Source organism: Ambystoma mexicanum, chromosome 1q (assembly GCF_040938575.1).
Source record: "Ambystoma mexicanum isolate Mex_15411 chromosome 1q, UKY_AmexF1_1, whole genome shotgun sequence".
Classification (NCBI taxonomy): Eukaryota; Metazoa; Chordata; class Amphibia; order Caudata; family Ambystomatidae; genus Ambystoma; species Ambystoma mexicanum.
The window spans coordinates 1,525,366,328-1,525,654,685 of NC_090922.1; the positions used below are offsets into that span (position 1 = coordinate 1,525,366,328).

Sequence of the window (288,358 nt, forward strand, 5' to 3'; positions counted from 1 at the left end):
CACATAGTTAACAAATGTTCCATTAATTAATCTGCTAACACGGGTCGAGGCCCAAAACCAGAATCGAAACCAAACACGCCAGCAGTGACTGTGCGGGCCCAACCAATAGCTCTCATACCCCCTCCCGCAGCCCGAGCACTCGCCCTCACGCAAGAGTTAACCCAAGACCCGCCCACAGCACGAGCACTCCCACAAGCGCAGACCGCGGACACAATTTCCCAGCAAGGCCCTTCACAGATGCCACCTGTGTCACTTGTCCCATCCGCACCTCCCGCTCCAGAGGCAGCTTCAGCATCATCCGCCCCTCCCGAAGTCAAAATTGAGACTGGGAGGCGAGAGACGGGGCTGAAGGAACAGGATTTGGACGGGTAACTCGAAGCGCAATCAGCAAAGAGAGAAAGATTGAATTAATGCAAGAAGCAGAAATGTACATAGAAGGAAATGATGAGACGGCAGCATTGGCCTCATTGTATGGGTACCGAAGAAGAGACGAGAGACAGGTAGTGTTGGAATGCATGGGGGAAATTCTGGTGGGAGAATGGAAAAAGATACTTGGGAATTTACCGCCACAGCGGTTGTTAGATTTGAATAAGTTAGCACGCAGTGAGCAAAGAGATGAGGATGTAAGAAAACATGTGCACAAACTGATTGAAGTAAAAAAATGAAATGAAGACAGATATGCTGAAATGTTTGCTACACCCGAGTATAGTAGAGAGTTTATTAAGAAAGGTAGGAAGGAGGCGTCAAGGTTGAGTATAAAATAAAAAAAATCATGGCCGAGAGTTTTTCCAGGTGGTACAAAGCATTTGCTGGTACCGGGACAGAAAGGCGATAAACAAAAAGATTGCAGGTATGGGTAGGGAAACAATGCGATGGATGTCGAACAAAAGAACGTCAGTCAAAGAAGTAAGTGAGATATGTAATGGGTACCCATTCGAGATGAGAAAGGAAGCGATGCAAACGATAGTAGTGGTGTTACTGCAGCAGGTCATTGGATACAATAGAGGTAGAGGTAATGCACAAGGCCGGGGAAATTTGAATAATATGCATGGGGTGTCATTGGGATTAAATCAATGTGCGTACTGTAAGGAGGAAGGACACTGGCGAGCGCAATGCCCGCACCTACAGAATAGAGGTGGGTTTGGTCAGAGAAGGCCTCATAGAGGACATCAGGGGTCAAACGGCCCAAGCAGAAGGAACATGCAGCAGCTGCAGAGATATACCAATGGAGGTACTCAAACCCAATCATATGGCCAAAACCAAGCACAACAGAACCAGACATTGAACCAAAGTGTTTCGAACCAAAATCAGGGCGGGCAGGCCCAACAGAAATGATCAGAGTGGAGGACATCGAGGGGGAAATGGGAATATTTTTGATACACAACCAAACACGTATTACAGCAGTAGTGGTGACTACACATCGGACGATGTGTTATTTTCGCGATAGGACAGCCCACGACAGTGGTCAGAACCAGTGTCTATTCCCCATGAATCAGAGAGGACCCTACAGAGAAATGAGAGTCGGGAATAAGGAGCACCGTTTCCTTGTAGATACAGGGGCACAGAAGTGCTTGATAGACCACCACTTGGTTCCGGAGATAACACTGTCGGGGCAGAAGAATGTTTCTGTAGGGTTCGCAGGTACACAAGTAATTAACCCCATGTCAGAAGCTGTCCCAATTACAATAGGACCATTTACGGAACAGTGTCCATTTCTTTTGACAGAAAATTGTGGCGAGAACTTGCTAGGATTAAATTTGTTGAGAAAATTGGGGGCAGTCAAGAGTGCACGGCAGACGGGGTGTTCCTCACGATGTGGCCTCACGATGCACCAGTGATGGAATTTATGTCAAAAGAATTACCAGAAGAGCCAAGTAGAGTACCAACCCGTCTGTGGGCAATGCATGATAACGATGTAGGATGCTTGAAAATAGAGCCAGCAAAAATAACTTTGAAAGAAGGTGTAACACTACCACGAATTCCCCAGTATAAAATTTCTGTTGAAGGTGAGAAGGGATTGAAAAGCATCGTTACTGACCTGGTGAGATTGGGGGTGGTTGTGGAAATTGCAGGTACCACGTGCAACAGCCCGATTCTTCCATTTTACAAGAAAGGAGGCAATGAAGTACCCTATCGTTTCATAATTGATCTGCGCGCATTAAATAAAGTGGTAGACCCACAATTCCCTTTGGTCCCAGATGTCACAAGAATACTGACAATGATACCGGCCACTGCAGAATACTTTAGTGTAGTCGATTTGAAGAACGCATTCTTTAGCATCCCAGTGGATAAAAACAGTAGATATCTGTTCGCGTTCACTCTAGGAGGTCGATCATTCACATTCACACGCATTCCACAAGGATATACAGAAAGCCCGAGCATTTATAGCAGAGCGCTAAAAGAGCAGCTATACATGCTGGAACTACCCGAAGGTTGCGTACTCTTGCAGTACATAGATGACTTATTAGCTGCTGACACAAGAGAGATCTGCAAAGAAAGTACTGTATTACTCTTGACACATTTAGCGACCCATGGTCATAAGGCAAGTTTGAAGAAACTCCAGTATAATCAAAAGGAGGTGTCTTAATTGGGATACCTACTTTCGAAAGAAGGGAGAAGATTAACACCAGAACGCATAGAAAGTATTTCTACTATGCCTATTCCAAAAACTCAAAAATCAGTGAGAGCTGTAATAGGCATGGCCTCTTATTGTCGGCAGTGGATCAGTAATTTTGCGTCGATTGTGAAGCCGATGATAAAATTGACTAAAAAGGATGCAGAGATGCCTTTGCAGTGGGATGAGGAATGTCAGAAAGCGTCTGAGCAATTGAAAGTTGCATTGTGTGCTGCGCCAGTTTTAGGCACTCCAAACTATAAAAAGATCTTCAGACTATTTGTGAGTGAGAGTGAAGGATGTGCATTGGCGGTTTTGACACAGGAACAAGGTGGAAGAAATAGGCTGTGCGACTTTCTTGCGCATTGGACCCTGTAGCGCGCGCTCTACCACAATGTTTGCGATCCGTCGCAGCGGCTGCTGCGTCAGTGAAACAAACGGAAGGAATGGTATTGGGGCACACTTTAATTCTGATGGTGCCACATGCTATAGACGTTCTATTAAATAGGACGCAGGCGCAACACCTCACCTAGACTGACAAGATGAGCTCATCTTGTTTGCACCCACATCCAAATTATGAGGTGTAGCGCATTGAATCCTGCAGAACGAATGCCACTGCCCATAGCAGAAATTGGTGACAACGAATCACCATCCCATGATTGTTTAATGATCACTGAAGAAGAAACAAAGGGAAGGATTGATTTGAGCGATACCCCACAAAAAGAGCCAGATGGGGAGTTATTTTGCGATGGCTCTTGTTTTAAATTACCTGATGGCACATCAACGGTTGCATATGCAATTACTACCCTAAAGAGAGTTGTAGAGAGAAGGATCCCCTACAATTCGGCACAAGCCGCAGAAATAATAGCACTGACCCGAGCCTGTGAACTCAGAATCTGAACATAAATATTTATACTGACAGCCAGTACGCCTTTGGCGTGGTTCACAATTTTGGCCGACTTTGGGCTGAGAGGGGTTTCTTGACATCACATGGAGCCAGGATTCAGCATGGCCCTTTGATTGTGCGATTGTTGTCTGCGCTCATGTTTCCAAAGCGCTTAGCTATAGTAAAGTGCGAGGCGCATAAGAAAGTAACATGTAGAGTGGGAGGGGGGAAACGCGTTTGCAGACAGGATTGCGAAGCAAAAAGCCACAGATTTGGGGAATAAAATTATGACAGTACAGACTGAGGAAGTACCTTGTATGATAGAGAATGGAGTTGCCAGTGTCGAAGAAATGCAGGCTGAGGCCACGAACGAAGAGATTCAGGGGTGGGCTGAGGGCTCTGCTGAGTTAGATTTGGAAGGATGTTGGGTGGACAAGGAAACAAAGAACTGGATGTTGCCAAATTGTTAGGTAACTGCAATGGTCATAATGGCGCATAGCCCTACCCACATTTGCGCAAAGAAAAAGGTACAGCATTTATCCACAGTATGGAAGAATGAGCACATAAAAAAGAATGCAGAAAAGCTAGAGCAGAATTGTATCACGTGCCTGCAACACAATGTAGGTAAGGGAACCATGACACCAGCAGGTAGTTTCGGCCCTCCCTCTATGCCGTTTAAGGTGGTCCATTTTGATTTCATAGAAATGGAAAGATGCCAGAACTACAAGTACGTGTTAGTGGCAATCTGTGCATTCAGCAAGTGGGTGGAGGCATATCCTTTAAAAGACTGTACTGCCATGTCCACAGCAAAAGTAATGCTGAAGGAGTATTTCTCCCGGTTTGGGTTGCCCGTGTCCTGTGGTCAGACAACGGCCCCCACTTTGTTGGCGCAGTAGCGCTACAGATCTGTGCAGGTCTGCAAATAGAGAAGCGATTCTACAGTTCCAGGCATCCCAGTTCTGCCGGGCTTGTGGAGAAAGACAAGGGAATCCTGAAGTCAAAGATAGCAAAAATTTGTGCTGGGAGCAAGTGGAGTTGGGTGGATCCATTACCCCTAGCGCGGTTGTGTATGCGCACGTCTGTGCAGGCGAAGACTGGGCTCTCCCCCTATGAGATTATAATGGGGAGACCAGCAAATGTATGGTGCGCCCCGCAGCCCAAAAGATTGTGAAGTCGAGCATCCTATGTTAAGCACTTACTGTGGACTTTTAATACAAGAGCTGCGTTTGATTCATCAGCAGGTGCAGGAGGCGTTGACGATGCAATATACAGGACCGGGGCACTCACTTGAGCCTGGGAGCTGGGTGTTAATCAAAAACTTTGAATGGACGACAGCATTAGCACCCAGGTGGCGCGGCCCCTATCAAGTACTTTTGGCAACACAGACGGCCATCCGAGTGGACGGACAGAAGGCATGGATCCATGCGACACATGCCAAAAGATTCCCAGGACTGCTGGCAACTTCCGATGACCAGAGAAAGGAAACAGTCTCGGAAACTAAAGAAACTGTTGCCAGTCCAGTGCCACAGCATCAGCCTGTGCGAGTAGTGAAAGTTCAAACAAAGCCCAAGCGAGAAGTGAAACTCGAAACAGAGTCTGAGGAGGCTGCCAGTAAGGGTGAAGGGCGAACAGTGCCTCAATGTTGCTTAGCGGAAACATCACTGCCGAGCAACACAAACCCTGCATTGCAAACACGAGCAGAAACAACGCGTGTACCCCTTTGGCGCCCACCAGTTCTCGCAAATGCACCAAAGCCAGAGAAAGAAACTACATCATTGCCACGACGCTCATCGATGCCCATCGTGCCACAGGCTGATATGGAGCCTGATACTGGAAATGCAACGGCAGTATTCACGGATCATACAATAGCAGGAGGGAATCGATATAATCTGCGGCCTCAACAGGCAAAGTGATCCACAGATCTTCGGTGCTTTTCTTTTTGGCCTTTGGTTCTACTCACGGACGGAGTAGGAACCAGGGGCGTAGAGGAGAGAAGGCACAAGTTACTTACCTGTAACTGTTGTTCTCCAGCATGGGTCTGGCATGGATTCACATGCTCATGAATATTCCCCGTCGTCAGGCTGGGAATCCTCGGTAAAGAAAAACCCAGTATCAGTTTCGTTTGATCTGTCTTTCGTAGTAGTAACCAATTACTGATCTCTGCGTCATACTGACCACAGCCAATGACTGCCCTCTACCTAAGCCCCGCCTCTGGCAGCCATCTTCAGATTTGGTAGCACGTGAAGTGGCAGTATGACCAAGTGAAGAGCCGCAGAGGGGTAGGCGGGAGGGTTCGCATGTGAATCCATGCCAGACCCATGCTGGAGAACAGTTACAGGTAAGTAACTTGTTCCTTCTCCAGCATGGGGTCTGGCATGGATTCACATGCTCATGAATAAAGAATACATAGCAGTACACACATGCACAACCACGGGAGGTGGCATAGGCTCAACATTAAGCATCACATCAAACTCAACATTAAACAATTCTTACCTCCTCACCAGGCTCACCTTAGGCGAACAGGTTGCGCAGCACTGCTTGGCCGACCCTGGACTCCTCCCTGGAATCCCGATCGACGCAGTAGAATTTCGTGAAGGTGTGCGTCGACCTCCACGTAGCAGCCCTGCAGATGTCCAGCAAGGTCACACCAGATAGGAACGCCGTGGTAGCTGCGATCGCTCTGGTGGAATGGGCTCTCAGACGGCCAGGCAGGGGTCGGTTTGCCAACCGATGACAGTACATGATACAGCCGGAGAGCCATCTGGAAATGGAAGTCTTCGAGAGAGCCTTCCCCTGATTGACAGGTCCAAAGTTCACAAAGAGTTGTGACGTCTTCCGAAAATCCTTCGTGCGGTCCACGTAGAACTTCAGCGCTCTAGCCACATCCAGCGAGTGCAAAGTCCTCTCAGCCGGCGACGGGAAGAAAACAAGCAACACCAAGGGTTCGTTGAGGTGGAAGTCCGACAGCACCTTGGGCATGAAGGAGGGGTGCGTCCTGAGCACTACCCTCGTGTCGTGAAAAGTCAAGTACGGGGCCTTGCAGGAAAGGGCCTGGATCTCTCCCACCCGTCGTGCGGAGGTGATGGCCACAAGAAACGCTGTTTTCCACAACAAGAACTTCAACGGAGCCGAGTGCAGAGGCTCGAACGGAGGTCCCATGAGCTTGGTCAGCACCACGTTGAGCTCCCACGCCGGAGCCGGAGCCTTCACCGGCGGGAACGATCTGAACAGTCCCTTCATGAACTCTTTCACCAGACGAGACCACAAGGACGTCCGCCCCGTGGTTCTGGTGTATCGGGAGATCGCAGCAAGATGAATCTTGATGGACGCGTGTGCCAGTCCAGCTTTGGCCAGCGTCAGTAGGTAAGGCAGTACTTGGGGAGCCGTAATCCACAGAGGGTTAATCTTCTGTGCGTGGCACCAGACAGAGAACCTCTTCCATTTGTGTCCGTAGCATTTAAGAGTTGAGGACGCCCTGGCCTTTGCAAGAACCTCTCTGCAGTCGGCCGGTATGTCGTATCCTCCAAACTCTAACGCTGCAGGAGCCAGGCCTGCAAGTTCAGCGACTTTGGGTCGTGATGGAGGATGGCGCCTCCTTCCCTGGAGAGCAGATCCGCGTCCACTGGCAGCTTGATTGACGGGGACGCTGACAAGTCCAGAAGGTCCGGGAACCATATCTGCCTCGGCCACGCAGGTGCGACGAGGATCATCCTGCACCGTGACCTCTTGAGCTGGTTGATGAGCCGGATCAGCAATGGCAATGGAGGGAACGCGTATAGAAACAGGCCCTCCCAGGGGAACGAGAAAGCATCGCCCGTGCTCCTCGGCTGGGGAGAACTGCTGGCAAACCTCCGGCACTTGGAGTTCGTCGCCGTCGCGAACAGATCGATCTGGGGTGTGCCCCACCGTCGGAAGAGGCGGTCCACTAGATCCTGTCGTAGTTCCCACTCGTGGCACGAGCGCAGCTCCCTGCTGAGTGAGTCGGCGATGGTGTTTTTTTATCCCTGCCAGATGAAACGGCACCAGAAACATCCTTTGGGCGACGGCCCAAAGCCACAGATGCTGCGCCTCCCTGGACAGGGCTGGGGACCTGGTTCCGCCCTGTTTCCTGATGTAGAACATGGTGGTGGTGTTGTCGGTGAAGATCCTCACCACCTTGCCCTTGAGGGACGGAAGGAAGGACCTGAGGGCCCAAAACACTGCACAGAGCTCCAGGACGTTGATATGGAGGGACTTCTCCGTCGGGAGCCAAAGGCCTCTCGCGTGCAGATTTTCGGTGTGCGCTCCCCACCCTTCCAGGGAGGCATCCGTGGTCACGGTCTCCTGGTGGCCGGGGGTCTGGAAGTCCATGCCCGCCGTCAGATGTGCGCAGGTGCCCCACCACCGGATCGCTCTTCGGAAACTCTCGTAGAGTGTGATCCTCTCCTCGAAGCTGCCCGTCGCCTGGATCCAGCGCGCGTCCAGGAACTCCTGCAACGGGCGCATCCGGAGCCTGCACAGGGGGATGAGGTTAATGCAAGAAGACATCATTCTGAGGAGGGACTTGATGGACCTCTCTGGCCGCGTCCGCAACCAGCATCTGCTGCACCTTGCCCAGAATGGCCCTTGACGGAGAGGCCAGAAGCGACACCATCGAGCTTCGCTCCCAGAAACAGTGCGTCTTGCGCGGGCACCAGGTGGGACTTGGCGTAGTTTATGGAGAATCCCAGGTCCGTGAGAAGTTGGACGGTCCTTGCCGTGTGCTCCACGGCGAGCTCCCTCGTCTTGGCTCGGATGAGCCAGTCCAGGTAGGGGTAGACGTGGATCACCTCTCGGCGCAGCTGCGCCGCCACCCGTGCGAGGCACTTGGTGAACACCCTGGGTGCCGACCTTAGACCGAAGGGAAGGGCTCTGAACTGATAGTGACGCCCTTGGACCACGAACCTGAGAAACTTTCGGTGTCCCTTTAGGGTGGGAATATGGAAGTAGGCATCCTCCAAATCCAACGACGACAGGAAATCGCCCTCCTCCAGCTGACCCAGGACGTGTTGGAGGGTGACCATCCAGAACTTCTGTGCCTTGATGAATTTGTTCAGTCGTAGGTCCAGGATGGGACGCCATCCTCCCGTCTTCTTCTTCTTCACGCGGAAGTATCTTGAGTAAACTCCGGAGCCCAGAAGCCTCTTTGGGACGAGCTTGATGGCGCCCTTCCTGAGCATCGCCTTTATCTCCAAGAGAAGTTGAGGGACGTGATGTTCTTTCCTGGCCACAGGGGGGACGCGCGGGCACCTTTTTGAAACTCGAGCGCGTGACACTGGGCTAGGGCGTCCAGCACCCAACGGTCGGTGGAGATGGACTCCCACACGCTGACGAAGCTCGCCAGCCGGCCTCCGACCGGGGTGCTTCGGTGGGGGCCCGACCCCACGGCCGGTTCAGTCCTGCTTCGACAAGGCTTTGCCGCCTTGACCTCCTTGGCGACGACGGCGGGGTCCGCCTGACTTGCCTCGTCCCCTGTAAGCTTCCTGCAACAACAAACGGGCCGCTTGACTGTAGGTGGAAAATCCGCCGCCGGAACCTTTGGAGGCACCCCGTTTGCCTCCGCCGCTCCGAAAGGGCGGCCGGCATTGCTGGAGAACCCCAAGAGCCCGGGCCGTCTCCGTGTCTGCTTTGATGGCTTGAAGGGAATCGTCCACTGTTTTCCCAAACAGGTTGTTTCCATCGAACGGCATGTCCAAGACTCTGGTCTGCACGTCTTGACGGAAGTCAGTAGCCTTGAGCCATCCACGCCGCCTAAGGCACACGCCGTTGCCCAACTGGCGAAATCCAGTGTCAGCGATGTCCGTCGCAATCGTAATGGCGTGGTCCGACACCACCTCTCCTTCCTTCAAGATCTCTAGGGCATCCGCCCTCTTGTCGTCCGGTAGGAAGTCCAGCAGGGGGGCCAGTTTGTACCACAGCTCCCTGTCGTAGCGGGCTACGATAGCCAAGGCGTTGGCCGCCTTAATCGTCGTCGCTGCAGACGAGATGACCCTGCGTCCCATCGTATCCAATTTTTTTCCCTCGCCGTCCGGCGGGGAAGTGGACGTAGAGGCCGCACCCCCCCCCCCCACTTTCTTCCTGGCCGCCGCGGAGACGACGGAGTCCGGGGTCGGCTGTGCCCGGAGGCACAAGGGGGCCGCGTCCGGGACCCGGTACTTCTCGTACCGATCCCTTCTAGCCGGCGTCATGTATGGGTTCTTGAGGAGGGCGAGGCCCTCATCCCAAATATCGTCCAGTAGAGGCACGGAGAGGACAGTCTTCCTCTTGGCCTCGCACCGTTGATAAAGGAAACCTTCCTTCTCCGGGCAGAGCTGGAAGAGCTCGGATGCCCTGGCGATCATGGAGTGAAACAATCCAATCTCGTCGGGCGGGGAAGCCCGGGTGGGAGGTGACAACGGCAGATCGTCGTAAACCTAGTCGTCCGTACCCATCGCGGCCGTGTCAGTCCCTGTATCATCCCCACGAGTCGGGGAGGAGGGCTGAACAGGGCACGATGGCTGAAAAGGAGGTGGAGGATGAATCCTTCTCTTAGGGGGAGGGCTCCCAGAAGGGCCTGGCTCCGGGTCCCCCGTCGGGAGCGGTTCCTCCGCTGGTGACGGCAGTCTCGTCCTTATCTCCGAGCATAAGGACTGTATAGCCAACAAAATGGCCGCCGAGTTGTCTTGCGGCGCTGGTTGAGGGGAGTCCGACGGGCGGTCAGGGGCCCCGTCGGCACCCTCGATGTTATCGTCGTCTCCGTCGGATCCCTCCCGACGGGCTGGTCTTCTTCCACGCCAACGCCGTGGCTCAAGACCTCGATCAGCTCTTCCTCAGGTTGAGGCAGAATCCACGACGTCCTCCTGCCCCCCCCTTTTCTTCTCCGGAGGTTTCACGTGGGTCCTGTCGATGGGCATAAAAGAGGACTCCCTCCGCGGTGGCAGGGAGACTGAGCCCCAAGGTCGCCACCACTGGTGTAGCCTCCACAGGCTGAGCCAGGGCCGCCACGACTGTCTCGATAGAGGCCTTGGCCGGATGGATTAAGGCTTTCACCACCTTAGGTGCGGTCACCGCCTTCTCGTTGGGGGGGGGAACACTGCCTCGCTCTCCCTCCGATGGGGCCTTCGAGCTCGACCGGGGCCTCTCCAGGAGCTTCGCCAGGTGCTCAGCCTTACTCTTACCCGAACCAGAACGTTGGCTCGTGGTTGATGGTGCCGGGGAGGATGCGCCCTGCCTGGCACCCGTAGAGCCCGACCGTTCGGCGCTCCCGGTGCCAGCGGACTCGCGGTGCTTGGCCTTGTGTTGGACCCCCGTCGCGTCCTCAAAGGTCTTAGAAGACCGCTCGGATTTCTTCTCGCCTGACAGGCTCTTCCCTTCCAGCCAGTTGGCGAGACGTTGATGGCGGTCCTTCATGGTCCGCTCCGACATGTTGCTGCAAAACGCACAGTCCTTCTCCACGTGCGTCTTGTCCTCATGTAGGCAGTAAAGACAAAAGGAGTGTTCGTCCCCCTTAAAGACATTCTGAAGCTGGCATCCAGGGCAGACCCTGAACAGCTTTCCGGGCGTCGAGCTTCCCTTCTCCTGGGCCATGTCCGAGATGGGCCTGAGAAACTTCTGGAGTCCTCCAAAAGCGTGGCTCGACCAAATTTTCACCCTTGAGGGGCGTAGACGAATCCAACACGGGTCCCCGTTGATCGGATGAAGAATCGGTGGAGCTTGAGGCTCTTTTTGACCGAAAAAACGAAGTTTTTGAGGAAAAAACGTGAAAAAAATAGCACTAACGCTCGAGAGCAATCGCACGAGGATCCCAACACTTGAACGTGCAGTAAAAATCTGAAAATGGCTGCCAGAGGCAGGGCTTAGGTAGAGGGCAGTCATTGGCTGTGGTCAGTATGACAGAGATCAGTGATTGGTTACTACTACGAAAGACAGAGCAGAAACGAAACTGATACTGGTTTTTTCTTTACCGAGGATTCCCAGCCTGACGGGAATATTCATGAGCATGTGAATCCATGCCAGACCCCATGCTGGAGAAGTGTGAGAATTGTGCAAGTCGGACAATTCAAGACTCACGGCTCCTCGGTGCGCATATAAAAGTACATGTGTCCTAAGCCAGAGCGGGACAAGCTGGATGCACATAGTACTCTATCAATAAAGAACTGTTCAGAACTCGTCTGAGCAGTGGGAGGAACTAATCTTGCTCGGGAGTGGATAAATGATCCAGGCTGTGAAAAGGCTGGCAGAATTGAACTGACATTTTTCGTTGAACTTTTCTGGCATCAAGAAAGACATTCATGACAAACTTCGCCAGCAAGAAGGACGATGAAGAACAAGTCAAGACCGGTTTCAGCCTCCTCCTGCACCCCCCCGCTGAAAAGAATAAATTTAGAGACTGTAAATTTAAGGAAAAAACATGGTAAAAGGACTAAGGTACTGATTTGGACATTGGTCCTATGTTTTTTTAAGTATGATAGTACCTGCAATAACAGCTATTACACTATGGTTCCTGGAGTACTTACACCCATTAGAAACACTTTTGCCAAAAGCAGCTACTGAAAGCCCGCTTTATGTAATCACTAGTACTTTGCCCCAATGGAAGAGACCGAGAAGGATACGGCAACAATACATTGTTGCTCATCATGAACAGGACCCATGCGGTGTTAAAGAAAAAGATTGCTGGGTTTGTGCCCATTTACCACAGCAGGGTGGGAAAGGGATAGGCTGGTATGCACAACCGTTGCCATTGATTCCTGTGAAGTAACGTTAAGTGCAATGTTCTTTGGGGAAATGGAACAAGAGTAATACGGGTCAGCTAGATGAGACCAATATGAATGAATTTGAGGAAGTAATCATGAGACCTGTGGGTTGTTCCATATTCCAAAAAGCTTGCGTGTTTGCACTAGAACCCATGAGAAAGAATACACGAAAAATAACAAGACTAGATAGATTACATAGGCAGAATAGACCAACCCCGCCAGCAGAAAACATCAGTAATGACATTTCGGATGAGGGATGAATGGAACAAAGATGCTGTGCCACCTGCCTATACAGTGGATCACAGCCCCAAAACTGCTCCCCTATTTCTACAGAAAAAGGGTTCCTATAAAGTAGGAACGTTTAGCAACTGCCTGAACACAGTGGTTTTAAAACATGAAATAGACCCCGTGTACGTGGGAGACCCTGTTTATTTTATGTGTGGAGAAAAAGCATATCCATGGTTACCTAGGAACTGGGGAGGTACATGCTACCTAGGTCTACTGTTTCCAGGAGTGTTCCTCTTGGAGACAGCAGAAGTAGCCAGACCAACAAAAGGTAGAACGAGTAGTGAGGATGGAATGATGGCAATGGATATAGCCAAATCATTTATACCGTTCTTGTCCCAAATAGAAAACTTACAATATAAGAAAACTGTCTGGAATATTACAAAAAACAATAGATTCCACAACGGATATTTTATTGAATATGACGTTAGAAGAAAAAGGAATAAGACTGATGGCACTTCAAAACAGAATGGCTCTCTATATAATATTAGTTGATCGTGGGGGAGTTTGCAAGCTCGTAAAAACTACATGCTGTGTGTATATAGATGACTACTCCCCTACGATATTTAAAGCAATCCAGAAATTACATGTCAAGTTCCACACTCTCTCCTGAAGCAGGGGGTTGGGGGATAGAATCCTGGTTATGGGGATTATTGCGGTCTTGGGGATGGAAGTTAATTTCGATACTAATGATGGTACTCTGGGTATTCATAACATGCTGCTGTTGCATACAATGCTTACCAATAATATGCACTGAAATAACTGATGGATGTACTAAGGGATGTATGCACATGGTGTTGAGAGGAAAACAAATGCATGGCCGGAATAACAGACAAGAGGAAACAAAAATAGTAAAACAATTCATGGGGATAGACAATGATGGAGATGATTCAGATGCAGATACCCCAGACTCCTCCTCAGAAGAGGAGGATACAATGAATAAATAAGACGTTTGGCACACGGCCAAAAGAAGGGTTTGTCAATTTGGAAAAATGAATACCCTTCATTTGAATGATAGATGTAACTTGATGGCCGTGGGCCAACCGTTTTATGCACCGAATTATAGAAATATAAACTGCTATGCTTGACCGACGAGCGGCCATTTTAAATGTAGCACGACTCGCCATTTTGCTCGTTAACCATTGCTCATTGCTTTGTCTAAAAAAAGCTTTGCAGCTTGCAATTCTTGCAGATTCTGCTTACTCTGCTCAACTGTTAACATTGTTGTCTGAATATGAAAGGACAAGCTCGCATGATTGAAGAGTTTGCTGAAACTCCTCATGAGTAGCCCAGAGAGGAATGCCCACACTCCCTCTGTAGCCTTGGGAGGAAGCTGCAGGGCATTTAATCACTTCACAGCTGCCAGCCAGTCTCGTACGATGGTAGAATATGTTAGAATAATACAGTTAAAGGCTTGAATTATGCTTTCTTTACGCCCCCCCCCCCTCGCAAAACCCTTTAGAACGTGTCGGCTCCCAGGACACGAATAGTACCTCATAGATAGAGCTTGGAATGTGGCTCTTCCCCCGTGTACAGATTGCTTCCAAGAACAGAACCACCGTGTTCTAAAAGATGCCTCTGCACTTTCTAAATTGCACATTGTTACTAGACATCGAAAGCATTATAATCATCATACTCGTCGGATATGTCCATCGTCATCCCGAGTTCAAAGGAACTTAAAGAGGGGTGTTGAACATGACTTTGCTGATTGTATGATATGCATTTTGTATATATGTAACTGATGTACGTAATTCGCTCTCTTGCGTCCCTCGAGGTCTAGGAAACTCACGTTGCGGGGCGTGAGATCAGAATTGGCCAATTGATACTCTTTTGCTTGCAATAAACCCTAGCATTGGGAATTTGAAACCTCGTGTCTGGCGCATTTTTTCGTGTATGGTCATTGCCTTGTTTCCATAGCACGAGGGACCCCCTAGGGGCCCCTTTCAAAGTAATGCTTCTTCCACCTTCACACAAGAATCCTACCGTTCCTCTATTGCACCCACAAAACACTTACAATCATGACCCTCATATCAAGAATAGACTACGCAAACTGCCTCTACCTCGAGATGCTAGAATACCCCCTGAAGAAACTACAACGCATCGAAAACGCAGCAGCCAGACACCTCAAACTATCCAGAAGAGAGCACATCACACTCAAGCACTAAAAACACATTGGCTCGCAGTCAAAACCTTGTATCACCTTCAAAACAATGTGCATAACACAAGGCAATCAGCGGACAAGGTGCTTAATTCCTACAAAAGAAAATCTACAAGCCAACGAGACTTCTCAGATCAAGCAATGAAATCCACCTGGAAACAAAACCATATGTCAAGAAAAAAAACAAGGATGCTCCTTCTCCCACATGGCCGCAAAAAACCAAAAGAAACAAACACCAAAGACCACCTACAATTTAGAAAGCTACTAAAAACCTGGCTCTCAACACCACAGAACCAAATTTAAACTAAACAATCAAACAGGAAACACAAATAACAGATTGACCGAACATATGACGACATGCAACATCCAGATTCCGACTAAGGGAAACTCCTACAATAAGAGACACTAGGTGGAAAAGAACACAAGCAACAGCCCATGAGGACAGAAATTAGCATACATGCCCAACACTATCCAACAACCCTACCCACTCCATGAAATTTACCAAGTGCCATACTTATGAATACTTAGCAAGTACCACATGTAGACAGAATTGTGAACATTAGCCTGCACCGGAGCCAGACAGAATTGTGAATGAAAGCAATACCACATTTAGTTGCAATGGTGAACACTAACCCACGTTGCATCTTTATCGGAATTTGAAGGTTAGCAATCCCACTCTTAGAAGCGTGAATGTTAGCAAGCGCCACACTCAGATAGAATTGTGAACATTCGCCCGAGTCAAATCAAGGATTTTGAATGCCTATATAGTATATAGAATATTCACCATTGCCACATTTAGACTGCGCTGGTAATATCAATGCCATATTTGATAGAATCTTATATGCTAGCTTGATTTGCATCTAGACAGGCTCGAAGGTAGGTCAGTACCACATCTGGTTACAATGGTGAATATTGGGCATGCATCAGAGAGGATTGTGACTATTAGACAAGGCTGGATTTAGATGTGCAGATATTCACAAGACCCCTAGAAAGAACGTGCAAGTTGAACACATCAGCTCTATATAGCGAGTTCAATAACCTACCCACCAACAATCTCACCCCTCTGCATACACCCCTGAAACTCTATACAACCACAACCCTTAAGCACAAAAGAAATGCACAAACTTCACTACACCACAACAAAAACAGCTTCACACAACAGCTACAGAACAGTAAAGCACCCCAAGCTCAGCAAACAGTATTAACCAAGCTGAAGCTGCTAAAAGCACATCACTGCTCTCTTGCATGGATCCCGCTCACTCCCACCAATCCACCCCTCCCCCACCCGCTTTCCTTTTCAGATCCACCAGAGCGCCAGGGGACCACTCCGGTGGTGATGGTGCATGGTACAAATATCCTTTATAATGCTGATCTAGGTTATGTTCCACACAATCAACTTCACGTTTCAGATCTACTCTGATGTTGCAAAAAGGTCCCTACTGAATACACTAAACAAATACTTCAAGCAGCTTTGTGATCGTATTAATGGATACCTTGTACACAGTTAACGTTCAGTTACATCATTAGACCAACCCTGCAGGTGATGTCACGGGCTTGGTTGAACAAGCCACACTCATTTCTTCAGGCTAATGTGTAGACAAGTGTGGCATTTATCCAAGAGGTACGCAATCAGGTACCACCAAGTGCCTTGATATCTGCAAGTTCGATTTTACATGGTTGCAGCACTTTATTGATGTATAAACAAAATCTGTGGGCCAAACTCCGATATTAGTATTTTCCTCTGCAGGTTTTACAGGTCTCCAATGTGGAAAGTTCTCCTAAAATGCAAGAACAGGTACATTCTTTTTTGCTTTTTCGGGATCTGGATGATTGCCTACAACAATTTTTCAAATTTGTTTTACATGCATTATCTTTAATGTCGCTAGACACTGGTTAAGGAGATTTGAATCTGGATTTTTGTGCAATTTCAGCTCACAGAACAGTTGGGGATGCATGGCTTTTTGACTCTTGGAATGCCTGTACCTTATTGGATTAAGTTTTATGTACCACGTGCAAACCATTTTTGGAGGATAGGAGTTAGGGTGTGTACTGCTAGCTTTAAAAAAAAAGTGGTTGCAGGGGTGTCCCCCACGTTCCATGGGGTAATATTGCTGCAGAAAAACAGCGCCATTATTGTACGGCGACATTTTTGTGGGGATATCGTCACATGGAACCCCTGACCAAGAATTGCGGGCCAATCTCCAACACAATATTTCTCGCAAGGGTCATGGCCCATGTTGCGTGCTCTGGTTTTGTGGAGTCCAGCTCAACCCTGCTCCGTCAGGCTTCGGGTCACGCAGCGGGATCACTGTCTCGGTTTGGGACTGTCTCCGGGGGGTGGTTTGCGCTGGTTCTCCTTGATCTGTCGGCAGGCTTTGGCAGCTCTGTCCTCCTTAACTGTCTCCACTCCCTTGGGGTCTGGAGCTCAGGTGGATTGCCTCCTTCCTCTGCAGCGGGGTTGGATCACCCCCCCGCATCTTGGCCGTTTGCACTGTGGCCACTGGAGGTCCCTGTTGCACCTGCCCCTGCTTTCCTTTTCGACCTCTGACCACTACCAGGAATCATCTGTGCACACCACCTGTAAGTTTCGTATTTCCTTGCCACTGCGCCCTGTTACCCCTGGGTCTGGCGCGCATAAAAAGTGAATAAAACAAACAAACAAACCACCTCTCCTGCTACAACTACGACAATACCCAAATTATCCAACGAATTCCAACCCACGCCCCGACCTTGAAGCCTGCCTCAGTGATACCGTCCAATGGATGACCAGAAAACACCTCCTTCTAAACCCAGAAAACAGATCATGGTGTGTAGCAATGTTGCCCCCCCCCAAAATAGTCAAACCTAGGCTGCGCTATGGACTCCAGCTTAACCCTCTTCCGTAACATCAATACTGTATCAAAATCCTGTCACTACCAGCTCAAATTCCTGAGACACATTTTCAACTACCTCACCTATCCCAACAGACACGCCGCAATTAGGGCCATTGTTCCGTCGAGACTGGATTATGCCAACTCCTTGTACCTGGGAGCACATACACATCAACTTAAACTCCAAAGCGCCCAAAAAGCTGCCGCAAAACTCATTGAACTGGGACACAGATCACATCTCCCCGCACCGGTTCCCTGTGGGAAGAAGGGCCACCTTCAAAACCCTATGCATTACCCACCGAGCAGTACACAAGACTGGCCCAACGTACCTACAAGAGAAGATTAAATCCTACCTCCCATCACGAACCCCAAGATCAAGCACTGCACTCTTATTAGCGATTCCAACCTCCAATTCAGCCAGGATTGGAGGATTCGCCTTCTCGACCTCGGCTCCAACTCTGGAACTCAGTTCCCCCACACATTCGACACAACCAAGACTACATGGCATTCTGCAAAGCTCTAAAAACCTGGCTTTCTGTAGACCCGATTAGGACCATCTAGGGCCGCTGAAACCCAGACCACCATTTTGACCACAGTTAAATATTACATTGGAAAGGAATTGTAGCTTGCGGACAAAGTTCAAGGTGATACCAAGCAAAATTGCCACAGAAAGCAACAAACTAGTGACCAAGACAGAATTAAGCCAGATACCAAAGATGGTGGTAAGCTATGCAATTGCTGTCTATCCGCCACCTGAGTCTACTGCACAGATCTAGCAGCCTCCTGTGCCATCTACCCAGGAGTGCAACTACCCCGCAACACGAGAATGTGATTCGGAACAGTGGGCTTATAAGAACAAAACATCCATTACAAACAAAACATCCACTACAGACAAACCTCCCCTATGCTCACCCTCTACGCTAACACAACAGAGCACAGCTATACAGTAGATTAATGGCCTAGCTACTCACATTCAAACAATACTTCTTGAACATGCTAAAACGCAGCTATATCCAACATACAAAAAAAAAAGAAAATTGACCTAGCTGCACACAAGCATCCTACACAGGGCTAATGCCGCCAGAATGCAGTCTGACCAACTACCAGACTTCACACATTCAACTGATCACAATACCACTGCACCTCATGTTAGGATGCAGCTATCAGGCAATCACACCATCTGCTCAGAGTGCACCCAAGCACCCTTTACTACCCTACTCTCTCAACTGACCTGGACTACGGTCTCCAAGGGCGTTCGACCCCCTAGCGCTTTGAGATCATACCAATGATATATAGATCACTATATAAATGCCAAACATTGTAATCACAGACCAATATGCCAAAATGGGGACATGCGAATTCAAAAGCGGCGAGGGTGTGGCATTGGATATTTGAGGTGGGAAGAGTAGATGGCCAACACCTCCACCTGTGCCAGTCAGACAAGAAAAGTGAATGAATGATGAGTTGGAGTATTTTAGGGCCACCTGAGGGGCAGGGTCAGATCGTGAAATCTAGGTTTCAGTGATAGCAAGGTGGTCTAGGGGCGGAGCACTGGCGTGAAAGTTGTTTGTGATAAGATTGTGTTACAAGCAGAGCGAGCATTGTAGAGTGCAATCTTCTGTTGATGCAGGAAGGGTAAGAGCGGGTCGGAGAGGTAGAGGGGCAAGGTGGATAGGTGTTGGGGATGTATGGTTAGCTTGGCTTTGTTGGAAGTAGGTGATGCAAGCAATGGAGTTCAAGATGTGCGTTTTAGGTTAAGAGGCCTTTGCATGAATAGTAAGTGCAGCAGGAGTGAATGCATAATAGGGGTGTACCACAGAGTGGAGAAATGGAGTAATTTGCAAGCTAGGGGTACTCGCATGTGCAGTAGGAAGCCACAGGCCTATAGGTCAAGAGGCCATCACCAGCTGGTCTTCACCGTTATGCTCTCTACTGGGACGCACCTAGGGAGTTCAAAAGCAATGACATGCTCTCACCTTCCCGCCTAATCCATCAGTGACTTTGTCGTCCCTGGTGGTGTTGGTATGAGGCAATTTCTTCCTGGTTGGTGTTCCCAAATGTCTAGGGTATTCAGCTGGATTTTGGGGCGAGAGAATATTGCTGCATGAAGTGATAGCCAATTAAAGATGGCCACAGCAAACTATGTTGCATGGAGACTGGCTAGCGTCACCAGCAGAGGTGCCAGTGGATGTGGGGGATGTGGAGGAAGAAAAAAGGGAGAGCGACTTGAGCAAGATGAGGATGAAGGCCTTTAAAGTATGAATTTGATAAGGCAGTTGTGGCCAGAGCCTTCATGAGTAACTGGAATTGCTTGAAGAAGCCATCTTTACAAGAAGCCTGGGAGGTAGAGGCAGAGTCCAGTCACTGACAATGCTGGGGTCCAGGCAGGCAGCCACAAAGGGTGCCAGTACAGATACCTAGGCAGAACCGACCACTGTTCTGCATCTGGATCCTACAATCAGGGGCTCAGTTACAGAGTGTACATTGGCGCCCAATGCATCCTTTGTGCATATAAACCCATCCACACTCCGATGCAAAGGCCCCAAACCACCTGGAGCATACAACCTCATATCTTGAGGCAAGTTCCCAGAATCCGGTCATAATGACAGCAGATGCTGAGTCAAATTGATGCACAATGACGCCAACCATTTTGGTAACTGGCTTATCACAGACAAGAACTTGGCGATGTGTTCAGAGTTTGCTGGTACTACAAAGGCTCTCCAGAAGATTAGGGCATGGTAACAGACTTCCTAGTGCCATGAGGCAGCCGGCCCTCAGGACACATCCTGGCAACTTACATGGCAGAAGACTGGTCCTATGACCAATGGCTCTTCAGTGACAGGCCTCTGCAAGCATCCAGTGGCGACACCCTGGGAAAGACCATCTCGGTTATCAGATGTTCAGGCCTTGGTGCAGACCCCATTAGATTTAGAATCCATTTGACCCCTCATACGAGACTATTCTTGGGCGACTATGCATGGTTCCCATGCCAGAGTGCCCTAAAAACAGCCAGGACACTTCCATTCTGCTGTGACAAAAACCATGAGGCTGGTAGTGGAAGATTCCCCCCCCTGCTGGGTGAGTAGCCAAGACCCACTGAGTCACAGGCCAAACATGCACTCAGCGGTTATTGGGGCACAGGTCCCATAAAGAGTAGTGTTGCACACAATGTACTATACACAAACCATACCTTTATGAGCGAAGGCCCAGTGAAGGAAACAAAGGAAAATGCAGGAATGCTTGCAGCCTGCACAGAAAGGGATACAAGGTGTCGACAGTGGGCAGGGCTAACTCACTTGAAAGCTTTGTCTGCATGTGCTGTGCCAGACACCTCAAGGGCAGACATTAACAGGTCTGCTCTAGATTGCTTGGTGCAAGAGCCGGCAGCAGAGGTGAAAAATGTATAGTCTTATGAGAGTTAATCAATTCTCAGTCGCCTAGGTACAAATCCTGCCTAAATGATATAAGGACCCTGCCTGCCACATCAACATTGTGCAAGGCTACCGACCTATCCATTCAGATATCCCATCCTGCATTGAAAACCACCTCAGGATTAACCCTTTCTGTAGTGCGAGTATTCCCTGAAGATTACCCCTCCCCCACCAGCCACTGACCAAAGGAAAATAATTACAGCATGTTAGACCAAATATGCTATATACATTTGTATTGGAACCTAGCAGTGATAACTTTCCACACAGTACCTCAATGCTGACATTAACCTCCCATTTTAACAGTCCTTTTCTTGCAGCACATTCTGGAGGAGACATCCACCAGGAAGCTGCTCTTGGACATGGATAGAAGTGAATTCCCCCCCCCCCCCCCCCCCCCCAGTTAGTGGTTGACAAGTCATGCTGCTTCTACCAGCCCAAACTGTTCGAAGTAGCAGGACTAGAAACAATGTGGATTTTACTTACTCAAATGATAATTACTTAAGCCGTAATTTGTGGTAACAAATAAAACCAAGTAAAATAGGTTATTGGGCAACTATGCAATGCATGTTGCTCATTCATGAAGCGCCCCCCTCACCCCCATCATTAACCATTTCGTCAACTTGTGTCAAGTTTAGCTTTATTTATAAAATGTGTTAATCTACAATGACTAATGGTGCATGCAATACCCATCGCCATTTGCAAATGCTGCATTATTGGGCTCTTTGGAGTAGTCCTCAAAGCTGGGCCTCATGAGCCTTGCGTATGAATTCCTCTGCCTTCCGATTCACTGCAGAGGGCTGGAAGATGAGCTCACTAAAACAATGGCATAATCCGCACAAGCACTGCAGTTTATGGCAGAAAGCAGACTAGAGGGGTTCACTTTCCATGAGGGTTAGGCATCCTGTATTGTGGTATCCACCACAGAATGATCACAGAAGAACTGGTCAATCCTGCCGTCAAGGCTCAACCCAACACCCACAAAACAGACATCCATGAATCCTCGGATCACGTGCAAAAGTTCTTTATTGAAGCTATGGACTACTAATAAAATAACTGTACAATGCTCTGGAAAGTCTCTCATTTTCATGATTGCGCCTGGATGTGTGTGAGGGTAGTGGGGTGCCGGTGAGGGGTCAATTAGACTAGAAGTGTAAATCATCGAATGCTCTGGTGGATTATGCTGTTCTTGTTGCTGCCCACTTTCTCCTTTTCCTTCTTTTTGACTGGATCCACCTCAAAGCACTTCCAAAGTCTTAGGGTTTCATCTGCCGCAGCAGAGGCAACTGTGCAGCCATCGGGACTCATGGCCAGATTAAGAATACGTGCCGTATGACCTGTAATGAGAGTCAGCAGATTAGTGGTGTGGAATGCTCACCCCAATTTACGCAATCCAACAACCCCCTCGCCCCCCCCCGTCCCCCAAATAGAAGACAGGAGGACAATGGGCTGGTACACCCACCTGCATTACAGTTCCATAGCGGTGCGGAACATAACCATGATCTATGCCCGGCAGTATCAGAAGCAGCATGTAAAGGTGATCCCTCCCCCCCCCTGCATGCAGGAGACTTCAAAATGGGGCATCCAAGGGTCACCCCTTGGATTGTTATTCCCATAAAGAATAACGGTTTGGATTGTGGCATATGATCGTGGGGAGGGGGTTGGTAAGTTATGGATGGTCATGCAGCAAGTCTATGCTGTACCAGTGGTCATGGAAGCAGGTGATGACTGCAAGGAGAAACCACAGCATAACATACCGGCTATGCATGCCATGAAGCAGCAATGCAGAACGGTTGGCACAGTTTAGGCAATGCAGTGGATTGTTATTCTTGTGGTTAGACCCCAAATTGCCCGCAAGCAAACAATAGATCACTGGTGCGGTGACTCAATCCAGATTACTTTCCAGACTATGGGCTTTAATGCCTTCTTCACCCATCTCACCCGTATGTACTGTGGTAACCACCCCTCAAACCACTGGCATAACTCTTTAGCACACTTGTAATGCTGATTCACTGGCAATCAGTGGATCTACTAGAGTAGTAGCAAGCTCATCCATTTGCCAGTAGAGAGCGTGGACCCCATGTATGCCCTCACTTACACCCCCTCCCCACAGCCGCAACCTTCATTACAGTTACAAATCCATGCATATTGCCCTAAAGTAGATAATGTTGGTACTCACGTCAAATACCCACTTTTTGATGTACCAATGCACTGCCATTACAATAACTAGCATACCTCACCAATAGAACAAGTTACTTTCTTACCTGGTAACGTTCTTTCGATGGGATGGTCCGACGACGTATTCCATATCTATGACAGGTAATGTCCACAGCTGTGCTGCTTTGGAAAATCTTTGGCGTCTGCATAGATTACGTCGATGCGCCGTCCCTGAGGACCTCCTCCGACGGCCAATGTCACCCGATGTGATAAGTAGGACGCACGACACCCATAGCCTCAGTTTTAGTTTTTTCCCAGAACGTGTGCCACCAGTTTTCTGCCAGTCAGACATACAAGGCCTTGCGGAACACAAGCTGCAATCGCAAAAGAAATTCTGCAGCGGGGAAGGGAGGGAGCGATATGGAATACGCCGTCGGACCATCCCATCGAAAGAACGCTACCATGTAAGAAAGTAACTTGTTCTTTGAGGGGATTGGGTCCACCAACGTATTCCAGATCTATGACAGACTCCCAAAGCAGTACCAAGCAAGGAGGTGGGAAAGAATTTAGAATACAAATTTAACATGCCCAATCAAATTGCGGAGAGAACTGCCTTGCCAAAGGCCAGATCCTGCCCTCTGATGGAATCGAGGGAGTAGTGACGTACAAAAGTATGTACTGAAGCCCAGGTGGCTGCATCACAGATGTAACGCATAGGAACTCCCCTCTGCAGAGCAGTAGACGCAGCTAATCCCCTGGTAGAATGGGCCCGCAAGCCAGCCGGAGGATCCTTACCCACCAAGCGGTAACACTCGGAGATAGCTAAAATAATCCAACGAGACAGTCTGTTTCGTCACAGCTTGTCCCAAACGCTTTCCAGCGTAACCAATGAAAAGTTGATTGTCCACTCTGACCCGGGACATGCGCGAAATATAAAAGCTAAACATTCTCCTAGGATCAACCCTATAGAGCCTCTCTTCCTTACCAGGATCTGGAGGAGGATAGAACGCCAGAAGAGCAACCTTCTGGATCAAATGAAAGTCCAAAACCACCTTTGGAAGAAAAGGATGAACTCTAAGGCAACCGTAACTCACTCTGCGAGCGGAAGTAACCGCAACCAAAAATAGTTTGAGTTAACAGCCTCAAAGGGCAAGAATGTAAAGGCTCAAACGGAGCACCCATAAGAAACTTAAGGTTCAAATCCCAACCTGGCACCAGAAAAGGTGACGGAGGGAACACATTAGTGAGCCCTTTCAAAAACTGCAAAATTAAAGTAATTTCAAAATAGGAACACTCTTCAGACGATCGCTTAAATATAGACAGCGCCGCCAGGTAACCTTTAATGGTCCCCACTTGCAAGCCCCTGTGGGCCAAAGAAAGCAAAAAAGACAACCATGGGAATGTCACATTCAAAAGGATCCACATTCTGAACTCTGCACCAGTCGCAGAACTTTCTCCAACGGCAACGGTACAGAGACTTAGTTGCCGGCCGCCTGGCCGAGAGAAACACCTCCATCACGTCTTCAGGGAGGTCCCAATCCTTATACCTCAACCTTTCAGAAGCCAAGCGTGAAGATTGAGGGATCTGACCTCTGGATGGAGAACCTGACCCCCGCCACCCTCCCGTGAGAGCAGATAGTCAGTAGGGAAGACGACGTGGAGGGCAGATGGACAATTCTAGAAGGTCCGGGTACCACGTCTTCCGGGCCCACGCCGGAGCAATGAGGATCATCCGGGAACCGAACCTCCGCAGCACTTGCGGGATGACGGGCACTGGAGGAAACGCGTACAGCAGTGGGAATGACCACTCCACCACGAACGAGTCTCCTAAGGCTCCTTTTGGAGAAAAATCCCACAAGCAAAATCGCACTTCCGGTTGAAACTGGAGGCAAAGAGATCCACTTGTGGGGTCCCCCAAAGGGCGAAGATCTCCAGGAGAATCTCCTGAGCCAGCTCCCACTCGTGAGAGATCGAGCTCTGCCTGCTCAGAGCGTCCGCCGTCTCGTTGTCGTCTCCGGCCAGATGAACTGCCGAGATCGAAACTTCCTGCTGGATGGCCCAGAATTCGAGCTGCATCGCCTCCCAGCACAGCGGAAGTGACCCTGCCCCCCATTTTTTGTTGAGGTAGTGCATGGCCACCGTGTTGTCCATTAGAATCAGGACACTCTTCCCATGCACAGTCGGCAGAAAAGCCTTCAGGGCTAGCCTGATGGCCCTCAGCTCCAACAGATTGATATGGAGTCTGGACTCCGACGGAGACCAACGACCGCTGTCTGTCAACTCGTTGGCATGAGCTCCCCATCCCGTGAGGGATGAGTCTGTCACGATCGTCACCTCCGGCTAGGGCAGCCAAAATGGGGCCCCCTACATCAGATTGCCCTCGACGGCCCACCACAGAAGGTCCTGGGCTACAGAGGGTGGCACCTGAACAGGGACCGACAGCCTGCCGGAGGACTGAGACCAATGGAGCTTGAGTGCCTATTGCAAAGATTTCATCCGCGGACGAGCCTCTGGCACCAGAAGAATGCAGGATGCCATGAGGCCGAGCAGTCTCAAGAACTCGGACACTGGGAGATCTGGGGAAAATGAAACTTGTGCACCATCTGCTGAATGTGACGAGCCCTCACCTGAGGAGGAAAACACTGCCCCAGGGACGTGTCGAGCACTGCTCCGATGTACTGGAGCCGCTGCATTGGTGTCAAAGGGGACTTCTTTAAATTGAGGGAGAAGCCCAGCCTGTGAAGGGAGTGGCAGGTGACGGACAGATGATTCAGGACTTGCTCGGGAGAGCACCTCCTGATCAACCAATCGTCCAGGTAGGGGTAGACGTGAATCCCTTTCCTGAGATGCGCTGCCACCACCACCATGAGCTTGGTGAAAACCCTCGGGGCGGAGGTCAATCCGAACGGCAGGACCCGAAACAAAGTGCGAGTCGCCAACCGCGAACCTCAGGTACTTCTTGTGCTTGGGATGGATAGGCACATGGAAGTAAGCATCCTTGAGGTCGAGAGACACCAACCAGTCCTGAAGCTGAAGGGCCTGGAGGACTTGAGAAAGTCACCATCTTGAACTTGTCCTTCCTGAGGAGTTTGTTCAAACCGCGCAAGTCCATGATGGGTCTCAATCCCCAGTCTTTCTTCGATATCAAAAAATAAGGGGAATACCATCCCTTGTTCCTCTCCGCTACAGGCACCAGTTCTATGGTGCCTTTCTCCAGCAGGGCTTGAATTTCTGCGCAACAAGTGGATCCAGACTCTTCAAAGAGGCTCCCTGGTGGATTGTCGTGAGGCCTCTGCCGAAAAGGAAGACAGTATCCATGGGTTATGATCTCCAGAACCCACACATCCGAAGTAATGGCTCACCACTCTACAAGATGCTGCGCCAGCCTTGCCCCAACCGGCGAACCATGGGACCTAGCCTCATGATTGAGTTGTAGCGGCTGCGGCGTTGCCCGAGGGCAAAGAGGCAACTGCCCGAGCGGCCTTGGCACCTCGAGTACCTTTATTTCCACCTCTGGCACTCTTACGATGGCCTCTTTAAGCTAGCTCCCCTCGCTTTACTGAAGGACGAGTAATAGCGAAAGGAACCTCCCCTCCATTGCTGTCCCCTAGGACGAAAAGGCAGAGGTTGGCAAACTGCAGCGCCCAATGACTTCGCTGCAGCTTTGGAGGTCTGCAACCTCTCAAGGCTCTCGTCAGCATTGCTGCCAAAAAGGTGTTCACCGTCAAAGGGCATGTTGAGGAGCCGGGACTGCACATCAGGAGCGAACCCAGACTTCCGCAACCACGCAAACCTGCGCATTACGGTGCTTGCCGCCATGGACCGGCTGACACAATCCGCCAAGTCCAAACCCGACTGAATGGCCTCACAGATGGCATCCTTGGCATCCTGAACCATAGCAAGGAAACCATCCCGTTCGTCCCCTTCGGGAATATGTTCAGCCGCTAATGCAACACAGTTCCACAGAGTGTGTGTGAAACGAGACAAGGCACATATGGAGTTGGCCCGCCTGAAGCGCCATAACCCCCCGAAAAAAACACTTTCTTCGCCCAGCCGTCAAAACGTTTGTCGTCCCTATCCGGAGGGATGGTAGGATACAACGCCTGCTTTTCCGGGGCCGTAGCCGCCTGCACCGCCAAACTCTCCGGAGTGGGGTGCCTAGACAAGTAGCAGGGGTCGCTACTGGCTGGACGGTATCGAAAAAGACTTGCCCACTGCCGTGAGACTCTCCGGAGCAGTCCAAGCCGCCGCCACCCTTCTCTGCAGAGCCATATGAAAAGGAAAAACCGGGTCAGTGGGGGGGGGGGGGGGGCAGGGGGGGGAACGAGATCAAGGATGTCCGTGAGATCATCCTGAACAAACTCCCCTGGGGGAGCTGACCAACCCAAGTACTCGGTGACCCGAGACATAAGGCGCCGATATGAAAAATCAGCATGAGTGCCAGGCTCCGGCCTACAAAACTCCACCTCCGGAGAGGTGTCCAGTCCACTGGCATCATGCAGCGACTGCCGCAGGTCATCAAATGGCTATGGCCCGAGAGAAGTTCATTGGGAACCGGAACCAATCTGCCATCAGAGCCTTCATCACCCTCTGAAATGTACTCCAGGCGGGGAGAGGAAGACCTGAGGACCAAAGCAGTGCCTGACCTTAGCCAGAGCCTTTCTAGGGGCAAACCCTGTGCCATGGGGCCCCTCCCACACCACCGCCTCGAAAGGCGGCGAGGACGCCGAACTAGTCGGTGCCGACAGAAAAGGCGTCGAGCTGCGTCAACGTCAGCTGCAGCGCCGCCACAGGCCTCGAAGCCTGAGTGTGTCTCGACGATCTAGGTGCCGACGACCCCTTCGGAGGCGGAGCCTCGAGAGAAATCGCCGTTGACCTCGGCGCCACAGGCGTCGACGTCTACTTCGAAGACGGCACAGGATCACGCGGTCTCGAGCGTGTCGAGGACCGGCATGGCAAGAACGGCTACCCTTGTCCGAGCGGGACCTCTCCCGCGAGCCGTGCCGACCACCCGAGCCTGAAGGCGTACGAGCGGTGTCTCGACCGGTGCCGACCGACCCCACTCGGAGGCGCGGACGGACCGGTGCCCTGCGATTCAAGAATCGATACCATCTGCTTCCCGAAGGAAGCCCATTCCTCCAGTGTCGCTTGCATGGAGGGATAAGCGACCCGCTGACGGGCGAGCCCTCGGAAGAGGACTGGGAAGACGACCTATGCCGGCACTTCCGGAAATGCCTCGAAGAGGCGGAGGAGTGGCGAGACCGACTCCTGGAAGGAGACCCACTGGACTTCCGACGATGACACGGAGTCGCCCCTCGAGTCATCCGCCGAAAGCCCCGCAGACCTCGACTTCCAGGGCTTAGACACCCAGCCTACCGACAGCTTCTTGCGTTCCCGCAAGGCCTTTGCCGTGAGCGACTGGCAGTCGACAGTCATCCGTATCGTGGGCCTCCCCGAGGCACCAGAGGCAGGCGTTGTGCGAGTCTGTGACTGACATCTTGGACCCACAGTCCCTGGACGTGGGGTTGAAGACGAAGACATCGCCACAAACAGGTCTTCACAACAAATCGAACAGGTTCAACGAACAGAATTGAAAACCACAAACTCTGAGTCGAGGCGTACAGAGATTCACAAAGCGAACATGTTCGCGGAAAAAACGGAACTGGGGCTATGGGCATCGTGGGTCCTACTTATCACATCGGGTGACGTCGGCGGAGGTTCTCGGGGACTGCGCATCGATGTCATCGACGCAGGAGCCAAAGATTTTCCGAAGCAGCACAGCTGTGGACATTACCTGTCAGATATGGAATACGAATCCCCTCGAAGCAACGTTACGATGTAAAACCATCCTGGCACATCTAGTAGTGTAAGGGAGCAATCTCAGAACGTGCCAACTCCTCTCTACCTTCGAGACCAAACTCTTTTGCTTGACATAGGACTTTAATTCTTAACCTGGAGACACTTTACCTCACTCATGTATTTTAATGCGATTTTGAACTCTTTCTTCTGGTTGTGGAGTCAGACAAACTCCATAGGCATCTTTTTACATTGTCACAGCACCCTCAGTGCAGTGGCACAGGGAAGTCGCAGATTTCCTCAAGGTTTAAATACCTTCTCTTGGATAAACTACTGTTTCCAAGAGCAGTGAAGTGAAATTGATTTACTTACACTTGTAAATTTCTAGACACAGCACACCTAGTATCCCCCTTGTCTAGCTTCTTAGGTTACTCTTTCCCTGATGAATGGCTGGTGGAAGTGGTTTACTTTTCACTACTGTGGTGTGCATTTAGCACACGTTGCGTTCACAGCTGCAGTAAAGCACCCATGGGTGCCTTTTGTCAAAATGGCCCCAGCCTTTTGGGCCAATTCTCTGCCAAGGTCCTTGAAATGTACCCTTTGTTCGCTTTGCCTTTGGCGGGATTCACGAATGAAGCCCGCCTCTGGCTCCAGGGTATCTGGCAGGGGCAGGAAGCGAGGGAGGTGCCTGAAACTCCCTGTGCTTAGTCTCCTAGGAGACAAGAATGCACTCGTAGGCGATTGGCCAGCTGGCTGTCCGGCAATGTTAATGTTAAAGGATATTTGTACCATGCACTATCACCACCGGAGTAGTCCCCTGGCGCTCTGAAAGAGGGGGGGGGGGCGGGTGAGTTAGTGGGAATAAGATGGAAAAGTGCAAGAGAGCAGTGATGTGCTGATAGACCCACCGGGCTGAGGCTGCTGTCGGCTGGGCTTGGGGTGTTTTACGGTCAGTAGTCATTGTGTGCTTTTGTGCAAGTCTGTGGGGTTGGTTTTGTTGTTGCAGTGTAGTGAAGTTAGTGCAGATTGCTGCGTTTTAGGCTTGTGGTTGTGTTTGGTTAGAGTTTGAGAAGTGTATGCAGAGAGATGAAATTGTTAGTGGATTGGTTAGTTGGCATTTCTGTCCTTGCAGTTATGTCCATGTCTGATGTTTGCCATCATTCACTATTCCATTGTTGCTAATTTTCAATATTCTGTCTAGATGTGAGGCAGGCTAGTGATCACGATTCCAATCAAGTGTTGCACTTACCATCATTCACAGTTTCATCCAAGTGTGGCGCATGCCAACATTCACATTTCTATCTAGATGCGATACAAGCTAAGGAACAAGTTACTTACCTGTAACTGTTGTTCTCCAGCATGGGTCTGGCATGGATTCACATGCTCATGAATATTCCCCGTCGTCAGGCTGGGAATCCTCGGTAAAGAAAAAACCAGTATCAGTTTCGTTTCTGATCTGTCTTTCGTAGTAACAACCAATCACTGGTCCCTGCGTCATACTGACCACAGCCAATGACTGCCCTCTACCTAAGCACCGCCTCTGGCAGCCATCTTCAGATTTGGAAGCATGTGAAGTGGCAGTATGACCAAGTGAAGAGCCGCAGAGGGGTAGGCGGGAGGGTTCGCATGTGAATCCATGCCAGACCCATGCTGGAGAACAACAGTTACAGGGAAGTAACTTGTTCCTTCTCCAGCATGGGGTCTGGCATGGATTCACATGCTCATGAATAAAGAATACATAGCAGTACCCACATGCACAACCACGGGAGGTGGCAACGGCTCAACATTAAGCAGTACATCAAACTCAACATTAAGCATCTTACCTCCTCACCAGGCTCACCTCAGGCGAACAGGTTGCGCAGCACTGCTTGGCCGACCCTGGACTCCTCCCTGGAATCCCGATCGACGCAGTAGAATTTCGTGAAGGTGTGCGTCGACCTCCAGGGGCACACCAGAAAGGAACGCCGATGACAGTACATGATACAGCCGGAGAGCCATCTGGAAATGGAAGCCTTCGAGAGAGCCTTCCCCTGATTGACAGGTCCAAAGTTCACAAAGAGTTGCGACGTCTTCCGAAAACACTTCGTGCGGTCCACGTAGAACTTCAGCGCTCTAGCCACATCCAGCGAGTGCAAAGTCCTCTCAGCCGGCGACGAAGGCGACGGGAAGAACACAGGCAACACCAAGGGTTCGTTGAGATGGAAGTCCGACGGTACCTTGGGCATGAAGGAGGGGTGCGTCCTGAGCACTACCCTCGTGTCGTGAAAAGTCAAGTACGGGGCCTTGCAGGAAAGGGCCTGGATCTCTCCCACCCGTCGTGCGGAGGTGATGGCCACAAGAAACGCTGCTTTCCACGACAGAAACTTCAACGGGGCCGAGTGCAGAGGCTCGAACGGAGGTCCCATGAGCTTGGTCAGCACCACATTGAGCTCCCACGCCGGGGCCGGAGCCTTCACCGGCGGGAACGATCTGAACAGTCCCTTCATGAACTCTTTCACCAGACGATGAGACCACAAGGACGTCCGGCCCGTGGTTCTGGTGTATCGGGAGATCGCAGCAAGATGAATCTTGGACGCGTGTGCCAGTCCAGCTTTGGCCAGCGTCAGCAGGTACGGCAGTACCTGGGGAGCCGTAATCCGTAGAGGGTTAATCTTCTGTGCGTGGCACCAGACAGAGAACCTCTTCCATTTGTGTCCGTAGCATTTAAGAGTCGAGGACGCCCTGGCCTTTGCAAGAACCTCTCTGCAGTCGGCCGGTATGTCGTATCCTCCAAACTCTAGCGCTGCAGGAGCCAGGCCTGCAAGTTCAGCGATTTCGGGTCGTGGTGGAGGATGGCGCCTCCTTCCCTGGAGAGAAGATCCGCGTCCACCGGCAGCTTGATTGGCGGGGACGCTGACAAGTCCAGAAGGTCCGGGAACCATATCTGCCTCGGCCACGCAGGTGCGACGAGGATCATCCTGCACCGTGACCTCTTGAGCTGGTTGACGAGCCGGATTAGCAGTGGCAAAGGAGGGAACGCGTAGAGGAACAGGCCCTCCCAGGGGAACGAGAAGGCATCGCCCATGCTCCTCGCCTGGGGAAACCTGCTGGCGAACCTCCGGCACTTGGAGTTCGTCGCCGTCGCAAACAGGTCGATCTGGGGTGTGCCCCACCGTCGGAAGAGGCGATCCACTAGATCCTGCCATAGTTCCCACTCGTGGCACGAGCGCAGCTCCGTGCTGAGTGAGTCGGCGATGGTGTTTTTTATCCCTGCCAGATGAAACGGCACCAGAAACATCCTTTGGGCGACGGCCCAATGCCACAGGTCCTGCGCCTCCTTGGACAGCGCTGGGGACCTGGTTCCGCCCTGTTTCCTGATGTAAAACATGGTGGTGGTGTTGTCGGTGAAGATCCTTACCACCTTGCCCTTGAGGGACGGAAGGAAGGACCTGAGGGCCCAGAACACTGCACGGAGCTCCAGGACGTTGATATGGAGGGACTTCTCCGTCGGGAGCCAAAGGCCTCTCGCGTGCAGATTTTCGGTGTGCGCTCCCCACCCTTCCAGGGAGGCATCGGTGGTCACTGTCTCCTGGTGGTCTGGGGTCTGGAAGTCCATGCCCGCCGTCAGATGCGTGCGGTTGCCCCACCACCGGACCGCTCGGCGGAAACTCTCGTCGAGTGTGATCCTCTCCTCGAAGCTGCCCGTCGTTTGGATCCAGCGCACGTCCAGGAACTCCTGCAACGGGCGCATCCGGAGCCTGCACATGGGAATGAGGTAGATGCAGGAAGACATCATTCCGAGGAGGGACTTGATGGACCTCACCTTGGCCGCGTCGGAAACCAACATCCGCTGTACCTTGCCCAGGATGCACCTGGTCCTTTCCTCCGACGGGGAGGCCAGAAGAGACACTGTCGAGCTTCGCTCCCAGAAACAGTGCGTTTTGCGCGGGTACCAGGTGAGACTTGGCGTAGTTCACGGAAAATCCCAGGTCCGTGAGAAGTCGGAAGGTCCTTGCCGTGTGATCCAGGGCGAGCTCCCTCGTCTTGGCTCGGATGAGCCAGTCGTCCAGGTAGGGGTAGACGTGGATCCCCTCGCGGCGCAGCTGCGCCGCCACCGGTGCAAGGCACTTGGTGAATACCCTGGGGGCCGACCGTAGTCCGAAGGGAAGGGCTTTGAACTGGTAATGACGCCCTTGGACCACAAACCTGAGGAATTTTTGGTGCCCCTTTAGGATGGGAATATGGAAGTAGGCATCCTCCAAATCCAACGACGACAGGAAGTCTCCTTCCTCCAGCTGACCCAGGACGTGCTGGAGGGTGACCATCCGGAAATTGGACTCCCACACGCTGACGAAGCTCGCCAGCCGGCCTCCCACCGGGGTGCTTCGGTGGGGGCCCGACCCCACGGTCGGTTCAATCCTGCTTCGACGAGGCTTTGCCGCCTTGACCTCCCTGGCGACGACGGCGGGGTCCGCCAGACTTGCCTCGTCCTCTGTAGGCCTCCTGAGCCGACGAGCGGGCCGCTTAACGGTAGGTGGAGAAACCGCCGCCTGATCTTGGAGGCGCCCTTGCCTCCGCTGCTCCGAAAGGGCGTCCGTCGTCGTTGCAGAACTCCAAGGGCCCGGGCCGTCTCGGTGTCCGCTTTAATGGCCTGAAGGGAATCGTCCACTGTTTTCCCAAACAGGTTGTTCCCATCGAAGGGCATGTCCAGGACTCTGGTCTGAACGTCTTGACGGAAGTCCGCAGCCTTGAGCCATCCACGCCGCCTAAGGCAAACGCCGTTGCCCAACTGGCGGAACCCAGTGTCGGCGATGTCCGTCGCAACGGTAATGGCGTGGTCCGAAGCCACCTCACCTTCCTGCAGGATCTCCAGGGCCTCTGCCCTCTTGTCGTCCGGCAAGAAGTCCAGTTTGTACCAGAGCTCCCTGTCGTAGCGGGCCACGATAGCCAAGGCGTTGGCTGCTTTAATCGTCGTCGCCGCAGACGAGATGACTCTGCATCCCATAGCGTCCAATTTCTTTCCCTCGCCGTCCGGTGGGGAAGTCGATGTGGAGGCCGCACCCCCCCCCCCGCTTATTTCCTGGCCGCCGCGGAGACGACGGAGTCCGGGGTAGGCTGTGCCCGGAGGCACAGGGGGGCCGTGTCCGGGACCCGGTACTTCTTCTCGTACCAGTCTCTTCTAGCTGGCGTCGTGGAAGGGTTCTTGAGGGTGAGGCCCTCATCCCAAATGTCGTCCAATAGAGGCACTGAGAGGACCGTCTTCCTCTTGGCCTTGCGCCGCTGATAAAGGAAACCTTCCTTCTTCTCCTCAGGGCAGAGTTGGAAAAGCTCGGATGCCCTGGTGATCATGGAGTGGAACGATCCAATCTCGCCGGGCGGAGAAGCCCTGGTGGGAGGCGACGACGCTACCTTCTCGTCGTATACCTCGTCGTCCGTACCCGTCGCTGCCGTGTCAGTCCCCGTATCATCCCCTCGGGTGGACGGGGAGGAGGGCTGGAAGGGGCGCGACGCCTGAAAAGGAGGCGGAGGGTGGATCCTTCTTTTCTTGGTAGGGGGAACACCAGAAGGTCCCGGTTCTGGGTCCCCCGACGGGAGAGGTTCCGTCGGCAACGGTAGTCTCGTCCTTATCTCTGAGCATAAGGACTGTATAGCCAACAAAATGGCCGCTGAGTTGTCTCGCGGCGCTGGCAGAGGGGAATCCGACGGGCGATCAGGGGCCCCGTCGGTACCCTCGATGATGTCGTCGTCACCTGCGTCGGGATGCATCCCGACGGGCCGGTCTTCTTCCACGCCGAGGCCGTGGCTTAAGACTTCGACCAGCTCCTCCTCCGAGGTTGAGGCCGAATCTACGACGACGCCCTGCCCCCCCTTTTTCTTCCCCACGGGGGATTTCACGGGGGCCCCATCGATGGGCACAAAAGAGGACTCCCTCCGAGGTGGCAGGGAGACTCTGAGCCCCCGAGGTCGCCACCACTGGTGTAGCCCCCACAGGCTGAGCCAGGGCCACCGCGACAGTTTCGATAGAGGGCTTGGCCGGATGGATTAAGGCCTTCACCACCTTAGGTGCGCTCACCGCCTTATCCTTGAGGGGGGGGACACTGCCTCGCTCCCCCTCCGATGGGGCCTTCGAGCTCGACCGGGGCCTCTCCAGGAGCTTCGCCGGGTGCTCGGCCTTCCTCTTACCCGACCCAGAGCGTTGGCTCGTGGTTGATGGTGCCGGGGAGGGCGCGCCCTGCCTGGCGCCCGTAGAGCCCGACCGTTCGGTGCTCCCGGTGCCAGCAGACTCGCGGTGCTTTGCCTTGTGTTGGACCCCCGTCGCCGGGGCGTCCTCAAAGGTCTTAGAAGACCGCTCGGATTTCTTCCTCTTCTTCTCGCCTGACGGGCTCTTCCCTTCCAGCCAGTTGGCGAGACGTTGATGGCGGTCCTTCATGGTCCGCTCCGACATGTTGCCGCAAAACGCACAGTCCTTCTCCACGTGCGTCTTGTCCTCATGTAAGCAGTAGAGACAAAAGGAGTGTTCGTCCTCCTTAAAGACGTTCTGCAGCTGGCATCCAGGGCAGACCCTGAACAGCTTTCCGGGCGTCGAGCATCCCTTCTCCTGGGCCATGTCCGGGCCTGAGAAACTTCTGGAGTCCTCCAAAAGCGTAGCTCGACGAAATCTTCACCCTTGAGGGGTGCAGACGAATCCGACACGGGTCCCCGTTGATCGGATGGAGAGTCGGTGGAGCTTGAGGCTCTTTTGACCGAAAAAACGAAGTTTTTCAGAAAAAACGTGAAAAAATAGCACTAACGCTCGAGAGCAATAGCACGAGGATCCCAACACATGAACGTGCGGTAAAAATCTGAAGATGGCTGCCAGAGGCGGTGCTTAGGTAGAGGGCAGTCATTGGCTGTGGTCAGTATGACGCAGGGACCAGTGATTGGTTGTTACTACGAAAGACAGATCAGAAACGAAACTGATACTGGTTTTTTCTTTACCGAGGATTCCCAGCCTGACGACGGGGAATATTCATGACCATGTGAATCCATGCCAGACCCCATGCTGGAGAACGTTAAGAATTTTATTTAAGTGTGGCGCATGCTAACATTGTTAACCCTGTCTAAAGATGACGTAGGCTAATCTTAACATTTCTGTATATGTGTGGCACTAGTTAACATTGGCTAGTGTGTTAGAGCATAATGCAATGCAACATTTACAGTCTGGCCAAGAATGGAATTAGGCTTGTGGTCACAAATCTCTATGAATGCATGGCGTAATTCTATGGCAGTCTACGTTATGGTGAGGTAGAGTGGCGAGGGCTTTCTGGAGTAGAGTAATTGCTCTACACCCGACCCATGCCACACTTAAAAGTTTTGTTGCTGTCTGTTGGCTGCTGGCTTCCTTTGCTTCCCCTGCGGACACCTGTAGACACGCCTTGGAGCCGCTACTGTAGGCGCCGCCCTTTGCCTCGTGGCTCTTAGCCGAGGGGGCTGCCCGGCAGAGGGCTGCCCTGGGGAGGTCTGTTATGACCAGGTGGACGCACCAATCAGGGGAGGTGGATGGTTGGAGGGGGAGGGTGGGACTGAAGAGGCCAGACAAACAAAGGACTACACCCCCACAGACTGCACCCTTTGGATGCAGCCCAACAGGCACCAGATTAGCACACAATGCTCACCAAAAAATAGATACATGATTATTTTTTAAAATATATATTAGAAGAAACACACCACTCCAAAAGAGTGCATAAAGCACGCCAAAAACGGATTACAATCATTGTGAAACTACACTCAGAATCGACCAGCCCCTAAAAGGCGCTTCCACACTGGTTTCTCCTGCCATATCCTTCCTCATGGCAGTCCTGCAATGACAGCCACCCTGGAATGAATGGGAGAAACCTGCATAAAAAAAGTGTGAGGCTTTTTGGCTTGGAAGGAAGTCGACCACTGGACGAAGAAATCTGAGGAAGAACTTTAAGGACGCATGCTGCAACTCCTGGACCGTTGGTTTGCCCTGTGAAGCACTGCTGCTGTGCTGAAACTCCAAATGCGTATCTACTGAGAAGCACCTGCAAGGACTTCTCCCTTGAGTTGGTGGGACCAAATCAACTCCAAAGTACGCCACTGGACATGCTTTCGGAGCTGGTTGAAATTCCACTGCAGTTGCTGCTGGAACTGAATAGCCAGGGAGAAGAACATCAGATTGTGTGTGGCGCTTTTAAACTGGCCAAGAGCTCCGGGAATATCCTCCAGACTCCCAGGAAACGGGACTGACCGAGCCACCTCAGAGTGCTGGACCCCAGATGCAAGGAAATCCCATCTTGACATCCAGGAATCATAGTGGACGAGCTGAAACACTGAAGTGCCACTTGCATGAAGATTGCCGGTTGCGGTCGGTGACCCTCCCATTGCAGCGCAGGAGCCCCCAGACCTTCTCCATCTTGTCACCACGACCGAAGCCCAGGAACACCTGGAGCTGTACAGGAACAGAAGCCACCTGCTGCACTTTTCAACCTAAAGATACTTAAAGTCTGAGGGAACTTAACTCTTGTTGTGCCACCTTGCTTGTCCTTGGTTGCCTATGTAGAGTTGTTAACAGTTTCTTTACCTCACAAGCATAATCAGCTTGTGGCCCTACTTTGTAGAATAAGAAATTCAAAGACGTCTAAAACATTGTGCAAGACTTTACCTGCAAGAAGTTCTTCAGCTCACCTTGACTTTTGCCAACTTAACATTGGCTGGCCTGGCTCCCAGAATGACTCCTCTCCTTTGCTCAAGTGTAATGTCTTCCTTCCAGGAGGGGTTTAACTTTGTATTGGGGTACCACAAGTACTTACCCGCTTCAGAATATTTGTGTGATCTCTTGTTCAGTTCTAATAACCTCTTTGCCAAACTCTTAAGCCCGATTCTAAATGCAAACAGTGGTAAATTAATGTCCACAGTGTCCTACTTACTAAAGTCACCCGAGGGTGTAGGAAGTGTGTGCCATCCCAAAAGGGAACTTACTGATTTAGAGTATTTGAGTGTATGTGTACTATTATATTGCTCCTTCTGAAGGCTTATTTAAACATACTTCAATAAATGAATTGTTTAATCAAGAAACCTTGAATCTTTGTGTAACGCCTACAACTGTGTAGTAAAGACCAAAGGTTTCGTTCCTGTTGCTTGGAGGTCCGGGTTGTTGCAGTGCACCCAAATGGTACTGCATACAATCTTGCCTAACAAATATGCCTGGCAACCCCAAATACAAATTTAGCACCCAGCATGCTACAGCACAAGGTTTCCCTCAAGGATAGCCCCTTTGAATTTGTGGCGTGGCCAGCAGCTGGACAAAGCAGGAGCATTCTGCTTGTGGCTGACTGAAGATCCTCTTGAATTCCTGCTTTGTTTGCGCCCAGGTGTGCCCTGACTTGGGATCCTGTGGGGTTAATCTGGATGACTGGTGATGCTAGCAAGATTGAGGCCCCGGTGGAGAAAGCACACTTGGTGCCCAAAGACTGGCCCATGCTTTTAAGATGCAGCAGATCAGAGGTGCTAGGATTAAGTCCACCTCCTGCTGATTTACGGAGCTTCCGCCACCAGTCCGACTGCGGGGCAGTGATTGTGAGCAGCTGGAGAAACAACCACATTGCTGGGGCGGCGGACTGGCCCTGGAGTCAGCTGACTGACCTGGGTCAACCCCAGAAGGTTTTGCTTTACTGATGGATTATTTTTCCTTATGCCACCGAGTGTGAACGTTTTCCACACTCTCACTTTATGGGTGTCATTTAAGACTCTCCATAGTGCCTTTTTAATTTAACGCACAGACAACTTGTTACATACTGTCTATTGTTGCTGGGTTGCCCTTGGGGCTCCCTTTTAGCTTTCTCTGGCTAACTTTGAGAACTACAGGATCTTTGGATCTCTTTACATTTTATTAGGAGAGACCAGCACCCCCACCTTATGTGCAGTGCTGAGTAGATACTGGGTATATCCCCATTCTAAATGAGACATTTCCGTGTTCTTGTCCTTTTCTTGTTCCGACCTCCAGAGCAGGAAAATCCCGTCAATTTGGTCTTTGGTGGGAAGATAGTCATTTCCAGCGACTGGAGGGCCTGCTGCAGCCCTTCCTTCCAATCTACCTGGGGACTCCAAAAACGATGACCCCCCTACCCAGAGCCTGACCAGACCCACTAAACTCAGGATGACCTGCATTTTGAGCAATCCCACGTTGTGCTGCGACCTTGCAGGGCTGCAATGCCCTGGGACCTCAAGCCATTGTGCGGTGCAGTCTTCCGAATCCTTTGTGTAAACAAAGTATGGGAACAAGGAATGCCAGATTCAAGCTCATTCAATGTAATCTTTTTCATAGGGTCTATCTGACCTCGACCAAACTGCATGCAATGGACAAGTCAAGAATGTTGCAGATCTGGGAGCGTGCCAGCCAGGATCTGGCATATGTGGTGGGAATGCTCAGGGATTGCAGGTTATTGGCAGGGAGTGATAGTAAAGATTAACCTGTTACTGCATTCCGGTTTTGAGTGCCGCCTGAGTGTTAGTGGGGTCCAAAAAGTGGGCACCCAAAGTGCTGGAAAAAGTTTTGAATGCTTTAATTTGTTTTTAATGGGGGTTCCCCGCCAACCACACCCCCCCGTTTGTTTTTTTAAAATGCAAACTAAAAATATATTTAGCATTCGATCCTTTTTCGAAACTGCGACTGGACACCGTCAAAAAGATGGGTAGCCATGGCCTGGAGGAAACCCCAGAGCCCATCCTTGACGAGTTGGATGGAGGATATTCATAGATGGGGATGGCATAGCTGGACATTCTGAAAAGGACTGGAGACAAAGTTGGAAGGTGTGGTGGTAGATTGGAGCCAACTTCGAACTCCACTTCAGTAGTCTTGACACCTCTGGGAATGGGGAAAGAGACTGGGGAGAGGTGAGGTGGTAGATTATGTTTTAAACCCATTTGCAGGGCTTGCTTGGCAGTAGGTTTTGATTTACCCTACGGAGAAGTCTCAGAAATTAGCCAATTCTCTCCACCTTAGAGACCCCCAGCAACTTTGCTGTATTTTGGAGGATTTGATTTTTTGAATCTGCATAGAGTGAGACCCTTTTCCCACGCATGTATTTTAATGTGATTTTGTACACTTTCTTTTGGTTGTGGAGTCTGACAAACTCCATTGGTATCATCTTTTACATTGTGTCCCACAGCACCTTCAGTGCAGTGACACAGGGAAGACTCAGATTTCCCCAAGGTTTAAATACCTTTCTGTGTGATAAACTACTGTTTACCAGAGCAGTAAAGTGAACCATTGTAACTTTCTAGACCCAGAACACTATTACAATAGAGAGCTGGAGAGGTTACTTTGTATCCCCTGTGTCTAGATCCTCATGTAACATTGAGGTTACCCTTTCCTCACTGAATGGCTGGTGGCAGTGGTTTTGTTTCAACTACATTGGTTTGCATAGTTTGCAACTCGGTAAAGCAACTGCAGGAGCCATCTTTTTTTAAATTTAAGTTATTGATTTTTAATCTTATGGGAAATTTATAAGCATGGTAAATTCAGTGTGCATCAATATGAGACTTCAATTGGATAATGTCTTGCATTATGATGTCATTGTCCTCCCCGCCCATTCAAGGTGCGGGTGTCGAGATCCCTCCCTTCCGTCTCCCTCAGACAGCATTTCCGTTGCCACAAATTTGTCGGCAAGAGTTTGGCTCGCGTTAGTTGTAGAATGGGACCTTGTTCTCATGCGTTTCGTTTATGCATAGGTTACGTGGCAGGCTAGGTTTCTGGGGGTGTTTTCGGGATTGTTCCCTTGGCATTCTGGGATGGTGTTTTCACCAGTTGTTGCTTAAGGGCTCGTTTGATTATTCATTTCGTATGTACTGATTGACAAAGTCACACCATGTTTCTTCATGTCGCGCTGCCTTGTTGTGAGGGGCTACGGTAATCTTCCATTGTGTGGATATTTTTCTGCCAGTGTTTATCCATTCTTTCTTGGCTGGGAGGTGTGGGGACTTCCATTGGATGACCAGGCATGCTCTAGCTGCTAGGAGGAGCGATGACACCACTCCTTTGGTCCTAGGGAGGTCCTCTTCCTCTAGGCCAAACATTAGGAGGGGAGCTGGGTTCCTCTTGATGCCATCCATCTGTTTGATCCATCCGAGGACTTCATTCCAGTATATGCAGATGGGACAGTCCCACCACATATGCCAGTAGTTGGCTTCCATTCCGCATTGTCTCCAGCATTTAGGACTGTTGGTTTGGTACATTTTTGACAGTCGGAGAGGGTCATACTGCCATCTGTGTAGTAACTTTATGGCATGTAGTTTGTATTGTGAGGCAATTGATAACTGATGGGGGGCTGCAAATCTTGTCCCACATTTGTTGATCAAATTCCTGGCCGAAATCTTTTTTCCCACTTTTTTTACAGGCTTGGGGCTGGATTGGTGCAAATTAGGGCACTGTACGACCGTGTCCAGGACTGTCTCAAAGGGCATTAGCTCTCTTCGGATTTTGTCTTTCCATTCCTTCCTGGACATAACGCCTTTCAAGCGCAGATGTTCCATATAGTCCAGAGTATTGGATGATTGAGCAATCTCCTAGTAAGCTGTGGTCAGGGAACCCATAGCCATTCTGCAAGAGTGGCGGGAGTCAGATTATCGTTGTCCAATTGAACCCATTGCAGGTCTTTCCTGTCCCTGAGGTGGGGGATGAGGAATCTTAGTTGGGCCGCCTGATAATATCGTTCAATGTCTGGGAGGCCGACTCATCCTTGGTAGTATCAGGTTTCATAAGGTATTCAAGGTTTCTTCCTCTCCCATAGAAATCTGGTTATTGCCCTTCTCACTTGCTAGAATTGCTCCGGGAGTACCTGAAAGGAATACAAGAGGCGTGGGAGACTAACCATTTTCACAGCGTTCAGACGTCCCATCTAGGATATTGTGAGCGATTGCCACTTTGTGAGGTCTGCGTTGAGGGCAGCAAGAAGCTGGGGGGGGAAGTTAGTTTCATATATGTCTGCAACCTCTCTGGTCAAATTGACAGATAAGTATTTTAATGTGGGGCCGCCAATGATGAATCCTAAGCGTTCAAATTCTGTTTGTTCTGGGACGGTTTGTGCAGCGGGAAGAGGATGGATTTGGATTTGTTCATTTGAAGCCTGACAGTGCTCCGTATTCTTCTATAAGATGAATTGCCTGTGGGATCGAGGTCATTGGATTCTGCGCGTGAAGCAGGATGTCGTCTGCATACAGGGCCAGCTTCTATTCACAGCCGCTCATGCATAGTCCCTCGACGCCGTCGCTCGACCTGATCTTCTGTGCCAGAGGTTCCCGTGAAAGTGCGAATAGTATGGCGGAGAGGGGGGTCATCCCTATCTCGTTCCTCTGGTCAGGGGGAACCAGCGTGAGTACTGGGAGTTCACCGCGACAGACGCTCGCGGTCAGGTGTAGGCGGCTTTGATTCCTCATCTGAGGGACGGGTCTAGCCCCATTTTCTTCAGCGTGGCCTCAAGGATTCACCATTCGACTTTCAAACGCTTTCTCCTTATCGATCGAGATCAGTACAGGTGTTTTCGGCATCTTGGCTTCATTCATCAGGTGGAGGGTTTTCCAAGTGGAGTCCGCTCCCTGTCTGCCTAGGATGAATCCCACCTGGTCGTTGTGGATTATGGCTGGCATATGCGACTAATCATGCGGTGAGGATAGATTTTGGCATCCGTATTTAGAAGAGAGATAGGGCGGTAGGATGTGCATAGTTTGGGGTCTTAACCTTCTTTGGGGATGACAGATTAGCGCCTCTGAGAAGGAGTCGGGAGTCCCATTCATGGTTGAAGAGTTCAACCATGAATGGGAGGAGGGTGTTGAAGGGTTTTCTAGAAGCCGGCCGTGTAGCCATCGTTTCCGGGAGCTTTCCCCGTTGGGAGCCTCTTGATTGCTTCTATGTCTTCGCCAGTGATGGGAGCGTCAATAGTTAGGGCTATATCCTGAGGCAGGCTCGGGAGAGATATCTTACTCATATTCTGCGATTGCTTGCTCTTGTGATGTGGAGTCCGAATTGTATAGTTGGTCACAGAAACAGGCAAAGGCCTCTGGGATGCTCAGAGGGTGGTCCACATCAGAGTTGGGCTCGCTTTCTATGGTTGACACCCATCTTTCTTTACGCTGCCCGCGGAGTCTGGCGGCAAGCACGGCGTCCGCCTGGTCTCCTTTCTCGAAGTGTTTCTTTTTCAAGTATTGAAGCTTGCGCACGATTTGGTCTGCTTCCAGTTATCGCAATTCCCCCCTTTTGCTGTTGGCTTCTTCCATTTTTGGGGTCTGTCAGGGCCGGCTGTCTGGGCACTGAAGTCTAGTTGAGTTTTCATTTGAGCTTGTTTTCTATGATTTGGCGTTTGCTGCACCTTCTTTGATGAGTATCCCTCTCCATGTAGCTATCCCTGCCTCCCAGACCGTGTTCACCGAGACTTAGCCCATATTATTCTCCTCGAAATACTGATCAATGTCTTTCAAGTTGTTCTCGGAATATTGGGTCTTTCCCAAGCGTTTTGTTGCCAAGCCATTTCGTATTTTTGTGGGCGCGCCAGTCGATTGAGTGCAACTGTGACCAGGTCATGGTCTGACCAGGTTATCAGAGCTATTTTGGATTCGGACATCGCTGCAGTTAGTTCCGGGGCGAGATAGATGTAGTCGATTCCCATGTATGTAGCGTATGGGGCCGAGTAGAATGTGAAGCCTGCTTGCTGAGGGTTGTGTCGCCAGGCATCAGAGTTTGTAGGCGGCTATCATTTCTGTTACTTGTGTGCGACCGGCCTCTGGTGGAGTGGGGGCCGCTGGGTTTCCGGCTTGTCTGTCCATTGCTGGGTCTATCCACATATTGAAATCGCCTCCTATGATTAATTCACCTTCCACTTAAAGCATGATTTTAGGAACTATATGTTGCAAAAATCTGGACTGTCCAGCGTTGGGGGCGTATATGGATGCAAACGTGATGGTAGTACCGTGTATCTTGCCAACCAGTACGAGAGCCCTGCCACTTAAGTCGGTCCAGGTTTTCAAGAGTTCAAAGCGGAGCTGTTGGTCGATCAGAATGCCAACCCCAGCTTTTTTTAAGTGGTGCGGAACTCCAGTATTCAGTGCCTATCCTGGAGTGGAGGACCCTTCTTTCTTGGCCCCTACTATATCTGGTTTCCTACACCAAGAGTATGTCGAGCTTTGCCCTTTTGAATTCTCTGGACACTAGTGACCTTTTGGTGGGGGAACCGAGTCCCTTGACATTTAATGTGCCAATTCTAATTGTGCCTAGCCTGCCATTTATCGTTTCAAGGTCATCAACCATTTATGTGTTTTCTCGGTTCGTTCTTCAAGTCCCATTTCGCATCGTTAGGTGCCGCGGTAGTGGCAGCACTTGTTGTTTCCCCAACCCTCCCCCACTCACGCCCTTTTGGGGCATCCAACATGATACCCCTTGCCCTCTTTCTTTCATTTCTCAACACCTCGTTGAGGGCTTGTTTCATTGCTTGGTTGCGTCCTGATTGGACTAGTTAAGTGTTTAGTCCAATGTCGGACCACCGGTGGGGACCGCTACCCCAACGCTCCTTGTCGCAATTACTATTGTTTTAGGAATTTGAGCCCCCTTCTGCCACCCCCCGCCCCCCACAACATCATTACATTTCACAACAACATTAATCTAAAGTATACCGTTAAGTGCGGTTTTCAGTGTTCTCATCAGTGGATTGCCCCCCCTCCACCCCCCTCTTACATAGAGGGGGAATTCTTCATTGATTGTACCCCTCTGCCTGGCGAGCGTGGTACCAAGTTTTTGATGAAGGCCCATGTGTTCTTCGGTTGTATGATACTGTAACATTTTGACATTTAACTCTTTGGGATGGGTTTTCATTTTTCGCTTTCGGGTGTATTGTTGCCTCGTCTGTACTTTGACCCCTTCACCCTTTTTCTCCTTGGGCCCTGGAGCTCCCATCGCGCTCCGTTCTGCACAATGTCTTCTCGTTCCCCTTCTCTTGGACTCTTTCCGAGGATGTCTGCAATACAGTCTCTGATCTCTTCGGAGCAGTATCTTTCTGCTGCCATGTTCGAAGGGGAGGGAAAATGGATAGCCCCATCTGTATCGCGTGCTTTGCTCTTTAAGCCATTTTGTCGGGGCTGCATAGACGTCTCAGGGCTAGGGTGAGCGCTGATAGGTCCTGGAATATGGTTATCTGAGCTCCTCCCAGTGTGAAGGGGCCCGCCGGATCTGGCCTTTTCAAGGATTCTGGGTCTGTCCCGATATCGGTGGAATATGGCGAGGACCGATCTTGGGCTGTCGGGCGATCCACGAGCTCTGTGTATTCGTTCAGTTCTAGGCTCGATGTTAGTCTTCTGTCAAGATTTTGATGACAGTATTGTGTTTGAGGTCCTCCTCCGTTTCTCCTTAGTTTTCCAGCATTCCGAAAAATCGTAGCTTGTTTCTTATTTCCGTTTTCTAAATAGTCCATCGTCAGGCATATTTCTTCTCTCTTCTCAATGTTCTGTATCCTCAGGTCCATTTGGGTTTCGAGGGTGTCAATTGAGGCTTGGTTATTCTCAACACCCTCAATGCTGTCCATTCTCTGTTAGCTTTTGTATTTTGCCACCCTGGTTGGCTCCCATGTTCTTTATTTCGCTCAGAAGGGCGGCGATGTCGCCCTTGGCAGCTGCTCCTGTTTCTGCGCTATCGGTTGACAATTTTCTTTATGATCACAGGTGGAGAGAGATGGTGCGTAGCCGTACCTGGCTAACTTGCTCTTGACGCTCATAACAGTTCTTGGGTCAGAGGAGGCACAAGCCCCTAGTTGGGGGCTTTACCCTCTGTCGCTGTGTGTTTCGATGTTATGTTATGTTACCTAAATTTGTAGAGCGCACGGTCGCCCAGGGGCATCATGGCGCTGATGAGGAAACTGTCACACAGGAAGAGCAGTAATAGTCGGGGGGCTAGAATAAGGTAGTTTTCAGGGCTTTCCTGAAAGCCAGATGGTTGGAGATAGACTTGAGTGGCAGTGGGAGGGCGTTCCACAGCCTTGCCGCAGCAATGGAAAAGGCTCTGCCGCAGAGTCTTTCCCGATTGTACTTAGGAACCACCAAAAGGTTGGTGTTCAGGGAGCGAAGGTTGCGTTCTGGTATATAACGAACAAATTTAGTTTGGAGAAACTCAGCACCTAGGCCCTGGATTGCCCGGTGGACAATGCATAGTGACTTGAACTTAACTCGCTGGGCCACCGGGAGCCAGTGAAGTTGGCGAAGCACTGGCGAGATGTGAGCTCCATAGGGGGAACCTGTGGCCAGTCTGGCTGCCAGGTTCTGTATGCGCTGGAGACGTTGGAGAAGGCCCATTGGCTGGGCAAGGTATAAGGAGTTGCAATAGTCCAACCGTGAGAGGACTAATGCGGCTACCACAGGAGGACGCATAGCCTCTGGGATCATAGGGAGGACCCTCTTGAGTATCCTGATCTGGTGATGGGCAGATTGGCAGACCGTAGAGACCTGGTTTGACATGGACAAGGAAGTGGAGAGAATAACTCCTAGGTTCTTTACTTTGTCCACTGGACAAGGCAGGGGGCCCAGTGAGGTGGGCCAGAAAGCAGGGGTCCAAAGTGATGGGCGGGGGGGACAACCCACCAACATCACCTCAGTTTTATCGCCGTTAAGCTTGAGCCAATTTTGGTCCATCCAAATGCCGACTGATGTCAAACAGTCATGAAGAGAAGCTGAAGCCTTAATATGATCCTGATCCAAACGGATCAGGATTTGAGTGTCATCCGCGTAGGAATAGCAATTAAGTCCATACGAACGGATAAGGCAGACCAGAGCCCATATGTAGATATTGAATAGAATAGGGGAAAGAGAGGATCCCTGGGGAACACCACAGGTGAGGGCACAGGGGACAGAAAGGAAAGGGGGCATGGCAAGGGTCTGAGTGCGGTCTGCAAGAAAGGAGGTAAACCAAGCCAGAACTGATCCAGAGATCCCGATTTGTGCTAGGCGAGAGAGGAGAATAGGATGGTCCACTGTATCAAATGCGGCAGACAAATCCAGCAGAATCAGAGCTCCAACTCCACCTGCGTCTGCGAGTCTAGACATGTCATCTTGCACTGAGACCAGCACACTCTCTGTTCCCCTACCAGGTCTGAAACCTGCCTGGGCAGGATTAAAGATCCTAGAGGATTCCAGAAAGGAGGAGAGAAGGGGTGTGACCAGAGATTCCAAGAGTTTAGACAAGAACGGGAGCAGGGATATGGGGCGAAAATTTGAGGGGATAGTAGGGTCGAGGGACTGCTTCTTGAGCAGGGGGATAACCCTAGCCGATTTAAGTTCCGGCGGGACCAGACCAGACTGGCATGAGTTATTTATAGCCATTGTGACGTCAGACAGAATGTCTGGAGCAATAGTCTTCATCATACTGGCCGGAATGGCGTCCTCTGGAGAGGAGGACTTGATTTTAAGAATCGCTGCTAACACCTCTGCCTCAGTAAATAGAGGGAAGGTAGACCAGCTGGCCGGGGGATCAGTAGAGGTAAGTGGTACAAAGCAAGTAGTGCCGGCAGGTTGCATAGCAAGAGATGAGGCGATGTTAGATCGTATCGCAACGATTTTCGTAATAAAAAACGATGCCAAGTCATTGCATAGCTTTTGCGATGGTTTGACCATCGAGGTGAGGGGTTCGGAGGAGGAAAGTGATTGAACAATAGAAAATAGTGTTTTGGGTTTACACAGGGCACTTTCAATTTGTTGGGCGAAAAAAGTAGCTTTAGCCCGCTTAACATTGGCTAGGTAGGTGGAAAGACTGAGCTTATACAGGTTTTTAAGTAGAGGGTCGTAGCTAGCCCGCCATTTGCGTTCGGCTTGTCTGAGTAGCAGACGGGCGTTTTTTAAATTGATCAGTAAACCAAGGCTGAGAGAGTAATCTCCGACTCTGGGTAAGTTTTAGAGGAGCGAGAACATTAGCGGCGGAGAGCAGCGATGTAGAGAGCGTGGATAGAGATACCGGTCCCAAGGAGGTACACTTGGAAACGATGCAGGCACCAAGTGCCTTGGGGTCAACTGATCGCCAAGAGCGAAGTAACGTCTTGGGAGGGCGAGCTTTACAGACAGGGGTGGCTAGAGTAAACGAGCATGAAATCAGATGGTGATCGGACCAGGTCACAGGCTCAATAAGACCAGGGCCAAGTAAAGCATCATTGGCAAATACCATGTCTAGAGTATTTCCATGCAGATGGGTGGGTGCTTGGATCAATGAACAGAAATGAAGATCGAAGAGGCTATCTAAAAGCAGATTTAGTTCATCTGATCTTGGAGGGTTAAAATGCAAATTAAAATCACCTAATACCACGAGATTGGTATACTGCAAGTTTAGGGCAGCAATAAGATCAGCTACGTCCTTCCCAAAAGTTCCCATAGGGCCTGGGGGGCGGTAGATAAGCAGGAGGTGGGTGGTGCATGATGCCGCTAGCTCGCATCGGCAGAGGAGGGCTTCCATGTTAAGTGTATGCGAGCAAGGTATTTGGTTCACCGTGTATTTGTCACTAAAAATAACTGCAATGCCTCCACCGCGCTTGGGGGGGGGGGGCGATCATAGTGAATGATGCGATAGTCGGGGGGGAGAGCTTGCACTACTGTAGGTGCCGAGCTCGGTGTCAGCCATGTTTCAGTTAGGCATAGCAGGGCAGGTTGCCTATTGGTTAACAGGTCCCGGATTTCACCCGAGTGAGCAGGAAGGGACCTTGTGTTAAGCAGGCAGAGAGTAGGGTTATCCAGCGTGGACTCGCTGCTAGGAGTGCTTCTGGTGGGAGAGGGGGTAGATGGGGTTATATTATGGTTCCAACCAGTTGGCCAGTTGGTGCTGGGGTGGGCTAAGGAAATTAATAAGTTTCTATCTAAATAGCCCTTCCAGCGCGTCCCTGCACGGACGGGCACAGACGGGCTTGCCTTAAGCGCGCCTTCGGCGCGCTGGCGGCGCGCCCGCTGCGCCCGCCCGCTGCGCGGGCGGCCGATCCAGCACATAAGTGCCTGGAGCGGTATGAAAGCGAGGCGGGAGGCGGGGGCAGAGCCTAGGACACAGAAAGAGGACTGGTGGGTCGTCTGAGCCCAAGGATCCCCTCAGCACTGCCGGAAGAATGAGCAGTCACTCCGACCTTCAGACATTCGATACCTTCATGCATCCAAACATGTCAAAACATACTGCTGCACAGTTGTAATGCCAGGGAAACAATATTAAAATTAAAGCACAATACTTTAAAATGATTAAAAACCAATTTTGGGAACTGTCCTCGAGCGGAGCAGCTTCCTCAATGGCTCAAGGTTGATGGCTCAAGGTTGATTCCAGGTCGGAGGGCTAGTAAGTAGACTACTGTAGACTACTGTGTGGACGGGAAGCTGGTATGGAGGCTCTTTGGGGAGTCTTCTGCGCTGCTGGGCCTGTTCGTGGCCAAGATTATCGGGGGGGGGAGGGGGTCTCCCTCATGCTGGTTCGTGCTGTGTCTGACCCGGAGGGGTAGGATGGATGTCTAAGATGGACCTGGTGTCTTCTGCACCTGCGTTGGTGAGATGTCCTGAATTTTGGCACTGGGTTCTGACGTGGAGGGGTGCAGAAGATCTCTGGGGTGGTGTCCTTCACCTCCCTTGCGGGATGCCTTGATGCCTATAGGCGTGGGGCTGATCGCCTAAGGTGCTCCCATGTTGCCCAGCTGCGTTGGGGGCCCCTTAGGATCACCCTGGGAGAGGGTGGAGGGCGAGTTTGCCTTGTATGAAGAGTGTTGGCACAGATGGGCAGGCAGGGCCGGGGCCGTGTGGTAATTCAGGGCCGGGGCCGTGTGGTAATTCAGGGCCGGGGCCGTGTGGTAATTCGGCGTCTTGTTGCTTTATTTCCCTGCTCCCCCCCCGCCCCAGGGGGCGAGGGGTGACAAGCATTGGGGGCCTGGACGAGCCTAAGGTCTGCAGTGCGTAGAGCGCTCCAGGCATGTGGCGGGTACCGCGGTGCATTCTACGTGGCCTCCTGTGCCGTATAGAACAGACGTGGCTGCCTGCCGCTCACGGGGGAAGCGCCACATACCTCTGGTGCCGGCGGGGCCTTTTGTGTGCTCCAGCACGGCTCGGGGAAAGAGGCACACGTGGAGGGGGCTCGCCTGGGGGTTGCTGGAGACTGCCGAGTTCTGTGGGACCAGCGTTTCAACCCCAATCTACCGGGCAGGAGCACCAGGGCGGAGGGGGGGCCAGTCTGGTTACCTCTGATATGCGTTAAGCCCCCAGGGACTGTCTTTAAGCGCACAGCGTTTGGCAGCTGGAGGTTTCAACTGGACGAGCATTCCGTCTCTGCACCAACGTATTTGTTCATATCTCCTTCCGACGTCCGATTTTCGCCTGTAGTGGAGGGGGGAGGAGGGCTGGGTCTTCAGATGCATGATTTACTGTTAATCTCCCGTGGGGGGAGGGTGGCACAGCATGGGGGCCCAGAGCTCGCTGCAAGGACCCTTGGGGACGGAGCTCACAGGAAGGTTGGTCATCCGTGCGCCCCCTGGTGGCCAGTCGGAGGAGGAGGAGCCATCTTTTGCAAAATGGCGCAGGAGCCATCTTTGACAAATTGGACCCCGGTCTTTTTGCTATTTTTTGTGGAAAGGTCCTTCGAGAGAGTCTCTGCGCACCATACCAGGTTTGGTCTTTGTTAATTTCACTTTTGGCTGGTTTCAGGAGTGAAGCCCGCCTCTGGCTCCAGAGTGTCTCAGGTAGGCAGGAAGTGAGGGAGGTCCCGGAAACTCCCAGTGCTTAGTCTCCTAGGAGACTCCCAAGAGCTTGTGCAAAGCCTTTTCCATTTACTTAACAGAAGTGCTTCATCCTATACAAGACTTGCCTACTGACCTTGGCTTAGCCTATTGAATTGTAGGACTATTCAAAGAGGATCTAAAAGCATTTGCCCCGCTACCCCTTGAATTGGTACGGATGAGCCAGTCGTGGAGGTACGGGTACATGTGTATCCCTCGTAGACATGGATGAGCCACTACTGGCGACAGGCACTTTGAGCACACTGAGCTGACGTTCGACTGAAAGGGAGGGCCTTGAACAGGTAGTGCCTTCCCTGCACCACGAAGCATAGGAACGCGAGGCTTCCTGTGAAAGGGGACATGGAAGTAGAAGTACTCCAGATCCAGCAACATCAAGAAGTCCCCCCTCCGCCAGCTGGCCGAGAACATGATGCAATGGGACCATCCTGAATTCTTGAGATGCTGCAGGTCTAGAATGGGCTTATCGAGCTCCTCTGGTGGAATGAAAGAGGTTGCCACCCTCGAATGGAAGATCCAATAGGTGTTCTTCGACGTCGGGTTGAACTTGGTAGCCCGAAGCCAGGCTGTCCTCATGTACGTGGCATGGCCCGATGGGATTGTGCACTGTGGACTCCATGATATCCTGGGCCACCATTTTAGCTTCTGCCAGCCCCACCTTAAAACATGCCTGGCTCTGCACTGGAGGTTCTGGAAGGAAGCAATTTCCCTCCATGCCTCCGGTTAACGGCTGCCAGCATAGAGTCTGCGTTAGATTGACAGGTGCAGGGATGCGTTTCAATAGAACTTTAGTACACCTCCAATATACTCTCCTTGCCTAGAAGTGCTGCAGACAAAGTGGTTGAGGATGACAGGCTTGGAGTATAGTGATGCCGCAGCAATCACTAAAGAATATGGTTGAGGAGGAGCCAACAGGAAGAGTGGATCACCCTCCATCTGCTTTTACTTGGTGTCGAGGTGCTGATTGATGGGCTGGGCAGAATGGGGTTTCAGCCATCCCTTTTTGGACAAGGCAATGTCCTTCTGAATAGGTATTCCTATTCCAACTGAGGGCCTACGGTGAGGACCTCAGACAGGACCCCCGCCTCCGGTTGTTCAACCTCAGGTTGCGGAAGCCCCAAGTATTGGTCCAAACCCAAGAGGCGTTCATGAAAGGCCTTGGCCGAGGATGGTGTGTTGGGGTCCTCGTCAGTGTCCACTAGGATGTCTGGCTGGTCTGGAGCAGGCGGAGGAGTGCTGGGCGCTGAAGGCTGCGGAGCCATTTGCTGCTGTGAAGGCTGAAGTGGAACCAGTCCCACCTTGAAACTTGTTCCCACTTGCTCCGCACCAGGGGGGTGGCACAGCTGCCATCTGGTCAGGCAGCATGCCACCTGCCAACATCATGGTGCGCACCTCGCTGGGCTCCTCCAGGACTCTAGGCAGTGGAGCGGGATACCTACCCTGCACCTCAGGACAGGGCCTGGTAGGTGTATTGCCCTGGGCTGAGTCGCTGGTAGTGCTGTGTACATGCACCCCTCAGACATCTGTCCGGTACTAGGGCATAGCCCCTCGAGTGGACACCCAGTAAAAGACCCTGGTGGTCCCTCAGCACGAAGGATCTAACAACCCCTCAGCCTGGCGGCCGGTAGCTAAAGCAGCCTCAGTACCTGCGCTGTTGTGAGAACCAGACTGGTTCCTCATGACATTTCCTTGGGAAGGAGTCACCCTTGCGGGGTGTGATGGAAAAAAAAGCAGCCCTACCTTGGGCCTTGACTTGTATTTGATGAAGTCCTTAAGAGTCCTCTGGAGGAGACTTCTCGAAGAACATCCTCCACTGTGCTAACCTTTTCAGCGGTCTGTTCCCATCAACAAAGGTTTTGACAGCAGCCACCGCCGTAAGCCTTAGAATGACCCCTGTAGGGAACCTGGGTCATTCGAACTGGAGGGCTGACTGTACGAGGACAATCCCCTGTCAAAACCCTTCAATGAGAATCCAGATTTCCCTCCTGAGGCACGAAAGGAAGGGTGGTGTTGCTGAAGCATGCCAAAGTCCCGAGCCATTTGTCTTGACGGCTTGCAACGATTCATCAAGCTTCACAAAGATTGATCGGCATGTCCAGAACCCTCGTCTGGACATCCTGCCGAAAGTTGGTGGCTTTCAACCAGCCACAGAGGCAGACACTGTTCCACATCTGACGGAAACCCGTGTCCGCAATGTCCAGGGCCATGGCATGGTCTGATGGCACTTCCCACTCATGGAGGATCTCCAGCGACTTGACCAGCTTGTCGCCAGGGAGAAATTCCAGCAATGGGCCATCTTCCACCACAGCTGCCTATTGTATCTGACCAGGATTGCAAGAGAATTCGCTGCCTTGACCATCGTTACCACTGAGTAGATCACCTTTCTACCCATGGCGTCCAACTTCTTCCCCTTGCTGTTTGAGGGAACGGCAGCTGAAGACTATGTATTTGGCGACTTCTTCCTCGCAGCCACCGAGGTGGTCTGGGAAGGCTGCAACTGCAGGCACTTGGGTGTGGACTCCGGCTACCAGTACTTTTCCATCTTGTCATTCTGCCAGGGCGGAAGTGGGATTTTCTCATCAGCACCAGGCCTTCATCCCAAATGTCGTCCAGGAAAGGCACTGCCAGAATGGTCTACCTCCTAGCCCCTCAGCACTAAGAAAGGAACCCTTTTTTGGTCTCTTCAGGTATCAGCTGGAAGAGCTCCGACACGAGGGGGGGGACGACCATGGAGTGGAACAATCCCACGCCGGGGATCCGCCGTTGTCTGTCAGTTGTATCCCTCCCCGTATCCCAGGGGGGAAGGGGACATACAATGCAGTTGATGAGGTGGCATGGGCTGCAGTTACCTCTTTGCCGGAGGGCGCCCCGGGGCCGTCGGCATCCTCTTCTGGATCACCAACACCAGCGTACTGAGAGTTGACAGGATGTCCAGCAACAGGTGTCTGGGGTAGGCTTTCTGGGCCCAGCGCCCATGTTGGCTCTGTCCCCCCCCCCCCCCAGTCTCTCCCTCGATCCCATCAACGGACACCATGCCCTCTTCATCCAAAAGACCCATCCATGCCCTAGAGTAGTAGAGGCTTTTTTTGCATCCAGAGGAGTTAGCTGGGCTCAGGGATTGCATCCTTTTCTCTGGTGTTTTCCTGGGAGGAAGGGTCACTCTGGGTGCTGTCTGGGCACCTTTGACCGGATCAGACCCTTTAGCCTTCAAGAGGGCGGATGCCACCAGCTTGATCGTCGAGGATGACAGTCTGGACTACCTGAGCCTTCAGGGGTAGGTCGGACACCTTACCCTGCGCCATGGTCTTCTGCGCAGCTTCTCCCGGGTTAGCCGATTTACTCTTCGAGGAGCTGGCGCAATGGAAGATGGTGAAGATGAGTGCGACCCCGCCCATCACGGGACCCACGTGGTGACCGACGAAAACGGGAGTCGCAGTGCTTGGCCTCGTCTTATTACCCCATCTCCCACCCCCACGGATGGGCGGCACAAATGATTTAAATCATGGGTGAGGAATGCCCCTGCTTTCCGCACAGGGTAGAGGCGTTGAGCCACGCCGCCATTCTACTGTGACTATCCTTGATGGTGCTTTTGGCGAATCCAAGGCAAATCTCACAATCCGCTTCCTTGTGGTCCGGATGGAGACAGACACTGGGAGGGTTCGTCTTCCACAAACATGTTCCTCAATCAACAGCTGGAGCAAGGCTTGGAGAGAACCTAAGCCGCCCTCCGACATGGTCCGGCGTGCAGTGCATGCCTGACGACCTTCTGGAATCTGAACTTGCAATGATTCTTGCCCTTGAAGGGGGGGGGGGATTAAAGACCCCTACAAACTGATCACTACTTGCCGGTCAAAGGAATGACAGAAAGCACACAGGCTTCATTTGACAAAATTGGACTGTTTATTTATATTGCGCACCAGACCCAAGTGTATTCGGGTGCAGAAGGACAAGGATTGTTCAGGACGGTTTACGAAAAAAGCAAAAACGTAGAAAAGCTCATGGAACAAAACACAAGGCCTCCCAACACTTGAAAATGCAGTAAAAATCAGAAGATGGCAGCCAGAGGAGGGGCTTAGGTAGAGGGCAGTCACTGGCTGGGGCAGTATGACCCAGAGCTAAGGGATTGGTTTATAGGAGAAAGTTAGTAAAAGAAACGTTTCACTGTGAATCCATGCCAGACCCCATGGTGGAGAATAACCTTACATCTAGCTTCTGTTAGAATGGCGAAACAGTTTAAGGAAAGAAAGAGGTTACATATACTTTTCAGAATGGCAGAACATTTCGAAGGCAAGTAATACCTTTTGTAACTGTTCACTCAGAGTTACAGTTCACAACCAACTAAACACTTGGTCCTGTGGCCTAGTGTTAGGGAGAATTCTCGTATAAGGCTAATTTCCCCAAACCTAGTGAGTCCCCAAGCAGCTTTGCTGGATTTTTTTGGGGGGGAGGCGGGGGGGGGGGTTTTCTCCTGCTAAGATTGAGTCTTTTACTCCCACTCTTAGGCATGATTTGCGGTATGTCTGACTGATTTTGGGCTATGGGGTCTTTTTACTCCATAGGGGATCTTTTTTTGTGTGTATGTGTTACACAGCACCCTCAGTGCAGTAACACGGGGGTGTCATAGTGACCCCCAAACATAGACTCCATACCCTGGGACTGACTACTGTCTCAGGGCATGTAAAGTCACCATTGACTTTACTAGTCTTAAATTGTGACCAGAACCAGTACAAACCATCATACTGTGGAAGTACTGGAAGGGGTTAATTATATTGCCCCGGGTCTGATTAAGGGGGCACCCCAGTTCTTTCTCCCCCCCCAGTCGAGTTTCTGGCTGGTGGCAGTGGTTACCATGCAAAATATTCCATCGGAATATTCTCCATGGGATTTTCCCATTGATTTTAAACGCACCACTTTTTGGTGCAATGTTAAAGATACCGCCAGCTTATTTATTTAATATTAAATTAACGGTTGGGTCTGTTTGCCAGAACTCTTTTCTAAAATGGCGTTTGCGTCAGTCTCTAACTCTGACCAAGGTCGATCCCTTTGTTCCACTTTTTGGCGGGCTTCTCCACAGTATCCCTCCAAATGGTGACACTGTCTGGGTTCCACAGGAAGGGTGGAGGGGGAGGGGGGACGGGGGAATTGGCACCATGGACTGCGTTGCTGAGGCAACCCAAGTCGCACTCTGGCCCAGTGGTGAGCTGCCCGGCTCACCACTTAGCATGTGTGATTGACAGCTAGGCTGATGAATGGGGGTTTTTCTGCATAAAAGCAGGGCCTTTGGGACTGGAACTTCAGAAGTTGCAACAGGACCCAAGAATCCGAAGAGGGAAGAAGCTGAACGATCTACAACAACAACACCGGTGAAGCCCTGCTGCAACTACCTCACCACTTTCCTGACGACAAGAGAAGATCTTCTGCTGGACGAGTCTTCTTCTGAGCTGGTGGGACCAACCAGTTTGCCCTTTTCGCCTTCCAAAGTAGTCTCTTGGTCGACCGTGCCAAGCACCCCGGCGGCCGGATAGCCAAGCTTCACCACTTTGACCACGAATAAAAGGAACACTCCTTTTATTGACAAACTCCGTGGCTTGTTTCAATCCCTGTGCAGTGCAATGACTCCACGTTTCCTCCTCGACGAGATCCTCTTCCCCTGGTCGAAACAACAAACTGCAACCACTGCCAGGAACAACTGCCACCGCTGGCGCTTCCTCTGTTTAAGGTACTGTGTCCTGCCTGGCCTCCCTTTCTTCAGTTTGCCCAAGGCGACCCTTAAATCCTTGGCTTGCCCCAGACCTTCTAACTTTACCTTCTTGAATCGCCCCAACCTCTTTTGAATATTCTGCAAAGACTTTGTGCATTTTTAAACAGTGTGATCCTGGGCGCATTTCGCTCTGCTCTGTTTAAAGTGGGCCTGGCCTATGAACTTTGGCTCTACAGTATATACTGTCTTTATTCCCTTGCTGAGAACAGTGTTGGGACTTTGCTCTGCCTTTTTCTCTCCCTTTAACTGAACTATTGGAGTGCCATCAGGTTACATGCTCACATCTGTTTTAACAAATCGTGGTGTTTTAATTCTGACTTGTCTAATAGTTAAGGGAGGTGTGTATACTTTAAATAAAAAAGGTTGTCAGGTAGAGTGCTATTGTATTGCCTAAAGTAAGTTTTAAATAATTATATACTTTTTATACAAAGCTCTGGTCAGCATTTGTTTGCTCTGTGTTTTTGGCCCTATTGTGTATACTCTATACTGCCCTACTCGAGAGAGGTCTGACTGCTCAGCCACAGCTACCAGGTAAATCTGGGTGGTCCAGACTGCCATCAATTGGGTTTACTGCCTACTCCTGTAGTCCATCCTTTTGCAGTGTTCCTAAACGGAACTGCACAGGATTCTGCCTAACACCTAGAAAAGAGAATAATCCTTAGAAGTCTTTCCCTTATTCTTGGAGCAGGAGTGTTCAGTTGCAGAAGGAGGACAGGGGGGGGGGGGGGGGGGGTCTGGTTGGGGACGTTCACTAGGGTCTAGCTTCCAACAGGCAGGTCAAGATAGGATCTTAAGTAGCAAAAGTCAGAGTTCCTAAGGAATACTGTTCATACTTCAGTTAGTTGAGGGTCCAGGGGCTTCACAGAAGACACCCTAGGAGGATTCCAGCAGGGGGCTGGGTGCACTGGACGAGGTGCCTCCCAATCACAGTAAACAACCAAAACCGGAATCACAAGAGACTCAAGTTAAGCAAATACCCAAGCCAGCACAGAATTTTGCAGCAGGGCGACGTCAGGATCTGCAGCCAAGGACACTGGAAGGACTTCCGCAGCAAGGATCACGGGGGAGGCTCTAGGCAAGGCTTTCCTCACAGCTGGATTCAGTGCTTTTTCAGGAGCACAGAAGACAGAATATCGTTTGCAAGGTCCAGAGCACTCTGAGGGGCCTTTTTGGACTGGAATTATGCCTGTGGAGATCAGCAGGATGCCCACGAAGTTTCAGCAAGATTTGCAAGACTGCATCGCACAATGGCTCAAGGTCCCCGCGTATTGCAGCCCTGCAAGGTCACAGCACGGGATGGGATGGCTCAAAATGCAGGTCGAGTCTACGTCCCAGACTCTGGGTTGTTGCTTTTTGGAGTCCGCAGGTCGATGGCTCTCCGGTCGCTGTAAATCAATTCAGCTGCAAATTCTTAATCTTCCTCTTTGGTTCCATCGGTCGACTACCTCCTCAGCTTCCCGGTTCAGACTTTTATGCAGTGATCCAGACAATCAACATTCAAATTTGGGGGGGGGGGGGGGGGGGGGGGGGGGGAGGGGTGGGTGAAGTTGGCAATCCTTTCAGGACAGCCAGCCTCTGTTGGAACTGGGACCTCACACTCAGGCTGGAAGACAAAAAGCCTGGGCGTCGAGTCCACTTCCACCGAATATAAAAATCACAAATGAATTTCCCACCCTGGAGGTCAGGGGAAGAAACAAGGAACACTAAAATGGCAAAAATTTGACGCGGGCCATTTTGGTAAAATAGCACCCATGTGTGCTTTTACTGGGGCTGCGCAAAAAGCCCACAGTAAAGGTGCACCAAATAAAAGGGTTCACTGCCAGCCATTAAAGGTAAGATTGTCCTTGTAACAAAGGTTACATTTTAAATGAGAAAGGGGATGCTCAGTATCCCACCCAGCACTGCACAAGGTGGTGGGGGGCTGCTGGTCTCACTGAATAAAATATAAAAAGGGATCCAAAGATCCCTTCTACCCTTGGGAACTGTAGTTCACTCAAGGTCAGCCAGAGAAAGGTAAAAGTGGAGCCCCTAGGGCAACCTAGCAACAATAGGTACTTTAAGAGCCCTACTGGCTTTGGCAGTAGTGGTCCCCTATACAGGTTTTAATTGTATTCTTATTGCTGGGGAAAAGACTACCTACATCCGTCTGGGAGAAAAGACTTGTTAGTGCTACAGTGTTACTCCAACACTTTCCCCCCCCTCCAAACTCAACATTGAATGGTGAACAATAAGTGGTACTAGCGTGCTGGAAAAGTTTAAGTACAAAAATACTCCCTGCATCGTTGCAGGAATAACTATTCTGAAATGCTACTTGATGCACATCTAGTGTAATTCTTTTGATGTGCATATATAAATAATTATAATATAACTTGAGGGTGTAAGTGGTTACTGATTTCACTATACTGCTGCTCTACAGCTTGCAGTACCCCTTCCAAGGTAAGCCTGGCTGCTCAGCCACTCTACCAACTTGTTTAGTACAGGCCTGTGTTTAAAGTTGTGTCACTAATACCAAGCAGATAAGTCTTGTAAAGTTCCACACCAGTTGGACGCTACAAAATCTTAGCCAATACCTTCATGCAGAGTTAGATGCCTGCCATTACTGCATGGCGATAGCGAAAGTCCCTTTTCTTTGTGGTGTCCAGAGGAGTCCTACAGTGGTGAATACTACTTGCCTTCTTCGCCAGAGGTTATAATGCTGCATGAGCAGCCAACTGGAGAAATCCTCAGACCCTCAACTTGCATACAACCTGCAACTAAACAAACAGCAGGAAAACCTACCTCAGGATGGGGAGGGATTCTGGACCGGGATGACCAATTGCAGATTTACCTTCCTGGTTCTCCTTAGAATAAAGTTTGGTTATTCTTTTCCATTGCTTTATGATAGTCGGATCTCAAAGCCACTAAAGGATAGGAATCTCATTTTACCTGCCTCTAGCTTTGTCGAATATCTTAACATTCTCGTCACAAGAATTCTTCCTACATCAGTCCCCTCTCCCAAGAAGCTTTGTGACATTCTAGCAAACAGCCCCATGCATGGGATTCTATTCATAACGTTAGGCTATTACTCTTGTGAACTGTTTCATTCTACTGCATCACTACTTGCCTGTTGTCCAAGTTACAGATGACATTTAATCATTAACAGTAGTGTGTGATTTTAGTACCAGCGTATTTGGTTTCTTTGTGTTTTGACCAAGTATAATTTGTGTTTCACTGTATGGACTCATTTTGGATCCCAGAGCCCACTCATCCTCAGATTAAGCCATGACCGCTATCCACGCTACCTTGAATGGGTTTTGGCTAATCTCACATTTCCCCCGTTTACCAGCACTAGGTTAGCCTCCTAGAATGTGTCCAGCATGCCAGATGTTAGAAATCCATCTGACACGCATATAGCAGCCCAATGCTGCCACCTTATGGCAGCCAAAAGGTGGCAACAGTTTGGGGGGAGGCTCAAGAGTGATCTTGCACATCAGCCTAGTGCTGTAAACAAATGGAGTACAAAAGACATTCCTTGAATGGTGGGGACCACAGGAAGCAAGGTACAGAAAAGTGAAAATGTAGGAACTTTGTCTGGACGAGAAACCCCAACACTAGTAGGAATGGTAAACTAGGGCAGAAAACATGGAGGAGACTTACCAGCTACTTACTCTATAGAAATACTAAAGTGCTCCCAAAGTTACAATGCTATACTGAGTCTACCACCCTGCATCCCTGCACAGCTCTATGGACATTAGAATCCGTGGTAAGCATAGCGGCACTGCCAGATCTGAAGTGGACCGTGGAGGTAAAAGGATTTTAATTTGCATGAATTGCAGACTGCATAGACTTCTACACAGTAAAACAACCCAATGGACGGGATTCACTTTAGACCTGAAGCCCTGGCAGGACAGGAACCAGACTTTGCAGCTGGTGGATTTTATTGCCAAACTTAGGCCAACAAACTAAAGGGGACACCTGCCATTACCATCAAAGCTTGCGCTCCTGCGGTGGTAGGATTCCATCTGAACTTAAGCATCCTTTAAAGAAAAACGTGTACCAAACGAGCTAAAGAATGCCTGCATTTCTCCACTCCCAAAAACAAAACTGGTTTTAGCCCCCTGGTGCCAGTGAAATATAGCCAGATGCCAAAACACTTAATGTAGATCGTGTTGCATATATTCAGATGTTCGATCACTCGAATAGTCATGTGCCCCGTACCACAGGCGCCTGCTATATTGTGACTCGCCCTCTTCCCCGCTCTGCTAAAACTACCACTCCCCGACTTCCCCCGCTCTTACAGCTGCCTGCATTATCTGATCTGGTCGCTACCTTTGCCTCAAATAGATGGTTTCTATTTGCCTCACTTTCCTCTACCCTCCTTGGCTGCATCTATTCAAACAACCTTTTCACACCGATCCCATGACTTTCTTTGCTCACACCAAACCACCTCAAAATTAGCGCCACTGATGAGGCTTTTTCATCATGTACCAGTGTTAGGTAAAGATTTGGGGAGGTAGTTCCCTTTGGGTGCACTACAACAACCTTAGCCACCTGGCAATAGGGATCCAACCTTTGGTATAAGTCTGAACTACACAGGTTGGTAGTGTGGCCCAGCAGCCAGGCTTATCTGAAGAGGGGTCAATGTGAGCAGTAATGCAGACTCACAGTGACAAGTATTCAAAAAAACTGACACTCAAGGTTTCTTGATGATTATTAATTTACCAGTCATTTCAGGAAGCCTTCTTCAGAAGGAATATATGCACTTCAAAAATCCTGAGGTCTTAGATTCAGTAACTTCCCTGTCGGGGGATGATACAGACAATTCCTACACCCTCCCCAGTTGAAAAATAACTAGGCAGATCGTGTGTACAAAGAAAGGTTCACAGAATAAAGGGATCTCAAATGTTTCTTTAAGAAGGCAAATACTTTTGACCCCCCCCCCCCCCCCCCCAATGCAGTGCAAGTAATCCCTTTCTGGAAGGATAGGTGCAACACAAAACAAGAGTCATTCAGGGAACCAGGCTAAGCCAATGGGCAAAAGTCAATGTAACTGAAGCACTTCTTGAAGGTGAGTAAAAGTCTTTGCACGTTTTTAAAAGTCTTTGATGAACAAAGAAGAATTAAATGTAGGGCCTCAAGCCGGGAGACTTGTGAAATAGAAGAGCAAGCAAATCTATAGTAAGAGGATTCAGACTAGTACCTGTGGTTTGAAGAAAAGATGCAGTCAATTACCTCTGTTCCTGCGCAGCTCTGCAGATCCTGTTCCTGTGCCTCAGTCGTGCAGACAAGAGGGAGGACTTCTGGGGACTCTTGCAACGGGACAGTCACTGACAGCAACCTTTCAAATCAGTGCCACTGTTTCTGCCTTGAGACTACTGCAAATAGCAACAAAGGGGGGTGGGTTTCTTGGCTATTGAGGTGGACTCTCCTTGCTTCTGGGGGGTGGGGGTCGCACACTGTTGAGGGGGCTTCGGCTTGGCCAGTCCTGCTTCCTGGGAGTCCGGAGGATCTTCCTGGAGCTCTTGGCCAACATAAAAGCAACGCAAACTGGTGTTCCTCTGGCAATGTGGTTTCCAGCAGCACTCTTGAAATTCAACTAGCTCTGAGAAGGATGTCCAGGTGGCTTACTTTGGAGTTGATTGGTCCCACCAACTCAAGGGGAGAAGAAGTTGTTGGAGCTTCTCCGTCAAGGCAAACTTGGAGCTTCAGCACAGCAGCAGGGCTTCACCGGGCAAACCAATGGTCCAGTAGTTGCAGCAGGCGTCTTCCAGATCTTCGGATTCCTTCGTCCAGTGGTTGACTGCTTTCCAGCCAAAAAGCCTTGCCTTTTATGCCGGTTTCTCCCATTTAGCTGTCAATCACCCAGCAGGGTGGCTGTCCTTGCTAGACAGCCAGCTAGCTAATCACAGAGTGCATCCATGTCTCCTAGAAGACCAAGCAAAGGGAGTTTCGGGCACCTCCCTCACTTCCTGCCCCCACCAGACACTGGAGCCAGAGGTGGCTTTCACTCGTGAAGGCCACCAAGACAAAATGAACAAAGGGACCAAACTTGGTTTGGTGTGCAGAGTACATCTCAAGAAGGATCAAAACAAGAAATGGCAAAAAAAGACTGGGATAATTTTGATTAAAATGGCACCCTTCTTTACTGCCGCTGCATATGCATCCGCGGAAAAGACGCGACAGTAGTAAAAAGTAACCACTGCCACCATCCATTAATTGTGTAAAGGGTAACAAAAAATGTAACATGAGAAGCTAGACAAAGGGGCTACCAAGTAATCCCTCCAGCACCCTATTGTAAGTGTGTGCTGGGTCTAGAAAGTTACAATGTACAGTAAAGTCAATTTCACTTCACTGCTCTTGGAAACAGTAGTTAATCCAAGAGTCAGGTATTAAGACTGTGCTGTGACCCAATGTAAAAGATGCCAAAGGAGTTTAAGACTCCAAAAACCAAAATAAACTAAAAATCATACATCAGTGGGAATTGTTTCACTTTCAACAGGTTAAAAATGTAAAAGTCCTAGAGTCCAGCAAAAGTGCTGGGGTCTCCAAGGTAGAGAGGAATTAGCACATTTCTCCCTAACCACCATGATGAGAAAGACCTCCCTGGCCGGATTGCCTTGCACACTGAATGCTGCATTTTAATATCTACCTTCGGGTCTATGGACTATTAATTCATCCGTAGACTCAGATGCGTGACAGTGCCCGCCATATGCTCCATTCCCCACTGTTAAGTAGAATTCTCAAAAATGTGCCAATTCTCTCCGCCTTAGAGACCCGCAGCAACTTTGCTGGATTTTGAAAACTTGATTTTTTAACGTGTGAGACAGTTTCTCCCACTCATGTATTGGTGTGAATTTTACCTGTTTCTTTTGGTTATGGGTCTAACCAACTCCATAGGCATCTTTTACAATTGTGTCACACAGCACCTTCAGTGCAGTGGCACAGGAGTCTCAGACTTCCCAAGGTTTAAATACCTTCCCTGTGACCAACTACTATTTTCCATAACAGTAAAGTGAAATTGACTTACTTCGCATTGTACTTGCTAGACCCAGCACACCCAATCTTACAATAAGAGTGCTGGAGGGGTTACTTAGTATCCCCTGTGTCTAAATGCTCATGTAACATTTTATGTTACCCTTTCTTCAATTAACTGGCTGGTCGAAGTGGGTTAGTTTTGAACTACCTAGGTTTGCATTTACCACAAACGACTAGGGCTCTGGTAAATTAACTGCGGGAGCCATCTTTCAAAACTGGTGCCCAATGTTTTTTCACCAGGTCTGTTGGAAGGTCCTTCTAGAGAGTTTCTCTGCGTGCCAAATAAGGTTTGGTCTTTGTTCATTCACCTTTGGCAGGCTTCAGGAGTGAAACCCCGCCTCTGGCTCCAGAGTGTCTGGGGTAGGCAGGAAGTGAGGTAGTTGCCTGAAACTCCGTGCCTAGTCTCCTAGGAGACCCAAATACACTTGTGGCGATTGGCTGACTGTCCGGCAAGGACAGCCACCGAGCTGCGTGACTGACAGCTAGGCTGGAATAAATGAGAACTGAATAAAAGGAGTCTTTTGACTTGGAAGGCAGAGTCGACCACTGGATGAAGGAACTGAAGAGCTGGAAGAGCTCGGCTGCTGCAACTCCTGGACCGTTCTTGGCGGTGACGCCCTGCTGCAGATCCGAATCGCCAAGTCCGCATCGACGGAGAAGCCTGCAAGGACGACTTCTCCCTTTGAGTTGGTGGGACCAATCAACTCCCAAGTATGCCACCTGGACACCCATCTCGGAGCTGGTCGCATTTCCTCAGTGCTGCAGGAAACCGTAGAGCGAGGGAGAGGGACACCAGATTGTATGTGTTGTTTGTAAGTTGGCCTAAAGCTTTAGAACGATCCTCCGGACTCCCATGAAGCAGTACTGACCAAGCCCGACCCCTACCCCACCACGACCAAGTTGAGTGCGGGACTGCAGATGTGAGGAAAGTCCACCTTGACAGCCAGGAACCGCGCTCATTGCTATTTGCTGCACCGCAAGGAGCTGAAATGCGAAAGCCACTGAAAGTAAAGTTTGTCGGTTGGCAGTTTTGACAGTGCAGGCGTCCCAACGTCGTCCTCTTGTCCCCACAACTGAGGCCCAGTGAGATCTGCAGAGCTGCACAGTAACGGAAGTCTTCAGCTGCATTTTTCTTTACCAAGGTACTGTAAAACTTACCTCTTACTGTGGAAGTGCTTGTAACTTCTGCAATCATAAGTCTAATCAGCTTGTGGCCCTACATTTGATTCTTCAACGACTAAGAACTTGTGCAAAACCTTTCCATTTACCTACCTGAAGTGCTGCATACTATATGGCCTATTGACTTTGGCTTAGCCTATTAAATTGAATGACTTCTCTTGCTATCTGAAAGTATTTGCCCTGCTTAAGAATATTTGTAATTTGTTTTGTTCTAATAACCTTTGCCTTTTACAAACCACTGAGTATTCGTTATGCCAAAAGTAAGGTATTAACGCCCCCAGCACCCATGTTACTGAAGTCTCCTGTGGGTGTAAATCTGTGGGCCATCCCAAAAGGGCCTTGTCTGACCCAAAGAGTGTACAGTATTGAAGTATATTTGTGTGTTACTAGTATATTGCTCCCTTCTAAAGAAGGCTTTATAACTTATAATTATTGTGTATGCAAGAAACCGAGTGTAAGTGCATCTTTGTAACTCAACTACTGCTCACATTTCCCCTCTTGAGATGAGCCTGGCTGCTCAACACGCTACCAAAATTGTGTAGCTCAAGCTTATACCAAAGGTTGGGTTCCCTATACCTGTAGTCAGTTGTTTGTTGTGTTCCCACAGAGTACTGCATTCAAACTTTGCCCAACAACCACATTGGTACTGCCTCACTCCACTGCAACACCAGCATTTTGCTGCAAATGTTTGTCACTCACAATGTACCTACCCCTATTGGCCTTAAACTGTAAATTTACTTCACCCACTACTCAACTATGAGTTAGCAGCATTTTGCTGCAAGTATAATTTGGATCCCAACATCTTTGCATCCCGCAGCCCAGTGCTCAATTTGCATTCGTTAAAACTAGTTAGTTAATGCTAGGCGGGTTTACATTGGCTCCCTATTGATGCCAGGATTGAATACAGTCTTTTGATCACTCACAAATGCTTGGTGGCGTCAACTCCAGCATACCTGGTTGAAGTTGTATGGAGCAAACCGCTCAAATGAGATCAGATCTAACAATCTCAACCCATGCACGCGCAATCTGAATGACACCTTGCCTAGTAGGATCGTTGTCCTGTCCTCCCCGTGTTCCCCATCCCTTGCCTCGTCTTGAAACACTGGTGTATAGGCGCGTTATAAATGCCATATCATATTGACGGTGCTTCGATGTAAACTCACAGGTCATAAAGGTGTGTTTTTCGCAGCAACACCTAAAGCCTGGAGGATGATACCCCCTGACTTGAGAGCAATGAAAACAGAGAAGCTAAACACCTTGCTCTTGATCTCCCCAGTTTCCATTTGAATATGCCAACATGCTCAGCCCCCGGGAGTACTGTGAACTGTTCATTGTCTAGCACTTTTATGCCACCGGGCCATAAAGCCTTAACAGCATGGAGGTTTGTGAAGAGTGTTTGGCTGGAACCTGAGTAAATCAGGAGGGCGGGGGACACTCCAAATCATTGTCAAACAAAAGCAAGTCCTCTGCCCGCCACAGAACTTGCAAACCTATTTCAAATGAACCAGATCCAAGTGTCAAGGACACTACCACAGCAGTATCATTGGCAAATGTTGGAGACGTGTACAGCTGTGGATGGCTAAGGTGCAAAAGACTTCTGGATGTCACATGTAACTAGGTGTTGGCACAGTGACTACTGCAGCCGATACAGATCCTAGGCACACTGTTCACTTAATACCACTCTTCAACAGCAGGCATGACAGCCAACAAAAAGGCAGCCTTGCAGCATTGATCCAATCCAGTTAACCCACAGCTCAATTAATGTATGCATTCACTTAGCAGGGTACAAACGAAAGCGCAAACAACGATCTGCACAATGGCAGTTACTTGAATGCTGCAGACGCTATAATGCGAAATTCCCAAACACCGCCCCCATCGCCACTAATCCTTTAGTACCTTGAAGTTCTGTTACTTTAGTCATTGCGGGATATTTCCAGATAACAAGCTGATTCTGTGCAAATCCATGCCCGGAAATAAGTTCTTTGTAATTGCTGGACCAGAAAATTGAGCACACCTGCAAAGGTAAAAGAAAAGATTAAATGTCGTGTATGAGAGGATTAAGTAACTCACCTTTTGTGCAGTAAATACCAATCGTGGGAATCACCCTTCCTTGATGGGAGTAAAACTTTGCATGCAAATCGGTGCAGCACTTGATTAAATGGTTACATGGCCCAACCCTACGGTTGGGGGTCCCTAGCCTCATGTGTTTGGGGCTCAGAAGAACCTACACCCACGAGGCACCGCTTCTCTAAATGCAGCACCACTTCAGGGATAAAGTTGACAGAGCAGTCAAGCTATTTCCTGAATCATAGCAGGATGGAAAAGGTAGTAACAGTCCACTATTAAAGCATGCCCATGGAATGCAAATGCGTAAACCCCCCAATACTCTATTGGCTTTAGCAGAAACAGGAATTCAATGGGTTACAGGAGAGATTTTGGGAATAGTTATTTTGGTGGAGAAATGCAGAAGTCACTAGAAAAGTTGAAGCATTCTGTTTGTACACAAGGGTTTTCAAATTGACAAAATACCTATGCTTACTAAATGACGTAGCAAGGCGCCATGTCTATAGTGACGCAGAGTTGCTAAAGCATAGCTAAGTTAAACGCAAATCTCAGTTATACTTACTTTGGGCCAAGGTTATTCATGTCAAACATGAACAAATGATCTATATGGGAATTTGGGTAAAGCCAGTCCACTCTCCCTACTTCACAGCTGTTTGGGATTGAGTAGACTAGGCTGGACATGAAAAAAAGAGAAAGCTTTTCCCAAAGAAGGCACCATTTAAGGTTAAGAAATTGCCTTGGTTCACATGAGCATCTCTTCACGCCAGAGGCACTCTAGCATCGCCAACCGACCCTCCCAATTCTGCCATTTTTGCACAAGGCATGGGGTGCTGCTGGGAGGGTTGAGAAGGAGAGAAGGAGACAAGGTATATTTTTGTACTCGACCGTTCTGGTTATAGTAGTTTTTGTACCATACTCTACTACAATCACGCCTGGGTGGGACGCTAAAACCCCCAACAAGATGCCAAACCTCGTAATCATGTCAGAACAACAAAGTTTAATGCCCGGGTAGGGGTAGCAGGTCGACAGAAGTACAATTAGGCCACGCGTGCATCTAGAAACTACAAAGATAGTACAAATATATACTTTAAATGTCACACCATCAGTTGAAAAGGACCAACAATACACATTAAGAGGGTTTCTAGTACATTTCAAAAACGAACGCCTATACAAGGGCTATACTAACCCCACTGTCTACAGGCAAACACCAACATAAATAGAGGGGGGGGGGGGGGTTAGGAGAAACAGGATACCATGGAACCCAACATAGAAAAATTCCAAGCAATCTGCACAGCTAAGTGCAGCGGCCCAAGCACACATCCTACCCAGAGTTCATGCTGAAGACCCTAGATCTGGTTGCCAGTGTTGTGTAAGATTCTGTAGAGTCCAACTGGTGTGGGACTTAAGACGTATCTACTTGGTATTAGTTACCCAACTTTCACCATAGGTCTGTACTACACAAGTCGTTATAGTGGCTGAGCAGCCTGGCTCTTAGGAGGGGTTCTTTGAGCTGTAGAGCAGTACAATGAAATCAGTAGAAGTAGACAAGTAAACGCGTTCTATTCAAATTATATACAAAGCTAATGATTCACACTAACTTCTGTAGCAACTAACTTTATCAAGCGGAAGGGAATAGTTTACCTGTAACTCCATTTCTCCAGCATTGGTATCTTTCATGGATTCACATGCTTAGAATATTCCCCGTCGTCAGACTGGGACCCCTCGGTACATATATAGCCTTTTCCAATAGGAAAACTTCCGACACTTTTGTGTCCTATCTAGTCCTTTTAGGACCCGCCTACGCATGCTCCGTAGGCCGTCCCCGTATAAGAGGCCCGCCCCCGCGGTTCCCCTTCAGATTTCAGCCCCTCCAAACTAGGAAGGGTTAATTTTATCCATTAAATACATTACATTCCGGGGAGGTTGGCGGGCGCATGTGAATCCATGAAAGATACCAATGCTGGAGAAATGGAGTTACAGGTAAGAAACTATTCCCTTCTCCAGCATTGGATCTTTCATGGATTCACATGCTTAGAATAGATTGTATAGCAGTAATACTTGAGACGGTGGTGAGAATGTAATGTAATACCCTCAACATACTACACAATTCATATGTACAGTAGGAATAAGTTACCTCATAACCTTACCCACATAAAATGAACTGTCATTAAAAAGGTAGACAACAGATTCTCCACAGCGTGGAGCTTACCTTACTGAAACAGATGGCGCAGGACAGCTCTTCCCATCTGCACCTCATCCGCATGCTGCCTAGCAAGGCAGTAGTGGCGGGTAAACGTGTGGGGCACTGACCATGCCGCAGCTTGGCATATGTCTGTCAACGGAATTCCTGCCCACAAAGCTGTTGGAGGACATCGATCTTGTAGAATGGGCTCTAGGATGTCCTTGCAGTGGCCTTCCGCGGTTGCCTCAGCCAGTATGGTGTCACTAGAATCACCCGGCAATTGTATCTGCGTATCCACTGTATTGTTTTCCGTATGAGGGGAAACGGGGGGGAAAGCATAGAGGAACATGTCCGTCCATGGGAAGGAGAACGCCTCCCCCACCGACCCCTCTTGGGGCCATCTGCTTGCAAATTGCTCGCATTTCTTGTTGTCTTTGGTCGCGAAGGCGTCCAGAGGGGGTTGACCCAATTTCTCGAACACTTTCCTCAAGTGACCCGTGTCCAGTTCGCACTCGTGTATCTGGGCCATGCTTCTGCTGAGGGAGTCGGCTTGGCCGTTCCTCACTCCTGGAAGGTGATTAGCCACGAGGGAAATTCTGTGCTTCGCTGCCCAATGCCATGTTTTCTGGGCTTCTATGGAAAGAGTCCTTGATCGTGTCCCTCCTCGTTTCCTCAGATAAAACATGGCTGTTGTATTGTCGGTCAGTATTTGCACGCAAACTCTTGATGTGTGGTAGGAACGCCTTCAAAGCCCATCGTACCGCTCTGAGTTCCAGTACGTTTATGTGTAGGAGTGACTCCGTTGGAGACCAGCGACCTTGCGTTTGGAGAGCACCCATGTGCGCTCCCCATCCGGTTAGGGAACTATGTTGCTCTGAAACTCCGGCTCCTGTAGGGGCACACCGCCGTTCAGATTGTGGGAACTCTGCCACCACTGAAGGGTCCGACGTAGCTTGTCGTCGACGGTTATCCTGTCTGACCACGATCCCTGAGCCTGTGTCCATCGGTCCGCGAGGAATTCTTGGACTGGCCTCATGAATAGTCGACAGTTTCTCACCAGATGGATGCAGGATGCCATGGCCCCTAGGACCGAAACATACTTTCTCACTGAGATCCTGGTGTTTCGCCGTAGCCAGGCCGCTTGTTGAATGAGTCTTGAGGTCCTGTCGAGGGAAGGTTTCACCAGCCCTAACTGAGTCTCGAACTGTGCCCCCAAGAATACCAGCGTTCGATGGCCGCAGAGAGGATTTCTCGAAGTTTATGGCGAATCCTAGCCGTTGTAGAAGCTGCATGGTGGCTTGCAGACTTGTGTTGGTCGACGCTGGGGAGGATCCCCTTACCAGCCAGTCGTCGAGGTATGGGTATACGTGGTGGCTTTGCTTCCTTAGCCAGGCAGCCACTGGAGCCAGGCATTTTGTGAACGTTCTGGGGGAGGTCTTGAGCCCGAAAGGAAGAACCGTGAATTGGTAGTGAGTTCGCCCTATTACAAAGCGTAGGAATTTCCTGTGTTTGACACATTGGAATATGGAAATACGCGTCCTGTAAATCCAGGGACGCCAGGAAATCTCCCTTTTGAACTGCGCGGATCACCTCCTGCAGAGTGAGCATCTTGAATTTCAGGCTCTTTAAGGACTTGTTGAGATCGCGTAAGTCTAGAATGGGACGCCATTTGCCGTTCAGCTTTTTTACGACGAAGTATCTTGAGTAGACTCCTTGACCTCTGTGATGTTGGAACTAATTCTATCACGCCCTTCGCTAACATGAGTGTAACCTCTTGTTGCAGTACCTTCATATGGGACTGAGCGGTGCACGCAGGTGGAATTTGTGGAGGGTTGTGTTTGAATTGCAGAGAGTGTCCGTTTCTTATGGTGTCTAGCACCCATTGGTCCGTCGTTATCCTTTCCCATTCGTCGACATATGCTGAAACTCTTCCCCCCAGAACGGTGTGTGGTATGTCACTGCTGATCTTTATTCTGCTCGTCTCTAGACGACGGGTATGATGGTCGTTTTCTGGAAGACTGGAAGTTTCGTTGACGGTTAGCCGATTGTGAGGCACGTCCGTATCCCTGGGAGGGGTAAGCCGATCTGGCAAAGGATCTGTCTCCAGAAGAGAATCTTGAATTACCTGAAGCCCCTCTAAAGGGACAAAAAGACTTGTAACTTCTGCCACTCTGGAGGGCACCCAATGAACGTGCCGTGTCCGAATCTTCTTTCATCCCTTTTAGGGCCTCGTCCACCTTTTCACCGAAAAAGGTGGTCTCCCTCAAAGGGCATATCTAAGACCTTGTATTGCACTTCTGGCCTGAAGTAGGTGCACTTAAGCCATGACTGTCGACGCAATACCACCCCATTATTGACTTGCTTGAAGCCTGACTCAGCGAGATCCACCGCAATGCTCATTGCGTGATTTGAGGCTTCCTCACCCTCTCGGACCAGTAGCATCGCCGCCTTTCTCTGTTCTTCTGGAAGATGGTCAAGCAGCGGAGCTAGTCTGTGCCACATCTCCCTATCGTATCTGGCCACAATTGCCAGAGTTTGCGGCCTTTACTGTGGTTGCTCCCACGGAGAGCACTTTCTTGCCAAAGGCATCTTGGCGCCTCGCTCTCAGGAGTCGTCGTGCACTTGTGCTGTGCCTTTGCCTTCCTCGCTGCTGCCGCCGACACCACCGAGTCCGGTGTTGGTTGGGAGGATAAACACTTGGGGGTCGACTCTGGAGCCTTAAACTTCTTTTCTAGGCGTCCTTTCACTGCTGGTTCTGAGAATGGGTGTCTCATTGTCTGCAACCCCTCTTTCCATACATGGTCTAGTATTGGTATCGAGAACACTGACCTTCTCTTGCCCATGTGGTCGAACAAAAAACAATCCTTTTTCTGTTCTTCTTGGGACAGACCACATTCTTTGCATGCCTTCTCCATCATAGAATGGAATGACGCAATGTCGTCCGGAGGGGACGGGTGAGCTGGGCTTCTGGAGTTTTCCAACTCCGCCTCTGACTCCCAGGTAGGATTCCTGGAGGGGGATAATGAGATGACATGGCTCCCCTGTCAGACTCCGAATCTGGTAGCTCACCTTCCTCCTGTGCCAGTGTTGAGATTGGCGTGCGTGGGTGCGTCGGTTGACGGGACCAGCTCGTCGACGAGTGACTGTGGCAGGCTTGCCTGGGGTAGTCGCTGGTCCAATGACTGCAACAAGGACTGAAGCGTGGACAGAATATCCAACGACAGAACCGATTGAGGAGAGGGGCAGATACCGGTGTAACGGATGCCCTCGTCGACGTCAGCCGCTCGTAGCCCTAGGTCTGCTGGGCCGGCAACTCTCTCGTTCTCCGAGGACAGCAACATAGCTTGTTCTTGGAGCAAAGGCTCCGGGGGGGGTCGGGTCAAAGACTTCAGGCCTCCAGGCCTCCTGTAGGAACCCCGTCGACGCCATTGTCGACGGGACGGTGGATGCCCCCTGTGCCAGTGGCAGGGAGGCGGCCGATGACTGGACCGCCGTCGACAAAGACTTCGCAGGTGGTTTCGGCGGTCCCGCCTTCTCCACACTGTGCCCGCTTTTACTGGGCTCTCGACTCGTGGTCGATCTGTGATGATCGCCAGAGGAGGGTTTCCTTTCCTTCTCATGCTTTTTTGAGGATGATTTCTTTGCCGAGGAGTCTCTAGTGGAGTGACTTCCAGACGACTCTTTTTCCGACGGTCTAGATTTCTTCAGCGGTCGTTCCGACGAGGCCGCGCGGCGTGATGTTTGCCAACTGTGTGGAGCCCACCTCCGAGGGGGGGGGGGGGAGTGGGGGGGTATGCCCCCGCTCCATCATTCAGCCATGCCACCAGGCGTCGGTTCCGGTCTTTGAGGGTTTGAGAAAACCCCTTGCATATGTCGCAGGTATCCGCCGAATGGTGAGGGTGGAGGCAATATATCCAGTCCATATGTCCGTCCCCCTCGTAAACCTTTTTTAAGCCGCATGTCGCGCATGGACGGAACAGCGCTTTACCTGGCACAGAGGACATTATTACTCGAAATCCAATGACGCAACCTAGTACAAAACAGTAGGACAACACGAGGAGATCCCACTACTTTGGAGACGGTTGAAATCTGAAGGGGAACCGCGGGGGCGGGCCTATTATACGGGGACGGCCTACGGAGCATGCGTAGGCGGGTCCTAAAAGGACATAGATAGGACACAAAATTGGCGGAAGTTTTCCTATTGGAAAAGGCTATGTGTACCGAGGGGTCCCAGTCTGACGACAGGGAATATTCTAAGCATGTGAATCCATGAAAGATACCAATGCTGGAGAATTTCATGATTGTTATTCAAGTAGCAATAATGCAGTAAGTACATTCTTTCTGTACTAAACATTCCAGCATACAGAGTGACATCAGTTAAGGTCAATAGTAGCACTTACGGTTTCCATACAATATAACTGAAGCACTGTCACAATTTCTCCCAGAGGGATGTAGACATTTCTATCCCAGCAATAATGTAACTATTAAAACCTGTAAAGGAACAAGCACTGCCAAAGCCAGTAGGGTTCAGAAAGGATGCCTTCAGGAAGCCAGGACAGCCAAAGTCAATAGGACAGTTCTAGTTCCGATGCAATTTTCTTAGAACAAGTTAGGTGAACAGTCAGTAATTCATTGAATACAAATCCAGGAGCTTGAGTGTGCCTACCTGAGGTGACACTGTTAGACCTGCACAAGTGAATAGTAATTTAGAAAGACAAGTAGCACTCTCCAAGCTAGGAAGCACTGAATTTGGCTAAAGGAGGTTAATCCCAAAGCCCCAGAATACCTGTAAATTTAAGATGTTTCAGCTGGCTTCCTTCTTGATGCATGGCAGACCCTTGTTCCTGGTGATGAAATTAAGGATGTCTGGCGGGCTTCTGCGACAGCACTCTCCAGAGGCGCTCTGCAGCAATGGATTCCACTGGTTTCAGTGGCTTTGGTGCCTTTTTCTCAGTGCCAAAGAGAAACAAATATCTCTGGTAGGAATGTCCTTGGTCCCTCAGTCCTGGACAGAAAAATTCTTGCTTCTGGAGGTCCTTGAAGATGGCAAAGTCTTGGCCGGATTCGTTCGAGAAGTTGCACTAGTCAGTGGTCCAGGTACACCAGGTATTGGGCAATTGCAGCTCAGGAAAGTCAAAGCGATTCAGGTGTTGGCCAACTAGCCTCAGGGAGGAGGTCATCCTTGGCAGAGCTTCCCCTGTCGATGGGAAAACTGGGTCAGAACAGCTGCAAGGCTTCACTAGTGCTTTTGCGGTCCTGGAAGGTGGTGCAAAACCCTTGCCTTATATGCGAAATCCCATTCATTCACAGCATTAAGCTGTCAATGTTAAAGGACATTTGTACCGCGCACTATCACCAACGGAGTGGTCCCCTGGCGCTCTGAAGAGGGGAGGTTGAGTTAGTGGGAGGAAGCAGGAAAAGTGCAAGAGAGCAATGATGTGCTGTTGGCGGCCTCAGCCCGGTGGGTCCGTTGGCTGGGCCTGGGGTGTTTGCGGCCAGTAGTCGTGTACTGTTGTGCAACACTGTTTTGTTGCAATGTAGTGAAGTTTGTGCGGTTTGTTGTGCTGTAGGTTGATTGTTTCGTTTGGAGTTTGAGAGGTGTATGCAGAAAGGGAAATTGTTAGTGGGGTTGGTTAGTTTGCGTCTCTATCCTGAATTGAGGCGGTCGGCTTGCGTAGTCTCCCCTGATGCGGCTCTGTCCTGATCTGGGTCCGACTGGCATACAGGTTCCTTACTCCTCTGGCACCCACCTCTAACATGTTCACTTATAGCTCCCATTATCCTCCCTTCATACTCCTGTGGCCAGTGCACCTGGCAATGTCAACCTCTCAGGTAGTGTGGTGATTGCCAATATCTCAACAATTCCACACCACTGATACCTGGGGGTAACTAAGTGGTGGGGGAAAGTGTTGGTGGGATTGTCTGAGGTAGTTGACTGTCTCTGTGCGTGCCGCCTGTGTTCCAGTCTATCCGGTGTCACCCATCCAGGTCCAGTGGGAGTTATCCTCTCGGGTCGGGGATGTCTGTCTCCTTTCTGGTTTAGTCCTCCTTTTTCTGGTTTGGTTTCCAGATTTAGTCTGTGGTGTTGAAGAGCCAGGTTTTTAGCGATTTCCTGAATTTTAGGTGATCTTCAGTGTCATTTCTTTTGGGATGTTGTTCCAGGTTTTTGCAGCTAAGTGGTAGAAGGAGGTGCCTCCAAGTTTTTTCCTTAAGGTATGGTTTGAGTTCCAGGCAGATTTCGTTGCTTGATCGAAGGGGTCTCGGTTTGTAGACTCATTTTCTTTTGTAGGAATTCTGCTCCTTGTCCGCCGATTGCCCTGTGCGTTATGCACATTGTTTTGAAGGTGATGCGATGTTTTACTGGGAGCCAGTGTAGTGTTTTTAGGCCTGGAGTGATGGTCTCTTCTGGATAGTTTGAGTAGTCTTGCGGCTGCATTTTGGATCCGTTGCAGTTTCTTCAGGAGGTATTCTGGTATTCCGAGGTAGAGGCTGTTTGCATAGTCGATTTTTGACATGAGGGCGGCGATAGTGAGTGTTTTGTGCGTGAAGGAGAGGAAAGGTAGAATTCTTCTTGCCCTGTGGAGGGGAAAAAAAGCATTTCTTCACTGTTGCATTTATTTGTGGTTCCAGGGTTAGGGAGCTGTCCATTAGGACTCCCAGATTTTTTACTACCTCCAATGGTGTTGGTGCGTTTCCCCCATTTCCATAGGCCATGGGATGGTAGTTTCGTTCTCTGGGTCTTTGGATACGATCATGATTTCTGTCTTTCCTGGGTTGATTTTCAGGTTGTTGGCATCCATCCAGTTGAAGACTTCTTTTAGACAGTCGGTTAGGGTTGAATGGTCGGTGTCTTTGATTTTGTAGATGATCTGTGTCATCTGCGTAGTTGTAACATGTAATGTTGCATTTTTGAAGATTCTGATGACCGGAGTCTGATGTTGAAATATAGTGGAGATAGTGAGGATCCTTGTGGTACTCCAGTCGTTAACTCGTGGAGTGGATTTGAAAGGTTTTATCCATACAGTTTCTGTTCTGTCTGCTAGGAATGATTTGGTCTAGCGTAGTGATGAGTCCGTTATGCCTATGTCTTCTAGTCTTTTGGTCAGGGTGTCGAGGTTAACTGTGCCAAAGGCTGCGGAGAGGTTGAGCAGAATAAGGGCTGAGGTAGAGTCAATCACAGAGGTAGGGGTGGGGGGATGGGTTGTCCTCTAGGACAGCCACCAGCCCAATTGGAACTGGTTTTGGCTAGGCATTCCTACAAAGGCCAGTAAAGTTGTGGGCTCCTCCCTCACTTCCTGCCTTCCCAGACACTGGAGCCTAGGCAGGCTTCAGAGCTGAAGTTCGCCAAAGGCAAAACACAATGGACTCAAAACATGAACAGACTGAAAATCCATGGCGGGAAAAAGAAAACTGACATTGGTAAAATGGTCACCCATGGTTGCTGTAGTGCAGCCGAGAAATCAGCATGCAGATACATGGCACAACAAGGTAGTAATAGAAACCGCCATTAGCCATTCCAGTGAGTAACAGTAACTCCATATCCCACTTCTCATGATACTATGTAGCCCCAGCACAAGGTGGTGTGCTGGAACCCCAAAGGACAAAGGTAAGAAGAACAAAGGTTATTCTACTATTCTTGGGAACTGTAGTTCACAAAAGAAAATATTTAAACGTTTAGAGTAGTCCCAGAGACTACTCCGTGAAGCTGCACAAAGGGTGCTGTGTCACTATATTGTATTTATTATGTTTATATAGTGCTTTACTCAAACGCTGAACATTTTAACTGGATACATAAAACATAAAACAGAAGCAATTTACAATTATGAATCAAAACAACAAAACAGTAAGTAGAGCAATTAAACTGAAAGGGAGGAGGGAGAGTAGGGAAGTAGACCTGGGACGGAAGAAGGGGGGTGGAGAAGGAGGAGGGAAACAAGGGGAATAAGGGCGGAGGGAAGGGGAGGTAGAGGAAGGGTTTCATGGCTGGGGAAGGAGGAGGAGAGATTTAATGGAGGTGCGGAAGGAGGAGAAGAGCGGATTGAGAGAGGTAAGGAGTTCCAGTGCAGGGGGTGCTAGGAGCTGGAAGGAGCGGAAACGGGAGGGGGCACAAGGGGATGAGCAACAGTGAGAAGGAAGTGGTCAGCAGAACGAAGGTAACTAAAAAAAAAAGCAGATGCCTAGGGAGTCTACCAGACTCCATTAAGACATAAGGAATACAAAATCTTATTTGGGAGGGGGGGGGGGGGGGAAAGGCGCACTCAGGTTAAAATCAAAAAGGTCCCAGATTCCACCAAAGGACTGGGGGTCTAAGGTTAAAGGAAATTGTCACCCAAATTGAATTCTCCACAACACTAGCACCTACCATGGCATTGTGCAGAATTTAAAGGGAAATGTATCTCCAGCAAACAAATCTACAATCCAAGGCCTACAAATTCCCCATCCATTTACACCACCTGGGGGCTTCTAACAGTATTAATGGCCAGGAACCAAGAACAAAACATTAAGGACAGTGAAAATGGGACCACAATACATTTTACCCAAAGATTACAAGACTCAAGCAACATCTCTGCAACACCACTTTCCAGTTACATTTCAGGTGGAAATCTAGACTTACTAAATGTAGTCGGTGCAGTATAAAAAAATAGCAAAGCACTGAAATGATTCATTAGTCCAGAGGTCTCTGAAACACTGGGAGATTCAGCAAAATGGCCATGGACTACCCCAGAGTCACTTTAAGGGGAGTTCTAGTGTGGGTTCAAGTACTATAGGATAGAATGTGAAAGGTTAAAGGCCCATTCACACCAAAGGAGTTGGATAGTTCTACCCAACAGGTGCAAATGCTGCAATGATCCAAACCCAGGATAGGTCACAGGAGACCAAGAAAGTATTCAAGTGGTCAGAGAATGGACCCCCCCAGAAGGTGTTGCAGGACACACGACCCACCACGCCCCTATTCACGTCTATGGAGAATTATAGGAATGACCAACACAGACCAGTGGGATAGACAGGAGTGAATAATCCCCCTTCCAAGGACCCCAAGGACAGTACACAAGTTGGTGGTTTAATACAAAATGGCTCCAGGGACATGAAACAATCTGGCATGTAGATGGCTCTTCTCCCCAGGTGTGGTGTCCATGGGGTGGTACTGCAGGTTGTGTACACAGATGCAATGACCATTCCCAAGGCCATGTAGTTTCAATCCACGTACTGCAGGAAAAACCTGAATATTCAGCTCCCAGCAGAAGGCCAAACATGCAGTAGCATAGAAGCACGCAGTTCTGCTAGTGGCACCCTCTACAACCCAAACCGAAGATCCGATGTAGTGAACTGGTATCACTCGACTCATACAGCCACCCACAGCCAAGCGCGAAAAGTGACACGTACTGGTAAAACAGCACAGAAAAGGTCCAAAAATGGAGGGCTTGAAAATGACGGAAAAACGGTTCACCAGGTCAGACTAACCCACCAACTCAAGTTCCAGGAACATGGATGCAGCAAGAGCGAGTGTAGGGTAGGGCAGAACCCATTAATTTGAGCATTTGTTTGGCATCTATAACTCAGAATTGAGATTCAAGGCACCACAGGTTAAATGGACAGGGAACATGTGAATTAACAATGGCAAAAAGCAAATATACATTTCAACTAGGCCTCGAGTGTAGGAGATAGGAATGGGTGGGGGGAATGGGCAAGTGCTGGTGGGTGCCCAGGTGGGAAGTGCCAAGCAGAGCCAAGGAGGATGCCTCACGCTAAGTGCTAGGGTGGACGAATCCCAAGGGTGGGAAGCACAGCTGCCAAGCAGGGACCCACATGGGCCAGTGCAGTGGGAGAGGCGGTGGCGGCAGAGCTGCCATCTACTGGTTTGAGGGCAAGGTAACCTATGGGATGCATGAGGACCAGGCCACCCAGCTCCGTGGCAGTGGGGTAGTTGCAAGGTTAGGTAAAGCGGTACATCAAAATTTGAGATTACTGGACTTAAGGAGGTCCGGCTCAAGCTGAGGGGGGCAGGGAGGCTGTTCCACAAGGAGGCACCAGCTGAAGAGACCTGCATCCCCACCCCACTCTCCGCTTGGAGAAGCGTTTGACAATCATTTGGAATTTGAGGAGCAGAGAGCTCTAGCAGGGGAGGATTTAGGGATGAAAAGTTGGAGACCGCATGTTCCCAGGCCCTAGAAAGCGTTGGATGATGCAGCCACAGGGAGCCAGTGGACAGAATCTAGGGCTGCCAATATATGTCCCTGGGCTTGAGGCAAGGTACAAGTTACTTAACTGTTCTCCAGTATGGGTCTGGCATGGTCACATGCTCATTAATATTCCAGTCAGGCTGGGAATCCTCAGGGAAGAAACAAAATCAGTTTAATTTCTGAGCTGTCTTTCTCCCAACAACTAATCACTGGTCTCTGGGTCATACTGCCCCCAGCCAATGACTGCCCTCTACCAAAGCCCCTCTGGCAGCCATCTTCAGATTTTTACCGCACATTCGAGTTGCGGGAGTCCTTGTGCTTAGCTCTCGAGCTTTTACTGCTTATTGCGTTTTCTGCATCACGACCCAGGGTTGTTGAACCTGCAGGCTTGTCTCCTGCAGCACTAGAGTGGAGGGTACGAGATCAAGGTGACTGCAAGGAGGTACTTAAGTGCTACAGACATAAATGGAAGAGGTTCACTGTCTGTGCCGTGCACAGAAGATAAACCCTCTACGGAATACGGCCCCTCAAGTGCTGCCGTACCTGCCGTCACTAACCAAGGCTGGCGCACGCCTCCATCAAAATTCATCTGCCGGCTATCTCCCTATACCAGAGCTCTGGGGTGGTCGTCGCTGTGGTCCCATAGCCCGGTTAAGGAGTTCATGAAAGGACTTTTTCGCTCATTCCCACCGGTGAAGGCTCCGGCATGTAAGCTCAATGCGGTGCCGTTATCTATGCGACAGAGGAGCTCCAAAGAGGACAACTCCTTCCCTTTGGCTGGTGGGAACCACCAGTCCCAAGACAAACTTTGAAACTAGCCATCTCCTGAGGTCCCAGAGCTGCAGAAACCCCAGTACCAGGAGACCTTCTAGCCCATTTCCAGTGCATCGTTGTAGAAAGGCTGAATCCAAATCTTTGCTGAGCCCATAAGGACACAGATCCAATCCAACTCACCCAGAGCCCCTCTCCAGAGTGTGGGACTGCAGAAAACAAAGATTGACCTGGAGATCCATGTCCTTTGTTGGTGCTGCTGAAAAGCAGTAAAAAAAACTACAGAGAAAACCAAGAAGTTGCTGAAAGTCGTGCTACAGGTCCTTGCCCGAGACACTGTCCATTGTATTCATCACCAAACCAAGGAATCCAGAGGTGCCACATCGCAGAGGAGCCAACATGAACACTTTCTTCAAACCAAAAGGTAATGTGTTGTTGGGGGGAGGGAGAGGGGGCTGGGCAGAGGAGATGCTATTGCTTACCCAATTCCAAGAAGTCACTCCACATCGGCGTGCTCATAGGCATGCTCATAGGCAACCCCCTCTGACTCAAGCTGCTGCTGGTTACCACCCTTCGGTCTGTTTTTAGGTCTCCATTGTTGGTTGCCAACTTGCTGCTTCATTAACTTTAGGCACTGGAAGAAGTCCACAGGAACTCTTCATAATTCACTGTTGGTCAAGAATTCAAGTCCTCTACGAAAATGCTTTTAGCTAGGGGTGCATTTTTGGACAAAACTCACCAGGTGAAGAAACCGCCTCTAGAACCTTTAACTAAGCTCATGTTGCACTAACCACTTTACTCCCTTTAAGTGACTTTCCTATATGTGCTGAGTAAATGCGTTACCGTATGACCTGTTGAAAACCGCAATGAGTGTGCAATTACGTATAATACAATAACAGTCTTTTCCCGTTCTAAAGTTGCTACAAATGTAACCACAAACCAAATAAATGCACTTTCAAAAAGGTATGATCTAGTATTCCTAAGTTCTACCGTAAATGTCTGAAGTATTTAAAGTGATTGTGGTGTAAATCTTATAAATGTATCTTATATAAAAACATGTGCAAGTGCTTCTTTGTTCCCGTCTAGCCAAGATTGAGAGTACTTGCCTACAACTCACATCTTCCCTCTTAAGGTAAGCCCGACTGCTCTGCCACACTACCATGGTCCCTGAGCTAGTACAGACTGATGCTAAGCGTTGGGGGGCAGGGGGGCATCTACAAAACACTGGGATACAGTAGGACTTTATGAAAACACGCTTAACAGGCGGCCAGAGGGTAGGAGGAAAATATGGCACAGGTGTCCCAATGAGAAGGATGGAACAAGTTACTTACCTGTAACTATTTTTCTCCAGCATGGGTCTGGCATGAGTCACATGCTCATGAACATTCCCAGTCAGGCCAGGAATCCTTGCCGTTTCACTTTCACAATCTCCCTCTCTCAATTAAACCAATCACTGCCCCCTGGGTCATACTGCCCTCTCCCCAAGCCCTTCTGGCAGCCCTCTCCAGATTTGGTAAGCACTTAAAGTGGCAGTATGACGAAGAAGAGCTGCAGCGGGGACTGCTCGCATGCGACTCCATGCTGGAGAATAGTTACAGGTAAGTAACTTGTTCCTTCTCCAGCATGGGGTCTGGCATGGATTCACATGCTCATGAATAAAAGAATACATAGCAGTACAATATTACACAACCACTGGAGGTGGCACAGGCTCACCTTCAAGCAAACAGGTTGCGCAGCACACTGCTTGGCCGACCCAGGACTCTTCCCTGGAATCACTGTCGATGCAGTAGAATCTTGTGAAGGAGTGTGTAGCTCTCCACGTAGCAGCCCTGCAGATATCCAGCAGGGGCACACCAGACAGGAATGCAGTCATTGCAGCAATAGCTCTGGTTGAATGGGCTCTCGGATGGCTGGCCAGCGGTCAGTTAGCCAATCAGCGACAGTGCGATACAGCCAGAGTGGTACCTGAAGATGGAAGCCTTGGACAAGTCCGTCCCATGGTGCACAGGTCAAAAGTTCAAATAGTTGAGACGTCTTCAGGAAACCTTGTGCATGTGCATGCCACATAGAACTTCAGAGCACAAGCCACATCCAGCAAGTGCAAAGTTCTTTCAGCCGAGACGAAGGCTTCAGAAAAACACCAAAGGCTTGTTGAGGTAGAATTCTAAGGGAAACTTGGCATGAAGGAGGGGTTCGTCTGCAGCACCACCCAGGAATCTTGAATAAGGGTGTTTGCAGGATAGGGCCTGGATCTCGCCACCCTCCTGGCAGAGGTGATGGCCAGGAGGAAATCAGTCTTCCACGAAAGCCTTGTCTGTCAGTACCACGTTGAGTTCCCACGCCCGGGTAGGGGCCTTCACTGGCGGAATGATCCAAACAGTCCTTTGAGATCTCCTTGACAAGACGGTGGGTCCAAATAAGACCGTCCTGGAGACCTGGTGTAGCGTGGGATAGCCACCAGATTCATCTATAGAGGCATGTGCCAGCCCCGCCTTGGCCAAGGACAGGTACACAAGAATCTAGAGCTGTGACCCTCCAAAGGTTAATTTTCTGTGTCCAGCACCACGTCGCAAACATTTCCACTTGTGCCTGTAGCACTTCAGAGTCGATGACACTCTGGCACTGGCAAGGACCTCCCTGCAGTCCACTGGCAGCTCGTATCCTCCAAATTCTAAGGCTGCAGGAGCCAAGCCTTCACGTTCAACGATCCTGGGTCTTGGTGCAGGATTGCACCTCTGGCGAGCAGCTCAACGACCACCGGCAGCTTCACTGGGGGTGACGCCGACATGCTGAGAAGATCTAGGTACCCAATCTGCCTAGGAGAACCCGTACAGAGAGTCAGCAATGGGGTTCTTGACTCCCGTCAGGTGGAAAGAAAGAAATTAGGAACATTGCTTGGGGAACCACCCAGTGCGTGAAGTCCTGCGCCTATGGGGAGCACCAGGATTGGGTTCCCCCTGCTTCCTGATGTAAAATAGTGGTGGGTTTGTCCTTGAAGACCCTCACCACCTTGCCTTTGAGGGACAGAAGGAACAAACTGAGGGCCTATAACACCGCTTGCAGTTCCAGGATATTGATGGAAATCCCTCTACTCCGAGACATCCGGTGTGGGCTCCCCAGTCTTCCAGGGAAGCGTTCCTGGTGACAGTCTCCTGGAGGGCTCTGGAAATCCAGGCCCCCCCCACCCCTCCCTGATGCTGGCGTGCACACCCCACCACCTTATCGCTCGACGGAACTCCTGGTCGAGAACTCTGCCCTGCTCCCAGACACCTGTACCCACTGAGAGTCCAGGAATTCCTGAAGGGATCGCATCCGCAACCTGCAGAGTCTGATCAGGTAAATACAAGACAACATCATGCCGAGCAGAACCTTGATGGTCCGCATCGTGGCGATCTTCAGTGTAACAGCTGGAGCACTTTGTTAGGATTCCCATTTATGTGCAATTTTCCCTCCGGTTGTGGAGCCCCCCCCCCCGCCAACTTTTTGCTGATGTTTAACACCATAGTCTGACTACCAGAGGAGCCCAGCCTTGCTGCACTCCCATGGTCTTTTCGCTCACTTATGGGTAAACCGACATGCCCTTAAGACAGTCAGTATTGGGCGACTTTATTCATTTATTTGGCGCCCAGCAGCCCAAAGGCATTGTGGCGCTGTTACAGACAAGCTTAGTTACATAGTACAGTGTGTACTTGCAATGGGATAACAGATTGATCACACAGAGGGAGGAAGTGAGATGAGGGGGTGGAGGAAATTTCAGTTGTGGTTTTTAGCATTTTCCATAAGGGAGGTCTCGGCTCCGAGAGGAATGGGTAGGGCATTCCAGAGTTTAGGGGCCAAGTATGGGAATCCAATCCCACCTGCTCTAGCCCTGTTAATGTGAGGGATGTATAACTGGTTGGAGTGGCAAGTTCTTATGGGGCGTGCAGAGGTGGTTCTAGCAATGGTTTCCGATAGGTAGGGGCTGAGATCGTTAAGCACTTGAATGTGATGCGATCTCTAACAGGGAGCCAGTGTGCTACCTGCCTGGCTTGTGTGATATGGTCTCTTTTGGGAATGCTCAGTGCTGCTCTTAAGGCATTGTTCTGTGTGGTTTGAAGTCTTTAGATTTTTTTTTCCCACACTCCAGCAAGGCAGGACTTGCAATAGTCTAGCCCCAATGGTAGCTCTAGCTATTGCCAGGCAGTTCGGTTTGGACAGGAGTTTATAAGTTTGGTGGTGTGAGCTGAGGCAATGGCGCTGACCTGCCGGGTCATGGATAAGGTGGAGTCTATGTAGACACCCAAGTCTTCACTGAGGAGGAAATGGGGATGATGGCATTAGCTATACTGAAATTACAGTATTGGTTATCCAATCTGGCTAAGGTGGCTTTGGATCCGAGAGTGAGGATCTCAGTCTTATCCCCGTTAAGACAGAGGCCATGTGGAAAGGGAAACGGTCCTATGTTTTATTTTTATTTTTTACATTTATATAGCACACAGACAGCCCAGGGGCATTGTGGCGCTGTTACTTGCAGCAGACTTAGTTACATTATGCATACGTTACAGCATTGGAGGGCAGCGATCTAATACAAGTTATACATAAGACGAACATCGTTATATCAATGGGTGTCCTGAAAAGGATAGGTGATCAGGCGAATAAGGTGGTCTTCAAGGTTTTGCGGAAGGTGGTGAGTGATGGTTCAGCTCGCAGGGCGGTGAGGAGGGCATTCCAGTGAAGGTCAGCTAGGTAGGGGAAGCTGGCGCCACCTACTCTTTTCTTTTTACCATGGGAACGGTGCAACTTTTTTGCAACATGTAACAAGTGTACACTGTACCTTCCACTACAGTACGCTTTGGTGTATTAGTCATTTTGAAAGCCCCTAGATACTTTAAGAAATGTGTCTTGACAGGGCTGGTGGCAGCTTTCCTGCCAGGTAAACCGAGATTACCGCATTTGGCACGAATAGGTGGCCTGGCTCCAAAGTGGCCATGCCATGAGGTTTTGTCCTGTCCTTTGGTCATCTTGCCCAGGTCAACCTGACCCAGGCCAGTCCTTATTTGGGCATGCATTCTCCCACAAAAACGCCAAGCTTTCATGGGCTTCTGCATGCCTTGTGTGCCACGGTACCAGTCTCTGGAAAGCGACTACCGTGGCCTTGACTCCGACAGCATGGGCATGCCTATTAGCGGGCAGTGGTTTTTGCTGCCCCTCATAAGCCTCCTTGATGGCAGCAACCATCCATCCATAGAGGGCTTGGATGCCAGATAACCCGGCCTTAACCCACCAAAACTGACAAACCCGACTTGCGGAAGCTCTTGGTCCTGCCAGATAGAATGTCAGAGCGCGTCTGACATCCAGGCAGTGCAAGACCCTTTGAGCATCGCCCTTAGGATCAGCAAAGAAGGTAGTAACACCATCTCCTCATTTAGATGGCAAGAAGGAACTACTTTAGGTACAAATGCAGGGTGCGTTCTCAGGACCACCTTATCTTTGTGGAACGTGGTGTAGGGTTCTGAAGTCACCAGAGCCTGGGTCTCGCTGACCCTATGGGCAGACGTGAGGCCAACCAACAGGGCTATTTTAATTGTGATCAGTCTGATGTCTGGACGCCATTGGTCCCAACATCTGGAGTTGTTTCTTAATGGGTGGGGTAAGGCCTGCCAGATGAGGTTTAACCACCAGGTTGGAGGAGACTAGCTCCTCAGAGTTCCTGTAGGCACCCATAGCTGCTAGGTAGGTGCAGTACGTGTCTATTTTCACCCGAGTGTGCGAGGTGTGCAAAGAAAGCACATCGTCCAATGTGCATGAAGGGGGTTTGATCTCAGCCCAATGAGAAAACCTAGTCCATTTACTCTTGTATTGGCTCCTTGTAGCCTTGCTTCAAGCGCCATATTTCTAGGTTAGCCTGAGACGGGCTCAGATGCTTCAGCGTCACCTGCTCAGGAACCACACTGCTAGGGCTTATTTCTGTGCAACTGGGTGGATGACCATGCCGTGCTGCTGCAGGAGAAGGTGAGCTGGGCCCAGCGGCAGGTGGATGGGAGGCCTGTCCGAGAGGCTGAGGAGCAAGGTCTCATCGGCCACCAGGGAGCCATCAGAGCAATGCGGAGGTGACATGACTATCTTGCAGATCACCCTATGACTTGGGGAGTTGGAGGGAAGGCATATGCCATTCCACTGCATCTGAAAGGATTCGCCCAGGGAGCCAGGGCCTTGCCAGGATGTGAACTGCAGGCACTTCCTGTTGGAGCTCGTGGCAAAGAGGTCCACCTGAGGATGCCCTCATCTGCTGAAGAACCCCAGCAGGACCTGGTCTTTCAATTGCCATTTGCAATTATCCACTCCAATGATCCTGTAGATCCAGGTAGATTTCGTTCTCCAGGGCCCATTCCCACATGTTGACTGGTAGGGTGCACAGTGGGGGAGACCTGGTGCCACCCTGCTTGTTGACATAATACATGCTGGTGGAGTGGTCAGTCTGGATGAGGACAACCTTAGCCCCAATGAGCGGAAGGAAAGCTTTGAGAGCTAGCCAGGTAGCTTTCAGCTCCAGGCAGTTGATAGGAGACCCCTACAGGGACCAGACTCCATTGACACTGGTCGTCCAGCATAGCCCCCCCCCCCCCCCCAGCCTTCCAAGGAGGATTCTGTGTTATGTGGTGATAGTGACCCCAGGGAGGGTGGCGGGGGGGAGGGGAGGCAGGGAATGAGGGGGAGAGATGAGATGCCGGAAAGGCCTGCCCATCCTCAGGTTGCAGTCCATGGACCACCAGGTGAGTTCCGGGTGGAGTGAAGGAGGAATGCTGACAAGTTCTGCTTGGGAGCCCCGCCCCGGATTCAATGAGGCTGTGAAGTGCAGCTGTAATCAGTCTCGTGGGGGTGGGCGGGGCAGCCAGTAGGACTGCCGCTAAGATCCCCATTAAATGCTGATACCACCAGGCCGAGGTGATGTCTCGGCTAAGGAAGTGGCGTCCGGCCCTCTTGATGGCAATGATCTTGTCCTAGAGGGAAAAACAGTCTGAGCCCGTGTCCCAGATGAGGCCCAGAAAGCTCAGGTTGTGCGTAGGCTGAAGCAGACACTTGAGGTTGATAGAAAAATCCAGTTTGTGGAGAGTGGTCATGAGAGCGGAGGAAGTGTGATGCACCACCTCCAGGGAGCTCGCCCTGACGAGCCAGTCATCCAGGTATAGGTAGACATGATGGCCTTGAGGAGGACTGTATTCATTAGTCAGGTAAATTCCCTGGGGGCTGAATTGAGGGTGAAGAGTAGGACCTTGTATTGGAAATAGAAGCCCATGAACAGAGATAGTATTGATGAGGCTGCCAAATCGGGAAGTGTAGATGTGCGTCCTTCAGATCCAGGAAGCACATCCAGTCTTCCCTGCAGTGTCTCTGCTATGACTGACCGTAACCATCTTGAATTTTTGAAGAGGGAGGGATAAGGGGGTTGAGAGGTCCAACAACTGAGGCCAGCCTGGTTCTTTTGTATGGCGAAAATTTGCTGGGAGGTTGGGACTTCCTCCACTGCCTGGCTTGACAAGCGACCAAATTGACACCAGAGTTGCTGTCCCAATCTGTGGGAGTGGAGGAGTGAGGAATTGGTAGGTGGTACCCCATGGATACTACGGACAGGATCCAGGGGTCTGCAATCTTCTGACACCAAAACTGTGCATGAAGGGCAAGCCTGCCCCACACCGGCGACACATGGACCCGGAGCAGCCTGTCATGCCGCTCCCTCTGAGGCTGTCGTGGGGGTGGGTGGGGGGTTGTCGAGTGGAGGAAGCCCTCGCTACACCCTTTTGTTTGTGCCAGTGCCGATTCGGAGAATGGTCTGGCTGTCTAGACCTCAGTTCTTGGAAGCCCCAGAAACCTCTGAACGCCTGCCCCTTATTGAAGCGTTGATGTGACTGGGCGTACGCCTCAGGCGTGGCCTTCGTAAGGATTGACTTCAGTCTGGGAATTGTTTTTTATCAAATTCCTCATCAGTGGTGGAGTGCAAGGTCACTACACTTCAATGGAAGGTCCAATATGCGTTCCTGGATGTCTGGGTGAATTTAGTAGCCCCAAGCCAGGCAGTCCTCATGTCCATGGCGATGCATATGGCCCGGCCAGAGGTGTCCATGTGGGACACGGACTCCATGATGTCCTGTGCCACCAGTGGCCTCTGCCAGCCCTGCAAGCATGCTTGGCTCTGCACCAGATGCTCTGGAAGGAATTAGGCTATTTCCCACCAAAGTAACGGCTGCCAGCATGGCATCTGCATTGGGCCGACAATGGTGCTGCGAGGCGTTGGAATCCAGCTTCTTTCCGTAAGCCTCCAAGATAATCTCCTTGCCTAGCAGTGCCGAGGATGAGGTGGCTGAGGACACAGGCTTTGAGTAGAGGGACGCCATAGCGATCACTGAATAGTGCGATTGAGGGTGTGCCGATATCAAGTATGGATCCCCTCCTTTTGCCTATACTTGGCACCAATTGACAGGCTGGGCCGAGTGGCATTTTGGCCAAGGCGACAATGTCCTTCTGCATCCCTGTTCTAGGGGGTGTGGAGTGAGGACCTCGACCAGTACCCCTGCCTCCGGTTGTTAGACCTCAGGCTGAGGGGGGGCCCCCAAATATTCTGCCAAATCTGCAAGCTGTTCATGGAAAGCCTTGGCCGACGGTGTTTCGTTGTCGTCCTGATCTGTGTCCACCAGGGTGTCCGACTGGTCTGGAGTGGGTGGAGGAGTGCTGGGCGCCGAGGGCTGCAGTGTGGGAACCCTGTTGCTGGCTGGTGTGGAACCGCCTGAACTGTGGGAGGTAGGGGAGCTGGAATCGAAGGAGCCGGCAAGGGCAGCAGGGGATGCACCGGGCCTGCAGCGCTGGAGCCATATGAGTAATGACTAGGCGCAGGGGCCGGAGGGAGCATGTCCTGATCACATCCCGAAGGATGGACCCCCATCTGAAGAGATCTCATTAGAGAGGAATTTTTCAAAGCACCCGTCCTTACAGGTTGGTGGGCTGGCAAGTGATGTTGACAGGGTAGTGGGCTGCTGGGGCCGGTGCGTACTCTTCTAGCCTGTTTCAAGGTAAACCTGTCCTGCGATGCAGATTGGAGGAGCTGTAGGCCACGTACCTGGTTTACACCCGTCCCCCACCTTGTAACTCGTTCTCCCACCTGCTCAGTTCCTAGGGGTGGTATCGGACGAGCAGCCATTTTGTCTGGTGCTGTGGCCATCTTGGCGACCAGCATGCCACGTGCCCAAGTCATGGTGCTTGGCTCACTGGGCCTGGCCTCCACCAGGACTCGGTGGTGGCGCATGAGACCTACCCTGCACCTCAGGACGGGGCTAGTAGGCGTGTTGCCCTCGGGTGTACACCCAGTGTACAAAACCAGCCCTGGTTGGCCGGCTGGCTGTCCTAAAAGGACAGCCACCCTGCTGTGTGATCGACAGCCTAGGCTGCGCATGAATGCGAAAGCTTGCTTTAAAAAAATAAAAAAAAGGGGGGGGTCTTTGGGACGAGGAGTCTACCACGGGAAGAAACACCTGAGGTAGAAATCGCGAAAAGAAGCCCGCTGAAACCTCCTGGACCTTGAAGTATCGTGGGAGCCCTGCTGCTGTGCAGACAACCTTTTTCAAGTTGAAAAGCTCCGGAAGGGAAGACTTCTTCCCTTGGGTTAGTGTAACCAACTAACCCAGAGACAAACTCCACATTGATGCAATCCCAGACTTGCTGTGCCTCTTTGCTGCAGAAGCCCAATGCCAGGGGTTCAGTATCCATAACAGAGTGCAATGTCTGCCGCATAACAAATCTTGCCAAAAGCTCCAGAAGCCTCCTTAGGACACTCCAAAAGCAGGATACCCTGATCCAGCGCCAGCTCCTCAGAATCCAGGACCGAGGTAGCAAGGAAAATCCAACCAGAGATTTGTTCTGCATCAGTGCTGTTTGCGAAGTGCTGAAACCACGAAGTGCTGCTGCATTGAAGAGAGCCTGTAGCTGCCGACAGCAGCCCTCCAGATGTCCTCACTCTTATCCCAACGACTGAGTACCAGGAACTAGGGTCTGCTTGGCTGCAGCAAGACTGAAGAGAAGTGATTCAGAGGCGCACTTAACTTGTGCAGTCTCACTTGAGATTTGCACCTGCTTAACTTTCAGATGATTTCAACTCCCCTTTGCACAGGCTTAATAGCTTGTGTTCCTACAGTGATTTTCGGAGACTTGTAAAAAAGACTTATCCAAGAAGTGCATCAGAACTATCGACTTTGGCCAAATGACTCGCTGTCCTGGCTTATTAAAAAAGGCACCTCTGAATCCATTGACTTTGGCATTGCTGGTCCCTCAGGTTGAAATTTGTTGACCACCTGCTGGGAATGACTTACCTAGACTTCATTGGAGGATTCCCATTGCCCTCACATAAGTAATGTTCTATCCTTTCTATTTTTCCTTAACCCTTCCTTTCTGAAACTAGTCTAAAGAGTATACAGGTGTTCTATAGTGATGCAATTCTATCCTGGTTATTGAAGTCACTTCAGTGTGTAGAAGAAAAGTATTGGCATCTCCAAAGAGTATTCACCAGCTTTGATTTTGAAAAGTAATAAGTTTGCTTGACTGTTACAAGCAATTGCCTTTTTAAAGAATGCTTTACTAAAAAGTGTTAAATATTTATAACTGAAATCTTTGAGTGCAAGTGTTACTTCATCACTTGTATTGACAGATCTCATTTGTACAGCTCTACAATTCACATTTACCCCTCCTGATAGGCCAGATCTGTTGCGTCACTGAATGTCTGCATTCAAGTTTAGCAAATCAATTCTTGTAAGCATCTTGAATACTTACCTGTATATCATCTAAGTTCACTATTGAACTGAGTAATGCTTAAGTTTTACTGTATATGTGAATAAGTTTACTTAGCTGTAACTGTACCCAGATGCCTTTGTGTTTAAAAGAATATTTTTATAAGGCTACTGTTTTAAGTATTTTTAAAAAAAACAGGTGTGCCATGAGGTCTTTGTACATTCCTACAGCACTTCTCCCGCCTAGACTAAGCCTGGCTGCTCATCCATTTGTTACCAAATATTTTGGTTAGTTCAGGCCACAGAATTGGAGCCCTGTACACCAACTGTGGGTCTTACCACAGGTGGGCTTTACACCATAGGCAAGCCCCACCAATTCCTCAACCACAGAGCCAAGGCAGCTTGGATATCTCTCTCCACCAATTGATGGGGGATGATTGGGGGGGTTGAGGCAAGGCCACATTCTCGAAAAAAAAAGTAGCAACATTTCACTATGAAATGAGTCCCTGTAGGACATCACCTCTGGAGGAATTACTAAGAAAAGACACCATAAGTCTCCTTCACCATAGAGTAAGACGACAAGTGCCACAATCAACTCCTTGATTGGGACCTCACTTTTTGCGCCAGGAAGAGTCTCGGCTGACTGGCCATTCTCGCCTACTTTGAAGATGACTGATGCTAACCTCCCAACGCCAGTTCACCTCTACGCTCCGAGCGCTTTATCCGTCATGGCCAGACAGGACCCACAGTCGTCGGTACAGTACCAGGAGCCCAGACATCACACATATGCAGTGACGATCCCCAATTGACTTTTCTGACCCGATGACATGGCATTTCTTGAAACCCGACTTGGGCGTCGGAGTTGAAGACATTTTCTCACGAAAATCTCACTGAAGCGCGCCATAATTACTCCAAGCATAAGCTCGGAAAACTGAAGCCAACGGGCACTGCATGCGCCATTTATGCCGATTAAGTCAGTGGCCGACGGAGGCCCTTGAAGGACACAACATTGCATACAGCACCCTCTGTTTTCCGAAGCAGCAAAGCTGGAAAGATACATCATCATAAGATTAGGAATACATGGGTTGACACAATCCATTTGCAACCTACTTCTGTAGACCTGCAGAACGTCATTCATGCACCCAAAACAGAGTCAACCTTCTCTGCATGCCATGTGCTTTCAGTCATAAACCTCACCTGGGACTGGGTATCCACAGAAGACAGACACATGCCTGAAGACACGTTCCATATTCGGATATGCCGATCACTGGTTCCCCCACCAGTCGCCAACACATTGGACTGCCATGGACACCAAGACACAGCCTAGAAAACAGAAACAAGACAACTGAAGCAGAACTAGTGGCAACACTTGTATGGGTGATGTGCAAAGAACATGGTGTCACTTTAGTGCAGGCATTGACGAGAGCCCAGCAGTATCTCAGGGTTTGGAGTGTAGAAAGTAGCTTCCTTACCTGTAATTCTCCAGCATTGTATCCTTCATGTATTCACATGCTTTTGAACATTACCAGTCAGGCTTGGAATCCTCAGTAACAAAAGCAATTTACCTTTATATTTCTTTTTAAACTGCTTGCCACTTAGTGCTCTATTCAACATTTTGGGTCATACTACCGACAGCCAATTCGACTGGTGTGCTTCACTCGCCCCCTGCTGGCAATGACTGAAATTTGGCAGCGCATGTAATGTGGCAGATTAAACCAAGAAGATCCACGGAGTAGGAGGGAAAATACTTACCTGTATATCATCTAAGTTCACTATTGAACTGAGTAATGCTTAAGTTTTACTGTATATGTGAATAAGTTTACTTAGCTGTAACTGTACCCAGATGCCTTTGTGTTTAAAAGAATATTTTTATAAGGCTACTGTTTTAAGTATTTTTAAAAAAAACAGGTGTGCCATGAGGTCTTTGTACATTCCTACAGCACTTCTCCCGCCTAGACTAAGCCTGGCTGCTCATCCATTTGTTACCAAATATTTTGGTTAGTTCAGGCCACAGAATTGGAGCCCTGTACACCAACTGTGGGTTATACCAACGCCGAGAACAGGAGTTACAGGTATGCAATTCTCCAGCATTGGATCTTTCATGGATTCACATGATTTTGAGTATTATACAGGACAAATAACCAAAAACAGGAAGAGGCACGAAGCAACCAATCTCACCTCATCTCACGCCAACAGGTTGTGAAGCACTGCAGGGCTGACTGCTCCCTGGAATTCTACCCACAGTACAACCTTGTGAAGGTATGGATAGACCTCCATGAGGCTGCCCTGCAGATATCCTGCAGGGGACCACTGGGCAAGGAATGCCATAGTAGAAGAAATGGTCTCGTTGAGTGTTCCTTGGTCTTCCTGGAAGGGGTCGGTTGGCCAGATGGTAGCAGGAAATGCATGCAGACAGGCTCCGAAGTGATGACTTTTAGAACACCTTTGTACGAGCCACATAGAACTTAAGGGCTGGGGTGACATCTAGAGTTTAGGGATCAATCTTCCAGATATGGAGATCCAACGACGAATGGTAAAATCAAGGGTTCATGCAGGTGCAAATAAGGAAACTTAAGCATGAAGGGTCGTGCAAAGGACCACTTTAAAATGGTGAAAACTCAAGTAAAGGAGGTTTGCAGCTCACCTACCCAACCTGTCTGAAGTAATGGCAACAATGAATGCTTTATTCCAGTAGAGAGCCATCAGGGAGGCTCTGTGTAGAGGCTCGAAGGCAAAGCTCATTAGCTTTGAGAGGACTATGATGGTCACAAGCTTTGACACGCTCCTCACTGATGGCTACAAGATCTTCTCCGTGCCCAGATCCAACCGCTCCAGAGGTGGTGTAGTCCCGATCTTCCCAAAGTATTACTGCCTCTCATTCCTACACAGGCCTACTCTTTCGAATGCCTCGTCTGCAGGCTCTCCCTCCCTTGGCCATTCCCTTACTGGGGCTACCATCTAATCAGCCACCTGGTCAGATCAGCATCCTCCGAGTGGGCAGACCCCTCTTCCTTCCTGGTCTCAACCACTCAACTCCTTATCGGAGACCTCAACATACACCTCTGCGACTATTATCCCCTCTGGCCCGACACTCTGCAGGGCAGATTCTAGATGTTCTGATCTCTTCAGACCATCCCTTCGATCCCTCGCACTACTCTCCTCTCCTGGAGTGATCACTTTCTCCTTTCCTCCCAGCTCACCCTCTACTCCTCGGGCCAAGCCAACTCCAGCACTGCCACCTACCTATTCGGTTTTCCGACCCATGAAGCGTGTTAGTTGGGGCTTTTGACGCCACTCTCCCACTCCTCCCCACCACCCCCACCTCCTCATCCCTTCACTGACACCCGGACACAGCCCTTTCCATGCTCCACTCTTGCCCGTCATGAGGATCCGCTTTAATCCTGTATCCAAGTGCACCTCTTGGTACAACTCAGACCTAGTCACCCTTAAACGCAAGTTGGCTGAGGGGAAATTGAGTGCTTCTGGGACATCCTCTGACGAACTGGCCTGCCGCCTGCTCCAAAGGCAATACCGGCTCTGCATCCACACCAAGAAGAGAGCCCAAATACAAGCTGCGTCCCTGCAGCATCCATCAACTCGGCCAAACTCTTTAAAATCTGCAAGGAGCTGGCCAATCCTGCTGCAGTCTACCTCTCCTGTCCCCTCCCAGGCCCTCTGCACAGCCCTGGCTTCTCATTTAAATCGCTAACACTCAGGACATCCTGTCCTCTCCCTCTCCCCCTGCTCTTCCTCTAGCCCTTCTGCAGCTACCCCCCCCCCCCCAATTCTCCTCAGACAAGGTTTCTAGACCGGTCCTCTCTACCTGTGGTGTTCCAAAGGGGTCCAACCTCTCTCCTTGGCTATTCAACCAATACATGGCACTTCTTGCCCATTGCATTGCTCCTCTGCCCCAACTTTCAGTGCTATGCGGATGACAACTCATTTTAAAGCTCCCTTCTGATCGGTCGGTCCGCCATCCAGGAGTGCTGTGCCGTCAATGATCTCTGCCTTAATGCCAGTAAGCCCAAGATTCTTCTCATCGGCACACCTGCACCCTCCTTTACTGTCACTCTGGCCAGCCTCTTCTTGCTCCCACCTGTGAGGCTAAAAACCTCAGGGTTATCTTTGACTGCACAATTTCCTTCTCTCCTCACATCTGAAGAAGTCACACTACCAACTGCACCGCCTCAGGTATTCTTCCTTTCCTCTCCTTCCTCCAGAAGCTCACCGTCTCCAGAGCTCTGGTTCTCTCTAGGCTGGACTACCGCAACAGCCTTTCTAAATCTGTCTGCCTCTACTCTCTGAAACTCATTCAAAACAGGACTGCAAGACTTATCCTTGGCCTCAAGCCCAGGGTTTGTATCTCTCCAGTACTGAAATCTCTGCACTGCTCCCAGTGGCGGCGGGGATCAAGTTCAAAACCCTCTGCATTGTCCACAAGACCGTCATGGGGCCTCAATAGCCTCCCTGAAGCTTGAGAACCATCTCTGGTTCTGGAAGCACCACAAGACCTTCCTCTTTGCTTCCGCTTTCTCCTTCTCTCCACCTCTCCCCTGCTGATCTCCTGGCTGAATCTGAAACCGCACCGGTTACCTGGCTGCCCTCCGATTTCAGGCCTGCCGCCCCCCCCATCCCATATATGGCCACTGAGCTCGAGGGGAAGCATTTAATTAGGTTAGCACTTATATAGCGCACCTAGCCTGGAGGCATCTGGGCGCTTACACAGTGAGTAGCATTTTCACACAGTAACCGTTAAGGGTGTCTTGGTTGCTTAAACCTTGGCGAAGGTGCGTTTTAAGTTGTTTCCTGAAGATCCAGAAAGTCTTGGAAAGTCCGAGTGGTAGAGGAAATGAGTGCCAAAGTTTTCTGGCAAACATGGGGAAGCTGCTAGCACCGGCCTTTTGGAGCTTGAACCTAGGTTTGGCAAGGTGGTGCTATAAGTTGCTCGGCTGGGTCTGGAGCATAGGGTCAGCGTGAAGCTGCTTGATAAGTAGGCAGGTGCCTTCCGGAGATACAAGCGAGGGTGAGTGACTTGAACATGATGCATTCCCTTGTTGCCGTTGCTTAGTGGCTGAGATGTTTGTAGATGTGGAGAGGTTGAGCGCAGCCCTAAGTGCATTGTTTTGTAGGACCAGTAGTTTCCCGATATTCTGTCTCGAGCGTTGCAGTAGTATAGGCACGCAAGGACCAGGGCAGTAGCAAGAGTGAGGCAACTAAGTGGAAAGGAATTTGCTACATGCTCTGATGAGTTTGCATGTCTGTGCTGTTGTGGCATTTGTTGAGGGAGGAGTCTAGATGGAAGCCGAGCGTTTTTACCTCATTCGCAACTTTGATCGATTGTATGTCCATCTATATTGAATGACTTGAAGGTGATGGAGTTTAGCGGTTGTGTTGGAGCGGATGAGCAGCTCGGTCTTATCGTTCAAGCAAAGACCATGTTGGGCCATCCAGTCTTGGCTTGCTCTGAAGATGCTGTGGAGGGTGGTTGTGTCAGTGGCATGGTCGCCTGAGAAGAGTAGGTGACTAGTGGGAGCAACTGTGGTGGGGTGCCTCGGCATTAGGGGAGAAGACCTTCATGGTTCTGTCGCTAAGGAAAGACTTATCCAGAGTGTGGCGTTCGGGGAGAAGTTTTATGTCGATGATAGGCATTCAAAGAATATTGTGATCCACCAGATCGAAAGCAGCGTAGAGGTCTAGGCGCAGAAGCACAGCTAGCTTCCCATTGTCCGAGGTAGTCTTTGGTTTTTAAATCCAATAGTGCAGTTTATCCTGTGTCTTGGACAGAAACCTGATTTACATAGCCCTAGGGTATTTTTAGCTTCCAGGTAATTCTGGATCTGCAGATATGCTACGCAATGAAGAATTTGAAATTTCATGTACTGTTGTAATAGGGCTGTAGTTGGTGGGAGTGTCCGGGTCCAGGAGGCTTTTTTTTTTAAAGGGGTAGAACCCACACTATTTTTCGGTCAGATGGGACGTTAAGGAGGCATTAATCAGACTGGTGATGAAATCCATGTTGGGATGCTCATTCTTTGATGACTGAGGGTGGACAAGGGTCACTTTGGCATTTGGAGGGTTGGAGGGTTTAAGGCAGAGGATGATTCAGTACTTCTGGGATGGAGACCTCAGAATTCAAATAGGGGAAGCTCCTTGGGGAAAATTGGTGTTTGGGAAGCTTATCTAGGCTGTTTTTTTTTCGCTTCAATCGTGGATTGGAGGCGACTGAGCAGTTTGAATGTTCCTGCACCAGTATACGTCTTTGTTGCAGCTATCAGGGGGCGGGATAGGCATTTCTAGTTCTGAGGATTAGGAATAGTTCCTTGGTGCTGGAGTTAGCTTTAGCAATTCTGTCATTGTAGAATCCCGCTTTAGTGAGCAGTACCTTTTGTTTAAAGTCACTGGAGGCTGTATCAAAGAGGGTTTTGTTGGTAGGCGTGGGAGTTTTCCAGTGCTTTTGCTTTTCTTTTGGTTATTCTTAGATCTTTTAGCTCGGGGTGAACCAGGAGTTGAGGCAGGCTGGTTTAGTTTTGCGTGTCTCAAGCAGAACTATTTTTGTTTATGGCAGATAGGATAGTAGATTCTGGTCATAATGGTGGGGTCCGTGGAAGAAGCCAAACCAGGTTGTAATAGATGGAGCAGGTGATTAGCTGTGATGTTTGTTTCTAGAGGGAGCTTCTGGGGCTCTGTAGGTAAGGTGGTTAATGCTGCACAGTGTTGATATTGAAGGTGATAAGGTGGTCTGTCCAGGGGAGTTTGAAGTGATGGTGGCGGTGCAGTTGATGTCTGCCAGCCAATCAATTGTGCGACCTTTAACATGAGTGAGGCCTGAATCCTGTGAGTAAACCCATAGCGCATTGGTGTCCTGGGGGGTCATTTAGACCTAGGTTGAAGTCCAAGGAGAAACAGTGAGCTTTGGGGGTGGAGTTGAACGATACGAGCTGTGAGATCTGTCGTGAATGGGCACAGAAGGTTGGTAGATGAGGTAGATGTTGAGGGTGGCTGTTAGAGACAATTTCACAGGAGGAGTGGGGAGTGTACAGCACCTCTTGCATGCACCTCTCCCATATCCAGGGAGGATCTGGCGATTGCCACTCCACCTCCTTTAGAATGGAGTCCATCCCCTCTGCAGATGGAATAGTGGTCAGGGACAGAGTTGGGCCAGTGGCATCATTGAGCCAGGTTTCCAATATGGATAGGAAGTCTAGTTTGAGACGAGAGATAGCAACATCCAATAATCTTTAAAGATTATAAATCAGGCATTTTTAACCATCCGGTGTTGGAAGCAGTTTAGTAAACGGTTGGGTAGCTGCTGCCCTAATCTCCCCATTCATCACCCTGTGCACCTCAATTGAAAATACCTATGCCTCTCCCCCTCTACCGCAAATTCCTATATGCACCCTGCAAATGGTCAACCCTTCTGGTCCTGAAACAAATCCTGGATCAGCCTACAACCCCCTCCCGCCATTTGTTAAAGGCCCCTTCCTCCATTCCCAGAGAGAAGTCCCCCATTATTAAAGATTGGCGTGCATGGTGAGGGGAGGAGTCAGTTTCTTCACCAGTTTATCCCAGGTGTCCGCTAGCAGTTAGTTATGGCACTGGTGTTTGGCCTAGGTTTCAGCAGCCATAGTACCTCCCTCAGATCATGTGCTACTGCCCTGTCCATTTTAACCCAACACATCCCCCTCAGCCCCCAGAGAACCACTCCCTTACCACCTGCAATTGTTTTGTTGAAAATTGGGGAGAGCCACCTCCCTTCCTACTTGTTGCCATTAAAAAGTGACAGCTGATTTGTGGCCTCTTAATTCTCTTGCTGCTTTCCCCAGCTCCCCAAGGACGTTGGGAGGTATGTCCAACAGGATCGCCCGAAATAGGAGTCGGGGGAGCGTATCCATCTTTACTGCCACCATCCACGATACCCTTAGGTTTTGCCACTTTTTGAACGCCTTCATCGACTTTAGTATGGGTGGGTAGTTGGCTCCATGCCACCCCTGCAGTGCTCTGCTGGCTTGGTGGATTTTGAGATTAGTATAGGAGTCATACCTAACCAGACGCTCCTGTATGCGAGTCCGATGGGTACCCATTTCATATTTTATTGCCATTGTATTTTTGTCCCTTGCTCCCCGCAGTAGGCATGCCAACAGTGCACCAGCCTTGTTGGCTTTTGCACAGAATGATTGCCCGAAGAGCAGGCCCAACCCCCCCCCACCCCTGCTTTTTTGTTCCTAGCACGCCCCACTGCCAGCCTATACGCCGTCATTGCCTTTCTAGTAGGAGCAGCAGCCGTCCTTTTCCCTGCCCCCCTGCCTCTCCTCCAATTGGACCTCTAGGGCCTTCCTCCGTTTCACCCTTTGCCGCATTACAAGAAACCTGGCTGACGGAACAGTGCCATCTTGATGCAACACCTTGCAGATATTGGCTATTATAGGCCCCATTGGAGGAATATTAATTTCAGTACACCAGCCTTGGGATCTTAGTGAAATGATTGGGTCATCTTCCATGGTTCAGGTGGTTAAGTAGTTCACATACAAACTGGTATTGAAGCGCTGACACTGCCCGGGGGCATCAAGGTGCTGTTACAGGAATATGTCTCTTTGTTGCATATTTATTATAACGCGCTTAATACCCAGAGGTTTCGATGAGTGATCCCGGAGATCGAACATGTGTTGCTTCGTGTAGTCTTGTCTCCAAGGAGTGCACGTTGCCGCAGAGTTATCCTCTCGGGTATAGATCAACAATTATGAACCCATCCCACCCTCCCATTTTGCTGCCTCTAAATGGAATGGACACAGTTAGAAAAATATTAGATAACAATGAGTAACCTTCCAGTTAGAATAGTGGGAGATTTTAATGCTAGACCTAAAAAATCAAATGGATCATTTCAGAGATGCAGGCAAACCTGTGCGGCTCCTGCTCGATTTATCTGCCGCATTTGACCTTGTGGCTCATAAGACTCTTTGCTATCACCTTGCTACTGCGGCTAACTTCTCCCCCAGGGCGTGTGCCTGACCTAGTTTCTACAGGAAAGGGCTATGAAAGTCCTCCGACTCAGCCTGTGCTACACCTAGTCACATCAAATGCGGAGTCCCACAGGGCTCCTGCACTGCGCCTAACCTTTTCACGAGGCACCCGTTTAACATGCTGGACTCCCTGGTCATCGCATATACCAATTATGCTGATGACAGGTGCTTATCCCTCTCACATGTGATAAGCATGACATGGACACCCTCAACTACATTTACTGAACAATCCAATCTTGGATGGCAGAAAATTGGTTATGCCTTAACAGTGACAAAACTGAACTCTTGGTAATTGGATCCCCAGCCTCCCTGAGTAAACTAGATTGTCAGTATAGGCCCTCACCATTGATAACATACCCATCAAGGTGTCTCATACAGTCAAGACCCTGGGTGTTCCTGACTATGAATAGACCGGTGAATGCTATTGCCTCCTCTGCAGCATGTTATTCCAAACTGCTTAACGGAGCCAGACCCTTCCCCATCTCAAAACTCCCTTACCATTGCAAGGGCAATAATTGGATCCAGATTAGACTATTGCAATGCCCTCTTTGGCTATATATTGCCAGAGTTACCCACAAACTCCAACTGCTCAAAAATAATGCCCTCAGAGCCACTACCGAAATCTCTAAAAGAGACCACATCGGTGAGAAGAGGTGCATTGGCTGCGCATTAGAGAAAGAATCATCTTTAAAACCCTCGAGCATAAATGCGTACATGACCAGGCACCCCTGTACCTGGTCCAAAGAATAACCAAGCACACCTCGTCCCCGGCCTATGCAAATAGGCTTGCCATTCCGAAGACCTGCAGACTTGGCGCAGGCAGCACCAGCTTCCCCGCTATTGCCACCTCACATTGGAACACTCTACCTGCGCACCTCAGGATGATGTATTCTCACATAGCCTTCCGTAAAGCTATTAAAACCAGGTTATTTGTACGATTCCACACTGCACCCTGTCCTTTCACATTAGCTCCTGGTTGTGACTCATTGTTATCACCTGCTGAAACCTACCTCCTCACTCAATGCATCTAATGTTCAAACCTTCCATGTACACATGACAATGCATTACTTACCGTAAAAGCATTTCTGATGGTTGTATCTGCTTAGATTCACATGCTGTGCATAGTTCGACATCCAGTGGTCACTGCAGAGTATTGCAGACGTCGACAAGGCGTGTCTGTAACACTATCCCTATAGTGACGTGCAGTGTACCCACAATCCCTCAGGCGTCGAGGTGAACAGAACTCCAGGTTGCCGCTTTGCAAATGGACTCAAGAGACATTTGCAATGAAAGCTATGGAAGCCCTGGTGCCTCGAGTGGAGTGTGCTCTTGGCTTGAAGGGTACTTCTCTCTAAGCAAGAGAGAAACAGAGTGATGCATTGTACAATCCATCTAGAAATAGTGGATTTCGAAACTGCATCTCCTCTTCCTGCTGCCACCGAGACAAAGTACTGATTAGTCTCTCTCAATGGTCTAGTTCTTTCCATTTAAAACATCACTGCTCTTCGAACATCGTGTATGCAGGCTCTTCTCACCTAAATTTGAAGGATTGTGAAAGAACATTGGTAGTTCTATTGACTGGTTGACATGGCGTTGAGATACATTTTGGTGCAAACCTAGGATGTGTGCGTAGAACCACCTTATCTTGTGAACTGTTACAAAGGGGTCTAGTACAGAGAGCGCTTGTAGTTCACTTACTCTCCTAGTGGAGGTGATGGCTATTAGAAAAGCAGTCTTAAGAGTGAGGTCTTTAAGTGTTGCTTTGTGCATGGGTTCAGAGGGTGACCCAATGAGCCTGGTTAGTACCACATTTAGGTCCCATCTGGGAGCGGCGTTAGCTATGGGAGGGTGGATCCTCTTCACTCCTTCCAAGAAGGAGTGAATAACGGACTTTCCACCATGACACTAAGTTGGGAAGTGGTGTATGCGGAAAGTGCTGCTAAATGGACTAGAGTTAAACACCAAGCCGAGTCTAGTAGGTGGGTCAGGTACAGAACAATTCGTGTGGGAGAGCAGTCAACTGGGTTGATGCTCCTTCCCCTACACCAGATGACAAATCTTTTCCATTTGCTAGAATAACAGTGACAAGTGTTAGGCTTTCTAGCCTCCGAGAATGTCCATGCATCTCTGCGGGAGTTGTAAATGTCCAAATTCTATGATCTCAGGAGCCAGGCTGCTAAGTTCATGGTCTGATGGCATGGATGCAGTGTCCTGCCGCCCTTGTCCTGTGACAGCATGTTGTGCAGGCAGGGAAGTTTCACTGGGGGAGATAGACATCACCATCAAGTGAGCGAACCATGGCTGCCGGGCGCACATAGGGGCCACTAGTATCATGGTAACGTGTTCCTGGTGCATCTTGTGCACTACCTTGTTGAGAAGGGGAGTCGGGGGGGGGGGGGGGAGCGTAAACAAATTTCCCTGACCATGGTATCGATAGACCGTTCCACTTGGATTGGTTCTGGGGGTACCTGGAGGCGTAATCTTGGCATTGTGAGTTCTCCAGAGTTGAACAGATCTATTTCTGGGAATCCCCATTGTGTGAAGACATCGAAGACGATGTCTTCGTGTAACCGCCATTCGTACTCCAATGGCAGAGAGAAGTCTCTGCTGAGTTCGTCTGCTAGCAGATTGAGTTCCCCGGTACATGTTGTGACATTAGGAACGCTGTGTTTAGCCCACTTCCAGATGTTCTGAGACAGCTTGGAGAGTGAGTGCCCCCCCCTGCTTGTTGAGGTAGTACATGGCTGTGGTGCTGTCCGTGAGGACCATCACGGTCTTCCCTTGCAGGTGTGCCTGGAAGGCTTTCAGTGCCTTGAATACATCTAGTAGCTCCAGTAAGTATGTGCTTGGATGTTACGCTCGGAGTCCAGACTCCGTGAGCAGTCTGATGGGATAGGTGAGCCCCCCCCACATCCTGTGAGGGATGCATCTGTGGTTAGAGTGGCTTCCACTGCGGGGTGGCGAATGGTTTCCCATTACCAGGTTTTCCTTCGACCACCAGCGTAGCGAGAGAACCAAGGCCTGCGAGACCACCACTAGATCGTCCCATTGTCCGCTGGCCTGACAACACTGGCTGTTGAGCCACTCTTGCATTGGGCGCAGGCGCGCGTGAGGTACCAAATAAACGCCAACATTCCTAGTAAGCGCATTGCTTTGCGTACCGTCCTCTCGACTGGACACATTGAGGGATTTGAAACCGCATGTTTTGGACCCTCTCGTTGGAGGGGAAGACGAGGCCGTCCTTTGTTCGAATTAGAGCCCCTAGGAATGGTTTGATCTGGCTGGGGTCTAAGCTGGACTTCTCGTTGATGGAGAAGCCCAGATGAAACAAAAGGTCTACAGTCTTTTGGGTATTTGAGAAGCATGTTTCGTAAGAATCCCGTTATGAGCCAATCGTCGAGGTAAGGATATACTGGGATGGACAACCTGCGCAGGTGGGCCGCTGCCACTACCTTCGTGAATACACTTGGCGCCGATGCTATGCCGAAGGGTAGCACTCTAGTAGTGTTTGCCCTCCATCATGAACCTGAGGCATTTCCTGTGCGCTGGCAACATTAAAATATGAAATTATGCATCTTTCATGTCGTGTTTTCATGTAATCTCCGTGTGAAAGCAGGGGGATTACCTCTTGTATAGTCACCATACAAAACTTTTGAGGTTTGACAAATTTGTTCGCTGGGCGCAAATCTAGTACAGGGCGCATGGTTAAGTCCTTTTTGGGTACAAGGAAGTACAATGAGTAAATCCCTTCCGTTACCTGGGATAGAGGCACGACCTCTATAGCTCCTTTTTCTAGTAGTTGGTCCACTTCTTGAAGGATGGCGAGGTGTTCTGGCGACATGCGTCGTCCCCTTGGGGGGTCTTTACGTAGGGGAACTGTTGAATTCTATGCAGTAGCCGCGGGCTATGGTTGATAGTACCCCAGCGGTCTGATGTTATACCCTCCCATGCTGGAAGAAAGGATGTTAACTGGCTCCCGACCGGCGAAGCATGGGAGGGGACCCGAATCTTTGAGTCAATTGGTGTTGGTGGCTTGGGAACCTCTAGGGGTGGGACCCCGACCTCTTCCCTTGCCACAACGTTGTCCTCTTTGGTTATATTGTCCACTGGTGCCTTGGTTAGAGGACCAGTTACCTGCAGAGTATTGCTGTTGCTGCTGGCATTGGCCTTGAAAAAAACGTTTGTTACCATAACCACGTTTGTTGGGAGGCCTTGAAATTTGGTCTAGTGTCTCGATTGTGTCAAATTCCTTCTTTGCGGTCTCTAGTGCCTCATCCACCGCCTTACCAAAGAGGTTTGCATCTTCTATAGGTTTGTTAAGAGATGCTTGTGTTTCAGGTTTAAAGCCTGAATTACGTAGCCATACATGGCTTTTGAGTAGGATTCCTTGGACTAGGGAACGCCCAGCCGTCTCTGCAGCATCCAGAGTATTTTTAATGATGCTTTGGTTGACTAAGGTCCCTTCAGTCACCGTGGCTAGAAGGCGAGTACATAGGGGTTCCGGTTCCTCCTCAATGTCCTTACGTAGTTTGCTCCATTGTGCATCTGCGTAACTTGCCAGCAAAGAGTTGTTGGCAATTCTTGCGGAAAAGGCAGCTGAGGCTGTAATCCTCTTTCCTAGGGCATACCATTTTTTTACCCTCATTATCTAGTGGTGCCTCGCTAGTTGACAGCGGGACCCCTGCTCTCTTCCTGGTATTTGTCACCACTAAGGCATCTGGTACAGAGTGGCCCCTGATGTATAACTGGTCCGATGGAGAAGGACTACATTTTTCTATCCTCGGGTTGACCCCTCTAATCAACACGGGAGTGGATAGTGACGGAATAATTTGTCTCTTTACTGAGGCGAGGAGGGGAATGGTTTGGCTGACAGGGGGTTTCTCCTTAATGATCTTTTCTACAAAGTCGAGGTCAGGAGAAGTTTCCCCGGTCTCGAAATGCGCTGCTGCCTTGCGTAGGAGTGCATTAAAGGTAGGTTGATCGTCTATAGGTGATGTATTCCTAATACGCGAGTCTTTGGGTGGGGACAGGTTTATGGCTTCAGGGTCAAAACGCTGATGGTGGACTGCCAGGGCTGTGAGGCGCCTTCTTCTGGGTCTTCTCCGAAGAACCCCTCCCCACCCCCATCACCCATATCCGTGTTGTCTTCAAAACCTTCCTCTAGGTTTTGTTCCCCGTCATTGCTTAAGAATTCGTCATCCTCCTGAAAGTGGGGGTGCTCTCAGTGAGGTCATAAATCTACATCCTCTTGGGTGGGGAATCAAACAGCCTGGGGTACTTGGCCCTGGGATCCTCCTGAGGTCCCTCTTGATCTCTTGGGTGTTGGAAGGTTCTGAGTCTCCATAAACCTCGCCTTCTGGTAGGCTGGGAGTCCCTCTTGACGGAGCGGGCGGTTCCTGCCTTCCTCGTGCCTTTTCAGCATGTCCCGCGCTTTATGAGCGGTAACCAACGTCTCTTTCGCCGTCCGTCTCTGGCCATCGGTGGAAATAATCTGCGCCAGGCTCTCGACAACTAAACTGTCTGTCAAGGGTACATCTGGCGTCGACGTTACAGGCATCGCTTGCTCTACGCCGACTGGCGCTCTCTGCCGGTGCGCGTTCTGGCGGTTTAGTGATTGCGCCCTCATCTGGGGTAGCCCAGGTCGCTAGTCGCGGTTGCGAGGGGGGGCTTCAGACTCTTACGGTCTGAGGAGGCCGCCGGTTGGACCTGCGTCTCCGTTGGCGCTAATGCTCTTTGTCTTAGACGAGGAAGAGCCGTGGGTTGTGTGTTTATGGGAGTGTTTTCTGTGTGCGTCCTTGTCGCTGGGGTGTTCATCCCCATGAGCAGGGCGTTAGCCAAGCTTGTTGGGACCAGGGACAGATGAGGAGCGTGAACGCTCCTTAGAGAGATCTACGACTTCCAAAACGGAAGTCGGGTTGTCACATTCCTCGTCACTTGCGGCGGGTGAATCAGACCTAGACATGGCGTAGGCTGCCCACCTCTTGACCCTAAGGTCTTTTAAAGTCTTCGGCTTAAGGAGCCGACAGGCCACACAGCCGTCTTCTTTGTGGTCGAGGGGCAAGCAACGGTTACACTGTTTATGCTGGTCTTTCCAGGTAAATTTGACATTGCAACGCGGGCAAAACCTAAAGGGTGTCCTCTCCATAGCCGAGGAACAGATTACATGTGACAACCCCAAAGGAAAGGGAGGGGAAAGGGAAAGTCATTCTCAAAGAGAAACAATAAATGTCGCACGACCCCACTCTCCCTACTGTATTTAGCCGTCGAGGCCAGGCCACGTGTTTGGCGAACAACCTCCGTCGAAGACCTTGATCGGCGAACAGCTTTGCAGCTACGACGCCGAAGGAGGAAGTAATAATATAAGTTAAGGCCGACCAAAGTTTTTTGCAATGTCTCGAGGAGCTCCGGGTATAGGCGACCACTATCTGGGCGGAAAAAAACAGGTACGGGCCTCGACGCGGGAGGGATTGTGGGTACACTGCACGTCACTATAGGGATAGTGTTACAGACACGCCTTGTCGACGACCCCTTCGACTAATACTCCGCAGTGACCACTGGATGTCGGACTATGCACAGCATGAGATTCTAAGCAGATTAAACATCAGAACTCTTATTACTCAAACTGTATGTGTAACTAAGCATTCATGTTGGGCAGCGGTTAATGTAACCCTGAATCACGCTTACAAATTGCCTGTACTAGCGCCTTGACGCCCAAGGGCTGTAGCGCGCTCTACAAATCCAAATAAATGTTATCATTCAAAAGTAAGTTCGCTCATGCTGCAGTGCCTGCAATAAAGCGACAGGATAAGGTTTGGACGAATACGGTAAATGCTTATGGTTTTATCAAACTAAATGGATATTGTACAGGGGACGCCATCAAACTGATGTTTTGGGCATTTAACAAATGAAATAAAGCCTCTGTGTGAGTGGTAAATCAACAATGTTTTAGCCAACCCGGCAGGATTGACGTTTATGTAGGACATGGCTCTCCAGACACATGAGGAACGCGACCATATGGCCTTGGGTCTACTTCTAAAACACTTAATAGGATAACCCATTCCTACGACTTAAATGGGGACATTGATCAATAGTGGCCAGATTGCATTCTCTGGAATGCACCTCATTTGGATTAAGTTAAAATGACATCCGATAGGCTACTCCCATCTTTATTCAGCAATGTTATTAATGGGGACTGTAGCATAACCAATATCCTGTCTGATTTCACCATTGTGTGAAAGCCTATCCAAACACTAAAAGTTCCCACGAGCGTTGGCATAGGGTCTATAAGGAACAAGTTACTTACCTGTAACTGTTCTCCAGCATGGGTCTGGCATGGATTCACATGCTCATGAATATTCCCTGTCAGGCTGGGAATCCTCGATAAAGAAAAATCAGTATCAGTTTCTGATCTGTCTTTCGTAGTAGTAACCAATCACTGATCGCTGCGTCATACTGACCACAGCCAATGACTGCCATCTCCCTAAGCCCCGCCTCTGGCAGCCATCTTCAGATTTGGTAGCACGTGAAGTGGCAGCATGACCAAGTGAAGAGCCGCAGAGGGGTAGGCGGGAGGGTTCGCATGTGAATCCATGCCAGACCCATGCTGGAGAACAACAGTTACAGGTAAGTAACTTGTTCCTTCTCCAGCATGGGGTCTGGCATGGATTCACATGCTCATGAATAAAATACATAGCAGTACACACATGCACAACCACGGGAGGAGGCAACAGGCTCAACATTAAGCAATACAACAACTCAACATTAAGCATCTCTTACCTTCTCACCAGGCTCACCTTAGGCGAACAGGTTGTGCAGCACTGCTTGGCCGACCCTGGACTCCTCCCTGGAATCCCGGTCGACGCAGTAGATTCGTGAAGGTGTGCGTCGACCTCCACGTAGCAGCCCTGCAGATGTCCAGCAGGGGCACACCAGATAGGAACGCCGTGGTAGCTGCGATCGCTCTGGTGGAATGGGCTCTCGGACGGCCGGGCAGCGGTCTGTTTGCCAACCGATGACAGTACATGATACAGCCGGAGAGCCATCTGGAAATGGAAGCCTTTGAGAGAGCCTTCCCCTGATTGACAGGTCCAAAGTTCACAAAAAGTTGCGACGTCTTCCGAAAACTTTGTGCGGTCCACGTAGAACTTCAGCGCTCTAGCCACATCCAGCGAGTGCAAAGTCCTTTCAGCCGGCGACAAAGGCGACGCTTCTTTCTCCAGCTGAGCGTGGAGAGCGGTCGCCGATGGCCTTAGGGGATTAGCAGGCCTTGAAAGCCCTGCCTGGGCCTCCGTGAGTTTGTGCATTTAATATTGTGTAAAGAAAAAGTAACGTTGTTTTATTTTTCTCGCGCTCCCAGCGCGTGTGTGGCCTGCTCCTGCTCCCCCCCTCCCACTTCCTGGTCTTTCCCCTCCCTCCCCGCCTCCCTGCCCGCCCACCCCCCCCTCTGATTGGCTGTGTCCTGCCTCCCCTCTGGCCTACTCGACGGCCGTTCCCCACGCTCGCTTCTTTCTCCAGCTGAGCGTGGAGAGCGGTCGCCGGTGGCCTTAGGGGATTAGCAGGCCTTGAAAGCCCTGCCTGGGCCTCCGTGAGTTTGTGCATTTAATATTGTGTAAAGAAAAAGTAACGTTGTTTTATTTTTCTCGCGCTCCCAGCGCGTGTGTGGCCTGCTCCTGCTCCCCCCCTCCCACTTCCTGGTCTTTCCCCTCCCTCCCCGCCTCCCTGCCCGCCCACACCCCTTCCCCTCCTCTCCCTCTGCCTATAACCTCCCCCCCTTCCTGGGCAGCCCTCTGCCCGGCAGCCCCTGCGGCTAAGGGCCCCAGGCCAAGGGCGACTCCTACAGTGCGGCTCCCTGTGTGTCTGCAGGTGTCCGCAGGGGACGCCAGGCGCAAGTTCCACCTGTTCTCCAGCCCACCCCACCTCACCTCACCCGCACAATGCCTCGCCCCCCTATTCTAATTTTCCGGTAAACTAGAGTGTTTCTCTCCTCTCGCAGGAATCTCAAACTTAGGTGGCCCTGACCCCCTACGCATTACTGTTTGCTCTTCACTGTGTTAAACTAGGGTGTTTCTCTCCTCTCGCAGGAATCTCAAACTTAGGTGGCCCTGACCCCCTGCGGATTACTGTTTGCTCTTCACTGTGTTAAACTAGTGCCCTCCACTCACTTCCTGTCTGCATACTCGTGTCGTTCGCCTCCCCTCCTATTCCATGGTGCTCTCCATCTCGCCTATCTACTCTAACTGCTTCTCCATTGACTATCCTGCTCTCCTCACTAAATCCGGTAGGAAAAAGTTTAAAAAGGACATCCTGGTCTCCAACCCAGGCCTCCCTATCGCTGACACCTACACGAGCGCCTGCTCCAAGGAAACTCTCACTGACATTCTCTTCTTCGTGCCTTCACCTGACCTATGGACCCTTCACATGGTCGCTGTGCTCTCTCCTTTCTCCACCTCTCCCATTAATGGTGGCACCCGTTGGGATGTCCTCTTGGCCCCTTTCCACTCCTCTAAAGCCATCATTAATGTCTATGCTAACGGGACCGTCTTGGTCCAAGGCCCTCAGGCCAACCTTCACCTCTTTGATAGACGCTTCCCATGCCTCATCAACTTCCTCTCCGCTCCCGCTGTCCCCCCTCCTCTATCCTCAGCTACCTTGCCTCCCCCCTCCCTCCCTGCCCCCTCCCTTGCTCCCTCTTCAACTCCTTCTCTAACACCTCCGCAGGGTGTACCTCTGATCTGTACCCCTCCCCGGAAGTTTTTCAAGGGTGGCAACCTTCTCCACATTGCCACTCTAAACTCTCGCTCTGCCATCAAGCACTCCTCTGATATCTGTCGCCTTCTTGAGGAACTGGACCTCGACATCCTCGGTCTCACTGAGACTTGGTTCACTGCCAGCTCTGCCACCAGCTTCGACACACTCCTACCTGACGGCTACAAGATCCTCTCCGTGCCCAGGCCCAACCGTTCAGGGGGTGGTGTTGCCCTTATCTTCCCTGAGTGGATTCCTGCCACTGTCACTCCTACGCAGACCTACTCCTCTTTTGAATGTCTTGTCTGCCGACTTTCTCTCTCTCCTAGCCATTCCCTTACCGTGGCTACTATCTATCGGCCACCTGGTCAAATTTCCTCCTTCCTCTCTGAGTGGGCTGATCTCTCCTCATCACTCCTGTCCTCAACCACCCAACTCCTCTTTCTCGGCGACTTCAACATCCACCTTGATGCCTCCTGTCCCCCCACTGGTCTCTTTCGCGAACTCTGCAACTCTCTCTCACTCTCTATTCTCCCTTCTGGTCCTACTCACTCTGCAGGGCACACTCTTGATGCTCTGATCTCTTCTGACCTTCCCCTCTCCCTCCCTCTCTCCACTCCTCTCTCCTGGAGTGATCACTTTCTTCTATCCTCCCACCTCTCCCTCCCTACCCCACAGGCAAAGCCACCCTCTTCACTGCCACCCACCTTCTCGGTCATCCGACCCATGAAGCGTGTGTCAGCTGAGGCTTTCGCTGCCACCTTCTCGCCCCCTCCTCCCCCCTCGGCTGACTCCCACCCCGACACAGCCCTCTCCATGCTCTATTCCTCTATATCTGATACTCTCGACATCCTTGCCCCCGTCATGAGAATCCGCCTGAAGCCCAAAGCCAAATGTAATTCTTGGTACGACTCGGATCTCGTCACCCTAAAACGCAAGTGCAGGGTGGCAGAGAGGAAATGGCGTGCTTCATGTTCATCCTCTGACAAACTGGCCTGCCGCCTGCTCCAAAGGCAATACCGGCTCTCCGTTCTCACTAAGAAGAGAGCCCTTATCCAAGCCCGCATCTCTGAGGCATCAAACAACTCGGCCGAACTCTTTAAAATCTGCAAGGAGCTGGCCAACCCTGCTGCAGTCTCTACCTCTCCTGTCCCCTCACAGGCCCTCTGCACTGCACTGGCCTCGCACTTCATCTCAAAAACTCAGGACATCCTGTCCTCACTCTCCTCCCCTCTCCTCCCTCCCTCTCTTCCTGGCTCTTCCTCTTGCTCTCTTGCAGCCGCCCCTCCGCCCTCCTTCTCTTCATTTCCACCTTTTTCTGCTGACGAGGTTTCCAGACAAGTCCGATCTATGAAAGCCTCGTCTAAACAGGTTCACCCCTGTTCCTCCAAAACCATCAAGGACCACATCGTCTCCCTGGCTCCTGCCCTGGCTGACTTTTGCAACCACTCATTCGCCTCTGGAGTCTTCCCATCCCCCCTCAAGCACTCCCTTGTGCACCCCCTCCTCAAGAAACCCTCTTCCGACCCCTCCTGCCCGGCCAACTATCGCCCAATCTCCATTACTCCCTTCCTGGGCAAGCTCCTGGAGAAACTGGCCATCTCCCAGCTTAACCTCCATGCTGAATCTGTGGGTAATCTTCATGACCATCAATCCGGCTTCAGAGCGGCCAGAAGCACGGAAACTGCTCTCCTGAACATCCGTGAGGACCTGCTCCTGAACCTCGATTCCAACACTCCCTGTGTTCTCATTCTGCTCGATCTCTCCTCTGCCTTTGACACTGTCAACCATGCCATCCTGCTCAACCGTCTCCGTGATAACCTGGGTATCACTGGTCAGGCTCTGGCATGGCTGACCTCTTTCCTCTCTGGTCGACCCTCCCAGGTCCAAATGGGCTCCTTCCTCTCCGACATCTTTTTCTCCACCTGTGGTGTCCCCCAGGGATCCAACCTCTCTCCCTGGCTTTTCAACCAGTATCTGGCACTCCTTGCCCACCGCATCGCCGCCCTCTGCCCCCACTTCCAGTGCTATGCGGACGATACCCAGCTCATTTTCAGGCTACCCTCGGCCTCCCCCTCTCCTTCCCTCATCTCTGACTGTCTGTCTGCTATCCAGGAATGGTGTGCCGCCAATGACCTCTGCCTTAACGCCAGTAAGACTGAGATTCTACTCATCGGCGCACCCACTCCCTCCTTCCCTGCAGCTCTCTGGCCGGCCTCCCTTGGCCCCCTTCCTGCCCCTACATGCAAGGCTAAAAACCTCGGGGTCATCTTCGACTCCACACTCTCCTTCTCTCCTCATATATCTGATGTCTCTAAGAAATCACACTACCAGCTGCACCTCCTCAGAGGTATTCTTCCCTTCCTCTCCTTCCCCCAGAAGCTCACTGTCTCCCGAGCCCTGGTTCTCTCAAGGCTGGACTACTGTAACAGCCTCTATCTTAATCTCCCTGCCTCCACTCTCCGCCCTCTGCAACTTATCCAGAACAGAACTGCGAGACTTGTCCTTGGCCTCAAGCCCAGGGACCGTATCTCTCCAGGACTGAAATCTCTTCACTGGCTCCCAGTGGCTGCGAGGATTAAGTTCAAAACCCTCTGCATTGTCCACAAGGCCTTCTGGGGCTTGGGGCCTAAATACCTTCAACTCTCTCTTCCTAAATATCTTCCTTCACGAGCCCTTCGCTCATCCGTCTCCAACTCCCTCATGGTCAGCCGCTTCTCGAAGCAACGCGCTGGGGGTAGATCTCTCTCCGCAGCAGGGGCCTCCCTCTGGAACAGCCTGCCTGCCTCCCTGAAACTCGAGGAGAACCATCTCCGGTTCCGGAAGCACCTCAAAACCTTCCTCTTCGCTTCTGCCTTCTCTCTCCCTCTCCCCTGCTAAACCTGCTTAACTCCCCACTGAATTCTGCACTTAACCTGCATCTGGGCCACTCTCAGCGACCTCGGTCCAGGGCCCAGCCACTCTCCACTTGCACTGCCCCCCTGGCTCCCCCTGCACTGTGGGACTGTCACTGTATCCCTACAGCCCCCTGCCCAGCACTTGCTCTGCACTTACCTCGCACTTGCCACCAGCTGGCCCTTTTTATTTATTATTTATCATTATTATTTCATTACGCCACTTACCTTGTACTGCACTTTTCCCCCCACCTCCTCCCCCTGCACTTTCTCCTTTTTCCCCTTACCTCTGCACTTGCGATCTGAATGACACCTGGCCTAGTAGGATCGCTTGTCCGTCTTCCCCTTGTTTCCCTCCCTCCCTGCCTCGTCGCGCCTTGAAACACTTGTGTATAGGCGCGTTACAAATACCTTATCATATCATATCATATCAAGAAAACAGGCAACACCAAGGATTCGTTGAGGTGGAAGTCCGACGGCACCTTGGGCATGAAGGAGGGGTGCGTCCCGAGCACTACCCTCGTGTCGTGAAAAGTCAAGTACGGGGGCTTGCAGGAAAGGGCCTGGATCTCTCCCACCTGTCGTGCGGAGGTGATGGCCACAAGAAACGCTGTTTCCCACGACAAGAACTTCAACGGAGCTGAGTGCAGAGGCTCGAACGGAGTTCCCATGAGCTTGGTCAGCACCACGTTGAGCTCCCACGCCGGGGCCGGAGACTTCACCGGCGGGAACAATCTGAACAGTCCCTTCATGAATTCTTTCACCAGACGATGAGACCACAAAGACATCCGTCCCGTGGTTCTGGTGTATCGGGAGATCGCAGCAAGATGAATCTTGATGGAAGCGTGCGCCAGTCCAGCCTTGGCCAGCGTCAGTAGGTACGGCAGTACGAGGAGCCGTAATCCGTAGAGGGTTAATCTTCTGTGCGTGGCACCAGACAGAACCTCTTCCATTTGTGTCCGTAGCATTTAAGAGTTCAGGACGCCCTGGCCTTTGCAAGAACCTCTCTGCAGTTGGCCGGTATGTCGTAACCTCCAAACTAACACTGCAGGAGCCAGGCCTGCAAGTTCAGCGACTTCGGGTCGTGATGGAGGATGGCGCCTCTTTTCCTGGAGAGAAGATCCGCGTCCACTGGCAGCTTGATTGACGGGGACGCTGACAAGTCCAGAAGGTCCAGGAACCATATCTGCCTGGGCCACGCAGGTGCAACGAGGATCATCCTGCACCATGACCTCTTGAGCTGGTTGATGAGCCGGATTAGCAACGGCAATGGAGGGAACGCGTATAGAAACAGGCCCTCCCAGGGGAAAGAGAAAGCATCGCCCATGCTCCTCGGCTGGGGAAACCTCTGGCGAACCTCCGGCACTGGAGTTGGTCGCCGTCGCGAACAGATCGATCTGGGGTATGCCCCACCATCGGAAGAGGCGGTCCACTAGATCCTGTCGTAGTTCCCACTCGTGGCACGAGCGCAGCTTTCTGCTGAGAGCGTCAGCAATGGTTTTTATTCCTGCCAGATGAAACGGCACCAGAAACATCCCTTGGGCGACGGCCCAATGCCACAGATCCTGCGCCTCCTTGGATAGGGCTGGGGATCTGGTACCGCCCTGCTTCCTGATGTAGAACATGGTGGTGTTGTCTGTGAAGATCCTCACCACCTTGCCCTTGAGGGACGGAAGAAAGGACCAGAGGACCCAAAACACTGCACAGAGCTCCAGGACGTTGATATGGAGGGATTTCTCCGTCGGAAGCCAAAGGCCTCATGCGTGCAGATTTTCGGTGTGCGCTCCCACCCTTCCAGGGAGGCATCCGTGGTCATGTCTTCTGGTGGCCCATCGCTCGTCGGAAGCTCTCGTCGAGTGTGATCCTGTCCTCGAAGCTGCCCGTCTGGATCCAGCGAGCGTCCAGAAACTCCTGTAACGGGCGCATCCGAAGCCTGCACAGGCGGATGAGAAATGCAAGCAGACATCATTCCGAGGAGGGATTTGATGGACCTCACCATGGCCGCGTCCGCAACCAGCATCCGCTGCGCCTTGCCCAAGATGGCCCTCGTCCTTTCCTCCGGCAGAGAGGCCAGAAGCGCCACTGTGTCGAGTTTCGCTCCCAGAAACAGTGCGTCTTGCGCGGGCACCAGGTGGGACTTGGCGTAGTTTATGGAGAATCCCAGGTCCGTGAGTAGTTGGACGGTCCTCGCCGTGTCCTCCGCGGCAACCTCCCTTGTCTTTGCTCAGATGAGCCAGTCGTCCAGGTAGGGGTAGACTTGGATCCCTCCAGGCGCAACCGCGCCGCCACCGGTGCGAGGCACTTGGTGAACACCCTGGGTGCCGACCTCAATCCGAAGGGAAGGGCTCTGAACTGGTAGTGACGCCCTTGGACCACGAATCTGAGAAACTTTCGGTGTCCCTTTAGGATGGGGATATGGAAGCAAGCATCCTCCAAATCCAACGACGACAGGAAATCGCCCTCCTCCAGCTGACCCAGGACGTGCTGGAGGGTGACCATCTGGAACTTCTGTGCCTTGATGAATTTGTTCAGTCGTAGGTCCAGGATGGGATGCCATCCTCCTGTCTTCTTCACGAGGAAGTATCTTGAGTAAACTCCGGAGCCCCGAAGCCTCTTTGGGACGAGCTCGATGGCGCCTTTCTTGAGCATCGCCTTTACCTCCAAGAGAAGTTGAGGGATGTGATGTTCCTTCCTGGCCACGGGGGGGGGGGGGGGGGGGACGGGACGCGCGGGCACTTTAGAAACTCAAGTGCGTGCCCCGGGGCCAGGGCGTCCAGCACCCAACGGTCAGTGGAGATGGACTCCCACACACTGACGAAGTTCGCCAGCAGGCCTGCCACCGGGATGCTTCGGTGGGGGCCCGACCCCACGGCCGGCCCCTGCTTCGACAAGGCTTTGCCACCTTGTCCTCCCTGGCAACGACGGCGGGGTCCGCCCGACTTGCCTCGTCCCCTGTAGGCTTCCTGTGACGAACGGGCCGCTTGACGGTAGGTGGAATATCCGCCGTTGGAACCTTTGGAGGCACCCTGCTTGCCTCCGGTGCTCCGAAAGGGTGGCCGTCGATGCGAGAACACCAAGAGCCCGGGCCGTCTCCGTGTCCGATCTGCACGTCCTGCCGGAAGTCTGTTGCCTTGAGCCATCCACACCGTCTAAGGCACATGCCGTTGCCCAACTGGCGAAATCCAGTGTCAGCGATGTCCGTCGCTATCGTAATGGCGTGGTCCGACGCCATTCTTCCTGCAAGATCTCTAGGGCCTCTGCCCACTTGTCGTCCGGAAGTCCAACAGGGGGGCGATCTTGTACCACAACTGCGTCGTAGCGGGCTACGATAGCCAAGGCGTTGGCAACCTTAATAGTCGTCGCTGCCGATGAGATGACTCTGCGTCCCATAGCTTTCCCTTGCCGTCCAGGGGGAGAGGTGGGAGGTTGACGTAGAGGCCAAAGCCCCCACACGCTTTCTTCCTGGCCGCCGCGGAGACGACCGAGTCCGGGGCCGGCTGTGCCCGGAGGCCCAAGGGGGCCGCGTTCGGGACCCGGTACTTCTTCTCGTACCGATCCCTTCTCGCAGGCGTTGTGGATGGGTTCGAGGAGGGCGAGACTCTCATCCCAGATATCATCGAGTAGAGGTACAGCGAGGACCGTCTTCCTCTTGGTCTCGCGCCGTTTATAAAGGAAACCTTCCTTCTCTTCCGGGCAGAGCTGGAAAAGCTCGGATGCCCTGGCGATCATGGCATGAAACGATCCAATCTCGTCTGGCGGGGAAGCCCGAGGAGGTGGTGACGGAAGATCCTCGTCGTAAACCTCGTCGTCTGTACCCGTCGCGGCCGTGTCCATCCACGATGATGGGGATGATACGGGGAGGAGGGCTGAGCAGGGCGCGATGGTTGAAAAGGAGGATGAATCCCTCTTAGGAGGAGGGCTCCCAGAAGGGCCTGGCTCCGGGTCCCCCATCGGGAGCGGTTCCTCCGTTGGTGGTAACGGCAATCTCGTCCTCATCTCCGAGCATAAGGACCGTGTAGCCAATAAAATGGCCGCCGAGTTATCTTGCGGCACTGGTTGAGGGGGATTCCGACAGGCGGTCAGGAGCCTCAGCACCCTAGACGTTCTCATCGTCTCCTACGTCGGGGTCCCTCCCGACAGGCTGGTCTTCTTAATGCCGTGGCTTAAGACTTCGATCAGCTCCTCTTCAGAGGTTGAGGCCGAATCCACGACGACCTCCTGCCCCCCCCCCTTTTTCTTCTCCGGAGGCTTCACGGGGGTTCTGTCGATGGGCTTGAAAGGGGACTCCCTCCGCGGTGGCAGGGAGACTGTGGGCCCTCGAGGTCGCCTCCACTGGTGTAGCCTCCACAGGCTGAGCCAGGGCCGCCACGACTGTCTCGATAGAGGCCTTGGCAGGGTGGATCAAGGCTTTCACCACCTTAGGTGCGCTCATAGCCTTCTCCTTGGGGGGGGTCACCGCCTCGCTCCCCCTCCGATGGGGCCTTCGAGCTCGACCGGGGTCTCTCCAGGAGCTTCGCCGGGTGCTCGGCCTTCCTCTTACCCGATCCAGAGCATTGGCTCGTGGTTGATGGCGCCGGGGAGGATGTGCCCTGCCTGGCAACCGTAGAGCCCGACCGTTCGGCGCTCCTGGTGCCAGCGGACTTGCGGTGCTTGGCCTTCTGTTGGGCCCCCGTTGCTCGTGCGCCCTCAAAGGTCTTAGAAGACCGCTCAGACTACTTTTTCTCGCCCGGCGGGCTCTTCCCTTCCAGCCAGTTGGAGACGCAGATGGCGGTCCTTCATGGTCCGCTCCGACATATTGCCACAAAACGCAGTGTCCTTCTCCACGTGCGTCTTGTCCTCATGCAGGCTGTAGAGGCAAAGTGAGTGTTCGTCCTCCTTAAAGACATTCTGAAGCTGGCATCCAGGGCAGACCCTGAACAGCTTTCCGGGCGTCGAGCTTCCCTTCTCCTGGGCCATGTCCGAGATGGGCCTGAGAAACTTCTGGAGTCCTCCAAAAGCGCGGCTCGACAAAATCTTCACCCTTGAGGGGCGTAGAAGAATCCGACACGGGTCCCCGTTGATCGGATAAAGAACGGTGGAGCTGGAGGCTCTTGACCGAAAAAAAAGAATTTTCCTATGAAAAAGTGCGAAAACGCACTAAAGCTCGAGAGCAATAAGACGAGGATCCTAACACTTGAACGTGCGGTAAAAATCTGAAGATGGCTGCCAGAGGCGGGGCTTAGGGAGATGGCAGTCATTGGCTGTGGTCAGTATGACGCAGAGATCAGCGATTGTTACTACTACGAAAGACAGATCAGAAACGAAACTGATACTTCTTTACCGAGGATTCCCAGCCTGACGGGGAATATTCATGAACATGTGAATCCATGCCAGACCCCATGCTGGAGAAAAATGGGATCCAGTTATGACCCCAGGATTGTAGTGGCAAAAAACAATGGTGCTAAAATTACAGATGACCTTTACCCTAGATTAGGTTGGTATTGTGCCATTGAAATCAATGACCACATCAAAATAGCCAAAAATAATCATAGAACAGACTTCGATGTGAGCAGCAGGCTCCACCGGAACATGATAGTCTTCTTAAATTGTCACCAGGGATGTGGGCACATGCATTACATCTCTTGTCCACATTGGAGAAGTTACTACCTGCAACTGTTCTCCGGCATGGGTCTGGCATGGATTCACATGCTCATGACTATTCTCCATCAGGCTGGGAATCCTTGGTTAAAAGACCAGTTTGGTTATTAGGAGAAAGACAGTTCAGAAATTAAGCAATCATTGAGCTCTGGGTCATATTGCCCCAAGCCAATGACTGCCCTCTGCCTAAACCCCTCTTCTGGCCTCGAAGGTCAGGTAGACTTGCCTCCCGAGGATCGAAATGACGGCCGTCGTTGCTGAAGCGTACCCAGGGCATGTGCCGTCTCCGCCTTGGCCTGTAGGGACTCATTCACCGTTTTCCCGAAAAGATTGTCCCTGTATAAGGGCATTGTCTAAACCCTGGTTTGGACAAGACTAAAGATTGTGGCCTTGCGTCAGCCACGTCGGTGAAGGCAAACGCCTTTGCCCATCTTGTGGAAGCCCATGGCCACAGTGATGTCATGGTTGCACGCCACTAGAATCCCCAACGCCTCTGCCCTCTTATCAGGAAGAAAGTCCAGCACAGGGGTAAGCTTAAACCACAACTCCTGGTCGTATTGCACCACAATAGCGAGGGAGTTAATGGCCTTGGTCGCTGCAGAGTAGATCACTCCTACCCATCGCACCCAACTTCTTCCCCCTCATTGTCCGGTGGGGTGGACACTGCAGAAGATGTCTACGCGCCTTTTTCTTCCTGGCCGCAGCAGAAACAGAGTCCGGCGACGGCTGGGCCCAAAACACTAGGGGCAGAGTCATGAACCATGTACTTGGTCCCTTCGCTGGGGCTGAAGGGTTCTTCATGAGCACCAGTCCTTCATCCCAAATGTCATCCAGGAGCAGGACAGGACGTCTTCCTCTTCGCATCTCAACGCTGGTGTAAGAATCCCTCCAGCGTGAGCTGGAAAAGCTCAGATGCGCCGGAGATCGCATGGAACGATCCCATCACGTCTGGCGGGGAAGATCTGGGCAGAGGCGATGGGAGGTCCCCCATCCCACCAACCACCTCCGTGCCCATTGCCGTGTTGGTCTCACCTGCGCGGGGTGAAGGGTGGCAAGAAGGCAGTGGGTGCCTCTACTTGGCCGGCGGGTCGGCCATTAACGGCACTGCAGGTTGGTGTGGGTGGCAGTGTCACTAGTATCCTCTTCTGGATCTCGGATACCAACGTATGAAGGTAATATCCATACAAAGATCTCTAGTTGGAGGCTGGGCATATTGATGGCAGATGGGGCGTAGGTCCAAGGCCCTTGTTGTCCTGAGGCCCTCCGTCTCCTTCCTAGACTATATCCTAGTCGGTGCCATCACCCACCTGCATGGTTTGGAGGTAAACTAGCTCATCACCCTGGGCTGAGACAATATCCGTGCCCTGGACACCCTCTGCGCATCCAGAGGAGACTGTCTCCAGGAGATAAGCATACTCCGAGGGTCTTTTCAGTGGGTTTAAACATCCCCTTCTGGGAGCCAGGGACACCCTCGCTGTCGGAGGGGCTGCCTTTGGATCCACCCCTGCGGTCTTCGAAAGGGACACTACCACCACGTCGATGGAAGGCGCCAACTAGTCTGGTGCACCTGGGCCTTCATGGTCAGGCCCCTTGTCCTGCCTGGGCTTCTCCTTAGGGGTAGGGTCGGAACCTCGGTCCCTTTGGCCTCTGCTGCGGGTAGGCCAGATGCCGTACCTTGTTTGTCCTTCTCTGGAGCCACCTTCAGCTTGCCTGGGTGATCAGACTTCTTGGATGAAGATCCAGACCATTAAGTGAGATGTCAAAAGGTGCCCTGCCTGTTGAGGAGCCCGCAGCAGTGCAGACTGTCAGACCTGCAGTGCTTGGCCTTTTTTTTACCCACACAGGAGGGGCACCCTCAAATGACTTAAAAGCTCGCTCAGCTTTCCTGTAACTGGGAGAGGCAAGCTCCTGGGAACCACGCAGTGCAGAGGCTCCAAACTGCATCACAATAGTCTGTAGCCAATCACTTCTGATCAGGAAGTTCACCATGGATTGGGAGATCATCAGCTGTCTAACCTGAAGTCAAGGAAGTATTGTACTTGACTTCACCACCCATAACGCAGAAATAAGCCCAGGATCTGTGGAACCTGAGAGTTGCCTCCATGAAGAAATCCTGACAAAATCAGCCCTTGAGCGGCAAACGGGTCTCCGTTAATCGGAAGAATGATCGATGAGCACACATGTTCAATTGACCAATAAACAGAGTAAACTCGAAAAAAGGGAAATCTGCAATAAAAGCTAGAGCGGTAAACCCGAGGACTCCTAACACTTGAACGTGTGGTAAAAAATCTATAGATGGCTGTCAGATGAGGGGCTTAGGTAGCAGTCATTGGCTGGGGCAGTATGACTCAGAGCTCAGTTATTGGTTGCTAGGAGAAAGTTCAGACATGAAACTTATTCCCTGCCTGACGGGGAATATTCATGAGCATGTGAATTCGTACCAGACCCCATGCAGGAGAAGTAGTCATCTTCCTGCTACCTGGACTGAGGGCCATATCCTTCGTGTGCACACAAATTGTGGAAAAATTAGTTGCATGGAATATCCGCCTGGCCCGTTAAAAAGGATTATGATGTTGCACACATACTAGTATTAGGGACCACCAAGATGGTCAAGAAAGTTATCTGAACCTATGAGTACAACAAGGTGTGACAAGGCTGCATAGTTGCAGCAACCCTCTTTAATCTCCATCTTGCTGACCTGAAAGAGGTAGGTTTGAATACACAGTCAGAGTGGGTAAACAAAATGAGCTGGCTGGGATATACCCATCTAATTATGTTAGACCATACATTTATTCCACCCTCCCCCCAGTGCTGAAAACTATGATCAATGCCCTGGGCGAGTACGAAAATTACAGGCGAAGAGTAAATATCAGCAAGATTAAGGTCATGACATTTATGGGCAAAACTAAGCCTAGTCATGGAATTATATGGAAGCTTAATGGTGTTCCGTGTAAAGCGCTACAAATACTTAGGGGGTCAATGTAGATGAGAATCTGAAATGGAACACAATGGAATGAAACCAAACAAAGGAGTGAAAATAGTTCATACTGTCAGCACTATTGGGAAAAAGGGAAGGTGTTCAGATTTTGTTGCTATACACATCTAAAGTTCTGCCAGTGTTGATGTACGGTACAGAGGTCTGGGGACATAATGTAATTGTGAATTAGAGAAATGAGGCAAATATATTATGCAAATTGTTTAGAATGCCAAAAATGTTATCTGTGGAATTTCTACGGTTGGCATTTGAGCTGAATAGCACGTGCTAAGAAACTTTAATGGTAGGTTACCTAAAGGCTTTTGTGAGCCTTCACAGATGTAAGCGCATGGGCACTATAGGCAAAATTCTGATACTGCACACTAAACGGTTTGACGCTGGAGTGTAGCGCAGACAATATTCAAGCTAGTGCATCTAAACGATGGTTAAGGCAGAAATCTAATGTCTATAGCTACGAGAACAACTATGTACATCTATCCACCAACCCAAATAGCGGACCTTTAATCCAATACCGAACAGCGTGTGAAGGCAAGCCCAATTACTTCTCGGCCTATCCCAATAGTAGTTTCATTAGACAATATCTACTATTAACATTCACTATATGAAACTCTAGAAATCAGAGGTCCAAATGTAGGTCTAGTTAAAACTGATCAGGTGTGCCGCCTCTGGTGAAAATGTGTTGAAAACATTAGAACAGAGTGGATTGTAAGACTTTAAATCTAATTAGAAATCAATGTCAACTCACGTAACAATTGCTTGGGTAGATAAGTCTTATCTGGTCAAAATGTATATGAGGTGATGATACATTTTATATTTTTTACGTTAACATTGTATCTGTAGTGTAGATATATTTAGATAAACTGTCATATGGACTTCTAGACTAGCTTCAAGTTTTATTTGCTTAATAAACACCCGCTTGGAGTTTGATGAATTACTATTTGGATATAAGGTGGATATTTAAGGAAGTGCATGTTACCGTTGTGTTTTCTTATGTAAGACATCTAATGTATAGACAAAGCCGATCAGCTGTGCATATATTAAATAAAAGCTGCCGTCACTTATGACTCCACTGTACAGGGAACTGCATAACAATCCACTGAAGTTGCTGCAGCCAATATCCGATGACTCCACTTTCGGACAGTGTGTTGCCACAGTTTAGGGTTTAAACCATTTGCTTAGACACAACCTTCATGCATGTGAAACAATGGTAGACATTTTAATTCTAGATGTCATTGTACCTCATAGCAACCCCCCTGTTCTCTTAAGACTCAGCCAAGCAGCACTGCATCGTTATTGCCAGGGCGTTACTGCATGGACCTTTGTTGTGTAAACCCTTAAGCAGGCCCCTCCCACAGCCCAAGGACAGCATTGGTTCTGGAAAACCAAACACCATACAGGGGTATGACTAACCTGAAACCTTAAAACCAACAGAAAGGCAGTTACATCAAGATCAGTTAAAAGGCCACGTGACCTTATGGTAAATATCTTTTATAATGAGCAGTTTTACATTAACAGTCAACTTCAACAACGGTGGCAGTAACTGTTGGGGGGGGGGGGGGTTCTTGGGGGTTTTTGGGAAGAAAGATTAAAACTGAAAGGGATAGGACAAAAGCACATGCACTCACCTTCACGGCTCCTTGGTGATGCGTAAATGTGTGCACTGGAGCAAAGTCGCCTCCGTCCCCCTGGACACAAGGCCAAACGTTGACCACATTGTCATTTGCTCCACTTGCTAGGTAGCGGCCATCAGGGGACCACTTCAGGCCACACACCTCCTGTGTGTGGCCGGCAAGGGTGGCCACATGGTGTTGAGGAATCCGTACATCATGGTGGTGTATATGTCCTGTTCTGGAGCCACTGAAGAGAACCGAGAGACCATCCATTTACTATCAGCAAGTAAACTCATTAGGCGAGCAAATGTTGCAGCACCAAACAAGACGAATACTTGTGTTGGACATTCCCTTTATAGGGCTCTGCAGTCTGCTGCAACGCCAGCCCATCTGCCCAAAAGACACATACATCAGGGCCTACACCGATGCACTTGTGTAACTAAGACTGAAGCAACAATTTGGTTCTATGGTAGCACCCATCTATAAACCATTGAGCTTTGAACAGGCAGCCATAAGACTATGCAGCCCATCCCAGCAGACTGGTCCAGCATGACCAGCACCTTGTAATTGGGTATATAAGGTGCTTAATATCCAGAGGTTTTTAAGCACAGACCGGAACATCGAACTTGCATTGCTCCACATAGTCTTGCTTTCAAAGTGAGCGGGTTTCCCCTGAGCTATCCTCCCACCCAAGCGGCAAGAGAACTCACCTGGATAAGATGTGGTTGTTCCAGCTGAGCGCTGCCACTCGTGCAGAATGGCTGCTCATGTTTCGAAGGCGCTTCTGTTGTTGCACATCCCAGAGCTAAAAGTGAGGGAAAATTAGTATTAAAACCAGGTTACATCTTAACACTACCAATAAATACACAAAATCCGAACATTAATATACATTAAAAGTAGATTACTCCCTATATTTAGTGCCAAGGTCCATGACAGTTTGCTTAAGCATGGATGCCAGAATAACCATAACCACTAAAAATATTTCCAAGAATTGACATCCTTTCACAGGTTAAGTAAATGGTGGACGTATCTACGAATACATTTTTCACACTGCAAAATCAAACTAAGAAACATGCCATGTTTAGGTCAGTACCAAATTTAAACCGCTCAATATAAGCATACAGTGTTAAGCACTAAACAGTGAATCAAACTGACAGCATTTGAACTTTATGATATAGGTTGACTGTTACAATGCCAATATCACCGTTATCTTTTAAAGACAAGAAAGAAAGCTAGTCCGAATTCCATATAATCCTCCAAGTAATCATCGCAAAGAATTGGACATCTCTTTAAGCTTGCCAAACGTAGTAAGCAGTGGGCAACCCGTTGTACATGCCTTTACATACAACAGTACCCTTCTAATGGCCAGGCAAGTATTCAAATAAGACAGTCCTAATTGGAGACAGACCAAGAAGTGAGTGCAGCTCACCAGATTCTCCCCTTCAATGATGTACAGTCATTTATATGACCACCAAAATTTGCCTGCAAACCATATAATATGGCGGGTGCTACACTTTGCTTATAAGTATAGACTATAACCACGAGAATTGTAACCTGCTTTGTTTAACATTGAGGTCATTGATGGAGCCATTTGTTAGTATCTCGCCATGTGCTATAATTTTCATGCATAAATGTAGCTCCAAATGGGTATGATACGAGAGTGCACAATTTGTACAAGCCATTGGCGAGTAAGAAATGGTGTGCTGTATGTATAGAATTGATAGCAAGTTAATATATTTTTTTACACCCTGGTGATACTCCCATTTCCGCCATGTTATTGTTTTAGGCACCAGATCCCAAAACAATGCCTTTAGATGGTTCAGTTGAGGATAAGTAACTGCCTTTAATCGGTTCCATGTGATATTTTTGCCGCAAAAATATTGCGATGCAAAAATATCACCATATTTTTGCGGCGAACACATGGACCCTGCGGGGGACACCCCTGCATCATTTATTTTTATGTGCGGGGGACCCCCCCACTCCTAATATTTTCTCCACCAAAAATATCGCCTATGGCCGTTACCGACGACCATATGTACGGCAATATTTTTGCTGCCGAAAATATTACCCGATACCCTTTAATCTCTTGGATAGAGCCACCAGTGTGCAATACAATAGGATTGCATCATCTGGATGCCATCCAAGTTAAACGGAAAAAGAAAGTTGCCTTTTATTTACAAGTTGAATAGAGGGAACAGCAGGTTATGGGGCTAACCGCCCAATTATCCTAGCCCCATTATCTAACGTAAAGTTTAAGTATTAATGTATAGCTAAAGTAAAATACTTTGCGCCAGAAGGTTCCATTTAACCGATGTTAGGTAAGAATTGATGGTCACACTGAGCCTACACAACAATGGTTTGACTCTTTGCTCCCTCAGTCCTGCACTTTGGCAGTCCTGCTTCTGGATGGTTCTTAGGAGTCTCCTGGAGCTTCTAGCCAGATTCGTTCAGATGACACTACTACGGACACTCGACCCCCGGCATTGGGCTTCCGAAGCAACAGAGGCACAGCAAGTAAGGGATGGTGGTCCAGTGGAGAAGTCTCTGGATTAGTTGGTCCCACTAACCCAAGCCGAGCAGTTCGCTCCGGAGCTTCTCCGTCGAGGTGCAAAAGGTGTTCAGAACAGCAGCACGGCTTCGCTGGGAAATTCAGGTCCAGGAGGTTGCAGCAAGCTTCGTTCATGGCTTCTTCATCTGGTGTTTCTCCCTGTAGTCCCAAAAACCAGGTTTCTTCCATTCATGCGCAGCCTAGGCTGTCAAACAGCAGGGTGGCTGTCCTTTGAGGGAGGACAGCCAATCAGGATCAGCTGCATTCCCAGCGACAAAGGACAGGGTAGTTTCAGAACCCTTCCTCAAATCCTGTCCTTCCAGACACTGGAACCAGGGGCGGGTTTCAGGACGGAAGCCCGCCAAAGGCAATACAAACAAAGGGCTCAAAACTGGATTGAGGTGTAGAGTAAAACCCAAGAAAGCTCAAACAGAAAATGCTGAAAAAAAAACTAGGATGGTCACCCATGGTTGTTATACTGCATATACTGCATCAGAGGATTCAGCCTGCGGTAGCAAAGCACAATGGGAGGAAAATTAAGCCACTGCCATCAGCCATTTAAAGTAGTGCGGATAATGAATGTAGGATAAGGGGCTACTAGTTAACCCCCAGTTGAGGTTGGTGCAGCAGCAGTTACTCAGCAGCCTCTGCCGATCACTGACAGTTGCTGGCAGCGTCCTTCAGAATCTTCTGTTCCAGCTCCAGTACCTCAGAATATATCTGGAACACCGGCAGAGTCCACCAAGCACCATTCAAACAGGTGGTAGGAGGGGCGAGGGGAGTTGTCCAATGCCAGACCTGTCCTGCCAGACAAATTGCAGGCATGGCAAAGAGACTAGAAAATCCTCTCCCATTTTGGGTAAGTGGTCTGTGTAAACAGTCTGTGAAAAAGTACACATTGTTACTGGAGCAGAGAAAAAGGGATACATTGCATCCCCTGCCAAGAATGGAAGCTCTAGTACCTCCCAACAATTGCACAAAGTGCAGTGGGCTGCTTTAGTAAAATGTAGCAGCCACAAAAGTTGAGGAAAGTAGGACTCCAGATAAACGCTAAAGAGGTAATCAAGATACTTACCTGTAACTGTTCTCCAGCATGGATTCACATGCTCATGAATATTCCCGTCAGGCTGGGAATCCTCGGTAAAGAAAAATAGTTTCACTTCTGAACTGTTTTTCTCCCAATAACTGGTCTCTGGGTCATACTGCCCCCAGCCAATGACTGCCCTCCACCTAAGCCCCTCTGGCAGCCATCTTCAGATTTGGTAGCACGTAAAGTGGCAGTAGCACCAAGAGAAGAGCCACAGAGGGGTAAGCGGGAGGATGTGCATGTGAATCCATGCCAGACACATGCTGGAGACCAGTAACCGGCAAGAAACTAGTTCCTTCTCCAGCACGGGGTCTGGCATGGATTCATATGCTCACGAATAAAGAAAACATAGCAGTACACATGCAACCATGGGAGGTGGCAAGGCTCAACATTAAACCTTTTACCTCCTCATCAGGATCTCCTTCAAGTGACCAGGTTGCGCAGCACTGCTGGGCCGACTCTTGACTCCTCCCTGGAATCCTGGTCGACGCAGTAGAACTTTGTGAAGGTGTCGACTTCCACGTAGCAGCCCTGCAGATGTCCAGCAGGGGCATATCAGACAGGAATGCGTATGCCGTAGTTACAGCGATCAGTCTGGTCAGATGGGCTCTTGGACGGCCAGGCAATGGTCGGTTTGCCAACCAGTGACAATGGTTGATGCAGCAGAGCGCCACCTGGAAATGGAAGCCTTGGACAGGGCCTTCCCATGGTTCACAGGATCAAAGTTGTAGAAAATGTGCGACGTCTTGCGAAAACTTCGTGCAGTCCACGTAGAACTTCAGCGCTCTAGAGTGCAAAGTCCTCTCAGCCAGCAACAAATGCGTCGAGAAGAATACAAGTAACACCAAAGGTTTGTTTAGATGAAAGGCCGACGGCACCTTGAGCATGAATGAGAGGTGTGTCCGTACTACCACCCTCGTTTCGTGGAATGTCAAGTAAGGTGGTTTACAAGAGAGTGCCTGGATCTCTCGCACTCATTGTGCAGAGGTGATGGCCACAAGAAAAACACTGTCTTCCACGACAAACTTCAGTGGCGCTGAATGCATATGCTAGAACGGAGGGCCCATATGATATGGTATTTATAACGCGCCTATACACAAGTGTTTCAATGCGCGAGACGAGGCAAGGAAGAAGGAACAAAGGCAAGAGAACAATCCAACTAGGCCAGGTGACATTCAGATCGCGCAAGTGCATGGTGAAGGCGAGCGTCCCCAGCTAGCACGATCCTCCCCACAATGAGAGAATAATGGACTCTCCCAGGATGGGAATAAGGCCAAAACAAAGTGCGGGTGAGCGTAAATGGGAGTTTATCAATCAAAATAGGGCATGCAAAGAACTCTGCAAACTCCGAGAGTGCTCTGTCTGACAATCGCAAAGACAGGCGTATATATTTACAAAAACGTCATAAGAACCTACATACTATAGGGGGCACAAGTTCGTGGGGATTGGGTGGCGACGACTAGCTATAGGTGCTGCTGCGATGTGGTTTGCCGTGGCTGGAGGGCGTCACTGGTTACCCTCGTGAGTTGGGCTGAGCCTGGCAGGTCAGCTGGGTTCATCTGGGCGGTGCTGTGCCAACTGGCCAGTGTCAGATGAATGTCTTTCCTGACTTTCTGCCCTAGGGCCACGCAGACCGCAGTCATTCAACCATTGCAATATCCTCTCTGGTAAATCTTCCAATAGGTTATTCTACAGGTTAATGCAACACAGGAGGAATGCACCTAGAGTGGGGTCTGTTGGCGATTCATCAATACATGGTTACCATCGTCCTGTTGACTGAGTATCGTAGGTCGTGGGGTTGGGTCTCGGGGCATGGGACAGGCAGTCCATGTCATCATGTCTTGGTAGAAGCCATTATGGATGTGTTCCTGTAATGTTGCCATAATATTAGTTGTCCTAATTTTACAGGGGCCATTAACCTAAGGTGAGCCAGTGGGTCGTGGAGCCTAAGAAAGGGCGCCTATGGATCTGTGTTTTCAGGCCGGGGTTTACTGTTGGGTTGTAAATAATTCAGGTGGCAGGCTGTGGCCTTGGGTGCTGCTGGGGGAACTACAAATCTTTGAAGCGGCTCCAGCCGAGTGTGGGGTGGGGGGGGGTGGAGCAGCACGGCACAGGCCTCTGCTTTTTCGTCTGGCAGGCTTCTGTAGGGGAGGACTGGTCCAGGAGACCCCCCCCTCGCCTGCGCTTTCTCCCCAGGTGAGGGCTATGGCTCTTTTGGGCGTCCCCTCATGCCACCCGGGCCCAGGTGGTGGAGGGTTCACCCACTGGAGACATTGCCCGCACGTATTAATTGCCCACATGTATTAAAATTTAGCTAGGCCCAGAAACCATTTTGTCTGGTAAAGATGGTGTGAGCTCAGCGCACTGTAGTGCGGCCCCCACCCTTGGAGGGTTTCAGTCATCCTTGTTGCCGCAGCACCCTGGCAGATCTGCTGCGAGCACGTTCCCACGAACAAGACGGACATGAGCTAGCGTAATACACTAACATTGTAACAGTTCACCTCCCGCAGTGTATCATCGCTCCCAGCATGACCCGGCCAGCAGGCCTGGGCAATGAAAAGAACAGTAAAATAGACATCAGGTGGCAGACAGTCTTTATATATTAATGTTAAGACCACTCGCAAAGTATGCTTTCTTCCACAAAATGCCTTATATTACAAAAGCCTGTAAAATGTATAAAATATAAGAAAGCATGCTTCCATGATATAAGCAATGGCGAGCCCACACCATTTCAGTTGGGTGCTAATAATAAAGGAACGCACCAGGAATCTATTGGTTACGTGTATCACTGGGAAACTTACACCCCATGGGCTCGCGCCATAACTGAACTAATGCTGCTAGAGGACACAAGAAAGACGAATGTAACCATACCGAGGGCCCATGTGAAGGATGCACGAGAAGGTGCATGTCATGTGTGCATGTCCAGGCCCCATATGTGCCACCACCGTCACGAATAGTGGCGGGTTACTTTCTATGTTCTCCACCAATCCTAATTCTACCTCACTTATTGCAAATATATATGCATATAACTAAATACTGTACTTATTAAAACATAATGTATGAATAAGGTGCTCAGACTGGGTATAATCGAGACATCCAGAAAAGCTTAAATGCATGTTTTGTATTGCTTACAATAAGTATTATAGAGTGTTCAAATGGTTGTGATGTTTTTACCTAAAATCGGCAACACACGAGGGAGATACCTTTGTGAAATACGTGCAAGGCCATTCCCCCTCCCACCCTGCGAAGGCTGCCAAGGCATGAGAGCAGAGACCGCGCTGCTTTACCTCCCCCAACCAGACTGGAGCCGCTTCAAAGACTTGTAACCCCCTCTGTAGCACCCAAGGCCGCCACCCGCCACCTGCATTATTTACAGCACAGCAGTAAACCTCTGCCTGAACACACGCGCCCCCTCGTAAACCTCGCAACCCACCGGACCATCTCAGACTTATGGCCCTGTGCAATCAGGACACCCAACACTTTAACACACAGCGGAACATCCATAACAACTTCTAACAAGGCAGAAAGACATGTACCGCCCGTCCCAGGCCCTGAAGCTTAGCCCCTCGACCTATGGCCCCGGTCAACAGGACACTGGTAACCATGTCCTGACGTATTACCTCCAGACCCCTCACAAGGTGCATTCCTCCTGTGTTGCATTAACCTGTAGTATAACCTATTGGAAGATTTACTAAAGAAGATAATATTGAAATGGCTGAATGACTGCGGTGTGCATGGCCTAGGGCAAATAAGTCAGGAAAAGACATTCATCTCTGACACTGGCCGCGATGGCACAACAACACCGCCCGGATGAACGCTGCCACCCTGCCAGGCCCAGCCCAACCCACGAGGCTGACCAGTGACGTCTTCCAGCCAAAGCCAACCACATCACAGCAGCACCTATAGTTAGTCGTCGCCACCCAATCCCCTTGAACTTGTGCCCCCTATAGTGTGTAGGTTCTTATGACGTTTTTTGTAAATATATACGCCTGTCTTTGCTATTGTCAGACAGAGCGCTCTCGGAGTTTGCAGAGTTCTTTGCATGCCCTATTCTGATTGATAAACTCCCATTTACGCTCACCCGCACTCCGTCTTGGCCTTATTCCCATTTTGGGAGAGTCCTTCATTGTCTCTCATTGCGGGGAGGATCGTGCTGTTTGGGGACGCTTGCTTTCACTTCACTGGGAGGAAGGGGGAATGGCCTTGCATGTGCTCACAAAGGTATTTTCCTCGTGTGTTGCCGAATTTAGGTGGAAGAAGCATAAACATTCAAATATACAATGCTCATTGAGTCTTTCCAAAGCTCACGTTTTGACATTGCTAGTGCCATCCATATGGCCATTTCGAGCACATTACTTGTACACTGTTTTTAACAACTACAACATTGTTATATGCGCGGTAAGTGAGGTAGTAGTAAGGTTGGTGGAGCACGCAGAAACAACCCGCCAATGAGACTGACGGCAGCGGCACATAGTGGGCTTGGACACATATGGTGCATTTTCGTGCACCCCTTACACGAGCCCTCAATACGGTTGCATTCGTCTTTCTTTGCACTCTAGCAGCATTAGTTCGGTTATGGCGCGGGACCGTGGGGTGCAATCTTTTCAACACACAACACTAAAACCCCCGGGACGCTTTTACTATTTGCGCATAACTGCAGGGATGTGGGTGCTTCATTCCTAATGTCATATGAGCACACATTCTGCCATGTTTATACATTTTACAGGTTTTTTAGTCAGAGAGGTTGTGGAGAGGACGCTTCATCACAGGTGGTTTTCTCATTAGTATTTGGGAACTTTGCTTTTGTCAGAGGACCATTTTACAGTTCTTTTTCCACCTAGGCCCTGCTGGCCGGGTCATGCTGGGAACAGCGATACACTGCGGAAGGTGAAATGTTAGTGTTGGTATCCAACACTAGCTCATGTCAGTCTTGTTCGTGGGAACGGGCTCTCAGCGGATCTGCCAGAGAGCTGTGGCCACAGGGATAATTGAAACTCTCCAAAGGTGGGGGCTGTGCTGCGGTGCACAGAGCTCAAAACCATCTTCATTAGACAAAATGGTTTCCGAGGCCTACCTAAATTCAGGTTTGGTCAATGTCTTCGGCCAGTGACCCATCCACCACCTGGACCCTGGTGGTAGGGGGGACCCCTGACGAGCCATGGGCCTCACCCGGAGAGAGAATGCAGGGGACTGATACTGATTTTTTTTCTTTACCGAGGATTCCCAGCATCAGTTTCGTTTCTGATCTGTCTTTCTTAGTAGTAACCAATCACTGGTCTCTGGGTCATACTGCCCCAGCCAATGACTGCCGTCTCCCTAAGCCCCGCCTCTGGCAGCCATCCTCAGATTTGGTAGCACGTAAGTGACAGTATGACCAAGTGAAGAGCCGGAGAGGGGTAGGAGGGAGGGTTCATATGTGAATACATGCCAGACCCATGCTGGAGAACAGTTACAGGTAAGTAACTTGTTCCTTCTCCATCATGGGTCTGGCATGGATTCACATCTCATGAATATACGAATACATAGCAGTACACATGCAACCACGGGAGGTGGCAAAGGCTCAACATTAAGCATCTTACCTCCTCACCAGGCTCACCTTAAGCGAACAGGTTGCGCAGCACTGCTTGGCCGACCCTGGAGTCCTGATCGACGCAGTAGCATCTTGTGAAGGTGTGCGTCGACCTCCACGTAGCAGCCCTGCAGATGTCCAGCAGGGGCACACCAGACAGGAACGCTGTAGTAGCAGCGATTGCTTTGGTCGAATGGGCTCTCGGACGGCCGGGCAGCGGTTTGCCAACCGGTGACGGTGCATTATGCAGCCGGAGAGCCACCTGGAAATGTAAGCCTTCGAGAGAGCCTTCCCTTGGTTCACAGGTCCAAAGTTCACAAACAGTTGTGACGTCTTCCGAAAACTGTGCGGTCCATGTAGAACTTCAGCGCTCTAGCTACATCCAGCGAGTGCAAAGTCCTCTCTGCCGGCAACAAAGGCGAGGGGAAGAAAACTGGTAACACCAAGGGCTTCTTGAGATGGAAGTCCGACGGCACCTTGGGCATGAAGGAGGGGTGCGTCCCCAGCACCACCCTCGTGTCATGAAAAGTCATGGAGGCTTGCAGGATAGGGCCTGGATCTCTCCCACTCATCGTGCAGAGGTGATGGCCACAAGAAATGCTGTTTTCCACGACAGGAACTTCAACGGAGCAGAGTGCATAGGCTCGAATGGCGCCCCCATGAGCCTGGTCAGCACCATGTTGAGCTCCCACGCTGGGGCCGGAGCCTTCACGGGCGGGAACGATCCGAACAGTCCCTTCATAAAATTTCACCAGGCGATGAGACCACAAGGACGGCAGTCCTGTAGTTCTGGTGTATTGGGAGATCGCTGCCAGATGTATCTTGAGTGTGAGCTAGTCCAGCTTTGGCCAGCGATAGTAATCCGCAGAGGGTTGTAATCCGCAGAGGGTTAATCTTTTGTGCCCGGCACCAAACAGAAAACCTCTTCCACGTATGTCCGTAGCATTTGAGAGTTGAGGACGCCCTGGCCTTTGCAAGAACCTCTCTGCAGTCAGCCGGGATATCGTACCCTCCAAACTCTAGCGCTGCAGGAGCCAGGCCTGCAAGTTCAGCGACTCCGGGTCGTGATGAAGGAGGACTCTACCTTCTCTGGAGAGAAGATCCGCGTCCATCGCCAGTTTGACCGGTGGAGACGCTGACAAGTCCAGAAGATCCGGGAACCATTTCTGTCTCGGCCACCTCGGTGCGACGAGGATCATCCTGCACCGGGACATCTTGAGTTGGTTGATGATTGAGCAGCAACGGGGGAACGCATACAGGAACAGGCGGTCCCAGGGGAAACAAGAAAGCATCGCCCATGCTCCTCGGCTGGGGAAACCTGCTGGCAAACCTCTGGCACTTGGAGTTCGTCGCCAACAGGTCGATCTGGGGTTTGCCCCATCGTTGGAAGGGCCGATCCACCTGATCCTGGTGTAGTTCCCACTCGTGGCACGAGCGCAGCTCCCTGCTGAGTGAGTCGGCGATGGTGTTTTTTATTCCTGCCAGATGGAAAGGAACCAGAATCACCTGGGCAACAGCCCAGTACCACAGATCCTGGCCTCCTTGAATAGGGCTGGGGATCTGGTTCCTCCTTGCTTTCGGATGTAGAACATCGTGATGGTGTTGTCGGTGAAAATCCTCACCACCTTGCCCTTGTGGGACGGGAGGAACGACCTGAGCGCCCAGAACACGGCTCGGAGCTCCAGGATGTTGATGTGAAGAGACTTCTCCTCTGGGAGCCCAAGGCCTCTTGCGTGGAGATGACCGGTGTGCGCACCCTAGCCCTCTAGGGAGGTGTCCATCGTCACAGTCTCTTGATGTGCTGGGGTCTGAAAGTCTGCCTGCCGTGAGGTGCGCACTGGAGCCCCACCACCGAAAAGCTGCCCACTGCTTGCATTCAGCGGGCGTCGAGGAACTCCTGTAGAGGCCACATCCGTAGTCTGCACAGGCGTACTAGGTAGATGCATGAGGACATCATTCCGAGGAGGGACTTAATGGACCTCACCCTCGCCACGTCCGTGGCTAGCAGGCGCTGCACCTTGCCCAAAATGGCCTTCGTCCTCTCCTCCGATGGCGATGCCAATCGCTCCACTGGGTCTATCTTCACTCCCAGAAACAGGGCCACTTGCGACGGAAATGGGTGGGATTTGGGGTAGACAGATAATCCCAGCTCCGCGAGTACGTGGACGGTCTTCGCCGTATGCTTGACTGCGCGCTCCCTTGTCCTTGCACGGATGAGCCAATCGTCCAGGTAGGGGTAGACGTGGATCCCCTGCCGTCGCAGCCGCGTCGCCACTGGCAGTAGGCATTTGGTAAACACCCTGGGTGCCGACTTCAACCCGAAAGGCAGCGTTTTGAATTGGTAGTGACGTCCCTGGACTACGAATCTGAGGAACTTTCGGGACCTTTTAGAATGGGGTGTGGGAGCAAGCATCCTCCAGATCCAACGACGATAGGAAGTCTCCATCCTCCAGCGGTCCCAGCACGTGCTGGAGGGTGGCCATCCTGAACTTCTGTGCCTTATCTGTTTAACCGACGTAGGTCCAGGATGGGGCGCCAACTCCGTCTTCTTCCTGATGAGGAAGTAGCTCGAGTATACCCCGGAGCCTCTAGGCACCTTTGAGCATCGCCTTTACCTCCAACAGCAATTGAGGGACGTGATTTTCCTTCCTGGCCACGGGAGGAATGCAGGGGCACTTTTGGAATGCGAGTGTGCCCGCGGGCCAGGGCATCCAGCACCCAACCATCGGTGGAAATGGACTCCCACACGCTGATGAACTTAGTCAGCCGGCCTCCCACCAGGGTGCTTCAGTGGGGGCCCGACGCCACAGCGTTCAGTCTTGCTTGGAAGTGGCCTTGCCGCCTTGGCCTAATTGACGGCAAGAGCTTTCTTGATTGACGCGACCTCTGTAGGCCTTCTGGCTGGAGGAGCGGGACGCCTGGCGGTAGGTAGCGGAGCCACCACTGGATCCCTTGGAGGCTCCTGGTCTGCCTCCAGCGCTTCGAAAGGGCCATCGTTGAAGGACTTCTAGGGCTCGGGCCGTGTCGGCCTTGATGACCTGCAGCAACATCAACAGTCTTCCCAAACAGGTTGTTGCCGTCGAACGGCATATCCAGACTGTCTTATCCTTGAGTCAGCCTCGCCGTCGAAGACAAACTCCGTCGCCCAATTGGCGAAACCCGGTATCAGCAATGTCCGTTGCCACCGTTATGGCGTAGTCTGACGCCACCTCACCTTCCTGCAGAATCTCCAGGGGAGCCATCTTGTACCAAAGCTCCCTGTCGTAATGGGCCACAATCACTAAGGCGTTGGCCGCCTTAATCGGCGTCACCGCCGACATGACCCGTCCCATGGCATCCAATTTCTTTACCTCGCCGTCCGGCGGGGAAGTAGAGGTTGAAGCTGATGCCCCTGCTGCTTTCTTCTTGGCCGCTGCCGAAGATGATGGAATCCGGTGTCGGCTGAGCCCTGAGGCACAAGGGGGCAGCGTTGGGGACACGGTACTTGTACCTGTCCCTCTTGGCGGGCACCGTGAACAGGTTCTTGAGGATGGCAAGTCCCTCATCCCAGATCGAGCAATGGTACCGTGAGCACCGTTTTTCTCTTGGCCTCTCGCCGTTGATAGAGGAAGCCTTCCTTCTTCTGTTCCTCCGGGCAGAGCTGGAAGAGCTCGGATGCCCTGGCGATCATGGCGTGGAAAGAGCCAATTTCGTCGGGCGGGGAAGCCTGAGGTGGTGATGGCAGGTCCATTTCCGTCATCGCTACCATCATCATCCGTCCCCGTGGTCGTATCTGTCGCCGTGTCCTCTGGGGTCTGGCGATGGAGGTTCCACTGGTCGTGTGGGCGGGATGAACTCTCCTCTGCTTGTTCGGAGGGCTTCCCGACGGGCTTGGCTCTGGATCGTCCGCCGGGGATCGTGGTAACCTCGTCCTCATCTCCGTATATAAGGATTGGATTGCCATCAAAATGGCCGCCGAACTGTCCTGAGGCTCGGGTAATGGCTGCGACGGGCGGGAAGGCTGCTCCTCCACTGGGGCCTCGATCACATCAGGATCACTCCTGTGGGATCGTACCTTCTCGAACCTCTCGTTGAGGCTCAACTTCCACCAGCTCCTCCTCAGAGGCTGAATCTGTGTCTGTAATGGCCACCACCCCCCCCCCCCTCTTTTTCCACTGGGGTCTTCACAGGGGACTTGTCGATGGGCTGGAAAGGGGACTCCCTCTGCAGAGGCAGGGAGACTGGGCGCCAAGGTCACCTCCACAGGCTTCGCCAAGGCTGCTGCGACTCCCTCGATAGAGGCCGTCACACTGGGTAATCAGGGCCCTCACCACCTTGGAAGTGTCTGGGGCCTTCACCTTGGGGGAGGGTCACCGCCTCGCGTCCCCTCGGCGGATCCTTTCGATATCGACCGGGGCCTCTCCAGAAGCTTACCCGGGTTCTCTGATTTCCTCTTCCCCGAACCAGAGCGTTGGCTTGTGGTTGATGGTGCTGGGGAAGATGTGTCCTGCCTGGCAGCCGAAGAGCCCAACCTTTCGGCGCTCCTGGTGCCCGTGGACACAGTGCTTAGCCTTCTGTTGGGCCCGCGTCCCTGGGGCACCCTCACAGGACTTAGAAGAAAAGGTCTGAGTGGTCTCACCTGCTGGGCCCTTCTCCAGCCAGCTGGCATGGCGGGAATGACAATCCTTCATGGTCCGTTCCGACAGGTTCTTGCAGAACGCACAGTCCTTCTCGTGCGTCTTGTCCTCATGAAGCCAGTAGAGACATCTCGAATGCTCGTCCTCCTTGAAAACATTCTGTAATCCGCATCAGGGCAGTTCCTGACCAGCTTGGATCCGGGCATCGAGCTTCCCTTCCCGGGCCATGTCCAAGGTAGGCCTCAGATCTTCTGGAATCCTCCAAGAAGCGCAACTCGACAAAAACTTCACCCTTGAGGGGCGTAGAAAACAGTGGAGCTCGAGGATCGATTTGACCGAAAAAATGAGAAAAACAAAAACGCAGTTAAAGCTCTAGAGCTATAGCACGTGGACTCCCAACAGTTGAACGTGCAGTAAAAATCTGAGGATGGCTGCCAGAGGCGGGGCTTAGGGAGAGGGCAGTTATTGGCTGGGGCAGTATGACCCAGAGACCAGCGATTGGTTACTACTAAGATAGATCAGAAACAAAACTGATGATTTTTTTCTTTACCGAGGATTCCCAGCCTGACGATGGGGAATATTAATGAGCATGTGAATCCATGCCAGACCCCATGCTGGAGAATTAGCACATGAGAATTCTTCCCAACACTTGTCGTCCAGTGGTGATGGCCACAAGGAACGCTGTCTTCCACGACAAGAACTTTAGTGAAACTGCCTGCATAGGTTCGAATGGAGGCCCCATGAGCCTAGTTTGTACCACATTGAGTTCCCACGTCGGGACTGTAGCCTTCACCAGTAGGAACAAACAGAATAATCCCTTGACGAACAACCAAATGGTGTGCACATAACGACCATCCCACAGATGGTGCAGCAGGAGATGGCTGCCAGATGAACCTTGATGACACATGGGCCAGTCCTGCTTTGGCTAACAGTAGATACGGCTGCACCTGCAGAGTCGTGACTAGTAGAGGGGGATCTGTGCATAGCACCAAATGGCAAACCTCTTTCCATTTATGGCTGTAGCATTTAAGAGTGGACTCTGGCCTTGGCAAGCACCTCCCTGCAGTAAGGTGGAAGGTCAGAACCTCTGAATTCTAATGCTGCAGTAGCCAGGCCTTCAGGGTCATGGTGCAGAATTGCACCCCCTTCCCTGGCAAAAAGATCTGCATCTACCGGCTTGACTGGAGATAACGTGTCAAAAAGGTCCAGGTACCATATCTGCCTCGGCCACACCAGTGCGACGAGGATCATCCTGCACCAGGCCCGTCTGAGTTGATTAGTCGAAGCAGCAACAGAGGGGACGCATACAGAAACAGACCATCCCAGGGGAATGAGAATGCGTCCCCCCCAACTGGGTAAACCTGCTGGCCAACCTCAGGCACTAGTTGCTGTTGCAAATAGCTCGGCATTGCCCCATCTGTTGAATCCACTTGGTCCTGCCGAAGCTCCCACTTGTGGCAAGGGCGCATCTCTGCCGAGAGTTGGTGACTGTACTTCTGCCAGATGAAACAGGATGAGGCCCCCCTGCTTCCTGATTGATGTAAAACATGTGCTGGTATGGTCCTTGAAGACCCGCACCACCTTGCCCTTGAGGGACGGAAAGAAAAACAGGGCCCAAAACACTGCTGCTGTTGAAATTCCAGCGTGTCCTTGGACGAGGGCGTCCAGCATCCAATCGTCAGTGGAGATTGTCTCCCACATGTCAACTAAGATCGCCAGCTAGCCTCTCACCAGGGTGCATGGGTGGGAGCCCGACACCACTGCCGGTTCAATCCTGCTTGGATGTCGAAGGGCTGCCTTGGGGACCCTGGCGACGTCCTCCAAAGGCTTGGAACAACTCAGTTGGTTTCCTGGGCCGAAGATCGGGAGGACTGGCGGTAAGGAGCCCCAGCCAGATGCCTTGGACGAACCTTGGGACTTGCTGCCAGAGGGCCGAAAAGACAGCTTACGTTGAAGCGTGCCAAGGCCCGAGATGGCTCCTTGTCAGTCTTCATGACTGATCCACAGCCTTCCCCGAACAGATTGTCTCCGAAGGGCATGTCTAACACCTTCAGCCTTGAGCCAGCCACGACAAAGGCAAACACTGTTGCCCAATTGGCAGAACCCTGCATTGGTGAGGTCGCTTGGTGATTGTGTGGTCCGACAGTCACCTTCCTGCAGAATTTCCAGCACCTCTGACCTCTTGTCATCGGTGAGGAAGTCCAGGAGGAGAACGATCCTGAACCACAGCTCCTGGTCGTAGTGTGCTATGAGGTTGTTGGCGGCCTTGATGGTAGTCACCACAGAATAGATGACCCGTCCCACAGAATAGATGACCCGTCCCATGGCATCTAACTCCTTGCCCCCGCTGTCTGGAGAAGTGGCTGCTGCCAAGCAAGATCTACTTGGCCGCCACTGAGTGCGGAGACGGTTGGGCCTGCAAGCACTTGGGCGCAGAGTCCGGCACCCTGTGCTACTTCTCAAGGCGATCCCTTTTCACTAGGGCAGCAGGAGGGGTCTTCAGAGGGACAACCCCGTCCCAGAAGTCATCCAGAAGGGGGACCGAGAGGATGGTCTTTCTCTTCACCTCGCGGCGCTGATACAAGAAGCCCTCCTCCTCTGGGGTGAGCCGGCAGCTCTGAAGATAAAGTGGAATGAGCCCATCTTTTCCAGTGGGGAATATCTAGGAGGTAGAGATGGGAGGTCCCCTATTCTGTTGCTGTGTCGGGATAAGTCTCATCCCTTGGGGAGGGGGGTAAGAGGGTGGCGGCAAGGAGGTGGAGGGTGAACTCTTGTTGGCCGGAGGCGCCACTGTTTTGCAGGGGGCGCTGGCACAATGGGCATCCTTGTCCATATCCAAGACCAGCGTGTGCAGAGCCGAGAGAATGTCAGGTCTCTAGGAGGTAGCCAAAGTGGGGTTGGCAGCTGAGGTGGGTGCAGAACAGGCAGCTCAGACAACGGCTGTGTGCCTAGGCATTCGTCAGTGCACTCGTCAGGAGATATCTGTACCCTGGAGGCCCACTGCACCGCCTACTTTCTTCCCTCGAGGTGACAGTCGGGGAGATGGCATCTTATCCGGGGTCTTCATGGGCCAGAATGCAATCTCCCTCCTGGGAAGGGACACTTCTTCGGTGCCACGCCCTGCGTAACTGCCTCGGTAGCCTTCGCCAGAGAGGCCGCCACCCCCTCGATGGAAGGATGGGTCTTTGCCGGATGTACCTGGGCCTTCACGGTCAGGGCCAGAGCCTTGTCCTGCTTGGCCTTCTCCTTAGGGGGATGTCTGGTCTGAAGTTTGCCCGGGTGATCTGATCTGGAGCATTGACTGGTGGCGGAGACGTTGAACGTGCCCTGTCGGCCAGGGCACCAATCACAATGACGCTCGCGTGGACGTGGTGCTTAGCCTTCTGTTGGACCCCTGTGGGATGGGTGCCCGCAAGACGCCCGCTCAGCCTTCTTGGAGCTGGGGAGGCATGGTGCTGGACCCACCCGGAGCAGGGGACTTGGCATGTAACCCCTCGTTCAGCTACCTGTGCCGATCCTTCATTGTGCAAGGGGTTATTTGGCGAAATGCACAATCTTCTTCCTTGTGCGGGTATAGGCAGTAAAGGCATTCAGAATGCACGTCATTCGACAAGACATTGGCGAGCCACAGCACGAGCAGATCTTGCACAAGAGAGTTGAATCCTTCTCTTCCGACATGGTCCTCACGGCGTAGGACTGAGAATCTTCTGGAAGCCTCCATGAAGAAACTTGACAAAATTAAACCTTGAAGGGCGCTGAAGTATCAGAAAACGGGTCCGATGAGCACAAGGACCGATTGACCAATAGAGTAACACTATTCCAAAAAAAATGAATGTAGTAAAAGCTTGAGAGCTAAACATGGACTCCCAACACTTGAACGTGCAGTAAAAATTTCAAGATTGCTGCTAGAGCGCAGCCATTGGCTGGAGGCAGTATGACCCAGAGCTCAGCGATTGGTTTTCGGAGAAACAGTTCAGAAATGAAACAAACTTTTCTTTTTACCGAGGATTCCCAGCCTGACCGGGATTATTCATGAGCATGTGAATCCATGCCAGACCCCATGCTGGAGAACTAGTAATCCCCCCCCCCCCTCTCTGCTCCTGTGTCTTTATAGTCAGACAATGGCTGGTGGCAGTTGACGTGTTCAACCAAGTATTGTGGTATTTTTACCGCAGACTACTTACAACATGGTAGCTCCATTTCTATTGTTTTGTTAGCACTTTTCCTACCATTCTGGGGGGGGGGGTGTTTCTTGCCTTGTGCTGGAACCCTTGGGTGTAGTTATTCACACTCCCCTGCCCACTGTCTGCCAGAGTTCCCACTGGGAGACTGGCTGTCCCGATTTAACAGCCACCCGCCCCCTTTATGTAAAATGCTGTGTGTATGCAGGGGAGTGTGGAAAACTGAATAAAGGTGAGGTCCCTGAAGTGAAAGGCAAGTCAACCACTGGAACAAAAGAACTGCAGCTGAACATTACCAGAACGCCTGAAGATGCTTCCAATAACCACGAAGAGACCCCCGCTGTCCAGGCCCAGTTTGCTAAATCGACAGGAGGTCCAAACGACCCCATTCGGAGAATTTCCAGTTTGTGCCAACTCCCTTTAGAGACATCCAGCCCTTTTCTGGGAACTAGAACCTTTTTGATTTTAACCTGAGTGGAGTAGACTTTTGCCACTCACTCATGCCTTTTACCTCCGATTGTGTTCCATATGTTTTAATGGTGTCTGGTAAACTCCATAGGCATCAGCTTTTTATATAGTGACAGAACCCTTTGTGCCACTGAGGAGTCTCTTGCACTCAAAATGTTTAAATACATTTTCTTGTGTGAACTACAGTTCCCAAGAATAGGACACCTTGCCTTACCTTACCTTTTTCCATTGTGGGTCCAATACCACCTTATGTGGAGTGCTGGGGTTATATAGTAATGCCTTATCCTACTTCTAATGTAACTTTGTTAAACTAACTTGAATGGCTGGTGGCAGCGGTTTCTTTGTACTACCTTTTGCGCCATGATTTCTCAGCTGCAGTAAAGCACCCATGGGTGACCACTTTACAAAAATGGTCACGTCTTCTGGGCCGTGCCCTGAGTCGCTGCGACTTTCCTGGGCTGCAATTTCCCAATACCTAGGGTACCTGGACCACCGTCTTCCCGAGAACTAATCCAGACAAAACTGGGCATCTTCAAGGACCTCCAGAAGCAGCAATTCTTAGAGTCCCCTCACTAGAGTACAGGCGCGAGGGACCAAGGAAACTCCAACTGGAGCAGTTTGGTCTTCGGCACTGAGGAAAACAGCACCAAAACCACATAGCCGCTGAAACCAGTGGAATTCATTGCTGCAGAGCCCTATTGAGAGTGCTGGCGCAGAAGCCCGGCAGACGTCCTTCCAAGTCACCACGACAAAGGTCCAGAAACAAGGGTCTGCAAGGTACTGTGGGGCTTTGGATTTAACCACCTTTAGCCAAATGTAGTGCTTCCTAGCCTGGGGAGTGCTCCTTTCTAGCTTTTTGAATTACTGTAATTCAGGTGTGCATGCTTAACAGCTTGTATACCTCAGGTAGGCTCACTTGAGCTTCTGGGTTTCTCTTCAATGAATTACTGACTGTTCAACTAACTTTTTCTAAGAAGATTGCATCAGAACTAGAACTGTCCTATTGACTTTGGCTGTCCTGGCTTCCTAAAAGCATCCCTTCTGAATCCTACTGGCTTTGGTAGTGCTTGTTCCCCTAAAGGTTAACTTTACACTATTGCTGGGATAAAAGAATGCCTACATCCCTCTGGGAGAAAAGACTTGTTACAGTGCTACAGTGTTCTATTCTACTTGAACACTTTCCCTTCAAAGCCAATATTGTATGGGAAACCATAAGTGCTACTACTGACCTTAACTGACGTCACGCCATGTGCTGTGAACGTTTCAGTACAAAAAGAATGTAATTACCTGCATTATTGTTACATGAATAACAGGGCTTATGAAATTCTGCTGCACAACAGGGTGATTCATTTGCTGTGTATTAAATAATTGTATAATAAGTAAGTGTTTGTCCCCATTTCCATTGTGCTGCTCTACAGCTCACAGTACCCCTTCTAATAAGCCTGGCTGCTCAGCCACTACCGACTTCTGTAGTACAGGCCTATGTTAAGTGTTGGGTCACTAATGCAAGCAGAAAAGTCTTGTAAAGTCCCACACCAGTTGGGCTTTACAAATTACCCAGGACCACCAACCTAGCCTGAAAAACTACACATTGAGCCACCCCCCAGGGTGCTGTTCCTTTCCAGCGGTGCAGGCCGCGAACAGGAGACCTCAGGCCCATTGGAGTGCAATGTCGTTGCAAGGCCGAATCCGTCAAGACTTTGGTGAGCTCCAGTTGGACCTCCAGAGGCACATTCCCACTCATCTAAGTCCCCTCACCAGAATGCAGGGCTACAGAAGCAAAGATCGGCCAGGCACATACCGTCTTTGTTGGTGCCGAGAAAGGCGCCAAAACAGCAGACCTAACAGACAAATCTGTACCAAGGGTCCCCTCTCGAGACTGCTGCCGAGACATCCCATTCAGGATCCCTCCTTTCGCCACCCCACCAAGGAACCAGGAGACCGAGCGGTAGTGAGATTTATCATTGTTATGCATCATCCCCTCGCTAGTGATACCCCCCAGCTTTTTTTCTGCCCGATTCTGGACTTTTTTCTTTCAATGCGAATGAGGGGAGCCTTTTTCCACTCATTCTTGTGGGCTGTCTCTTGGAACTGTATTTGCATTCTACCTGTACTATACTATGCAGTCCATCTGCTCCATAGCTCTTAAAGGCATCCGTATTTCACTAATGCAGCACACCGCTCCTTATAGGCAGTGCTGCTGGGGACCCTTAGGGTCCTGTAAGATTATTTTGCTATACCCTCAAGTGATTCATACCTCCCCATAAACAATGATATGCTGTGGAATCCTGTTCACATCAACAAAAAAAAATTCAAACCTGAATTTCTTCTGGTCTGGTATCCTTGACCAAGTTGGTTGCAGTCTTCATTCTACTTACAGGTCCCAAGAGCTAACCAGGTCCGAACTGGAAGTCGTTTACTGGGTTAGCCTAGATGGGGCAGGGGATGGCCTCCCACTCCAGTCTTGTTTACTTCCTTATTGTGATGTTGCACACTGGAACAGAGTAGACTTGTGACCTTGCTAACTACCCTCAGAGCTAGACTCAAGCACCATCTACTAGAAGTCTGTACATGCGCTTCCTGAGCCTTCTGTACAGCAGGATCACCTTCCCGTGGTCTTCAGGAACCAGACATCACTAGCCCGTAGGAACCAATGGGATAGTGGGCCTGGGCAGCCACATTTCATAGCAGGACACAGAACCTGGGAATGCTACTTCACGGCTGGCTGCTATCACCGATCAATAAGTCACCTGTGAAAATTCAGTTCGACTCGTGAGGGCAAATTTACACTCGAAAGAAGAGTGCTTGTGTGCAGTGAAACACTCAAGAAGCAACTACAAGTGTGCTGAGACAGAGGACTGGAACCTTGCAGAAGATTCTCACCCACCTTCGACTTAAACTCTAGGACAGAAGGCTAGAGCATCACAAACACTAACAGAGCCCAATGATTGCTGGCCCAAAGTACTTCAACCAACCCTGGAGATTAGTGCCAAAAACAGCATGTTTATTCCATGGCATAGACAGTGGCAGTCCAAAGAATCCCACGAGTGCAGACAAGGATGAACAGCATAAAGAAAATGTATAGTGTTAAACACAACTGGGATCAGAACCCCAAATTTAATAGTGGAGGCAGTGGTTTGTCTCGTTCTAGGAGTCAGGGCTCAAGTGAGATGTGATACCTGTACATCTTCCCAGTCGTTCGGTCTCCTGCTTCTGAACCACAGGGTGCAATTGTCAGACTCCCCATTTCTTACCACCCAAGTTTCTTTACTTGGGGAACTGGTAACACCATGGCTTCATTCCAGGTTAAAAACTGTATGCTGCAGAAAATAAAGTACTCCAAACATCTATACCAGAAACTTGCTCCAAAGACTGGCATGCTTCAAGTATCGCTGTCATTCAGGGGGGGCTTGAGTGGCACAGTGGTGAAAGGTTGCCCACTTCAGCCCTCACTTCCCTCTGGTACGAACAGCCAGGTTACGTGCCAGTACTACCACCATGGACAGTCACGATTGCGTTGCAAAAAGTAGTTGGTATTTAGATTACAATTGACAAGTCCCAACATTTGTACTTGGCCAAGTATGGTTGTGCTATGAACAGGTGGTGGGGCTGAAAGGGAGGTGGAGAAAGTTAAGCTATGCACGACACTACATTAAACAGACATAGTAAGAAGACTTCCATTAACAGCAGTTGCGCCTTGGGACAAAATCATGTCCTCTAGTTAAAGATTTTAATTAACCCATCCAATGACAGGGCATTCTGCCATAGCAGACCACATCGAGGGTTTCGCTTCAGAGGCTGCCCAATTAAAGCATTTCATGGCTTGTGATTAGACTGCACTGTAGCACAGAATACTCCATCCCAAGACCTCTGGCTTCTACTTTAGTTGCTCAAGCATTTGCCAGGGCGAGAGGCATCGACTTATTGCCAACGAATTGGGAATACTGGTTTCATGGAACCAGCAGGCATCGACTTATTGTCAACCATACCATCCTGCTCAACCGTCTCCGTGATAACCTCGGTATCACTGGTCAGACTCTGGCGTGGCTGACCTCTTTCCTCTCAAATCGACCCTCCCAGGTCCAACTGGGGTCTTTCCTCTCTGACATCTTCTTCTCTACCTGTGGTGTCCCCCAGGGATCTAACCTCTCTCCCTGGCTGTTCAACCAGTATCTTGCACTTCTTGCCCACCACATCGCCGCTCTCTGCCCCTACTTTCAGTGCTATGCGGATGATACCCAACTCATTTTCAGGCTACCCTCGGCCTCCTCTTCCCCTTCCCTCATCTCTGACTGTCTTTCTGCTATCCAGGAATGGTGTGCCGCCAACGACCTCTGCCTTAATGCCAGTAAGACTGAGATTCTACTCATCGGCACTCCCACCTTCCCTGCTGCTCTCTGGCCGGCCTCTCTGGGCCCTCTTCCTACTCCTACCTGCAAGGCAAAAAACCTTGGGGTCATCTTCGACTCCACTCCTTCTCTCCTCACATATCCGACGTATCTAAGAAGTCACACTACCAGCTACACCTCCTCAGAGGTATCCTTCCTTTCCTCTCCTTCCCCCAGAAGCTCACTGTCTCTAGAGCCCTGGTTCTCTCTAAGCTGGACTACTGTAACAGCCTCTATCTTAATCTGACCGCCTCTACTCTCCGCCCTATGCAACTCATCCAGAACAGGACTGCAAGACTTGTCCTTGGCCTCAAGCCCAGGGACCATATCTCTCCAGGACTGAAATCACTACACTGGCTCCCAGTGACTGCGAGGATCAAGTTCAAAACCCTCTGCATTGTCCACAAGGCCGTCTGGGGCCTTGGGCCAAAATACCTTCAACTCTCTCCTTCCTAAATATCTTCCTTCTCGAGCTCTTCGCTCATCCGCCTCCAACTCCCTCAGGGTCAGCCGCTTCTCCAAACAACGAGTTGGGGGCAGATCTCTTTCCACTGCAGGGGCCTCCCTCTGGAACAGCCTTCCTACCTCCCTGAAACTTGAGGAGAACCACCTCTGGTTCCGGAAGCACCTCAAAACCTTCCTCTTTGCCTCTGCTTTCTCTCCCCTGCTAATACTACTGAAACTGCACTGAATCTGCAACTGGGCCATTCACCATTCTCGGCCCAGCCACTCTCCCCTGCACTGCCTCCACGGCAACCCCTGCACTACGGGACTGTCTGTATCCATACAGCCCCCCTTCCCAGCACTTGTTTGCACTTAGCTCGCACTTGCCACCAGCTGGCCCTTGTTATTTATCCTGTATGCTGTATGCTTATAACCCTGTACTGCACTTTCCCCTCTCCCTTTCCCCCATGCACTTTTCCCTTCCCCTCTACCCTTGCACTTGCGCGATCTGAATGACACCTGGCCTAGTAAGATCGTTGTCTGTCTCCCCTTGTTTCCCCCCCCCCCTGCCTCATCGCGCCTTGAAACACTTGTGTATAGGCGCGTTACAAATGCCATATCATATTGCCAACTAATTGGGAATACTGGTTTCATGGAACCAGCCAGGGTCATAGCCCCTCACATCAGCAGTCTGTGCAAGGATGGCCAAGAGGACACAAGTGCTTCGTACCTAGCAATTGCAGGCAAATTTTCTGGTCAAACACAATGTGCATGGGACTCCCCTCCAGAAGCTGGAAGTAGGCGCCACATCACAGTGATCACAGAGGGACATGTCAATTCTCAGGGCAGTGCCCCAGAGTGAAAGGATAGGCAAGTTAGTCAACATTCAAAATTCTGTACGCTTAATCATTTGGCCCCTTGAGACATGGTCACCGCTCAATCCTGGTTTCTTGCATCAAGAGCTTTACATTTCCTGCACATATCACAGAATTTCCATTATGCAGCCAGCACTGAAAGTACAATTATGTAAAGAACAAAACCAACATCATATTAACATGGCAGTTCTCACCTGCACTTCAGCGTTGCTTGTGCCAACAGCAAGGTAATTGCCCTCTTTGATCCAGGACACAGAGGCGATGTACTCATCCGGCCGCTCCATCTGCATGAGGAGAATGATGTCTCCAGTGGTGTAATTCCACAGGTACACAGACTCGTCCAGTGCGACGGCCAGGCAGTTCAAGGAACTCCAGTCTATCAGATTCAGATCTAGACAGCAAAGGAGGAGGCATGGTAACTGACAAGGCAATGGCACCTGGGGGCGCACGGGGGAAAACTCTGTAGCCGAGCATTAGGGTATAGAATACTTGCGCTTACAGGAGTAGCATTAGGTAGTGCTAAAAGAGCAAATAAAAGCCAGATGCAGACTTACAGTAGTCATTCCGGATTTCTGGAGCATCAAGTATGCGATCTGGCATGGAAGGGATGTATCGGCCGGGTTTTCTGCTGGATCCTGGAGTGTTTATTTGGCTGTACAAAACTTTCAGGCTATTTTGATATCCTGCAAAGGTTGAGGGATTTTAGGTTCACTTGATCAAATGACTATGCACCCTCCACTGCCTGCTCAGCATAAACTACAGGAACTGATCCGGACAACAAACAATCCTCCCCACCGATATTGGTGGCCATTTCCCTCCCTCCCCCAATCAAATGACCACAGGTTAATGCTAAACACAGTAAAACACACCGGATTTAGCTGTATGAGCGCTTGCACCAACCACTGCCCCCTACCTCAATCTAGTCAAACCCCAAGGCCAGGAACCCATAACACAAGTGAAATGCTCACCTTGTGGGGCATTCTGGGGTTTTCCACCTAGGCGAAGAATTTTTGCCTCCTCAATGTCATAGCCATTCAGATTTAGAGCCCAAGCCTTCTGCTGATCCTGAAAGAGAAGAGAGTGCTTAACCTACTCAACCATCAAGTCTGGACCCATGCAACTGAGTGGAGCTGGAGGGTAGAACCTTCACTGTTGGGAGGACCATAAAAATATATATATAAATACAAAAAACACTTTGCCGTAGCAGTTTGCCTGTACACCATGGGGGTAAAGCAAGCACATGTGGGGTGTCCATGACAAGCCTTTCCCTGCCCCATTTCAATTGGGAGATGGTACTCCGATTACATTACACATGTTGGAGAAGGCGCATCTATGCAGTCTACAGCTAATCAGACCAGATAGGTGTGTGCTGCTTACCTTCTGCGTGGGCGTCCCATCCTGTGGCTCATTCTCTTTGGTCAGAAGGAAACTTGACACATCCATCTGCATAGCACTGCGGTTGGGAATATACCGATCACCTCCTGCCTTTGAAGGTGTATGCTGTACTTTGCCACCAGATTTACCTAAACAAACATCCAGATGTCAGAGTGCAGTCAGTCAAGGTGCCCAGTACAGTTTAAGGCACCAATTACCACGAGGTCATGAGCAAGACAACTCCAGACACCAAACAGACGTTACCCCAGCAGGAGGCTACACTATGCACGTGCACAAGTTGCAATGTTCGATAAACTGGTCTCAAGTTTCTCTCCACCATAAACCAGCTGCATCACATCCAATGATCTGGACAAACCCAGACAAGAATCAGTGCAGCGCACTTCATGCAATGGCAAAAAGCTCACAGCATGTATGGAGACACGAGATTCATGGTGGGTGTGCTGTGCAACAGATAACACCGGCGTGCCACGGTCTCCCAACAGTGCTCAGGACAGTAGTCTGCATGCATGGTCTCAAGATGGCAGACCTTTGGAGCCAATATTTAGGCATTCAATAGTGTGCATCTCAAGAGTACTTGAACAGGTAAGCTGCTTGCAACTCAGTTAACAGCAGCCACTTAACTGCTGGATTTAGACCATTGAAATAAGCATATACAACATTTCTATCCAGTGCTCCAGATGATTTAGGCAGGACTATTTTACTCCCTATTTTTTTAAAGTTGGGTGTACAATTATTAAAAATTCAATATTTAAGTGTGTAAACCTGTGTTTTAACTGGAAAAATGTTTCCCAATTCCTTTGCACCTAGTTTATTTTTGTACATTAAAAGATACATTACTTCTTCAGATCAGGCAGTTAGTTGTTTCTTCCTGTGGTACAACATGCACTTCTGGTCCAAACATTCATGGGCTGTTTTACCTATTTTTTTGCTGGCAGTATTTTTACTCCATATGGAACAAGTTACTTACCTGTAACTGTTGTTCTCCAGCATGGGTCTGGCATGAATTCACATGCTCATGAATATTCCCCGTCGTCAGGCTGGGAATCCTCGGTAAAGAAAAAACCAGTATCAGTTTCGTTTCTGATCTGTCTTTCGTAGTAATAACCAATCACTGGTCTCTGCGTCATACTGACCACAGCCAATGACTGCCCTCTACCTAAGCACCGCCTCTGGCAGCCATCTTCAGATTTGGAAGCACGTGAAGTGGCAGTATGACCAAGTGAAGAGCCGCAGAGGGGTAGGCGGGAGGGTTCGCATGTGAATCCATGCCAGACCCATGCTGGAGAACAACAGTTACAGGTAAGTAACTTGTTCCTTCTCCAGCATGGGGTCTGGCATGGATTCACATGCTCATGAATAAAGAATACATAGCAGTACACATGCACAACCACGGGAGGTGGCAAAGGCTCAACATTAAGCATCACATCAACTCAACATTAAGCATCTTACCTCCTCACCAGGCTCACCTCAGGCGAACAGGTTGCGCAGCACTGCTTGGCCGACCCTGGACTCCTCCCTGGAATCCCGGTCGACGCAGTAGAACTTCGTGAAGGTGTGCGTCGACCTCCACGTAGCAGCCCTGCATATGTCCAGCAGGGGCACACCAGATAGGAACGCCGTGGTAGCTGCGATCGCTCTGGTGGAATGGGCTCTCGGACGGCCAGGCAGCGGTCGGTTTGCCAACCGGTGACAGCACATGATACAGCCGGAGAGCCATCTGGAGATGGAAGCCTTCGAGAGAGCCTTCCCCTGATTGACAGGTCCAAAGTTCACAAAGAGTTGTGACGTCTTCCGAAAACCCTTCGTGCGGTCCACGTAGAACTTCAGCGCTCTAGCTACATCCAGCGAGTGCAAAGTCCTCTCAGCCGGCGACGGGAAAAACACAGGTAACACCAAGGGTTCGTTGAGATGGAAGTCCGACGGTACCTTGGGCATGAAGGAGGGGTGCGTCCTGAGCACTACCCTCGTGTCGTGGAAAGTCAAGTACGGGGCCTTGCAGGAAAGGGCCTGGATCTCTCCCACTCGTCGTGCGGAGGTGATGGCCACAAGAAAAGCTGTTTTCCACGATAGAAACTTCAACGGGGCCGAGTGCAGAGGCTCGAACGGAGGTCCCATGAGCTTGGTCAGCACCACGTTGAGCTCCCACGCCGGGGCCGGAGCCTTCACCGGCGGGAACGATCTGAACAGTCCCTTCATGAACTCTTTCACCAGACGATGAGACCACAAGGACGTCCGGCCCGTGGTTCTGGTGTATCGGGAGATCGCAGCAAGATGAATCTTGATGGACGCGTGTGCCAGACCAGCTTTGGCCAGCGTCAGCAGGTACGGCAGTACTTGGGGAGCCGTAATCCATAGAGGGTTAATCTTCTGTGCGTGGCACCAGACAGAGAACCTCTTCCATTTGTGTCCGTAGCATTTAAGAGTCGAGGACGCCCTGGCCTTTGCAAGAACCTCTCTGCAATCGGCCGGTATGTCGTATCCTCCAAACTCTAGCGCTGCAGGAGCCAGGCCTGCAAGTTCAGCGACTTCGGGTCGTGGTGGAGGATGGCGCCTCCTTCCCTGGAGAGTAGGTCCGCGTCCGCCGGCAGCTTGATCGGCGGGGACGCTGACAAGTCCAGAAGGTCCGGGAACCATATCTGCCTCGGCCACGCAGGTGCGACGAGGATCATCCTGCACCGTGACCTCTTGAGCTGGTTGACGAGCCGGATTAGCAGAGGCAAGGGAGGGAACGCGTAGAGGAACAGGCCCTCCCAGGGGAACGAGAAAGCATCGCCCATGCTCCTCGTCTGGGGAAACCTGCTGGCGAACCTCCGGCACTTGGTGTTCGTCGCCGTCGCGAACAGGTCGATCTGGGGTGTGCCCCACCGTCGGAAGAGGCGATCCACCAGATCCTGCCGTAGTTCCCACTCGTGGCACGAGCGCAGCTCCCTGCTGAGTGAGTCGGCGATGGTGTTTTTTTATCCCTGCCAGATGAAACGGCACCAGAAAAATCCCTTGGGCGACGGCCCAATGCCACAGGTCCTGCGCCTCCTTGGACAGCGCTGGGGACCTGGTTCCGCCCTGTTTCCCGATGTAAAACATGGTGGTGGTGTTGTCGGTGAAGATCCTCACCACCTTGCCCTTGAGGGACGGAAGGAAGGACCCGAGGGCCCAAAACACTGCACGGAGCTCCAGGACGTTGATATGTAGGGACTTCTCCGTCGGGAGCCAGAGTCCCCTTGCGTGCAGATTTTCGGTGTGCGCTCCCCACCCTTCCAGGGAGGCATCCGTGGTCACAGTCTCCTGGTGGGCTGGGGTCTGGAAGTCCATGCCCGCCGTCAGATGCGCGCGGGTGCCCCACCACCGTATCGCTCGTCGGAAACTCTCGTCGAGCTTGATCCTTTCCTCGAAGCTGCCCGTCGTCTGGATCCAGCGCGCATCCAGGAATTCTTGCAACGGGCGCATCCGGAGCCTGCACATGGGAATGAGGTAGATGCAGGAAGACATCATCCCGAGGAGGGACTTGATGGACCTCACTTTGGCCGCGTCGGCCACCAACATCCGTTGCACCTTGCCCAAGATGGTCCTGGTCCTCTCCTCCGACGGGGAGGCCAGAAGGGACACTGTCGAGCCTCGCTCCCAGAAACAGTGCGACTTGCGCGGGCACCAGGTGGGATTTGGCGTAGTTCACGGAGAATCCCAGGTCCGTGAGGAGTTGGACGGTCCTTGCCGTGTGGACCACGGCGAGCTCCCTCGTCTTGGCGCGGATGAGCCAGTCGTCCAGGTAGGGGTAGACGTGGATCCCCTCGCGGCGCAGCTGCGCCGCCACCGGTGCAAGGCACTTGGTGAATACCCTGGGTGCCGACCGTAGTCCGAAGGGAAGGGCTTTGAACTGGTAATGACGCCCTTGGACCACGAATCTGAGGAATTTGCGGTGCCCCTTTAGGATGGGAATGTGGAAGTAGGCATCCTCCAAATCCAACGACGATAGGAAGTCTCCTTCCTCCAGCTGACCCAGGACGTGCTGGAGGGTGACCATCCGGAACTTCTGCGCCTTGATGAACTTGTTCAGACGTCGCAGGTCTAGGATGGGGCGCCATCCTCCCGTCTTCTTCTTCACGAGGAAGTATCTCGAGTAGACTCCGGAGCCCCGAAGCCTCTTTGGGACGAGTTCGATGGCGCCCTTTCTGAGCATCGCCTTTACCTCCAGGAGAAGTTGAGGGACGTGAAGTTCTTTCCTGGCCACGGGGGGACGCGCGGGCACCTTCTTTGAAACTCGAGCGCGTGGCCCCGGGCCAGGGCGTCCAGCACCCAACGGTCGGTGGAGATGGACTCCCACACGCTGACGAAGCCCGCCAGCCGGCCTCCCACCGGGGTGCTTCGGTGGGGGCCCGACCCCACGGCCGGTTCAATCCTGCTTGGACGCGGCCTTGCCGCCTTGACCTCCTTGGCGACGACGGCGGGGTCCGCTAGACTTGCCTCGTCCTCTGTAGGCCTCTTGCGACGACGAGCGGGCCGCTTGACGGTAGGAAGCGAAACCGCCGCCGGAACCTTTGGAGGCGCCCTTGCCTCCGCCGCTCCGAAAGGGCGTCCGTCGTTGCAGGACTCCAAGGGCCCGGGCCGTCTCAGTATCCGCCTTGATGGCCTGAAGGGAATCGTCCACTGTCTTCCCAAACAGGTTGTTCCCGTCGAAGGGCATGTCCAGGACTCTGGTCTGGACGTCCTGCCGGAAGTCCGTAGCTTTGAGCCATCCACGACGTCGAAGGCAAACACCGTTGCCCAGCTGGCGGAACCCAGTGTCGGCGATGTCCGTCGCCACGGTGATGGCGTGGACCGAGGCCACCTCACCTTCCTGCAGGATCTCAAGGGCCTCCGCCTTCTTGTCGTCCGGCAGAAAATCCAGCAGGGGAGCTATCTTGTACCAGAGCTCCCTGTCGTAGCGGGCCACGATAGCCAAGGCGTTGGCCGCTTTAATCGTCGTCGCCGCCGACGAGATGACTCTACGCCCCATAGTATCCAATTTCTTTCCCTCGCCGTCCGGCGGGGAAGTCGATGTGGAGGTCGCACCCCCCCCGCTTTCTTCCTGGCTGCCGCGGAGACGGAGTCCGGGGTAGGCTGCGCCCGGAGGCATAGGGGGGCCGTGTCCGGGACCCGGTACTTTTTCTCGTACCGGTCTCTTCTAGCTGGCGTCGTGGAAGGGTTCTTGAGGAGGGAAAGGCCCTCATCCCAAATGTCGTCCAACAGAGGCACTGCGAGGACCGTCTTCCTCTTGGCCTCGCGCCGCTGATAAAGGAAGCCTTCCTTTTTCTTCTCCTCAGGGCAGAGTTGGAAAAGCTCGGAAGCCCTGGAGATCATGGAGTGGAAAGATCCGATCTCGTCGGGCGGAGAGGCCCTGGTGGGAGGCGACGACGGAAAATCCTCGTCGTATGCCTCGTCGTCCGTACCCGTCGCTGCCGTGTCAGTCCCCGTATCATCCCCTCGGGTGGACGGGGAGGAGGGCTGGAAGGGGCGCGACGGTTGAAAAGGAGGTGGTGGATGGATCCTTCTTTTCTTGGTAGGGGGAACACCAGAAGGTCCCGGTCCTGGATCCCCCGACGGGAGAGGTTCCTCCGTCGGTAACGGTAGCCTCGTCCTTATCTCGGAGCATAAGGACTGTATGGCCAACAAAATGGCCGCCGAGTTGTCTTGCGGCGCTGGCAGAGGGGAATCCGACGGGCGAGCAGGGGCCCCGTCGGTATCCTCGACTATGTCGTCGTCGTCACCTGCGTCGGGGTCCATTCCGACGGGCTGGCCTTCTTCCACGCCTAGGCCGTGGCTTAAGACCTCGATCAGCTCCTCTTCTGAGGTTGAGGCCGACTCTACGACGACGCCCTGCCCCCCCCTTCTTCCCCACGGAGGGTTTCACGGGGGTCCTATCGATGGGCACAAAGAAAGACTCCCTCCGAGGAGGCAGGGAGATTCTGGGCCCTGAGGTCGCCACCACTGGTGCAGCCACCACAGGCTGAGCCAGGGCCGCCGCGACCGTTTCGATAGAGGGCTTGGTCGGATGGATCAAGGCCTTCACCACCTTAGGTGCGCTCACCGCCTTATCCTTGAGGGAGGGGGCACTGCCACGCTCCTCCTCTGCCTTAGAGCTCGACCGGGGCCTCTCCAGGAGCTTCGCCGGGTGCTCGGCCTTCCTCTTACCCGACCCAGAGCGTTGGCTCGTGGTTGATGGTGCCGGGGAGGGTGCGCCCTGCCTGGCGCCCGTAGAGCCCGACCGTTCGGCGCTCCCGGTGCCAGCGGACTCGCGGTGCTTGGCCTTATGTTGGGCCCCCGTCGCCGGGGCGCCCTCAAAGGTCTTAGAAGACCGCTCGGATTTCTTCTTCTTCTCGCCAGACGGGCTCTCCTTCTCCACGTGCGTCTTGTCCTCATGAAGGCAGTAAAGGCAGAAAGAGTGTTCGTCCTCCTTGAAGACGTTCTGCAGCTGGCATCCAGGGCAGACCCTGAACAGCTTTTCGGGCGTCGAGCTTCCCTTCTCCTGGGCCATCTCCGAGACAGGGCCTGAGAAGCTTCTGGAGTCCTCCGAAGTGTAGCTCGACGAAATCTTCACCCTTGAGGGGCACAGATGAATCCGACACGGGTCCCCGTTGATCGGATGTAGGATCGGTGGAGCTTGAGGCTCTTTTGACCGAAAGAATCGAAGATTTTTGTAAAAAGCGCGAAAAAATAGCACTAACGCTCGAGAGCAATAGCACGAGGATCCCAACACATGAACGTGCGGTAAAAATCTGAAGATGGCTGCCAGAGGCGGTGCTTAGGTAGAGGGCAGTCATTGGCTGTGGTCAGTATGACGCAGAGACCAGTGATTGGTTATTACTACGAAAGACAGATCAGAAACGAAACTGATACTGGTTTTTTCTTTACCGAGGATTCCCAGCCTGACGACGGGGAATATTCATGAGCATGTGAATCCATGCCAGACCCCATGCTGGAGAATTGGATTTTTGGGGAGTATTTGCCTATTTTTGCGAGTAAGATTGGCTGACCCACCCCTTATCTGTAGGGCTGAGCATATAATTTGGCTCTTAATATATCAAAATAGTGGACAAATGCCGTTGCATATTTGTACATTACTGGTAGCACTAAGTCCTTTAGCAGACTAGCAGGTGTAAACTCCCAAATTACAAGATAGTCAGGCATAAAGTATAAAAGGTCAATTGTGCCTCCGCCTCTGGTTCTCTTCACATAAAACAGCACATTAATTGCCAATAACCAATTACCAGCGATGAGTATTCATACCTGCACTAGGGAACACAGCAAACCTAACAATGAGCATGGGCACAGGTTCAACTCTCTGCAGGAATGTGCCACTACATTGAACTGCCTTGAGGGAGTGGCAGGGCATGCCCAGGGCAAAGGACTGAAATACACAAATCCAGCACTTGATGGCGAAGGAAGCGGCAAGTTACTTACCCCTGGTAACGTTCTTCCAACTGGATGTTCCTCCAATGTATTTCTCATCTTTGAAATGTTAGTGTGGCGAACATCGGAAATCTTTTTCGGCAGAGGGCGCACTGCATAGAGGGATATGTATCACACACGGAGCCTGTTGGCCTCAGTTCTGTTTTTCATCCTCATGCAGCAGAGATGCCCATAAATACGGGCATGGCAGTACTCCGCCTTGGTGGAAATTCTACAGTGGGGTAGGAAGTAATAGGTTTGAGAAACATCCAATCACAAGAACGTTACCAGGGGTAAGTAACTTTCGACTGGATTGTGTCCTCCAATGTATTCCTAATTTTTTGACAAACTCCCAAATCATTATTAGCGATTGGATGAGTGTAGGACATTTAAAGGCAGTACAAAAGAAACATCTTGAGCATGGGAAACATCCAGAGCATAACGGGTGTACTGATGATCACGCTGCAGCATCACATTCATAATAGTAACTCCCCTTTGAAGGGCTGTAGATGTTGCCATGCCCCTGGAGCATGTTAACCTTCAGGAGGTCTTTTCCTGCCAGCACACAAAGCCAGAATTATCCACCTAAATAAGGTTTGCTTGGTAACACAGCTTGACCCAGTTGGTCTCCTGCATACCCTATGAACAGTGATCAAACCGTAATTTGGATGTTCTCTAAATTTAAAAGCTTTGGGCTCTCCTAGGATCGAACCTATGAAGTATTTCTTCCTCCTTACCAGAGTGAGAAGGCAGGTAGAAGGAGGGAAGGACCATTTTCTGGTTCAAATGAAAATCTGAAACCATTTTCAGTCAAAATGAAGGTTTGACCTAGAAGACTAAAGGGTGCTTTACCGGCAGTGCCTGCAACTCGCTCACTCTGCATGCTGATGAGCAACCAATAAAATGGTTTTAGAGGTTATTACCAGGGGACACATGTTCAAAGGGTGCACACATTAGAAACTTTAAGACCAGATTTGGGTCCCAAACCGGAAGCTGGAAGAGATGAGGATACACATTCGTGAATCCTTCCAGGAATTGAGTTACCAGTGGGATTTTGAAATAGGAGCATTCCTATAACTAGCACTTAAAAATGGACAGCGCAGCCAGATAGTGCAAATCTTGAGTCCCGAATTGGCTAAAGGACAATACGTACAGCGTTTTACACAGAAGGATCTACATTATTTTCCTTGCACCAGTTGCAAAACTTGTCCAACGGCACAAGGATTTGGTTACTGGTCTGCCAGCCAAAAGCAACGCCTCCATAACATGTAAATGTGGACCTAGAACCCAACCCTCTTCACAAGAGAAGATCCATTGTGGAAGAAATTTCAGGACAGATTGACATATCTAGAAGGTCTGGGTACCATGCCCAACTGGCCCAATCCGGGGCAATTAGGATCATGCGCTTCCTGACCTTTCTCAACCTCCTGATCATGTGATGATCAACAGGGACTGGAGGAAATGCGTACAGTAGTGGTAACTCCCAGTCCACTACAACCACATCGCCTAGAGCTCCTCTTGGGGAACATTCCCTGGAGCAATATCCACTTCTGGTTGGTCCTAAACAGATCTACTTGAGGGGTTCCCCAAAGGGTGAAGATATCTTGAAGGACTTCCTGAGCTAGTTCCCACTTGTGGGAGACTGCGCTCTGCCTGCTCAGAGTGTCCGCCGCAGTGTTCTCTCCAACTAGGTGAACTACTGAGATTCCTCCTTGAATTACCCAGTGCCAGAGCGGCATTGCCTCTCTGCACAGTGGTAGGGAGCCTACACCTTTCTTGTGGAGGCAATACCGGGCCACCATGGTCCGTCATCAGGACATTCGTTCCCCGGACAGAGGGCAGGAAGACCTTTAGCGCTAGTCGGATTGCCCTTAGCTCCAAAAGATGTGTAGTTTGGACTCCATTGAGAGCAATGACTGCTGATTGTCAGATCGTTGGCATGGGCAACCCACCCTGTGAGTGAGGCACCTGTCACTACTGTAATCTCTGGCCATGGTTGCCAAAAAGGTTCTCCTTCAGAATATTGTCCTTGCAGGCCCACCACAGAAGCTCCTGTGAGACCCTGTCTGGAATCTGAAGTTGGTCCAACATCTTTCCGGATAATTGGAAACATTGGGTTCTTAGAGCCCACTGAAGGGATCTCATTCTCAGGCGGGCTTCTAGCACCAGGCAAATGCAGGATGCCATGAGGCAGAGTAACCTCAGGAAATCGAAGGCTGGAAGATCCTGGGCACTCTTGGTAACCATCTGAAGAACGTCTTGAGTCCTCACCTCGGGTGGAAAGCGCCCCCCCACCAAGGATGTGTCTAAAACAGGCCCGGTGTACCGGAGCTGCTGAGGTGTCATGGGACTTCATGTAATGGAGGGAGAATCCCAATCTGTGGAGAGTGGCATGTGACATTTCGATAATCGAGGGCTTGTTTGGGAGCACATGCCCTTTATCAACCATTCGTCCAGGTAGGGGTAGACATGAATCTCCCCCCCCCCCCCTCCCGAGATTCATTACCGCCATCAGGGAGGATAGCTCAGCGGCAACATGTGCGCCTTGGAAGCAAGACACGACGAAGAAACAGAATCGCAGAACACCACAATTCTTGTAACAGCACCTCGATGCCCGCGCGCTGTGGGAGCGCTTTAAAATTGTAAAATAAAATCAGGTCAGCCTGAAAGGCAGAACTCTAAACCGATAGTGAGACCTGCTGAAAACCTATGTGCTTGAGATGGATTGGCACATGAAAATAAGCACCTTGAGGTCCAATGACACCAACCAATCCTGAAGATGGAGGGCCTGAAGGATCTGAGAAAGTGACCATCTTGAACTTGTCCTTCCTGAGGAACTTGTTCAAGTATTTCAAGTCCAGGATGGGTCTTAAACTTTGTTGTGGATCAAATATACAGGGAGTACCATCCCTTGTTCCTCTCACTACAGGTACTGGTTATACGACACCCTTCTCCGGCAGGGTTAAAATTTCCTGCACAAGGAGCGGATCCAGAACCATCAAAGCGTGGCTCCCCAGTGGATTGTTCGAGGTCCTCTTATGAAAGGCAGTAACTGGGCTACTCTGCCCAGAGCCCAAGCATCCAAAGTAATGTCTCACCATTCTTGCAGATGCTGAGATAGTGCCCCCCTTCATCCACTGGTGTACTGTGACAAGACCTCAGTGGTTTTGTGGCAGCTGCTGCAGAAGCAGATGGTAAGGAAGCTGCTGCTTTTGCTGGCTTGGCAACTCTACCTCGTCCACCGAGGAAACCTTTGGCATCCGACTGGCCATTCCTCTCGCTCTTCCAACTGAGTAGTAGCGAATAGATCTACCCCTCCAAGGTTGGTCCCTAGGACGAAAAGCCTGATGTTGCCTAGCAGCACCGAAAGATTTGGCTGCCATTTTCCAGGTCTGCAATTTTTCAAGACTCTCGTCAGCCTTGCTACCAAAGAGAAGCGACCCGTCAAGGCATGTTGAAAAGCCTAGACTGCACATCTGCTGCAAAACCAGACTTCCTGAACCACGCATATCTGCGCATTACGGTGCTGGTAGCTGTGGATCTGCTTACACCATCTGCAGTATCTAATCCTGACCGAAGGGCTTCACAATTAGCATTTACCATCCTCAATAGCCAAGAAGCCAAGTAGCCAAGAATCCGCCCTGCCCCCTCCCACCCCCCCTGGAAATATGCTCTGCCACCATCGATATGCAATCCCAGAGTACACAACATTTGCCAGGGCACAGGTGGACTTAAGATTTGTGCCATTCTCCCTGCTGAAAAAACCTCTTGTCATCCCCATCAGGAGGGATGGTAGGGTACACTGCCTGTTCTGAAGTTGCTGTAGCCGCCTGCACCACCAGACCGAGTTGTGTGGTATTTTCTTATCAGAGCCTAATTAACTGCCAGATTGGTCTCTGGAGTTTCCCCAATTTGAAGCCACCTTTTTTTGTAATGCCATATGGAAGGGCAAACAGGATCAGTCCGAGTAGCCTTATCAAAAAATATTGGTTAGATCGCCCTGTTCATAAGGGAGTGGTGGTCTGCTCCATCCTGGGTACTCCACACTGGACATGAGTTGTCTGTATGGAGCGTTGGCATGTTCACCAGGCTCCGGCCTACCAAACTCCAGTTCGGGTGCAGTATCAACTCACTCACATGTAAATTGTCATAGATCTTTAATTCCGGACTCCTGTGATCAAGACACTGGATCACTGGTGTCCCATATTGCAACCTAGAGCGAGAATCTACTTCAGAGTGTTCCTCATTTTCATAGATTGAAGTGATTTTTATTTCTGGGTACATGAGCATGTATTACTTCAGGTAAAGTTAGTGTAGGCTTCAAAGGCTTTATTGGCGCTGATGGAGGGGCGCTTGCTTTGATGAAAGCTAGCGCATGTAGCATAGCTGTTTGGTGTTTGATGTCAATGTAGAGAGCCTGACGGGCGTCCAAGGCCTGGCAGGCGTCGAAGACACTGTTGGCGTTAGCGGTTGAGGTCCTAGACTTCTCTTTGCACTTTCCATTGGATGAAGCCCTCGAGGGCTCCCAGCGTTTGTCAGGCTGTTTTCCCAGGCTCGAGGATGCGCAGGACCGATCCTTACCGGCTTGCTTAGGTTCGGAAGGAGCATGACTTTCAAATATTTAATATTTCCTTCCGGAAAGCTTCCCATTCATCTGGGGGTAGATTTTTTGTGGGACATGCAACCCTTTCGGATGAGCAGTCGTATGAAGACAGACGAATGCGACCTCCAGTGCCTCCTCTTTGATGACTAAGTGTGCTGGGAGCCACTCCTAGATGTAGAAAGCTTTGCTTTCTTCCTCCAAGCAGAGTTCTCTAGACTTGTTGGTCGAAGGCTTAGTGGGTCGGGGCTTAAGGGATTCTTCCTACTGGAGTTTCCCCTTCTGCTCCCTCAAGACCTTTCCAGTCATGACTGGCACTTAGAACTGGCCGTGTTGTGGTCCTCCCCGAGGCACCAAAAGCAGACACTGCAGGTCACTTCTGGTCTTCTGAATTATTAAGTTGTCCTGCGACAATGAAGATGCTGCAGGGTTACATGCTCGGGAACCAGGCCCCCTAGGGCCGACCTCTTCAGGGAGCGGTTAACTACTGCCCCCCTCCCTTCACCTCCATACCCCCTATCCCTCCCACACCACCTATCTCGCCCGCGTGAGGAACATCATTGTCTGCACCAGGAGGGTCACCGGACCCTGCACGGAGAGCCGTATGAGGTCTGAAAACCACCACCTGGCCGGCCACTGGCTAAACCACAGCGTGGCTAGCCACTGCTATCAGGATTAGACTCTGGTGAAGCCTCCGACTTTCCACGAGGACCCTGTGGATCACTGGGGTTGGTGGAAAGGCGTAAGCCAGCAGCCCGCTCCATTGGACGTGTAAGGCATCCCCTGAGGGAGTCCTGGCCCCAGTCATGTGTACCGATCGCTGGTTCTGCTCTGTGACAAAGGGAGCCATCTGGGGCTAGCCCCAACTCCTGAAGATGTCAGACATGACTTGTTTGTCCAGCTGCCACACGAAATTGTTGATTCCAATCTGTCCGCCTCCAGGTTGGATTCTTCCAGAAGGTGCATTGCCGATGGCCCCATGTTGTGGGCAATGGCCCATTCCCAGTTCGATAGCGAGCCTGCACAGGGGAGGTGATCTGGTGCCCCAGTTTGTTGATGTAGAACATGTAAGTGGGCTGTCGGCATGAACATACTCATCACTGGTAAGGCAGCCAGGATTGACAATTGAATGGCCTTTAGTTCAAGAAGTTGTGACTGTTCCTCCCTTTTCCATGCACACTGATTGTCCAGAGTGGCTCGCCATCCCCCCTCCCCCAAGGAGGAGTCTTGTGATCGTTCATGCACCCTTCCCTACAAACAGTCTGTCCGCCCTAAAATGGTCATGCCTCGACCATAACAAGTCTGGGTGGAGGTCCACTGGGGTGGCTACTGATGCAGCTTGGAAGACCATGGTTTGGTTCCGTGAGGCTAAGAGGTACAACTGCACGCTCCTCATTCAGAGTCTATGCGCGACCGCTAGCAGGCATGGCACCACCAGGCAGAAGTCATCCTGCTGAGAAAGTGACCAGTAGCCGCCACCTTTTCTGTGGTGGGTATCCCACAAGAGTCCTAGGACGACCAAGGTCTGGGTAGACTGGAGCTGTGACTTCTTGTGGTTGATTTGATGGATAACCCCAGGTCATATAGGGCATCCATGAGTTTTGATGCCATATTCCACACCTCCTGCAGTTATTCCGTTCAGATTAGCCAGTTACGGTGTGGGTATACGTAGTGGCCCACCAGCCTGAGCAATGCTGCCACGGCATTCATAAGCAGTGTGAACACACGTGGGGCCGAGTTGAGCCCAGAACGAAGGAAGGTGCAGTGGTGTTGCAATATAGGGATGTGTCCTCCACATCTAAGGCGCATGTTCCGTCTCCCCCACACAGACCCCGCTGGCATAACCATCTTGAAGATGCAGAACCTCTGAGAGGGTAACTTCCTCCACTGCTGTACTTTCTACCACCATGCAGATCTGAGGCAGAGAAGGTAGTTCTGGTTGAAGTAGATTAAATCCATGTGAAACCACTGATTGGATCTATGGATCTGCAAGAGTCCGCCAGGACTAAATGGGGTAAGCCAGCTGTCGGGTCAATGTTTTTCTTGAAATCCCCTGGAGCTGCTGCACCCTGCAGTCCCTCCAAGGTGTTTCACACTCAACCTGATTTTAAACAGGTGAGCCCAGAACAGATTCCTTGCTTTCACTCTTGAGATCTGCAGGAGGGCAAGAACAAATCTCATGTTAAATTGAACATTCCCAGGTTAGCTAATCCACTCTAGTCATTCCAAATATTTACTCTTTTTAGCCGAATTCCGGCTTCATCTGCCTAGGGGGATGTTGCAAGTAAGTCTTCTTGGTGGAAAGAAGATCCTTACTCTAGTCTTAAGAAATGTGTCTCAAACTGGGAAAAGACTCCCCGAAGGGGCATGAAGGTCCTTAATCTTAGACTCCCTTTAATTCTGCTCACCGCACTACTGCCTTAGCTACCAAACTTTTTCCTTAAATACACATTTACTTTGCAGTCATCCGGTTCCTGTAAATCGTTCCACAGTTGATCTATCAATGAAAAATAGTGTTCAAAGGTGCCAGAAACTATTACAAACTACGAAAAGTTCCGAGCAACCGCGGATAAGGAACTGATGCACACGTGCAATATCACGGATGCTCACCAGAGGGCAACCAAACCGCGAGAACGTCCTTGGAAGCAGTCCCGCACAAGTAACCAAAGCTGCCTTCAGCTTCTGTAGCTCAGCCTTCGCCCTTAGATCGCACAAAACCAATGCGCTGCTAAAGAACATTCAGGCCTCAACGAGCGCTCCACAGAAAGTCACGGCACAACCTTATCAGCTGCTTAGAAGACTTCGCACGCACTGTCCGAGTTCAGGTTCACTGGTACATTCTTCTAAAACGTGTTAATCACAACGTTACTCTGCTAAATGTCATGCTCAGTGCGCTTCCACAGTTGCTGAAGCTGCCTTTTACCCTCAGCCCAAGTCTTTGATTCTTCCTGAATTTCGTCACTGCCAAACCTTGGGAAATGATCTGCCTCTAGGGCAAGACTAATGAAAGGCAGTTTAGAATATGGTTACAAGGACCAATCAGGATGTAGTCTCTTCCTCCATTTTGGCTTGGGGAAACTTACCTACTCTGAACACACGAGTTCAGGCCAAAACCAAAGTTAAAAATGGAAGTTCCGAAAAAGGTGTAAATTGACCCAACCCCACAGATAAGTGATAGGACCATGGATCTGCAGAGTCCGTCAGGATGAGCCAGCCTGCCTCCCATCGGAGAACTGTGGCCCTTGATGAGGTCATTGATTCTTTTACTCCGATGCGGGGGACGATTGTGCGATTTGCATGGATGCCTGGAGACGCGTCAAGTGACCTAGCCTTCTGATCCTGGAAGCCTTTGAATGTGCCGAATACCCCCCCCCTCTCCCCATCAGAACAGGCGTGGCCCTGCCCGAATGTCCTGGGGACAGGCTTTGCTAGAATAGCCAAATGGGAGGTCCAGGATACGCTCTTGGCAATCGGGTTGAACTTTAGAGATCCTAAGCCATGGCTAACGCCTCATAGTGGGCAGACAGATTGCCGATGTGTCCCACAGTGGACTCATTAGGTTGTGTGCCCTATCTGGGCCTCAGCCAGTCCAGCCTTGAAGGCGGCTTGTGTACCGAAAGGTCCGTGAGAAAATATGCAAACTTCCTGCAGGAGCAGACAATGGCCCCACTAAACCGCCCCCTCCCCGGTTTGCCTACTCATGTAATCCTCTATTCAAAAATGTGCTAGCCTGACAACCGCAAGGGGAAGTGAATAAAACAAATAAGGTTCTGTTGCCACCTCTGGATCTCTGGACTGGGTTTGATGACCATCATAATTTACTAATTCATACATTTGATACTTCCTTCTATGAATTCTCCTGCTCACAGTTCCCACTAGTACCTGAACGCCTCTGCAGATGGCTGAAAGGCTGTAAATAAATATTAAGATCTTTATATTTCCATTTAGCCAGGATAACTACCCTGTGTTCAGATCATCTTCTCCAGGCTCTCAGATAGTGCAATTGTTTGTTATTCAGTGTATCCTTTCGGCTCTGCAATTACGTTAACTTGCTGCAACTCCTTAGTTAAATTCGGTAGTTTCCAAAGCTCTTAAATGCGATTACCATTTTCTAACAGTTTGCTTATAACTATTCAAAACGTAATGTCTTTCTAGTGAACTGCCACTGCACTGCTTACTTAACTTTGGCTCTTAGAGAAATAAACGTCACTGGTCCAGGGTCACCACGCTAAACAGTCATGGGAGACGGGTACTTCTGAGGGGGGATACAAAGTAAATCTCATACGTGAAATCTTCTCATACGTGAACAGTATCGCAGTCAGAAAAGATATGGAGACTACATGTGCATGCAGGATGCACCGCTAGGTTCCAGCCTTCTCCCCTGCCGCTTACTAAGGAAAACAATGATTGAGTGCATAGGATTAATGCTGCTACCCCAAGGGTTAGTTATTGGACTGTTCCAAGCCACAGGCACTCAATCAAGGATTTGCGCGCATATAATCAAGGATACAGGTAACATCTAAACATCCTTCCAATAACGTTACCAACTTTAGGCATGAATATAATGAAAGGTTGAACTTAAAACTCGTTCACAGTTACTAAGTATATTAAGCTGCACTATTCTTCCTGTTGTAGCTGCATATTTTGTCTGATGGTCAAGTTCTTCACTTAAACTAGTCTTGATTTCTAAGGTTATCTAGATAACTGGCCCTCTTGGTCAAGAGTCTGAATGAATAGCATGATTTCAAACTCAAAGGACCAGGATCAAAATCAAATAGGACTATCATCACCATCTGTAAATGGGATGACTGCAGACTCATGCAATGTATGGGTTAAGGAAACCATGGTTGACTTCGAAAACGACAAACAACTTTAAAGAGTTAATGCTAGCACCCAACTCAATACCAGATCCTCCCGACTGGTGCACTAAGGGGAACCCAACAGTACCCCCTCTGTAATGCCCTGTGCCAGGTCTCTCTGGTCTCAAGAGTTTCAGCAACCTCAGGGCATCAACATTCTCCACTACTACCCAGGATCTTTCCTCCAGGCCATACACTTTCCAATCCACTAGCTACTGCAGCCTCCTATGCCAAAAATTCAGGAATCCAATATAGATTGTATCTCATTCCTCTACTACACCAGAACATACTGGCCAGGCACTCCGTTCAACCTAGTTCCCTGCTTCCAAGACAAGGCTCACATGAAAGGACTGTACTTAACCTTGCAGTAATTTACGCTGAACTGAAACAGGAGAAAAGACTTGTTCTTTTTCGAATGGATCAATAAAAGGGGACGAAACTTGTTCTTTCCCTTAAGGGCTACATTCTTGGTGGAAAGCCAAACCCCTTCTTGATATTCAGGTGCTTGTCCAAGTTTCCAGTCAGCAAACATCTTGAAGCTCATCTTACTCTTTTGCAAGGCTTGTATTGCTCCAAATTTTGCCCCATAATTCGAAGCCTGCTCTACACATCCGGCACCCTGTTTTCTTCAGAGATCACCTTCAGGAATTGTGGCTGAAAACCCTGGTTAAAGAAAAATGGGTCACTTGCTTGGTTTAAAAATGTACATTCACAGGTGTGTGAAGGGGTATAATTCACCCGTAAATGATAAAACCGTGTCTGTTATCGATGGCCCCTAGTTGGTTATTTTGGTGGTTCTGGGCTCAGTTGCCCAGATTTATAGTTTTTTTGTTGGTCTGGTTTGTAGATCATAACCACTTTTGCGTATAGGAGTCTGCAGGACAGCAGATTTTGGATGATCCCTTCTCCGTTAAGAGCATAATTTCTTATTGGAATCCCAGCTAGTTTTTTGGAATATCCAGTTTGTAAAAGGTCGACCGGTTTCGATGATTCCAATTAGTCATCTTCCTCAGGACTGGTTATTCAAGCCCGTGTGCATTGGATCAGTGGAACCATCATCCCCATCTACCCAAGGAGAAAACCAAATGATGGTTTTTATCTGTTTGTGAGGTCAATATTTCTTCAGTTCAGTCATTAATACAAAAGGCTCTTGATCCCTGTGCAGCATGCAGGGTGCGTAGGAAAACGAAACCTAAAAGGATGCCTCCGTTTTGTTCACAAAATCTAATCCCGACAGCTCTTTACCATTACAAAATTGCAAATGTACTTAAAACTTTAATACATTCTGGGCTGCTGTATTCTTTGGGAAATTAATGTACTGCAATAGGTGTAATAGTACCCGTTATGGCCGACAACAAAAAATGATCCCACATAGTGGCACATGTGAAGTCAGTCTGCGAAAATAAAGGCAGTCCATTACTTAACCCCATTTACATCCAGGCACCCAGGCCTCCAGATAAGGTGCGTACTAGGCCTTTTTACGCATGAAAATCTTGCAAATACCACTGCATTATTTTCCTGCGTACATTGCACTGCCCTCTGCTGCTCTAAACCTGTGTAAAAGGCCAGGTTACTTGACAGAAACCAGAAGGCTTCTTTTGATCGTTATCTACACGGATGTAATGCAAGCTACCTCTGAAACTATTTCTTTGAAGCCTTTCAAAAAATGAAACTGCACACTGATAAGGAATGTTTCTTTCCATTCAGCCTTAGAAGCACTATGCATATTTTCCTACAATTTTAGGATTGTCTAATAAGATGGAAAACGAAGTTGCAATTGAGAATTAATATTTTGTACAAATTCTCTCAGCGAAAGCAAACCAGTATTGCACAATTGTATTTTTCAGAGTTCCGGTGCTGTGTGCATAATCATGCGGAGGCAGATCATTTTTACACTGATAATTTAATTTACACTCCAATTACAAGTGTGTAAATAAGTGTGTACTATGACTACGCAGTCTAGTTTACATCCATTCAACCTGGCAGTCAATGGGGTACATTACTATAAATGGTCAGCGGCAGCAGAGTCTTTGCTCAAGGGTGAGTGATTGTCATTACACCAATAACAGGTGTTCTAGCCTCTCAAATCTTTGAAAGTGCAATTAAAATATCCAAAACCTGACTTAAAGTTATATTGGTAATTGAAATAGAAACTCAGCAAAACATGTCCCTGTGATAATCCAGATAGGTATTTAACTTCATATAGTACTATCTAGGTACTGTGATTATTATACCCGAGTCGATACTAAGTTAACTGAACTCTGAAGGCGGTTAGACAATAAGATAGCTCAGCTGGTTGAGCACCCATTGCTGCAATCTGTGCGTGATCTGTAGGTTCAAATACCGGCGTGATCTGTAGGTTCGAATCCTGGCAAGTCCAAGTCAGCCTTTCATCCTTTCGAGGTCGATAAAGGAGTACCGACTTGTGATAATGTTGCATGCACAGCGCTTTGCCAAAAGCTATATATCCATTTGACCGTTAGATTAGATATAAAATTTAGCATGGAGTCCTTGCCTCTCTGCACTGTTGCTCATAACATTGACATACAATCAGGAAGTAACAGCTCCAGGAAATTAGGACTTTCATTAATCAAAAGACAATTCTGCTATCAAACCTCAAAACACAAATTCGAAAGGTGTATTCTGTCACAATGCAGAAAGCTGCCTTACAGTAATGATTTCCATACAGTTTGTGCATGCGTCAGCTGGATGTCGCCTACATTTTACACTTGCAAAGGAGAAGTCATTTTTACTCTATAAAAAACAAAAAAACACAATCACATTTACTCTCAAAGTTTAAAAACGGAGTAAAATACTCCCACTTCAAAAACTGCAGGCACCACGTTTACATCCAAGCACAGATTTCCTAGTATTTTATAATGGCACTCTAAATAGGACAAGCGCAGAATGCGCAGTAAAACAGGCGTCTTAATGACAAAGGCAGACCTCTGCAATAAATGACAGAATCTACACATTGCCAGAAGTTCTCATTCTAGGCCTCAGCTGTGCTGCAAAATCTACAAACATTACACCATACATTTTATATTCTAATAACCACCAACTGTACAAAAAACAGTGACATGGCACAATGTCATTCTGTGTAATGTTCCATAGTGGTGTCTTATGCATCACTAACTAGCAGCGATTGTGATTATTGAACAAATGCCTTTGGCAACACATTGGAAAGAGCGCCTTGGATGCCCAAGATGTAAACCGATAAGGATATAGATAGTGAGACAGTTCGTTCGGAGCGAGGCAGCACAGATGCCAAGGGGCCATGAACAGGAACAGGCACCTGGTCATAGATCCGGGTGGGATCACGGTTGAGTTTCGTGAACACTCTAGCAATCTTCACAATAAAGGAACGGGCTTGACAGTGGGCGGGCTGCGCAGGCTGACAGGGGACCAATCTGAACAGCTGGGTAAGGCGGTTGGTGCACATGTGGAATGGGCAGTAGAACATGCGAGTCTGGTTAAGACCCTTGGGGTTGATGGACTCACGGTGGAGGTATGGAGGACAAAAGGATTACGTGTGCCCACGCTTCGAGGTCTTTTTGGATGCCAGCAGTCAGGTGGTGCTACCAGGTTCCATGTTGGAGGGGCTGGTGGCCGCTCCAACTGCCGCTCCAACTGAAGATGGCAAAGATGGCAAGGACTGCACATCCTAACAGCCATACTTGGATGAATGTGGATGTGAAAGGAGCGTGTATAGGCTAGCCGGCAATCCGGTTATACACTTGTTGGTGCAACCGGATCAGACTGGATTTATTACTGGGAGTACCATCCATAATCTGCAAAGACTGTCCTTGATACAAATACAGACGCCTTTGGCTCCGTCAACTGGGTATTTCAATGGATGGTGCTCTAGAGGATGGGCGCTCCTTCCATTGCATGGGTGAAACATCTTTACGAGGGCTCGATGTCTAGGTTTAATGGTAACAAGGTTCTTAGTCTACGGCAAGTGCACTGTGGCGCACACGGCAAGGTTGTCTGCGGTTTCAGTTGATCATTGCACTAGTAATTGAGCCACTATCAAAGGATTTTTAAGCGGCATAAAAAGTTGGGGCAAAACACCATTTCCCTGTATGCAGGTGTGCTTCTGTATGTTTGGGACCCAGTGAATAATCTTGAATTGGTTTTGGCCTCAGTCGAAGAATGTGACATTGTCGGGGCTGGTGATAATCACTCCCAAGTGAGCCATTTATACCATCCTGGATGAGGTGGGGGTTGGGAGCACCTACAAATGGAAATGCGAGGGGTGGGCATTAAGGGGGGGATTCAACTTTTTTTTATCAAAGCGAGTGCTCATAGGGAATGGGTTTGGTAGGACCGCAGAATCTTGATTAAGGTTTCTGATCTCAATGGTGGCGGACGGCACTGGTGAAGACAACTTTACCGCATCTACTGTATGCATTTCAGATGATGCCCATTGTCAGCCCAGTGACAGGTTTTCCTTCTTTGAATGTATTCCAACTATTATGGAAGGTGGTTATGGCTGCAGAAGCCTGTAGGTAGAGGACAGGGCTCTACATCCAGACTGCAGCTTCTGGGTGGCGAGAATTAACCGCGAACTACCAATAAGGAACATTGCGCAAAACTAACCTCCACTTAAGATGCAAACATAAAATTGTGTCCATGATTTATGACCCATTACAAACAGTCCAATCCAGATCGGTGTTAATCAGTTGTCCTGGGGAGCCAAAAGCAGCTCTTGGTAGCTGTTGCCTAGAAGTGCCTAGTTCGCTTTATACCAAGCGGGAGCTAAACGCTCCCAGCGCCCCTCAATTCCGAACCCTGAAGGAGCACCACATTTCAGATCATAGTATTGGGCGGCCACTCTGCAGCACATGGTAAGATTGCCCACCCACATGGAGATGTGAGGCGAGAACCACAAGGATTGCTAAAAGACTGGTGGACAGGCAAGGAAGTGAGGGCGCGACAAATACTCTTTGCCAGTTAATACATTGATCTGAACCTAGTAGCAGGCTATGCAAATTCCAGGGTAGAAACGACCTTTTATGCCGCATATGTGCGTGGCTAGTAGGTTGGGTTATGTATCCAGCAGTAGGGCCAAGGATTCCATGTGATGCACAAGTAATTAGCGTGGGAAGAAATCAGGGGGAGCAACACAAGCAGTGACGTTTCAGGAGTTTAGGGCCCAACTGTTTTTGACAGGTCAATGCGGCTGTCAGGACTTTGGGTGGGTGGGGTTGGTGGCGTAGGGGGTTCCTGAAGAGACCTTAGATTTATACCATTAATGTAGCATTGTCACAACTGGTTGATGATGGTAGGCATATCTCTGGGATCTTCATGGTAGACGGGGCCGAAGGGGATGGTGAACCAGAGAAATAAATGACTGATCAATTTACTGATTGAGTGTGATAGGGTGCTTTCACATCCAACACAGGTGCCCAGGAACGTGTGGCACCAGTGGAGCCAATATCAATGTGTGATGAGAGCATAGGTTACACTGGTGATTGTTGCTAATATAGTGCCCGTACCAGCCTCGCGTGTTGGCAATGAAGGATCTGGGGTCCGTATTTACATATGTGGTGGAGCTGTAATCTGTCAGGTAGTTTTGGATCACTTGTTGGGTGGACATGGAAGAGGGTCAAGCTTATAGAGTTTGTGTCTGTTGCGTCTTCTCCGTTGTAAAAAAGTAGACTAAATATTATGCTGAAAAAAGCTTTGTCCTTCAGGCTGATCCTTGCTAAGCGTATGATAATGGACATCCCAGGGTGGTCCTAAAATCACCTACTGGTTGAGGGATGTGGGTCAAGGCAAAGCTTGAGGTACCCATTGCTCCCAGAATTGTCAGAGATGGAGCACATCGATAAGTATGGCATGAAACCTGGGACCAGTTGCAGGTGCACTCGGATTTTAGACCTTCCTAGATAACTGGTGTGGTAGTTCAAGGCTCTTGTGGTTATCTTGGGGACCGGATAACAGGTGTGGGTGGAAGGAATCTTAAAAGCTGCTTGCAAACATGTGAGTACTGGCCATTCCGTCACACCTGGGTAGTGAAGGAGATGGGCCGGGCAGACAGTGGGATTCCCTACAGCACCTATGTAACTACTACTGCGGGCACTGGGGGGATGTAAAAGATTGAGGGATGTGTTGCACTGAAGGGTGGCGTGAGAGGGGGACAGATGTTACATTTGCACCCACTTGATATAAAATGCTAATTGCCAAACGTCACTATGTAAAAAAGTATGTAAAACGTCACTATGTAAAAAAGTATGTAAAAAGATTCCGAAAATAAGGTAATTGGTGTTTAGTACCTGCATCCAGAGTAACATAAAAGTTAATGGTGCTTTCAATGTAGACTGCATGGAAGAGCAAGATTAATACAGTACTGAATTAAATGAGCAGTTTAAGTTCAAAATACGTCGGAACCCATGAGACCCTTCACCCAATATTTGTTTTCCATGCGTCTAGTGTAGCATGAAAACAAAGTTGATCACAGCAAATACTTGGTTTTAGATTTAAATCGATTATTCCTTCTGTGGCGTTACTATAAGAGGTGAAAGTCGTGGAGGAGAGAAAACAAGGATACTAGTACAAATTTATAACTGGAATAAGGAAAAGAGGAAGACATGATTAGTTGTAAAAATCTGAGAACAAGGAACACCTCGAGAGTGCCAGAAGAGCACAGAAGACAAATTAACAAGATTTAGCTCTTCCAAACCAGTTAAATAAACTTAAGCAATGGGAACAACCCAACAGCTTGCCAATGGTTTTAGATCCCACTCGTAAGAGGAGTTCCTTTATTGGACAAAACTAACAAAGACGGCAGATGTCTCAAAGGGAAAAGCTTCAGCTACATATGGTGCCACCTTGAATTCAGGTGGAATGGCATGTTGGTGATCTGCCTACACAAACACGATAATCACCGTCATCATTCGGGCACTTTTGAAGCAATCAAGCCATTCATCTCAGTTAGATCACAGAGGAACTAATCTTAAAACGAACTGGCTTCAGCATCTTTTATTAAAAAGGTTCTAATTAAGTCAAATAGGGGCACACCCAAGAGTAAACAAGGGTGGGAGGGTGTACACAAACCAACTGCAGTTACTATGAAATGAGGCCTGGCAGGGCATTTGTTGGAGGCCCCAGCAAGATACTCAGGCCTCCTGGTCATCTGACTGTATCCAAGAAGCCCCGGTCATCTGAGGCTAGGGTATGGCGACCTCAGACCAACGTGCATTACTGAGGAGGCCTTGCAGGCGCCAAACTCACAAAGGTCTGCCTTGTCCAGGGCACATGTTGGAATGTAACCCAACCCCCTAGGCGCTTCCAGGTAAGGCGAACACCATATGAGGTGAATTAAGGCACAAGGGGGTAGTAAGCCACACTACCGGGCAAAATGTAGAGGCACTGTAGCGCTTAGAGGTATATGCAAGGCACTAGAAAACTCAGCCCATGCCCAAAAGGGATAAGCTGCAGGCTTGCACTGTTAATGTTCCTGGTTCTCAAGGCCTAATTTCTATAAAACATACTAACTTTGCAAGAGCCCTGTTCCCACGGAATCCTCTGCCCCACCCCCTGTTCCTCTAGTGTTGCAAATATTTAATATCTTTCAAAGTAATGCGCCCTGTGATACCACACCAGGCTCCAAACTGCGTCCATTCCTCTCCACTAAACTGCCATTAGACTCCTAACCCCCAGCCAGCCCCACACCACTGACTCGACCCTCACACCTTTGCATTTCCCTGATACGCAAGCGACCCCCACAAATCAAGTGTCCACAGAGGATGTAAGCATGCGCGGCTGTATTTCTTTCTAGCATGAAAACATCCTTGTAACACAAGGTACAGGGATGGATAAATTAAAGATCAAAACCCAGGGTGGTGCGCAGGAACTGCAGTATCAATGAAGCACTGAATGTGCTATTTTAGCCTCCATTTCCCCCCCCCCGGCACCATTTTCCGTGCCGCCCAGGTGCCTGCCACAATGGATTAATAACCTGGTTTAGCAGGTTTAGTTTAGACAGAAACAATGTATTAATGTGTGCCCCGAACTTTACTGCGAGGATGAGCCCAGCTGACCCACGTGGATCCAGACAAAGCACCAACCAGTTACTGCCTGGCATCCTCTATGGAGCAGGCACATGTGTAGGGTACCTCCAATCGATAGCACCCAATTGTGCTGTATAGTGGGACATATGTGGGGTTTAAGCCCCCCATTTCTAATGGTATGGTCAGAGCGCTCAAGCAGCAGAGTCATTTGTATTCTGTACAATTAAACCACGTTGTTAATGTTAAGGACATTTGTACCGCGCGCTATCACCAGAGAAGTGGTCTCCTGGCGCTCTGAAAAAGGGGAGGAGAGGGGGTGGGAATAAGCTGGAAAGTGCAAGAGAGCAGTGATGTGCTGTTGGCAGCCTCAGCCCGGTGGGTCCGTTGGCTGGGCTTTGAGTGTTTTACGGTTGATAGACTTGCACAACAGCACACGACGACTATGTGCGGTTTGTTTTGTTGCATTGTGGTGAAGTTTGTGCGGATTGCTGCGTTTAAGGCTTGTGGTTGTCTTTGGTTAGAGTTTGAGTGGTGTATGCAGAGGGATAATATTGTTAGTTGTGGGATTCCATCTAGGTGCGGCACATGCTGACATTCACATTTCTATCTAGATGCGACGTGAGCTAGGGTTCAGAATTCCATACGAGTGTGGCACATGCTAATATTCCAAGTCTTATCTAGATGCAACGCAGGCCAATATTCACAATTATGTCCAAGTGTGGACATGCTAATATTCACAATTTTGTCCAAGTGTGGACGTGCTAACATTCACGATTCTGTCTAGGTGTGGACATGCTAACAATCAAAGTCCTATCTAGATGCAACGCAGGCCAATAGTCACAATTCCATCTAAATGCGGTGCGTGTTGGTCTCGACAACTATGTTACCATGTAATGCAAGGCAACTTCTACAATCCTGTCATGGATAAGTTCAGTCTGGTGTGAGTCCATGGCAGTATATGTTATAGGTAAGATAGATTGGCAGGGGTTTTCTGGAGTAGAGTGATTGCTCTACTCCCCACCCGTGCAACACTCAGTTTTTGTTGGTGTCTGTTGGCTGCTGGCTTCACTCGGAGCCACCAATGTAGGAGCCGCCCTTGGCCTTGGGGACCTTAGCCGCAGAGGGCTGCCCTGGGAGGACCAGTGATGAAGTGTAGGTGGACCAGTGAGAGCGTGCCTGGGCGGGTCGGGAAGCGGTAGACTCGATGCCTACAGTTCTTGGACCAATGGGAGGGAGGGCGGATCGGCGGGCGGGCTGGGAAACCAGGAAGAGGCTGCGGGGAGGAAGGGAACACAAGGGCCTGCCGCTGGGCACAGGCCCACGAACAAATGGGCATTTAGAAAAATAAAAAAAAACAAGGTGCTTACAGGGCCGCACACTCACCGTGCTCCTCGGATGGCAAAGCTATCTCCTGGCCTATTCCCCTAGTGGGTTGTCTTTATTCAAGAGTGCGTAAAGAGGGACTTCCCTTCATTTGGTGACCCTTGCAACATGATCCATTTGCTTCACATCGAGGTATCCAGGTGATCTCTCAGGAAGATCGTGTCCAGTGACAGAACGCGTACGCCGAGTGGCCCTAGCGGGTGGTGTCTTTGCAGACTTCCTGCCTGCTCGTTGAAGCGGGGTACAGCCCCAGGGAAATGCCCAGGCCTGTTCAGCAGTAACATGCAAGTATAGCAGGCAAGGAATAATAAGATTTGGGTGGGGGTGTAGAGCAGTGTGAAACGGGTGAAAGGGAAAGGAACTGAAAGTATATTGTGTAGAAGGTTTTCATGCCCATTTTTAGTCATTTTTTGAGATAAGGAAAAAGGAATACAGGAGCCTCCCCGAGTGAGGAGACGGTGGCGCCACGTTGCACTGTCCGGAAGTGCGAGAGAGAAATACAAGAGGAAATTTAGGAGCTCCATATAATTGGATAGCTCGGGAAAAGTAGGTGGTTTTAGTTTATTTTAGCGCCTTTTTATTGGTGTATTTTTTTTATATGTATGGAGGAGGCCCAGGAGGGACGTGCATGGGTGGGTGCATCAGGGGAGCTTGTAGGGGGTGAATGAAGATGCAGTAGGCGGGGAGGTGAAATTGTTTTCTTATGAACATTTGACTGATAGTAAAATATATGTACACTTGTGTCTGTACTAAGTGGTACTGGGCAAATGTATTTTTGGCTTAGTTGTGGGATAACTGTTCAAGCACATTTCCAACAATACTGACTGGGCATGGCAATGGGGGGCTTGGGGGGGTGGGGGTGGAGGAGGATTTATAGCAGACAGGGAAGGAACTAACAATTAACTCTATGGGTGCACCCACCCAGGTAGCACACAAGGGCCTGTTAAGGGAACGTCCTTAATCCGTATGAGATTCATCAGGCCTCTACATAATTGGCTCCCCAAGTTTCCCAGCCCTTTCCACCCACCACACCAGCAACAGACCATAAAGCTGCAACAACCAACAACCCAAAAGAAAGCAGACACCCATTTGCTACTGCGCCTAACGGAGCAGCAGCCACATACCAGGGAGCAACAGTGGTGGGGAGGGGGGGGGGGGGGGGTCGCACCTCTTCACTCCGTAGCACAGACACCTAGACTAGGACAGTCCAGAGAGCACTTGCGTATCCATTACATCCAGATGTGGAACCACTGGTGGGGCAGAGATAGGAAATAAACAATTCATCTTTATGGTGGACTCGAGCGGACAAGTCGTGCAGTGGGGAAGGAAACTTCCCACTATCAGGAAATCTAGACATGCAGGGATTTTCTGCGGCTGTTCTAGCGGTTCCATACAGAAAGAATGTATAGGTCAGGGTGGGAGGGAAGGTTGTACAAGCGTCCCTCTACCCCCAAGAGTTCTGTCAACCTGCGTGATAGGGACCTGCTTAGCAAATTGAATATGATATCATCCCACAGACAGGGGAATGGTCATGCGCCACCCCTGGCATGTGCTCCCTTCGAGCAATGCTGGCAATACATGTGGCCAACGAGGTGGTGAGGGGCACCCGTTAACCCAGAAAGGTTTGTTTATGGCATCAGAGTGCTTAACCAAGCTGTCCCCCAGATTACCAGGAAGGAATGGAGAGTACATGTGGACTTCATTTTCCGACGTGTGACGCTACCTGAAGTAGTTGCTGGTACAAGATCTGGAAGGTTTACAAGTGTCCGCTAGAAGGATTGTAGTACTAGTAACTGACCCCCACGGGTGGCAACGGCGTACTGCATTATGTACCGACCCCAATGTACACATCCGAGAAATTAACAGAGCACCTCTTTGACGATGGTAATAAGGATGGGTAAATCATCCTCAACGTTTGTATTCCTTGTGACATGGTACAATACAGGAAAGGGCAGAAACCCCTCCCTCCCATCTTGACCATGGTCAAAGGACCACCCTCATTCAGTGAAAGTGATTGTAATATGTCCCTACACATGTGTAGACAAAACCGCACAATGTAGGTATGTTGAAAGAGGTAACACCTGTAAAGATTACTGAAACGATACCATACTCCTGCGGATCAAACAATACCTCTCCCCTCCAGCCCCCACCCCCCCCCCACCCCATCTACAGAGGCAGAAGGGATTCAGGAAACACTGAAGGGCCGTTAAAGAGATTACAGTGCCCTCCACCTCACCATGTAATACAGCTATATACCCTATTCTAATTCTTTATTTTAATTTTGCATAATAAAGAGCAATTAGACATAATACAAACCAGGAACCCACTTCAACTTATAAATAACATAAGGTGAGCCAATATTCAGTTATTTAAACTATATACAAATACATTATATACACAACCTAAATTTTATTTCCCTTTTCTTCATAAATGCCCAATCCATTTAATCCATCCCAAAACCACTCTGGCCAATACAGTATTTCCACCCCATTTGCTTGAATTAAACAAAAAAAGCCCCTTCTTCCAGGTCTTGATGTAGTGGATAAATTGACCTTGGGGTTAAAAAGGCCCTAATGACCCTACTTCTGCTGTTCCCCAAACATCTGGTTCCTCAAGAGTCATGAATGCCAAGTGATGAGCATTAACGTTTTGGAAACCTAGTCCACCTTTTTCACGGGGTAATTTTAACTTCCAAAGTTAGTCTTGGTGGTTTATTATCCAATTAAAAATGCATGAGCCTATTCTTGCCAACAACATGTGCCCATTTTCATTAGTAACATACTGAGCGCGTAGTTTATTTTAGGTGCTGAATTTATTTTCAAGGCATTTACTTTTCCCCCATAACGATATGTTTAGTATTTTCCAACTTTACAAATCTATCCTTAGCCCCTTCTTAGTTTTTCAATCTTGGGGGTTAACCAGATACCTAAATCTCATACGATGTAAGCACCATCTAAAGCCTAGTGATGTCACCCATTGTTTATTGCAGGTGACTCAATGGCATCACTTCCGACTTTGCCCAGTGAACTTTATATCAAGAACATTGAAGTTTGAGGGAATTTACATCAAAAATAGTAATGAGTGGTTCAAATCCTTCATGACCCGTCAGCTTAAAACCATAGCTTTTGCTCCATACCCCAGCAACTTATCCCATCGATTTTTCTCTGCCTTATCGCAATAGCCAATGTTCTACTGCAATGACAAATTAGAGCGGGGATAGAGGGCACCCCTGCTTAGTTCTTCCTAGCTCCAATTAGACTGAATTAGACTGATGTCAATCCATTAGTATTTATATCAGCAGTCGGTCCGAGTATAATAACTTAATCCAGGAAATACATTCTCCCCTACGCCCATTTTCTAAAGCACTGAATAAAAATAGGTTTACCCGATCTAATGCTTTTTCAGCATCCAAAGACAATATCACACGAGTCGGAATCCTGCGACATTGTTTGAATAAGCCTACGAATGTTACTTGAAGCATGTCTTTTCTGGACAAAGCTGGACTGATTTTCATGTATCAACTTGGGAGTAATTCTAGTTGTATGGGAAAAATAAATAAAACTGTCTAAACTGATTGGATGGTAACTATAAAGGCAGAGTTTCATCCTTTCCTTTCTTTAAATATTTCTTGTCTGAGGTAGTATTCCATCCCTTGATGACAAGTCTACATACCCTTCATTAGACTGAACCTGGCAGTATCTTGTACAATTCAGTCGGAAGGCCATCGGGCCCAGGCGAGTCCCCTGTATTTCGTTTAGCGAATGGATTCCCCAATTTGTTCAATCGTCAGCTCTTCTTCCAGTTTGTTTTTCCTTCTCATAAACCTGTTCATTACAGTACACATTCTCATAATATTTAAGGGCTTAAAAGTAATCAAACTATCGGGACCTCTTATTGATGCAATTGCCCTGTCCGAATCCATCTAAGTCGACGCTCCAGTCAGCAATCACACTATTCTCCTTTTTCAAAGTAAGTGCAATTTAACAGATTTAAACTGCGTTCAGCTGTTTTTAAATTTTATTCATTTTGCTTTTCAACTTCCGCAGCTCCTTAATCTTCTCAGATTGCTTCGAACCATTCATCACTTCATGTGAATGTTTCTTGCTCTGTAGATCTAAAACTCGCCTTTCCATTTTTTCCTTCATACTGCTTGACAGACTACGCAACATCCCGCTCATTGTACAAATGTTTCCCACATCGTTTTTGCATCCAACTCTCAGTATGATTATCCTCTACAAAGTGTTCAGCTTCAGTAACCATCTTCTCCAATACCACTTCCTCATTCAATAGACTTATTCATCCTCAATGTGAAAGACTTTGTGCTCAAAATCCAAGTTAAAGAACATTCCTATAGGTGCATGATCGGTTTACCCATCTTTCCTGTTAATCTGGAATATGAATCATGTGCATTTGCGTAGAAGCTATATTCTCTTACTGAAGGATGTTCCAATCTCAAAATCATTTAGGTTATGTTCCTCCAATAGAGCTTGAAATGCTAAGTAGTGATTACTCTTGCTTTTCTGTACCCTAACTTTACTTTTATCCATTAAAGGAATGAGAACTTCGTTGAAATCCCCACCTAATAGTACATTGAGTTTTCATGTCCTGTATAATTTGGGCCACACATCTAAAGAACGAGCCATCGTCAACTGTTGGCACATAAACATTACACAAGGTCATAGGTTCTCCCTGAAAACACACCAACAGCGCAATTATTCTACCCTCCTTATCCAAGTGTATCTTTGTATTGGTGAGTTCTTGCAAATTAGCTGAGCAACACCCCTTGATCTAGATTTAGAGTTGAACGAGGAACCATATACATTCCCAACCCATTCTTTAAGCTTTGTTATTTGTCCTCAATCTAGTTTCCTGTAAGCAACAAATGTCTGCTTTTAAATCATTTAAATAGTTAGGAATCTTTGATTAATTCCACTTACATTCCAAGACCATACAATTCCATCCCCAGATTTGATCATTCATAAAAATTCTCTTGTCCCGATCCTAAAATGATCCCCCTCCCCTCCCCCAGCACTCTTAAGCAAATGCTAGCAAATGTCTTCAACTTCGCTCCTTAAACAAAATAAATCCTATACTCCAGGCTTCCCTACTGAACTCATTTGTAACAGTTAAACCCTGACACCCGCCCTCTTTTCATTCCTAACTGGTTTCCCTGCATAAATATTTAGAATTGAAAAATTCTCATTACAACCGTTACAGCAAAATCAGATTGATGGTCTCCAGAGATGTATGTGGTTACATAAACTGAAGATATAGATTTTAAATAAAATGCTCAGATCCCTTCACAGTTTGATTAGCAATAAGGCAATAAGAGCAATAATTGCTCTTATGCAATATTCAAGGATCAATATTTAAAACTAGACTCGATCTTAGAAAATGTAAGCTCTCTTCCACCTATAAAGAAAATGTTATGAGCATTAGTACATCTGTCAACATGGTTAACTAACCCACCCGGCTCCGCTTGTATGAAATTAGTCACCTTGGTTGTAATCCACAATGAAATTACTACTTGACCTATAACAACAACATGTGGGTTCATGTGTATATACCCCAGGTACATAAGACTTAGCTTACCAATTGATTGAGCTAGTAAACCTGCTTAAATATATAAATTGTGCATCACTGTTGGTTATTACAACTAGGGGACAGATAAAGAGTTACAATATTTCAATGTTTATATATGAAAGAATAGGGCTCATCTTGAGAATTCAAGATTGAGTTACTCCCCAATATAACTGAGAAGTGCCTTCTCTAGATTAAAGGAATAGTGCGTTCAAAAATGTTATTGTCCCAAGGGTTCGGGCATGTGGTTTTAAGCAAACCGATCGATCGTAAAAACGTTTCCTATGCACACATGCAAAATCAATCGGGCATGGCCATCTTGTGCTAATCTTATCTGTTGCTGCATCGCCCCAAGTTCAACTGCCCTTGCGGCACTAAATCACATCAACCCGCCCCTGAAGCCGACACCCTAGACGCATACAGCCCATTTCACAATGTGAATGCACGTCTCGTGTCAACGTTCTGTGCCCTAGCTAATAACCCGTCTCCATGTAAATGGCAGGACACCCCTTTCAATAAGCATAAACAGACTGCTCAGACATCAGAGTTGCTTTTTCATTAGTTTCACTGTTTTTTTGTATAGCCTGTGACTCGTTTCTGCTCTGTTCAGCCATCTTCATTGCTCCGAGGTCGTGCAAACATATTTGTACTATCAATTTAAATTTTGCGTATAACTGCAAAAATACAGCCCTACCAGTACAAGCCGGAGGCGGAATTAGTTGAAAGATGTGGAAACGATGGGGCATCGATCAGTTGGGAAGATGAATCACTGGATCCTGAGCCAGAAGTCGCATGGAAGACATTTCCACCTGGTGTACCTGCAATCGGTGCAAGGTCATGCCAACCGAGGAGGAGAACTGCTGCTGCAGAGAAAACTCTGGATGCTTGGTCTACATATCTGAAGGAGACACCGCCGCTAGGAGTTACCAAGCTGCATGACTTCAGGAAGTGAGAATTCTCAGAAATGTGCCAATTCCCTTTACCTTAGAGACCCCCAGCAACTTTGCTGGCTTTTGAGGACTTGATTTTTCTTACCTGGAAAGAGTGAGCCTTTTTTCCCCCACTCATGTGTTTTACATTTGTGTTCTCCGATTATGGAGTTTTAACTCCATAGGCATCATCTTTTTATATGTGTTACACAGCACCCTCCGTGCAGTGACAGGGATGTCTTTTAGACTTCCCAAAGGTTTAGAAACCTTCTCCGAGATGAACTACTGTTTCCTGGAGAATATAAAGTGAAATGTACTGGTCTTTTCCAAATTCATATACCCAGCACACACCATCTTACAATGGAGTGCTGGAGGGGTTATATAGTATCCTCTGTCTAAATACTCATGTAGCAGTCAAATGCTACCCTTTTGTATTGAAAAAGCTGGTGGCAGTGGTTTTACAATGAACTACCATGATTTTTCCCAACCGCGAACACCGGCTGCTAAAATTCACGGGAGCCATGTTTTTCAAGTTGGCGCCTTAAGCCCCTTTGTTTAAACAGTTCCCGGTCTTTTTGGAAAGGTCCTTCTAGTGTCTCTGCGCGCCAAACCAGGTTTTGTCCCTTTGTGTGCCTTTATCGGGCTTCAAGACTGAAGCCCACCCTTGGCATCTAGTGTTAGCAGGAAGTGGGTGAGGTGCCCAAAACTGTCTCCTAGGAGACCAAAATGCACTCTGGAGCGATTGGCTGGCTGACTGTCCTGCAAGGACAGCCACTCTGCTGGGCGAGTGACAGCTAGGCTGGAATGAAAGGGAGAGAACTGTTTAGAGTCAGCCACTGGAACGAAATAACGAAGACCAGCTGGAAGAGGATGGCTGCTGCCCGTTGGTTTGCCCGGTGAAGCCCTGCTGCAGGTCTCAATTGCCAAACTCCATTTAACAGAAGCTCCTTCAAGGACGGCTTCTCCCTTCGAGTTGGTGGGACCAAAGGAGACACCTGGATACCATTTTTAAGGCCAGTTAGGATTAACCAGGGAGAGGGACACCAGTTTGGGTTCTTGAATAGATACCTACTGGAAACTGAAGTGACTCCATTTTGTTTGCTTTCTTCAACGATCCCGTGCAGTGCAGAAGTCTCAACGTCCTCCCTCTGGTCCCCATTACTGAGCCTTAGGAACAGTGAGATCTGCAGAAACCACGACTTCAGCAGCAGGAACCGCGACTTCAGCAATATTTGTTTTCTTCCTACAAAAAAAGGTAGTGCCAACCAGATTGGGAGAACGCCACTCCTGCTGTGAAAAGTTTGTGAAACTTTCCCACTTGCAGGCCTATCAGCTTGTGACCCCACAAATGATTCTCTTTTGCCGAAACTACTTCTGAGAACTTTTGCAAAGACTTCACCGTTTCATTTCAGAACTGCTCTTTCCTATCCAGAACACTAGCCCATTGACTTGAATTTAACTATTCTGGTGAACTGAAACTATTTGCACTGCCTAGAAATTATATATAATCTATTCTACTTAATAGAACTGCCATTTGGCTCCCTTTTCAAAGGAGCTCAAACGGTCTCAAAAACAGTTTTGTATTGAAGTATATTGGTCCAGAATATTAAATTGCCTTTTAGTGAATTTTATAAATGGCTGTGTAAATAAAATAAGTGTTTTATTAATAAACCTGGATTATAAGTGTCTACTTGAACCACTGTGATTGAAAGTCCTTTAACTACTTCTACTGCTCACATTTACTCTTGCGATAAGCCTGGCTGCTCAGCTCGCTACCAACAAACTGTGCGGTAGAGACGTATACCAAAGGTTAGTCTTGCTTACACATGTAGTCCTAATTGTGTGTGGTGATCCCAGAGGGTACTGCATGCAATTCTGCCCAATACAGCCTGCCTTACAAGGTCCATGTTGAGGGTAATGATGGTGCTTATGCATGAAATTTGCTCAACAGTTCACACTCGCAATCATAAGGAAGTGTACTCTAGATGTGATGTCACTGACGACTGAGGCCACTAACAATTCTTGTCTCCTATATTGTCGTAACTTTGATCTATCACTACCAAATTAATGCAGTCTGGCAATTCCATGCATCTCTCGGCCTTGGGGAAATCATAAGTGTCTTTCGATGTCGACTAACAATATTTATCTGTGCCTCAAACATTATGGATTTCATGGGTGTTTTTTGTAATGTGTCTACGGTTAACCCAGGAGGCAACATTTGTATGGGCAACTATGCCATAGGATACAGGATGTATTTCAAGTAAGGTTTGTACACTTATCAGGTTCATTTAACTACAGTATGCATCTCTTCCACAGGTGTTACAGGCTGGTGGCCCATCGTTCCTTTACATGGTGGCTTAATGGGAAACTTGGATACTGCGTTCGACGAGTAATACCCAACTGTCGTCGAAGCCATTTACGCCAAATTCCCCAGTGACAGCTAACAGCACAGAGGAGTTTCCCACACTGCTGCAATCCGAAGTATGCAGTTTGTAGAACATTTATCCATCAACAAAATACAAATGATCTTATGAATAGTTTAAATTTCAGTGAATCAAGGACATGCTCACTCATCTATGAGTGACATGCAACAATGGTTGGTGCCCGTTTACGCTCACCTCTGCAACAATCCAACCCCACTCCATTATAAACAGCCAAGGTGCCAAACACCATGTACACAAAGTTATCTTCCGCACAGGGGCCATTGTTCACATGGCCTCCCCAGCCAGTGTCTCCAGGCTCCCCTGAAGCCGACCCAGCCAGAAACAGGTCACATTCACACCCACTTTTCTAATTCTTTATAAACCCTTTGATATTTATCCTGAGAACATTTGAGCACTAGAAATAAACTCTTGATCATTCTACCTGTTCTTCTGCTACTAACTCCCCTGCTTGCTGACTCTAATTGTTAAACAAGGTAAGGTTGGTCACCCATTAACCACTATATTAATCTTTCTGATCTAAAAATGTCCATTTCAACCTAATGTACCCAGAAGTGTAATGTCCATTTATCTCAATGACTTCACCGTGTTCCAATAACAACATATAGCAAATGCCAAAGTGTCAATTGTAACAGAATCGCATCTTTCTCAGACTAGGTCTATAAGCAGGTTTCATTTTGATGCATGAAAGTACATTCAATGGACAAGTAACATGTTACAATTTCCTTCATATCAATCAATTCTGTATGATAGTTACCTCAGTGAATATTCGACTGCTACACAGGTTGCGCTTTGACCAAAACAAACATTGCATAGAAACCTGATATAATTCCATCCATCTCATTTAGTACATTTTTTTTTATAATTGTACTTTTATACAGATCTTAGATTTATCAAGAATGCCCGCTTGTATGGTTTTGGGTTGCCGTTCTAAGCCAGGTCAAAAGTCAGGGCACAATCCTGCATACATTCCTGAAGGAAGATTGGTTCGATAGTGTGGTTTTCCAGGGTGTCTTGGGAGACTTGAGGGCCAATTGATTCTGCATCTGCAGCCTGTACTTTACCCAGGAGATGTACAACCAATCGAAGTAATCGAAAGCATCGACCCAGAATGTGTCGTAAATTGCTTCCAAATGAAATTCAAACTCTTGATGCACACGCTGCCTCAGGTAAATCCGATTAATTAGCTGTAGGCGGTGGGCTACTGAACAAGTAACTCCATGAACGGATTTAGTGTAAATTTGTCTTACAATAGTTGGCATATTTACCAGATTGTATTACATTTTAACTATACATCTGTCCCTGGTTTATGGAGCCTCAAATGAAGTAATTCGGACCATGGAAAACAATGACTTGCAGAAGTTCATACTCGACATTTGATTTTCCCACAAATCTAAATTTCCCTTTTACCACTTCATGACAATGCACTGAAAATGAAGGAGCAAGATTCGGCATCCATTTATTTTCAGGAGTCAACAAATCAGGTAATTTTATTTCACTTTAATTACAAGAAATGCATTGTTTATGTATACTGTCGGTTTATGTATACTATCGGTTGTTTACACTAGGTGTCATTCATGGGTTTCTCTTTATATGTACCATTGTCTGCATAACTCGGTCTTTTCATAAACAGGTACTGTGTTACGGGGGTGGAGGTGCAGGTACTTAAACTACAATTACATCGTCCTTTTCAGCTGGAGCATGAGGTATGCGCACACAGTTCCCTTGAATGAAAGTAGATCCTACATAGGATATTAGACAGTGGCATTCATATAAGCGTGCAGTGTTAAACTTTTCCAATTACAGTACTAACATTAAACTTCCTCCTTAATGCAGAATACATAGCAAAATGTTGGAAGGCATCAGTATGTTTTGCACAGTGATAGTACACTTGCCATCAATCAGGTGAAAATTGAAATTGATTTTGACTAAATGACACTAAGGGTATGTGTAAGCGATGAAAGATTTTAATTTGCAATACACATTTTTCAAAATTAATATTCGTCAAAGAATGTACACAAGATGTGAAATTAGAAGTAGAGGCACATGGATGACGTGATGGATCAGCATGCTGGTGCGGTCGTTACAGAGACGACCACGGTTTCACAGAAATCAAGAAAAACATGGGTACCAAACAATTGGGTTTTCTAGAAGTGTTTTGGGCTGGTGTTTTCACAACACTACTGTGTACTATACATTGAACATGTTTTTATAACCCACCTCCTAGAGGCCCAGAAGGAAAATTATGACAGACAAAAGAAAGCAGAGGTCGCTTGCCAAACAGATCAACATGGAGCAACTACTATTTGAGGAGCAGCGTGGTCCAGTCAATAAGCAGCCTCAAGATGCTCATGGCCAATGGCCTGAAACTGAATTGAATGTGACCGACAAAGCCAGCAATGTTTTCATGGACCATTTCTACAATGCAAGAAATCGACACGATGAAACTGAATATAATGAAGATGCTTTGGAATTCCTCACTGACCACAACAAAATCTAAACCCGCAAAAAAAAGGTCCACCCAATAAACAGTTGACGTTGAAGGTTTCTCCAATTCATGTGCAAACAAGCTGAACTAACAGACTGAAGCTTCAAAGCAACTGACCAATGAACTTGCCAAAGATCTCAACTACGGTTTGTCTAGTTTGGGTGATTTGTCCACCACAGTTGTTACAAACCACATTCATGCAGGACGAGGCTAAAAAAGGAGCAGAAATGCATTTTATTCTACAGCTGTCTGGTAAAGATTATACTGATAGTGAAATGTGTCCATACATTCGGGGGAAATATGCGGGCAGCCATTGGTGCATGTGTGGTGTATAAAAGGCACCAACATGAAAATCCTAGCCAGCTGTGTCCACCTCCATGAAACATTTTCAGGGTCCCCTCAACCGATGCAGGGCGAAGTGCCAGCTGGAAATCTATGTTCAGCGGCTTTACTTTTCAGCGGCTTTTAGTAAGATGTCCAGTCTGTCAATTTGTGAGAGTTAAGTTCCTTGCTAAAACCCAGTACTACAAATATCAGAATTCTTATTCCCCGCCATTAGTCAAGCCTGGAAAATTGAACAAATGTCAATTGAAAGCACATTCTCTGGCAAACGGTTCAGGCTAGCTGGCGACAGACAGTGCGACAGCCCCAGATTTTTAGCAAATTACTGCAAATACCACTTTCAAGACATAGAAACTAAAGAACTTTGAGTGGAGATCATGCAGGTGTCCCAATGTAAATCATCTGTGGCCATGGAGAAACATGGTTTCATAAAATCCCCTGAACATCTTTAGATCGAGGGTAATGCAAATAGACCTCATAGCCACTGGCAGACATGTTTCCATAGCCAAGGCCATTCGAGAGCAGTTTCCAAACATTCGTCATCAATTTGATGTATGGCACGTTGCCAAATCAGTCCACAACAATTGCAGCTGCTGGTACAAGGGTTCGGAAAATATTTTACAGGTGTCAGTCTTTCAGCAACCATCTTTGATGGCGCTTCAAAACTGGTGATGGTCTGGGAATTCTACTTCAAAAATGGCGCTCATTGATGCACCACTGTTCCAACTTTTTATGCACAGAAAACCAACAGTTTCACAAATGTGCTCATGGGCCTTTATCTGAGGAGCAGGATCGTAAGTGGTTGGTTCCATCTTCACACAAAGCTCTTGAGAAGATGGTGTTTGATACTCAAGAGACCTAAATGGGACTCACAGAAGTCTGTCACACCGGAGATGGGGGCGCTCCACAATACATGCCTAGAGTGCAGACCCAAAAGGCTGCATCAGCATAGACTGTTTGCAAGCTAGAACATTACTAGCCATATTAGTGCATAATGAGAACCTAATTTGGGATACTTCGTTACACTTTGGCCTTTGCAAAACGAAGCAAAAAAAATAAAATGGGTAGCCAAGCCAGGTTTCCCCATGTTGCTATGCTTTATGATGTGTTATTACATTTAGGTCAGTTTCATAGAATAGAGGGTGTCCCAATCCAGCACGGTGGTGAGGAAACAGGGCATGGATTGGTCATTAAGAAGTTACCTGGTGATTGGAGGACAAGGTTACATGGGCGTAGCGGCAGGGTTCTAAACTGCCTTTCATTGTGCTTCCTTAAATAGGAAGGTCCCGTTGCAAAGATTTCCTGAGTTAAGGACCAATAAAGATCCCAAGTGTTCCTGGCCAAGCTGATTAAGGGGCAGGTTTGAAGCAAGTACTTCGTGGGACAAGACAAGCTGACAATTTGGTGGGAGCACTGCGCTCTATGCTACTTTGAGAAGAGACCTTTGTCAGCCTTATAACTGCATGTCAAAAGAAACTGTTTCTTAACAATCTTAGGAAGTTTAGGTATTTAGTGAGTTGAAAGTTCGTTTTTGTATGAATCTCAGCGCAGTTTAAAGCATAAGGAAACCAAGTAATTGACATACTGTGGAACTTGTAATCCAAGAAGAATTCGTTTTCTAGCAAAGTGCACTTTCATTTTCCTTTCATGTGCATTGGCCATGAAGGCTCCATGACTGCTTAGGTCAATAAGGTATTTGAAAGGAAGTAAATATTTAGTGAGATTTTCGGCACGTGACTGGAGTATTAAGCTGCGCATGTGCATGACTCCTGAGCAGCGTTCAGTAAAGCAGGAGCGCGACAGCAGTGTCCCCCCCCCCATTTAATATCGCCCGCGCGCATGCTTTGAGATAGGATCCTCATCCTAGCACAGGCGCGTGGAGAGCATTAGTTTGGCATCTCCACGTGCATGCAAATTGAATTAAGTGTTTCTCCCTCCTAGGGAAAGAAATGAACAGAGCAATTGTTATTGGAAGTATTTAGGTGTTCACTTCATATAGTTTCCAAAGACAAGTGAAAGCAATATACTAGTCACAAAAACCAACAGAAGAGAGATTTTAACTTTAAAGACATTTGTTTAGGAGAGAAGTATAAACCAGTGCATACAAATTCACAAACTGAACATTTGAAGTGAAGTATGTTTGAACATTCCAAACAGCTCTCCTAGCTTCCAAAGACTCATCCAGAAACTATGCATTAAAATCAATGCAAGTCAAGTGGAACGCAAGAGGTTTTTGAATTCATCATTCTGGTGGAATATCAGTTTCTTTGGTTGTCTCAATTCCACGTATGTTCTAATTAAAGTAAGATTTAGAACAGGAGTCAGAGTTAAAGAAAGCTTCTAACCACGCCTTCCAGCTATCAGAGAGCTGAGACAGGTATTCCACAATGTAATTTTCCTTTTCTTCTCCCTGCTGGTGTTCAGCTGGTTGGAGTGATTGCAAGAGTGTCCTGTGTTACGTTTATTTGATCCACTTCCCCTTTTCGCTCAGGGGTGTTGAGATGTCTGCTGTAAACCCTCAGTAGTTAACTACACACCTAAGGGGGAATTGTGGGGCTCAGCAGTTCAAGAACCAGGACCGACATACCAGGAAATGGAATTCGATTGTGAAAGATCTGACCGTTGGCTATGCATACTCATGGAATCGATCCAATTTCTGTGTGTTCCTAGGACATACTGCCACAAAACATTGCAAATGAGCCCTGTCCACCTAAAGAGGAACTTTAGGAACAGTTGACTTCCAAGGTATAAATGATTTGCAGCTGTATTCTTAGTGCTCACTATAACTTTTGGGATACGTTCCCCAAAGATTGTACATAATGGAATGCTATTAAACCCTAATTTCAAACTATTAAAAGTATTAAGTATTTAATTATGCAGCTTTAATTCGGTTTATAAGTCATTAATTTATCTCGAATAACATACATGTCTGTAGTTGCTTCGTGTCTGTACAGCAGTGGCCATAGCGTCCAAATGGTCTTCAAATGGATCCTCTGTCAAACTTTTTTTGCCCCCACTCTTGTGGGTCCTTGAATGATCAGGGAATGGGAGGGTCAGATGGATATCAGCATGAAAGGAACTGTGGGGTCTGAGCTGGAGGGCTCAGGCCTGGCGGGGTGTGCAGATAAATGGTCACTTGGATTTGTGACTGGTCAGTGTCTGTTATCTGCAGAGCACATTCCTCCGCAAGAACAGGGCTTGTGCAGATGTGGCAATGGGGAGGAGATGTGTGGGCTGGCTGAACTGTATTTGTGCAGAGATGGATTTTCAGGCCTAGCAGAAAGAGGTCACCCTATTTGAAAATGGTTTCCTAATTAGCTGTTTTACTTACCCTAACCAACCGTTGTCTGAAAATAACTAAATCATTAGCACTATTGATGGGCAAAGTAGTCACAATAGCATGGCATTGGTGGATGCCAGCAAACAATTTGTTCATTTTTTTAACATTTCAAATGCCACGTTGATCAACCTGGCTAATCGCTCCCATGGAGTGGCTTTCCTTCACAAAAATGAAAGTTACCAGGCATACACACAAACAAGGTTCAATTGTTCAACCATGGAAGAAAGTGAGGATTAGCTTGTTCAACCATGGAAGAAAGTGAGGATTAGCTTGTTCAACCATGGAAGAAAGTGAGGATTAGCTATGGATTGAAGGACGGAAGGAGTCGAATACCTGCACAAATGACATTTTAAAAAATTGACATTGGAACATTTATTTTAATTCTATGACAATTACACCAAGAGATGGAAATAAATGTAATGTACATTTGACTGAAGACGCGTTTAGACGAAAGAGTAAAGCTTTCATTTTCTGACCAGTATTGCTTACATTGATGTGTTGGGGCATATTGTGACCACACAAACCTGTATGCAGGCTAGTGATATCTAAACCACTTCGTCCCATGGCATATTAGTGTTCTATGAACGTATTATTGGATGAGCCAGGTGCAGACCATTTTAAAAGAGGACTTGGTTCACTTGTTGAAATTTGATGTTGCTAGTTCTGCTACTGTAGCAATGGCCCCCCTCTAGAAAAAAATACATGGCATGATGACTGCAGCCATCGCCTTTTGCATATTTGTCTTTATCCAGGGCACATGGGCAGTCCAGCATCGAAATGCTATGGCAATTCTCCTCTGAACTAGAGGACCTACAGCAACCCCCATACATGCGTTTCAGCCTTGTTGGGCCTCAGTGAGGTGGAGCTGTGCCTCGGAGCACGAGGCGTTCAGATCTGGGTTCCACCAACACAAAGTTTGTTGCAGATATTCCATTATAATGCCTTGTATGTGTTTGAATTTTTCCATCCGCTTCCACATCCCACTGGCAGCCAAACATACTCCGCGCTAACCTCTCAAGCACATCCAATGTTTTCTGTGCGTTTCCATTGTTTGTGTTGGTGATTAGGTTTCACCCGGTGCAGAAGGTAAACAGATACATTTGAATAAGGAACGACTACTGAAATAGCTACATTTTACCGTTCTGCGACTGCCATCGCTTCCAGATACCGACAGACGGTTTCTTCAGCCAGAAGTGGCAGATGTGCCTAAAAGGATGGATTTCGATTACGCTGATGTGGAACGATCGCCCGTGACAGATATGCCCTTTGGTGGTACCAGTGACAACCAGTCACAGTTTACGGTGGACTAGCAAGAAGCTGATGCCAAAGCCTTGCGATTCAAGGTGCGTCTAATGCGCATCTTCTCCCGAAAGGAACACTGCCTCATGATAAAGTTCTGATGCTGTAACCCAAGAACATTCAAAAATTGGTATTGCAGAGTATTGATGTTTCCTTTAAAAATAGTGTTTTCTATTCCGATTTGGGACGCGCTGTGCTGTGAGGGGATGAGATGGTTGATTTTCCGGGTTCTGTCTCATCAGACATTAAACGTAGGTGATGACTGGGCTCGTTTGGCAACGCTGCCCATCAACGTCATGAAAGTAGGTGGAGAATATTGCTAGGAATAGTGATGTCAGCTTCAGGGGCGGGTGATATGATTAAGTGCCGCAGGGGCACTCGAACTTAGGCCGATCGATTCACGGATAAGACCACCACAAGATGGCCATGCCCTAAAGTTAAATGCATAGGATTTTTTCCCCCACTCCAACGTATGCTTATAAGAACTTGCCCGAACAACCGAGTCAACATTTGAGTGCACTATTCCTTTAATCTACTAGCTTGAAAGTTTGCATGCATAAAACAGCTACCAGCGCAGGTTCATTATCCCACTCACAGTAGCACACATTGCAGTGTGTGTTCATCAGGGTTCCACCGTAGGATTTAAGCTGAAATACACCTTTCTAGTTACACTATCGGTAGAAATACTAGAAAACCAATAAGCGCATGGTTTGCCATTAAAGTATTAGTCAACTATTGGTAGAAGGGCTGTTGTCAAATCCTAATCCATTCCAGCTAAAGCATTACTCCCCAATGCAATACACATTGACTAAACACAAATTAGTATCTATTAACACCATTAGTCTGGTTACGATTGCTCAAAATAGTACCTTTGTAGAGTGCCTCAGTACAAAACTTGCCAAATACAACAATGGCTTAAGCAGATCCTTTGGTATAGCGATCTACAAAAGAGGCATTCAAATTCAACCTATCCATACTAGTGTATCCATTGCGCCTCATCGCACACATGGTTTCTTTTATACTTCACATCTTTGCAAGGCCCTAGGTTTACGTCACATTACAGAAGCACACCACACCCGGAACAGCACCCAATATAGTACTTACAGCGTTGAATTCCAGGAGGGCCATCAGTCTAGACTCAAAAATCCTCTTCCCCAATCAAAACCCACCTAAGTAGTCAGAGCCTCGTGCTACCTACCATTAACTAACCTATTTGTCAGCGGTCTCCCACAGCCCATAGCTTATCCCCACTGAACATGGTTTCCCATGCAGCCACAAAATACAATGTATAACTATTACGGTAGGGAGAAAAAGCAGTGTAGCGCGCACACAGGGAGGCCCCGCCATCCCAAACTTTGCTTCTAGATTTTAAAAGCTTATTCCATTGCCTTTTGCTGTTATCAAACCATTAGAACATCAATTGGTCAACCAATAAATTCCATTTATGGTTGCCAGTCAAATAATTGCAAAAGCAATGGTGTTGGTATGGCAAACAGGCAGACTTTAGTCGCATATGGAGAGGTTTAATTATCTTTTCCCTACCATATAATCTCCATTGATTAAGGACCAGTCAGTGGAATGTCGTACTTGCCTGCTTAATAAGGCAAACACATTCCGTAATATCAGAAACTGCAACAGCCATTCATATTATTTTACGTTCGAACCACTCCCATCTCATATGACAGAAAATGTTAATCACTGGTTACTAAATATGCCATGTGTACACCCTCGCTTCTCTGCTGGCTTTGTCGTCGAAATTCATGCAGACTTCCGTATATAGTGTAGGTGTGCTGTACCTGGTGTTGTTGGCCAGCGTGTTGCCTGGGAGAGATCCGCAGGGTGCATTGTATGTCAGAAAGAGATTTGATTGGACATTCTCATGTTATACGGTACACTAATAGTGTATTGGGCACGACTTCAGTATTGAATTAGTCGCTGTTTGGCAAGAAATATTTAGTGAACATCTGCACATGCGCAAAGGCAAAGTATTTCTATTCAATCACTCCTCCCCAGTGGGTCGCCCACCGAGTGTCCAAACTTATCAATTCTAAGCGATTGAGATGTGATTGAAACTCCCAACCGCTCACTCTCCAAGAGTGTGCCAAACAGGGGAAGATAGCAAGCAGCCAGACACAGCAGGGCTGAGAGGAAGCCCCAGAGATGTATTATAATTGCACGCCTGTTTAATTGTAACGATTATCCGAGGAGAATGTAGTTCATGCAGACAATTGTCGTTGACATGTAAATCGGAAATCTAGATTTCCCGGAACCCGTCATTTTAATAGTTTCAGGAGGGAAGTACCTTGTGTATCGTTGCCAGCGGTCCAGGTGAATTTCTTGTCTTGCAGTCTCCAGGACAGTGGGTAAACTATCTCCACACATTGCCACAACCAATTGCAAATGAGTTGAGGATGAAGTCATTTTAGCTTCAGTGTGTTCGACGTTCGTTACTCATTCATCAGCTGGCCAGCAGCACGCATCCTACAGCCCCCTTCCTCAAGCTTCCATTTCTCCAGCAAGCTGCAGTGTCTAGTTTTTCAGGTTGAGGTTTACAATCTAATCTAGATTGTTGAAAAATTTGAACAAAAGTTGTTTATTGTAATTTTTACAGTTTACAATTTCTAATTACTTTATTTTCCTTCTCTTTATCTATTTTGTTATATGCCTTCTTATGCGTTGCGTATGTATTCTTTAAAACAAAGTTGTTCTTTTGGCTATTATATGCACTTTTAAACAAACTTTCTATAAATTGAGCAATCAGCAAAATAAAAAATTAAAAAAAGTAGACCGTTGAGCTATCTGCTTTAGAAGGCACCATTTTATGGGCAGATTATAGCCCTCATATTATATACACACCATCCAGGAGGGAGGGGCGCGCTCAGGCAGCCATTAGAAGATATTTGATAAGGAGGCAGGTTCCTTTTTCAGCATTTCTAGCCATTGCATTGCCTCCGTGGAATCAGGAAGATTTATCACAATCTGAGAGTCACAGTATTGGTTTACACCCAATTCCATGGCCAGATTTTAAGCTGTATAAAGAACAAAGATGAGCAAGATCATGTGAGTCTCACTGCTGACAAACAGCATCCCGAGTTAGTCACAGCTTGATGTGACCACAGAATACATGTCTTGAAAGGAAGATTCTGTACACTGCAGTTCAGTTTTAATTCTTTTGCAGTCAGAATTTCTAGAGCACAGGATAGTTCAACATTTAGATTGGCACAGGTATAGTACCTTGGTTACATGGAACAAACGTTGAATATTTGCAAGACAGTTACATTGCTTCTACATTCGGTGTTCCTTGGGAAGGGCACTAGAGAATTTATTGAAGTAATAGCATGGTCTTCCACGCATTTACGTTGAACACAATGCGGGGTTGAACAACAGTGTTTCTGCCATAAGGTAAGCTAGATGAGCTTTGGTCATGTAGGCCTTCATCAGGACGGGATATTCGTGGGGTGGAAGTATCCTATGCGGTCGGATATGGGGAGCAGAGAGGCTCGATGCATCCAAGTGTCTAAGTATACTGAGCCAGATTCATTATCCATGGCGTGGCCATTCCTATTGCGAGCTTGCTGAATGAGAGTAGTTCAAGTAGCAGGCGGTGTAATCGATACAGCTTGAGTTCCGGGAGACACTGTTGGAGTCATCACTCATGGCTGCGGTCGCATGGTCTACTCTGGAACGGCGCGTGGATTTTAAGCTGTAAATGTTTAGCAAAATCGCCTTCGGGTAATCCGGATAAAGAATTATTGGTTCCCATTGCAGCCGGTGTTCCCTGCGAGCCTGGCTGCTTGTAGTAGGTTTTCCTTTGTGCTTGTATGTACACAAGTTTTAAGTCCAGTTCCTTTTATTTCTTTCTGAAGTTCCTCCTTCAGATTGTTGTAGGCTCTAAAGCTTCCTGCCATCTCTGCGCCCATGGCTACGCAGCTGTATTCCAGATCTATAAGCCTTTCAGTTGGGATACCTTCAGATTCATTTCAGCCATAGAGGTCTTAACTTCACCAACATCTTGAACCACTTTTAGCAGCAAAGTGGAGCTGAGAATTTTCATTCAACTCAGTGGACTTCTTGGGGATAGGGTTTTCTGCCACTTCAAATTCTTTTAGGAGTTCATTATCTGTTAATATCACTTAGAAGGAGAGGGCCCAGGAGCTGCAGGATTCTTCAGTGGCCAGCATTCTGGAATCAACTTGGCTATACCCTATTAAAAAGGCAACAGGGCAGTTGGAGGATGATTCACGATTTAAAACCCCTCAATGACATTGTTCAGAAAGAGTTTCCCAGCATCCAATTTGGGTAACCTTTGTGGAGAATTCCAATGTGCCAATTCCTCTCTACCTTATAGATCCCGAGCAACTTTGCTGGATTTTGAGGACTTGCATTTTTAACCTGGAGAGAGATCCTTTTTTCCACACTATTTATGATTTGAACACCCTTTCTTTTGGTTGTGGAGTGACAAACTCCTTAGGCATCTTTTACATTGTCTCACACAGCCCCTTCAGTGCAGTGGCACAGGGAAGGCTTCCAGATTTCCTAAAGGTTTGAATACCTTCTCTTGGATAAACTGTTTCCAAGAGCAGTAAAGTGAAATTGACTTACATTTAACTTTCTAGACCCAACACACCATCTTACAATAGGGTGCTGAGGGGTTACTTCGTATCCCCTTTGTCTAGCTTCTCATGTAACATGTATGTTACTTTCCTCGATGAATGGCGGTTTACTTTTAACTACCTTGGTGTGCTTTTACTGGGGGCTGCGTTTGCAGCTGCAGTAAAGCACCGAAGGGTGCCATTTCTGTCAACATGGCCCTTCTCGTCTTGTGGAAAGGTCACTCTTGAGATTTAATCTGTGCCAAACCAGGTTTGGTCCCTTTGTTAGTTTTGCCTTTGGTGGGATTCACGAGTGAAGTTCGCCCCTGGATCCAGGGTGTCTGGTGGGGGCAGGCAGCAAGGGAGGTGCCCAAAACTCCCTGTGCTTAAGTCTCCTAGGAGACAGGAATGCACTCCTAGGTGATTGGCAGTCCAGCAAGGACAGCCACCCTGCTCAGTGACTAGGCTGGAATGAAACATACATAAAAGGCGAGGCTTTTTGGCTGGAAAGGCAGAGTCAACCACTGGACGAAGGAATCCAAAGAAGACCTGGAAGAGACGCCTGCGGCAACTCCTGGACCGTTGGTTTGCCTGAAGACCTTCTGCTGTGCTGAAGCTCCAAATTCGTCTCAACTAGACAAGCACTGCAAGGACTTCTCCCATTGAATTGGTGGAACCAATCAACTCCAAAGTAAGCCACCTGGACATACTCTCGAAGCTGGTTGTATTTCCACTGCAGTTGCTGCTGGAACTGAAGAGCCAGGGAGAGAAACAGCAGATCGTGTGCGTTGCTTTAAAGTTGGCCAGGAGATCCAAAAAGATCCTCTGGACTCCCAGGAAGCAGGACTGGCCGGAGCCACCTCAGAGTGCTGGACGCCAGATTCAAGGAAAGCCGATCTCAACAGCCAAGAGTCTGCAGTGGCGCCATTTGCAGAGAAGCGAGTAGCTGTAACTGGGCTACCGAAATAAATTGTTTTTTCAGTCACCGACCGTCCCGTAGTCCTCTAGACGTCCTCCCTCTTGTCCCCACGATTGAGGCCCAGGAACACAGGATCTGCAGAGCTGCACAGGAACAGAAGCCAGCTAGAACAGTTTCTTCTAACCAAAGGTACTGTACAGTCTAAGAACTTACCTCTTGTGTAACCTAACCTGTTCTCAGTTGAGACTTGCCTTGGTTACTTCTGTAGAGTTGCTAATAGCTTCTTTACCTCTCAAGCCTAATCAGCTTGTGGCCCTAATTTGATTTCTTTTCTACAAAGAATTCTAAAACATTGTGCAAGACTTACCTGCAAGAATTGCTTCAGCTCACCTAGACTTTTGCCCAATTGGCATTGGCCTGGCTCCCTGAATGACTCTTCCATGACTGTTTGGTCTTCCTTCCAGGAAGGGGTTAGCTTATTTTTCATTTGGGTTACCAAAAGTACTTACCTGCTTCAGAATATTTGTGAGAGGTTTGTTCCAATAACCTTTTATTTCACATACTACTAAATATTGCCCTAAATGCAACAGACATTCATGCCCACAGTGTCCTAGCTATTTAAGTCACCTGAGGTAGTAGGAAGTGTACGTGTAGCATCGCAAATGGGTACTTAGCAGTCAAGACATCGCAATAGGGAGATTAGCAGTATTCAGGGTTTACACATTAGGACTACAATACGATGTAACAAGGAAACACTGACCAAAGCTTTGTATCAAAAAGAATATATTTATTTTACACTGATGTTGACACACAAATCACTATTATAAAAACAAGTTAAATAGGTCAAGAAAAGTATACACAACTCCCTATATAAATTGTAGACAAGTTTGAGCAAGAGTAAAAACTGAGCAAAACGGCACAGCAAAAACCAAGCAGAAATGGCACTAATTTCGCAAAAGGGAGGTAAAGGCCAAGTTGTACAGGAATATACTCCTGTGAACAAGTTAAGCAAGGCAGTACTTTAGCATGTATAATACTGAGGTGAAAACAGAGCAAAATGGCACTTCACAAGTTTAAAAAGAGGGAAGAAAAGGTGGTTATAAGAGTTAGGTGCACCAACACATTTCTAGGTGAGAAGGAATCTAGAGAAGGCAGTTGTAACAGATTTAGCCAGGGTCAATAGGCCTGTGCCAGAGTCAGTGGTACAGGGCAAAGTGCACAGGAGCAAAATGTTCTTGTAGCTGCAGTCAAGACTTTGTTAAACGATTCGAAAAGGCAGGCGGTTGCAGAAGGTGAAAGACAATGTTAGATGATCAGGGCAGCCAACCCAGTAAGTAAAGGATTTAAAACACCTTTAGCAGTACCCAATGAAAAGGGAGGCCTGGCGGAACAATGTACCTTAAATGTGGAAGAGGCTCCTGCAGTGGCACTAGTTGCTTGCAGTTCCTGCAATTCGGGAGATCCAGCAGAGGAAGAGAGGCTCTCGGCGTGGAGAAGAACAAGTTACTTCTTGCCTTGTAACGTTCTTTCGATGGGATGTTCCTCCGACGTATTCCTTCTCTTTCCAGCGTTGCTGGCCTCGGAAAAATGTCTCTAGAGGGCGCTGCGTGTCGACATCCGCCGAGTCAATGTCCCTCGACAGCCGCCGTATCGACGTCATCCTGCCTATAAAGGCCGCGTGCAGCATCCGTTGCTCAGTTCTGTTTTGTAGCCCACAATAATTCTTTCTGGACTAGACTAATCACCCTGAAGGAGCGTAAGCTGCAACAACAAGGGAAGTAGTACTGCGGGGATGGATGGGAGGGTTGATAAGGAATACATCGGAGGAACATCCCATCGAAAGACCGTTACAAGGTAAGAAGTAACTTGTTCTTCGAAGGGATTGTGTCCTCCGACGTATTCCTCATCTTAGATAGGCTCCCATAGCAGTATTCAGTTATTGAGGTGGGAGTACTGACTTCATGCTTCCTTTTATTGATGAATAGAGTGCAATACTGCCCTTCCAAACCTAGTCTCTTGACTGGAGGAGGAATCCAAGTTGTAAAACCGTGTAAAGGTATGGCCGGACGACCATGTGGCAGCCGCACATATGTCTCTAACCGGCACTCCTCTTTTGAGGGCCGATGAAGCTGCAATACCTCTGGTCGAATGAGCCCTAAGATTTTGAGGGGGCTCTTTTCCTGCCAGTTTATAACATTCCAAAATGGCTAAAATGATCCATCTGGAAATGGTCTGCTTAGTTATCGGTAACCCCAGCTTGTGACCTGCGTAGCCTACAAACAGCTGGTCTGCTTGTCTTATCCTAGCCAGTCTACTAATGTAAAAACTTAAAGCCCTTCTTGGGTCCAGCCTGTGTAACCTCTTCCCATTTCCCCGGATGAGGGAGGAGGATAGAAAGATGGAAGGGTAATCTTCTGAGTGATATGAAATTCAGAAACCACCTTTGGGAGGAAATTAGGCTTCACTTGCAGAACAACTTTGTCTTTGTGAAAGATTGTATGAGGGGTTTTACAAGAAAGAGCTTGCAACTCGCTCACCCTTCTAGCAGATGTAAGTGCTATTAATAAAACAGTCTTAAGGGTAAGAAATCTTAACGAACAAGAGTGGCGTGGTTCAAAAGGTGTGCCCATCAGGAAAGTTAGGACTAAGTTTAAATCCCATAGGGGAACCTGGAATGGTCTTGGGGGATAAACGTTAGTTAACCCCTTTAGAAACTGTACTACCAAGGGTAACTTGAAATAGAATGGTTCTTCCGCAGTGCGCTTAAAGATGGATAGCGCTGCAAGATAGCCTTTGATGGTGCCAACTTGAAGGCCTGAATTCGCTAAAGTAGGAAGGACAAAACCATTGGTGTACCACATGAAAAGGGATCGATGTTCTTTTCTCTACACCAGCGGTATAAAGATTTTGTTGCTGGCCTTCTTGCCGAAAGCAACACCTCCATAACATCATCAGGGAGGTCCCAATCCTTGTACCTCAGCCTTTCAGAAGCCAAGCGTGAAGGTCGAGGGTTTTGATGTCTGGATGGAGAACCTGACCTCCCTTCTGTGAGAGCAGATTCTCTGAGTGGAAGTCGAATTGGAGGGCAGATGGACAAGTCTAGAAGGTCCGGGTACCACGTTCTTCTGGCCCAATCCAGGGCAATTAGGATCATGGTTTTCCGGAATCTTCTCAACCTCCTGATCATTGAATGACAGGGACCGGTGGAAACACGTACAGAAGCGGAAACTCCCAGTCCACTATGAACGCGTCTCCCAGAGCTCCTCTCGGGGGAAATTCCCTTTGGCGAACAGATCCACCTGAGGGGTTCCCCAAAGGGCGAAGATCTCTTGAAGGACTTCCTGAGCTAGTTCCCACTCGTGGGAGACTGCTCTGCCTGCTCAGAGCGTCCGCTGTCAAGTTCTTCTCTCCAGCTAGGTGAACTGCCGATGGAGAGATTCCTTCTTGGATTGCCCAAAACCAGAGCTGCATCGCCTCTCTGCACAGAGGTAGTGATCCTACGCCTCCTCTTTTGTTGAGGTAATGCATGGCCACTGTGTTGTCCGTCATTATCAGGACATTCTTTCCTTGTACAGATGTCAGAAAAGCCTTCAGCGCAAGTCTGATGGCCCTCAGCTCTAACAGGTTGAAATGTAGTCTGGACTCCGATGGAGACCAACGACTGCTGATGGTCAAGTCGTTGGCGTGGGCTCCCCACCCCGTGAGTGAGGCATCCGTGACTACTGTTATCTCCGGCCAGGGTTGCCAAAACTGCGTTTCAGAATGTTCCGACAGGCCCACCACTGAAGGTATCGAGCCACCCTGTCGGGAACCTGAAGATCTGTCATTCTCCCTGAGAATTGTGACCACTGAGTTCTCAGTGCCCACTGGAGGGATCTCATTCTCAGGCGAGCCTCTGGCACTAGGAACAAGCAGGATGCCATGAGGCCTAGCAACCTCAAAAAGTCGAAGGCTGGGAGACGTTGGGCATTTTGAAACTTGGTAACCATCTGTAGAATATCTTGAGCCCTCCTCTGGTAGCGAGGCTTTTCCCAGAGAAGTGTCCAGGATCGCTCCGATGAACTGGAGTCTGTGCGATGGTATAATGTGACTTTTAAATTGAGGGAGAAGCCCAGTCTGAAGGGAGTGGCAAACATGATCTAGCTGGATCTGAGCTTGTTCCGAAGATACAGCTCTGATCAACCAATCGTCCAGGTAGGGGTAGACGTGAATCCCTTCCCTCCTTAGACTTGCAGCCACTACCGACATTAACTTGGTGAAGACCCTCGGGGCAGAGGTCAGCCCAAATGGCAGCACTCGAAATGGATGAGTTGCCAATTGCGAACCTCAGGTATATTGTGTTTGAGATGGATTGGCACATGGAAAGGAGCGTCCTGAAGGTCCAGAGATACCAACCAGTCCTGGAACTGAAGGGCCTGAAGGGTCTGAGAAAGTTACCATCTTGAATTTGTCTTTCCTGAGGAATTTGTTCAATTCTCGCAAATCCAAGATGGGTCTCAGTCCGTCTTTCTTTGGAAAGAGAAAGTAAGGGGAGTACCAGCCCATGTTCCTCTCCGCTACAGGTACCGGTTCTATGGCACCTTTCTCTAGCAGGTCTAAAATTTCCAGCAAGAGGAGCGGATTTGGAGCTTTTTGAGATCTGATGCCCGGTGGATGACTGAGGTTTGCGTAGGAGAGGCAGGCAGTAACCTTGTGCAACTGTCTCCAATGCCCAAGCATCTGACGTGATAGCCTGCCATTCCGCCAGATGTTGAGTTAACCTGCCTCCTACAGGTGTCTTGTGAGGGAAGTCCTCAGTGGTTTTGGGGCGGATGATGCAGATTCCGATGGTAAAGAGGCACCTGCTGTTGCTGCAGCTTTTGAATATGTACCCCGTCCACCTCGGGTAGTTTTGTCCCCTTTGAGCCGGTCGTCCTCTACCTCTTCCAAATGCAGAGTAGAAGCGAAAGGACTTGCCTCTCGCAGAGGTTCCTGTGGGACGAAAAGGTGTCTGACGGATTGCAGCGCCTAGGGATTTTGCTGCTGCCTTTGATGCTGCCTTTGATGCAGTTTTTCTAAACTGTCATCCGCCTTTTTCCCAAACAAAGAAGAGCCATCAAATGGCATGTTCAAGAGCCTGGCTTGCACATCTGGGGCAAAACCAGACTCCCTCAACCAAGCAAATCTCCTTGTTGTACTTGCTGCCATTGCTCTGCTGATACTGTCAGCTGAATCAATGCCCGTCTGGAGGGATTCGCACATAGCGTCTTTACCGTCCTGTATGATATTTAGGAACGCCTCCCTTTCTTCTCCCTCCGGGAGGCAGTCAGCCGCTGTAGAAGCACACTCCCAAAGTGTATGGCTAAATCTAGCAAGGGTGCAAGTAGCATTAATAGATTTTAACGCCATGCTACATGCCGAAAAGACTTTAGCCATAGCATCATATGTTTTATCGTCCCTGTCCTGTGGGACGGTAGGGTAAGCAGTCTTGATGTCAGTAGAAGATGCTGCCTGTACCACCAGACTTTCTGGGGATGGGTGTTGGACAAAATCTCCGGGTCTGCAGAAGATACCCTGTATTTAGTAGTAGACGTTTTTTATTTACTGCTGGGACGACATCTGGGGTTTCCCAGTTCGTCATGATTTTCCTTTGAAGAGCTTTATGAAAAGGTACTACAGGATCCTCCTGTGGACCTTTATCAAGAATATCCGTGAGGTCATCCTGTTGGAAAGCCTGTGAAGGTGTTGACCATCCCATAAATTCTGTGATCCTGGCCATTAAGGCTCTATAAGGGGTTTCAGCATGCTCCCCCGGGTCTGGCCTAGCGAACTCCACCTCAGGGGAAGTGTCTAAACCACTTGCCTCATGTAAGGAGTCATGAGTTCCTTTCATCTGCGTTCCTCTGAGGATAACTCCTCTTGAACTGGGGTTGCAGATCCCTGCAACTCAAATGTCTCTTCTTGGTCAGATAGTTCTCCCTCTTCCATAATTGAGGACATTGTTCTCAATTGGTCTGAACTCACAAAGGGTGTGAAACACATCTCCAAGGCAGAGGGTGCCAAATTTGTAATCGGCCTCGAAAACGTTGGTCGTCGACGCAGATTAAGGCTTCGAAAACAAAGGTGGAGGCCTCGAGGTCCTCGATAGAATTGGAATTCTGCTTGAGGATGTCGACAATCTCGACGACATCGTCATCGAAGACCTGAGAATAGCCACTTGGTGCGCCGCAACAGTGACTTTCCTTGGCGTCGACGCCGGTGTCGAGTCGACAGACCCGTGTGTTGAAGGAAGACACCGACCTCAGCAGAACCTTCGTCGACGGAACCTTCGAAGGATTCGAGGTCTTTGCTTTACTCGAGGGTTCGTGACGCGCTCGAGAAGCTTCCTTCGCCGGGTACTGCAACTCGCGGCGTTTTAGACCTTCGGGTCTTTCAACCAGAGCATTGCTCTCGGCAGTCTTAGAGGGGGTCGAGGCCGCTTTCTCGAAGACGATCATATTTTTTCGGAATTCCTCCCATTCAGCCCGGGAACTATGTTTCGTGGGGCAAGGGATTCTCTTAGGTGAAACAGAAAGAGGACGAAGGGGATCTTCGGCGTCCCCTTTTCGAGTGCTTCGATCTCGAGGAGTGATGGACCCGCTTCAGGACCTGGAACGCGAATGGTGACGAGGAGACGAATGTCTCGACTTCGTCGAGGAAGAAGCTTTAGAAGTCTTACCTTTTTCCAGCTTCCCTCTACACTCCTTCAGGGCCTTAGCTGTCATGGACATACAGTCCTCGCACTCCGAACAATGGTGTTCAGCTCCCAAACACCACAGACAAACCCTGTGAGGGTCAGTCAGCGACATCTTTTTTCCACAGTCTCTGCATTTTTTAAAGCCGGACCGAGGGGTTGTCGGTTTCGACGAGGAAGCCATCGAGTATGGATCGAATATCTCGAGGAAATTGAATTCTCTACGAAAACTGCAACGATATTACGAGGCACTGAGTAAGCGCGGAAAAACGGAACTGAGCAACGGACGCTGCGCGCAGCCTTTATAGGCAGGATGACGTCGATACGGCGGCTGTCGAGGGACATCGACTTGACGGACGTCGACACGCAGCGCCCCCTAGAGAAAATTTTTTCCGAGGCCAGCAAAGCTGGAAAGAGATATCTAAGATAAGGAATACGTCGGAGGACACAATCCCTTCGAAGTTAGAGTTACTGCACTGCGAAGAGATGAAACCAGGCGTGGTGCTGCCCAATGAATAAAAGGTATGCTCCTTTAAATCGCGGTCTGGGTGGACGGGTGCCTGGCTATCCGGTCTCCTAGTGCTTGGCACTGGCGATTCGACCAAGGCAGGTCCTGGAAGGCGATTGGCAAACTGGTTGGCCCCACCAGCTCAAGGGAAGACGACTCTTGCAGGTGAAGATCTTCGAGTCGTTGGAGAAAAGTGGTGAGGATCTGCAGCAGGGCTTCACCGGTGGTTCAGGCATTGCAGAGGTCTGCCTATTCCTCCCCCCTCACATCTAGTCTACCCCAGACTCAGTGGCACCTAGAGGATGGCTTCTGTGTAGAAGTCTGACAAAAGGACGAACAAAAGATCCCGACCTGGGTTAGGACTACAGAGAAAGACACGAGAAAGAAATTAAATCAAAGTTCTGGCAATAAAAACCTACCGGAGTAAAGTTAATATCAAAATAAACCAGCCGTATGTTGAGGCTGTCCGTGAACGTGGTAGCCTCGAACAATGGGAAAATCCCAGACGGAAATATTCACAGTCGAATATTTTCTGGTAGTAACCACTGCCACAGGCCAGAACCTGAGAGGGACTGTACGGTACCCCCTCAAAAATGAACACTAGGGAAAAACTATGAACCCTTCCGAGTAACTCCATAGTAAGCTGGGTTGTACTGGTTTTGTTCATAAGATTTCACTAGTAAAGTCAATGGGGACTTTACATGCCCTGGGAGACAGTAGTTGGTCCCAGGGTATGGAGTATGTTTGGGGGTCGCTATGACACCTCTGTGGTACAGCAGAGGGTGCCGTGTACCACACATGTAAAAAGATTCCTATGAGGGTGATAAAAACCTCAGACCATAAGCACACAAGACAGCCTAAAACACACACTAGCACTCTGTCTAAGAGTGGGAAAAAAGGGTCACTCTTAGCAGGAGAAAAAATAAACCCTTCAAATCCAGCAAAGTTGCTGGGGGACTCTATAGGTAAGGGAAATTAGCCATAGAAGAGAATTCTCCCTAACACTTATATTGCCCCCTTCTGAAGAAGGCTTATTCAGACTGACAAATTAATAGTTTAATCAAGCAACCTTGTGTTCATTTTATTTCGAATGTGTGAATCTGTGCAACTCCCCTACAGCTCACATTGACCCCTCTTGAGATATCCTTGGCTGCTCAACATGCTACCAACCTGTGTAGTACAGATTTATACCAAAGGTTGGGTTCCCATTGCCAGGTGTAGGGTTGTACTGCACACAAAGTACTGCATACAATCTTGGCTAACAGTAACAGTCCCAAAGAAGCTACCCATTTCATGGTGGTTGACTTGAACAATGCGTTTCTCAGTGCCCCTCCACCCAGACTCACAGTACCTTACGGCGTTCACCCTGGGAGGAAAATGCCATGAACACTGCCGTTTGCCCCAGGGGTACTGTAAAAGCCCCAGTATTTTTAACAGGATCCTGCATGAAGATCTAGGAACATTCAGGTGCCCAGCACAATCATTCAATGCGTAGATGACCTACTGGTCAGCAACAGCAAACATAGCTGTTGAAGGGATTCCACCACACTACTACAACTGCTAGCAAGGAAATGGTACAAAGTGGATAAGAAGAAGCTCCAGTAAAGTTTAATGGAAGTGCTCTACTTAGGGCAACTCAATCTCCAAAGATGGCAAAAGAATATAGATATATATCACACTTAATACCCAGAGGTTTCTAAGCGCAGACCTGGGGATTGGACCCATGTTGCTACATGTCTTGCTTCCACGCCATCCTCCCGAGGTAAGGGCAGCTACGGTGTGCACCTCTCCCAAGCCACAGTGAAATATATGCAAAAGTTCCTGGGGCTCTAACCATTGTAGAGCCTGAACCTTAAGACTATGCAGCATACACCAAACCGCTACTACAGGGCCTCGAAGACACCCAAAAACAGGGCAATGCAAGTTTTAATCATTTAAAAGTGGTGATTTCAACAGCCCCTGTCCTCGCCACCCCACCCCCAATTACTTGCAGGAATTCTGCATTTTCCCCTCACTCAAACGGCACACTGCTCATGATAGAAAGTTCAATGGGTAACGTGCTACAGCAGCATGTTCAATTTCGGTCCTGCAGGGACAGTACGTGTGCGAACTAGCACTCGCTGCAGCAGCCTTTGTCATTGAGAAAAGTTGCACAATTGTCATGGGATGCTCAGTAACATACAGCACACACACTCTTTGGACTACGAGTGTTCCACGTCCACACTCAAAATGGCATCAGCATAGGAGAAGACGACTGTCCCGCCCACATACCCATGTAGTACGATGTAGAACATTAAATCCCACCACATTTCTAACCAAACTATGCACAGCTGTTACAATGGCATGATTGCGCATCATAGGAAGGGGAGGGCGACGATATCCCCAAAGCTGAAGACAGTGCATTAGAGAAAGGAGAAGTACTTAGTTATCGGTCAGCATCAATTGACCAGGACACAGGTGAGGAACGTGGTGCGCCTAGAAGAGGGAGAAAACAAAACACTGGTTATTACCCCTGCATTAGTCTGCCCAGGCAGCAGACCTCGTAGCACTCCTAGAAGCCCTGCTGCCTTCAGAGGATACCATATTACCATCTGCCTATGTCAGTGCTAAGGCACTGTAGCATGTAGTGGTAGATGCACAACACTAGATGACTCCATTTTGTATTAGGCCAGAAAGGATAAGCTGCAGGCACGTGCTGTTCACATTCCCGGTTCTCAATGCCCAATTTCTGTAAAACATAAGAGCCCTGCTCCCACAGAAGTCCACTTCCCCCTCGTTCCTCTAGTGTTGCGAATATTTAGGACTACTCCCTGCAAAAGCGCGAGACCAAACCAGGCTCTGCGTCCATATCTCCACTAAACTGCCATTAGGCCACTAACCCCACCCACCCAGCCCCACACTACCAACTCAACCCCTACATTCCTGGATACACAAGCGGCCCCCCGGTCCAAACAAATCAAATGTCCACAGAGGATCTAATCATGCGCAACTTTTTTTCTAGCATGAAAAAAATGGGTATAGAGACGGATACATGTGGTAGTTCGTGCATACTTGTTATAACCGGAAACAGTGAGCCTGGGGAGAGGGCTGTTGGATACCAACATTTAGCGAGTGGTTGGGCCTGCGGCGAGGGCCAGAGTGAGCGCCGAATTAGGCGTGATTGGGAGTTCTGTTCTGTACACTACACCCGAAGGCATCTTGACGCTACATATCATGCCCAAACCATAAGAGAATGGTAATTGGAAAACAGCAAAAGGATGTATGATGCATCACAGCCCACAGTACAAAGGGGAGGGAGTTCCAGGCTTTCACGGCAGCCACAGAAAAGGCTCGTCTCCCAAAACGAGAGCGCTTTACAGAAGGGAACTGGACAGTCAGAGGAGCACAATATAGTATTTGTCCTGAATAATATATTCAGCTCTGATTTTATAGAACACTCTGCACCATACATAGAGACTTGAATAGAACATGTTTCTCTACCAGGAGCCATTGTAATTGGTGTAGAAGTGGAGTCATGTGACAGCCAAAAGGAGGATGTAGAATCACCCTGGCTGCCATGTTTCCTAACTGAAGGCAGAGAAGCAGACAAGCAAGCTGTGCCAGTTAGTTTGCAGTAGTTGATAATACTGAGAACCGAAGAAGAAACCACTGGGGCATGGAAGCAAGAGGGGACAAAAGGAAGTACCTTGCGAAGAGTCCATAGCTTTAAGTGACCAGATTGACAAACTCCTTCATCGACAAAGAGGCTGAGATTTGTACACCTAAATCCTTCACCACTACAACTGGAGAAGGACAGGGCCCAGGAGTGAAGGCCAAAACTTAGGGGTTCAGTAGAGAAAAGAGTGCAACCTACAACTAGCACCACAGCAGTCCCTCAGCCACCTCAGAAGAGGAGATCAAGCCGCAGAATAATTTGCACATCGGCACAGGAATAGCACATTCAGTCGTGGGAGAGGACGAGTGCAACAAGTGGCTGAATATATATGAGAAAGCAGAGCCTTGGTGGACTCTGCTAATTAAAGACATACCGATCCTCCAGGAAGAAAAAAACACAAGTACCTGTCCAGAGAATCAAACACAGGACAGATGGGTTATCAGGGTGGAGTGGTCAATAGTATCAAAGGCAGCTGACAGGTCTAATAATCGGCGCCCCACTCCACCCAGATCATCTACTACCGATACAAGCACAGATTCCGTACCCCTGCCAGGACGAAAGCCAGACTGAAACAGAAGCAATTAGAAGACTCTAACAAAGGAACCAAGCAGGGTCGTGATCAAGGATCCCATACATTTCATAAGAAATAGCAGAAGCACAATTGGGCGAATATTAGAGATGGTAGAGGGCTCCAGTTGTGGTTTCTTTAGGATCAGGATCACGAGAGCATACTTCAGCCCCTCTGGGATAATTCCTGCTGCAAATGATTGGTTAACTGATGTAAGCGATGTAATCGAGTGGTAAAGGGAGCAAGTGTGGGTAACGGGTGTATAAACAGGGGAGCTGGGATTTAAAAAAAGAGGGGGGTTAGGGGAATAATGGTTGATCTAGACAGCCCACTGGAGCACATGCCAACAATTGCCCCAGTACAGCAATGGAAGTACAATTTTCAATGGGCCCAGGAGACTGCAGGTCCGTTTTTCCATGCATGGCCTGGGGAAAGGAACTTTACAGCAAAATAGATAAGTACTTGTAGCCGTTAAAATAGAAGGGCCCCTAAAAGCAGACAGAACCTATTGGGGATCTGGAAGTTATATGAAGAGAAATAGAGAAAAGGGAGAAAAGAGACTGCGGGAGGGAGCGGACCAAGCGCTTCACCCCCAAGGGGTCTATGTAACATTGCAGCCCACAGCGGGGAACACCAACTCCGAGAGAATCAGGAGGGACTGCGAAAGACAAGTGAGAAGGACAGGCGCACAAAGGAAGGAAATACACACAAGGGGAGAGAGAAAATACCTACCAGACATAGAAAAGTAAGCACCAGCAGGCTGATGCATTTTTTCCAGTGAGGCCAAACTGACTGAGAGCAGAAGTGCAGTAAGGCAGACAAAAGGGAATGGCCATCAGGGAGAATAAAATTCATATTAGAAGAGGAGGAAGAATGCAGAAGGAGGGGATGTGGACGATGCAGCCTCAGACGAAGGACTGCTAGATGGGACAGTGACGAATGGATGCCTGATGGGGAAAGAGGTAAAGAGGCAGGACAGCGACGGAAATGGCAGACTGGTCAACCTCACTCCGCAGCATGTTAGGGAAGGTGAAAATAGTAGCGACTCAGGCCACCAAAGGAGGAGTCATTGGTCCAAAGACATGAGCGATGCAGAAAACAAACTTGTGCAAAGGAAACTAACAAAATACCCAATGAAAGGGGCAATACTAGTGCCAGACGACACAACAGTGGCACCTGCACCACAGGAAGGGTTTCCAGCAGGGAATTTACAACAAGGGGGCTACATGGAGCCGCAATACACGCCACAATGGGGACCACCACCACAAATTACATGCACAGGGATATTTTGTACCCTAAGAGGAAACCAGCAGCGGGAATAGGGCGATGGAGGGTCAGGTTACAGGGTCTTTGGTCTGTTATATATGCCAGAACATAGGGCACCTACTGCCCGCCTTTTGTGCAGCAGGCACAGGCGATTCAAGTGGCATAGAAACCGGGATAAGCACAGTACAGCTGCAGCAGATGCAGCTTCTACCAGCACAACCACAAATGCCCACACTGCAGGGTGGGACGCAGGCAAGAGATGGTGGCATATTAGCCCCAGCTGTGATAACCTCCAGCAGTGGTGAGAGGACTGCAGTGGTGCTAGGACATAATGTAGAGCCCCACTACACCAGGGTCAGTGTTGTAGGGGGAATGTGTTCCCTTTCTCACCAAGCAACCCATAGCAATAGAGGGGCACACAGAAGGCCTGGGTGTGTCCAGTACTAGCAATAATTGATGATCCTGAAAAGGAATCTGATGTAGTAGTGAAAATAGAACCAAGAGAATTTCTTATAGGCACAGGAGCAACCAAATCCTGCATTATGGAGGGGAAATTCCCATTATCAAACAAGGGGATGGATATGCAGGGCTTCTCTGGGGTGCAACACACTGTAGCGCCACTACTGTATTCTAAGACGCTCCGATAAATATACAAGGGAGAGATGCTCAGCAAGCTAAAAGCAACAATTTCATTCACGGAGAATAGGATGGTGTGTACCATAGCAGGCATGGTTCTACTCATCTTGGCGGCGCATGCACAGAGTACTCTGCGGGCACAGGTCTTGTACCGAAGCATTCCTGTACGGGGTTGAGAAGCTGCTAGGATGGGTCCTGGGGATACAAGGAAGGTGTTCCAATTGGAATTGGCCTTAGGATGTCTGTTTAGACCACAGTGCTAAAAGGATGACATGAAGGGGACAACAGTCGTGTTACAACTAGAGGAAGTAGTGATACACAAAGACATGGTGATCTTGGAACATGGAATGGCGTATGGTGCCATGCATTGGCCATACACTGACAATTTCACTAGTATTGGATGAACAATTGTTCTCAAGAGGAGGAGGGAGAGATGGCGTTTCAGATAGATACATTGCCCAGTTCAAGTAATGGAAAAGCTGGTACCAATACTAGCGCAGTTAGTGAAACATGGGAACAAACACAGAAGAGGACCTCAAAAAAGTTCAAGTGAAATTATGGACCAAGGGACCCCATGATGTGGAGTTTTGAAAGGAGAGGGGTGGTGAAAAGGGGCAATACCCATTAATTATCCAGAGAAGCCGATAGTGGAATATGTTCTACTCTACATACACTTTGGCAACAGGACATCCAGTCTGCATCGCCAAGTAACAGCGATATAGCCGATAAAGAAATCAAAGTGTCTCATCAAGTTATTCAGGATCTGCACCCTCTAAAAGTGGTTGAATCAGAATTTCCTTTGGTCCCGAAGTCCGTCACAATTTAGACCATTTACATCTCCAGAGTCTAAAGTCTTACAAATTAACACCTCATGTACTGTATACCCCAGGGCAAGTGAGGGTCTCATGCTTTGCCAATCTAGTAACCGTTGTAGGTTCATACTGCTCCTATGAATAAACAGGCTTCCAGTATTAGCGAATACTGGAGCAGCTGGGAATCTGAAGCATGCTGAAAGGTCGTGCTTGTAAAAACCATAACTGCCCCGAAACAGTAAAGCATATTCTAACGAGTACCCCGTTATGACATCAGTAATCATGCTAAACCTCAGTGACCATGTCCATAACCTGACGATTAGCGAGTGTGCCTTTTGGCTAAGGTGCTTGAAGGTAATAAGTCTACAGCTGGCCCTCATCGAGTCTGGCTATTCCTCAGCCAGCTCCCGCTGTCATGTGCTGAGTCATAGTCCCTATTGGGAGGAAATGGACCCCTAGATTACAAATTGTGACAAATTTGAGAAATACTGTGAACAACTTTAGTTGGTCTGATTGCTTGCTGGTTTGCGACTCATGTATTCTATGCATGGCATTTTTATTCCTAATTTAACTCTTTAACATTCGCCTTTATCGGATTCTATTATTTTAATTGACCAACATCCCAACAAAAAGGTGAATAACTTGTCATCCGACTTGAAGAACACCTTTCCCATTCCCTTGCACCCAGACTCATGTACCAACCATATTTACATATTGCGGGACCATATTCGAGCACAATGGTTTGCCTCAAGGATACTTCGAGTCACGTAGCATTTTTAACAGGGTGATCCAGATGGACCAGTGCAATGTACAAATGTCAAGTACACTGATCCAGTAGGTTGAGGATTTTTTTGATATGCAGTGAGCTGCCGGTACACCAGACATTGTTAGCAGAAAAAGGATTAAAAGGTGGACGAAGTGAAATTGCAATATTGCCACAAGAGGTTGTGTACCTGGAACAAATCATATCCATTAAGGGGCGCAGGATAGCACCAGAGGTTACAGGTCATACACTCCACAGCCTGCCCACATACAGTGAAGGAAATGCAGAAGTTCCTGGGACTATTTCAGATTACTCCATTCACAAAAACCCTGTTAAGGTGAAGAAGGAACCAAGATGGACATTGGAAATGAATGAATCACAAAAGATGCACTGGCCCATGCCCCAGTGCTGGCCACCCAAAACTACAGCAAACATTTTTATCTGTACTTACATTCAGACGGTGCCATGATTACAGTGGTCCTCAAAAAAAGCTACAGGGACAAGAGCCCCTAGCATATTACAGTGGTATTCTAGACCCAGTGATGCAGGGACATTTCCCCTGCAAACAAGCGCTCACGCTGCAGTGTTTGCTATAGAAAAGGCAGCGACAATCATGGGGTGCCCTATAGTACTATGTGGGCACTCACTATTCGCCATCCTCGAGAATCAAAAAGCACACACTTACACACAAAGGGTGTCAGGTTGCGAGGCAATGGCGACTAACCCAGCCATTGAGGTAGGGAGATGCTGTGTGGTCAGCCCAGCTACCTACTTGGAGCCTGTAGAGGAAGGCGACTACATACATTGATTGTTCCATTCCGTAGTGTCAATATGCACTGCACAAAGGAAAAAGAATAGCAGGGGCTGTAAAGACTGGAGGGGGGGTCATCTGCAGTCCTGCCCTCTATATGGCAGAGTAGAAGCACAGAGCATCCCCTCTTTACTTTATTACAGTAGCAATGGACGAGTAATCAAGGCTTACCTCTCAGGAGGTGATGCAGGCTGGTTCTAAGTACAGTAGTCCCCAGGCCCCCAACAAAGGAATGTCCACAAACCGTGATAACAGATAAATAAGGGTCAAAACACTGATTAGGCAATACGATAATTTTAAATATACACAATATCTATGTGGTACCACAGTTCACTCTGGACTCCTTTGACTGCTTTGTAATGACATACAAGTCTAATAGCAATGTGAACAAACAATTGGCAGAATACCGGGGGTCCCAACCACTAGCCCAGGTAAGGATCCCCCACCTGGGCAACCTGTAAATAAGATACAGACAAGCCCAGTCCATATATTGTTTAGCAGAGTCTTATTCCCTTTTACAAAAGTTCTACCCCAATGTACCTGGTCTAGCAGAGTTAGTTGACAGATCCTTCTTGAGTGCACTCCCTTTAAGGCAGGAGCCACGGATCGTCGAGATCCCTTGAAGAAAAGGGTGTACACTGTTGTAGAGGCAGCAGCTACGGTCCTGGCGGTGCTCGTCGACGATCGGTCGTGGACGTCCTGCAAAGCTGAGGCACGTGGTGCATGTAGACTACGATAGTTCGTAGCAGCAGACTGAAGGACGTAGGCCCAGCAAGGGCATCAGGGTTGAAGATCGATGCAACCACGGCTGGCTTTCGGATCTTCGTCTGCGTCTTGAGGACTTCAGGTGGTGGGAAACCCACTGGCAGATACTCCTCTGTCGGTGACTACTTTCTCCGGCGGGACAAAGCAGTAGACGTGATGAGCAAGGGAGTCCTTGATTCAAAGTCTTAGGCAACGGAGTGTTGCAGCTCCGGTCGACGAGATTACAGCAGTCCTCCGAACCTCGGTCGATGGGGGATGACAGTTGATGGCTTATATGTCCTGGTGCTTCACTTCAGGATTCCTCAGCAGTCCCTGTATCCGGTTGGCAGCCTTTCAATGACCACTTCCGGGGAGCCATTGGAATTGACGGTAAGCATGTGCACGATGGTCCCTCAGGAAGGTAAGCTGGGATTCAACAAGTTATCCACACAGAAATTGAAGGATAATGCGAGACGACCCATGGCGACATGGAGAACCACCAAAGATAAGTAGGAAGAGGTCCAGTAACTATAGATCAAGATCTTGGTGGATTCTGCTGGACACTATCCCACCACATTTAAGACTCTTCAACAAGGAGTCTGTTTTTCAGTTTGCCCCCGCTTCCTGGGGTACAGACGGCAGCCAACACAAAATGGATTACAAGCTGCTCCAATTGGCTAAAGCAACCGAAAATGGACTGAAGAGCTGGCAGCTTTGCGTTTAATGGCCCTGCAAAAAAAACAGAATCCACCATGTACGACTGCTATGGAAGGCGGCCTGTGTCATAAGATCTGGAGCACATGTTGCACAATACCCACAAATTAGGCAGCCAGCGGAACATGAACAGAGGTCGTTGAGCAGATCCGAAATGAAAAAAGACAGAAGACGTCACATCAAACATCTGGCTGGATGCTTTATTTGCCTGGGTCACAGATTGGTTGGCAACAATGTTCAAAATAAATGTCGCTGTGATGCTTCATCGCAATCTGCCTCGGCATGTGGGTCATCAGCTGGTGCAATTGTCACCAAAGTAAAGCATGTTACATAAAGTCAGCAACTCAAATTGAGCTTGGTAAAGTGTTGGTGAGGAACCTCCAAGCGTGAATGAGAGGGAGGATGATAAGAGTACATTTTTACAGCTCCCCCACAAGACTTAGAAAACTACGAGGAAAATATTTAGATGGGTACGAAGAGGAAGGGGGACATGAACAGGGTCACGTGCGCAAGAAATTAGGAAATGAGTGGGAGGAGGTGCCGATCGAAAGAGGGGGAATGTATTAAAGGTGCTAATTTAGCACCAGATAAGGGGGTCCCCACCTACGAGAGTAAAAAACAGTGAACAGGGCACTCAAGGGGGAAAGCACCAGTACACAAACCAACTGCAGTCACACCATGAAAGAAGGCCTTGCGGGTATAGGGATGCACTGGGTGTACCATTGCCCTCAGAAACAATCAGTCTGGTTTCCGTCCTTCTCATTACACTGAAAAGTCTCTCCTTTCGGTGCGTTATTCCAAACACTTACCTTTCCTTATTTGTCTAGACCCATCTGCAGCTTTTGACACGGTTGATCACTCCTTAGTCACTCTTTTGGCTTCTCATGTCCTGGTTTCATTCATCTCTTTTTCAGTCTCTTGGGCAGGCAAGTCTTCAATTATTCTCGGCTGCCCACGGTGTGCCTGAAGATCAGTTCTAGCCATTTTGCATTCTCGCTCTACACATCTTGCGGCTGTCATTTCCTCCTTTGGGCTGTCCCACCATTTCCACGTGGATTACACCCAACTACTTCCTTCCCCCTTCTCTCCTGAAATTCACCTTAATCTTCTGCTTGCCTGGCTGCAATCAAATCTTGGATGTCCTCCCGTTATCTCACCCTTAATGCTGCAAAGGCCGATGTACTGTTTTTCCCTGCCAACAATCTTTCTCCTCATCTTACACCCTCCTTCATTTCATTTACACCCTCTAAGCTTCCCATTTCATCTACAGCTCGTAATCCTAGTCTCTGCTTCAATACAAATCTTTCTCACCAACTTACTGCTCTGGTCGCTTTCACCCAAGGCCCGTCCATTTATTTCATACTTCTCAGGCATAAAACTTTTAATCTCCAATTTTTTCTCGACTTCCTATTAGGCCTCCCCAACTAATCTTGCCCTGCTTAAAATCTTCCATCCGTCTTTTGTGTCTGCTCTCATCGCAGGACTATTACCGATTCTCTGGTTGGTTCTTGTATTTAAATCTCATGGTCTTGCTCCCAGATCTCTTTCTGCACCAATATCCTTCTATATCCCTGCACCTCTCTTCGCTCTTCTCACTTTACTCTTGGCTCCTCATCCACCAGTGTGCTCAGTCCCGGTTTTGTTCCTTTGAGCTTCTTGCTCTTCTCCATTGTAACACTCTGCTTAATATCCCCTCCATTTCAACCTTGTTTCGTGGTTCTCTGAAATCCCATTCCAAAACATTTGAGCAATTGTTCTGCGTTTATACATTTTGTAACCGTTGGCGCTAAATAAAATGTGACTGTCAGAATAAAATAGAAAAAAAATCCCAGATAAATGTGATGCCCTCAGGATGGGCCTAGCCCAGGAAACTTCTTCTAAACACATGATCAACACATCACAGGCCAGGGAGATGCGCGTCATTGGCAGACTAAACAGTTAGCACACTGAGTGATGTAATAGCAGGGTGGCGAGCCAATTCTCTGGGCACTTGTATTAGAGGGGAAATCTAACCAAGCCAGGGAACCATTCACAGCGCCACGAGTACCTATCGGCAGGTGGTTATGGGAATGGGAAGCTGAAGTAGGTGGTGTTCCTGAAGGACCAAGCCAACGGTAAGTTTCTATGTCCCTGGGAGGTATCCAGCCTTCAGGAGTACCCACTACAAAGTTTGGAAAAGGAAAATATCCAATAGGTACCGTGTGAATGTCTCCCTGCTCACCAGAAGCAGAGTTGTGTTTTGCAATGGTACCAACCAATGGCATAATATATTTCCGGCAGTCAGAACAAATGTTATTTTACTGATTGCAAACTGTTCCTGGGAGGGGTGAGAATCGATGTGGCGCCACATCGGTGGGTTGGGGTTAGAGGGGGGGGGGGGGGGGGGGGCGGCAATAGAGTTAATATGCTGCTGACCTCTTAGCTCCAATCGTGTTCCAATAACATTTAGCTCCAAGGATGACATGCAATTAATTTCTGGGGAACAGTAGAAAATACGAACATTCAAGATGTAACCAATGCCTTGACCATAGTATTCGGAGCATTAAACCAATGTTCACTGTATGCACAGAGCTCAGCCATCAAACAGTTCCAGTCCACCGTTTTGATTTCTGCTCACCCAGTTATAAACAGCACCGTTTGCTTTTTTTTATTATGATTTTTATATCATAATAAAAGTCATCGGCAAAACCCACCCACCCCCAAGAGTACAGTTTGAGGCAAACCACCATTGCTTTTGCTGATGCCTGCAGCTCAACCAGGAAGACTGGAATTTAAATATCCATTACACACAACACCCACAATTGTAAACGATTAGTTGTTCTCTTGGCAGAAGAAACTGCCAACAGTAAAGGTAAAGAGCAATAGTGCAAACATTACTTTTACAAGCAATGAATGCAAACCGTTATTCAAAAACCCAAATGAAAACTTTACTCAGCTATAAAACAAATATATACATTGTAACCTAATATATAAATTGACAACTAGCAACAGGGATAGAAATTGAAGATTAGGTAAGCAGGAGCTAAAAGCAGCTCCTGTGTATCCAGCATTAACTAGTGGCATAGCACCACACATCCAACTTCCACATGAGATGCAAACCTATCATCTTGTCCATTTATTCTCTTAGGCTTTAAATATCTTATAGATGTGCTCGAATATTTATAGATTATCAAGAGTTAAATTCACACAGGTGGGCGAGTTCAGCTTCGGTTGGCCTGGGGAGCCAAAAGTAACTGTTGGTGCCAAGCTAACCAGGCTCTTCTAGGATACAAGCTGGAGCTATCTTGTACAGAGCTAGGGAATCTGCACTCCAACTGATAGTTCCCGAGATGGACAGAATGCAAGCAATTCCTCTACGTTTACCCTGGTCTAAACAGATCCTCGTATCTTAATCTGCCCCATGTCTGGCTGATACTTTGCCACTTTCAGTATCCTCTTGTGGGCACACTCATCCGGTATTATTCTAATACAAGTCCAGGATATCAGCTTGTGAAACGCAAAGGATAAGTGGGTTACCTGTGAGGCACACCTGTCGCATATATATATATATATATATATATATATATATATATATATATATAAATAAAGGAGAGGCTAAATAGACTTAGCATTGATGCCTGTAAGAACCACCTCTGTTGAACCGGGAAACGCATGTACAGAGGCCTCTTCACAGAAAGTAACAAGCTGCCTCTATATGGGGGGTGGGACTACAATTGCCTCTATTACACGGGTAACTCCCCCCCCCCTTTCTTCACAACTATTGTAGATTTCCGTTTCGTGCCACATGCTCCATTGATCAGCGTCATCAACTCATAATGCCCAATACCTTAACACATGGACAAGAAACCCCCATCTTCGCAAACCCTCACTTCTTGAAGCACAAAAACGATAATAGGTTCCTAAATATTAACTGGAACCATCAGTGGGCACGGCCACTCACCTGAAAATAGTGCATTCCCTTTCTCTGCCTTACTCCCTTGTAAGCATCTCCTGATTGCCTGTCCGGTCAGAAGTCCTTATAGTCATTGGCTCAGTTAACACTCAATCATGCAGTCACTGGAAAACTGCTACTCCATTCCAGCCTGCCACCTACCGCCAGTCGACCCTGCCACTGAGATGCACAGCCAGCGAAAACCACCATGACATCACACCAGGAACTACCGATCCTAAAGATAACCCCCTTAGATCCCAGATAGCATCTCATCTACTGGCTAGCTATAGGACAAACAAGCATACTGAGTCCATAGAATAAACCGGGAGCGCGATTTGCCCCATCAAGCATCTCACCTGGAGTTTTGGAAGGAGTCTTACTGGCACTCTGTGACCGGTTGGCAGCTTTCATGGGTGAAGTGGTGCTGGTATTAATGGATGTGGAAACCAGGCTTGTCGAGGTGCTTGTACCGCCGCCCTCTTTTGCTTTGCGCTGCCATCGGGCTAAAGGAGCATTTGGTAATGGGGTGTCCAGCTTCAAGATACTGCTGATGTCATTTTCAAACACAAATTGAGCCATGATTCAAGCGTGGACACTGCAAAGAAAAGATAGTTCAGTGCACAAGTTACAGTCACCTTCTACAGCTAAACGAGAGGATCAAATGATAAGGTTCTGGGCCAGAAATGTCTACATCAGCAAGACCAGCCATGCTCTGGATTGTTTTTATTTAAAAAACGTTACCACAATCTTAGGTACAGGCCTCGGACTCTGACCTCACCAATACTAGCTCTTTTGCGACTGCTTAGATGTGGCTAGCTACCTCTGAATGCATCCACCTGGCTGTTATAAGCGGGCCGTTATGTATTCTATATACCATTTCTCGGCATCCTCGGATAATCGTTCAATCAGATTGGCGTTTTTTTTTTATGTGCACTTCGCAAAGCCAGTCAGTTAACACCCTGCCAATATACTTTTTGTACATACTTCAGAACTGCTGTATTCATTTAGTGCCATCACTTGAGCCCTTATGAGAACTCAATTCTATCCCACATCTTGTAAGCACAGCACGCCCTCCCACCCCCTTCTTCCAGTGCAACAAACGTTTGATGGTGCACCAACTGTTGGTACTTGGGGCAACCATAGCAGGCCCCAGGTTCTTCATACGCTGCACCCTACCCCGCCCCACTCCCCAAAACAGTCTCGAGTACATACACCACTCCATGACAGTAGCTCATGTTTTGAGTTCTTCCCAACCCATCGCTCTTAGCAATCTAGCATGGTGAATAAAATTCGCCAATCAGAAGACATTGCACCCACCCTCATCCTGCCATCCTTCGTCCAACCTAATGACCCCCTTACCACAACACTCCCCCAAACTCTCCCGTGACTTATTAGCAAGCAGACTAGCCAGGCTAAGTTGTCGCACGAAACCCCTCACTGGCCCAGAATGACTTCTATCAGAAACCAACTATTAGGCAAGCGTGCCTACTATAGACCCCCTTGGTGCCCTTGCCCCATGCATTAGCTAGCTCCAAGAATGAGTTTAGGATTCCTCTGCCAGTTAAATGCAAGAATAAGACTATGCCAGTGCACAGGCCTCTATAATTTGCCCTAATAAATGCACAATCACTCCGAGCTCATGCAACAGAAATTCATGACCTACTCACCAACTTGGATTTGGATGCTTTAGCCATTACCAAAACATGGCTCCATGAAGCCTCGGGACCAGCCATCTCCCTAGCACTACTGCCAGGTTACACCATATTCCGACAAAACAGACCAACTGCTAAAGGTGGAGCAGTAGCCCTCATAGTCAAGGAAACCCTAGCAGCAGCAGCAGCAAGACAAACCAAATCACTGCTCAGCAGGAATGCAGACTCCCTATCTGTTAAACTCGCACTCTTTCCAAACCTTACCATTGCTATACATATCGCCCTCCAGGCCCTCTAATGGATTTCCACAACCATCTTCTCCATCTACTTGGGGGAAAATGTTAAAAACACCAGCAAATCCATTCTTATGGAGACTTCAATATGGGCTTGAACGATCAATGGGGAATACAAGACAAGGCCTTAGCAAAAGCGCTCCAGGATTTGGGCTTCAACAAAAACTACTCAACCCTACATCCTCCAAAGGACACATTCTACACTGGGTAGTGGAATGCAACAGTGAAGTCGATATCAGTTCCAATACCCCCTCCCCATGGACGGATCACCTTATTCACTTCTCCATCCCTACCACCAGCACTTTACCCAAACCTACCACGCACCACCAGCATTAGTCAGATGCTCACACAACCTTACCAAAAACAGGATCTGTCCTTTTCGGGAGGCCCAGCCTTGAAGCCCCCAGTTCTCCCATGACCCCTTGGTGCTGGCTGAGTAATATATAACACCACAATCAAAACAGCAGTAGACACCATTGCGAGTGTAAGAAAGCCAAAAGGGAGAAACATGCAAATTCCTGGTTCACCACAAAGGTCTACGCTCCCTCAAGCGCAAGGCGCTCACCAAATTGCAAACGATCCCACAGGAATCCATGTTAATTGCCTACAAAACACTGGCTGCACAATACAAAAAAGCGCCATAATTCTAGCTAAATCGACAGCTTATAACGCCAGGATCTCCAATGCTAAATCAGAATCAAACGAACCGGTTGTCATTTTCAAAGGATTTGCTACACCAGTTACAAGCACCCAGAATTTTGTGAAAGATGCATGGTGCACTAGTGTCCAACCAGCGTGATAAATAAAACTGAGCTCTTGCAAGCAAAGATTAATGTCCACTATGAGGCCTTGCCCAAAGACAACATGCCCTCATCACCTATTACCAGTAGTTACTAAAGAGAACTTCTCCTTCAGAGAAGTAACAAAGACAGACGTACTAGCCATCATTCAGCAAATCAAACCTTGCAAATGCAAGGGCGATGTCTGCCCAACCATTCTTATTAAGGAATGCGCGGATGCTCTAGCCCCTTTTCTGACAGCATTCATCAATGCTTGGTTCAACTCCAACATCAGGCCTGAAAGAGGCTCGGGTCCGCGCCTTACAAAAGAAAAACATCTTTGAATGCCTTACTTGAGTTAAAGTGTCAACTGATATTATGGACAAAGATAAGCCGACACTTCTCGATTTGTCACCAGCGGTTGATCTTGTTGATCACGATACCCTATGTAGACAACTCTTCTACTTCCCCCCCTGAAGCCGCAGCATGGATCTCCTATGAGTGCTCTAGGACCATGCCTGTGCCGCACCTACCACCATCCACTGGTGTCTCAGGGATCATGCACTGCACCCACACTACAATATCTTCACCTTACCTCTTTTCAATGATCTGGATGAACGCAGCATAGCTTACACAAATTATGCCAACACTACTGCCTCTCACTGGTTCTTATGATCAAGACGCTGCCACACTCTACATAAACAACCATTCAGGCTTGGATGGCGATTAATGGACTGTCAATTGAGATAAACAGATCCTCCTGGTAGGCACCAAAGATACTCTCAACAAACTGACTCCCAATACAGGACAATCAAAATAGATAAACACCATAATCACTGTATCACCAGGAGCCAAAACACTGGGGTCTACATTGACCCCTCGCTCTCCATGACAAGCCAAGTTAGCGCCATTGCTTCCTCTGCAGCACTCACTACCAAAATCAATGCGGTTAAACCCTACGTGTCAATCAAAAACTCACAATAGCCAGGGATACTATTGGGGCAAATAACGCTATGTTCATGTGCACCTCGGCCAAAAACAAGTCACTCAAAATAATGCACTTGAGCATCTCACCCAGGCAAGAAGGGATGCTCTTATACCACATTCGTAAACACTTCTGCTGCACACCCCACTCTTTCCCAGACACCGCCCGCAACAAATTCAACCTACGTTTACACTTATCCACCACACCATCCACCTGCAAATTCCAGTTCAACTGCCTATCCAAAATCACCCCCCCAGTACCAAAACTCCTCTACGCTCTTCACCCTCACACCTTTCAAAACCAAGTTCAACTCCTGTTGCACCCTTTTCCTCAAGAAAACCATGCTCACACTTATCCAGACACCAAAATGCCCAATTTCCCACAGCACTCCTCCATACGCACCATCACAGCTTGCAGCCAACTCTGCACCAACAACAAACTCTGCCCTCTTACCCATACCACACCGTCATCCACAAAGAAATCCACAACACCCATGAAAGCCTGAACCAACCCATCCATCACATTAACCAGCATTGCACTAATCACACTCCCCTGCCGTGTCCCATTCTCCATCTTCCAAACTTCAGACATCACCCCCTCACTCTCACCTGAAAGCTGTCAGCCAAAAACGCCCTAATCCACCGAAACATCCTCCCCTTCACACCCATCTCCACAGTCTCGCCAGCAACGCGCTCCTCCACACCATGTCATGCGCCTTCTCCAAATCCATAAGAGAGCTCCCACACAATCCCGATGTGGGCTGGGCACTCCACATGCTGCCATTAAAATATTGCTATTTACACCCTTCCAACCCAGATGCAAGCCTATCCAGCACCGCAGCGGCTCGTGCACCCTCTGCTGCGTGGCCCTGCTCGTGCGGGGGCGCCCAGAACACAGACTCTAGGCGCTGCAGCCGCACCCCAACAAAGCTGCAGCCGCACCCCAACACAGACTCTAGGCGCTGCAGCCGCACCCCAACACAGCTGCAGCCGCACCCCAACACAGACTCTAGGCGCTGCAGCTGCACCCCAACACAGACTCTAGGCGCTGCAGTCGCACCCCAACACAGACTCTAGGCGCTGCAGCTGCACCCCAACACAGACTCTAGGCGCTGCAGCCGCACCCCAACACAGCTGCAGCCGCACCCCAACACAGACTCTAGGCGCTGCAGCCGCACCCCAACACAGACTCTAGGCGCTGCAGCCGCACCCCAACACAGCTGCAGCCGCACCCCAACACAGACTCTAGGCGCTGCAGCTGCACCCCAACACAGACTCTAGGCGCTGCAGTCGCACCCCAACACAGACTCTAGGCGCTGCAGCTGCACCCCAACACAGACTCTAGGCGCTGCAGCTGCACCCCAACACACATTCTAGGCGCTGCAGCCCCACCCAACGCCCTGGGAGCCCTGGCCGAGCCTCACAGCGGTGGGCGGGGGCACCAAGGCCCCAGGGATGACATACTGTCCCCCAACTCCCCCGGGCGGGAGGTGGGGCTGTCAGATTCCCAACTCCCGGTCCAGGACCTACCGTCGCTCGCGGTCAGCTTTCAAACGGCCGCGCTGCGCATGCGCGTATTTAAACACCGCGCGCTGGCCTCTCCCATTGGCTCAATTCAAAGCAACGGCACGGCGCGCGTGTAACCATAGCGCGAGGAGGGACGCCGGCCCGGGACCATGGAAAGGGAAGAGGGACAAAAGAGTACAAAAGAGTACTGGCGCTGGGCTACGCTGGAAAACGAGACCACATGCGGAAATAGGGAAAGACTGTCTGCCGAGGTACGCAGACAGAGAAAACGGACTAATCAAGTGTCTCTAAGGAAGAAAAGGTTCGAACCTGTGTAGCAACGCCTTTGGCTGGGAAACCAGACAACGCGGCGGAGTACAGGTTCGAATCCCGATTCCGCCGCCAGAAACCACTCTTGGTATTGAGCGCGTTATAAATGGACAATTATAATCATAAATATAATTACAAAGAAACGACTAAAGCATCATTTCGTGTTTTTGTTCATTTGAAAAACGGTACTGTAGCATTCTCTACCTGTGGGTTGCTGTAGAGTGATGCGGGATGTTTAGGGAGACTCTATGGGGAGATTCCTTATTATTTGGAAGGAGGTTGATGATTACACTGGTGGAGCTACATATCATCTACAAGAGATACAATAAAGAACATTTCACTGCACAAACTTGTGTAGAGGAATCAATCTTTCAGCGACATATAAACAGCACCTATCCACAATAGGTGTACACATTTATTTTCAATAATGTGGCAGATAGTATAGTGGGGGCAGCAGACATGCCAAAAGTCGGGGGCCCCTGAGAGGGAGATTTCACCACAGCAATCGGGAAATTTTATTTTTCACATAGGATTGCATTGGGGTTATCATTATTTTAGGTGGGAGACAGTATTAAAAAAAAGCCAGATTTTTAAATAAAAAATCGTGAATCTCCTGTCTAAATCAGGAGGGATGGCATGTATGAGGCAGTCTTCAAAATATATGACATTTTCCATTTTACAGTCTAGTTCAATCCTGCTTTTAACTTTACATTCTGGGCTTTGTCATGTTTTTCAATAGGGATGTAGCCCTTCTTCATCGTTGTGAGCGGAAGGCCCACGTTTGGGCTAGGACAGAGGGAAGTGATGTTGGGTTGGGGGGGGGGTTCCGGGAAGAGGGATTTTCAGTTACGTAAAGACGCATCTGTCAGCACAGGCCTGTGTACGTGTGGTACTTGGAAGGAGGCCCCCAACCCTGAGTGGCCCTCAGGCCTGGGTGAGGCCAGTTTTCACATTGGCGACGAGCGGGCCCGAGCCGGACTCATGCTCCAGCTGCCACGGCTGGTGGTCCAGGGAGGATCACCCTGCACAAGCGCCCAGCCAGGCGAGGCCCAAAGCGACGTCTGCAGTATACCCTCCTAATATAACCCAGGACTTTAAGTTCCAGTCCCTAAATACAAAGCTAAAACCAGGATTGGTGTGGAGCGTAATCTCGCGAGAGATGACCAAAGCTCTTGCGAGAGGATGAAACGCGAAAAGGAAAGCGCGGGTGAGCAAGTGGGATTCGTTGTGCGGGCTGCAGAGGGACAGGACTGCAGCCCCAACGCCCCAACCTGAAAGTCTGGCCCCATCCCCACACCCCTATTACTACCCCTCACAAGACTCATTGAATATGCCTTGAACTAGTAGCTTCACAGTGATGCAACTATGCGTAAGCAGTTTTACCTTGTTAGCAATAAAAGCAGTGAGCGCACCAGAAAGTGTCTGAGTGATCGGGGAGAAGAGCACCGGCTAAATGCTACAGATGTGCTAGCACCAGTCACCTTGCCAATGACAAGTAGTGCCCTGCCAGGAGCAAAAAGTGCTGGAAATGCCGCAGATTTGGACACATGGCCACCGCCTGCACGTCGAGAGGTAGGAAAATGGCCACCGTGATACTCAGCGCACAGCTAGGACAGAAGAGTAATCGGAGGACGAGGGATGTCCCATCGTAATCATCATAAACAGCATCACTGCTCACATGGAAAAGCTGCTCTTGTTAGGCAGAATTGCATGCAGTACCCCCTGGGACCACCACGTACAATTAGGACTCCAGGTGTAAGCAAAACCCACCTTTGGTATAAGTCTGTTTTTGGTAGCGAGCTGAGCAGCTAGGCTTATCACAAGAGTGAATGTGAGCAGTACAAGAGGTTACACAGAGTTTTTTCAATCATAGTGGTTCAAGTAGACACTTATACCCAAGGTTTCTTGGTAAAACACTTATTAATTTATTACACAATTATTTAGAAAACATTTCACTAGAAGGAGGCAACTTAATGTTATAAACAAATACACTTCAATATAAAACTCTAATATTTTGAGACAGTTTGAGCTCCCCTGAATTAGGAGCCAAATAGCAGTTCAGTCACTTAGAAATGAGCAAAAGGGACAAGGTAAGTAGAATAGATCACATATACTTGTCAGACAGTGCAAATAGTTTCAGTTCACCAGAAAGTTCAATTCAAGTCAATAGGCCTACACCAAAGTCAATGGTCTAGTGTTCTGTATAGGAAACAGCAGTTCTGCTATCAAACGGTAAAGTCTTTGCAAAAGTTCTTGGAAGTAGATTAGGCAAAAGATAATCATTTGTGGGGTCACAAGCAGATTAGGCCTGCAAGTTGGGAAAGTTTCAAGAACTTTCACCGCAAAAGTGGCGTTCTCTCAATAGGGTTGCCACAGTACCTTAGTATGAAGAAACAAATGCTGCTGAAGTCGTTGGTTCCTGGCAGTTCCTGAAGATCTCACTTTTCCTGAGCCTCAGTCGTGGGTACAAGAGGGAAGACGTCGGGGGACTCCTGCACTGCACTGGATTGTCGAAGAAAGCAAACAAGATTGAGTCACTTCAGTTCCAGTAGCTGTAGATTCAAGAGCACAAGCTGGTGTCCCTCTCCTTTGTTAATCCTAACCAGACTTGAGAATGATATCCTGGTGTCTTATGAGTTGATTGGTCCCACCAACTCAAAGGAAGAAGCCGTCTTTGAAGGAGCTTCTCTGTCGAAAGGAGTTTGGCAATTCAGACTTGAAGCAGGGCTTCACCGGGCAAACCAATGGTCCAGGAGTTGCAGCAGCCGTCCTCTTCCAGCTCTTCTTTGGTTCTTTCATTCCAGTGGTCAACTCTGCTTTCCAGTCCAAGAGACTCACCTTTTAAACAGTTCTCTCCCTTTCATTACAGCCTAGCTATCACTCACCCAGCAGAGTGGCTGTTCTTGGCGGACAGTCAGCCAGCCAATCACGCCAGAGTGCATTTGGGTCTCCTAGGAGACTAAGCACAGGGAGTTTCGCGCACCTCCCTCACTTCCTGCCCACCCCAGACACTCAGACGCCAGAGGCGGTCTTCACTCCTGAAGCCCACCAAAGGCACACAAACAAAGGGACCAAACCTGGTTTGGCGCACAGAGACCAACCCTAGAAGGACCTTTCCAAAAAGAAACGGTGAAAAAAGAAGACCAGGACCTGTTTAAACAAAGGGGCTTAAGGCGCTATCTTGAAAAACATGACTGCCCTGATTTTTAGCTACCGGTGTTCGCGGTTGGGAAAAATCATGGTAGTTCGTTGTAAAACCACTGCCAACAGCCTTTTCAATAGGAAAAGGTAGCCTTTGACTGCTACGTGAGTATTTAGACACAGGGGATACTATGTAACCCCTACAGCACTCCATTGTAAGATGGTGTGTGCTGGGTCTTTGAATTTGGAAAGACTAGTAACGTCAATTTCACTTTACATTCTCTGGGAAACAGTAGTTTACCCCAGGGAAGGTATTTAAACCTTTGGGAAGTCAAAAAGACATCCTCATGTCACTGCACTGAAGGTGCTGTGTAACACACATGAAAAGATGATGTATACGGAGTTATCTAAAACTCCATAACAAAATAGAAATAAACACAGAAAACAACCAGAATTAAAAAGTTCAAATCCCCACCAGGATGGATCTCCTGTTGCAAGTCAGTTAAAAGGCCTGCTGAGTTCACCAGCAACCTTTTGTAACCCTTCCTATGGCACTTTTTATCAGGTGATTTCATTTGCAAGCTATATGACCTGCACACCTTGTTTGGTACATCTTTCTTATTTAAGGCATCGGGGATCTGATCTAACGGTCCCTTCGAAGTTGTAACAACCTCTGAACCTACAATAGGAGTTTTCAAGGAGTCCTTAGAAAGGAATCCCTTAGACCTAAAGGGGCCTCCATGGTTCCTCGCCACCTCTCTCACAAGAGCAGGTTGGGTCTCAGGTATCTTGGTTGGAGGGGCTGTGGTCAAGCAAGGTACATGCTTCCACTTCCTTTGAGATCTGGCCTTACCTGTTTTAGAAGTTTCCCTCCTAACATTAGGATTTATACTGGAGTCTTCAGTAGAAGTTCCAACAGTCTTAAGGTTTTTAGCCTTAGACCTATTGTTCCTTGTTTTCCACCAGCTTTGAGAATTACCAGCTCTTACAGGTCTATAGAGGGGTCCAATTTTTCTATCCACCTCTTTCTCAGAAGCAGGCTGGGTCAGAGAATCTATAACTGGATGGGCAATGATGGAGCTTGGTTGGGGTTCCCATTTCCCTACTATTCTAGCCTCAGACTTGCCTTGGTTAGAGGTCAACTTACTAACACAAGGAGCTTACAGTGGGGGTCTCTGTAGAGGTTCCCACAGGCTCAGACTGGTCCCTTAAGGTTGCCCCACTAGCCAATTTGGTTTGGTTCTGTTCCCTCTCACTGGGAGGCCTGGAGGTACTGGACACTACTCCTAGAGTTTTTAAATCATTCCCCAACAGTACTCTCCCAGGCACCTCATTCTCAATACTGGCAGCAATCCTCACTGTCATATTGGTACACTGAATGAGAGCTGGTAGAATTGGAACCAATTGGACAGGGCCTTCAGCCAATCTAGCGGGACCTTTGGGTGCCTTAGCAACACTCTCAGGCTTGTAAAAGCTTTCATCCACAACTGTTCTGCTGGCCCCAGTGTCTCTCGTGGCAGGAGTATCCTGGCCATTCACAAGAACACTGTCCATATAATACCCTTTAGAGTTCTCTGGAATGGAGTTTTACAGAACCATATTCTGCTTCTTACCAGACCCAGGGGCTCTAAGGATACATTGGCTTGAACACCCAAGGGTTCTTCAGCCAGTAGGTGAAAGTGGACACTAGCCATTTGCACTTCTTCCTCAGGGATGAAGTCTAAGGAGGCAGTGCTGACCCCTGCAGGTCTACCTTGGCATCTGGGATCTCCTTTCACATGGTCTACAGACCCACAGACATAGCATTTACCAAATGCTCTCTGGAATGGGGGTTTCTGCTGACCTCCCTCTGGTTGGACACCAGAGGATTCACTAGACCTACCAGGTTTCCCATGGGATCTACCCATATGTGGTTTGGGGGCCTCTTCTGGTTGGTCAGAATTAGAATGATCTTTATTCTCATCTTTGTGCTGCTTCCCCTCATCCTTTTTATGAGTGGCCCCGGAATCCTTATGAGTGGCCCTGTTAGCTACCCATGAGTCAGCTGCTCTTGCCAACTTTTTGGGATCAAGTTCCTTAGAGTCAGCCAAGTGCTGTCTCAGTTCTGGAGAGAAGGCATCAAAAATAGTTTCCAATAAAAACAGATTTCTCATTCCTTCAAAAGTGTTAACTCTGTAACTCTTTACACAACCATCTAAGTTCTTCAAACATTCCCACACCCTGGTAGCCCAAGGGGTACCATCATGCTTTTGCCTATTTTACCGCACACTTTCTCCAATCATCATTTTGCTCCAATCATTTTTATTTTTTTTGACAATTTCCTTTTTTTAAAGCAACTTTTTATTTTTGGGGATCCCGTTGGCTGGGCTCGTAATGTGCCGAACTAAGGTCTGAACTAGGAGGAGGAGGGCCCTGTCAGCAGGGAGCACTCAGCATGAGTCTGCTTCATGCTCAATGCAAGCATTGTAGCTTTGGTTTCTAGGGCTTCAGGAGGGAGCCTTCTGGGTGGATGAGGTGGAGTTGGCCCGGGCCCAGGCGAGCTGGTCTGCACTACTGGTCCTGAAGGAGGTGGAGTTTGCCCGGGCCCAGGCGAGCTGGGCTGCACTACTGGTCCTGAAGGAGGTGGAGTTTGCCCGGGCCCAGGCTGGGTTGGGCTGCTTCAACAAGCTTGGAGGAGGTGGAGTTTTGAGCTTGGAGGAGGTAGAGTTTGCCCGTGCCCAGCCAGACTGGAACATTCCAGAATCCATTCTTCTTAAAGCACATGTAATCTTACTGTTAGAGACAGTTGAGAAGCGCTCCATTCGGGCTCCATATAAAATCCTGTTTCCAGTGCTGTGCTAAGAATTTTAAAGGTGAGTGAGCAGCCCCCACACAGGACCGCTACACTCTTTTTCTTCTTACCTCCCTTTCCTTCTTTCGCTCTGTCCGACTCCGTTCCTTCCCACTTCCCCCCTTTGGGTACTTACTCACACAGTCATATATGAAGGGCAGATCTGCATTGTACACCATCTATTGTAGTGCACTCTACTTTTTCTTTAAAAATATGCTGTCTCCTCTTTTGTGGGACTAGGGCCACATAGGCACAGTGAGTCCTGCGCACAAATGATATTGGAGAAGGCTGCTATTGTGTATAAATTAATGTTATTGATGATGTGTTGAATGATCCACTGAAAACTGTACGTTATGTCCTGAGCGCAAGCATAGCGTCAAAGACTTGTTTTGGGAATATATCAAATGTGGCATGTGTGATGCCATGGGACAAGGTGCCAAAGGGAAAGTGGTATAGATAAAGGCAGTGATGTCCAAACTGGGCCTGCCGCCTGACTAGAAGGCCCCTGCTCTGCAATGCTGTGCTTGCCTCTGCTCTGATTCGTGTCTTGCATCAGCGGTGACCACCAGTGAACTGGCAAGTTTGGCAACTCTTTTATTTGTTTGTTTTGGATGGCGGGTATTTCCCTCAGGTCAATGTAAAATGTTCCTTCTCTATTCAAAGTGTGGCCTGATGTGTGTGAGGCGTTGGTTGCCTCTTACCTGATTGTGGCACCAATTTGCGTCCTCAAGACTCATGTTGTGGGTGTTTTTGCCTTGCCTCACGTTTTATGCTTTTCGCTCTAGAATGAGCCGAGAGGGGATTTCCAATACCGGCTGCGTGGGCTGCGGAGTATCTGCATAACGGTTGCCTGGACGCTGGCAGCGCGACTCACTGAGCGCGGTGTATCTGCCACTCACTGACACACAACCATATTCTATGTTTGTTCTCCTATCAGTCATGATTAAAATATTGGTGCTAGTATTATACACTTTGAAAACACATATATTATAACATGGGCGACCATAATGCACAGCACGTGTTGCATACCCAAATCCAACAATGGAATTGGCCACACACATGGCCACACATAAGGGATGCAATGGGGGGAAGCGGGACTCATGGGTGGCTCATGGGCCCCCCCCTTATCACTCTGTGGCACAGGTCCTCCCTTTTGCTGAGAGGTGCTGTGTCAGGCTCTGGCCTGTAGAGGGAGCGGGAATGGCTCTCATTGAGGCACGGTCATGTAGGCCCAGGGGGCTGTAATGAAGCAGGTCCCTCTTACACGTGGGAGCAGGAGGCCCACGTGGGCACCACTCTTCATGTGGGTTGCTGCTGGTCTACCGTTGTGTCCTTTCATTTTGTGCTGTGTACGGAATCCTGTATAACCATCTCGCTTTTGAATTGTGTTATAAAACTAAGATTTACTAACACATACATTTTGTTACGAATACCTGTATTCCAAAGGTGCATGATGAACCATGTAAATTTGTATGTAATGTGCTGTAGGAAATACAATATTTATGTCAATATGCTAAACAGACGTAGTAACTCTTCATTACTATAAAGGGGGAAAAGGAAATGGATCGCTCACACCTTCAGGAAAGGCGCTCCTGCTCGCACATCTAACAAATATATCTAGTGCGCCTTCCCGCATGTGCTTATTTCAAAGTATTCATTTTCAGGGCAAAACTACTTAGGCGTTGTGACATTACGCAAAAATGCGCGTAGAAGACGTCACGCTGCTCATGTCATGGGATGCACCATTTTCAATATATTCACAAAAAACAACAATATTCGTTTTCATATTTCTCTGCTCCAAAGGATTTAACTAGCAATTTGAATCTGATGCCATATTCCTTTATCCCACTGGTGGGCTACTAATATAGTATAAGATCACGTTTGCCGCATGCCTCATGATGACCATGTCAATCTATTTTGAATGTACTAAGTAACAAGTTACCATAGCGATTAGGAACTCGTCATGTTTAAATAAAGAAATCTCCAATTACATATACTCAGAATCAATACCATCTTCTTTCATATTATACTGTCTCTTGTGTTTATGTAATGTTCACAATCTATATGAAGCAAACACAGTACTGCTGCTCTTCATTTATCCCATTTGGATGCAGGCTGGCACCATCCCATCCATGTTGATTGCCATTGCTCAGCAGCAGCCCAGGAACATGGTAAAATGCTCAGCCATACCCACCCCTTCTGGCCTTTAGTACCATAGAGTGCAGTGGTACCTGCTCTTATTGCATATAGCGATCTCAAGGAGGCAGGGGTGCACCTAAGTCAAAATGTGGGGGGGTCTAACCCTTTAAATGTGGGAGAGGTGCCAACTTCATAGATTGTGGGGTCAGAGCAAACTTACTTGTGTGGGGTCCTCTAACTTCTTCACACATTCTAATGAGACTATTCTAGTACCTCTTCAATGTTACTAGCAGTTAACTCTCTCCTTCACATCTGAAACCACACAGTTAAGGAGTGTTTATGCTGTTGAAATGTTCCAACTTTAACGAACAGCAATTGGTATGTATGCCATTCACATATACTGCATTCCGACTTGGGCAATATTCCGGTGCCTAGCAAGATCATCCAGTATGTGGACAATATCTTGGTATGTAGTGAAAATGAACATCACTGCAGGAGGGATTCTGTTGCATTATTGCAAGTTCTGGCTCACAAAGGGTACAAGGCAGATAAAAAGCAGCTACAACACTGCCAACAGGAGGTACTATACTTGGGACAACTTATTTCTGCAAATGGGAAAAAGATATTGCCAGATTGGGTGGCAGCAGTACGTGCCCCCCCTAGGCCTAGTAATTTCAAGGAAATGCAGCAATTGTTGGGCTTATATAATTATTGTAGCGCAAGGATCCTAGATTATGTAGCCTACACAAGGCCGCTGTTACAAAGTCTAAGAGATGGACAGAAGACAAAAAAAGGTAAATTGGAATGGACTGAAGAAACTCTAGATTATACACAGGAGTTTTATTTATTTTCCCACTCTGATGGAAGGCTCATGATAGCAGTATTGACCCAAAAGAGAGCACAATGGGCCACAAGCCATTGGCTTACAATAGTGGGACACTCCATTCAGTCATGTAGGGACAGTTTGCGTGCGAACAAGCAATCGCAGCGGCTACATTTGCAATAGAGAAAAGTTCCACGATTGTCATGGGGTGCTCTGTTACCTTGTTTGTGGAACATTCACTATTTGCCATTTTGGAAAAATCTAAATCGACCTTGACAACTCAGAGATCCACTGCATATGAGATTATAATATCCAAACCTCAAATTCATATAGTAAGGTGTAGGACGGTGAATCCCGCCACATTTTTGACAGAGGCATCCACTGATGATGACCTAAAAATGCATGACTGTGCTACATACAAGGGTGAAGAGGAGTGTAAATCCAAAGCTAGAGACAGTGCATTGACAGGAGAGATACTATATGTTGATGGGTCATCAACAATTAAACAGGAGACAGGACAGAGGACTACAGGGGTTGCAGAGGTACACGGTAAAGGGGGGGAGCATGAAGTTCTGATCATGAAAAGATTATCTATGCATTATTCAGCTCAGGCAGCAGAACCTGTCGCTCTCATTGAGGCATTGAGAGTCTCTCAAGGGCAGTGTGTCACCATCTACTCAGACCCAGCATATGTCACGACAACAGTGCATGCAGGTCTGTCTCGGTGGAAGAGGAGAGGGTTTCAGTGGGCAGATGGCTCTCCAGTGCAGCATCCAAGGCTGTTGGAAGAACTGATTGAAGCCTTATTATGGCCCTCCTCTGTGGCAGTGGTCAAATGTGTGGCCCATACTATTGGCATGGATGATATCTCTAAGGGCAACATGGCTGCAGACTAGGTGCCATGGGGGCAGCCTATCTCCCAGATACAATATTAACAAAGTGTATGGTGACCACCCCTGTAGAAAGTGAGACCACAGTTCCATACACAGCATTGTGCCGTATCAAAGATAATAGAGTTGCAAGGGAAAGCGCCTGAGGAGGAAAAGGAGCTATGGTTGCGGAGGAGATGCAAACAGTCTCCCACTGATCTATTGTGAAGGCAGGAGAGTTCTGGAAAGGTGGTGATGCACCAAGAATTACTCTCTGTCGCATTTGTACAACTACATTCCCCCTCCCACAGCCCCAAACAACATATTGTGGCAGATATTCAGGAAGACTGGTTTGTACCAAACCTGCAGGGGACCATTTCGGAAAAAGCAATACATTGTCTGACATGTCAAAGTTTCAGCACAGTAATGACATTACAGACATTAAGAGGTACATTACCTCACCCAATGGGGTGTTCAGTGAACTGCATATAAATTATGCAGATATGGGGGAAAGGTGCAATGGATACCTTATTGTGGTGGTTTGTCCCTTTTCAAGATGGTTGGAGGCAGGACCATGTGCACACCCAGATGCAAAGTTTGCAGCCCGGTTCCTGGTCCATGGTTCCTGGTGAGAGAGGTGTTTCCACGATGGGGCTTGTGCGAAATATTAAGAACAGAAAATGCCACACATTTCTTTAATGCGCTATTTCAGCATGTCACATCGCTATTGGGCATACAACATAGAATGTGCTCAATTTACCACCCTCAGGCTAATGGCATTGTGGAGAGGATCAATGGGCTTTAGAAGAGTAAACTATCAAAATTGTGTTCCATGTTGAAGAAAAATGGAGTGCACTGTTTTCCCAATGTCCATATGAGGTGATGTTCTGTACGCCTCTCGCCGTCAGTGTGATGGAGTTATTGGGTCACTCTCGGATGTCCGAAGAGCACCTGAGTCAAGGCAAAGCTCAATCAACAAAGTAAGAACATGGCTAAATAAGAACACATTTAAATAAAGGATCCATGCCAGAGTGGTGTGCACATGCCTGATCTTTCTTTTTTCTTTCTTTTCTTTTTTCATTTTTTTTCATTTTTTTTATTTTTCAAATTTTGAAGGTCCAGAACCTGGTTGGCCGTGGTAGGAAAAGTGTCTCCCTCTCTCCCTCTCTCCCTCTTTCTCTCCCCAACCCTTTCTCTCTCCCTCTCTCTTTCTCTCTCGCTCTCTCTCTCTTTCTCTCTCTCTCTCTTTCTCCCTCTCTCTCTCTTTGCCTCTCTCTCCCTCTCTCTCCCTCATCTCTCTCTCCCTCTCTCTCTTGCTCGCTCTCTCTTTCTCACTCCCCCTCCCTCTCCCTTGCTCTCCCCCTTCCTCTATCCCTATCTCTCTTTCTCCATTTCTCTTTCTCCCTCTCCTTCTTTCTCTCCTTCTCTTTCTCACCCTCTCTCTCATCTCTCAATCTCTCTCTCTTTCTCTCTCTTGCTCTCTCTCCGTCTTTCTCTCGCTCTCTCTCTCTCTCTCTCTCTCTCTCTCTCTCTATCTCTCTCTCTCTCTCCCATCCTCTCTCACTCTCTTTCTTGCTCTCTTTCTTGATAACCGTTTTTCTCCTCTCCAGGAATGAGCAAGGATGCCTGACCGACGTGCTCAAACCTCTCTGTTATGTAGGGGTAAGGTTAAAAGGTTACATGTTCTAGGAATGATGCATTATATCATCTTAGTATTATATTGTTTTGTGTGACACTGATCATGGTTGTTGGAGTGTATGAAGGTATGTCTGTTATATGGCAAATAATACTAGTATGACTATGTCTATGATGGGCTTAGATGCCATTTCTGACATCAAGTACTCAGAATCATCCAACATCTGGTACTCCGATATGTGCACAGCAGGAAGGAATATGATCAATGAAAGCCGTTACGTGTGTGCACTTATCCCGCACGCATCAGGGTCTCCTAAGGTTTGGGTTCCACATCCAGTCCCAGTTACAGAGGCACAATTCCTGGTACATCTTGCACTATATAGGATAAAGGACACATTCTAAGCACACAGCATGCAGTTGAGGAGCATTGATATAGACCCAGCGTTATGCATTGGCAATATGAAAAACCGCAAGTTCCTACAAGTACCTTATTTTTCCTTGGTAGGTTACTCACATGTCAACAACAAATGCAGGGCACCACAGTTACATGCCCGGCAGATGGACTGATCGAGTACAGCAAAGAAACAATAACCCAAGTAGAGACTATGTGTGTGCAAATATGGTCCCAATACATCACAAGGCTGACATGGATTGCAACAATGGAGAAGGCAGTGCAAATACAAAGAGACATAGACAAAGAATTTTGTTTTAGCAATGAAGGAACAGTTCCCGTTGGCGCAAACACACAGTGAAACCGCACTCCTGTGATACCTGATATGACAAAAGGTACGGCAGCAGTGATGGATTACTACTGTGTTTGTGGCCGACAAGCCTACTTTCACCCTCCTGGAGGGGAAATATTTAACTGGCCACCCTGCACTCAGTGCTACTAGTAATCCCGGAAGAACACCTAAAGGGAGAATAAATGCCTGTCGAGGTGCCAACAGCTACTCCAGCACCTAAAGAAGCAGAAATAAATGTACAGATCATACAATAATTTCATATGCTGCCAGAAAAATAACAATTTCAACAGCTAAGAAGAAAGAAGAGATCAAACTACATATCAAAACTCTTCCACACTGCTCAGAGGAATACCTGACAATTAATGACTTTTTAGCTTTGGCTCCTGGAGTACAAGCAGCTGCTAATGCCAAGTGGGTGCAGATAGTCCGATGGGAGCTAGAGCAGCTGGCCAATGACACAGAATATGGGTTCAACGCCATCAAAGTAGAGCACCGTGCATTGAGACTCATGACGACGCAGAACCGCTACATGCTGGGTTTGCTAACAGCCATAGAAGGAGTGTGTAAAAACTTTACATTATTGATTTATACCGCGCTGTCCTTGGACCCAAAGGCTTAAGTGCGCCAATACAAAAAACAAAACCGAAAACACAAAAACGAACAACAACAAAAGTATAGCAAGAAACAAATCTGGAAAACTAGGGAGAGTTAAAAAGTTAGGAAGCAGCTGCTGCACCTATGTACTCCCGGAGGATGCTGAGAATTGGTCACTATCCCACGTCATCAAGGCAGTGCACAATCTAGGTGTTCAAATGAAGAAAGAAGGTGGAGTTCAGAACATGGATTGGCTATCGCTTGCCTTTGATTGTTTCCCTTCATGGCTGGCGACAGCAGTAAAAATACTGGTGCCTGTTATCGTAGGTCCTCTTCTGCACGTGCCAATTGGGTCTCCGATGTTGTGTCAATATACTTCCTAATAATGCAAAGATGATGGTATCAATCGGGTGATATAAAACACCTTGCCATACAATAAACAGCGAAACTCAAATTAATATTACTGGGGTTGTAGCTATGTCAGTTGGGGATGAGTTTGTTACTGTAGAAGTAATGAAAGGAGGGAATGTTGGAGCTAGGGTCTTCCAGCACCCCACACACTTTAAAATTAGGCAATACTTCTTTTGACTTCTCCTAGGCAATACCACGGACAGGGGGGGGAAGGGCACTGGGAAAACTCTCTCATACAAATATAATCATATACACAGACAGGAGCAGGCACTCAAAGAAGGCAGTTATTATTTAAATATAAGGTCCAAATGGCTATTAGCTGACTACATTTGTAAATGTAAAATCCTATGCAGTTCTAATATCTTAAAGCCCGGTAGAGTCAAGCTCTCGCCCGGAAAGAATGCAGACTGTGCTAAAAATAGACTACAGGCTTCTACACAGTGTTCGTGCTAGCACTGCCAGCATGAAGTGACCCACCAGCAGTTTGCTGTCTGTCAAAAGCCCATGCAGGCTAAGGCTTGATGCACAACATGCAGAATCATCGAAATAAGGTTTAAAGGAAATTACAGGATGTATTGCTCTCCCCAGAGTGCACGGAAAAACATAAATCACCAATGCAATTATATAGAAAATACTTTGAACGCAGACAGACGCTATAACTCGCAACCACACACTCTTAGAAGATAATATAGCACTTATACGGCTATTTATTCAAAGTTTAGAAGCAACCAGTGATAACATAGAAATAACTCACAGAAGTAACATAGACATAAATCACAGAAGAAACAAAGAAGTTTAGATCTCTCTTCTTCAGAAACAGTGCCTAGGCTCAGATCTTGTCTCCAATCGGTTGGGGAACGTATGAGCCTGAACTGGAAAGACAGAGGTTTTGGTTACAGGCTCTTCCAGAGATAACTCTCTCTCTGGACGCCCTCCGTTTGGCCTCCCTCTCTTGGCCCTTTCCCCCCCTCTGCTTCCTATGGTAAGAGACCTGGGAGTAAAAATCTCATCCTCCCTTTCCATGGAACCCCAAATTAAAGCTGTCTGCCAGAAGGGTCACCTTCAGTTGAAAATCCTTTGCAAAGTCTTACCCTTCTTACCTCCCCAATTTCATGTGTTGTGGTTGCTTCTCTGGCACACTCTTTTCTTGACGATTGCAATCCACTCTACATCAGTCAGCCTCTCTTTCAGAGTCATCGTCTTCAGGTTCTCCAGAATACAGCGGCCAGACTTGCCACTGCCTCCCCTAGAATATCACACATCTCCCTGGTTTTGTGCAAGCTCCACTGGCTCCCCGTTGCTAAACGTTTTCAGTTTAAGGCCATGTGCCTTGTACAACGTGCTCTTTATCTTACTGGTGCCGAATACCTACAAATTAAACTTTGCTGGTATGTTCCTCCTCGGCCCCTTTGTTCAGCTGAATTTGGGATTGTTTCAGTACCATGATTTAGATACCCACGCAGAGGCAGACGCTCCTTCTCTGTGGTAGCTAGCCAATTTTGGAACTCTTTGCCTTCACTCTACGCGCTTTGGTAAACTATATTCACTTCAGGCGCTCACTTGAAACGTATTTGTTCTACTTTTTTCTCTCTTGGTTGCTCCTGTCTATCAGCGCCAAGTTGCCTTCGGCTGTTCGTGCGTTTATAAGTTCTCATAACATAACATCTCATAACATCACTGTCCATTGGGACCGTCCACTGTCCCTCGAACGCATGCAGGCAAAGTCGCACCCGAGTTACCGTGGGCCACATCTGCTCTGTGGTGTCAGTCCTTGGAAAGCAGAAGTTCCTGACAATACACAGTGCCAGCAAGATGTTGGGGCTGACTGGCGGCAGTACACGGGCCATGCCAATCTTTCGGCATCAAACAGGTACGCAGAAACCAGGACCTGCTCCTGGCCCATGATGCTCAAGGTGCTGCAAGGATAGGCAGGCAAAGTCTTAAATGCAGATAGCAGACCCTTTCCTGGCCCAGGCTACACAGCGGGGCCACAAGAGTTGGCACGTCTGTGTACAAGAATGCTCCAGGTTCTCTGGCAGAACTGTCCCGCCCGGCCTTCGACCTGGAAGTTGGGGTAGCTTGGGTGACAGTTACTATGGCGATGGTCCATGCGGTCCCCTTCTTCTCCCCTCAGGCAGGAGGGGTTCTCTGCTCATCAATGCAGTGCCAGTACTTGCCGCTCCTCTCTCCCCCCAGGTGGGAGCATGTTCTGTCCCCTATTTCTTCCCATTGCAGCATGCACCAGGATTTCCGGGGCATGCGCCTGCCTAAAGCAGGACCTGATCGGGGAGCCCGACGGTCATCAGGTGAGACCTGACCAGCAAACGTGCAACTGAGGCGGGCGGTCGGTCATGATGGCATGCCCCGGCATGGCTTGGCAGCACGCTGAGCTCATTTAACTCCTTCGTTGCCAGATGTTATGGCGGCAGGGAGTGCAGACCCTCTGCTGCGCTACAGACCGACAGGGGAGGCAGGATCAGATGGCATTAATGGGCGCACAGGGAGCCGTGGGCTGCTTTTATTAGAGGCATGACAGACCTACCACGTGTCACTATAGACGTGAATCTCCACAAGCCCTAAGAGGGGCTTCAGGTTACAACACACACCACCATTCTGAAATACTGTCAGGGACATGGGAAGATTTGGGGCAAGTTCCAGACTAGGGAAAAGGATGGTATGGTAAATCGAATACAGTGGTCATTAACAGAGAACTGCAGGCTTCTGTACTCAAGATGGAGGATTGGGATGGATGGTGGGTCATCTCAGCAGTCATCTAAAATAGAATGTTGAGGGCAGATTGGAAGTGGTCACTATTCTAAACTGCCTTTCATCATCTAATCCAGGGAAGACAAGGGGTGCTTTTCAGATCTCCTCCACAATGTCCTATTTTTTGAAAATACAAGAAATTACAAGAAACTCTTAAGAAGAAATACTTGGAAATCAGTAGCTGACACAAAGTCTGGTGGGAGTGCAGAGCACAAGAGAGCCTTCAGCTCTTAAATGTTTTTAATGCTAAGCAATTTAATTCACTGAGGTTAATTTGAATGTCTGCTGAATTTAAGGAATATTGGGCCTCATCACAAGGAAATAGCATTACCGCCGGGTCGTGCACTGGAAAAGTAGTGCCGCATCACAACCTGGCGTGTATGCACCCCCGACTCCAGCAGTAACGCTATTAGCACCCAGCGGTTACTGCGCTGAATTAAGGGGTACCGCTGAAAAAGCGGCACTAATAGCATTATCGCTGGTGCACCCGGCGCTCTCAGTGCCGTTGGAAATTGCATCACGGCCAGAACGGGAAGCTTTGCGGTGGCCATTTTGGAAAACACAATACATTAAATATCTACACTTCATGCAGCCATACGGTCTTGGTAAGAAGCAAAAATGTCCCAGGACAGAATAAGAGGCAAGGTGGCCGAATATCGCTTGCGCAAACCCAAATGTGGTGATCCTCACAGATGAGGTCCACTGTGAGGAACTTCATGGCAGTCACCAACGGAAGACCACTGGGCAGCGCAGGACATCCATCTGGAATCCCATCTGCCAGAAGATGACATCAGTATCAAGTACTGCTGCAAGTGGTGGAATGTCCTGAGGGTCCGGTTGCGTGGACCTGGCGACTGGAGGAGGCACTCTTGAGCCACTGGTCCTCACCGCCTGGGAGGAGAAATGCAGCACAGTGCTGGTCCTCGACAGGATAGAGGGAGTTATCAGTGCAGAGGCGGGTGCCAGAAGCCAGGAGGCAGGAGGTGAACAAACCCCCCACCCCCAACACAAATGCATGCACAAAATTACAGCACAGCATAAGATGCCACAGTGGACAGGTACACAAGTCAGCAGACCCAGAAGCCGGGAATGCCAACAGGGCAGAGTGACGGGGTGGCACATTAGCCACCCTCCACAGAAGCCATGGGGCAGTCATGGAGCATCACAGCAGCAGAAAGGGCAGGAAAGTGAACCAAACAAATGCCATGCGCACCACACCCCTACCGGCGTACCCAGTGCCAGCGGGATTGCGGTGCGTGAGGGACCACAACACTGTGCAGCAATCACACCAGTATGTTGTGGGCCCAGTAGGCCTGCCCCATGACGGCATGGTAAACAAGCCACAGGGAAGCACACGTCCCACCCACCGACATGTGCCTAGCCTGCCAAACACTGTGCACGACAGTGCAGCCCTGCTGACGGCAGAGCAGTGCCACATAGAGCCATGACAGTGCTATGGACAAAGCCACCACCCCCACCATGTGAGTACCACAGAGGGAGGGGATGTGCGGCCATGAAGGACCACTAGCATGCATGTCAGACGTAAGCTGCCTCAGCCTGGACACCCTGCTCTACCGACACACAGGACAAAGACCGACAGGCCATGGATCGCACGCCCATTGCTACAGGCAACCCCATGGCACTGGGCCCACATGCATCCTCCCATGACCAACCATGCCCATTTGCCCATATGTATGTAGTCACACTCTGTACCATAGCAATTGTGCATTGCATGCCAACACACGTGGGGGAACCATACCTGACAACATTTCCTGTGTCCCCTACAGGCAATCACGCATCGGCAGAGGCATCAGAGGAGGAGGAGGTTGCAGGCCCATCAGGTAGCAGCGCTTCCAGGCCCTCCAGGTCTGTTATCACAGCCACCACAACCCGACAAAGACCAACACAGGCCACACCAAGGCGGAGGACCCAGCGCCACCAGGAGCAGTGCAGGGTGGCACATACATTGAGTCCACACCTGCAGGCAGGGCGACTGAGGAGCCACAGGGGGACACCCTGTGATGCTGGAAATGCCTTGGAGGGACAGGGCCTCCCTGTCCTTGTCCTGTACTCCTTTTCCATGTGTGTTCTGTGTTGTTTTCTGCAGAGGAGTCCATGTGGGACTCCTGGCAGTGCAGCTCTTACTCTTTTTGGTTGTGGTGAATAGACCCTTGGGATACCCATACGTCACCCATGGATGGGGGTACAAGCCTCTACCCCTAGTCTATGTTTTGGGCACCTGTGTGTGGCCCACAGAGCAGGGTATGGCTGCTGGCAGCTCCATGCTGAATTTGAGAGGTGATCTGAGTATCCTCCTTTTTGGGATACCCAGGCCATGCCATTGGAATCAGTTGATTCCTGATAGGAGACAAGATGGCCCCTGTGGCCTCTTCCTTTCTATTGCCTGTTACCTTGTTTTCCCAAAGTCCCGGGAAGCCCTAACTCTGTCCCTTCCCCTGACTGGCTGTTGGGCGGAAGTTCCATGTATGGTATTGTAGGGAAATCCTCCCAATGACTGTATGTTGTGGGTACACCATTGGGGTGGGATCTGGGTGAATGGAGTGTGTGACCAATATACATTTCATGTTATAGGTGTCTGGTTTATGGTGTCTGACACAATGAATGAGACAGCCCTCCCCGAAACTTGTATGAATGCAGTATGGTTTGCTGAATGGCTGTTGGGCGGAAGTTCCATGTATGGTATTGTGGGGAAATCCTCCCAATGACTGTATGTTGTGGGTACACCATTGGGTTGGGATCTGGGTGAATGGAGTGTGTGACCAATATACATTTCATGTTATAGGTGTCTGGTTTATGGTGTCTGACACAATGAATGAGACAGCCCTTCCCGAAAAATGTATGAATGCAGTATGGTTTGCTGAATGGCTGGGTGCTTGCCCCAATCCACATTCCTTGTTGTGGGTGATGGATGGAGAAGAATGGCCTGAATGCAATGTGAGCCTGATTGGCTGCCTGCCTGCTGAATGCCCCTCTGAATGATTGGCTGCTGAGCATGGCCCGGCAGTTTGAATGAGAGACAGAACACTATATCTGGGGACCTCTCAGTTACTGGAATTGTTCAAAAGCTGAAGTTGAAACTTGATGCTTACCTTGAAGCCCTTGATGCTTACCTTGAAGCCCAGCTAGAAGAAGAAGGCTTTGCTGCTGCTATGCTTCGACGCAATCCGAAAGCTGTCATATCTCCAAGAACTGATCTAAGAGAGGACCTGGCTAGGAGACCTCATCCCGAGCTACGAGGGACCACCGTGCACTATCTTACCTTCACCAAGACTCCCTGGAAGTCAGTCCTCGAAAGGCTGCCGACTGGAGACAGGGACCGGCGAGGAATCCTGAAGTAAAGCGCCAGGAAATCGCGGCTATCGACGACCATTGCCATCGACCGAGATTCGGAGGACCGCTGTAACCTCTTCAACTGGAGCTGCAGCGCTCCATTGCCTAAGACACTTTGAACCAAGCACTCCCTTGCTCATCACCGTCGACCGCTTTATCCTGCCAGAGAAAGTCAATGTCGTTGACGACCGAGGAGAGTCCACCGGTGGGACCCAAAGTCCTCAAAGACGCAGACAAAGATCTGAAAGCCAGTCCCGATCATCACCGCCGATGACCCAAAGCCCTTGCTGGGCCTACGTTCTTCATTGACTCTTTGCGGCTACAAACTATCATCATCGTGGTGCACTGCCTCATCTTCGCAGGATGTCCACGACCGATCGTCGATGAGCACCGCAGGGACCGAAGCTGCTGCCTTGACACCATTGTTCACCTTTCAAGGAATCTCGACGATCCGTGGCTCCTGCCTTAAAGGGAGTTCACTCAAGAAGGATCGTTCGACAACCCGTCCACAAACTCTGCTAAACCAGGGACATTGGGGGAGTAGAACATTTGTAGAAAGAAATAAGACACTGCTAAACAATGTATGGACTAGGCTTGTCAATATATCTTATTTACAGGTTGCCCACGTGAGGGGATCCTCACACAGAACTGTGTCTGGGTATCGGGACAAAGTATTCTGCCAATTGTTTAACCCAACTTGTTTCCCTCCCATGTCTGGTGTTGGTTCACATTGCTATTAGACTTGTATGTCATTTAAACTGTCAACAGTTGGTGCATTTCAAAAGAGTCAAGAGTGAATTGTGGTACCACATAGATATTGTACATATTTACCATATTAGTATTGCCAGAGTACAAACTGTGTTATTGTGTATGTATATATTCTGAACCTTATTTACATAAAGAACTGTGCTATCACTAACATAGTGTATGGACATTCCTTTGTGGGGGCTTGGGGACTACACTGTACTCAAGAACCAGCCTGCATCACCTCCCGAGAGCTAAGCCTTGATTGCTCTCCATTGCTACCAACAACAGAGAATCTTGACTGGGGTGCTATGTGCTTCTACTCTGCCATATAGAAGGCCGGATTAAAGATAACCCCCCTCCAGTCTTTACACTCCGCCCGGTGTCACCACTTACCTAAGGACCACACTACTTGGAAAGCCCTCCAGGCCTCCAGCACCAACATTCCCTGGAGAGCCCTCCACGCCGCCATGATACTCATATGGCTTCCCTGCATTCAGCCCTGGGCCAGTGCAGAGTCCCTCACCCACACAGCACACTCCAACACGTAGCATGCTGTTGCAGAGTCTCGAGGACATGGAGCGCAGACAGTGGGAGATGGTGGATATTGGCCACATGCACTCTGCATACCTGTAGGTCATTAGGGAGTGCATCCAGGGGGCTACCTGCAGGGTTGTGCCTTCCATGGTGTGGAACAGGGCTGAGACAACAGCCAACACGTCCGCCCTGACACTATACGCCCAACGGGTCAGGGAAAGGACAGAAGGCGTCTCTGCACTGGCTGAGGCCATCCAGCAGAGCATGGAGGTTCAACACCAGCAAAACCTGGGGACAGGCTCTCTTCCATCCACTTTAAGTACACCCACAAAGGGGTCAGAGCAGGGCACGCTGCAGTGACAGTAACAGCACCTTCTGCACCCAAAATCACCAGGGGCCAGCAGGGGTGGTGGTAGAGGCCACGGTTGTGAAGGACTCTGGGACACTTATTGCCATGAGTAGCCATGCGGGTGAGATGGTGGGGGTGGTGGGAGGGGATTGTGTGCTGGGAATTTGGTGAGGGGAAACGAAAGGGGGGATTCTGTGCTGGGAAGTTGGTGAGGGGAGTCGGAAGGGGGGATTGTGTGCTGGGAAGTTGGTGGAGGAGGTGGGAGAGGGATTGTGTGCTGAGGAGTTGGTGGTGGGAGGAGGGACGGGGATAGTTGGGGCACTTCTTTACATTAAAATTGTTAAACGTCATCAGTGTGAAGACATTCCTGATTGTGTCATTGTCGTGTTTATTGATAGAGGTGAGTGTCACACAGTTGTGCATGACTTGGGCCATGTCAAAGTGTCAGAAGAAAGGGCATATCAGTCCCTGGCAGGCCATCCTCCCATCCCTCATATCATCTCTGGCAGTGCGTGCATTTGTCGATGCCACAGGCATTGCATTCTCATCCTCTGGGGTTGGCATCTCCCCGTCAGGGAGTAGAGGAACATTCCTCTTCAGGTAGATATTGTGCAGCATGGTACACACAGGCACAATTGTACCCACTTTCTCTGGACCGTACATCAGGGCTCCACGTAGGGTTGAGGCAGCAGAAACATGCCTTCAGGAGGCCGAAGGTACGCTCGATGCACACATGGGTCCTGCTGTGAGCATGGTAGTAGGCATTATCCGGCAAAGTTTGTGGACCATGCACAGTGATCATCAGCCAGGACTGCTGTGGGTATCCGTAGTCACCTGCATGGGGGAGACACAGGCATTATTCACCCTGTAAGGTGTGGGGGTGGGCTTATACAATATCACAGCAATGGCCTACGTGTGCATGCAAATGGGCCTTCTTCACATGTCATGTGTCGAAACTATGTCTATGCATTCTGTGCCACTCGTGTCATGCATTGTTTCTGCTTCACATGCACACTGTCCCCATACAGCATATGTTACATACGGTGTATGTCGGTGCGATGCTTGAAATGCATTATGAGGGACAGGGCCACCTAGTCCTTGTCCTACCACTTCTCTGTGTGTGTTTTCTCTGTTTTCTGCATTGCGGTCCAGCCTGGAGCTCTGTCAGTGCAGCTCTTCATGTTATCTCTTGGTGAACAACACCCATGGGATACCCTTATGGCACCCATGGGCGGGGGGACACCCTTGTACCCCTTGTGCGTGCTTTGGGAACCTGTGTGTTGCCCACAGAGCAGGGTGTGAGCTGGTGGCAGCTACATGCTGACCTGGCAGTGGTTCTGAGTGGCATCAATTTTGGGACACCCAGGCCCTGCCATAGGAATCAATGGATTCCTGCTAGAAGGCAAGGTGGACTTAAGTAAAGCCTTTGACCTGGTGGATGGCCCAACTTTATGGTGCTTATTGAGAGACTTGAATATGCCTAAACATCTATTAGAGATAATCATTGAATTACACTCTGAGACTAAGATAAAAGTCAGGCTAAACTTGGAAGGTTCACTAATATCAGAGTTTGATATTCCTAATGGCCTCACACAGGGGTGCATGTTAGCGCCTACTTGGTTCAACTTATATGTTTGTAGGGCCAACAAAGCACAAACGAATAAAGGGTTGGTTGCGCCCAAGCTTGGTAATAAATCCTTTGAATGGTTGGCATATGCTGATGACATTTTGTTGCTGGATTGCACCAAAGTCGGCCTGCAAAGAATGATCAATGCGTTTGTGAAATTTGTGACTGAACTACATCTAAAAGTTAATACATCAAAAACAACTATTGTATGTTTGGGTAAATCCAAAAACCCCGGCTTGGATACACATGGCATTGTGAGGGAAAACGCATAAAATGTCAGAATGCATTCAAATATTTGGGGTACTACGTTTTAGGATCTGGCTCGCTAAAACCATAATAAAAAATCAACTGAGAACAAAGGCAGAAATGGCTCTCCGACAAATTTTTAAATTGGAGATTAAATACTGTAAATACACACTTGTACCTCTGAGAACCTTCTATACTATGAAAGCTATTCCAAGGTTATCATATGGTATTGAGTTTTATGGTCTGGACTCTACAGATTTTTTAAAATCTCTGGAAAGTATAATATTGAGAGGAATTTTGTATTTTCTACCAAAATGTGTTCCTATGGAGGTCATTAGATCAGAGTTAGGCCTCCAATCCTTGAAATCGATTATTATATGGAAAAAATATTGTTATGGAGAAAATGTTTAACAAACTCTGCAAATGATTTATATGCAGTAGTGGGAACGGACCACACAAACGTATTTCGAAATCAAACGAAGGGCAATATTGAAGAGATTCTTGATAACTTAGGCGTCTCTACTTAATTGCTATTAACTAACCCCTTGAAAGTAAAAAAGATTTTGAAAAGCGATAACTGGCAACAAACTATAAAAACAGTAATGCAGTCTAAAATTTATAATCAGACATGTTCCTTTTGGAAATTTTTTCCAGTAATTGAGGGTTATTTGGATAAATACCCCTGCAGAAATGTACGTAATGTATTTAGAAGATTTAGGACAGATGTGTTGAAGACTAACTTCATACTTAAAAATTGGAATTTGTTGACTGATACATGGAAATGGTACAGAATTTGCAAAAATGAGGGAACGGGGGAAACTCTGCAGCACATTCTACTTATTTGCCCTGCCCTTGTTAATCAACACATTTTATATTTTTGTCAATTTGTCGAGCATACTTACTGTGTGAATAAGGAGCTATTGTGGCATCAAATGAGACATGGCAACTCGACTGCGTTAAGGATATGTCTTACTGCATTTTTGAAAAACGTTTGTGATCTATGCTAATGCATCCTCTGGGAGCACTTCATGACTCTATTGAATTGACTTTTTATGTTGATGTTCTCCAATTTTATTCTAAGCTCTACTATTGGTATATACTTTTTAATGTACTGTGTGAAGGTTTGTGCCATCAAGTAAGACAAGATAACTTGATTAGGCTAAAGTTACATGCTATTGCATCTTTGAAAAACATCTGTTGCTTTGTCAAAATAATTTTCCCTGGGTTATTCCTTGACTTTACTTAATTGACCCTTTGTGTTAAACGGTTTCTTAGTTATTTCTATGTTATTAGGGATTTTAGTGAAGTTGAATGTTATGTTATGATTATATCTTCTTCTTATTCAATGTTTTAGTAACGTTTGTAATCTAGCTTCTTTGTTATCAAATGTTTTTGTAAAGGTTTAAATAAACCAAAACAAACAAATAAAAAAAAGAAGGCAAGATGGCCCCTGTGGTCTCTTATTTCTATTGCCTTTTACCTTGTTTCCCAAAGTCATGGAAGCCCTGTCTCTGTTCCCTTCCTCCTGAGTGGCTTTTGGGTGGAAACACCATATATGTCCCTGTTCCCTTTCCTCCTGACTCGCTGTTGGGTGGAAACACCATATATGGCTCTGAGGTTGCCTCCTGTCAAACTGACTGGAGCCTTCCCAGGGGTTGTGTGTTGTAGGAACACCATAGGGGTAGGACCTGTGTGCACGAAGTTGGGAGTCAACTCACATTCTCTGTTGTGGGTGTCTGATTTCTGTGTGAGTGACACAATGAATGAGACAGCCCTAACTGAAACTGAGATGAATTCAGTGTAGTGTGCTGAAAGGCTGGGTACTTGCCCCAATCCACATTCTTTGTTATTGGTGTCTGGGTGGAGGGAAAGGCCTGAATTCCTGTAAGCCTGATTGGCTGCCTGCCTGCATACATGCTCTTCTGTGTGATTGGCTGACTGAGCCTGGCTCAACCAGAGTGAATAGGAAACAGATATGTCTATGTGGGGACCTCTCACTTAGAAATTTGTTCAGAAGCTGATGTCGAAGCTTAGCAACAGAAGCTGTTCCTTGAAGCCCAGCTGGAGGAGAAATCAGCTGCTGCATTTTCTTTGTGTAATCCAAAAGCTATTGTGTCTCCCAGGGACTGATCCAGAGTGGACCTGCAAACGAGATGTCGCCCTGAGCTAGGAGTGACCATCGTACAAACTGCTGCTCTTCATCTAAGTATCCTGGAAGCCAGTATGTGTACCTGCTGTCTGGAGAAGTGCTCTTCGAAGTGCTGAAGAGAAGTGCTGGGACATCGCGAGTCGAAGAGGTCCATTGGTGGTGCCCAGGAAGTGTTTCATGATTGCTGGAAGCCGTTGTCTACCACCCAGAAGGGGGGCACCCTGGCATAGTGCTGCTGGACAACTTGAGCTACAAAAAAGTCCCAAACTGCCTAAGTAGATTTCATAGGACATCCTTGCCATCATCATTGACCACTTTTTCCCACAGGAGAGTCCAGAGTCGCTGAGTGCAAAGGAAGGTCTTTTGGTAGGTTTCCCACCACCAGAAGCTAACGAAGACGACCTGAGGGTCCAGACTTGGTAAGGGTCCCTTGTCTGCTCCATTGGTCGAGTCCAGGTCACCAGAAGCCATCCAGAGGTCCATGCTGTGGCTGCAGCACCGAAGAACCAAAAGTCAGAAAACCAGAATATTCTGAAACCCAACACCAAAAGTGAGCTATGCACCTGTCGCCGCCAGAAGTCATCAAAGGGTCTGAGGAGTATTACTCTCATCTGCCAAGCCTTTGAGGAGCCCACGGCAAGTTTAATCTTCACAGGACTTCTGCACGACCAAAGGAGAGCACCATGAAGAGCAAAACCGCTGCTCTTGGAAAGACTTTGGTTCCATTTCTCTCGTGGACTCAGCATCCCAGTGGCTCCTTCTTCCAGTGGGTCCCAGCATCGTCGTGGATGCTGTTCTCCTGTGGCCTTTCAGGTACTTTGGGGTGGTAGAACCTTTTAAAGAAAGCAGAAGGTTATTGCACATTATTTGACTGGGCTATATAAAAAAGACAAAAAAGTTACTCCCTAACCTTTCTATTACAGGTTGCCCAGGAGTGGGATCTTCACATAGAACTGTCTATCTAGTTTAAAGAAAGCATTCTGCCACTGTTTACAACTAACCTGCCTTTCTTAACTATTGTATGCTCTTATGCCTCACTTAAGAATTCACAGGCCCATTTTAAACTGTCTGCCGTTAGTGCATCTATTACTGAATTTAGGTGCTGTGTGGTACCAAAAAGGGTGTATATATTTGCCATTATTTGAATAAGTATTCCAAGTACAAAGTGTTATTTTTTAAATGTATGTAAGTTCCTGAATCTTATTTTATATAAAGAAGCTGTGTTATCACCTGACATAGTGTGTGGTGTAGGGAACTCTTGATGGCAACAGTAAAGCCAGACACAAGTGATCACAGTTCAAGGGTGTTTATTAAACTGTATGCATGGGTGAGAAAAACGCCTAAACTAAACATAAAGCTAAGATGGGAGCAAGCTACGACCATAAAATAATAATAAGGCAGTCCTAGTAGCGTCTTGTCGAATAAAAAGAGCCTATACTAAAAGAAACTATTGCCAATCCTTACCACTAAATTACAAAAAGAGTGTGGGATAATGTTCACCAGAAAAGAATTCAGGATGGTATGGCGGGGTCTCCCTTCCCCACGTTTTTAGCACGGGACAAGGCGGGACTCCTGAGCACAGCACACCCCTGGGCCACTCCAGCATGAGGTTCACAAGTGTATTTCACAATACCAGAAACTTCAAAGGTCAAGTCTCTTCCCTCAAAGTCTCTTGCCTTAGGGGGCCTGCTGCATCAAAACAACAAACAAACAAAAGTTCCTTCAGTGGTCTTGTACCTTTGGGCGATTGCTCTTCGCCCCTAGGACCTCCCTCTGCCAGGCTTGGATCCTCTTTACAAAATGTGCCTCTCTCTGTCAGGTTCACTACGGCCTTTCAAACATTGCTTATAACATTCAGGAGCTTTAATGTCTTTTTAAACAAACAACACTGTGGACAGCCCTCAACCGGGTTCACTCTCGTCGACACACTGTTCCCGGGTGTATTATTCTTCACCCCAACTCGTAGGCATTACTCAGCCGGGTTCACATTTGCCACATATACAATTCATTCTACTTTATCTCAATGCAGGATTCACTCTCGGTAACTTTCCCTTGGCATTCCTCCATCAGGTTCACATAGCCATCTTTAACGCAGTTCATGAATTTCTAACACAGGTCATTATCTGCTCATTTTCATCAGAAAGCATGGTTTCTCTTCTACTAGCTTTCTTTCGGCATCCCTCTTTCGGGTTCACACTTGCCTTATTCCATACTTCACAATGTTATCAGAAAGTGGGATTCCCTTCCCCTAGCTTTCTCTCTCTGAGTCAGAGACTTTCGATTGTACACGGGATTTGACGTGACCCTTGTAGGACCACTCTGACCTCTCACATTGCCCTTTCCTTGGGCCTTCTGGTACCTGCAGTTTCAACACAAAACAAAAGGGGCCAGCGGGAGTCTTTCGAAGGAGCACTAAAGCAGCACCTGACCACTCTCCAGCTGGCCCTTGTCTGGGCTTTTCCCAAAAGTTCAAACACACACACAAGTTCTTTCCTCTCAAGTTCCTTGCGTTCATATAATGTTGCCACTCGCAACCTTGGGCTGAACACAGTTCAGTTTGCTATCAGCTTCCTCCGACTCACCGGCTGTGTTGAACCTGTTGGCTTGTCTTGCTTCCAGAGTCAAGGAGGTTACACGGTAGCTAGCGTGCCTCCCCGCCTGTGTTATCAATGCAGGAAGCCCCCGTGCACCATTGACATCTGTTCCTCCACACGCCAGCTGTGACTTCCGGTCCTATGATCTCCCTTTCGGAGGCTTTGTGGGTCTGAGTTGAAAAGGGCCAGGCAGTTCCCCCTTTGTCACCCCTCCAGGTCTTGCCGCCTTTCTCCTCCATTTCAACTGCGGTCCGGTATAGCTGTGTCCTCATACCTTTGGCCTTGCTCGTTGTGTGCTCTCGTCCTCCGCCTTTTATCCCTTTGGAGAAGGTAAAGGACCGTCAGGTGTGAGTGGTAATTGTCAATTGCCTGACTCTGCCTGACCCTTGTGTTGGGACATGTCAGGTGAACGGCTTTGGTGTTAGTCCGTTGTCTGTGAAGGTGTGAGAAAGAGTTTGTGTTGGAAAGATAAGTTTTGTAGGGTTGGTGAAATGCATAGGGGGGACTGTGGGAATGGTAGTGTTCTGTCACGGCAGACTGGGAATTCTGAAAATAATAACCTGGGAAACGTAGAGAGCAATGACTGGGAGCTTTCAGACAGGAAACAGGAAGGCAGGGATTCTGGGAGATGTGGTTTCTGAATGCAACAGGGTCTGGGCTTCTAGGATATGTATCGGATGTGGAAGGGTCATTGGATACAGTTAAGGGGGATTCTTTGGGTGGATGTAGAACAACCTACAAAGGCCTCAGTGCCTTTGTCCTTTTCGCCTTCGCCCCGGCTATAGTACCGCGTCTCACCTGGGGTATTCGCCTGAGCATAGCTCTAGGTTCCCCTGCCTAGGTGATCCTCCCTTGCTTGCCTTCCCGCCCCCAGGGTTGGAATCTGAGACCGTCAATCCTTCCCTTGACACCTGAGTAAGGGATTCTCAAGGTGCACTTGGGAGAATATCCTCAGGTTTCTCACAGTGAGCATTCCTTTGTGGGTGCTTTGTGGATTCACTGTACTTAAGAACAAGCCTGCATTACCTCCTGAAGGCTTAAGCCCGCTGCCCTTATATTGCTACCAAATTGAGAGCCTTGCTGGGGTGTTCTGTGCTGTTACCCTACCATATAGAGGCAGAAGTACAGATACCCTCTCCAGTCTTTACAGTCAGTGTTATGTTCAGCTGACATGGTTGCTGTCATGTGGCAGTGTATTTCCACTGTGCATGTGGCATGCTGGTTTCCCATTGGCCCTCCTTGAGCATCTGGGTCCGCCAGGTCGCCATTGTGGGCTGGCTGCACATGCGTTGCATGGCTGTGGTACTGGCAGTTCTGTTCTTGTGTGAGCTGATGTGGCCATTTGTCACCATTGCTTTGGTAAGTGCTTGTTGTATTTTGGTACCTGTGGTCATGACGTTTGTTTATATTTACAACTGTATGTGTATATGAGCTTCTCCATGTATGTAAGTCTGACATGTGCATGCTCCCTAGCCTGTTCTGTGACATTGGTGCGGGGAAACGTTTTGGGTTTTGTTTTGAGCAGCTCTGTTATGGTCTCCCTGTTGAGCCGGCACATGGTGACCAACTGGCTGTCGGTGAGGGTACAGGGTGAGGGCCTAACCCTGGGGATCGGTGCACACCTTGCTTGGGCTCTCCTACTCCTCCTCCCCACTCCCCCCTGTACTCCCGGTCCCTGGCCTGGTTGTCCTGCATCTCTACCTCCAGGCGCAGTATGAGCAGCTGCCTGTCCCAGCTCACAGTGGCTAGTGGCAGCATGGACACCGTGTTTGGGGTAGAGGTGTGCCTTATGTAGCCCTCTAGGGTGGATTGGGATCCCCTGTGGCTTCATTTCAGGCACCTGTGTGCATTTACTTCCAGTTAAAAGCTGGAGGTAACTGTGCTGGTTTTCGTCAGTATTAGCGCCGGTTTTCGGCGCTAATACAGCCGAACATGAACTTGTGATGCGGCTGTGTTTGCGCCTCGTATCTAATAGCTGTAATAGCGCTGGCTGTAATAGCGCCGGCCGATTTTACAGTCAGTGTTATCTGCGCCAGCTCATGATCCGGCAGAGTGGTATTGGAGCCGCTAATTCTGTCACTTATAAGGGTTATCACCAGACTTGTGATGAGGCCCATTATACTTTGCACCTGTAAAGTTTGAGAAAGTTTTCACTTTGATATTGCAACGTTTCACACATGAAAAGGACTGCAGGTACTCATTAGAAAAAAAGCATCAGGCTGCAAACTAGTGAGTACGGACCGTGTGAGAACTGTTCTATAAAATGTAATAGGAATAGCAATAGGATCAGCAATAGGGACAGCAATAGGAACAGCAATAGGAACAACAATAGGGACAGCAATAGGGACAGCAATAGGAACAGCAATAGGGACAGCAATAGGAACAGCAATAGGACAGCAATAGGAACAGCAATAGGGACAGCAATAGGGACAGCAATAGGAACAGCAATAGGGACAGCAATAGGAACAGCAATAGGAACAGCAATAGGACAGCAATAGGGACAGCAATAGGGACAGCATTAGGGACAGCAATAGGAACAGCAATAGGAACAGCAATAGGGACAGCAATAGGAACAGCAATAGGGACAGCAATAGGGACAGCAATAGGAACAGCAATATGGACAGCAATAGGAACAACAATAGGGACAGCAATAGGGACAGCAATAGGGACAGCAATAGAAACAGCAATAGGACCAGCAAGAGCAATCGAGGAAACTTGCCATGTACTTTATGTGTTGCTGCACAGCATCTCATTTGAAAAGCTAAGGCATCAATTACCTGGTAGCTGTGGAGAAGTTCTTTGATAGAGGTCCATGTGATGCTGGAAATGCATCAAAGGGACAGGGCCTCTGAATCCTTGTCCTTTATTGCTTTACCATGTGTTCTGTCTTTTTTTCTGCGCAGGAGTTCATGTGGGACTCCTGGCGGTGCAGCTGTTCCTTTATTTGGTTTATTTGGTTTGGTTTGGTGAACAGACCCTTTGGATACCTTTATGGCACCCATGGGTGAGAGTACAACCCTGTACTCCTAGTGTATGTTTTTGGGCACCAGTGCGTGGCCCACAGAGCAGGGTATGGGCTGGTGTCAGCTCCGTGCTGAATTGACAGGTGCCCTAAGCGTCCTCTATTTTGGGATGCCCAGGCCCTGTCCTTGGAATCAGGGGATTCCTGATAGGAAACAAGATGGCCCCTGTGGCCTCTTGCTTTCTGTCTCCTGTTATCTTACTTTTCCCGAAGTCCCAGGAAGGCCTTACTCTGTACCTTCCCCCTGACTGGCTGTTGGGTGGAAGTTCCATATATGGTGTTATGGGGTTGTCCAGGCAAGACTGGCTGGAGCCTTCCCAATGACTGTATGTTGTGGGTACGTCCCTGGGGAGTGACCTGGGTGAATGGAGTGTGTGATGAATATGCATTCTGTGTATGGATGTCTAGTATCTGGTGTTTGACACAATGACTGAGACCGCCCTGCCCGAAACTGGCCTGAATGCGCTCTGCACCTAGTTGGTTGCCTGACTGCTTGAATGCCCTTTTGAGTGATTGGTTGCCTGAGTGTGACCCAGCAGAATGAATGGGAGATCAACAGTATATCTGGGGGCCCCTCACTGCTAGAAATCGTTCAGAAGCTGAAGTAGAAACTGATGCCTAACTTTGAAGCCCGCTGGAAGAAGAACTGCTGCTGCTATCCTTCGCTAGTCAGAAATCTGCTGTGCCTTCAAGGAACTGATCCAAGAGGGAACCTGGCTAGGAGACCTCTCATCGAGCTACGAGGGACCATCGTGCACCGGCCAATCTTTGCCAAAGCTCCCTGGTCGACAAACCTACAAAAGGCTGCCGACCGGCGAGAGGGACTGCCACGGAATCACAAAATGAAGCGCCCAGACATTGAAGTCCATCACCGTCGATGACCACTGTCGGCAACCACTGTCGATGACCGGACTCGCAGTGCTCCCTTGCCTAAGAACATTTTGATCCAAGGACTCAATTGTTCATCATTGTCGATAGCTTTCGTCCTGCCTGAGAAAGTCAAGGCCGCCGATGACCGAGGAGAATCCGACGGTGGGTTTTTTGCCACCCGAAGACCTCAGAGACGCCGACGAAGCTACTGAAAGCCAGCCGTGGTCACGTCCTGGTCGCCGACACCAGACGGCGGCGACCAGACTCCCTTGCTGGGCCAAAGTTCTTCATCGACTCTTTGCGGCAACGAACACACGTCGTCGAGGTGCACCGCATGCTTCTTCTTCACAGGACGTTCACAAGGTTTCGTCAACAAACTCTGCGAAGATCAAAGCTGCTCCCTCTCCGACAACGTTTGCCTCTTTCTTCACCGAATTGCGATGACCCGCGGCTCCTGCCTGAAAGGGAGTGTGCTCAAGAAGGGCCTGTCGATGACTCACTGAAGAACTCTACGAAACCAGGTACTTTGGGGCAGTAGAACTTTTATAGAAGGAGATAAGACTCTAATAGACAAAATATGGACTGGGCTTGTAGTGAATCTTCATTTACAGGTTGCCGAGGTGGGGGGATCCTCATACAGGACTGTGCCTAGGGGTAGGGGCCCAGTATTCTGCCAATTGCCTAACCAAATTGTTTTCCTCCTAAGATATGGTTGATATCATTTTACTGTGTTGATTCGTATGCTATTTGGGTCTGTCAGCCGTGGTCGCATTTTAATGGAATCAGAGTAAGAGTGGTACCACCTAGAACTGTATATATTTACCATTCTAGAATTGTCGGAGCACAAAGTGTGTTATTGTGATTGTGTATATAACGTGAACCTTACTTATTTATATAAAGAGCTGTGTTTTGACTAACATAGTTTGTGGACATTCCTTTGTGGGGGTTCGGGGACTACACTGTACTTAAGAACCAGCCTGCATCACCACCTGAGAAGCTAAGCCTTGATTGCTCGCCACGTTTACCAATATAGAGAATCTTGGCTGGGCTCCTCTGTGCCTCTCCTCTACCATATAGAGAGCAGAAGTACAGACACCTCCCTCCGGTCTTTACAATGGTGGCAGTGGTGGGATGCTAATGGTTTTAAGAATCAGTGTATATAACCTTTGTACTTACAAAATAGCTACACTTTGTTAAATTGATGTTTAGTTGTGTACAAGATAACTACATTGCAAGCAATGGAATCTATTGCGAATGTTAAATTGCCTCGGGTGAGCTTAGAGGCTCTCCAGAGTGCTTGTGAAGCCAGGGAATTAGACTTTGAGGATTAGTCTAGGGCTGAGCTGATAGCTGCCCTGGTGGACTACCAGACTGATTGTGAAGCTCTTGTAGGGGGGGGGGTGTAACCAATGAGGACCCTACCCCTGGGGGTATTGTTGAATCTGACTCTGGGAATACCACCATTCCGGCTGCCTCTGTTCCGAACCCCAGCACTGCTCTTCGGGGGGAAGCCCTGAAGATTGAACTTTTAAAATTGGAGCTACAATGGGAACAGTTAGCTTTTCAATACAAAAGCTGGAAATAGAAGCTGAATTCAAGAAAGAGGAGTTGGAACAACAAGTGATACTCAAAGATAGGGACATGGAGAACCAGAAAATTCAGCTGGAGGGAGCTAGAGTGGAGTCTTCAGCACAACCAGTTGAGAGTGTCAGGTCCCTAGCCACCATGTTTATGGAAGATTTGGTTGGTGTGTATGCAGAGGGTTCTGATATTCTCTAATGGATTGAAACGTTTGAGGTGACTTGTGGAATCCATGATGTTGCTAAAAGAGATTTGGCTAAGTGTTAGTTAAGCAGAGTGCCTCAGACTGGATATGACTGTATTCTGAATCTGAGTGTGGAGGAAAGAGGTCAGTATGAGTGCATGAAATCTGCTTTGATTGCCAAGACACCTACCCAATACCTTAAAAGGTTCATGGAATTTAAGAAACGAGAGAATGTGTCTTGGGTTGAGTGGGTGAGTGCTGCGCTCATGAACATGATGGGGTGGATTGATGGTTACAAAGTGAAAAGGTTTGTTGAATTGTCACACCTTTTGTTTTTTGAGCATTTTTCGGAAGCCTGTTCACCGGAGCGGCGTCAGTATGTTGCTGACCAGAACATTTTAGATCCCTATAAGCTGGTCAGGCTGGCTGACAAGTAGGTCTCCCACCGGGTGTTGCTTAAGGACTGCAGTGGGAAGGACAAGGACAAAGAAAAAGGGACCTCTCAGAAGTCTGAGGAGTCCCGGAAGCAATCACAGTCGAGTAAGCCAAAACCACCTCCCCTAACACCCAAAAATCTAGTGGGGATACGTCCTATGTGGGTGGAAGTAAGAGTAGTGGTCCGCCTGCTGCAAAGCAGGCTTCCTGTGGTTCCAGTACCGTACCCTGCATTCCTGACCCTTGTTTGGACAGTGGAGTTCTTGATAACAAGAAGGGTGACCCCAAGTGTAAAGGTAAGGCACTTGGAGCTCAGGCTGTCAGCCTGACATACTCTTACCTCATGCCTGAGGTGGAGGCCACTGTCCTCCCCTCCTCTACAGGAATCACATTTCTTGCTCCTGTAGAGATTTCCCTAGTGTCCCTTAGGGCCTGGGACCAGTATGCAGAAGTACTGGCAACTATCCCACAGAACACCTGTAGGTTTTTGAGAAGTGTCCTCTTGAATGGCCAGCCTTCTACTGGTTTGAGAGACACTGGGGCAAGCATGACAGTGGTGGACAGGACCCTGCTCAAGCCAGAGGACTATGTAGGTGCTCCTCTGAGAACCACCAGGTTAGCTGGTGGGCCTCCCAAATTATCACCTGTAGCCTTAGACAGCATTACAAAGCTTCCTGTCCTGGTTCAGGACAACGTGAATGCTAACATTTTGTTAGGAAATGATTTGGTACAAATGGGGATGATCACGTATGGTCTAACCATGGCTGCTGCTGCGGTCACCTGATCACAGATCACCCTGGGTCCGGCTGCGAGTCCGGTACCCTCGCCGTCGGGGAAACCCAAGGCACAACTACAAAGGAAGAGCAAGAAGGCCACCTCTGTGAAAGGGACCCCTTCTCTTCCTGCAACGCCTGCAGCACCCACTGGGATTCATGCTCTGGACGGGCTGGGTCCAGTGGTAAATCCAAACAACTCCCAAGGGAGAGGAGGCAGAAGACTCGCCTGCGGGAGAGGTGCTCAACCCGCAGGACCACCCTGACCTTCAATGCCTGCTGGCTGAAGGAGGACCCTCCCGGGCAGACTACTGTAAGGGTCAGAGAGAGTGCCACTCTCTCGAGGGTCTGAGGAAACAGGCCCTATCCCAGGCACAGGGAGAAGTGCCTATGACATTCCGAATCTATTGGGAGGGTGAGCTCCTTGTCAGTGAGCCCACTAAGCCTGAACCTGGTGCCCTCAAGAGGTTGGTGGTACCCCAGGTTTACAGGCCCTTCCTACTGCAGTTGATGCATGAGGTTCCCTTGGCTGGTCATCTAGGGACCAAGAAGACAAAGCAAAGGCTCTGTGCCCATTTCTACTTGCCCCGGATGGGAGTAGAAGTGGAGTCCCACTGCAGGACCTGCCCAACGTGTCAGTTGTCTGGCAAGACTGGAGGCAGTGTTATTGCCCCCACTGCAGCCATTACCAGTGGTTGGCACACCGTTTGAGAGGGTGGGCATCGGCATTGTCAGTCCCCTTGACCCTCCCACTTCAGGTGGACATCGGTTCATCCTGGTCTTGGTTGATCATGCCACCAGGTACCCTGAGGCTATACCCCTTGTGACTATTACTGCCAAGGTGATTACCAGGGCTCTCCTGTGCATTTTCACCCATGTTGGATTCCCTAAGCAGGTTGTTTCTGACAGAGGATCCAACTTCATGTTGAGTTACACGAAAATCAAGTGAAAAGAGTGCGGGTTAACCTACAAGTTTTCCACCTCTTAACATCCCCAGACCAATGGTCTTGTGCACTAGGACCCCAGCCGGCCCATATAGTTGGGGGTTTCCCAACAGCACTTTAAGATGAGCAGCAGCACACTTGAGATGAATGGGGATGTAGATTAAGATTACTACTGTTGCATCAAATAAATAATGACAACTCAATGGTTTGGCAAAGGGAGTCCGTTTTGACAAGTACAAAAAATGGGGAGTTCATGAATATCAGCAATCGCTCTATCTTCCTTCTTGCTTCAACTCCAACTAATTTCATAAAAATCACATCATTTATACTAAAAACTCGTCATCACTGACGTGTAACGCTTAAAATCTTGCATGCAATTTTATTGGTTCTAGGAAGGTACTTTAATGTAGGTGCTATATCTGTGTATGGTAACAAAGTGAGGGGATTGGATAAACACTGTCAGGTGGGGCATCTAAGCCCTTCCTTCAAAATGGCTACTGTAAACATCACTAAAAGTACGACGTCTCATTGGTTCTACTAACTATAGGACCCTTGATTACTTGGTCCACTATGATTGGGTTGGCAACAACCCCACTCATACTTTTCCACTAGCCTAGCAGCGTGCAGAATAGCCGGCCAGGTGCAGGGAGCTTGTCTGCACCCCCAGCTTCCCTCCAATTATTGCTACAATTACTACTCATCACCTTAGTGGTCATGTGTCAATTATTTCTTTGTGGTTGGCCTCGAGACTGCTTCTTGGTCTTGGACGAAAAGTCCATGCGTAGGTGTGAAAGTTTCATCCCTTCTCGCTCGTCTGGTCACGTGATTCCGACACCGGGAAATCGCCTTATTCTCCATGCAATTTGAGTATTAGATTTAATTCTGCAGCCACCTGCCTTCTGTGGCTTATCTTGACCTTTCTGAACAGGATACTCTGTTCTTCTTTTCATAAATTGTATCCACTGTTGGTCTATTTCAGCCGATACGACCTTGGCTTCTTGGCATGCTTTGCCCTCGTCTGAGTTTCTTTCTGTCTTTAATTCTCGATTTTGTTCGCTGCTGAGCTCTCCTTTTGAGATCTTTAGTAACATTCGGTTGATTCTGCTCTTGCCATAGTGGAAGTATACTTATATAAAGTGTTCCTTTTGAGGTAGATATGTATAGGTGGTGCTTGCCGCAATCTATTTTACTATTAAGCATAAGCAAGCCTCACGATTACTGTGCTTCTTGCAGTTCCTTGCCTATGTACACATTTAAACTTACTGAATATCTTCATTGCGCATGTGGCATCATTTCTGACAGCTTGACATCAATTATTTAACTTTAGGCTCAGGATGTCACTTATCCATGGTGTTTCGTCTCTTTTCATCATTCACAGGTCGTTATATCTTCTATGTGTGAGCAAGTCCAGGTTCTTGTGACATCACCATTCGCCTTCCTTCAGTATCTTTTTAGCTTCTTCAGGGATTACATTCTGACAATCTTCTTTCTGTTCCATTTGTCGATATGGGTTTCTCAATAGGTACCTTACTGTCCAAGTTTTCTTAGGTGTCGGTGCTTCAACAGGTGTTATTCTTCTGATAGTTACTTGTCAGAGCTCAACTGCGTCTCTCTGCTGGTTTGTTTGCTCATCATACGTCACATATTTTGGCATGAACATTCCTGGTACTTCAAAATGGACGGCTGTAGTGCGGGTCTTCCTCTCCACTCCCCCCACTGGGCGATTCATCAACCACTTTCACTTCTTCCTTGGTATCCAACTTTACTTCATCCTCTGGATCCACCTTTACTTCCTCCTCTGGATCCACACATAGAGGTTTGAAGAAATAGATCTTTGGGGTCCATATCTTTGTGACTCCCTTCAGGCTTCCTGCTGTTCTTACATGCTCATCTTTGTTCCAAGTCATTAGTTGACATTGTCCACTACAATAGATCCATTTTCCAACATAATTTCTATGTTTTCTTGGATATCGAAACTTTGTTCCTTCTGGTGCATAAATGCTGGCCTTCACAAAGTCTCTTATTTCTTCATCAGCCAGGTCCTTGGGTTTCCATCCTGGTTCGACATCAATCATGATCTTCATCCCTATGGCCTTTTCTGCAGTTTTCTGACACTAAGAGATTATTATCTTGATAACACAGAATCCGAGCAATATCACCACTAGCAGGGCTTCTAAGAATTTGAATGCGTCTGCCATCCATTGTAGAACCCATGAGAATAGTGATCCAAACCAACTGTCGTTGTCCACTTCGTCAGTTTCATCAATCATTTGAATCTGTAGTTTCGTCAGCATACCTATGGCCTCTGTCAAGGTTCCATTTCCGTCACCATGAGCTGGTATAAATGTGCAACATGATTCTCTGATTTTTGCACAAACACCTCCATCCATAGTGTGATCATGTCAAAGACATGTCTGTTCTGGAGAGTCATTAGTCGGATCGCCCTTAACTCTTCCTTGTTTGCATTGAATCCTTTTATGGTCGTGTTGATGGTCTGCAGCAACTCCCATCTGGTTATCTGCATCCATTTAGTATTTGCTCCAACTTGAACTCTTGGCATGAAATTTAAGGTGAACACTGAAGAAGTCTGAATGAACAGTCTATGTTCATATGGGATAGCATCGAAAGCTTCTATGGATTTGGCATAAAAGTAACTCTCTCTCTTCATGTGGCTCAACAGTTCCTCAGATCTCTTCTTCCTCAGGTGAGTATCTGCTTTTGGGAAACTGTCAATATTCAGATCACTTTTTGGAATCACCAACGCTGGAACATGGACATTCATCAGTCTCCATATACCTCCCCAATTTCTCGGCAGCCCGATATATGCTTTGGCTCCACATGCCCAATAATGATCCATGATCACTTCAGTAACATGTACCATTCCTGGGGCATCAAAAACTTGTCCACAGTTCTGATTCTCCCCCATTTCCTTGTGCCATTACTCCTGAAGCAGAATTTTGGACTCTCCAATGGCACTATCTCCAAGGGTCCTCCTCTGTCCTCAACCCATGTCAATAGTTTAGCAAGGTTTGGCCATAATGGCTTGCATCCAATTCGTACTATGTCAATGGTGGGCTCGTAATGTCCAAAGACCATCCATGCTCTGCAGATCACTACTCCTTTCTCCCATCCGTCTGGTGAAAGCACTGTTCCCCAAATTTGCATTCGGCCTCTGTGCTTCCACTTCCAAGTTTCTTCTGGAGTTTTCCCTTGAACGTTCAGTTTTTGATTTCCTTCTCTTCTGATCTCTGCTCCTTTAACTCCAGGCTTCTCATATCTGATCGCAATGTGCTTTGTTTTTCCATTGTTTCTTGTCTTTATGTCTTGGACATAATCATCTTCATTTTGATCCTTTGCTTCAGTTGCCCATTTCAGTGAAGCACCAGTCCTCATGAACTGGCCTTTGGTCTTACACATTGCTACGTGTGATAGACAGCGCGCTGTCTGCACATCTATTTCAACAGCTACAAAGATCTTTGACTTCCCCATGCTGTAAGGTAGGAGTGCACAAGCAAAGCATTCCTCCTTTGAGTTTCGTCATCCAACTTCTTTTATATGTTGGTACCAGATGTTATTTCCCAAGTGTGCTGTGCTGTCCAGGTAGTCGTTTAGTTCATTATCATCTTCTTGTGTGCTTCTCCTGATTCTCAAGGTTTTCATGTATGTAGTTTGCTATCATCACATCTTTAATAGCATCCATTAAGCTTCTTCTCACTGGAGGATTCTCAGGTATCTCCATCCATGGTTCAGGCATCTTCATCTTCTTGTCTTTTTCTGGCTCTAGTTATGAACGGCCATATTGATTCTGCTATCATCTTTTCTCGTGAGATTTTTGCTGGGCTTGCACTTGCTCCTGTCAGTGCTGGATCAGGGGTGCTTATCAATGCTATCTCTGGTGGTTTATTCTCCAACTCCTTTTGTCTCTTTAAAAGTTCAGCTTTCTCCATTTGTCTTTTCACTTCCCTTGTTGTAGAACTTCTCATCGTTGGTTGTCCAACCTTCTCCCATTCTTTGCATTGTGGTTCTGTAGCTATTGACACTAGAGCTGGTGTATGTGCACTCAATGTTTGCATGTGTGTGGTTGTCATTAACCTTTTCTCATTCTTACTCTGCTGACCGTGTCTCCAGCTTTTCAACTTGCTTGTTATCACATGTGAGTGTGTGTCATTGCTAATCACATCCATTTCAAGTTCACTCACTCCTTTGTCAGACATTCTAGGGACTGGAATGATTATAAAGGGTTTGGGTGTCTTAGTGGGTGTCATGCGTACATTATTAGGTGGGTGCACTGTAATCAGAACACTTTGTGCACCAATAAAAAATGCAGTTCGAATTGTCAGTGACAATAAAACAACAATGAATACAATGCATAGGTACATTATACCTCTATATGTCAACCGACAGCGCTTAGTTCTGGAATAATAAGAGTGTCTCTCCTCCAGAGGGATGAGAACATTGCTGCTTTGGTTGCCCATCCCTGTCATTTAAGGAACGAAAACTACTTTTAATACCTTCTGTGCAAATATCGTTATCTCTGGGTTCTGCTGTTTCTGCTCGTAGGTTGCAGATACTGGATCAATTGTCCTTCTTTGCTTGAATAATAGATTGTCTCTTGAAACTGTTCTCTTTGCTGTATACGAAAATATCAAAATAAGGTAATAAGTTCAGCAATTCTCTTAGTTTGCATGTTCAAAATAAACAAGCTCCCAGTCAATGCCTCTTATCTGTTTCACTCCAGAAGACATGTTATTTTTCTGCCAGCAACAGTGTACTTTTTGTCAACACTTCCTTGATCTGTCCCTTGGTGGAAAGTTTACAATCTTCTCCGGAAATTCTGATGATGATTAGAAAGTTCGACTTGCATCACAATACCATGCAGGAGCATGCTCATCTGTGTAGAGTTTGTTGGGTCTCTGATGAAAGTGAGGACGTCAACACCGGCAGACCTACCCACAAGCTCTGGAAAGTCCTCAATCAGGCGAAAGAAGACGTTGCTTGCTAGTCTACTATCTTCTGGTGACATTTGTCTTGTCCTTGCTGAATTCTGGAACTGCTTGGCACTTCATAGGTTTTTGAGAAGTGTGAAGAGCAACCTGAATTATGATTCCGTTCAGGATTATACTCAAACGTTCTGTGTTTGCTGGCTCTCGAAGAAATGTCAAAACGTCAGTGTCTTTCCCAATACGATCTGGACAGTCTTCAATTAAGTGAAAGAATAGCACGCTGACACGCCTGTTCACTTCTTCTTCTGCTTTGGACATTTGCCTTGTCCCCGCTGTACTACGGAAGCAAAATAAACTGCTCGGTAATCACAATGAGCAGCCTCCTTATTGTCTTTTTTCGTTTTCAGGGTTTTGAAGAAATTCAGTGATGTTAGTGAGCCTTCCCACTAACGGCGGGTACAATCTCAATACTAACTCGAAGTAAATTAGAATGTCTTTAGTGATGTCACTGCTGTGGGATACCATAAGTGAGACAAAATAATGCTCCTGTTTGAAACGAGTCTGGATACTGTACTTTCTCTCAATTTGTGTGTCCTCTATCAAAATTTGGCATATCCTTTTCTTATGAAGGCTTCAGTGTGCCTCAGTCCAAAGTTCAAAGTCAATAACCTATGTTGTGGCTTTATGCATGCAATTTCCTTCTTCACCCTGCAACTAGGATGCACAGAGTGTCTATTTTTATGTCCTTATCCCCTTTTTTGCTCAGAGGAAATGTCCAAATTTAAGCCACAACTTGCAACAAAGTTCTTTTTCTTTGCTTTGCTGGTCATGCGTCCTTCTTCCTCGTCATGGATCTAGTCTCACGTGCTGTGGTTCTTCCCCGTCGTCTGAAGTCTCTACGCGTTGGGGTGCGAGCAGGGGGCCTTCTCTGTTGTATGGCTTGATATCACCCAGGAATAGCCAAGCTCTTCTTCCTTGTAGCTTGACTTCAGAGGGAGTGAGGTCTTCCACTTTAAAGGGTCAGTTGAACCTTGGCTCATCCCACTTTTTTCTCATGTGGTTTCTCAGCAGGACTGTGTCCTCAGGGAAAACTGGTGGTAGACGAAAACCTTGAATCAGGTCTGTTGTAGTATCTCCTTCTGTGTTCTGTACTGCCCTGCAAACTTTTTGTCGTCGCTGCAGCTGTCCTGAAAATACAGTAAGACAAGATGTCATGCAATTCAAATAATTTCACATATCCCATTACCTTTAGGATGATATGCCGAAGAGAACATGTGCTTTATACCAAGCAGCACGCTAATCTGTTCAAATACTGCATTAACAGAGTGAGGACCATTATCTGATCTCATGACCTCACATACTCCCCATCTGGGAAATACCTCCCTCACCAAATATTCGGTCGCACAGGTAGAGTCTGGGTGTGTACATGGACCTGCTTCTATCCATCTAGAGCAGTGGTATTCAAACTGTGGGTCGCGAACCCCCAGGGGTCCGCGGTTGCATCCTGGGGGGCCCTGAGAGCTCAGCATGAAAAAGTGGCTGGCAGTTGTAAATGGATATTCATTCCTTTAGCCACAACTATGGTGGTACTGTAACAACGGTTCCGGTAAGCTACTGGCACCGTTGCTACCGTACCGCCATAGTACGAGTTGAGCTCGCGGGTGCCTGACAGCCCACCAGGTCTGACTTGGCAGGCCGTGCGGCACCCGCGAGCACAGCTCGTCGGATGCACCGGCACCGTTATGAACGGTGCCGGTGCATCCGATCTCCCCATTCCCATTGAGCCCTATGGGACTCAAATGGGAATGGGGATCTACCGGTATTGGCACCCGCGAAAGGGCAATTATCAGGTCCGCCTAACTCGGCATGACCCGGTAATTGCTCATTCGCGGGTGCCGGACCCGGATGCAACTCCGGCGGCGGCCTGACAGATGGCCTTGGGTGGTAAAACAGTCAGAAACCCAGGGTGTACCAGGGTGTACCTGCAGATAAGGGCAGGCGCCAGGGAGTTATCAAAGCCTCCCCTGAGGGCCCAGATTACCTGCACAGCTACCACCAGGGTTGTAATGAGGCCCACTGTTTCAATTGCACCCAAGGGGGTACTTTGTGTTAAAATGTAAGTAAATTGTAATATATTCAGCAACAATGGTCAAAATTACTAACTGCATAGTTAAGTAACTCATCAAACTGGTCCACATTGGCCAAAATGGTGGCCCATTTTGACTGGCCCACACTAGCATTTTACATTTTTGTTACAGGCATTGCCCTATAGGCCAGTCCAAGCCTGGCAGCTCATCCATAATGGCGAGCGGGCGCCCACCCAGTGGCCCCTCACCCATTCTGAAACAGCCCAGTGAAACAGTGAGCACTCCCACAGCTGCTTTTTCCAGCTGATGGAGTGCTCCTGGGCTGGCTGAACTGTCAAAGGGAAACACTGTTCCCCTTTTGATGGTTCAGTTTAGTTCCCCAGCCGCACATGCTCACTGAGCCATGCAAGTGCTCGGGCGTTTTGCTTCGCCAGCATTCCATAGCTCATTGGAAATGCTGGCTGGGGCACTGCATGCCTGTACGTCCGAGGGGGAGCTCCTGTGCCTCCTCGCACATATGGACAGAGCAGCCTGGAGCAGGGCGTTTCAGCACCCACACGCAGGCCAATGCAGAAGGTACGTTTATGTTCATTGTTTTTATTTAAACATGTGTATGGATGCGTGTATGCTTATGTTATGAGTGAGTGTATGGTGATGGAGGCTCGTGTGAATGATAGAGTGATTGCTGTATGAGTGTGCAGCGCCTTGCATACACACATAATCATGTTGATTGTGTTAGGCCCAGGGACAGGGATGGTATCTTTTTACTGGACATCTATCATAGATGTCCAGTAAAAAATGTCATGCCTGCCCCCTGGGCCCCCCAGCACCAATTGCAAACTGTTTGGCTATTTACCCATATTTTTGTTAAAAGTATGCTCTACAATGCAACATTTTAACCCATTATTTAAAAATAATTCACAGAGGGGAAAACCCTCCGAATCCCCTATATTGGTTCGGGCTTCCTCACTATGCTCGGTCGCTATGGCATTTTTGGGGGAAATAGATATTCCCCTCCACTTAAAAAAATCACCATCTGCCACTGGCCCTCAGACTGTGTTGGGAACAGGATGGGGGGAACCCAGGGACTATGGTGGAGCACAATGGGCGGGAACCATGGGATAGTGGTGGTTTATAGTCATAATGTCGACAACAAAAATGTCGACAGTCAAAATGTCGAAAAAAAAATGTCGAAAAAAAAAATGTCGACTTTTTTTCCAATGCATTTTTATTTTTAAATGGGGGGGGTTCCCCCCCCAACCCCGCTTTTTTTTTTTTTTTTTAATTTTTCCCTTTTTTTTAACTCCCGAACCCCTAAAATAAATATATAATTAAAAAAAACGAAAGTCGACATTTTTTTTTCGATATTATGACTGTCCACCGATAGTGGTGGGAGCAGAGTGGGGAGAGCCCATGGTGTGTGATGGGGTGGGGAGAGACCAGTGACTGGGTAGGAGTGGGATGAGGGAGCCCAGCGACTGTGATGGGAGAAGGTGACGGCGCACAATATATACTGTCCATTTGGCATTTCTGGGGGGTCCCGACCTGCCCAAACTTTGCTCAGGCGGGCCCCGGCCAAAAAAGTCGAGGACCACTGATCTAGAGAATGGACACACCACAAAAATCAGATACCTGTACCCGTTACATACTTGAATCATATCGACATAATCGACATGCAAGTGCTGAAAAGGTCCATTGGGCCTTGGGATGACTCCTCTGATTACTCTTAGTGTATGCCCAGCCGTGAAATGTTGGCAGATTATACAGTTCACCATAAAAAATGCAACGTGCTCTGCTAAGTTCGGTGTGAACCAATCTTCAGCAATCGTTGCTGCTATATTCTCTTTTGTCATGTGCGCTGGATAATGCAATTGTTCCAATGCTATTTTCAATAGGGCTATGGGCATCACCGGTTTACCAGTGCTGTCTTGTCACCACAAGCTCTCTGAGGGGTTTAAAGAATACCCTCGCCGATTCCAGAGATTTTTCTCCTCCTGTGGTGCCTCCCCTTGGAGTTCCATTAACTGGGTTTGTCCCATGTTACTATAAACCTCAGGTTTGCTTCGTGCAACAATCATGTTCTCATGCACATCAGTTATTTCCACATTCATTATTATTTCGTCCTTGGTCGCCACACGCTTGGCTTCCGTGTCTGCTGCTTAATTTCCACATGAGATAAAATCTGTCCCTTTCGTGTGGCCGGCTCATTTTACGACCGCTATGCCCACTGGGAGCTGTAGTGCCTTAATCAACCTGTCCAATAGGGCTGAGTGCTGCACTGGCATGCCGTCTGCTCGGAGGTAGCCCCTCCTTGTCCAGCGTGCTAGGCCTGCGTGCACTGTCAACGTCACATAGGCGGAGTCACTGTATACCGTTACTTCCTGGTCTGCATGATTCCCGAGCGCGAGTATCAGCGCCAATAATTCTGCAGCTTGCGCTGAATAATGAGATGGTAATCGGGCACTAATGAGTACCCAAAATTCTCCATTTGCCGTGTGCTTCATCACAGTGGTGCCTGTATATATTTGCCCATCATTTTGATCGATTCTCAAAGCACCGTCAACAAAGACGATTTCTCCTTCTGCCAATGCATTTTCTTTCACTCTGGGAATTTCATCATAGAATTCTTCATAGTTCGCACAGTCATGGATTGGCTCTCCGTCAGTGACTGGCTCTGCTATAAACATAGCTGGGGTCACTATCTTACATCGAATTATCTTAATCAATGGATTTGATATGATTACTTCATAGGCAGAAGCTCTCTGAGATGTCAATGTACCTTTTGGTTTCTCTAAAATGGCAAATAATGTGTGTACGACGAACAACGTCATTGAGCATCCCATCACAATGGTTTTAGCCTTCTCTATCATTAACGCTGGGCAACTAAACTTTGTTCGCACAGGAAGTGACCTCTCATCACTGGGTCCAAATTCCCACTGTAGTATGCCAGGTGCTTGTACCCCAACGTGGTTCTCTGTGTAAGTACTGCCATCATAACACTGCCATTCGTGTGTGAAAACAGGTAGAATTCCTCTGCATAATTGGGAATCCCTAAAACTGGTGCCATGCAAATGGCTCTTTTGAGTTCAACAGCCCCTTCTTCCATGTTCTTGGTCCATTCATTGTTTTCTTTCGTCACCTGTGCTTTCTTTAGGGCCTGTAACAAGGGCCAGGTATACGAGCTGTAGTCAAAGACCCACACCCTGACATAATTGCATAATCCTAGCAAAATCTCTGCATCTGTTTTATCGTGTGTGGCTTGGCTGTGTTAAATATGGCCTCAGCCCTTTCAGGGGTAACCCTTTTTCCCTCATGTGAGATCAGCTGGCCTATGTAAAGCACTTCTTGCTGACAATATTGTAACTTCTCTCTGTCAACTTTATATCCCTTCTCAGCCAATCTAGTGAACAGCTGAATAGAATCGTTTCTGCACTTTTCCTCTGTCGTGTTGCAAATTAAGATGTCATCCACATATTGCAATACAACACTCTCTAATGCAATATTGCTTAAGTCCATCTGTAGAACTCTGTTGAAAATCGAAGGATAGAACACATCAGGTTTCCTAGGGAGCTTTCCTAATCCATATATAACTTTGTCCCATGCAGGGTGAATAGAGTTCCTCCATCACCAGTGTTATTTCTCATTCCAGAATTCAGTACCTGTCCTGTACTTATTATCTGTGACAGTTGCATCAGCAATTGTTGGGACTGTCCTTGCGGACAATTTGTCATATTCTGAAATTGCAAGCTTTTCTGTGCTCTCAGCGCTTGTTGCTGCACTGTGTGATTTTGTGCAACTCCATTTCCACCCTACTGTAAAAACACAGGTGGATTCACCATTCCTACTCTTGATCCTTGCTCATTTTGCACCATGCCTTGACTTCTACATGTGCGCGCTAGATGCCCTGTCATTCTACACGTCCAACATATTGGCGGTGGTCTGATTACTTGCCCATTTGACATGTCCTGTTTTGAAAACCTCCCTGATTACTTTGGCATCCTCTTCCTCGAAAGCCTCTCCCCCTTGGGTAGAACCCGTCATTGCCTTGATCACCTTGCCTTTGATTATTGGCCTGCTGCATGTTTGATCCGTCTGTGTTAATTATCATTGCCCCTTCAATGCTATATTTTGACAATTTTTTCTGCACTAACTTTGCTTCTTCAGCTTGTCGTGCAGCCTCTTTTTTGCGATTCTTCTCTTGCAGCAGCCTGCAATAGTGCGCTATGGTCAACTGTATTTCAGACCACAGTTTGGCTTCCATTCCCACCAATTTCTTGAGCTGCTTCTGTACCTGATCTGGCAGCCCTTGGCATAATATATGGTAAAACACGGGTATAGATATCCCCCAAGATTCCCAAGTTTCCAGCACCCAGGCGTCTTGGAAATTCTGAATGTAAAGCAAAGGATCCTCTGACTCCTTCATTTTTCGTGTCATTATAGCTCCTGTCATGACCCTCGCCCAAAACCCCCTCTGGCAAACCCATTGGCCAGGTGGAGTCAGGACTCGGGCCTCTAGAGCCTGGCATCCTCTTCAAAAGCCCTCATGGGGCCAGCCCTGGCGCCTATGGCTCATACACCATGAACAACAATGTGCTTGGGAACTACTTTATTGTATTGTCAGCCAACATGGAGGCATCCACATAGCTTGGTTCCCTAAGAACCAAGCTATGCGGTCTAGTGTTTTGGGTGTGGCAGGCCTGGAACTACTTTCCCTGGTACTACTTTACCTGGGCTATATAAACTACACCATGACTGCAGAACATGATTTGTGTTACTTTGCAGCTTGCAACGTGACGCTCACCGTGTACTGCTATTCCCTCGAACCTCGGAGAAGCAGAACCTGAAAGGAGACAAAAGGAACATCATTAGCAGCAGCATCTTACCTGCAGTCTTCATCTTTAAACACTCGCAGCTACTGAGAACAGCTTCCTCGAATCTGCACGCCTCCCGGACAGAACGAGCTGAAAGAGGAAGATAGAGGCAACATTAAAGAAAGCTGTAGAGACATTTACAAATTACGAACTGCTCAAAAGGCTTACCTTGCTGGTCGCCTCTCGGCTGGCACCACTCCGGACATTCCACTCACGCTGAAGAACAGTGCGACCTACAAGGAAGGAAAACACAGGTTAACAAAGGCAAGACTTTGCAGCGCTGTGCATATCGCTTACTTACCGCATCATAGCGCTCTTAATGCGCCATCATTTACCAGCGGGGCTCAACCAAGCCAGTTCGCTGCGCTAAAGCTCTGCATACCTAAGGGAGAAAAAAGAGACATTTTAAAGAAAGAAAGGCATGCAGGATAGCAACAAAACTAAAGAACAGCAATAAAACCTACCTGAACAATATCAAATGGGCCGGCGTCAGTGAAGTAACTGGACCGCACTGGCCCATGAAAGACAACGCGCCCTTGCAAAGAAGGCAGGACGGAGAGCATGCCTAATTCTACCACAAGCTGAGGAGAGGGCGCCAGAGGGACTGAAAGCATATGGGGGTGGAGGGCGGATACTTACCCCAGTCGGTCAGTCTTGAACACAGTCCTCCTGTATTTTCAGGCAGAACCTTCCCCGCAGACCACATCAGGGCAAAGCTGAGAGCATACCAGTGAGTAACCCAGCTGGGTGGCGTCCCTGTGGATACCAGGTGAGCGTAACAGCTCCCATGTCAGAAGTATCCGGGTACAGCAATCGTAATGCTTTCCATACCGCGGCTCTGCGTAGTTACACCAGGATAACCTGCTCGTGTCCACACATCGTCAGCTCTATCACCAAGCATGGCGATTAAAAGACCCTTGATGTCCCTGATAGCTAACGTGTTTCCTTCCGTCATTTTTTCTAACTCATGTATCCATTTTCCGGCTCCTGATGTTAACATTGGAAGCTTGTTTTTCAGATTTTCTCGATCCATGTGTGGCCAAGGTATATACTGTGGCCTCGCTCCTCCTTTTTCGAGCAACGGGAATTTTAACACATGGCACTCCTTTTCTTCTCTCATCATTTTCCTATCCACTGCAGGGTTAATAGTCCTGCATCGCTGTCTACCTGGCAATGTCCTTAGTCTGCTCACATAGGGCGGTGGAGACACCCCCCTTTGACCGTGAGATACTCCTTCATATCGATCTGATTGTGAGGCTGACTCTGATGCCTTAGGTGCAGATCCACTAGAATCTGACCATCCTAACCCTTTTCCTCCAGAGAAGCATTTTTCACATCTTCTCTCTTCTTCTTTTTCCTCATATTCCTCTCTTTCCGTGTCTGATATTGTCTGTGTCCAACTCGTGCAACTCGTCTCATCTTCCTCGTTTCTATTTATTGTCAACCTATCTAGTGTCAACTCTCTATTTCTGCTACTTTGGGAGGCGTCCTCAGGGTCATACAACTGAGTGCTCTCAAGGCGCTCGTCATCCCTCTTCCCTTGGGGTACTTGTTCTAGCCCCATTTCATCATATATTCTATCAATCGTTTCTCCAATGCTTCTAGTGTCGAAGTCATCTTCCATATTTGCCCTAGACGTACCTGGTACTGAATCGTACTCAGGAAAGAACTCTTCTATGTCTTCCCAGTCTACTACTGGGTCTGTTTTTTTAACCTCTCGCTCAAGATCTCATGCTCTCTGTCTTTGCTTACATTCTACGTCGTCATCAAACTCTTCCTCGCTTCCTCTCTGACCCTATCTTCTTCCTGTTTCTTTGCATCTATACGTTCATTTGCCCTTCGTATTTCCTCATCCCTTCATCTCTTTATTCTCTTATCCCGTGTCTTTTGTTCTTCTTCTATTCTTCATTGTTCCTGTCTGTCCTGATCATTAGCTGTTCTCTGCTTTTGATCGTGTTTTCTTTCTTGCTCTTCACGATACAACTGCTCTCGTCTCTGTCTTTCTTTCTTCCTGATTCTTTCGTCTCTCAACTCTTTTTCCTTTTCCTTTTCCTTTTCCTTCTCTTTTCCTTTCGACTCGTCTGGCTCTCCCTTTTGCCTCATGTCCACAATGCCATTACCATCGAGTTTCAATAGAATATGACTTCCTATCCATTCGTTCTGTGTGAATGCTATCTCATCAGTTCTGTCCTCTTCTCCTTTCCATCTTTTTCCCTCTCTATCTGTATTCAGAGATGCACTTGCTTGTGCCTGGTCTCCTTTTCCCTTTTCGCATCTCTCCTTGTCCCTCAGGACATTGGAGGTAATATCTCTGTCTCTGTCCTTGTCTGGGTTTTCGTCACTACTTTGCCTAGGTGACTCATACGCCCGATTGCTATACCCCGTGGCTGCTTTAAGCTCGTTCAACGGGTATAATCCCTCGTCTTTACTGGCTTCGCTTTTTGGTTCAGACGGGGCGGGTGGCGTAGAAGCCGTTTCACCCCCCCCCTCTGTGCATATATTAAGTATCCAATCTAACGGCGACTCCTCCTCTGTCTCCTCTTGGCACATTTTCCAAAGTTCTAAACTCGCTAGGCATTTGTCTAACATTTTGCCAGTGTATGTGGCATGCAAATATGTCGTCATATGTTGCAGGATCGTTTTAGATAGCGATCCTCCATGGGGCCATGGCATAAATATTTTGTGGGCGGTTCCTTTAACACATTCTGCACTGTACTTTTTCAGCTTAGGTGCGTGTTTTGGCAAATGTTTGCGCAAGTGTACTAACGGTGTAATGTCTTCCATGCTTAAATCTCCTTATATATAACTCTTTGTTATGCTTTACGTTTATTAAACAAAACCAACAATATGAGCGAGCACCAATTGTCGCAAGCTCCAATCCCGTTTTTTTACTTTTTCAAACAACAACCATCAATTCATATCATACAACATCCTGGCTATACAATTGCGCAATGTTCATGTTATTTCCCAAAAAAAGTCTTACCACATGATGTCAGAAAAAAGAAAAACACAAGACAGACTTTACAGACTGGACAGACTCGGCCGGCTACATGAATCTCCTGCCCCTATCACATGGAATGTAAGCCCATCCCTTTCAGATCACCTCTCATCGATTCTAGTCTCCTATTGTGCCCTATCTTTTCAGGACTTTGAATGCAGGCTTCTTCTAGCGCTATATTAAAGCGGAGTGATGAGGGAGTGTTCCTTGTGTTCCGTGGTAACGCGGGGAAGAGGGAGAACACTCGAGCCTTGCTTGAAATTTGTTTTCACACCGGCAGCGAACCGGAGTAATGGGAACGCGACAACAGCTGTGTGCTTGCTCCAAACTAACACGCTGCGAGTCTGCTCCCACCCGGATCTCAAAGAGACCGATGCTGCAATCTCAAATAAGTGAGGGGGGAAGCAAATGTTCCAAAACATTTCTATCAGACAGTGTTGGTGCTGATGTCGGCAGGCTGGATGTTATGTTAGATTCGGAATGTCAAGTGTTCTACGAATCTCTGCCACTAGGCGCCGAGAAGTTGGACACAAGAAAGGCAGTGCCTATTTCCGTGAAATATTTCCTTTGTTAGAGGATATAAGAAATGACTTACTGGTAGCGGAGACTCAGGATGTTTCTCTGCATCCTATGTCAACTCAAAAACAAACGGAGAATATGCTTGCACCACATGGATCTCACGCACCCTCCCCTTTGATACAGGGAGCGTGTAAGTCATCATCAGCTGCATCCTCAAAATCAGGTTGCATATTAAACCACGAAGACACAGCAGAATGGATGCCTCTAGACCATGCTGCGCAGGGGGTGGGAGTGATTGAATGTGAGGTGGAATGTAAGGAGGCTGATCTCATGTCCCAGTGTGAACAAACTCTTGTTAGTGAGTTCTTGCTAAGATCAAACTCAGATTTTCAAGCCCCTTCGATGTTTTTTGCACTTAACAAGCTGAAAAAACAGGTCAACGCTGGCTCTTTAACACGGTATGATAAAATGCCTGCTTCTATTGACTATAAAGACTATACAGAATTCGCTGATCATGATGGCATCACTGAAGAGAAATCTGGAAATAATGACATCTTTCCGGATGTAGATTCACAGGATGCTTTGCGAGTCACCAATAATCACGCGGTAAAATAGCTATGTCCCCTAACCATCTATACAACGGTAGTATTGAGGCTCCAGAGTTGATTTTTGCACAGCCAAAGCTCGACAGGGAGATGAGTTTTTAACACAAACCTGCAGGAAATAATGAGAGGCGGAATTCTCTGGCCGTAGCTGATCAGCTAATAAAAGACATTATGGCTATAACAGAAAAAGTCAACATGTACAATGATGAAGTAGCAGGTCTCAAACAGAATACTGGAAAATGTAATGAGTCGATAGCCAAAGTTACCGACCCTGATGGCGGGGACAATACACTGTGGCTGAATGTGGATAGAACAAAGGCCTTTAGCCCACTTGTAAGATCTCAGTGTGCTAGAGTGGGCTCTAGTCCAATGACAGAGCTGTGCTGCTCGCAAAAAAAAGAAATTTAACAAAAATGAAGGCTGGTTCTAGTAATGATAAAAATCCAATATGAAGAAAACAAAGCCCAAAGCCTGGGATGACAGACTCTGAGTCATCTTCGAATGACACTTCCACAGACGAATCAACTACTGACTCAGTCTACTATCAAAGAAAACATAAACCTGTGAGACTATCCAACAATTTCAAACTAAGAGCAAACAAGTAAGAGTTGGTTCAAAGAAAATTCATTCATGAAGTGACAGAAACCCAAACAAATGAATTGAGGCCAAATTTACTGTCAGCAATGGCGATTGCCATTACGCCTCTAGCCAAAATATACGAACAGTTTAATGAGAGCTATAGAGATCAAAACACACTCATTGCTCTCGTAAATACCAAAATGGTTAGTCTTGAGATGAATTTACAAGAATTGAAAATTCATGCACAAAAAGATAAACATAAAGACGAGCTAACAGCAAATATACTAAAAGTACTAAAAGATGCTCTAAGAAGCTCAGGAGAAGATAAAAAGTTGTTGGCAGAGGTGGCCAAAGAAGCCTTATCGATCCTGAGGAAATACCACAAGGAAGAAAAAGGGTCTGTTGACACACAAAATGATGTAATCAAAGATATGAGTGTACATCATATGAATCAGATCATAAGTAACGGCCCAAAAACTAATGAGAGTATGACCTTGATGAGTAAAGCGAGAACCCAAGCAGAGTCGCAAGGCCATATGGCAAGCACCCCAGAGATGTAATGTAACGATATAAATAGAAAGTCACATATGATATGCCCAGAAAGAAGGGTAGCAGACATGGCTACTCCTTCAACCTCCAGAGATGCGGAGGGACTGATATTTCATAGCATGAATGTGAAAGACAAGCTGGCGACTAATGATGATAGCCTAAAGAGTCCTGAGGTGGCTATTTCTGACACTGGTCTTGTGGTGGACACTTGTGATCTACTATCTAAGAACTCAATGGCTGCCCCTCGGGACGAAGAACTGGTACTGAACCCCACCAAAGAAAGCTATGCTATCTTTGAAAAAGACAAACAGAAATCTGAAAAAAATACAAATAATCAAGTGAATGGAAAAAAGGAAACTTTGAAAATGAAGAAAAAACAAAGAACATGACAAAATTGATGAATCCAAATACCAAGAACTCGTGCAAGTTTCTGAGAAACTTGAAGGCACTGAACGTAATAATTCAAACGACCAGTACCAATGCATCTGGAAAAGAACTAAAGGCTACTAGAATGACGAAAGAGCCTGTAGTAGGGAAAAAAGATATTGCTCCCAAGGAAAATTAAGCACTGTTAGTTGTGACCACGACCATAGAGGATTTACTTAATGTGTCAACTTACGGAATAAGCGATGAAGAAGACGAAAGTGTAAAATCTTTTGAAGATGAAGAAGGGAGGTTAAATTTATCCTCCCAATCTGAAGATACTGATGCCGTAATTTTGCCGAAAGAATCCTTATGTGAAGCGGCCAAACCATGGAAAAGAACTGTTGTGAAAATGTCACCAGAAAAGAAATTGAAAGGCAATGATAAAGGGGAGAGTGAAAGGGTACAGACCATTGAAGAGTTCCTCACTATGAAAGACAGAAGGGAGAGGGCTCTGGGCAAATTGAAGGTAGCAGAATATGGAGTGAAAGCCTTTAACGTGGAGCCTAATCCAACTGTGCTGTTTGAAAGAAAGAAAAAATCAACAAGTAATGAAGGAATCAGAAGTAATGAATAAAAGGACCAAAGAGGTAGACCGGAAAGCTGAAAAAGCATGGAGCGTCGACAAAAGAGCTAAAATAATGAGTAAAGCTCCTTATAACAAAAAGACCCAGGGAGAGTCTTAATTCCGGCTCTTGCTTGAGAGAAATTAACCTAAAGAAGATGGCTTGATCCTAAATCGGTATAACGTCATGCAGCTCCTAAATCATCTACCGAACATGAAGATGATATCATCCAATGACATTAAGACAGAGGAAGTTATTGGAGAATGTACTCTAGATAGAGTAGTGCTGCATATCCACTTGAAGATTGTTTATGATCTTATTTTGCAGAATGCCGAGGAGTTATACTACCTTGGGTTTGTGATAAAAGAGATCAACACAACGAGTCACTCTGATGGGAAACTGACTGGTTTAAAGATCAAAGAAAGTGAAGAACTAGAGACAATTCATGTTACAACAAAATGCTCTAAAAAAATACTAGAAAACAAGATAGCTCCGAATGAAGGCTTAGACGACCTAGGATGGGATGGTGAAAATCTCAACGAGTTAGTGAAATCGAAAAAGCCTTTTAGAGTTACTATTGAAACTCAAGAGGGTGGAAAAAGTTAAAAAAAACAACAGAGGAAATACAGCTAAGGGGAGCCATTGAAGATAGCTGGACGTGGGTTTCTGGAGCACTACAGGCTAAAAAAGACATTTAATATAAGGAGGATACCTGTGGAAGCTCTAAAACAGTGGGCTCATGGAATACCGGTGGCTTCTCACATCTAATTCAGAAGTCAAACGAATGACTTGAGCCACTAGACATTATTTGCTGTCAAGAAACATGGTCGGCTGAGCCTCCTCTAGTGGAAGGCTTCGATCTTGCTTTTAATCAAGCAATATGTCAAGTAAGAGGCTGTCCGATGTCCAGAATGCTTACCTTGGTCAAAAGAAAAAGTGGCTTACGAATCAGCAATACCACTAACCCATCCCCCTATGTCCAGGTGACCACAGTTGTGAACAAAAGCCGCGCTGAAACTAAAACTAAAAAGATATATATTATAAACATCTATTGGCAACATAAAGCTGCGGTGGGGGTTGGAATTCTTTGACCATGTATGTGATCTTGTGGACAATATAACAGAGAAAGAAGATAACGCTGCCATCATAATATGTGAAGATTTCAATATGGACGTTTTAGCAATAAACAAGAAGGGAGTAAAAGAGAAACGTCATGATAATCTGCGAAAAATTATCTGGGAAGAACTTGATGTTAGAAGTATGGACATTCTTAATGGGAACACAATGCGTGACATCCCAGCGCAAATAACATGGAAAAGAGATACCCAAAAATCTATTTTGGATTATTTTATAACTTCCAAATGTATGACATAGAACATCTACAGAATGAAGGTCATCACAACAACTCTAGGTGATCACATTCTAGTAACCATCTCATATAATACGGAACCAACAAAAGAACCTATGAAATGGAATCAAAAAATTGAAGTGGAACTAGGAGGGAATCGGCTGAGGATAAGTAGTGAGAAAATAAAAAAATCTTACAGCCGCCTTAAATATACTCGATGATGAAGAAGATGGCTTAAAGCTTGACTATGATGCCCTCCTACAAATATATAAAACTCAATCTAATAAAAACATGAAAAACCGAGTGAAGAAACATGTATACAATTCTGAGGTGGTTAGGAAAAAAAGAGATTTGTGACAGCAGCTACGAGCCCTAGAAGGCACCAATAAAGTAAGAGCTGAAAAGGATAAAGATAAAAAGAAAATGCAATATAATAACGGGCTGAAATGGCATGAATCTGCAATGGAACACAAGGATGCAGAAGTTATGATGGTTTCTTTAGCCCAAAGAAACTCTACAGATTTCTGGACTGCAATCAATGAGTTAGAGAGACCTCAGGCTGCGAGTCTCTTTAACTCGGTTACAGAGGATCTATAGATTGTCCATTATACTACACATTTCCAGAAAAGAATGGTGCGAAAGCATCTGATGTGCTGAGTGAATGACCTTGGAAGCTCTGCATAGAAAGAGTTGACATCTTCACCAATATTAAGAAATTAAGCAGGTTGCACGTCCCTGGACACGATGGCTTAACTAATTTCATCTTAAAGCAAAATCCGGAGGAATGGGCTGACTTTTGCAATAAGATGTTTAAGATGGTATTAAATCGGGGAAGAATACAGAAGACCTGGAAAAGAGCAATAATCTTTTCTATTTTTAAAAAAGGCTCGAGGTTGGAACTAAACAACTACAGACCCATTTCACTTCTTGACGTAGTGGGGAAAATCTTCGCCACCCAGCTGCTTAATCAACTAACAACTTGGATTAATAAGTCTGGAGTAGCAGGCGTGAGACAAACCGGCTTCGTCAAAGGGGTGGGCTGTAGCCTAAATGTATTCATCCTGAATACCTTGAAAAAAATGGACACGATAAGGAAAAAAACATCTACATACATTGCATTTATTGATCTGGCTCACGCCTTTGATGGAGTGGATAGAGAGATGCTGTGGAATAAAATGAAAAGAAAAGTTTGTCCACCCAGTTTAGTTTCTGCAATAAAGGCTCTCTATTCGGAGACATCTGTACAAGTGCGCCTTGATCAGAGAGGGCATATAACCCCACCGATACCAACTACTTGTGGCGTCAAGCAGGGCTTCCCCTTAGGAGCCACGCTTTTCAACTTTTTCATATCAGATGAGGGTGAAGCTCTGGGCAATGTAAACTCCTTCCCTCCGAAGATCAATGAAGAACACATTAAGATGATCTTATACGCAGATGACATTGCAATCCTAGACCTAGTGCCGATTGGACTTCAGAGGAAGATCACCGCCTTAAAAGTCTACATTGAAGAAAACAAATTGGAGATCAATGTACAGAAAACTGAGATCCTTGTATTAAAGAACTTACGAGGCTCCCATAAACAAATGGCTTGTCAAAAATGTAAATGGAAGCTGGGCAAAGATGTACTTAAAGTTGTTTCTGAGGCAAAATATCTGGGCATCACAATAAGCGAAAGCATCTCTGATGAACCTATGGCCAAGCATCAAAACTTAACCCAAAATATGTGAATTTTCCTGAACTTCAGACTAAACGCATGGGAAACAAAAGAAATGTTATATCAAAGAGAAGATTGCTGTGTTGAAGAACATGCATGTCGCTTCTGTAATAGCTCTGAAGATTCACTGAAACATCTGGTGTTATTTTTCTCAACCTTTAGAGAGGAGAGAACGAGAGTCAAGAGTTGGCCAAACACACCATGTACACTGAAGAAGAATGGTGGAGCACCATGCACATTGGTGAAAATAACAAACTAATATTCGCAATAACGGCATTTCTGGATGTGATAACAAGAAGCCTGAGAATTAATAACATTGAGGAAGGTCTCTGTCCACCATTCTAGAATTAGGATGCATATGCATAGATGAATAAGAAATGTTTTTCTTTGTTTTTTAAAGTTTGTAATAAACTAAAAAAATAAATAAAACAAAATATTAAAGCGTAGGTATCTGGGCGTATCCTCTAGCTCTGGTATCCTTCCCGTTATCTCTCTGCTCGGGTATCCTTCCCGGTATCCTCTGTTTAGCTTGGGTACCCTTCCTGGTATCCTCTCTTTAGCTCCGTCCCCCTCAAGTAAATGTTTCTTTCCCCTTATATATATATATACTGTACTCTCACTCTGACATTATTTTTGTCCCACCTCCCTTCGTTACCTTCCCTTACATGCAACTTTTTACCAAAGTATTTAGTCTTTTTTCACTCACCGTTTTCCACTTTGGATGCTCAGGATCACCGGCTTCGTTACTGCCTCTCCCAACTGTTTGCTCGATCGGCTGCTCGTAGAAGTGGGAAGGGGTTAGTGGGAAAAAGCACAGGTTTCTTCAGACTTCAACCTGCAGGTTTTACACTTTAGACTAACTACTATCTAAGTAGACTTCTCAGTCTACTTAGCCGGATGGCAAAGGACTTGTGATATTGCTGTGATATTGCCTAGGACCTAGAGTTACTTATGTCGGTGTCTTATTTAATCGATAGTCGATAAACCATCCTATCTCTGCTCCAGGTGTGCAGTAGGATCCCAGCCGGCCCATAGAGCTGGGGGTCTCCCAATAGCACTGCAGATTTATACTCTCGCATCAAGTCAATAATGACAACTCAATGGTTTGACAAAGGAAGTCCGTTTAATGACAAGTACAAAAAACAGGGAATTCATGAATATCAGCAATCGCTCGATCTTCCTTCTTCCTTCTCGCTTCAACTCCATTTTTTTTCATAAAAAACAAATAATTTATACTAAAAATTCATCATCACTGATGTGTAATGCTTACAATCTTGCATGCACTTCTATTGGTTCTAGGAAGGTAACTTTAATATAGGTGCTATATCTGTATATGGTAACGAAGTGAGGGGATTGGATAAACACTGTCAGGTGGGGCATCTAAGCCCTTCCTTCAAAATGGCTGCTGTAAACGTCACTAAAAGTGCGACGTCTCCTTGGTTCTACTAACTATAGGACCCTTGATTACTTGGTCCACTATGATTGGGTTGGCAACAACCCCACTCATACTTTTCCACTTGCCTAGCAGCGTGCAGAATAGCCGGCCAGGTGCAGGGAGTTCATATGCACCCCCAGCTTCCCTCCAATTATTGCTGCAATCAATCATCACCTCAGTGTCAATTATTTCTTAGTGGTTGGCCTTGAGACTGCTTCTTGGTCAGGAAAAGTTAAGACATCTGTGCATGGCACAAGTCCATGCGTACCTGTGAAAGTTTCATCCCTTCTCGCTTGGCTGGTCACTTGATTCTGATACCGTGAAATCGGCTTATTCTCCATGCAATTTGAGCATTTGATTTAATTCTGCCAGCCACCTGCCTTCTGTGGCTTATCTTGACCTTTCTGAGCAGGATACTCTGTTCTTCTTTTCATGAATTGTATCCACTGTTGGTCTATTTGAGCTGATACGACCTTGGCTTCTTGGCATGCCTTGCCCCCGTCTGATTTTCTTTCGTATTTAATTCTCGATTTGTTCGCTGCTGAGCTCTCCTCTTGAGATCTTTAGTAACCTTTGGTTGATTCTGCTCTTGTGCATAGTGGAAGTATACTTATATAAAGTGTTCCTTTTGAGGTAGATATGTATAGGCGGTGCTTGCTGCAATCTATTTCACTACTATGCATAAGCAAGCCTCACGATTTCTGTGCTTCTTGAGGTTCCTTGCACATGTACACGTTTAAACTAACTCAATATCTTCATTGCGCATGTGGCATCATTTCTGACAGCTTGGCATCAATTTTTTCACTTTAGGTTCATGATGTCCCTTGTCCATGGTGTTTCGTCACTTTTCATCATTCACAGGTCGTCATATCTCCTACATGTGAGTCAGTCCAGGTTCTTGTGATGTCACCATTCGTCTTCCTTCAGTATCTTTTTAGCTTCTTCAGCATTTAGCATTCTGACAATCTCCATTCTGTCTCATTTGTCAACATGATTTTCTCAATGGGTACCTTACTGTCCAAGTTTTCTTAGGTGTCGGTGCTTCAAAAGGTGCTGTTCTTCTGACACAGAGCCCAACTGTGGCTCTCTGCTGGTTTATTTGCTCATCATACGTCACTTATTTCGGCGTGAAGGTTCCTGGTACTTCAAAATGGATGGCTGGAGTGCGGGTCGTGCTTGGGACCTCCTCTACAGTCTGGTTGAGAGATTTAATAAAACTCTCAAGGGCATGCTACGTGCTTTGGAAGAGCCCCTAAGGAGGAAATGGGATCTCCTCCTGTCATGCCTGCTGTTTGCTTACAGAGAGGTACCTCAAGAGTGTTTTGGTTTCAGCCCCTTTGAGTTACTCTTTTGCCATCCAGTGAGGGGGCCGCTTGCCTTGATCCGAGAAGGTTGGGAGGCCACCCCTCCAGGTCCTGCCAAGCAAGTGGGGGACTATGTGTTAGGCCTCAGATGCAGGATGAAACAGATGATGGGTCAGGCGACAGCAAATCTCAAGGCCAGCCAGGAATAGAACAAGTACTGGCATGATCTTAACCCCTTAAGGGCCATGAACGAGATATCTCATTCTTGACATTACCTCCGTAGTGCCAAGGACGAGATAGCTTGTCCTTTTTGGCACCTTGTTTTGAGCGATCCCTGCAAAGCAAGGATCGCTCAAAACAGTAATCCAAACCCCGGACTATGTGAGGGGGAGGTCCCCCCTCACTGCCAAGGGGCTGGATTACCTTCAGTTTCACGTCGGCGTGCATAAAGCACGCCGACGTGAAAGTGAAAGTAATTTTCACCGCAGTAGCCATTTCGGGCTGCTGCGGTGAAAATAAAAGGTGAGTGTTCACCTTTCTCCCCCTCAATCTCCGGCTGTATTTCAAGCCGGAGATTGAGGGAGGTGTCGTTGGAAAGGGAAGATGCTCCCCTTTCCAACGACACCCTGTGTGACAGCATTGCTGCCCGCGGATTGGGCGCAGGGTGTTCGATGCGCAGGCAGCAATGCCCACTAGACACCAGGGATGTCTTTGAATGCGGGGGGAGATGGGGGCTGTAAGCAGCCCTCGCCCCCCCAGCACCAAAGCATGGGGGCACATATGTGTACAACCCTGGGGGCAGTTGGCTGATCATCTGCCCCTAGGGAAGGGGGCAAAAAAAAAAAGAAAAACGGAAAGCAACGGGGGTGGGGTGCCTGGGATTTTTTTTGCCCCCTGAATTGGTGGTGGCCCTCCCCCTCCCACACCAAGTGGAAAGGGGGGCTACCCCTTGTAGCCCTCCCTGGGGGCAGATTTATGCCCACAGGCAGGAGTACATGAGGTGGCCCCCCATCCAATTGGAGGGTGCATGGGAGGGCCACCAGGAATAAGTGTGCAGGCCCCCCAAAGGATGGGGCCTGGAGGTTAGGGCCCCCCTGGGGGCAGATGGCTGATCATCTGCCCCCAGGGAAGGGGGCAAAATAAAAAAGAAATAAAAAATAAAAAAACAAAAGGAAATTTTGGGTGGGAGTGGGGGAGCCACTAGCCACCAGGGATATATTTTACAGAAAAGGGGGGTGGCCCTCTCCCCCTGACCCCAAGGGGATATTGGGGCACCCCTTGTAGCCCTCTCTGGGGGCAGATATCTGCTCCTAGGAAGGGGCATCTGACCCCAGGGAGGGCTGCATGAGATGAATACCCTGCATTTGGTGTGGGGGGTAGAGGGTCACCCCCCATTACATTAGAAAATTACCTGGCGGTTTAGGGTGCCCCTCAGCCCGCCCTAAAGTGTAGTGTACCATTTTCCATTTTTTTCTTTGTTTACGAAACTTGCCTTGGTACAGAGGGGCACATTGGTGTGCCAATCTGGCTCCAGGGTGCCCAAACCTTACCACATTTTTGGTGGCCCTCTCCCCCCACCCCAAATGGAGGGAGTTTTACCTCAAACAGCCGTTTGAAGGAGACCCAGGGAGGCCTGCATGAGGTGCCCCCGCCATCCATTTGAGGTGAGGGGGGAGAGAACCATCAAAAATTGTGGGACAGGCCCCCCAGTGGGTGGGGCAGTAAGGGTTGGGCACCCTGGGGCCAGATTGGCACACCAATGTGCCCCTCTGCGCCAAGGCAAGTTTCGTAAACAAAGAAAAAAATGGAAAAGAGTGGAACACATTTTAGGGGGGCTGTGGGGCACCCCAAAGGGACGGGGAATTTTCTAATGGAATAGGGTGGTGACCCCATCTCCCCCACCCGCAATGGAGTGGGTGCCATGTCATGCAGCCTTCCCTGGGACCAGATATCTGCTCCTAGGAACGGACGCCTGAGCCCAGGGAGGAGTGCAGGAGAGCCCCCCCTTATCTGCCCTGGGGAGGGCTACATGAGATGGGCCGCCCCTTCAATTGGGGTGGGGGTGGAGAGGTGCATCCCCCTTCACATTAGAAAATTCCACAGCAGTGTAGGGGGCCCCTCTGCCCCCGCTAAAGGGCAGCCTGCCATTTTGAATAATTTTCTTTGTTTACTATACCTGCCTTGGCGCAGAGGGGAACATTGGTGTGCCAATCTGGCCCCGGGGTGCCCAAACCTTACTGCCCACCCACTGAGGGGCCTGTCCCACAATTTTAGGGGGTCCTTTCCCCCCCACCCAAATGGAGGGGGGTGTACCTCACGCAGCCATTTATAGGAGGCCCAGGGAGGCCTGCATGAGGTGCCCCGCCATCCATTTAGGGTGGGGGGAGAAGGCCCTCAAAAATGGTGGGACAGGCCCCCCAGTGGGGGTGGCTGGATTACCTTCAGTTTCACATCGGCGTGCGTAAAGCACGCCGACGTGAAAGTGAAAGTAATTTTCACCGCAGCAGCCATTTCGGGCTGCTGAGGTGAAAATAAAAGGTGAGTGTTCACCTTTCTCCCCCTGGATCTCCAGCTGTAGTTCAAGCCGGAGATCGAGGGAGGTGTCGTTGGAAATGGGAGATTCTCCCCTTTCCAACGACACCCTGTGTGACAGCATTGCTGCCCGCGATTGGTCGCAGGGCACTCGATGCGCGGGCAGCAATGACCACTAGACACCAGGGAAACGTTTGTGATGTGGGGGGGAGCGGTGCTGCTTACAGTAAGCAGCCTCCCTCCCCGGCCCCCAAAGCATGGGGGCATAGATATAAAGACCCCTGAGGGCAGACAGGTGACAATCTGCCCCCAGGGGTGGGGGCATAAAAAAAAAAAACAAAATAAAAATATGTGATGGGAAGGGGGGAGGGGGTTTGGGGGCCTTAGCCACCAGGGATTTTTTCAGAAATGGTGTTCCCTTTCCAATGACACCCTTTGTGACAGCATTGCTGCCAGCGGATCGGGCGCAGGGCGCTCGATGCACAGGCACCAATGCCCACTAGACACCAGGGATGTCTTTGAATGCGGGGGGAGATGGGGGCTGCTTACAGTAAGCAGCCCTCGCCCCCCCAGCCCCAAAGCATGGGGGCACATATGTGTACAACCCTGGGGGCAGTTGGCTGATCATCTGCCCCCAGGGAAGGGGGCAAAAAAAAAAATAACGGAAAGCAACTGGGATGGGGTGAGGGTGGGGGTGCCTGGGATTTTTTTGCCCCCTGAAATGGTGGTGGCCCTCCCCCTCTCACACCAAGTGGAAAGGGGGGCCACCCCTTGTAGCCCCGCCTTGGGGCAGATTTATGCCCCCAGGCAGGAGTACATGAGGTGGCCCCCCATCCAATTGTGGGGTGGACAGGAGGGCCACCAGGAATAAGTGTGCAGGACCCCCAAAGAATGGGGCCTGGAGGTTAGGGCCCCCCTGGGGGCAGATGGCTGATCATCTGCCCCCAGGGAAGGGGGCAAAATAAAAAAAAATTAAAAAAATAAAAAAACTAAAGGGAATTTTGGGTGGGAGTGAGGGAGTCGGGCCCAACACCCGTTCGCAGGATGTCATTGAACAATTCTACCATAAATCGGAGAAGGGATGAGATAAAGCTCTTATAAAATCCCACTGTGTAGCTGTCATTGCCTGGGGCCTTCCCCAGCGGCAGCCTCTTTATCGCCCTTTCAACCTCTTCGGCCATGAATTGGGCATCCTTCGCGTCTGTTTCATCATGGGAGATCTTCGGCATGTCCACACCTCACAAGTACTGGTCTATCTCTGTTCTCCCTTCAACCATTTCAGATTTGTATAGCTGTTCATAAAACTTTGCGAAAGCCTTTCGGAATTCTGCCTGTCTCCATGTTCTCCCCCATCTATAGCGGCGACCCACCTTTCTGCACGTTGCTCTCTCAATCTAGCGGTCAGTAGCGCATCTGCTTTATCTCCCTTCTCAAAGTGCTTCTGTCTAAGAAGCTGCAGTTTGTGGAAGACTTGTCCCTCCTCAAGGAGCCAGAGCTTTTTTCTTTTCTGTCTGGCTTTCGTTATCATCGCCGCCTTCTCTCCAGTAGAGGCCGCGCTGCAGCGTCCAATTGCGCGATCTCCTTCCTTAGCCTAGCCTATCAGAGCCCTTTCTCTTTTTTTGCAGGCCCCCTCCCTAATCAGGATTCCCTGCCACGTCGCTTTCCTTGCCTCCCAGACCATTCCCCTAGATACCTCTCCTGTGTTATTTGTTTTAAAGTATTCCTCTATGTCAGTTTCCATTTCTGTACGGAAAGCACAGGGCCATCTTAAGAACTTTTGGGGCCCTGGGCACGGACATCTTTTGGGCCCCCCTCCACCAAAGGAATTAAAGGATCAAGAATACTGGTCGCGCCCCCCACCCGACATTCTCACAACCTATATGTTGATATGCTGTCTTGCAGCATAATAAGCACGTTTACTCCCTTTAAGCCCCCTTGCCCTCTTCATTCTTGCTCTAACAGAATGATAAACAAGTAGCATTTGAAGACCAACATTAGCAGTCTACAAAGCGGTTACTGTTCTAGTACATACAGGATACATTTTATCAATAACATCCAGAACGGTAGATGTAGTATTAATGCAGGACCGTATGTAAAAGGTACATGTAACCCATAATAGACAGAGAACTCACATTCGCTGCCTAACAGAATGCAAAAGTGCTCATGCATGGATAGAGACCACCAATTGGAAGGAAGGAGAACGCTACACATACCGTAGTATGCATAGTGGAGGCAGATTAGAAGATACCAGGAAGGTGTCTTTATCCAGACAGACTGAGATTTGAAGTGGGATATGGTTTAGAAATAGTGTTGCCATTAGAGATCAAAGGAACAAATGCCTGTGGTGTGCGATGTGAATATGCTCACTATTAACACAGTGAAACCATGAATAAGGCTTTTATGAAGATCATACCATGAGAAGGAAATCACTCGGAAGGGCTGACAATTTTGAAAGGTTTAGGGACTACAATATTGACAAGTTCGGCAACACAAGATTAAATGAGATGCCCAGGATCACACATTGGTGAAGGGGTGAAGCTGGGATGTGTGCCAACTCTGCAATTTCTGCATTTGAACACTTTCTTTCCCAGTTCTTACAATGAACTAAACAATCTAATTTTATTTTAAAAAACGGACTTGGAAAGTAAACAAATCACATTACCAAACATTTTAAAACAAAATATTATAGAAGGGTGTTATGCAAAATGGCAATGATTCTAGATTCATTCTCTCCATCATCAAGGGAAGTATATACGAAACAGCATATCGATCGATGTGATTTAACAAATTTAAACCTTGTTTGTCTTTTGCATTTTAAAGCTTTAAATACTTCCAAAACAATGGCTTGTGACATTTTAATTTATAAACATGCATAAAAACCTTTGACTTTTACCAAAAAGGAAATAGTTTTTTGTGTCAAACAAGCAGACCTTAACATATGCTTGCCTGAGGCCTGCAACATATGGTCCGCTCTCTTCTGTATACCAACACTTCCAGCCAAATGGCCTACATAAGAAGAAAGATCAAGTAATGGCCTAAACGATACCAGCAGCATGCAAGAAGGCAAACATCACAGAAGACAGCACAGCAATGTACGATATATTAAATGATTTGACCAGGATCACTGTATCGTCTGCTGGCAAATCCAGGATATAAACATGAACCCTGTCAATCCATAGTCTTGAATTTGGATACTTATTCACCTCTTGGACTAACAGTTTATGCCTTAGTTGAAGGCGATTGCCTAGGTTTTACAACACCCCATCTGAACAAACCAATTTCTAGACCTTCACCATACGGATGATATGTTACTATTTATAGCAACCCCTATCTGGCACAGGTACATTGCTGATAATAGCAGATGTTGTTCTGCAAAACCAAGTACATATGCAGGCAGGTTTATAAACTTCAGACATAGGAAAGGCTCAGTCAGCGTTTCTGAAATGTAATATTCTAATTTTGCATATGACCACATATCTCTGCAATGGGTGCTTCACACACTGAGCTAACTTCTGAACCATTGTGGCACTCAATTTATCAATATGCATTTCACAATTGCCTATTGCACATGATCAGCATAATTCCCAC

General features: G+C 48.6%; 1 protein-coding gene across 3 annotated transcripts; it reads right to left on the bottom strand.

Annotated features, from left to right (window-relative positions):
• Positions 1-21,999: 21,999 nt before the first annotated feature.
• Positions 22,000-222,843, bottom strand: CDC20 (cell division cycle 20). Of its 3 annotated transcripts, none has more exons than XM_069642439.1 (11): positions 222,635-222,843; positions 217,753-217,991; positions 148,047-148,192; positions 147,638-147,734; positions 147,224-147,352; positions 146,864-147,060; positions 123,204-123,298; positions 122,509-122,740; positions 91,794-91,919; positions 66,544-66,661; positions 22,000-22,328 (listed from the first exon to the last, which is right to left on the bottom strand). In XM_069642439.1, the coding sequence occupies exons 2-11, from the start codon at positions 217,973-217,975 to the stop codon at positions 22,150-22,152; spliced, it is 1,542 nt and encodes a 513-aa protein (XP_069498540.1). In that variant the 5' UTR covers positions 217,976-217,991; positions 222,635-222,843; the 3' UTR covers positions 22,000-22,149. The 3 variants fall into 3 exon arrangements, with proteins under 3 accessions (XP_069498540.1, XP_069498542.1, XP_069498541.1); XM_069642441.1 differs by lacking the exon at positions 222,635-222,843 and adding an exon at positions 222,529-222,627; XM_069642440.1 differs by lacking the exon at positions 222,635-222,843 and adding an exon at positions 219,064-219,202.
• Positions 222,844-288,358: the final 65,515 nt, after the last annotated feature.

What these genes read in the sequence shown, in the direction of transcription:
- CDC20 (XM_069642439.1), bottom strand. Translation starts at nt 217,975, where the DNA reads ATGGCTCAATTTGTGTTTGAAAATGACATCAGCAGTATCTTGAAGCTG. An exon ending in GACTCCTTCCAAAACTCCAG is followed by an intron (nt 148,193 to 217,752) that starts GTGAGATGCTTG and finishes ATGTTTGTTTAG; the next exon opens with GTAAATCTGGTGGCAAAGTA. An exon ending in ACCCCAGAATGCCCCACAAG is followed by an intron (nt 147,353 to 147,637) that starts GTGAGCATTTCA and finishes CAACCTTTGCAG; the next exon opens with GATATCAAAATAGCCTGAAA.